The sequence below is a fragment of the Apteryx mantelli genome, chromosome Z (assembly GCF_036417845.1).
Source record: "Apteryx mantelli isolate bAptMan1 chromosome Z, bAptMan1.hap1, whole genome shotgun sequence".
NCBI lineage: Eukaryota > Metazoa > Chordata > Aves > Apterygiformes > Apterygidae > Apteryx > Apteryx mantelli.
Genome location: NC_090020.1, coordinates 63910696 through 64141160, shown reverse-complemented (window position 1 = coordinate 64141160; position 230465 = coordinate 63910696). Strand labels below are relative to the sequence as shown.

Sequence of the window (230465 nt, the reverse complement as noted above, 5' to 3'; positions counted from 1 at the left end):
AATCAATTGGAATCATTGCTATAATACAAATCAGCAAGAATATTAAAAAGATTAGTTTAGCAAAGCCATCAAAAGAAAGAAGTTAATTACTAAATATATGAACATTTGTCTCTCAAGTTACTTTTTAAAGAACAAGAAAATATATTTACCTTGTCAGAGATATTTGATGAATTTTAAAAAAATGTTCAGTACTTATTTCAAGTAAATGTTTATACCAGTGAAACTTTTTAATGCTAATGGAAAGAAAAAGCAAAATAACACTAAATAATTTTGCTGAACTCTTATTAATAAATTGGTGTTTGATATTACCATGTTAAAGGAGATGCAGTTTTTAGATACTGTATTGGCCTTGACATCATTGTTCATCGCATTCAGTCAGAGTCAGAATTGCCACAGTCTTTGCTGAGAACCGCGGTGAACATGTGCAAACCCTCCTCTCCTGCCATTCTAAATTGTCACAAGTGTTCCCTCATTTTCTGGGAAATGTGACAAATCCTTCCTTCTATAGCAGGCACTGCAGTTACTGATGTTCTTTTATCTGTGCTTTCTTCAAAGGCTTGCAGCAAATTCAAAAAATATTAAAATAAAGTAATATAGATATATATTATAAAAGAATAAAAATAATTATATTAACTACTAGTCATTTAAACAACTTAAATGTTGATCTGATTGTAGCATGACTATGGTATATTTAATAAACATTTTAAAACATTGTTTTTCAATTATAATCTAGAATTCTGACAGATGATTCAAACTGCATAGTTTCCTATAGTTGTCTTTTACGTACCCAGAACTCAACACTGCAGTTGGAGTGAGGCACCATTCTTTAATTTGTTGAAACCTTGTCAGAATCCAAGAAATAGCATTTACAGACTGTACAGTGAAATGCAGACAGCAGGTCACCAGCTTACAGTGAATATGAATGTAGAATAACCGGGTGTTCAAGAAGTTTTTGCAGGATGAAGTGTTCTTCATTACCAGATCTTTTCTTTCAATCTCATCCAGATGAGCTGAGGCTAAAAGTTAGCACAGCTGCTGCTTCACGCCACAGAGATTTCTTATGTTGCTGTTACCTACAGTGCTGTCTTAAGGCATGGTCCCCCAAATCCCCAGGCTGAAAGAAGGTTTTAACAGTGGTCATATATCTCCTATCTATTTCTCCTCCAGAAATACTGTTACCGCACCATGTGGCTGATATGTGTGACTGCTGCAGAGTACTACATACACACTGAATCTAAGACACAGGATGCACATGAACATGAAGTGCTCAGGAGCTTTTCAAGGATTAAAATCTCCTGCCAATTCACAAACTAAAACTAGTCTGTATATTGTACAAAGTGAATATCATAATCTATTACTCTTATAGAAGAAAGTCAGTGTAAAAATTAAATAGTATGACAAGAGGAGGAAAGAAGGAGCATCATGAAAAAAAGAATAATTTGTTTTGAATCAGTCATGTGAGGAAAAAGAGGTTAAATATGATGTAATAACAAGGGAGCCAGTATTGGATTCAAAGGGGGAAAATAACCTGGTCTGAACTGTATTCACGTATCAGGGAGCCCATTACAGAGCCCCAGTCGACTGTGCTCATGAACCGCGTAAGGTAATCTGGCGGCTGTATTAGCTTTGAACAGACTGAGAGTAGGATGCCTCCTCCTTGCACCCAACGCGCCTCCTGCAACAGGATCAATAAGGAAAAATAATGAAGGCATCAGTTAGGCCAGTTTTATTACCCCTCAGGAGATGTTTGTGCTAGGTAGTAGGTCCAGAGGGCTGGATTTTTTTTCATTGGCTTTTCAAAGAAAAGGAAAATGAGAATAAAGCAATTCACAGGATTGTAAGGAGATAGAATGCAGCCAGTGGGCCTAAGGGAGGAAAGTGAAAGAAAAGACTTAAAAGGAAAAGGAGGAACTTCTGTTTCTCACTAAACTTTAAGACATCTACTTTCAGCAGAAATTACATAGATTATTACATTATCTCAGGCTCTACATTGTGAAATGCTAATAGTGTTTCTAGGCTTTGTTCTGTGGCTTTGACCTGATTTCCTTCATACCTCCTCAAACAAGACCTATCTACTCCTGATTGATAGAATTTCTGAAGCCTTGTGGGACATAGGGTTATAAATTACTTTGGCAAAATTACAAATAGAAGGTTTTAGCTAATGCTAATGTTTTGAAACACTTTCTTTTTTTGTGTTTTTTAGCACAAATCTTAGGAGCTTATGCTCTGTTGTCTGGCTAATATAATTTAGATCTATAGAAATGGTTTTATCTATTTTCACTTTTCACGTGATTCTTAGGATTTAAAAAAAATATATGCAACAGCTGCTTAGCCCAGAATGTCAAGTAGACTTCCTTTTCTGGAAGAGATAAAACATTTCTGACATTGCATCTCCTACAAAGTGATTTCTCTGTAGCTCAGTCCTGTTGGTTTAAAAAAACATATTCTGAATTTCCTGTCTATGAAGCAATACAGATTCTAAGTGAGCTGTCACTGCAAGTTTGCAAAGTGAGTTATATGATACTAATAAAATACAGTATTTTATTCATATTATTTTGGGTACAGGGAAAATTGAACAAGATGCAAGATAGCAAGTATCAGAATGTGCCATAAATTGTTCATTTAAGGAAAGTGCAAAAATGTAGATGACAAAGGGTAATGCCTCACCTCTTCAGGGTCTTACATGTCCTTGACTAAAGGAAAATTGCTTTCTGGATTATTAAAAGGATTTTACTGACTATCCAAACCTGTCTGTAAGTAAATGCCAGCTTTTAGCTTTTTCTTCCGTATTTCAAACTTGTGGCAGAAGGGTGGATTTACCGCTATGAAAATGAGACTACATTTCAGCCTGTAAGGTTCATGAATAGATGGCAAAAGCGTCTTACAAAGAAGACCTTTAAATTCGCATTAGGATCACTTAAAGAATTCTTCAGATCAGCATTTCTCCCTTCTAACAAGTAAACAGTGTTCTGAAAGAAACAGCTTTGTTCAAATATCACTGGGAGGAACCTGACAAAAACTGAAGGGCCATAGTCATGGCTTTTAAGAATAAAATCTTAGGTGGGATTTTTCAGACCTGTCCAAGTAAATTAGTTTTAAAATCCATATATTCCACTTTAATCTCAAGCACACAATAGCTAAATAGGGCATCTTCAAATAGCAACATAGTCTTAGCTGCCTTTAAAGGTGTCAGTGTCCTTTCTTGACCTACTCATTGAAATCAGTAGGAATTGGATGACCTAACACCCTAGGATTTGTATTTTAGTTCTCAACCTTTACAATGAAAAGAGAGAGAGTATTATGTAGTTGTCATTTTCCTGGCTCATTTTAAATTAATTCCAATCTTCATAACCATGGAAAACCTAATGCAACACAACTTCTGCAACTGGTGCCTAGAGAAGATACAGTGACAGAATCACTCTGTATTTGCTCCAGACGTTAGTTTTGATGCTTACAAGAGGCAAAGAAAGAAAAGAAGGAGATGGATGGTGACAGTGTCAGGAAGTATCAGTAGACCTTTATCCCCCCAAAAACAATTTTATCACAGACTGTTTGTGAGGGTGAAAAGGGAATTTTATCAGAAAGGCTTTTGGCCCTAAAAAGCCTTGCATGCTAAATCCAAAGCCTCTACATATTAAATCCACTTTCTTAACATGTACAAGGGGACTAGAATTTCAAACCATAGTTTGAACTCTAAAACTGTTTTCTACTTCCTCCATTTTCCTGTCCCTTCAGAAATCCACCTCTATGTGCCTGCAGGATTGATCTCCCAAATACAACCAACTCTTAACCCAGCTTGCATCTGAAAGAAGTATGACCATATTTATACAGCTGTGGCTGCATGGACTTGCAGGGTCAGGTATTCAGAAGTTGTCACTGATTTTTCCTTTTCTTTTCTTGATTTCACTTTGGTAGAGTTTCCATAGACTAATTTCTGTATGTTTTTTTTAATTCACATTTTAGCTTTATTTGCATTATTGAAACTTCTAATAATCTGTATGACTGAAAGTTGGCCACAGAAGACACGTCTCCAAGAGAAACAGTCCCATTCTCATAAATGACAGTTCTAACCATAATATTGAGCAACTGTTGCTCTATAAAAATATAGCACTTATCTCTGTTAAATACTGCATAAGACAAGAAAAGAGTCAGGAGAATGTGTCCTATTTGTATTGACCAAATTCCAAAACCCATTGTAATGACTGGAGCTGACTGGAACCTCCTGTTTTAAATTACCTGTTAGTGATGCAGATTTCAACAGGGTAGTTAAGCTCATTCTCAGAGACATTTGTGAAGCCATGAACAACTCTGATAGATTGAAAATGATTAATAACTGCGGAAAGTGTCTGTGTAGTTTCTGTATCAAACATCTGGGACACTTCTGTACTGCTGCATCCCTGAATCCTTTCCCTGAAAAAATCTGAGTAATAATATTTATCTAATGAATATGTTCATATATAAATATACACACTTAATGCCTATTTCAAAATTACTTTGAACTATAAGGTTGCAGAAGAATTAGTAATAATACTACCATTTTTTGTTTTATTACAAATATTTTATTTGCTGGAAAAATAAGTTGAAATTGCTTAGAGCCACCTTCCAGATTGAACATGTATATTTTGCATACAAACAGGACTGAGGGATTGTGGCTACAAATAGCTGTTCTTAATCTGAACATGCAAAAACAGTATTTGCATACATGAGCTTTAGTATAAGACTAAGATGGTTTAAAAAACAAACTTGGTATCTGTTTTCTAATCTTCTGCAAGATGGCAGGAATATTCATTAGACTAAAGACAGATAGGAATGTCAGGAAATGAATGCACTTGAAAACTGATGGGGAAAAAAGGGAAAAGAATTGAATCATAATCCAGTGTACTCTTATAATTTAGCAATTACCATTAGATTGTATTTTATGGAAATAACGCTTCACAAGTATGAAGTATTCTCAGAAACTGTATGTAAATACATCAGAACATATATTAGCCACTTAATCCTTAATGTCAAGTTGGTAGATCTTGTTTTCCTTTAGATATTGTCCTTGAATTTTCACTTAGAATTCTCTGCCCTCGTTCTGCATCTGGATCAAATCCAAATTCTATTCCTGCTACCTGAGGAAATACGGAAGTTAAGAAGACAAATGCTGAATAGCAGAGGAATAAATCAAATTAATGAACCATTTGGAACAATGCAGTAAAAGCTAAATTCAGAGCAAGCCAGACATTGCTGAACACAATCTTAAAATAAGATTTATAAGATCATACTTTCACCAAATACCCTAAAATATAAGGGTATTTGAGGCAGCAGCTGTTAGGCTTCTTGTCAGCAGCCCAGAACTTGGTCCAGAACTAATCATTATGTTAAGACACTAAAAAAAGAAAGGTATCTAGTTAGTACAACATAGTTGTGGTCATTTGCACATGTTGTTTAATGGTTTCATGGAAAATCTGAACTACATGTTAAATCACAACATGTCATTTCAATGCTAACTAAATCATTAATGGATCTATCATTTGGAGAATCAAGCTAACTGCAGAATTTATTACTCAGTAGCCCACAATATGAAATATTGTAAAATAAAAAATAAATATTTCCCAGATAAATATCCCATTTATTTTGTAAACCAAACATGCACTGTATGTGATATGAGTCTACCCATTTTAAACTAGTATAATATAGGAATAATATTAGAAATGTGTCTTGTTAGAGAAGTAATCATCATACGTTGTACAAGTATGACACAAGGCTTGTGACACCATTATTGGCATTAATTGAAACTGTGAAAAATTTTAACTTTCTGGGACAACCAATATTGTCATACACAAATAGAACAGACTGAACGATCATGCTACCGACCTTCCATCAGGAGCTGGCTGGCTGTAAACTCCATTTTCAAGAGCTTCCAGCAGTTCTCCTCCTGTAATTCTGACTGTTAGCAGTGGATCTACAATAGGATAGTCAAAAGATCACACACAGTAAAACCCCCTGCTGCATGTACTCGCTTTGAACAAAAGGTACCTAGAAGGTCATAACAGAAAATAATGGTATTTCCTGTGAGGGTTTTTTTTCCGTAAACATTTGGTTATATAATATACTTCCTTGTGCTAAAGATTTAAGATTCGAGGTTAGGTGCCTAAGTAAGAAAGGATGTATGCAAAAATTGTCTGTACTGCAGTCAATGCTGCAAAGACTTATATACATATTTAACGTTGCATGGTGAATAATCCTTAGAAAATTAAGCAAGCATGCTGATTTAATGACTGCTATAGATTTATAAAATTCCACATACATGGGTGGATGGAAAAGCCAAATCCCAATCTTTAGTCCCTTCCATCATAAAATAATAATATAGCCAATATAAAACTAAAGCCATTTGGGCACCAGGTTAAATATTGTTTAAAAAAGCAGTAATAATTCAGTATAAGAACAGTAATTATTAGCTAGGAAGATAATAATGGGAAAACAGAGAGAGCAATCCCAACAAAACTGACGTTTTCATTTTTTAAATAGTTCTATAGCATTTTGATTTAAAACATATTTGGCAAAACCAACTGCTCCGCAGATTTAGTAAGATGAAGATTTTATATGTGGGAAGAAAAATGTGTTCTCAAATTGCTTCTTATTTGGTTGGGAGTGGAAATAACTGCAAAAATATGTTGCCTTTGAGACTATGACCAGCATTTCACCCAAGCTATTTTATCTCATTAAAGTACCACTGTACTTTAAGTATCATTCTTTACTCTTACCATAGTCACTCCACAAATACAATAGGCTTGATTCCTGCCTTGGATACCATATATTTTAAAAGAGCCAAAAAAAAAAAAAAAACACACAAGAGAACACGAGACAGAGTAAAGAAAAGTAGATCTTTTAAGTAATGTGCTAATAAGAATCACTGTAACAATCTAAACTATAAATATCAATCAAAAAAAAATCTTTTTTAAGACTATGTGTGTCTATATATGCACAAGTATGTACTTCAAATATAACCCAAAGCAATTAGGTTCATAAGACAGCAAATCTTACATGCTTAGTTCACATGTAACATGCTGTTATTTTCAGTATATTTGTTGATATATCAAGCATTAACACTTACTTTTAGAAAATTTTGCTGTTTTTAAGTTTCTAATTCCTTCAGAGGCTCTTTCTTCTCTAACCTAACTATCTTGGAATGCTTCAATTTCTTTTGTGTTACAAATCCCAGACTTCTTGATTTGTTCTTACTCAGATGTCTTGGAAGGACTACTTCAAACTTAAAAATTAAGACTTATTTCTAAGTTTAAATATTAAAATAGTCAAAACATTTTGTATTATTAACAACATGTTTTAAATGATGACCTGAATTAAGTAATGCTACATCAGCACGAGCAGTTTCTAGCTTTGCATTGGCTTTCAGATTTCCCAGCTTGCTTTCTGCTCTTATATTATTATTCAACCATCTAATTCTGTACCAACTGGGTAAAGAACTTCTAAGAAAAGGTTAGAAAATTCACAATATGCTTATTTGAAACAAATATTTCCTTAATGCTGAAAAGCTGTTTCAAAAACAGGTGTTTTATAAATGGTTTTATAACTTTAAGTAGAAAAAGAAGGATATGAAAAAGGTATATTATCACTTCAATCCCATAAATCTGAACAGATTGACAAAACAATGTTTTGGCCTTGCTTAATACGAATAGTTCTAAATCCACCTAGCTTCCATTCTATATCTATACTTAAGAGAAGCTAACAATACCAGCAAAGCTACAAAATACATCTCCTACGTTTGACTATGCAGATGGAATTCCAGTCTAGCATTTCTTCTTACTATACCATATACAAATAAATTACAAATTCCAATGACAGTGGACAGCAGAACCAACTGACACCTGCTCTAAGACATTAAAACAGAGATAGTTTTGCAGAGTAATAGGTACAGTTCTATCCATCCTTGTCCTTAGACAGAAGGCTTGCCTGGATGACAGGAGATTACTCTCTGCAGGTGACTGAAATATGGGAGTATGTTCCCATGCAGGAAACCAATTCTCAAAAGCTAAGGATATCTGGTATTGTATTTGTGGGCTTAGAAAAGTCAGACTTTTCCATGTGTTTATGCTGTGTTGCCTGTGCAAAGGGAAAGGTAAAAGGATTCAAAAGATTGTACTAAATCCCAGAAGGCGACTGAGAAGAATTTAGCCAGAATTTGAGTATATATGGCGAGAGCCCGTAACCATGTACATTGAATTAATAGGTTTCAGCTTGCTGCTTATATCCGCTTTTGGAGCCATCATCAGCCATTTGCACTTTCTGAGCAATTTTCTTAGCTATTCTCTGTTGCATGATATTCAAAACAAATTCATCTGCGCTTATTGCTGCACCAGCAATAGAAACTTTTTCTTAGAGAAAGTTAGGTGATCAGAGATTACAGTCAACTTCAGCATCAACCTAACCTTAACAGTCTCAAAGTTTTACTATAACGTGTGCTAGTTTTTAGTGTCTCTTGTGGATTCAGACAACCTAATTAAAATTATCTAGGAACAGAGAATATAGCAGATGCACTACCACAGTACAGCAAAGACTACTACAAACTGCCAAGAATGCAGAAATCTACCGGTGATTGACAGGCATCAGTGGTATCAGTGTTGCATACCAGAGGAAATAGCTTATTTGAGTTTAAATATTTTGTCAGAAATATTTTATACACAGTGTGAATGTATTATGCAACTCAGGTGTGATAACTACATAAGGAATTTAAATAAAAAGCTCTAGGGACTGTAGTGCTACAACAGTATTACTAACAAATATCTATAATAATAATAATGGACATTCTTCATTACGGGCAGTGATCTTTCAATTAGAAAGTCCCAGCATCCATAAAAAGAATCTTACAGAATGCTGCAATCTTTCACCCAGCCACGTACAAGCATTGCTTGTAACTGCTGAATGAATAGCTATGTCAAGGATGAGTTAATTCATATACCTTCTTTAAAACTGTACAGGCAACATTCATTTTCATAGGTCTGAAAAGAAACTAGTTCTTCTAAGAAGTCAGTAAAGAGGCAGAGGGATGTCAAGGGCTTCTGACCATGAGCTTTCTCATATTGTGCAGATATATTAATATTTTAGGTTCAAACTGGATAAAATACAAAATTTCTAAATGTCATTTTCATAGGTGGGATTAAAACTAAGTTTGATAAGGTGAGGTCTCCTACTGAAGTCAGTGGAGTTATATCAGGAAGAAATCTGGACCTCATTTCAACACGTAAGGTGAAGCTAAGTCACAAATTCCTACAAAAAAATAAATGCAAACTGTTTTTATAAAAGCAGGAAAATCCCCTGGTTACAATGTAAATGCAGCATAGTTGACTGCACTGAGAATAATTCAGACTATAAAATAGGGAGTACTTATGCTTCCCCATGCCCCAAATTCACTGATACAGTGTCAGGGTGCAGCCATAGGAGAACTCTATGTCCAGGAATATGGAGATGCTTCACAGTCCAATATTATAGATGTGGCCATTGAAAAGGGATTTTTTTTTAAATAAATTTGAAAATAATTCTTGTTAGCTGTTTATTTTTTAAATAGATGATTAAGAAAACCATACATACCTGCAGGTTTTGAATACTCACTGACAACTGATTTTATAAAAGAATCTTCTTCCAGATTTCTCAGAATATCAATTCTTTGAAGATTATACTGAAAGAGCGAACCAGTTTCCTATATTTATTTTTGAGAAATTTCTAAAATCAGACTTTTTGACAATCCATGTTCATGCTTTTGATTCAATAATCATGGTCATGGTCACATAGTATCAGATCTACTCCATGGGTATTCTGTGCAAGTCTCAGTCATTAATTCACTTCAGGTATGTCATAGCAACGATAAGCTCCCCTGCTTCTGCTTTAGGCTTTGCAGATATTTCATTAGCTACTTCAATATAATCTATGTTTCAGAACTTACTAGGTTAATGCACTACTGTTTTCAGTAACCAGCTTTGTTGTCTGCTAGTTCTGAAACTATTTGTCATTATCTTACTTTGGAGTTTGAACATTTGCTGCCCACATCAAAAGCAAAGTCTGTTTCAACACAAAAGTCTATTATTCTGTTTATTAAACAGTATTTCTTTTGATAAGCACACTTTGTATTGTTTGCCTGTTAATTTCTAGGCGGATTATAGGCCAAGCAAAAAATCCTATATAAATGGTCTTGGATTTACTTCACCCTTGAAATAAAGTCGTCACACAGTTGCTCCAAGTAGCACCTGAATTAGAGAACTGTTCTCTTTTTTAAAAGACGTTACAGTTGACTGGTGATTTTATGCTATGACCCCATACATCTAGGATTTGATTTTCCTTTTATTTGTGCAATTTTAGAGGCAAACTTTGACTCTTCATTCATTCCTGAAGAAGACAGTCCACATGTAGGAGTGTTTTTCTGAGACAGCTTGTAGAAGTGCATTCCCTACCCTCTATGTATCCTACGAAGCTGCGTTCTGCAGAGCACAGACGTACCATGGTGCAACCCTGAAGAGGGGCTGGGAGCAGGCCAGAGGCGCTCTCACTACAAAAATACCGTGCTTGTTCTACTGTGGCAATGCACGCTGAGGCTGCAGAGCGCCACCTCAGCCACCGGCTCAAAACAATCCCTTTCTGCACATCACATCAGCAGTCTAGGCTATGCTGACAGCCCAGCGACCCCAGACTTTATTAAAGATAAAACCACAAGATCCCATCTACGACAACTTATAGTCAAAAAGCTGTAGATGACCTTACACAACTTGGAATAAAGCAACAAATCATAGGTATTAGGAAAGCCAACTGACTTCATACTTATTTACCAAAGACTGGAAGATGTACTCCCAAGGCATTTAAAATAGGAATCATATGTTTTCCTTTAGTTACTGCACTTAAAGCTGACACATTTAAGCAGTCTCCACTAAAAATTGTAAGTGGATTTAGAGAACTAAACCTTTTTATATCTGTAGCAAATCTACAAGGAAAAAACAATCAGCCCAACTTGACACATTCCTGCTGCTCTTCAGCCATACTTGTAGCGCCTTTCCACTGTAGAATTAACAAAGCTTTAGAGTTTGGCATTTCCTCCAAATAAGCCAAAATATTTACAGACAGAACAGATGAAGGAGTGCTCAGAACACTCCATTCTTTTTTAAATGTCAATAGTAGGTGTTCTCTGAATAGAAATGGAAGGAAAAAATAGAAAATAGCTATAGGCAAAAGGTGGACCTGCTCTTTTTCTGTATCCCACTACCTTTTGCATTTTCTCCTTCTGACCTTCACTCCCACATATCTGTTCTTTTATCCCCTTCCATTTCACTGTCTCATCATTCGTAAGTATTCTCTGTTGCTATTCAGCTCTTCCTGTCCTGTTTCTACATGCTGGTATGTGTCTCTCCTCTTCCCTTTCCTTCCTTTCTTCCACACTTCTTCATTACCCTGATCTTTAAAATACGTACAAATTACTGGAATATTTAATCAGTACCAATGTTATTGTCATTAAATCACTTTACTGGTGCTCTAATGAAAATAGCATTTCCAGTAATTGAATGTTACAAAATGTTGCTTTTGACAGTACTGAATCTAAAAAGCAGAAAAGATGCTGAATTAATGATAAAGGCAGTGGAAGAAAATATCTGTCTCTAGAGCTGACAAATAACCTTCCATGAAATGGCAGACCCTTTCATCAGTCTGGGGAAGGTTGCAAAAGCAGGTTTTACCTTCTACAGGAACATTTGTAAGTGAGTATTTCTTATGAAGCTGACAGGAATTTTTGTAATTCCAAGAAGAACAGGGTTGAAAAGGACCTTAAGAAGTCTTATAATTCAATTTCCCTCCCAAAGGACAATTAACATCTCATATGTAACTTCTGGCAGAAATTTGGCTAACCTTTTCTTTAAGACCTTCAATTACAGTCTCCTGCAAAAAACGAATCCAGACCTTCACAATCCTTATCATCAGAAAAAAATTTCGAACTAACCTGAAGACTCTTGCTGAAATTTATTACATATTTACACACACGGGGCACGCGGGTCTTTGCCAACAGGTTGGCCAACCTGGTAAGGAGGGCTTTAAACTAGGAAAGATGGGGGAAGGGGAGAGTTATAGTGACAGGGTAGCTGGCAAAAGACTGCTCAAGTCGGGATGCCTCCAGCAGGTGAATGCAGCCAGGGAAGTGCGCATGGGATGTGGCTATGGAGGATCCTCTTGTACCCCTCCTGGGAAACCTGCATGCTTGATGACCTCTCTGAAATGCCTGTACACCAATGCACGCAGCTTGGGGAACAAACAGGAAGAACTAGAGACGTGTGTGCGGTCGCAGGGCCATGATCTCATTGCCATTACAGAGACATGGTGGGATAGCTCGCATGACTGGAGTGCTGTCATGGATGGCTACGTGCTTTTTAGGAAAGACAGGCCAGGAAAGCGAGGTGGTGGAGTTGCTCTTTATGTGAGAGAGCAACTGGAATGTATTGAGCTGTGCCTAGGGGTGGATGAAGAGCGAGTCGAGAGCTTATGGGTAAGGATCAAAGGGCAGGCTAGCATGGGTGACACTGTTGTGGGTGTTTACTACAAGCCACCTGATCAGGATGAGGAAGTCGATGAGGCCTTCTACAGACAGCTGGAAGTAGCCTCACAATCCCAGGCCCTGGTTCTCATGGGCGACTTCAACCACCCCGATATCTGCTGGAAAGACAACACAGCTAGGCACAAACAGTCCCGGAGGTTCCTGCAGAGCATTGGTGACAACTTCTTGACACAGGTGGTGGAGGAGCCAACAAGGAGAGGTGTGCTGCTGGACCTCGTACTAACAAACAAAGAAGGACTGGTGGAAGATGTGAAGGTCGGGGGCAGCCTTGGCTGCAGTGACCATGAGATCGTGGAGTTCAGGATCCTGCGAGGAAGCAGCAGGGCACCAAGTAGGATCGCAACCCTGGACTTCAGGAGAGCAAACTTTGGCCTCTTCAGGGACCTACTTGGGGGAATCCCATGGGTTAGGGCCCTAGAAGGAAGGGGCGTTCAAGAGAGCTGGTTAATATTCAAACATCACTTCCTCCAGGCTCAAGAGCGGTGCATCCCTCTGAGTAGGAAGTCAAGCAAAGGAGGCAGGAGACCTGCACGGATGAGCAAGGAGCTCCTGGCAAAACTCAACCAGAAGAAGGAAGTATACAGAAAGTGGAAAGGGGGACAGGCCACTTGGGAGGAATATAGGAACGTTGTCAGAGTATGCAGGGATGCGACGAGGAAGGCTAAGGCCTGTTTGGAATTAAATCTGGCTAGAGATGTCAAGGACAGCAAGAAGGGCTTCTTCAAATACATCAGCAGCAAGAGGAAGACTAGGGAAAATGTGGGCCCTTTGCTGAATGGGGTGGGTGCCCTGGTGACGAAGGATGCAGAGAAGGCAGAGTTACTGAATGCCTTCTTTGCTTCAGTCTTTACTGCTCAGGCCAGCCCTCAGGAACCCCAGATCCTGGAGGCAAGAGAGAAAGTCTGGAGGAAGGAAGACTTTCCCTTGGTTGAGGAGGAGTGGGTTAGAGATCATTTAAGCAAACTTGACACCCACAAATCCATGGGCCCTGATGGGATGCACCCACGAGTGCTGAGGGAGCTGGCAGATGTCATTGCTAAGCCACTCTCCATCATCTTTGAAAGGTCATGGAGGACAGGAGAGGTGCCTGAGGACTGGAAGAAAGCCAATGTCACCCCAGTCTTCAAAAAGGGCAAGAAGGAGAACCCAGGGAACTACAGGCCAGTCAGCCTCACCTCCATCCCTGGAAAGGTGATGGAGCAGCTCATCCTGGAGGCCATCTCCAAGCATGTGGAGGAAAAGAAGGTGATCAGGAGTAGTCAGCATGGCTTCACCAAGGGGAAATCATGCTTAACCAATCTGATAGCCTTCTATGATGGAATGACTGGCTGGGTAGATGAGGGGAGAGCAGTGGATGTTGTCTACCTTGACTTCAGCAAGGCTTTCGACACTGTCTCCCATAGCATCCTCATAGGGAAGCTCAGGAAATGTGGGTTAGATGAGTGGACAGTGAGGTGGATTGAGAACTGGCTGAATGGCAGAGCTCAGAGGGTTGTGATCAGCACCGCAGAGTCTAGTTGGAGGCCTGTAGCTAGCGGTGTCCCCCAGGGGTCAGTACTGGGTCCAGTCTTGTTCAACTTCTTCATCAGTGACCTGGATGAAGGGACAGAGTGCACCCTCAGCAAGTTTGCTGACGATACAAAACTGGGAGGAGTGGCGGATACACCAGAGGGCTGTGCTGCCATTCAGAGAGACCTGGACAGGCTGGAGAGGTGGGCAGAGAGGAACCTCATGAAGTTCAACAAAGGCAAGTGCAGGGTCCTGCACCTAGGGAGGAATAACCCCATGCACCAGTACAGGTTGGGGGTTGACCTGCTGGAAAGCAGCTCTGCCGAGAAGGCCCTGGGAGTGCTGGTGGACACCAAGTTAAGCATGAGGCAGCAATGTGCCCTTGTGGCCAAGAAGGCCAATGGTATCCTGGGCTGCATCAGGAAGAGTGTTGCCAGCAGGTGGAGGGAGGTGATTCTCCCCCTCTACTCAGCCCTGCTGAGGCCCCATCTGGAGTACTGCGTCCAGTTCTGGGCTCCCCAGTACAAGAGGGATGTGGCACTACTGGAGCAAGTCCAGCGAAGGGCTACAAAGATGGTTAGGGGACTGGAGCATCTCTCTTATGAGGAAAGGCTGAGAGAGCTGGGCCTGTTCAGCCTGGAGAAGAGAAGGCTGAGAGGGGATCTTATCAATGTGTACAAGTATCTGAATGGAGGGTGTCGAGAGGATGGAGCCAGACTCTTTTCAGTGGTGCCCAGTGACAGGATGCGAGGCAACGGGCACAAACTGAAACACAGACGCTTCCATCTGAACATGAGGAAAAACTTTTTCACTGTGAGGGTGACAGAGCACTGGAACAGGCTGCCTAGAGAGGTTGTGGAGTCTCCTTCTCTGGAGATATTCAAAATGCGCCTGGATGCAATCCTGTGCAATGTGCTCGAGGTGACCCTGCTTGAGCAGGGGGGTTGGACTAGATGATCTCCAGAGGTCCCTTCCAACCTCAGCGATTCTGTGATTCTGTGATTCTGTGATTTCTATAATTCCGGGGGGGTGGGGGGGGGAAGAGAGAGATTATTCCTTTCCTTTTGCAGGAGCATTTTGTGTACTTGAGAACTGCAGTCCTGGTTTCCCTCAGTCCTCTACTTTCAGTGCTTGCAATCTCTGCAGAGCTCATGTTTTCTAGACCCCTTATGATTTTTTTCTCCCTGCTCCCCTTCCATCCAAGTGGCCAACATCTTGCTTGAATTGCAAGGCACCACACGGGATAGGGTAAAGCTCAGACCGAGCAAATATTAAGTGGAAAGATTATTTCATGTGTCTTGCTAGTTATACCACTAACTATCCCTCCTAGTATGATAGGGTTGGGTTTTTTTCCCCATAACAGCTTCATCTTCAACTCAACAACAAATAACCCAGATCCTGTTCTGCAGAACTTAATCTACCCCAATCTTCCATTTATACGGCGGATACTTCTGCCAAAGTGCAGTATCTCACACATTTCATTATACAACTTCATAACATTTTTAAAGATGATATTCTCAATTTGCCAGGATCACAATGAATTCCTATATAGCTAAATTCCAGCAGCAATCTCTTCCAGATTCACATCATCTGCTCCTTTAATAATCATTTTCCCAATAACATCACCTGAGTGATTACAGAAAACACTGAACAGAGCTGGACTCTGCTGAACCCCATTCAATATTCCATATTAAAAGTAACCCATTGATTATTCCTTGGGATGTTCATTCAAACCTCAGTGAGAAGGGTAAGAAATAGCATAGAGATACTAATCCATACTACATACTAATAGATACTAATCCACAGTACACCTGTGGAATGTATGCCGTATATATCGAATATGATTTCCTCAGTCACCTGTGGTTACTCTTGGACAACAAAGGCAGGACTAGAGATCTGGCTCTGGAGGTCTACCATGTAGAATGCAGTTCATGTCTGCTTATGAAGTTGGATCTAATTTTATTTAATTATAAGTATAATAAACCTTCCTCTCACATTATAGTCTTAACATGAGTTCTTTAGGAAGTTGTTCCATTGTTATACCTAATTAATCCTATGCAAGAAAAGTTTTGAATTTTGCTCGTATTTGGTCATCTAACATATTAACTTCAAAACTACAATTCAACTTGTCATGTAGAAGAACAGAACACAAATCAACAAACTCTTCTTTGATCATACAGAAAAAAAAAGATGGGAATGTGGACAACAGAGAAATGAGTGAGAAATGAGATCAGGAAAAATAAGACATACAGAGTAGATGGGTAACATCAGAACAGAAGAACAAATGGAAGATAAAAATGTACCAATTAAAAAATATAGGACATAAACCGTGGAGGAATTAATGCAAAGAAGCAAAAGAAAAAGCTAAAAAGAATAGAAACAAGAAAAGGCAAGAAAGAAAATGCAAATTCATGAAACAACATTAAAGGCAAAGACATAAGTGATTGGTTTCAAACTATAATTCAGTCCTATATTTTTAGGAGAGTAGTCATACGTTCTCCAATCTTCAGCTGTTTATTGGCAGCAAAACAGCTTCATGAAGGATTTTAAAACATGTTTCAAGACAATGTACCATATCTTTCTGAATTTCTGCCGATCCTCCCACATGCTCTATCCTTTTCTCAGTTTAAGATTCATTAAGACTTAAGTTGCTTTGCGTTTTTAAAAATCTATGAAATATATTGTCAGAAACATTGGTCTTGGTAAATATGTCTCCCCAAACCTTTCCTCTTCAGAATTTGTAATCATGTTTAATTCTTTTTTGAATCTTACAAAGCGATTTATTTCACTTCACTATCATACAAAACCCAAGTTAGCATTAGAAAGGGGTTTTCTTCTTGTTTCTACTGTCTGTGAAGCAGAAAGGAGGAAGAATTAGAAGAGACAGAAGTTGCCAGCCAAAGCCTTCATCCTGAGGTTTCTCTGCTTCCAAGCAATATAGCTACAGTACTACCACAGTAACAAGGCCTTTTCTTATTTATGAACCTCTCCATCTCCACAGTAACCACCCAACAACTTTCAAAAGGTGAAATTACAAGCCTGTGGCAGCAACACAGCACCATTACACCACAACAAGGATTACCAGACTTTCTGCACAGGTGAAAAGAGAGAAAATTAAAGCAATCATCAGCTCACTACAGTTTGCACAATCACACAATTAATAAAATACATAACTGAAAATCCTGGTTGATATCATCTAAAAAGTCACCATTCTCCCATCCTAAAATATCAGGAGAAAATTTTTTTCATTTGCTTTCATATGGATAACCATATGCTTTTAGTGTTAATTTTCATATTCTAACATGTTAATACCCTAATTTAATCAGTTCCAGGTTTCCTCAAAAGTCTCCCTGCTTTCAGTGAACCTCCCTGGAATATCATCAGCAAGCACCATCATCCTCAATCCTTTTCTAGACAGTTTTAATTTAAAAAAAAGAAAAGTAAATGTACTATTCAAAGTTCAGGAAAGCAAAAATGAAGGTTCCCATCATTATCCTTACATTGGTCATGTCACAAACAGCCAAATTCTCAGAAGTGCTCAGCATTCATTTAGAACTACTACAGTTTTTGTTTGCTGGGAGAGTCGGAAAATTAAATTGCCCTTCTCAAAAAAACAATGCAAAACAAAAACCACACAACAAAACCAATCCTTTGGATCTGCAGCAGTTTTGAAAATTATGACTGATAGTTCACGTTTTTTTCTGTGATATTAGCAACTTCAACTGAAATGTATAGAATTCCTTTAAGCTGGTGATTGATATATTTAAAAACAGAATCATAACATAAAACACAGCACATATTTCTTTTTTAGAGTCTTGGCAGATGGCAGGGGAGAGAGACCTACACCAAAGCAGAGCAGGTACTAAGAAGCGTCCTGCATTTTCCCCACAAAGTTCTTCTGTGCTACGTACAGCTGCGTATAAAGCTCTTCTCCAGTGCAGCATAAAATCTGTCAGAAATAGGTACCGTTTGAAAGTGATTTATCTGACCAATGAAGTTTTATATATGAACCAGCATACAAGCGTTTGTGACAACGTACTACTGAATACACAAAGCTCAAGCAGGCAAAAACATTTAAGAACTTAAGTGTGTAAAAATCCCTAAATACCCAACTCCCCAATGCAAGCAATGCAAAAGGATGAACAGAGCCAATCCCCCACGTTCGGTGAAGGCGATGCTTCGCTAGACACACCAGCCAACAAGAGGCCCAACACAGCCGATCGATGGAATTCAGCCACAGCCGGGACACAACCAGTGACACACAAGGGACTCGCAGGCTGCCGCCCGCGCGGCGCCCATGCCGGCAGCCCAGCCCCGTCCCTCGGCAGTGGCCACCCCTCGGCAGCGGCCACCCCTCGGCAGCGGCCCAGCCCCACGCCCAGAGAGGGCAAAAGCCCGGAGGACACAGGAGGGGCGGCCAGCATGGGAGCCACAGCAACGTGCCGCATCGCTCTCGCCTACTGACGAAGACGTAAAACACGCGGAGGATCACGCCCTGCTTCTAACGCTGGACAGGGTGGCAGAGGTGATGCTTTCCGAACAGGCATTTCTTTGACTCTCACCCCTGCGAGGGAGCAAGTTCCGCTTCAGTTGCCCCTTCCCACCCTAAGCAGCAGCAGCGGCCACACCGAGGCCACGCAACGACGGTGTGCGGGTGGCGTTCAGCCCACCTGTGCGCCGGGCCAGAGGAAGCGAGCAAGGGGGCGAGGGTGGCCGCCCGGGCCGCAGCTCCCCGGGGCTCTGTGTCACGGGAAGGGGAAGGGGAAGGGGAAGGGGAAGGGGAAGGGGAAGGGGAAGGACAGTGCCGGGCCCCTCAGCACGGGCACCTGCGCCCTCGCGGCCCGGCCCGGCCCGGCCCGGCCCGGCCTGGCCCGGGCGGCGCCTGGGGACCCCGGCAGGAGGCGCCGCCGCAGCGGGGGGCGCGGGGCCTGCCCGAGCCAGCAGCGCCAGAGGCGGGGCGCCGCCGCCGCCCGCCCTCGGCCAAGGCAAGATGGCGCCGGGGCCCCGGGGGACCTGCCCGCCGGGCGGCGGCCGGGGGCGCCGGGCTGGCTGGGCGGCGGCGGCGGCCGGGGGGGCCGGGCTGGCTGGGTGGTGGTGGCGGCGGCGGCGGCCGGGGGGGTCGGGGGGCCGGGCTGGCTGGGTGGTGGCGGCGGCCGGGGGGGCCGGGCTGCAGCGGGCCCCGCGCCGTGGGCACGTGCCGGAGAACCAAGCGTTGGGGCAACACTAGCGAGTTTAATTCAGTTCTGTTATTAACATCAAAAGCTTTATTAAATGACATACTAATATGAAAGAAGAATGGAAAGAAGCCACGGTGGCGATGCATTTATTTTGCTCCTTATAATCTCGTTATTATACTTGCTCAATATAGGGAACGAGGCTACTAGTGTGCAAGCTCACAGTGGAATAATGACATGAGCCTAACGAATACGTATTACCATGTTTCCAGTATTCTGTTTATTATGAAATTATTCTTCCCCTTTACATGCTTGCAGCAAGTTAGCCCTCGATGCGAATTACACAGTTCAGGGTTTTTTCAGCTATCCATGGAAAAACTGGTGGTGGAATGAGTGTACTTCCCTATCTTGCATAGACGAAAAATGGCTAGACCAAAGTGATGCTAATTTTCTCCACGAAAATTATTCACACCATAGAAAGTAATCATGGAACAAGTGAGTTCAAAATGATTTCTAATTTAAGTAATTATGGTATTCCAGTAGTGCCTGTAGTGTGACTTAATTTTTCAGTAATATATTTTTTATTAGAGATGAGGGATGTGAGAATAGTGAAATGAGAAGTTACCATGTAGTTTAAGTTAATTATTGTCTCTGTATTAAAAGTTCCATTGTTACATTGTAGCTAATCTTTAGAAATCAGCATAAACAATAGAATTAGATGGACTAATACATTGCTATGTGTTAAATTATCTCTGTGGAAAAAATGAATGGAAGAACTTGGTGGGGGAGATTCCCTTTCTCTTCCAAATAGGTTTCTTCTGCTTTGGAGCAGGATTTACAAAAGCAGTCTGCATTGAAGTACTGCCTACCTAACCCTGCACTGACTCAATATTTACTGTAGTACAAGGAGAGTTAACACTAGCAAGAGCAGAGAAAAGCCAGTGCAAAGCGTTGTGAAAATCCACAGCGTAACTCTTCAGTGGGTACTGAGAAGGCCCCTGGCCATTACAGCACTGCAGAATCATTCTCCCTATTTCTGCTGCTTTTGCTCTCTCTTCCTCCTACCACCAGTTCTTTGTTTTGTAGAGGCTGGATGACAAACAAATTTCAAATACAAATAACTTTATGGGAATCAAAGTAAAACAATCTCCTGTGATCCCTTGGAGAATGGTTTTCTTTTGTTTGTATTTCTTTTTCATATGAGCCATTGATGTAATTATTTTGCCCATAACAACAAGCAATAGAAATTAAAACTGAGAAGACATAGTAACAAATATACATTTTCGTAATTTGAATGTATTTATAAGCAAGTAATAGTACGCCAAAAAATATACAACATTTTTGGTGAAAGTTACACAAACTGTTTCAACTTGACCAAAAATTAAGACGTGAAAATTATATTCTTTACATTAAAAAACTACGAATTTAGTAGATGTGAAAACAGATGGCTAACTCCTCCTAAGTATGACTTAGACACTTGCAGTATATGTTTCCATTGAAAATGGCATGATTTCAATGCAATTACTCACAGCAGCAAAGCTAAGAAAGCCTGTAAGGTGGAATAACAGCTCAAGTTTCCTCATAAGAGATCCCTGATCATTTGATTCAACCCATATTACATTTTCATGTAAAAATGAGCCATGCTGCATTTGCCGCATACCAAAAGCAGATTAAGCCAGTGTTTGTGGTGTGCTGTAATGACACTTATATGGAAACCACATCATTTTCTGTGTGATTTAAGCTCTCATTTAAAGAAAATATGAAAATGTGGTTACTAAAATAATCTTCTAAAAGTGAAAATTTATTGAGTCTGCAGAGTAACATTCCCAGATGATAGCTCTTAAAAGGATGCAATCTATTTCTGTTCAATAGAACATTAATTTCTAAGTGCAATAATGATAATTTTAAAAAATCTATGCTATATCTTTTCTGACCATTTAACAGAAATATGCATCAACAGAATAACTGAAATTGTAGCCAGTTTGTTTTGTAGGGCTACTATGTCTCTTTCAAACCTGTAGCTAGTGAATAGTTATCACCGAATACAGGCAGAAGAGTGGAGATGTAAAGAAGCCACTAAAGGCATTTTCACAAATGACAAATTCACATGGCACACAAAAGAGGTTTCAAAGTACTGCTGCCTCCAATGAGTTTATTGATTTTGAGATGTATTCTCATCTTCTTATAACAAATTGATTAAGCCTGTACATCCACTCTGATTTAGTTTCCACATTTTCTTTAGGTCACTAGCTCTGAGAGTTTTCTTTGAATACTCTTGGAGAGTTTCTTTGAGAGTCTGAGAGTTTGAATAGTTCTTTAAGAGTTTCTTTGAAGCTTTCTTTGCTCCTTGTAATAGCATAATTCTTGTGTTGCATTTACATTAGATACAGCAGTGAAATTTTAGTATCTTTGATTTACTTTTGAAATCTGAAAATACTTGTCCAGAACCACTGAAATGTTAGGAAAATAACCTTTCCAACAAAAAATGTATACATGTGCACATGTAATCTACTAGCAAGATTCCTTTACCTGATATAGGTTATGTTGTTTGCTATTCCATATCTGAGCAGCTGTGCATGTCTCCTAGGAGAGAGTACAAACATAGTGGCAAAACATTTCTCATACAGACTAAACCAGAAATTTTGTACAGGACTTTATTCCTTGAAACCACATGGCTCTGCAGAACAACCCTGGATTCTATAATGACTATGTATTTTGTCATCTATTCCACTTCTATAAATTAAACATATGACTTTTTAAATGTTCCTGAAGATACAGTGGAAGGCCTGTCTCTTAGTCCAGGCATTTTTCCTAAGCGGATTTGTGTGTGGGGGGGGGGGGGGCTGTGAAGATCATTTGGTTTGGTATCTATCCATTATTCTATGATTCTGAAATGATAAGGCTTTTTTTTTTTTTTTTTTTTTTTGAATTAAGTATATGTTTCCAGAATCCATAGAGGATTGCAATTTAGACATTTTATACAAAAACACAAAAACACATATTTCTCCTAAGCATCCACCAAGCAGTCAGCCAAAACACTGTATGCCAAACATTGCATTCTGTAAGTAGTAAAGCACTGGTACATCTACAGACAGTAAATTCATTAGCATTCGTTTGGCTAGAGCTATATTCTGTCACTCCTCTGTCTTACAGCTCCTCAGAAATACATGGTGTATTCATTTGCATAGCTGTTCCTATTCTACTTTTATTCATAGCCATGTTTTCCTTTTAGAGTTTAATCTTCACCTTGCTATAAATCATGTATGGATTTATTATGTATATTTCTTCTAATATTTTACTGCACAGTCATTTATGAAATTTGTAATGGGACATATTAGTAATACAGAATGTAAATAATTTCATAAAGCTGACCTTTTAATTGTTAGTTCTTAAAAGTATTCTTTCATTATTTAGATTTTTTGTGCTTTATGAACTTAGTTTTTCTTGGCTCATTTTACTCCTGTTTATAGGAGGATTATTTGTGGTCCTTTTTATCTTTCTTTCATTGTTTGGCTTTGTTTTTATATATATATATTTCATAAATACTTTTTAATTTTTACAGTTTAAAGATTTGTAATCCTAATGATTATTTTCAAAAATAGGATTTTTTTTCTCATAATAAGAAGTGCTGATGGCATTAGCCATTATTTTATAAATGATATTATGTTTGAACAATTTATACTCATAGACCTGAAAGTAAAAAGTATCTAGTTGTATAGGCCTTTTATTTTTCACTTTTCTTGTCATCAAATCCTACATCTTGTTAGCCAAATCTGGAGAAATTTGAACCAGTCAGTTGTCTGGCTACCTGAGTGCTCCCAAAAATATTTCCATGTAAGTTCATGTTATGTATGTCATTTATGTATGTAAATACACATAGTAAAGGAAATAGAAGAGGTGGGAATATATCTCAATTATCTGATTTAGAATCTCTTTCAGTCTCCGATTTTAGGAATACAACAGTTCTTAAGTACCAGAAATTTCACAGAAATCATCCTTTGGCATCCTCAGGGCATCACCTAAGTGTCACAAGCAGCCTTTTGCAACACTTATGGAAAACGAAAGTTGAAACAGATTAAGCCATTTGGACATTTTTGCTAGCTCAAGCATGTTGTTTCACACCATTCATACCCTGGAGCTACATGCCTATACTAGTGTGACAGCTGCAGAAAGACTCAGTAATGACTACATTTTTTAAAACTTCAAGGGACTGCAAGCAAACTAAGCCCCTTCCTCAGCACCTCCTCTGCTGCTACATTGCATGGACATTAAGTTTCCTCAGTAAACTTGTAAACTTGCTGAAACAGACCCAGCAGGACTTAGAAAAATGTTTGTGCTCTCTAAAATCTAATATATTGCTAGTCTTCACTGAACTGTGGCTATAAATTTCAGAGGGGTCTGCTTTGAGGGTTGCCTAGCATAAATTATTTTTAAGCATTTAAAGAAGAGATTTAATTTAGGGTATTTGGAGTCAGAAACAGTGTATTGACTTCTAAAGTGACTGAACATAGTTTTTTTCTGTGTCTTGTTATTAGGCTAATAGATATTAAAAATACACGAATGTGCAATCTTTCCCAAAAGATAATTTGACTTGGTAAGCACTGCACTGAACACACGCTGCGGAGAAGAGGTGCAGGTAGCTGCCGCAGCGGGGTGGGCCTCTGAAGTCAGCAAGGCTAACGCCCAGCTACGGGCCCACGAAAGCCTGCTTCAGGCAACTGGGCCAGCACGCTGCCTCCTGTGGCACTCTTTTTCCCTAACTTCCCAGCCTGGAGGAAATGATTAATAAAAAAGATATGGCCACTGAAGCTGCGATTCTCAATGATTCTCAATTAAATTATGCATGAGGGTTAAACGTTTTTACTCCACAGCATGCCTGCTACAAAAATTGAATACTGTATCTCCAAACACTGATCTGACCCTGCATTTCAAGGGAATAAAGTTTTTGCTCTCTTTTAAATGACCATATGTACTTGGAAAGATAGTCAGTTCACTTTCTTAAAAATGTGTTTTAAATAGATGTGAAAAAAGTTTCTGATGTTATTCTTAAGCTTTCCCTTTCAAACTAACTTTAAAACTTATATTTTTTATTTTCTGCCCCAAGGAGATCATGCAGAATTACTCTCTTGTGTTGTCTTCAGGTACCTGTTTCTTGGTTTTCTCTTCTCTCCCTGTATCTCTTTCTACAGAAACAGCCTGTTTTGCCTTCCCTATTTCTTTGCCTGTATTTTCACCTTTTTTTCCCTCCAAAGGGTTCTCCTCAAATTTCTCAGATAATCAGTGTCTCTTTCATAATTTATCTAGTACATTGCATTTCACTCACCCTTGGGAAATCTTACCAGAAACCAAGAACCAGGGAAATAAATGTATGAGACAAAGATTACAACAAAATTGAACAAAAGAGACTCACAAGTAAAAAGTTCATCTTAGTTCATTTTTGCAGAATTACAGTTCAGGTTATGCATAGCAAAGCCTATATATTCTGTTTCATTACAGAGCTATGGAGTTGCCTAAGAATTTGATTATATAACTGGCCACGTACATTGTCAACATATTTCAAGGTCACTTCTCTGTGCTCTCTTGAGGATGTTGTGGGAGGCAGAAAAAGGCCCCTGCTTGTTGTGATCCATTAAACATCAAGAGACAAAGTTAGAATAAGGCTATTTGTGACAGGAACTCCAGTTCATTCAGGAAAAAAATACTGCAGCATAAATACCTGCTTTTTTCAGGAGAGCATTTTGTTTCCTGGTGGTATATATTTTCAAACTGAGACTGATTCCTCCTGCTGCCCCCTGAGGCAACATTTGATCGTTTAGCTTGCAACTCTTTCCCAGAGACTGAGAACTGAGACACATACAGAACTGATGATTGTTTCTTCTTCATCTCCAGCTGACTTGTTCCCTGTCACTCCTGCTTCTCCAACAGTGCCCTGAGGCTGTCATTAAAGTCATCATGTTCCTTGCTTATTTCAGAGGTCAGCTGGAAAAATTATGAAAACACAGTCTTCTAAATTACCCAAAGAACTACCAGATACACTTCCAAATGTGAACGTACCAAAAATAGAAACAGGACTGAGCATGTTGTAGATCACGGGGATTTCAAAACAGTTCCAGATGCTGGCCGATGGGCAAAACTCAGCTCTGACTCAGCTCAGTTTTACTATTAATTTCAAGGGACTAGAACTTCAGCCAAGATAGGTCATGTACAAGCAAACACACTGCACTCTTTGGTAGATTTATTATTATTATTATTTCATTATTGGTATTACAGTAGTTCTTAGAGACCTGAAATGACTAGAACATATGAATGAAATGATACGGGAGCAAAGATTAAAACACTAATGTGGCATAGCAGTACATTCTAATTTCCCTTTAAAAAACAGATATTTTTGTTCTATATAGATCATGCAAGGAGAAGATGCATTCATTTTGCTTTTTGCCAGTATTTAAATATTTTCTGTCATTAGGTAGTATTTTGTCTGTCTATGGAAGTAAGGTGATGTCCTAGCTCAAACCTTGTGTTTGTGCAGCACCAAATTTAGGCATTTGTTTCCTATCAGTAATAGAATTAAGTTTGCTATGAAAAGAAAATGTGGTGTCCTTAAAATAGCACTTGCACACTGCAAGTTCTTGCTGCTCTGAGTGCTGAAGATCTAGTAGTGTGTTTACAAGAGCAGCATTGCAAGGTCAGTTTAGTTTTGCTTAGAGTGATGACAATGTTTGCAAGTGCTACAAACCCATCAACACTAATGCACATCCAGTAGCTTCCATTCCCAGGGAGAGAACAGGGAATGTCTAAAAACAGTTTCAGAGTAGACAAGATAGGCAGTGTCCAGACCTCAGGTAGATACGGGGCTGTCTGCATTACCGTAACGCTCTGTGCAGCTTGCGAACAGGTCCTCCACCTTCCGGAGAGCCAGCTTCAGTGTATCCAGGCTCCGTGGCAAGATCGGGTTTCTGTGTGTATGCTTGGTGTTCCTTCGGTACCAAGAATACTACCGACATAAAAGATCACACACTGAAATACAAAAAACTTCAATTTAATGTTACAAAGAGATAAAATTGTCCCTGGATAACACAAGTGAAGTAAATTTCTAAATGACCATAGCTACCCCATCATGAAGGGGAACAAGAGCAGCCCCGGGGCTGCCGCAGCTTGGCCCAGGGTGGAGGGTCCCCGAAGGGCTGTGGGAAGCGGGGTGCGAGCTGCACGAACACAGCCCCGCGGCCGTCCCAAGGGGGAGAAGTGCCTGGGGGGCACTGAGGCCTGGGGGGCAGCCAGCAGCATCCAGCTGCACTCTGGTGTTCGTCTTGCTGGAGCACAGAGAGAACAACTTCTCCAGTCGGTTACGGTTTAGAAGGTTCTTCTACAGTGAACAAATACCATCAGCAGTGTAGAGGCGTCACACCTTCCAAGCATCTTGTGTAGGGCCACAACTACGGTATTTTGTCATGAAAGGAAACATATGTAAGCAATGAACCGTGGCTCAGTTAAATACAGAAATACCTTCTAAGTAATAAGCTTCTTGAGGACTGGCGTAGCAACTTCTCCAAAAGTCGGGCAGGCAAAGTGCCAGCGCCTGCGAGGGGGCGGCGGGAGCGGGGCCGGGCCCGGCAGCGTCCCCCGGCCGGGCCCCGGGGGCAGAGGCGCGGCAGAGGCGCGGGCGGCTCCCACTCGCGCTCCCGCCCCGCGAGGGCGCCGCTGCCCCCCGCTGCGCCCCCGCGGCCTCCGCGCGGTGCCCCGCGGCTCTGCGGCTCCCGCCGGCGCCGGCAGCGGCGGGTCCCGCTCGGCAGCCGCTGCATGGAAGCCGGCGGCCGCCGCGCAGGGCCGCGCTCGCCGCCCCCCCGGCTGCGGAAGGAGGCCGGCGGAGCATGCCGCCGGCGGGGCGTTTCTGCGGGGACTGACATGCTGCCGCAGGAGGGAAGTTGCCAGCCCCTTCGCCGCTGCCGCCGGTAGCGGCCGCGATGCGCGGCGCTCCCCTGGCTCTGCCGCAGGCGCCAGGCTACCGCCGACAGCAGCCGGGCTCGCCGCTGTGAGCGGCGCGGGGCCGGGGCCGGGGCCGGGGCCGGGGGCGAGGCGCGGCCGCGGGGCGCTGCCGCCGGCGAAGGCGTTGCCCGCGCCCGCGGGGCCCCGCGCAGCGGGCGGCTCCGCGCGGCGGATGCGTGTGCATGAGCGCTGCACCGAGCGGGCGCAGGAAGCGCCCCCGCTCCGCCGCCTCCATCTTCCAGGGCAGCAAGAGCCCGCCGGGCGGCCGGGACTGTGAACGCCGGGGCAGCGGCTCCGAGAGCGCCCACCAGACCCAGAGAGCCCTGGACGACTGCAAAATGGTGGGTAAAGCAACAGCGCTCGCTTCAATTCCTGTCGCTTTCGTGCATTCTTGTCGCTGGCGGCCGTGCCGCTCCCGCCGCCGGCTTGCCCGTTCCCATCATGAGCAGTCGCTGCCGGAGGAGCTGCCCCGGAGCCTAACGCGCAGCGCTTCAGGGCGGCGGAGGCGCGGGAGGGGCGCGGGTGCGGCGCCGGGCAGCGGCGCGCGGCCAGGCCGCCGGCTGCGGGCACGGGAGCAGCCTCCCCGCGGCGCGGCCACCAGCGGCGGCTGCCCGGCGGCCCATCCAGCCCGATTTGCCCCGGGCTGCCACCCGCTGAAGCCCGGATAGCTCCGTAACTAGCGGCGTCCGCTGCAGCAGCACGCTCGCAGCTTGCCGTCCTGTTGTGCGGCAGCTACAGTCCTGCTCTTGCTCTGCAGCCCTTCTAAAATAGGAGGCAGGATTTGAGGCCCCGAAATTCTGTCCCTGAAGTAGGGAGCACCTGCTTCCAGGCTGCCCGGGATAGCTGCTTGCAACTGGAAGATCCCAGACCGAGGACCTGCGTCCCTGTTATTTTTGGACCTTCGTGTAATGGTATGTCATTCTGCTCAAAACGTTTGGCTCCTGAAACACTCCTCCAAACAAGTGGCATATACCCCATACCTGGCTCCTTAGCCTACAGGCAGCTGGACGCTGGGTCCCAAAATTGCACCTCTCACCAATCTGAGATACAAAACAAGTGAAGTTGCTGCTATTTTACCTGCAAAAAAATGGATCATGCTACACCTCTGTCCAATATCATTGGAAACATACTGGCTACTTCTGTTCTGCTGAATTCTGGCATTTTTTTTCTTATACTGCAAATTGTGCTGGCAGATATGCACTCTAATACTTCAGAATCAGTAGCAATTCGCAGATCACCAAGGAATAAAAGCTGTCACAGTAGGGCTATAAATATTTCCAACAGGTGGGTCCTACTAGGTCCTGCTTTTTTTCTCATTCCAGACAGTGAAATTTGGATAGTTAAACAGTAGTGGCAGCTTTATTTCTTCACTCTTTGTCCAGTAGCATTCACTGATCAGAAATAAAATACGATTTAGAGATGGATTGTTAAGATGCAAGTCGGGAGATAAAGCCAGTGCTTTTTTCTTGTTTTCTGTCTCGATGCTGCTAGATCAGTCTGATTTTGTTTTCCTTGGCAATGCCGTAGTGGTTAAATGTGTCCTCTATTTAAATGGGGGATATCAGGTGAGAGGTGGCAAAATGCGTCTGGCTCAACCAGTAACCAGCTGCAGGATGTAAGGATTTTCTTTTTTCTTCTTAATGCAGAATAATTATGCTATGACACAATATAGTGTGCTTTTTTTTTTCTCCATTGGCTACATGCATTCTCTGAAGCTACAGAGACGCAGGCCACGTTTAGCAGAGTGCAAGTATTGCGTCTAGGGTTTTGTTTGTTTGGTGTGGGTTTGTTTTTTTGTGTGTGTGCAGATGTACCAGAATGCATTGGGAATGGATTGTTTTGCTGCTCCAGAAACAGTGAAACCTATTCACTACTCTTACAATGAAATTTAAGAAAACATGGTGAAAAATGGGTCCAGATACTGGTTCTGAGTTATACAGAATAATTGCAGCGGGATGTGTGAAGACCCAAAATGTAATACTGCAGGGGAAGCAGCTAATTTCTATTTCTACGAATTGGAGGGTTTGACTTAAAATTTTTTAGAACTGATAGAACCCAGATGCCAAATGAAGGTTTTTAGCATGCTTGTATGTTGGGATATGTTGAACTCCTGGGGATAATGATGGTTTTAGAATTATAAGCAGCTACTTTTGTCTATTTTTGTACATTTTGGAAAATGAGGTCAAATTAGCAAAACAAAGATAAATACATATTTTGCTCTAATGCTCCCCTACCTGCCACCCCACCACCACCATGGGTAGCAAAAAGTCTGCTGTGCTTTCTTTCAGAAGACAGCAAATGCTTTGTTTCTTATAGTATCATCCCACACAGGCTATAAATGGAACTAAACAATAATAATCTTACCATCATTGTAAGAGTTACCCATTTATCCAGCAGTACCCACACATATCTGCATATATCTTGTGTTAGAAGATTTCTGTGAAAAGGTTGAAATGCTGATTTACTTCTTTGTCGTTCTTTTCCCCCCTTATTGGAAAAAATGCTTTCTGGAGTACTAGCTGGGAAGTGCCTATCTAGTACATCTTCTCAGCCAGTAACTTCGGATCAGTTTTGTGCCTGAAATCAGGGTTAGAGGCCAGTGACAGAACAGAAATCATTACAAAACAAATTAGCAAAATCTCCAGTGTAAAAGTGAATGCTACATTCCAGTCCCTAAATGTGCTGTTAATCAGGAAGCAGGAGGAGCAAAGGCAATCATTTCTGGAGATATTTTTGTCTTTTATGATAGCAAAAAATTATCTCATGCTACCAATAAAACAGCTGGGATTTTTTTGTGTACTTAATATTTAGGACTAATAACTCAGACACTTTCAGAGATTAAAGCAGAACTACTACTTCCCTGCAAATGAACATTTATAGTACACAGAACAGGCAGCTGGCATGAAGGCCCTAGTCCTCTGCTAGATCTTAGGCACTTGATCCTGTATGCCACAAAATCAGGAGGTGCAGGAACCAAGCCCCAGACTGGGCATGTTTTTATAAAAACTTGTTTGTTTTTATCAGTATAGTTCAATGTCTCATATTAGTAAATCATCTCTGTTTTTTAGCTTGTCCAGGAGTTCAATACACAGGTAGCTCTGTACCGGGAGCTGGTCATTTCCATTGGGGATGTCTCAGTCACCTGTCCGTCTCTGCATGCTGAAATGCACAAGACTCGAACCCGAGGATGTGACATGGCCTATCAGGCTCATCAGAAGCTAGCAGCAATCTCTGGGTAGGAATTTCCATATGTCTAATTAAAACTGTACTCATGTGCACAGCTTTGCTAAATATTGAAGGTAAATTGAGGCAGCTTTGGGCAAAAGCATTAACCTGTCGTGTTTCTATTTTAGAGGGATGTATGACCACAAATTCTACAGAATATTCGTGTCCGTGTGATACTGTAATTTTGAGTCAAATCCTGTTACCTTTACCAAGATGGTATCTTACTGATTTCACTGGATGTAAGATGAACAGGATTTTACTCTGTATCACTAGGCAACATAAAAAGATCAAGGGAGAAGTCTTGCACTTCAAGGGTAAAATAGCAGTAGTTTTCTGCCGAATCCTGCAGTTTTAACGCAATGACCTACCATTGGGTGTATCACCTAAGTGAACAGTTAGAGACAACTAATTCAGCACAACCAGAGACTTAGCAAAATTTGAGGAAAAAGTACTTAATTGGGTGAGAATTACGTAGAGGGGAATACAAAAATAGACTGTGAAAACAAGTTTAAATTCTGCATGTTTTAAAATCTTTAATTGTGTTGAAACGAGGATCAAAGCCTTCCCAGCATTTCATTTTTGAATTTATTCTCCAGTGGACTTACATTACTGTATTACATTACATACTTTTCTTTCCATGGTGACAGAATGTATCATCACATACTTAAGACTGTGTCTCAGTACAAAATAAACCAGGATATCCTACAAAAAGTGAATTCATGCTGCCCGTACAGAGTCTATTTATTAGTGGGTTCTTCACAGTATAGTGATTAGGGCATTTGTATTAACACAAATATGTACCTCCTGAGTGTTTTTTCTCTGACCAGAGTTCATCAGAGCTTTTGGCGCCTGCCTTGTCCAACATAAGTTTTCTTCCAGTGGCACACAAATGGTTTGGTTTTGGCAGCTCTGCCAAATCCCCCTTGCAGTTCTTTCATCAGTTTACTTTATAGGAAATCCATAGAAATATAAGGGAAGACCATACTAACAAACTAAACAGAAAAAAACACTGGTTGGTCATTTTTTGTAGAACTGTCAACTTTTTCAGATACAATTTTGTGCAAAGATTCTTATGTTGATATTACAACCTCTGATTTGTTCCTCAAACAAAATACATGCTTTTAAAATTCTAAAGTCTGTGAGAAGTAAAAAAAATTCCAAAGATTTTTAACCAGTGTATGCTACCTTAACACTGCAGCATTGAGTATGTGCAAATAAAGAGATAAACAATAGTAAAATTGATTGATCCTGTGCATTTTCAGACTCAAAAAGAAAATAATACATCAAATAGCAGAACCAAACTTGGATTATTATTTTTTTTCAGAAAGGAAACCATAGATATGTGCTCCTTTAGAAATACAGAGTTTTTTTAAGTAATCATTTCACAGTTGGGAGTCTGTCATATACACAAAGATGTCCTGAAGGTTGTGCAGTTGCTATGAGATTGACATTTAGCTAATCTAAAACTGTTTTAAATAACTGTGATAATAATGTGATATCCATAACAACTGGTAGGTGTTAGAAACCCTCTGGAAATTGCTTGTTTAGTTTGACAGGCATTTTTCAAGATGTGCTTCACATGCTCACCCTCCTACAGCTGAGGAAAGCAATATGAGCCAACTTAACTTGTTCAGTGTATCTGTGATGAAAGATGGGAGATGGAGGTCCAGCAAGGATTCAGTGTAGAAAACAAACAGAAAGATAGGAGTAATAGACTTGGAAGTTCACTCTTTAATTCAGCTGGAATAGTGATGTAATGCATATGGCATAGGATCAGGAATGGGAAGATAATTTAGTAAGAAGAAAAAGTATCAGGAAGAAAAATATTTAGGGACAGGAATGGATTTAAATCATTTCCAGTTTTAAATGGTCAGGAGGGCAGTGTATCACTGAGAGTCAGCATATATGACAAAGACCCATTTAGTTCTTTGCTTTAGTTCAAAATGAGCAGCATTGCACTGTGTGAGCTTCTGGATAATGCAACCAATTCCATCTCACTTCTTCAAAAGCTTCTTAAAGGATAGCGATCCCTGCCTATTGCTTTCCCAGCCAGAGATAATAATAACAATTAGCTAACTATGTTACTAGACTATAAAATTTCATTACATATCATCATTCTATTAGTTAAGCTCATTAGTAATGTTCAGTTAGTCTCTAAGTGACCTGAGCTGTTGCAGGGACATTTGAGTTTCTTTCATGAAATTGGCATCGCTGAATCAGACAACATTATGTCCATTAATCTTGTTTGCGCTGGTGTCCTCCTTGGAAAATTAGCAGGCAACTTCCTTTTATGCTTCCTGTTTGAATACATGAGGATTTGAGCCTCCTGCACTACTCATCCAGGCGGCTAGAAAAGGCAGCTATTTCCCTTCATAACTCACTGGTTCTACCAGAGTAGGGAAGGTAACAGAGAGGAAAGGCACAAAGACTCAGACAGAAAGAAACAAGAACAGATTCACTGGCATTGGGAAAGGCACTTCTGTAAGAAAATTTGGGAATTGTGAGAAGGGAAACAGAGATGCTGAGACAGAGATAATGCATTAGGAGCCAAACAGGATAGAAGTCATGAGGAGAAAACTCTGATCATAGGAACATCACTTTTGGGATATTAAGTGGACATGAGAGTAGGACAGTGGTGTAATATGAACAAGAACAGAAGGCTCCAGTTGTAGCTACAAAAAAAGTATACACTGATAAGCCATCAAAAGGCAATCCAGATAGGGAAATGGAGGGAGTGAGAACCACCTTAGCTTTTAAAAACTAATGAGAGAAAGAAGAGCAAAGGAGAAAATGACAAAAAAGTAGCAAGGAAACATAAAACCTTAAGAAATCTTCAGTGGATTAAACTATAAGACTCCATCTAGTCCAAATCTGACAGTAGCCAGTAGCAGAGATTTAGTAGAAAAGTATATAAAAAACAGGCTGTGCATAAAATGACGCCTTCCCTAGTATGCCTGCCACTTCCCAGCAATCAGTAGTTGAAGGGTTTCCTGAGCCAAAGGCTGCATATGAACCATTTGTATGCGACAGATCTGAGCTCTCATAGAAGATTTCAGGATTTGTCTGAGTATTAAGGTCTTTACTCAGAAAATACTGAGGATGAATAATGACATCTTTACACTGTCGTGTGTTTAAATCCTTACAATTCAATTTGAAAAACAGATTTAGTTTATTGAAAAGGAAAACTTAAAATTCTATCCCTAACTTAATAGGTCTTCATAGCTATTAGACCCTCTTCGTAACTTGCTCTGTTATGTATTTTTCTTGTAGAAACACATGAAATTTTATCAGATGCAGGCTTGACTTCTTTCCTCAAACCAACACTATCTTGGCTTTTAGGGAATAAAAATTAGAAATAAAAATATTTTAAATTGAAGTGTTCTAGTTCTAGCTGATGATCTATTCTTTCAGAGTTGGCATTTCAGGACCCCAGGTCAATTCCTGCTCACCATAGTTGTACAAAAAATTCTTAGTGATTTTAATGAGACTATCTTCTGAGTAAAGTGAACAAGGTTTGGTCCTTCCATTACATTTTCTACTGTACAAATGCAGCAGAAATTAAGTATCTCAGTGGAATTATGCTGCACCTTTGTAGACGTTAAGGTCAAACCTGGAGAGACTAAAGCAACAAGAAAAGGAGTCGGTGTGATTTTTTTCCAAAGGAAAACTAAAATAAAAGAAGAATACTTGGAACAAGAAGAAGAAGAAGAAGAAGAAGAAGAAAGTGTCAGTCTGTTTTGGAAGAGGGTCTGCTTTATGGGATTGGTAAAGACTCTGACTATGTTATAGATCAGAAGTCATCAAATAGAGAGTCAGCTGTATAGGAGAAGTGCACTATTTTGAGGAGGTAAACAGAAAGAAAACTCAAAACTGTATTTTAAGATACAGGTCTGCACAATTGTGTACACACTTTGTCCCTTTCATATTCTCAAGCACTTGGTATGTATACATAATGCAAGTACTTCTGCAGGTACTTGGCACGCTGAAACTAGAACTGGCCATGTGTCTGTGATAGTCTGATGAATGTGTAGACAGAGGAGGCAAGGGGTGCAGGGCAATGTACATCTCCATGAGCCTAACTTTCAAATAGGTTGTCCTCTGTTGCTCAGACTGGTTTTGCAAAGTCCTGCACCTGGGGAGGAATAACCCCACGCACCAGTAGAGGCTGGGGACCAGCTGGCTGGGAATCAGCTTGACAGAAAAGGACCTGGGGGTCTTGGTGGCCACCACGTTGAACATGAGGCCACGATGCACCCTTGCGGCAAAGAAAGCCGAAAACACCCTAGACTGAATTAGGAAGTGTCACCAGCACATCAAGGGAGATGATCCTTCCCCCCTGCTCAGCCCTGGTGAGGCCACATTTGGAGTGCTGTGTCCCATTCAGGGCTTCCCAATATAGGAAAGACATGGACATGCTGGAGTGGGCCCAGTAAAGGGCCACTAAGATTATTAGGGGCTTGGAGCATCTATCATTTGAGGAGAGGCTGAAAGAGCTGGGACTCTTTAGCCTGGAGAAGAGAAGGCTCAGGGAGGATTTTGTTGATGTTTATAAATATCTGATGGGAGACTGTAAGGAAGATGGAGCCAGAGTCTTCTCAGTGACAGCACAAAAGGCAATGGGAACAAATTGAAATACAGGACATTCCATTTAAACATTAAACAAAGAATGTTTTTTACTGTGATGGTGGTTGAACACTGGAACTTGTTGCCTGGAAAGGCTGTGGAACCTCCATCCTTGGAGATATCCAAAACTTGACTGGACATGGTCCTTAGGTGCCTTCCAAACTGTGACAATAGTCACCATTAATCTTTTTATCAGGAAAATTCCAAGATAAAGTTTCCTGATTTTGCATTGGGGTGCATCCATTACTTTTATAATACAATTGTTACACATGACTTTGATTGTTGTGGGGGACTCCCTGCTACAGGGGACGGAGGCATCTGTCTGTCGACCTGACCTCTTGTCTAGAGAGGTTTGTGGCCTGCCGGGGGCTCGTGTGAGAGATGTCATGCAAAGACTGCCTAGGCTTGTCCATTCTTCAGACTATTACCCACTGCTGCTCTTCCATGTGGGCGCCAATGACACCAAGGGCAAACTGGAGACCATCAAGCAGGATTTCAGAGCTCTGGGGATGGTGGTCAAGGGTCTGGGAGCCCAGGTCATCTTCTCCTCAATCCTGCCAGTGAGGGGGGTGGATGAGAGGAGGAGGAGACGGACTTTCCAGGTTAACGACTGGCTGCGCCGCTGGTGTTGGCAACAGGGTTTTGGTTTCTACGACCATGGGACCCTGTTTGAAGATCGACAACTGATGGTGAGAGATGGGTTCCACCTCACGAGGCAGGGCACGCGTGTCTTTGCCAACAGGTTGGCCAACCTGGTAAGGAGGGCTTTAAACTGGGAAAGATGGGGGAAGGGGAGAGTTATAGTGACAGGGTAGCTGGCAAAAGACTGCTCAAGTCAGGATGCCTCCAACAGGTGAATGCAGCCAGGGAAGTGCGCATGGGATGTGGCTATGGAGGATCCTCTTGTACCCCTCCTGGGAAACCTGCATGCTTGATGACCTCTCTGAAATGCCTGTACACCAATGCACGCAGCTTGGGGAACAAACAGGAAGAACTAGAGACGTGTGTGCGGTCGCAGGGCCATGATCTCATTGCCATTACAGAGACATGGTGGGATAGCTCGCATGACTGGAGTGCTGTCATGGATGGCTACGTGCTTTTTAGGAAAGACAGGCCAGGAAAGCGAGGTGGTGGAGTTGCTCTTTATGTGAGAGAGCAACTGGAATGTATTGAGCTGTGCCTAGGGGTGGATGAAGAGCGAGTCGAGAGCTTATGGGTAAGGATCAAAGGGCAGGCTAGCATGGGTGACACTGTTGTGGGTGTTTACTACAAGCCACCTGATCAGGATGAGGAAGTCGATGAGGCCTTCTACAGACAGCTGGAAGTAGCCTCACAATCCCAGGCCCTGGTTCTCATGGGCGACTTCAACCACCCCGATATCTGCTGGAAAGACAACACAGCTAGGCACAAACAGTCCCGGAGGTTCCTGCAGAGCATTGGTGACAACTTCTTGACACAGGTGGTGGAGGAGCCAACAAGGAGAGGTGTGCTGCTGGACCTCGTACTAACAAACAAAGAAGGACTGGTGGAAGATGTGAAGGTCGGGGGCAGCCTTGGCTGCAGTGACCATGAGATCGTGGAGTTCAGGATCCTGCGAGGAAGCAGCAGGGCACCAAGTAGGATCGCAACCCTGGACTTCAGGAGAGCAAACTTTGGCCTCTTCAGGGACCTACTTGGGGGAATCCCATGAGTTAGGGCCCTAGAAGGAAGGGGCGTTCAAGAGAGCTGGTTAATATTCAAACATCACTTCCTCCAGGCTCAAGAGCGGTGCATCCCTCTGAGTAGGAAGTCAAGCAAAGGAGGCAGGAGACCTGCACGGATGAGCAAGGAGCTCCTGGCAAAACTCAACCAGAAGAAGGAAGTATACAGAAAGTGGAAAGGGGGACAGGCCACTTGGGAGGAATATAGGAACGTTGTCAGAGTATGCAGGGATGCGACGAGGAAGGCTAAGGCCTGTTTGGAATTAAATCTGGCTAGAGATGTCAAGGACAGCAAGAAGGGCTTCTTCAAATACATCAGCAGCAAGAGGAAGACTAGGGAAAATGTGGGCCCTTTGCTGAATGGGGTGGGTGCCCTGGTGACGAAGGATGCAGAGAAGGCAGAGTTACTGAATGCCTTCTTTGCTTCAGTCTTTACTGCTCAGGCCAGCCCTCAGGAACCCCAGATCCTGGAGGCAAGAGAGAAAGTCTGGAGGAAGGAAGACTTTCCCTTGGTTGAGGAGGAGTGGGTTAGAGATCATTTAAGCAAACTTGACACCCACAAATCCATGGGCCCTGATGGGATGCACCCACGAGTGCTGAGGGAGCTGGCAGATGTCATTGCTAAGCCACTCTCCATCATCTTTGAAAGGTCATGGAGGACAGGAGAGGTGCCTGAGGACTGGAAGAAAGCCAATGTCACCCCAGTCTTCAAAAAGGGCAAGAAGGAGAACCCAGGGAACTACAGGCCAGTCAGCCTCACCTCCATCCCTGGAAAGGTGATGGAGCAGCTCATCCTGGAGGCCATCTCCAAGCATGTGGAGGAAAAGAAGGTGATCAGGAGTAGTCAGCATGGCTTCACCAAGGGGAAATCATGCTTAACCAATCTGATAGCCTTCTATGATGGAATGACTGGCTGGGTAGATGAGGGGAGAGCAGTGGATGTTGTCTACCTTGACTTCAGCAAGGCTTTCGACACTGTCTCCCATAGCATCCTCATAGGGAAGCTCAGGAAATGTGGGTTAGATGAGTGGACAGTGAGGTGGATTGAGAACTGGCTGAATGGCAGAGCTCAGAGGGTTGTGATCAGCACCGCAGAGTCTAGTTGGAGGCCTGTAGCTAGCGGTGTCCCCCAGGGGTCAGTACTGGGTCCAGTCTTGTTCAACTTCTTCATCAGTGACCTGGATGAAGGGACAGAGTGCACCCTCAGCAAGTTTGCTGACGATACAAAACTGGGAGGAGTGGCGGATACACCAGAGGGCTGTGCTGCCATTCAGAGAGACCTGGACAGGCTGGAGAGGTGGGCAGAGAGGAACCTCATGAAGTTCAACAAAGGCAAGTGCAGGGTCCTGCACCTAGGGAGGAATAACCCCATGCACCAGTACAGGTTGGGGGTTGACCTGCTGGAAAGCAGCTCTGCCGAGAAGGCCCTGGGAGTGCTGGTGGACACCAAGTTAAGCATGAGGCAGCAATGTGCCCTTGTGGCCAAGAAGGCCAATGGTATCCTGGGCTGCATCAGGAAGAGTGTTGCCAGCAGGTGGAGGGAGGTGATTCTCCCCCTCTACTCAGCCCTGCTGAGGCCCCATCTGGAGTACTGCGTCCAGTTCTGGGCTCCCCAGTACAAGAGGGATGTGGCACTACTGGAGCAAGTCCAGCGAAGGGCCACAAAGATGGTTAGGGGACTGGAGCATCTCTCTTATGAGGAAAGGCTGAGAGAGCTTGGCCTGTTTAGCTTGGAGAAGAGAAGGCTGAGAGGGGATCTTATCAATGTGTACAAGTATCTGAAGGGAGGGTGTCAAGAGGATGGAGCCAGACTCTTTTCAGTGGTGCCGAGCGACAGGACACGAGGCAACGGGCACAAACTGAAACACAGACGCTTCCATCTGAACATGAGGAAAAACTTTTTCACTGTGAGGGTGACAGAGCACTGGAACAGGTTGCCCAGAGAGGTTGTGGAGTCTCCTTCTCTGGAGATATTCAAAACGCGCCTGGATGCAATCCTGTGCAATGTGCTCGAGGTGACCCTGCTTGAGCAGGGGGGTTGGACTAGATGATCTCCAGAGGTCCCTTCCAACCTCAGCGATTCTGTGATTCTGTGATTCTGTGACTTCCCCTTAGTTCAAAAAAAGCTAGGGAGGTAGACCTAAAAATCACATTGTGATTGCATTCCAGTTTTTGTTGTAGTACGTAGAAGCACTGCCATAGCATTGCTTTAACTATGTGCTTCTAGTTCACTTCTACTATTCTTTTTTCTTCTGCAATCTATAGTAGATTTCTGATGTTTTCATTAAGCAAAAGAGGGTAACTTCTCAGACCTATGTAATATTAAATCAGTTGTGTTAAAAGACTGTTCACACCCAGTTATGGCTAAATTTTTATTAAAATTTTTATGAACTTCCTCCAGATTAAAGCATTTTAAAATGATTATCTGCTTTCTAAAGAGCACAAGCAAACAAAAAAAGTCTGCTGCAAAATTAAGGCACACATTAAGAGAATTAAGAGAAATTAAGAGAAAGAAGACTTCAGGCTTATAACTTAATGAGAGCTGCATTAAGACAAGCATAATAGAAACTGTCTTAACTGTTTAACTTAAGATGTTAAATAAAGTGCTCCTGGCAGGTGGTATAGCTTAGCAGAAACAAAACACAGCAACACTCAGTTCAACAGACAGGAATTTTTATAATCATGAATCAAAACAAGGTAATGCCAGCAGATAGAGCAACAAACTAGAGATCTCCCCAGGCTAGATATCAATCATGCAGCATTTATGGAGCTGTCCACCCTGCCCAGCTGTCTCTACAATCACTGCCGTTGTACTCCTTCTCTCACCTATGCCGGAGGTGGGGAGAGTAATGATAAAGTTAATCCTTTAAGTTCTGAATATGAGGCACTACCTCTGTATCCTACCTCAGTTACAGTTAGCATAGTTTTAACAGCCAACTGAAAAGCTGAAAATAAGGTAAGTATTTGCTTCACAGAGGCTGCACCATGATAACCAGAATGTGGCCTGTTGTGAGCATAATAAAATATTAAAAAATAATGTGATGATCAATATTCTAATTACATGATATATCAAGGACATAATGCTTCCTAAATTCATATGGTTTTTGCCAAGATTTTGTAGAAATTTTAAAACAGTAAGAGGACAACTCTGACCTTAAGGACCATATTAAGTAAGTACAAAATGTCTAGGTTGCCTGCTTCTGAAAACTGCGGGAAATAAAAAACTTGCCATTTGCACTCACAGGCATATACTACAAATCATCTCAGTAAGTAGTTCCATATAAGTTGGTGGGCCAGATCCCTCTATTCTTACAATTGTTGAATAGTACCTTACTCAGCATGTTGTCCTGATGACTTGACTGGGACTGTTCAGTATAAGAAAAGTCAGTGAGATCTTTGTCTCCATCCAAAGAAAAGCTTTCAAGATCTGGAGCAAGTTAATTACTGAGCATTTTCATCATATAAAGCCTCTTGCTTTCCCTCAACCATTATACTCACCTTCTGTAAACTTTTGCTGTAGTTCTTAAATGCTCATGTCTTTTTGTGACGGAAGCATATCAAGTTCTGTGGGCAAATTCCTTCCGTGTTTGTTCTGCTTTATTTGGATTATCTTCACTAATTTCTCAGTTTGAAATTACTCCAGACTTAATACTGTATATCAGAGACTGCACTTGTTCCAGTGGCTCAGATCACATGGGGATGTTTTGGAAGGTAAGCTCAGATGTGAATATACTGGGTGCTTACTCTCTGTGGACAAGCTAGTGCACAAGAAGTATAACAGCTTACTCCTCTCTCAAAAGGGTAACAGTCTGCACAGTTAGAGTTCTCACTTTTAAAAAATTTTCTCTAATTATACAACAAGTCCTGTGCATCTAGAATGATGGAAAGGGACACTAAAAAGCTAAATCAGTTTTGTACAGAACTGAGTTAAGATGGATTCTGTTGCTGAGAAGAAAATCTATTTACTAAATTTAAAGTTGCAAGTAGAAAAAGAAATCATTTAAGTCTGATGCCCCAATTTCTAATAAGAGAACTCAGAAAGCAAATAATGAAGGAGAAAACAAGGTTACTTACTAAAACTAGGGTTCTCAAAATAGCTAACCTCCACAGATGCACTTTTCCTTTGTACCCTTGTCTTTGAAAATGTTCTCTAATAGGCAGTTCAAACTTAAAGATACAGGGTATTAATATCTGCCTTTATAGATACATCTTTCATATCTGGGAGCCAAATTTAGTAAAGGGCAAACATACCTAAAACTTAATTTAGCATTTATTTCCTTTCCCCTTTCTCCAAAACAGAAATCCTGAAAATCCTGAAAAGTTCTACGTCTGAAATGACACAACATAACCTAGTTTTGACAAAGTGGAAGAGTCTTAGCACCCTGCTTAGGGTTGAACCAGGAGGCAGAAAAGAGGCATTCTTCCTTGTTCATACTCTGAGGAGCTTGATCCCATAGGCATTCTCAGAGCATCCTCAGAGGCTAACACACACTGACAATTTTGGACTCCTCTCAGAACACACTGGCAACTGACACTTTCTTTTAAACCAAAGCTGAAGGTGAGTTAACTTAATTTCTAGAGCAGTTGCACTCTACCTCCTAGAAGAATGCTCTGACTTCCAGACAAGCGGAAGTGAGAGATGAAAGCAGGATAAACATCATCTTTGTCAGAGTCACTTATCTGTCCCTTTCTTCCACCTCACGCTCCACCAGCACATTCCAACAGCTCCCAGGGCAGCACTGCTGCTTCTGGGACACTCAAGGACTGCAGATGTCAGGTAAGCCAGACAGGTTTGCTAACCAGCTGCCTCTTATGTGAGGGGTCCTCTAACAGAAAAGAAGCCCAGCAGCCAGGGACTGTGCCTCATATTCAAGGACACCCACAGGTAGGCATATTCTCCCTGGTAAGAGCAGAGCACAATAGCTTTTCCTCTGTTACATGACCTGAAACAGTTTGGCAACTACAGGGAAAGAAGGGACACACTGCCATCATCTTACCCAGTGGGCAGAGTATTGGGCACTGGAGAGCAAAACAGTTTAAAGGTCTGCATTCTGCTCCCATTTCAAGCAGTGCTAGTGCTGGTAAACACTGAAGACTGTTAAGGCACTTGTTTGGTGGGAAAGAGAATTTGTATTCTAGTCCTTTCTCTGCCCTGCCTTTTTTTTTTTTTTTTTGGTATTATATGCAGATAAAATCCAGAAAGATTCAGGGGAGCAGAGAGAGCTCACACGAATGTTGAGTACACTTCAGCATTCTGCATCTTTAGCCCAATGAATCATAACTTCTACAGAGTCTCTTGGTCTAGGGTGGGAGGAGGCTGTATGTTTAGGGTGGTTTGGGTTCCATTTTGACATGCCCTCTGCATTCAGACCATCCCGCGCTCCAAACTCCACCCTAGAGACGGATGCCAAGAAGTGAGGTGCTGCCCTATTTGAAGCCCTCCCCTGGACTCTCTTCTACCTTGCACATGTCCAGCATTCCACCCCAGTTTAGATTCCAGAGGGGGTTATTTCTCTAAATCCAACCGACTCAGGAATCATGGAGTTTTCCACCCACAGATAAACCTGTATATCTGTAGCAATGGTTGAAATATCCACTCTGTCTTAAGCTTCTGTTTTGAGCTATACAAACCTTTTAAATCACAAAATTGGAGTGAGAGAAAACATATGTAGCCAGAGAGATTTGGGGGCTAAATTAACCCTTTGGGAATGCTGCAGCATCAGGGCATGCTGACATTGTTTAGGCAGTTCAACATTTTTGCAACCATTCTCTAACTTCATGTACCTCTCTTGCCCCATTTTGTTCTTTCTTCAGAATATCTGCTATAAATGTTGGACATAAGAAATTTCAGACTTATGAAAGCAGTTTTCTTAGGGAGCAATCAGCCCAAGAATCTAGCTGTTAGATACATTTACAGAAACACCAAATGTAGGAATTTTGAAATGCTCACAGAACTTAAGAGTGCACTACTACCTTTGGTTTTAGACACTGTCATAATAAACATGATTAACAAGAATAATGAATATTTTGAATAAATATTTTGAATAAAGTTTTCAGAAAATCTTGAAAATCTTTCATTCAGCTTCCCTCTGATGCTTTAGGTTACTCACTTATTAAATAGTTGTACCAGTACTTACTATGTCTTAAAAATACATTGTGTATTATTTAATGTTTTTAGTTCATATTTTAGTCTTTCAAAGGAAGGCAATGTGTCCTTGTGGTCAAGAAGGCCAGTGGTATCCTGGGTTGCATTAGGAAGACAATTGCCAGCAGGTCAAGGGAGGTGATCCTCTCCCTCTACTCAGCCCTGGTGAGGCCACATCTGGAGTACTGTGTCCAGTTCTGGGCTCCCCAGTACAAGAGAGACATGGAGCTACTGGAGAGAGTCCAGCGGAGGGCTACTAAGATGATTGAGGGACTGGAGCATCTCAGGAAAGGCTGAGAGAGCTGGGCCTGTTCAGCCTGGAGAAGAGAAGACGGAGGGGGGATCTTATCAATGCATATAAGTATCTGAAGGTGGAGGGTGTAGAAAGGATGGGGCCAGACTCTTCCCAGTGGTGCCCAGCGATAGGACAAGAGGCAACGGGCACAAACTGAAACACAGCAAGTTTCGTCTGAACATAAGGAAAAACTTCTTTCCTGTGAGGGTGACAGAGCACTGGAACAGGTTGCCCAGAGAGATTGTGGAGTCTCCTTCCTTGGAGATATTCAAAAGCTGTCTGGACACTATCCTGGACAACATGTACTAGGTGACCCTACCTGAGCAGGGGGGTTGGACTAGATGATCTCCCGAGGTCCCTTCCAACCTCAACCATTCTGATTCTGTGATTCTGTGAAGGCATATTAAAATACTCTATTTTATTATTGTTATATTGTTTCCTAAATAAGACACACGTAGATAAAATTTTTATCTTGTCCTTCTCCTGAAGAGGCAGTTGATGTATACTGATTTTAAATTATTTCATTAAATTTTGATCTTAAATTATTGAGTGGAATTTTAGGATTATCCAGTTATCCAATGGAATTTTAGGCCCTAAAACCTACAGCAGTGAGCACCTCCTGTATGTCTTCACATGTCACAAATTGAATTAAGTCAGTAACATTTTCCTGAGCAAAAACCTCATCGATATTAACTTATATCTGTAAATGGTGCTTTAAAAAGGAATTTAGAACTGAACTTGAGAAGGTTTTTAAGGACCTACAAATGCAGTTAATTACAAGGCTTTCAAAAGTAACTGCATTTGTACACCATTTTGGATAGCATTGACATTAATTTGTTTGCCTTCCATGGAATTCATAGAACAGGTACTTTGATACCTTCAATGAGCTTGTTCTCTGCAAGACTGCACTTCATACACAGCGTCATGATTTTCATTTCTCTGAATTCTCTGTCTTGCCACCACGTTTATGGGGAAATGTCACGTCTTGTCTGCTAAGGACCCTATGCCCCCAAAAATTAGAGGCACCATGGTAATATGGATTCAAAATTAATGACCAACCCAAAACGAACATTTCATTTCAGTATTTCTGAAAGGAAATTTCTTTCTTGGCAAAATTTTGCAAAAAGCACACCTGATGAAAAAATGCAGACTGAAGCTTCATGCCTAGCTTCACAGATGTAATTTAGAGTTGCGGCTGGGCTGGTAAAGAACCGTTCCTATAAACAAGACAGTAAGAACAGCTCCCTTCTGTCCCATTTAGATCCATTGATTTGAGATCTGTCTCACCAGCATATGACAGTGATTTTCTTCCACGGATCTCTACTGTAACACAGCTGTGGCAGAAGCTGAGAATTACTCATGGGTTTTAAGTGCTTCTTTCCTGGTCACTTTCTTAAATGCTATTTGATTTAGAAATCCCATGTTGCTGCAGTTTTTTAGAGTTAGACACTCTGCTTACCTTGTCTCTATATAGGTTTGATTATATTGTCTTAAAAAATGCATTCCTGATTCTCATTTAAGTTCTTATAAATCCAGACTATTTTAGCAGTATGTTCACATAGAGTAGGACAGAAGTAAATTAGTACAGGGATGAATAACTAAAAAGAGAGATAGTTACTAAAATGTTTTGACAAAGGAAGAGCTGGAGCAAAGGGGAGAGGGATGCATTAAACTTCAAATAAAAACCCAATAAAATAAATTATTTTAAAAACTTGAAAATATTTTGAAAGAAACATTATTTTTAAAGCCCTAGAATATAAATAATCTGAAAATTTAAAGTTAAAGCACCTCTAAAATTATTTAAAATATGGAAAACATTATATAATGTCAGACTGTTCTTCAAATATCTGTGTATCTTCAGGGAAGTGAGAACATGAATCTGAGATACTGAAGTTGTGTATTAGAAAAAGATCTTAACCTGGGTTCTTAAAATTCCATGATTACTGTTTTTTGCTTTTGATTTCTTAATTATTTTTTAAGTTTTGGACTGAAATCTTCCTAACACAAATATTATCAGTAGTTCTCTGCAATCTGAAACACTTATCTCTGACAGAAAAAAATAATTTTGATTCTGTGCTTCAGTGAAATCAGCCAGTGCAGATCCTAAGTTAATTGTGCAGGACCATGCAGTTAACTGTATCTCCTTCTCATGATCCATGTTCTGTCCTGCCCTTTCAAGTGGTAGACTTCCTGCAGAGTCATCTAAGAAAAGACTTCTTACATATAGTCACCTCTTTGGTGCTGGAGATTTGCTCTAGTAAGATGTTGGGCCCCAGACTATAAGGGATAACTGCTCTCAGCAGCAGCAGCAGCAACTAGCAAGATCAGTCTCCAGCCAGGGGAGATCTTAGCTCTGTCAGGCTTACACAGGGAAAATTCCAACTGAATGTGTAAAAGCCATTCCAGTTTTTCTAATTGCTTTGTCATTCTGTGTCAAAATAATTAAATATTCTAAACTATTGTCTAGGCATTAAGGTCTCAACTGAACAAGCATTCCTTAATCAGGAATCATTCCAGTGCTGTCAATTAAATAATGTTTAAATTCAGGTTTTAAAGTTAAACTTATATATATAAAATTAAACTTATTATAAACTTACAGGTTAGAAAAGTAAACTCAGGTTTTAAGATTAAACATATTTGGCTGAAGTTCTGCCTATTATTGAATACTGTATCTTCTTTCCTGCATATATTTGCAGATCTATACTTAGATTTTCTATATTATTTTTAACTGTAAGAGGAATAATATACTCAGTTATTTGTACATGAACAATCTTTCTCTGCAGCTTCTTCCCTTCCTCTCCTTTGTTCCATTTTCATCTTGCTCTTCTTATCTTTCCTGTGAATACTTTCTGGACGGACATCTCCTGCTAGCAGATTTGGCATAAGAATTCAAATACTATCATATTATATTAAATGATATATTCAGAGTTGTGGAAGGAAGTGCCTTACCCTAGCATAAGAAAATGAGTTTATATTTATTAGGTGAGCAAAGAAAAGCTGATGCTTCGTATCTCCATCTATCATGGCAAGAGAGAGAGCTGAAAATGTGCTGTTCGTAACCTTATCAGCCTGGGAAACAGTTAAATGGTAAAACAGAAAAGTGACTTGTTTATAGGGCAGCCTCCAATTATTTCCAACAGTTCTGGAGTTGTTATTGTGGTGGAGCAGAGCTAGCCACTCTTAGGCATTTACTGAAAAGAAAAACAACCAAAGAGATTACGGTACTTTGGGGCAGTGTGGCAGTTGCAACCATAGCCCTGTACTTCGGCTGAGCAACGCAGAGGGCGTATGCGGAGGGAGAAGTCCTTCCGTGCAGGCTGAAGAACAGCAGGGGCTGCCCCATGGCCACTGCTGGGGCCCTGGAGTTGCAGGGAGCGCCACAGATGGGCATTTATTTTCCCCCAGATCTCCCCGAAGCAGTGTAGACACAGCCTTGCTCCTCCTTTTACATCACTCGAGAAGGGGAAATGACTAGTGCATCTGTGCGGTTGCTCATGCAGGATACGGGGTGCCCAAGGAAGGCTTTGTGGAGCCGTCTTTTCTCCCCAAGCAGAAATGGGCATTTCGGAGAGGAAAGTAAATAACACCAGCTCACAAAGTGGAGACTAGAGCAGAAGTAAAAAATCCAAAGTGCAAGTAATTTGAAGTTCTTTATGCTAAATACTGCTTCCCGAACACATTTTATCAACAGATGGTTTTTAAAATTTCATTCTCTATACATAAATTTAAAGGTTTTGGAAGCTTATGTATTTTTTTTCCTTTCATTTTTTTTGACACATGTTCAAGTTTTCTCACAGTCTCTCAGCTGTGATTTTTAACTTAACAACTCATACAGATTTGATCTGTGAAATATCTGCTGGGGCTGTGTGATACTTATACTGACATTACACCAAGATTTCTTTTTCAGTTGGAAGACTTTTACATGGAGGTATTTGGATATTTAATTTTAAAAAAGATAAATACTCCAGAATGGAAGAATGTGCCTATTCAAAGCACTGCTAGAAGCATTTGATACATCTAGAATCCCAAATATTTCCTTATTCTGAACAACTTATTAATAATCTCTTTCGTGGACTGTTTACCTTCCCATTTAAGGATTTTAGCAGTCACATTGTTTGCCTGCAAGAAAAAAGAATTAATGAGAATGTATGGATCTTTTCACTATTTTTTAATGCAAATATGGATCTTATCCAAAACCCTCTAGAGCTAACAGAGTATTTTCCCTTTAGTTTCAGCTGGTCATTAGACCAACCAAAGTGTTTTGCCATCTTTTCTGAGGAAATGTAAATACATTGTTCCTTACTGTTTCTCATTTTACCCTCTCATCACATCTGCTCTGTTTTTCTCATTTTGCAATATGTGGAAAACCAGAAACTTGCATCACAAACACAGATAACAGGTCTTCAAACCACATGAGTGCTTGATGGACTGCCTTTTAGGAAAAACTTTTTAGAATTTATATTCAGAGTAGGTGTTGAAGGCAGAAAGATGGGAAAATAGAAGTGTCATAAATCAAAGCAATCATCTGATTTCGTGTCCTACAGACGGTCAGTAGCAGCTGGCATCACTTGCCTGTGGCAGAGTTCCTTCCAAGTCCCGTATGTTAGTAGTTTTGTTATGACCTAAATCATACAGCACCAAATACCTGAAGCATTTAATTCCTTTTCAAGCATTTCTGGGAAATCTGACCCTATTTGTCCACACAGATCAGAACAAATTTCCTAGATCATCCTTCATGAGATACTTGTTCTGATGATATTCAAACATTAATTCTCTCTCCAAAGGGCCTACAAACCAAGTTACTACAAAACCTATTAACCAAAGGAGCAACACGGGAGTGTACGTATGGATTCTTAGCATTTGAGCTTGGCAGATACAGCATAACTAAGAACAAATAAGATTGTTACATAACACTCCTTTTTGCTACGAACAATTGAGTTCATAAATAATTTATAAATGATTACTAAGTGATTAAGGGATGTTTTAAAGAATTTAGAAACATGATTAAAATCAAAGGAGAAATCCACAGACAGTATGAGTTTCTGCTGTCTGCAGTCAGTTGTGAGAGGCAATATGGAGACATACTGGGCTTGAGCCTGTTGCCTGGCACAGACCTGACTCCGCACTCACTACTGCCTTATCAAAGACACTCATTTGAAAGCAGCCTGCAGATGCTGACAAGGCAGGGTGCCGAATAGGCATCTCTTTGGGAAGCTTTAAAAATTGTTGCATCTTCAACTAAGCTGACTACTTCTTTCCCGGTTATCACAGATCTTTTGTGGAAGGTCTGTGCCATGGTTTGGGTTTATTTATTATTTAGTAGTGTCTATCTTATAATTAGAGGCTGTGAGTCAGCTTGTTGGTCTGACTAAAATAGAGCTAAGCAAGGCTGACTTGAGAGCTAACCCAAAGATTTCTTTTGTCTGACTTGACACCACCTCTTCTCAATCGGGAGGCTGATTATGCACAGAGAAAGAGGCACTGCTCAGCTCATTTTCGGCCAATGCAGAGGTCTCATGGATTTCCCTAAAGACAAGGGACAACCAGCCGAAGAACAGAAGGATGAAAAGGTGGCTTAGAGTTAGTTTCTGCAAAGGTGGTGTTCAAGCCCTGTGTTTATTTTGAAAATCTTCTAGTACCTCAAAAGTATAATTAAAGATACATGTGCAATTTCACTTGGAATTCTGAGTGCTTAGAAGTATTGTGTCAGGGATTTTTAATGCTTTTTTTTTTTAATGTTATTTCATGAAGAGCATGATTTCATAATGGAGTACTATATGGCTGGGTATCATTGGATGATGCACTTTAGGAGGGCTGCAAGAAAGACTCTCTTATGCAATTTAGGAGGTCTGTGTAACTTCATCCTTCTAAGGTGCACTGTGATTAGGACCATGGATAGATAAATGGAGTTGCCCTAAGGCAGGAATCTTAAAACATAAGGCCCAAAAGTAACTTGCTTTAGGACAATTGTGAGAAAATGAACAACTGTTCCAGAAATAAGCTGTCTTTCCCCAGGAAGAAACCAGCATTTCCAGAATACCAGTTGGGGTTAGCTAGTCTTACCTAAAGGTACAGTGGACTGGGTTTGAATAAAATTTCCTGTATCAGCGCTATTACACTCAAATTCAAGAAGTTTTATCAAGTAGTCATAATCAGTTTGCTCTCTAAAGGAGTAATTTGGATAGTCCTATGATAATTTACTCCTCTGTCCACAGCTTGAGTTAATTCAGGCAGTAAAATTCACTTCTGAGGGGAACAAAGTCTACAAAATTCCAGTCTGTAATTCTGATAGTTTCAGAAAAAAGTTTTCTGAATAGCATCTGCAAATACCAAATAAACTGCAAGGTACTTGAACAACTCTTAGCCACAGTGATTGATACATACTTGTTCTCTTGATAACATAAGGTCAGAGATGTGGAAGAATCATTACAAACTGTGTGTAAAGAACGTGGCCATTAATAAATCCATTTTAAAGGCAAAGTTACTGCTTCTGTAGTAATCATCTCATATAGGGAGTTTCCAAAAGAATTTTATAAGTTCAACAAAAAAAGCAGATGACTGTAATAAAATAAGTGATAGTATAAATTTTCCTCTGGAGGTATTTCTGAAAGAGGGGAGCCAGAAAAATGAAAGAACAGCGTATTCAAAATGACTCCATAGTCTGCAAACTATACATGGTCCCTGATTTATAAGTTAATTTATATTGAAGTTAATGAGGTTTTCTTGAATGAATAAGAGAAGTCTATTTCCTACTGGTATGGTTTTAGCTATCCCAAACTGTTCTAGCATGGAAATACTTAAACTGCCATCAACTTGGGAGTTAGAAAAGTCTCTACAGTATGTGTCAATGCATTGGGTCCTTTTCCTGCTTGTATTACCATATACCCAGAGTGACTCCATCAGCCTCATCAGAGTAACTGGAGATTTACACTGGTCTAACTAAGCAAAATCTGGTCACATGTTTCTGTTATTGAGAGAGCACAACAGCTTCAAAACAGCAATAAAAACAATGTGGCAACCATTCACAGATCTACCAGAAAGAACTAGTCCTGCTCTTCCTCTGCCTGCACTGCATGTTGTGCACCACAGTTGTGTTACATTGTTACAGTGCATTAGTGTAGAACAAAAAAAAACAGGCAATACTAAAACATGACAGCAAATTGCAAGAATACATGTATTTTAGAAAAAAAACCCTGATAGCCATTTTTCATTATTGAATCTAAAATAACCCTAGCAAATGGGAAGAACACAAACAAGAATGTTTTCTCAGAATCAGCTTAGAAGAAAACTGTAATTTGATGACTTTTCTACTTGCATTCAAAATAATTCAGCAAGTCTTTTGTTACTTTTAAAGATGAATGGTTAAATGATAAAGAAAGAAATAGTGTGTGTAAGATACGAAAGCAGAGGCAGGTTCAGTAGGCTATTGCACCTGAGCCATGATGAGAGGGGCTGCTTGCCACTTGCCCTCAGTATCTAAGGAGATTAAGTGTATCTCCTCTGCAGTATTTGTTCCACCAGAAGAAACATAATCTCTGAGGTAGGTCTTCTATCCCAACCATTTGTCCAGCATTTTATGGGGCTACTGTATATTTCTAAATGGCAACGTTTCTGATACTAAATTAAAAGACAATCTACAGAGTAATGTTTTGGACAGTGATTTTCTATAGTTTATCAGGCCAGTTTATATTCATTTTCATGGGAAGTGCATATATGGGGCATAAGGCAGAATTTTATTAATTAGTGTTTTCATTTCTGATTTTCCAAAGGTTTATTTTCCTTTAGTTGATGTGATACATCTAAAACACACGTGCTTTTTTCTGTATCTAGATAGTTGTTTTACCTTATAATATTTTACAATTATTGATGCTGTTCATAAAGTTGTACTTTTCCTTATAATTAAGCACAGACTTTGTCAAAGCAATGCTTTTACAAAAGAGTATATCATCAGACTCTTTGGATAACTCAGCCCTTCCTATGGCCATAGATAATACATCAACATGTATTTTTAAATGTTGTTGACAGTAATATTAAAGTACTGCCCTGTTGTAAATGTGTGACTAAAATTTTTAAGTTAAAATAAGAATTAGACTGGAGGCTTTATTCAGTTTTACCAGACAAGTTTCATTAATTTCAATGATACTATGAATGCTGGACACCAGTGCGAATTTCAGGAAAACCTCGAAGATGTTTTTCAGTTTTAATCAACATTTTGGTAAAGGCAGTATAATAAAATAGTCTGCCAACTATTTTGAAAAAAAAGTCATTTTTTTAATGGAATTGAAAAATAACAACCATTTTCACATTTTAGCCATGTGTATTATATCTTAGAATGATTATCCAAAGTGTTGCATTCCCCCCTCTTATACCAGGTAGAAAAGATAATGGTTGGTATAAGAGCTCCCTCTATAGGGTTTATTTTAAATATCAGCTTACGAAAATATAAAGGAAAATAAATTCCATCTATTAACAGTGCTTCATAAACATATTCAGTTGAACAAAATCATGTGATTTAAAAAAAACATGATTTTAAGGAAAGAAAAACATCAATTTTACCAATGGTCAGTATGAAAACTACATAATAATGTTATAGATATAAGTTAAGATTATTTATAATACTTATACTTACAATTTTAATAGCAGCCTGATAAAATGTGTAATTTAAGTTACTAGTATATAAAACAATAAATCAGCATTTTCTCTTCTGTAACTGCTTTTCATACATACAGATATCAGAGCTCTCAAACTGCAGAAGTGGGACTCACATAGAAATGCAAGTTTCTCATTGACTGAGTAATATTCACATCTTTGAGTAAGGATCTCTACCCTTTGTGGACCCTGGTGGTAGAGTATTCATGTGGTAACTATGGAAACTCCTAGTGAGGGAGCGACATGATATTAGAAAGTATTTGATATACAGCTATCAGCATAATTTAGCAGAGAGAGAAAAAGAGGAAAATAGAGCCAAGTGATCTGCCAGTTTTCCTCAGACATCAACAAGTGTTTCTAGGTCAAATAAGTAATCCTACAGACCTCATGGTGAGAAATGTGGTTGTTAGTAGTATTTAGCTCACTGTCTGGCTATCTTTCATATGGAGCATTTATTATTAGAAACAAAACCCTATAACCTTTGTATGATGGAACCCATTCCCTTAGTTCCATTTGAAAATCAAAACCTAACATTTTCTAGTGAAAATCAGGCTGGAATGAAGCCTGATATAGATACTGTATGGATTCATAAAGTTTACTCTGCATGCTAATAAACATTATTGTTTTGCTTAAGCACATGTACCCCATCTCACCATTTCTCCTTCCTCATGTATGGGAACAGGTATGTCTTGCAGCATCACTGCAAGATCAACAGGCTCTCCGAGGCCAGTGGAATTGCACACATCTCATCTTTGGCCTCCCCTGCATGGGCACCCCCTGCACTCCTCTTGTAAAAGGCAACAGAGCTCCCCTATCAGATGAAGTTTCCTCCAGAGGCCAAAACCTGTGTATCCAAATCCTGTATTCTCACAGGTTATCAGCACCTCTTTGAGGTGAATTTGAGTGAATAGAGAAGCAAGAAAATTGCTGTTCCGCAATGGATGCATGAAGGAAGCACAATTCCCCTTCACAGCCTTGGGGCAGCTGTGCTCAGAGGCCAGTGATGAGGAACTGGTCTTTGGCTCCCTGGCCAGTGCTCAGTGCTGTGCTCTCTCCTATGTCCAGCTGCATTTCTGCTGTTAAACAGCTCCATTGACAACAACATTTATAACAGCAGTTATATGAGACTGTTATGAGATTTCTCTTGAATATCTAAACAGTATTCATAAATAAATCAGCCAGACTAACTGAAACAGAGGTAGCTAATTTGGGGGGGGGGAGGTAATAAAAAAGTTTATATGAAATTTTCTATTTAAATAAATACCAATTTGCTACATAACTATTTAATAATAAACTTATATGATAATCAGCACTATGACAGTTATGTTTGTACTAGTCCTCTCATTCTTAGCATTTCTCACTGAACATGTAGGCACAGAAGATTGCTGAGAGAAGCCAAACTGATGACCCTTTAAGAGAATTGTTAAGCCCAATACAAAGAATGTACACCAGGGATTATAAAAGAAATTTTTTATGTGTTGGCATCTGAGCATGTGGTTTTCAGAGGTGATAATGAAGCCTACATACATGCATAGGATAAAATCCTTTGGTTGGAAGCGAATGGAATTCTTGTGGGCATTATTGCAATTAAACACTAATTAACCAGTTTGAGACAATCAGTGAGGGTAGTGGCCTGGAAATAACTTTCTGGACTATTAAAAATACTTTTCTTGGATGCCACTGCTGCTACTCTGGATTTACAAATGACGGAAGAATCCACAGTCCAACTACAGATGCTCCATGTTCTTGAAAAGACAAGAATGCGTCAGAAAATGCCCGTATCAGAGATGTCCCTAGTTCACGCTTCTGTGGTATTCAGAAATTTGAGTTTATAAGAAAGATATGTTAGATTTACAACAGCAAAAAAGTCAGTCAAAATACCTGTAACTGTGTTTTCCAGCTACTCTTCCAACTTATCTGTGAACAGAAAGCCACTGAGAAATTCAAACTGGCTTATGAGCAACCCTTCTTGTACTTAGTTTCTGGCTTCTTAGTCTGCACAATTAAAACTTCTGTCAGTAAGACCAAATAAGTTTTTTTTTTTTATTAGGCATAAATGGCAGGGTTTTGGTAGCAGAGTCTGCAAGGGGTGCCCTGTGTGGGAGGAGGCCATAAACGGCCCTGTGCTGGTCACAGACAGTTCCAGACAGCTCTAAATGGATGAAAACAGTCCGCATGTGTCAAAACTTCAACCACTCAGAAGAACAGCTGGCATCATTGCTCACATGTATTTAAGAAAGGGCAGTAGCCACTGCGGACAGGAGACAAAGGAGGAGGTATGTGAGAGGAGACCCAGGAGAGCACACAAAAAGGGACACACAAGGCGAAATATGAAGAAACACATTTGCAGAAACAAGACAGAGGAGGCAAGTAGAAGGGGACACTGCTGAGGACACAGATGGAGATGCACCCCTGGAAGGAGGCACTCCATGCTGGACAGGAGCCCCTCTGAAGGGACTGCAGCCCAGAGGGAACCCATGCCAGAGCAGAGAAGCATTAAGAAGCAAGGAGCAATGGAGGAAAAGAGTAAGGAAGGAGTGGCAGAAAGAAATGGCTTCACAAAAGACGCCAATGTCCTGCGCCACCCATCAGCTCACTGAAAGGATTGGGAGGGCCTGAGTGTAACATGCAGGTGGTGGAAACAAGGGAGTTGAGGCTAGGAAGAAGGTAGAAGAGAGGGAGGAAAGGGGGGAGGAGAAGTAGTGGACTGAAGTTGAGCATGGGGAAGAGGGAGGAAAGGTGTTTCCTTAAATGTTTGTTTAGTTGTTTATGTCTTGCTTCTCAATACTGAATACTGAAATTAAAAGTTTATGTGAATTGGCAATAAATTAAGTGAAATTCCCTGAGTCCAGACTGTTTTGCCCACAACAGCTTTACAGGAAGGCTTTCACTGTTTTTGCTTCTCAGAAATGAAATAGCTGTATGAGATACATACTGTTTTCTTATCCCTGTGTGCAGACCCTCAATCTTTTTGCCAGTGACAGCTAGAAAGGAAGTAAGAAATACATTGAATATTTTAAGTAAAGTTCCTTAACAACCATGACTCCTAAAAAATATAAGGATTTATAACATTTGAAACAATGTAGAGAAAAACAGGACCAAAATAATCCAGTTTTATCTAAATCTGCTATAAGAAAATTATGATCTTCTCACAGTGTAAGTTTCAGTACTGCTGTCAGTGATATCCTTATGGTTAAAGAATCATACCCTTAAGAAGAAAAAGGTAGATTTAGCTTTCCTGGGATAAGAGAGTGGAGTAGATCAGTATCTCTCTCGCTGTCGGAAAGAGCTCTCATCTGAGCAGAAGAGCAGATGACTGAGCAACTGAGCAGAAAAAGGCCATCACTGCCATCTGTGGTGACTTTCTTTTGTGCGGTTCCACTTTGCACTGGGAACATTCAGCAGTAACACCCTGCAGGTGTTACACCCTGCAGGTGAAATAGGCAAATGTCTTGCTTATCCATTACTAGGTGTGTAACTGCTCATCTTCAGGACAGAGGAAGTCCTGCTCAGAAACAAATTTTAGGCCTCCTGGAAACTTTATGAGCAGAAACTGAATATGCTTGAGTGCACACTGGGAGGCTGAAGGATTTAGGTATTAGATGAACAATGATTTTGAAGAGCTAAATTTTGGAGTTGGATGATAAATACGGCAAGCAAGGAGACCTCTACACTCCTAAATCTTTTTGTAATCCTTTTTTTTTGGTAGGGATAGCTCAAAGGAAATTGATTACTCCATGAGTGCTCAGGAGGAAACAAGAGCTGCAACAGTAAGAGACTCAGATGATGAAAAAAGCTATATCCCCATTTACTGAAGTAATTCCATTGTGTTGAACTGGGGAATACTGTTCAAGATACATGGAAGACTATCGATGACACTAAGGGGTATAAGAAAACTCATTTCTAAGCTAAAAGGTAGGACAAATCAGGACAGTAAAAGACTTCAGGAGGTCATGTATTATCTAAATATGTATTGTGTGCATCTTAAATGTAGTTATCAGAGAAATAAAAACAAGTATACGAGACACAAAGTTCAGAAATTTAAAATACTATTGCAGAGTAAGAAAATGTGGTGTGCTGTTTTTCTGCTGTATTTGGCTAGTTATTTGTTTGTAATCTATTTGGTTAGATGGACTCTGCAAGGTTACGTTTACTCATGAGACTGCCTCTTGCAACAAATTAACCAGAATCCTTCTCTACTCTTGAGGTTTATCCAATTTGGTAGCAAGCATTTACAGAAAAGTTTGAAATCATTAGGAGTGGTATATGCAAAATGAAAGAGTAGATGCTGGTCTTGAATATGCTGATATGATTTAGGAAATACCAGTCTACTTCTGAAGAGCTGTTCCTGATTTATACTAAAGCAAATTAAATTTAGATCTGGGCTATATTTGTTTTATCTTCTTTGGTTAATACTGACGGGATTACATTAAAAACCTTTCTTGCCATCTGCGAATTTACAAAAAAATGCTGCTACATTTATGGTTATTGTTTATGCAGAGAACAGTCCATTTTTTAATCAGCTAAGTGATCACAGATCTAACAGCTGCAATTCATATAATGTATAGATTGCTTAAAAATGAAAGAAACAGCAAACATCTAATTGCAGAGAATGTTAAGGTTTAACTCTTGCTAAACTGGAAGAATTCCAGTTAACTATGAAAGAATTCAAGATAAAAAGTATTATAAAATATTGTAATATACACAGTACAACTTCTAAGTGTCTGAGGAGTCTTCAATTAGGTATAGTTTTTAAAAATTCAAATTTAGTTTATCCCACAGTCATTTTTGTATGAGTTGCTGTATTGCTGTGTTTCTTCTTCTAAGCACAATTTTCAGCCCTAACTAGCATTCATTATTCTATTATACTACTGCTAGTGCAGTCACTGAAAACATTTATGGTGGTATCTTTTGAAAAGAATGTGAGATTTGAACAAGGATTCATCTCCAGCAAATGCATGTTTTCATATGCAGTGAAGGACTTGACTCTGAATAAGCAAAGTTCTCTCAGGTAGCTAATTTTTCAGGAAAAATATGCAGGGTTTTAAGGCGATCAAGTGTTTCTGGAGCTGGAATCACTGGGAACAGAAAGAAATATTACAGGAAGCATCTGAAAAGACATCTTTAAGATATTGGGCATAACACCCCTTTTCTGTTCTGCCATCACAGCTTTATGCTGTATTAATGCTAAGATGCATGAAATAACATATCATGTATGGCATGATTTCTGAATGAATGCAGACTTCATGTTAAAAGTAGAAAACTAGGTGTGGCCTAAAACAAATACACATACTTCTGGTCTAGTCAAGGGAAATAAAGCTCCTACAATTGGCAAGTTTATTATCATGCATATGGCATTGGTTCCAAAGTAACACAGACCACAGTAAATGCAATTTGGACTCCAGTTATTTCCTGCCTTTTTCATGAGTTCTACTTCATAAGGATTGGCAGGCAGGACTGATCTTCCTTTGCGCCTTCTTAGTTAGTCCAGTGTGATTTCTTTCCAATCCTCACTCCTACCCAACCTTCACTTTTTTTTCTGCATTTTTTCTGCATTTTTTGCTTATTTAAGCATTTGTGATTGCACAATTTACCACTGCTGTGGTTCTTAAGAGTTTTCATTGGCCTGTATGAGCATCAGTAGTCTTCCTTGATGTGCTGTGGAGGTGCTAAGGTTGTTCTTTCCTTTTAGGAAGGTTCTGGCCAATTCTGTGAAACCTTCATGGTCCCATTTGATTTCTGCTGTCACTTGGAGGGACAGGAACCCTTGAGGACCTTGGAAAAACCACACAGTTTCTCCCTCATTGGAGGCAAATTATGACAAGTCCTTGCATCAAATATTCCTTTGAGATTGCTCACTTCTCCTGCCCACTGAGCCACATGCACAGGAATAAACCAGGGCCTATCTTCTTCTGGCCTTGTCTATTTTCACACCCCCAGAGTATGGCTGGGCTTAATCTTCCCTGGCATCACTGAAATCAGTGCAGAAGGATACATGCTTTCTAGGCAATGTATGGTCTCTACTTGGTTTGAAATAACAGTGAATCTCAAATACAAAAATTAACAGCTTTTAGTACACAGTATTTGTTTGAACTGAACTTCAGCAAAATTGTATCATCACAAACTGGTAGGATTTTTCTTAAAATACAGTTTTTCAGTTTTGTTCATGACAAAAGAGCCAGATCTAACATTTTGACTGGACCCAGGGTTTGACTGAGTATAAGTAATGACCTCTTACCTTGGTGTCAGACAGAATCTATTTTACTGGTTTAAATAAACATCGTCTGCTATAGGTCTTAAAAGTCTGTGGCCTAGATTGGTATTAAGAAATGATTTGAGCATAACAGCCCAGTTTAGTGTTGCTGCAAATAATTTATCAGGTAAGTTGCTTTCATTCCCTTGAGACAATCCACAAGTCTAATTTTATTTCATATACAACAGGGTCTTTAGAAGTATCAGTTTAACCATAGGAAATTCAATCCCTATAAAGAATACTAGCAATCTTTTCACTATGAAAGCTTCATTTATATTATTCGTATGCTAGAAATCTGAAAACTTGCTGAGAAATTTTTTAGTTTCATATTGGTAATATTTAAATATGCCATTAGGTTCAGTTTATTTAGTAAAGCAGGAGTCTCTATTTGTTATAAAATCCAATTTTGTGGGTTGTCTTACCATTTAACATCACTGTGTAGCAAACCAATAGCAAGAATGTCTGAATATGAAGTGGCTGAAATCCTAACTCTTCAACCTTACCACTTACTACCCTATTGAAAGGACCTTTGGAAAGGGGATTGAAAACCTACTTTTCAGGTATGCCTGAGTAAATCACTTCTTTGAGCACTCAAAACAGTTAAGTTTATAAAATAATATATTTATGCCCGCGCACCAATCTGAGCCTAGGAAAGGGAGATTTATTGACCAGTTTTGCAGTCAGGCATGAGAGTAATTGGATCCTGAATCTGGATAAATGATTTATTCTGGTGTTCTACGCAATTAATTGGAGATCTTAGGATTATTCTTGATTTCAATTTTTGTTTTAAAAATTGTTACTCCTGAGACTCTCCTGAAAGCCAGCTTTCTGAAGAATTCTGTAATCCCCTCATTCTCCTCATAGTGCAGTATTAGCTAATCACATGACCAGTATTTTAAACACAGGGGGAAAAAAAGAAATTCAGACAGAAACTGCAAAACCAAAAGACTCAACTGCCTTGTTTCTGATTAAAGTGTCAGCAAACTGGGATTGATGATGCCTCATCCAGCATTTCTAGCCTGAACAGGGACAGTAATCTCCTCATGCAGCTGCACCAGGACCAAGGGCAACAGAAACTGAATGGCAGAAGAATTCTTCAGTCTACCAGAAAATATTTCTCCAAAGCTGGTAAAGAGGATAAGAAAGCTCAGATTTTTCAGGTCATTCATTTACTCCATTCCCAAAGATATGCAAAGGAGAAAATAAGTCTTACCAAAATCTTACCATACAGTCTTACCCAAGAGACTCCAAGTTTAGCTATTTTGAGTTCATGTAGAGCTAAAGCCTTATTTTTAAATCCAGTTTGGTAGAAACAACTTCTTTATCATATATGCATAGCTTAATTGCTTATTGAAGCAATTATAATGTGGTTGCTTGCAACAGTAAGGAACTGGATTTGATGACCTTCAGGTCCTTCTGGTCCCATTCCTAATTAAATTTTTTCTCTTTTTTATTGCAGTCCAGAAGATGGTGAAATTCATCCTGAAATCTGTAGATTATACATCCAGTTGCAGTGTTGCTTAGAAATGTACACAACAGAAATGCTTAAGTCCATATGTCTACTAGGATCCCTTCAGTTTCATCGGAAAGGTATTGAATTACACAAATATACAGATGCTGATTTAAACAAAAAACCAGGATTTTGGGGCATGCTTGGATATTTATTAAATGCACAGCACCAAACTGTAAAATCACCTATACAACTGCAGCTTTTCAGCTTCTGCAAAAAGCTCTATTTCTAATGCATTATCATCATTCTTAGGTAAGTGTTTCGTATCAGGCATGTATCACTAATATACTTCTGTAGTTCAGAAGTCTGAAATTAAAAAAAAAAAAAAATTGGTCCCAAACCAAAGGCTGTCATTACTCAGATTCCAGTGAGCAAGCTATCTTAGTCCTTTTATTAGAATAACTGCTGCAAAATGGAAGGTTTTGAAAAATTCCAGCTCATGCATATAACCATGTTTTGTTTCAGGTCAGGTTTCAACAATAATGTGTTTACTTTGTTATATGAGGTTTATAGGAGCTGTAGTCAGGATGCTCTGTGTCCATGTTTTTCTTCACAGGAGAATTTTTCTAGCCAGATTGTAATTCCAGTCATGCTCAGTAGTCAGAGGATGTCTGTAGGACAATATTTAAACTAGAAGGTAGCAAGGAGCTTGACCAGTAACAGAGGCTGCCTAACAACTTAAAATCCCTTTAAAAGTTCCTCTCATTTGTTATGTCATTGTTAAATAACTATTTCTCAAACTAAAGTTTTCTTTCTTTTTTGTTCCCTGCATAAGAGTCTGTTTTGTTCTGTTATTTTGAATTCGCTACAGAAACAGTTTTGTTCCTAAGGGTTAAGTTTGAGAAAACTACTAATTACCCCATGTGAAACATTTTGTAACAGCCCTTTGAGAATACAGGTGTCTCTGGGCTTTATGAGTAGAATTAAGGCTTGGCCGGTCCAGGAGTGTACAGAGTTGAAACTTGTCAGTTGGACCAGACAGATGAATTTATTTTCTCCAGAAAAATCTAGTCAGAATGGAGCAAGTTATAAACCTCCATAAATCACTCGCATATACTGAATGAAACTTTCTAAGGACTCTGCAATCAAATCATTGCACTTGCCATCTACATTACACAACTTCAGGAGCAGTAAAAGTTCTCCAAAGTCTCCGAGTAAGGACAGAGCTGTATTAGAGACACAGCATTCACCCCTCCTACTCTGACAAAGGAAGTGTGAAAACACACGGATGACTTATAGTAGTAATGATGTTCACCTCACTTTTCATATTACTGAGCAAGTAATCACAAATATTTTGGAAGACTGTCAAGTGTTATTCTGCAGATGGGCTTCCTAAGAATTGTGTAAGGTGATCTCTGATAGAGCGGACTCTGGTACTCTGTTTCCAGCACTGGGATCTCAATGTTTTAGCTGCTTCAACCACACTGCCTTTCAGGCTGAATCCACCAGAGGTCTGTAGAGAAATCCTGGTTCTCAACCGTCCTTCACACACTGTATGTTTGTTTTGCTTTCTTGATTGCTTGGCTGTTGATACACAAAAGCAGAAATTGGTACAAGTTGAAGAGTTCTTTAAAATAAGCAGAGCAATTCTGATCACACTGATAACTGTATTAGTATGACACTTTTCCATCTAGGAAAGAAACAGCTAAGTCAACAGAAATGGATTACTTTAAGCGTGATGCCCCTACTGAGGTATTTGTTGGATAAGATATTTGAAGGCATGTGTTTGGTTGAGCAAAATGGCAGAGGTTTAGTACTAAACTTAATCCTTACTATCCCTGTTGTTATTTATCCAACAATAGCAACAATAGTTTATAGTAAAAGATGAATAAATATTAAGAGCACCTTATGGTTAGAAAGCTGTCCACCTTTATAAAACTAGATACTAGATTCAGCAGTGAAATACACCCCACTAAGTATATTTATACAAACAGGAGATGTCCTTCTTTCAGTGAAAATGCATCTCTAATAATTTCATGTTTCATTACCCATCTACTGAAAGGAAAATGTAGAAATGCAGGTAATTTACTGAGCAAGTTACTCAGTAACTCATCACTCAATGATGTCACACATCTTTGCGTGGGAGCGTATTTGTGCTCGCTGTAACTACTCTTTGCCCAGATAAGCTCTCAGCAGAATATACTAGGTAAAGACAAGAACGGGTCTTGTTTTGTAATGAGAAAACAATAGTTCTTTGGTATGTTCCTGTCACACTGAAAGATCCTCTAATGCATTTTTCACATCTAGCATCTAGGATATAACTAAAGCCTGTGATCCTTTTTATTATGAAAATAAGAATTAGAGATTTGTTACTGCTGCAGTGAGCTTCTCAGAGTGATTTTCTTAAATCAAAAGAAAAACTATAGAATATCAAGAGACAACATAGCCATCGTATTCCAAGATAGAAGAAGCTACCAAAATTAGTCTGTTGGGTTTTTTTTCTTTTTAAGACAGATTGTACTATTTCCTAACATTGGCAATATTTGTCAAGGCACCTTGTGTAATTGCAGAGAGAGAGAAAGAGTAGTCTGAGGTGGCCTGAGTAACGCAGAGATGTGCCTGTGGATGCAATGTGCCCCATTTGCCTGTGGATGGAATCTACATGATAAACTTAACTTAGCTTGACTAAAGTTAGATAAGATGAGCTACAGCATTACAATATGGACCAACTTAGTTCCTATTCTGTAGTACTTTTGATATACAGTGGTTCCTAATCTGAGCATAGAAAAACTCATGGTAGCTCTTGTGCGATTGCTAAATGGAGTAACTTTTTTCCTGTATCCATGTAGAGATAACCACAGTAACCTGGCTGCAGGTTTCAGCCGAGTGACATTCTTTCAGAAAAGTTCATAATAGACAAAAATTATATAATCACAGGGATTTGAATAAACCGAATTTTGGAACTTAGCCAATAAAATGTTGTGCTTATATACTAAATACTTGGGTATTTACGATGCCTTGAGGCATTATAAAGGAATCATGCAACAAGAGAAATACCAATTAGATGTTAACAATTATTTTTTAACAGTGAAGGTATGAAAACATTGGAACAGGCACCCAAGAGGCTGTGAAATCTCCAACCTTGGAGACATTCACCACTCAAACGGACAAGGCCATGGGCAACCTGATCTAAGTTGGCCCTGCTTTCAGTGGAGGGTTAAACCAGATGACCTCTCAAGGCCTCTTCTAAACTAATGTATTCTGTGATTCTGTATCTGCCAAAACAGACTATTTTACAAGGAGCAGAATGAACCTGCATTTTTCTTGAAATTCTTTACTTAAGGAGAAAAGTACTGCAGTGTAGGCAAAAGTGCATAAATTGATCTCTAGGAATGAAAGACCCAGTAATTTGACCATTATGAAGTATATTATGTTGTTGCTAGTATTTAGCTTTTTTAGTTTTTCACCAGCATGAGTGATATTAAAACAAACGTTCAATTGATTTTCCTGTCTACAAACAGTACTACCTTTTAGAAATTGTGAACATTTCAAACATGTATCAACTTTGCTAAATTTATAAATGCGTATGTCTATTGTTATTCCCTGCATGTGATTTCTTGCCGTATCTTGTAGCTCATTTTTGAAGGTAATATTTTCCATTTGGATGTAATATTTTCCATTTTCTAGCCCTCTTACCTGTTGGATAAGTAGTTTGTTGGGCTTTTTAAATCTCTCTGGAGATTTCAGCAAATTGTGTCCTCTGTTTTGGAGCCAGCAGAGATTCATGTAGAATAACATGCAGGCTGTTCTCACCAACATGCAGCTAATAAATAATAATGAGGGTTCTGGTATCTTGACCAGACATTATCACACAAACTACTAAACTGATAAATCTAAGGCAGTGAGCTGATGCTGATGCTCTTTTCCCAAGAGGAACTCAGCCAACGCTCCCTACTGGGAAACAGATGCTGTTTTATGAAACACCACACTACTATTTGAAGGGCTGAGCTCTGGTACTTTCACTGCCTTTCTCAGCCCTGATCTGAGCTCCCCTTATCTTTCTGTGCTACTGAACAAACATTCCTACATACACTGTATCAAGCTTCCTGTACAGAAATTTCTTACGTATTTATGGTACTTCAGATTAATTTACTACTGTCATACAGCCTCTATTATAAGACAGTCTGTTATTTCTGTGAGATGTAACAGCCACAGTGGGGCCAACAGCCATAAATATTTCCAGCTGTGCTATGCAGTAAGTAAACTGAGGTAAGTGCTCTCTAATAAATTTATTTCTAAGATACATACACCACAAAACCCCAGTGTTGAAAATACATTATAACTGCAAAACTGAACATTTGGAACATTTGCAAATGACAGAATGAAATGTGCCTAAGTAGGGTTACCTTTTGTAACCTTTTTGTATGTACTAAGTCTTTGGTTACCTGATCATATACTTCCTCACTCTCCTTTCCACCATCCCAAGAGTCCTGTCAGACTGAGACACATGCTTGGGTAGTCATCTGTGTTTTATTCTAATTAATTGTTCAGTGTTATCTGATGCATTTATTGCACACAGTTCTGTTCTAAAGGTAGAATCCTTCTGTTCCTCAGACTTTTCTCAGTAATTCCTTCACTGATGAGTGTCTTCAGAACTGTCTTGGGTAGTGAGATAGTAACAGTTTTTCCCATTGCAAAGAAGGAACAAGGAGATTAAGCTAAAGAGTGCTAATTTAGGATCTGAGATTGCAGCATACTTAGAGTAATCTCTCAGTAGTTTCAGTTGCAGCTGTGAGTGCAGAGTCTTCAAGCTGAGCAACCAGAAAATGAGAAACATATTGTCAGCAATTATTATGAGAAGCTGTGTTTAGACAACTTGGCTAGAATCACATGAAAACTCTAGGGCAGAGGAAGGTATAGAGTCCAATTTTCAGGGCAGCACTTGAGCCTGTTAACTGTGAGGAACTCTCTTGTGCCTTCCTGCAGTCCCTAACATATAGCTTTAAAGGTCTTGCTGTCCCTTTTGTCATAACAGGGTGACTGTAGCAAATACCTATTGGCGGTATGGCAAATGGTAGCTCTTCTTCCAGCTCTTCCAGGAAATCTTCTGAAACGTCTCACTGTGTTTGTTCACCAGTAGCATACTTCACCTAGTTTTCTTCTGTATCACTGTCACGCTCTAGCAGAACTTCTCTGGATAGCATCCCTCCTCTCAGACTTCGTCAAGGAACAGATCAGTTCACTTGCCTGGAACCTGGAGCTTCTCTCCTGGGCCTAGTTTTGCTTTATTTGTCTCCCTCAATTGTTTGAATTTGAATTAGCTTGAATAGCTTTATGCCTTAGGGATCAGCATCACACACAGGTCTTCCACCTGGTAATACTTTTTTTTTTTAATTTGACTTACAGTTTCATGGAAAGCAAGATATTCTGGACAAGCTTTGGTATCTCTCTGAAGTGTTTACAAAATTCAGCTCTAATTCCTTTAAATGTTCTATGTCTACTTTATTGATCTTGCTTGTACATGTTCCCAACACTGACTAGTCTTTTGATCAAATAAACAAACCCTGGCTTAGCTAGCAAGCTGCTAGAGGAAGCAGTTGGCATAACTTCTCTCTACAGAAGCTGCTGACTGTGATGATCCTTTTTCCAAATTAATACTGAAGCTGTTTAGATCCCACACTGAGAAAATCCAGAATTACCTCAAAGTTCTTAAGTACATTTCAGCATACGTCAGTGTATTCTGTCACAAATATTTCTAACTCAAAGATTTTCACTGATAATATAAAGGACTTCAGCGCATTTGAATGTGTAAAAACAGCAGAAAAAAGAGCTTTGCTGATTCCACAATAATATCTTCCCTTCATTATAAAAAAACTGTAGAATATTATTATAATCACTGGATCATTATTAGCATTATTAGCATGTTACTGCGGAAGTGCATGTTACTGAAGTTTAGTGACTATACATGTTTACAGAGAAACCATTACTTTCTTATGATCATCTACAGATATAATTGGCTTGTTTGGTTACGTAAGAATGTATAATAGAAATATAAAAAAAAATCCCAAACTGCAAATTGTTAGCATGTTATTAGCTAGCTGTGCAGTGTTTGTGCAAGGTAGTCATTTTTCTTTCTAGTTTTGGGAGCGAGCACATAAAACAGACCAAAGGTAAGAGAGGACAGAAATTTTGAAGGTTAAAATGAAGTAGAGGTATTTTCCAGAATTCAAAACATGCTGTGAAAATAATTAAAGCTACCATGTCATGGAAGTACAAGGCTTGAAACTGGTAACTATTTATACTGAGTTTGGACAAAGCAAGTCACTATGCATTTATACTCATAACAATATGTTATTCTTATGGTCCAGAATCAGGTGAACCCACTATGCTAGTTTGTAACTTACTGACAAAGAAGTGTACAACCATGGAAAGGTAATTTTTGCTGACAGTTACTCACACGTAGCTCTGATAATTTTAATAGAATTTGGGTGAATATCCATGGGCAAAATGAGTCCAGGATACATTAAGTTTCAGGAATGTTACACTTCCTTATATGAAATGCTCTCAAATTCTGATTTGTTTCCTGTGTTTTTTCCTAAATGAGGTGTTTATACATGAATAATTTCTCAGAATGAAATGCAAAATACTTTAATGCTTGTAACCTACACTTTGTTAATTCTTCCCAAAAGTCTATTTGGAAGCCCTAATGAAAGGCTGAATTAGCTAAAATAACAGTTCTGTCACTGTTATTGAGATGCATGGGCCCCTCTGACTTTATTAAACATAGCTGAGGACAGAAGGATACCACGCTAGAATACCAGAGTGGCAGGTACCTGAAGAAATGCTATAAATACTTAGATAAGAAATGAAAGAATTGAGTCTAATGGAAAAATTATGTGTATGCATTATAGAAAGAATAAATTATGCTTTTGTGATGTAAATTCAGACTGATCTCGTTCCTGCATTGTTGGTTCATGAGAATAATACTAAATCACAGGCAAGCGTGTATCATGTGCAGTAGAAAGCTTTACATATTGAAGTTCATAGTATAACTGTTGTTTTTCCATTATGCGTTTTGTGATAACAACATACATTTTCTTAAAATATGACCTAAAAGCCTTCAATAGATTATGTTACAGATTAGAAAAAGAAACCTTGAATTCAGTGAAGGGATTTTTGTTTTATTTTGCTTTGTTTAAATTACATCTTATTTAGCGTTTTGAAAAACAAGGAAAGGATTGTTCAACTGATGTGCTGCAATCTCAGCATTCTGTTTTAAAGACTGGCAGATATTTGTAAACAAGACGGATAAGGTATGAGAGAGAAGAGAAGCACATACGTGTAGAGAAACAAGCACTTAAAATCTAGGGAATCACCCATTCTCATGTGGACACTAGGAAGAGACCAACATGAATACACCAAAAACAGGCATGGAAGGAGGAAAACACAGTATCCACTACAGCCTTATAGTTCCCATTACTTTTCCCTTGATAATAGTATTTCCACAGAGACAATCTCCATGTTCTGCCGATCCCAAGTATAACTCAAAAATGAAGTTCCTCAGATTGAGATAACCATATTTGCAGCAACACATTTCTTCCTTCCTACAAGATCCTCTCCTATTTCCCATTGTATGTTCTCTTTTTCATTCATTTTATGTGTGTTCTAGAGCTTTGTATTTATTTTTAATTGCTAGGTTAGAAATCTGATACAAATGTTGCCTTCTTTTGAGACATGGGTTCCCTCAGCTTGATTAAGTTCTGTTATTCCCCTCAAAGATCTTTCCAGTTAATCTGGAGTGAAATCTAACTAGCTGTAAGGGACCTATAATAGATTTTTTTTTCATTATGTAAGTTTCTCTGGGAAGCAGGTGATGACGAAGAGTAGGAGCACAGTGTAGTATGGCAGAAGCAAACACCACAGAGGTCACCACAGAAGCAACAAGGAGCACAACAGGTGAGTATGTCCCATAGCACCATGGTCATAGGTGATGTAGCCTTACTGAACTGATCATTTTTTACCCTCTTATTTATCCTCATTTGAGTTGGATCTTCAGCATCATTTAATTCAAGAGCCTTTCACTCCAAAAGCAAATCTCTACTTCTTAAAATAAAAGGACACGATGAATTAGAGGCTAGAAGACACAGAGTACATCAAGTGTGTGTTATATTAAAATTTCACCAGCAGTAAAAAGAGCCACTGCCTAGCCAACTGGCAAGAACAGCAACTGCATGTGGACACCTCTGCCAGCAGTGTGCGTGACCAAACTCCTGCTGAAATCAGTAAAAGTCTTTCCACTGACTAAATTGAAAGTAAAATTTATGGCTCACATCTCTATATTAAGAAAGTTTGTTGTACAAAAGATATCCTTTCCCCCACTAGGATGAGAAGATTAAAGAACTTTTATTTCCCTATAGTGTGTGCCATATAGTAGGAAATGTTAAGCCTGAGTCATAGACATTATTCGAGTGAAGCCTTTATTATTAGCTGACTCTTAACTGTTTTCAAGTGATTGAGCAGATGCTCTGAAATTCAAGGAAGGCTTCATGAACTGTTCACAATACAACAAAATTACTGGCAAAGAGCTCTTTCTGGTTGAAAGGAAATCTGTGCCACTCGTACTGCTAAACCTGCAAGAGCTTGCCTTTGTGCTAACAAAAAGAACAATGCGGTCTCTGTACTTCTGTTCTCAAGTTGGGAAAAACAATCATTATTGTTTCTGTTGAAACACCCTTCACATCTACAGACACACCGAGGGATGCATACGTAGCCAGGCTTGTTCTTGACGGCATGTCACCAAAGGTCAGGTCAGTTGCAATACAACACTTCAAAATAACAGCAGAATTAACTAACACTCAGTGCTAGCAACAACACCTTGTATTCTGCAACATCAGTGACAAATTAGATAGTTTTCCAAGGGCAACCCTCTTTCACAAAAAAGCTGTAAGTCAGATATTGCTAACAGTATATTGTGTTATGGGCTTCTTGTACTGGAAGAAGTAATGAATAATGAAGCTTACACAAATGAACAATTAAAACTGTATATTAAGATCTACCTTAAAATAACAGCATAAGCTGCAGTTGCCACCAGAAATAATTTGAAAGTTATACCTAAAAGGTGACAGATACACAATAAAAAATACAGTCTGGGAAGTAGGCTTAGGCTGCTGTTCCACAAGCAACTGAGTCAACATATGAGCTTGTTGCCACCAAAAAAGTCTTGATCTCTTTCTCTGTATTTCCACCCCCCTCTTGCCTTCACTTCTTCCTCCCTTCCACTGCTTCTGGCTATATCATCACCCTCGTCCTCTGTCACTTGCTCTGGAGCATGCTTGGTTCTTTACTGACCCGATTTAATGCACTGAAACAACAGAAAACTTTTCACTTTTTATTTTTCTGTTTGTGGAGGTAATCTTCTACCACGTGATGGGTTCACCTGGCTCACAGAGGGATCTGGCAAAGCCAAAGTTAGCAGTAGGTGCCAGAATAAGCAGCAGAGAAAGGATGAAGGACACCATTTTTAGATGATAAACTGTTATGTCAGGTCATCTCTTGGAATCATACAGTTAGATGACTTTTGGGGAGGATGTATAATGCAGGGAAAAGGGTACTGCACTGACTTTAAAGGATAATGAAAACATTAGGCAAAGAGCTCTTATAGTATAAGTAATGTCTAGTTGTACATTCAGACAAGGAGTAGCTGAGAATTTTTCAACAAAGAAATACTTTATCAAAATATAACAGTTCGAAGAACCTGCTGAAACAGTTTCTTCAGATACAGGAATTTCTAGTTTAAAGAAAAACAAGAGGAATAGCCTGATAGCTCGGATACTAATTTGTGATGTGGGAGAGTAGTATAGCATGGTCTTAGTCTCTAATGCGCCAGAAAGATGGGATAACCACTAGACTCTGGTCCTTCCTGTTCTTTTCAAACCTTACAGGAAGTGCTCAGGTTTGTCCTGATGTGAAAATTTCTGAAATAGCAAAAACTGCAAAATGAAAAAATACCTCCTACTCAACTCCTCAGTACCACTGGTTTAAACACTATTTTCTCTATTTTTACAAGGCTTTATGTATTTCTTTGTGAGATTGTTTGAGCTATTTCATTAGACAACAAAGAGTGGAAAAACTAACCTCTCAGTAAGTGATCCACTTTGAAATTTCTCATTTAAATGATGTACACAAAAAGAATCAGTCCGGTCCAATACTTAGTGTCCAAGAATGGCAACAGGCTGTCCATGGGAAGTTTGCAAGGATACTAACTAATCTCACCGATACTTAACTCTCTTGCGTTCTGCACTATCATGGGCCACACCCTACATCCCGTTCTCTCCCTGACAAAAAGCCCTGACAGATCTGGCGTGAAGTCCCCAAACAGTTCCAATATTGCCTTTATTTTCCTATAGTAAGTATGAATTAGGCAAGTGTAAGTATGCAAATTCGGAATATGCAACATACTGGGCTGTGAATGGTGGCAGCTATGTATTGCTATCAATCTCACCAAGAACAAAACTGCACATTATTGTCTTTTATTTTCCCATAGTATTAGAGTGAGTAATATTGAAAGACATGGATTACAATGTTGCCTATTATCAAAGCTTTTGATATCGTTTTCAGAATATATACTCCAGTTCCCTATTTATTTTGTTCTCTTCTGTCCTGTGGTTCTTATTTTCTGTGTCACATGTGAGCCATTGGAGTTTAAGTGAAACTCCTCATAATATTTACTGAACAAAATCCTAAGCTCTGCACATGCCTGTGTGGGCTTCTTCTTAGTCTTGTTTGGCAGAAGTAACATGGACCATACAGCAGCACTCTGATGAGCAGGTTGCTCTGGTCCACTCTCTTTCTGAACAGTTCTTATTTGGAGTTTGCATTCACAACTCTCTCTCTTCATTTATGCTGTGCAAGATTAAGCCCAAAACATCAATGATATAATCTGAGTACACCTTTTAATTAATAAGTAATAGGGATATATGTTTTGTTTCAATATTTTAAAGGAAAAGAGCCTTGTGCGCCACCCAAGATTCTAGACACTAAAGTGGAGGAGAGTTCCGAAATACCTATTTTAGAAGACACATCATCATCTCCAACAGATATTCAACAGCATTTATGGCAGGTTTCCACAGATATTGAGAACACTGACAGGTATCTGTAGCATTTTATTCCTAAATAAAACAAATTTCTGTCTAGAGTTTATTTAGTCTTTTCCAATTAGGCAGCCAGTGTTGTTACTGTAGGTATTTGCAAATTATAGCCTGTTTAACATTTTTGTTGCATTTAACATACCTGAAAGCAATACCTGTAAGAGGGGCAAAGAGAAGTGACATTCTTACTTTGGTTAATTACCAGAGGGAACTACTGTCAAAAACAAAGGGCAGAAAATTATGGTGCTAAAAGAGAGAGAGTTTTTGTCTCATCTTAACAGGCTTCTGGTTTTGTACCTGAAATATGCTGCCTGCAGTTTTGCATTCACAAACCAAAGGCACAGAAGCTAGTTCATATCATTTGTTTCTGCCCATAGTTGCACATGCGGAAGGCTCAAGAGCAGAGGGGAAAATCATCCAAAAGTATATCAAAGTGGACTTTCATTCTCTTGACTGTCCAGGCGAAAGACAAAACTGAGACCCTTTGGTAGGGAATAATCCTGATGGCCAACCTGTGTTTACTTCTATAGGATAAAGTTCTGTTCTACTGAGAGGGTAACTCAGAGAATAGAACTGAGCAATAAGACAGTCATGCTGCTTCATTTCTAAGAACCATATCATATGTAGATCAATGAGGCAGGACTGCATTATCTTTAAATCCTGAAAGCCTTAAGACATCACAAGCCCGCCCACAAAATTGCTGGTCTTCCACCTATCTGTAAAACAGGAACCTTTTTACAGCTTCTGTCCTCTTTCAAAACATATCCATATGTAACCTGCTTTGTGAGATGGTATTTTGTTATTGTATTTTCCATCTTCTGCCTTTTAAAATTTTAGCAAATTCCACGTCAAAGTCCTCCTAAGAGGGGCCAGAATGACATCCCTGTTATCTAAAATTTTCTCTTAATCCATAGGGAGCTTAAGTGACATGAATTAACTACATGTATAATAATTTCTTACTTTTTAAAACACCACATTCATGGTACAAGCTACAAAATGCTGATAATGAGATATTATATTAGCCATAGTACTGGCCAGTGCTAGCTGTAAGGCACATCAAATATTTTGCCACTAAGATCACATTGTGCCCACCAACTCATTTAACATGGAATACTTGAGATCCAGAAAAGATAACAAATTTGGACCAGAAAGCTACCAGTTACAATCAGGCTGGCTTAAAATTCTTCCCTTGTTAAATTTACTGCCCTTTATTTTGGTATGCATCCCCTGAGACGTTTGAACCAAATGCTTGCCCAATAGATTTTTATATTATTTAGTTTTGGGTTTTATTCTATTAGTTCAGGATATAAAATGATACTGTGAACCATTCCCTATTGTGAGTCTTCAACTGCTGTTCTATTGTATTTCTTTTAAATTTGTTTCTGCAGAGATATGAGAGAAATGAAAAACCTTTTAAGCAAACTCAGGGAGACTATGCCTTTACCACTGAAAAATCAAGGTAGGTTTTATATTTTCTTCATGTAAGGTAAATTAAGATCATTAAAGATTTTGACTTCCATTAGATATGGAAAATCTAGTTTTTTCTGTAGAACTTACAGAAAGAAAAATCCAGGTGAAATCCTTTCCCTACTGATTCAGTGGTGCCAGAATTTAGTATGTGAACTGTGTCCTCCTGAGTTTCACTTGAGAACACTATATTTCAAAGTACTGAATTTTGAATGTTTATAGATATGGTATCTACAGATAAAATAATAGACTTCTCCTGGGGAGATAAGGCAGCAGCACAACTAATTCCCTATCTGAGGCGGCATTTTTTTTCAAATGTAATGAAGGTGTAAATTGCACAGACTATGATAGGGGTCATGCTGAATGATGGAGTTTACCCCTGCAAGGGTTGTAGCATCTGTATTATGACTCAAGGATAAAAAGACACTAACCCTACGCAGAGATACCTGCCTTGAGGCTGGTAACAGCTTGCTTTTCCCAGTAGCCAGCTATGAGGCACCCTATACAAATGCACAGGGGGCTATTCATCCTAAAGAATTTATTTAGGAATGGGCCTTCCTTGTGGCCCAGCAGTCTCATATATTCCACATCTACAGGCACTTTCTTTCTTCATGTGAACAACATAAAAAAGATAATCATTTTCCTTTTTTATTTCTTCTTGATGATGCGTATTCCTTAAGTGCTGCATACTCTTTGCACACTGGCAGCTGACGAAGTATGCCTAATGTGTCCTGGATCTTGTCCTGAGGAACTAAGCAGTCTAACATTCATCATAATATGGTAAAAGATGAATACAGAATGGGTGAATTCATTATAGAAGTAAGAGTTTATGGCAGGGACAGACTGAATGGAAATTATTTGGAAGGAGAAAAGGAATCATGCTTAAGATAGATACATGATGCAGATGTGCCATTGTAAAAGAATGGGAAAATGCCAAGAAGTCTATGCCTAGCCTAGAAAAAAGGAGCATGGTGGAAATAAGGACGGAAAAGACAAATGTGGGTGGGTATAAAACATACAGAAACTGGAATTCAGAACAGAGAGCAAGGCATACAGACCGCTTCCCTGCAGGTGTCCGTACAGTCCTTCAACAATGGCCTGAAAATCACCGATCATCTGTGCAGCAGGCTGGGAGACGTGTCAGCCAGACAGTTTAACGCTCTGTGATCCGCTCCAGGCTCAGAGAATCACAAATGGCATTTCTGCTGCTCCCGCAGAGTCCAACTGTGATCACAGTTTACAGCTGACCTCAGAGAACTGATGCTTCAGGAATGGACAGTCATACTTATTATTGACACAGCAGTTAAAACTACAAAATATTCCAAGACCTTTAATTAATTAAAGCTAGAGCAAAGTATAAGAAAACAGAACAAACAAACAAACAACAACATTATAGGTAATTAATATGGTCTGGACTTTAATTGTACATACGTATGAATTACAAGCATAGTTTATAAGAATGATTATGAGATGACTGAATGCTGTTGAATGAGTTGATCTTTACAAGACCTGATCCTTCTTTCAATTAAATTAGCAAGTGTTTTGCCATTGACTTCAGTGAGAACCACAAAGGACTTATGGTTGCAAGCCCAAACAAACTTCACATAATGTTACTGACTACTCACAGATCTGCTTGAATAAATGTTTTTTAGGATTCTCTTTCATAATTTAAGTTACTATGCTAAGAAGTTTAGTTGATGTGGTTTGTGAACTTAAGGGTCACATTATTAAATGTTGTCTTACCTAAGTTTTTATACTTAAGTATTTGTATTACAATAGGGTCTAGAGCCTCCAATCAAAACTAGGTCCCCAGTGTATCAAGAATAGGAACATAATGAGGTATAGTTCTTAGCCTGAAACCCTGCTTGAAGTTGGCTCAAATTCAAAGTAAATTCTAAAGAATTTTTGAGACAGTTTGCTGACAGGGGACAAATTAACATAATTATAGGCACTAATATATATGTTCTGTAAGAATTTAAAAGGAGTTAATATACAAGGTAGAAAGCTAACCAGAAGCAGGGATAGCAGATTGTGCTAACTTTCCAAGGCAAGTACTTTTAGTCCTCATGTGCCAAGATGTTCTGATTTTGAAGTTTTAAATTGAAATTCTCACTGACGTGTACAAATGGCACTCAGTAATTTTTTTTTTTATCTTTAAAGTAAGCCAGAATTTAAGCTTAGGTTGTCAAACTTGTATGTCTGCAATTAAGATCTCAAAACTATTGTGCTTTGGGTTTTAGTTGTTGCCTAACATTATTCATTAAGTAGGAATATTTTGACTTAGGTCTCCCAGCACTGGAGGTACAATTTCATTAAGGTTTTGTCATTGAATGGGTATTCCTCATGCCAAAATTTCTATTGCATTTTCATGGAGTCCTGATAATTGGCATTTTAAGACCCTTATTCTAATATAGAAAATTCAGTTTATTATTTGCTATGTGCCTAAAACAACGGAGTCTACTACTTGATCTTGTAGGTGCTGTGAGGACACACAAAGATACAAACTTGTGTGTGTGTGTGTGTGTGTGTGTGTGTTTATGCAATTGTATTAAAATGTGTGTTTTTTTCATCACAGACGATAGCAGCCTCCTAAACTTGACTCCTTACCCATTAGTAAGAAGACGGAAGCGAAGATTCTTTGGACTGTGTTGTCTTGTCTCCAGTTAGAAGATTAAGTACAGAAATGACAAGAATCATAGCTTTGATTAAACCACTATCATTTGAGCACTGCAAAGATGCACATTACTACTCTTGATTATAAAGTATATTTTCTACACTAGCCTGTTCCTTTTTCTCTTCCGCTCCATCCCCCTTTTCAAAATAAAGAGTTTTAACAATTTAAAGTTACAGTGTTCAAGAACCAGTTGTGGAACAAATCTAGCATAACTAAGAATGTTTCTAAAACTTTTTAAAGTATTTTTTGCATGCTTAAATGACTCAGAGAAAGACACATGAATTATGGTTAATAGATCATTTTTAAGTTTTTATTGTTTGAACTACAGCTAAAAGTTTGTGCATAGTACAGTACTCTTATTAGTATTACATTAAAATACTTGATCATATTCAAACAGTCTTTAAGCATAGAAAGCTATTTAATAGCAAAAGTAATGAAGTTCTAAAACATTTAGACAATATTGTAACAGAATTTGCACAAAATCTACAATTGCTTTTTGTGCTCTCATTCATATTTAGTCTTCCACTCTATCTCAATCTAAAAGCTTCATAGAAAAATATCTTAATTTATGATACACAAACAATATATAAAAATATTTAGATCTTGTAAATACAGAGAAATCATAATAGCTATATACTGTACAATGCATAGAAATAATAAATTTCCTTTTAAGCCAATGGTATCTCTCCAACCTTTTGGAAAAAAAATAAGTACTTTATTAAAAGCAGGTGTAGTAAAATAAACAGTTACCCTACAATGTACAACACACCACTAACCCATTTTGTTTCCAATAGAATTTAAAGCATGTTGTCTGCGTATCACTAACTATTAACTCTTATAGGGCATGCCAGAATTAGCTCAGATTGTAAGATATTAAACATTTTACATTGTTAATAAAGTTTTTTATTTAAATAAAGTGTTGCCTTGTTTCTAGTTACATTGCCAGAATATGTCTTTTTTCTAATCTTATCATCAGAATAGTACACAAAGTTTTGGTAATTTTTTCCATTTCAAGAGGTATTTTTACAAAGACAGACAAAAAATTACAGTGAACTTATAAATGCTAGAATGACAGCTAGTAGCAGTGATAGATACGAATATGTCAGACTCATTGTACTGATGTTTCAGGGTGACAGGCAAGTCATCAGAACTAAACTTGCGCTGGACAGCAACACTATGGAACATGGACATTATGCAACACCATGAAACCCATACCAATCCGTAGCTACCATGCAGAGTAGGTCACCTTACCCCTTGCAGTCAGTAATAGTATGAGCCCTTCTGCCACTCCACCATGACAAAGCATGTTAACAGGAACCAAATTCTTTTTTTTTTTTGCATAAGAATCACAGAGTCATAGAATGGTTGAGGTTGGAAGGGACCTCTGGAGATCATCTAGTCCAACCCCCCTGCTCAGGCAGGGTCCCTAGAGCACATTGCACAGGATCGCATCCAGGCGGGTTTTGAATATCTCCAGAGATGGAGGATAAGGGTTTAGCGGTGGTTAACATGGAATTGTTTCCTAGTCATAGAAAACACCCATACAGCTATAACTTCCCTGTATTTTTTGCAGGATATTAATACACAGTTATCAAGGACATTTATTCACTGAACTGTACCTCGCACCTATTAAATTTGATTTTACTGATTTTTTTTACCGCATATTTTTCCTGGAATACTATTTGCTAAAAAAGGAAGAAAATACCCACATTGTGGAAATATTAGTGCAGTGTCTGCAGCAAGGCCCAAAAATTGAGTTCTAATTTAACCCTAAAAGGGAAAGGCAGGAATTTGTCTTTCTGAACAGTGATCCAGTACTGTGGAAATGGCTCGTAAAACCCACTGAGTGAACAAGACCTTGCAAACTTACTCTGCAGTCCTCTGTCCAACAAACTAGGCACCAAAGCCCTGTCCCAAAGCCAGCCTTAAATAAAGCAAAGCCCTGAGCAAGATCTGTAAGAGGCAGGGCCCATCTCCATTCTTCCTGTCTGTCTAACTGACCTTTGGCATTGATCCCTGACCACCTATGCCACCCTCCTAAACACTGAGGACTCTCTCTGTGCCTTCTCCTACCTGGACCTCTCTAACACAGGACTCCCCACCCCCTTCACCTCTTTATGCAACACTTCACCTCTCTCATCCCATATCCACTGCCTCCCAAGCTACCTGTCTGCCTACCTACCTATTTAACTGGAGGAGCAGATCTCAGTTCTAAGCTGTGTCCCCAGGCAGTGAGAGGTCAGTGACAGGCATCGGTGCAATGTGCAGGCTCTGCATCTCAACACTTACTGCTGATAAACCTAAGCGTATTACACTGTGTTATACTGTGTTGGCAGTCTTCACAGCCCGGCTGATGTGTGGTATGCAGTGAGCAATCTGTGCAACCAGCCCCTTACCCCGAATGCACCCATTCACAATCACCTAACAGGAAGAGAGGATGGCACTTCTATGCCCTCAGAAACATATGCTCTGGTCTGTCATTCAGACTACTTGTGCCAAAGGCAAGCAGCCCTGCATCATCCTCCTCTTCACAGGCCCAAAAGAGAATTCAGCTACCACGAGGAAATACCAAGGTGTGCAGACTTCCAAGATCTGTTTTTCTCTGTCGGGCCCTGTTGGCTACAGGGAATTGGGACATCCTCTAGGGGCAGAACATACACACTCACAAAAAGCTGTAAGAAAAAGCTCTGACCTAATCAGCAACAAAGCATATTGATGAAGTTGACACCTTACACCATCCAGTATGTTGAACAGGTATTTGATACATGAATCCTTGCCCAGTATGAGTTGTTCTGGCTTGCATGTGACGTTCTGAACCACATATATATATGTGTGTGTGAGTGTGTGTGTGCATGTGTGTGTGTGTGTGTGTGTCTTCCAACATCCAGCTTGCTCCAGTGAGCAACAGGACCTTTATTGTACAAGCCTGTCAGCATCAGCATTACTTAGCCCAGTATATGTCCCTACAGTGGCTGACAATTTTCCTACTCATTGTTACAAATATTTTTATTATTTATTAGGCACAGGCTTTTGTGTAAATCCATACAATACAGCATTTATATTCACTATTCATACTGGAAGCACAGTTTAAACGATTGAAATACATTCTGAATTCCCTTTTACAAGAATATCTAGTGCAACGACAAACACACAAACAGCAAAATCTACTATAATGAACTGTATCATAAACGCGTAAGTATATGCCACAGCAAAGTCTTTGTGATCCCGATTTCAGTATGCATGAATGCCTTCTGTTCAGTGCATATAGAATGGTATAAGTAATTTGCCAACGTACTATTGAGACCTTACTCCCAAAACAAGATTCTCTTCTCTGTCCATTAAAAAAATCCAAGCACGTAAATAAGAACCACGCTCAAGCACGCTTTGTTTCCAACAGCTCTGTTACCTATTTGAACACTGATGTGAGTTACCACAGCAACCTCTTTTGTCCTTCACCAATGGTACAGCCTACAGACATCATTTACATCCTAAGCGGTGAAATGAAATTCTGGAGTTCTTACTTCACAAGGAAAATGCCCTAAAAACAACGTTCATACATTGTATAGCACATAAAAAACATTTGTCCTACATATCATGTCTGCAAGATTCTTAGAAAAGAAGCTGAAAAATGTGATACGGCAACCATTTTAATTCTTGTTTTTGTTTTGTCATAGAATAACAAAAAGGTTGACTTATTAATATCTTTTGACATCTGAGTTCAGAAAAGATCCAAACAAATGCTATCTGACCACATAAAACCAGCCACAAAGATGAGAAGGCAACTGTGTCACACAGCAAGTCAGGTTAGCTTAGGTCTGCACCATACGTGAGTATGAGAGTATGAGAGCCCAGGTGCCATGAGGGACTAAGGTGCTGTGTACCTGTGGCAAGTGAAGTCGCCAGCTGAAAGAGCCATGTTTTTGGCTCGCCAGCCCATAAGAATGCGCTTCTCTCCCGAGTGGAAGGTGCACAGGTGCCAAGCAGCTACCCAGACAGGCAGGAGGGACCTCTGGTCTAACTGGCCAGCCTTCCACCTAGGAGACACGTTTCTTTCCTCTCCCAAGGTAGGCCAAGCAGTACTGTGCACGCTTTGGCTATGGTGTTTCAAGGGACAATCAGCGTGAGGAAAGCTGTGTCCCTGCCCTGCATCAGTAACCATTATTTACTAATAAGCAGTGGAGTAAAATGCATATGGCTGAGGGAGAATTGCTAAGGAGAGCAGGGCGGGGGGAAATGACATGAGCAGAAGTTGGGATGGATTTGAAAAGATTTCTCTGGCTGCGCAGCTAGAAGTCTGTTGCAAGTGTCACTGGCTAATGGGGGGAGAATAGATACAAAATACTACACAGCAAGATCAGCCATACAAATTAATCAATACAGAGCATCACCCTGAAAACTACATGCATGCCAGACAAATCACCTACCATAAAACAGGTAGAAATAAACTGAATTCGGATTGTAATACTGTGAATAAGTACTTGATACTGGTATTTACAGCACCCTGCAAAGCAGTCTGAAAGCACTATGTACACTATTGAAACATTTTACTCCCTTCATTTTTAGTTACACCATAAACCAGTGGAATTTTACAAGATGACAAAACAACAAACTGAAATTCAATTTAAAAAAAAAGGTGTTTCCATGCCAGTCCACATTCAGGGAATCACAGATGATCCAAAAGATCCAAGGAGTGAGACATGGATTAGACTAGACTTTGCTCTGTGGAATGACACAAGTTGGAGCAATCCCCATAAAATCCATTGGCCTGAAGCCCAGAGAGGTCAAAGCCTAGGTCAGAGTCACACCATTTCAGTTTTAGGAAATTGTATAACTGAGCTTTCAGCATTTCTCTGGAAGGATCTTTTTCTTTTCACTCAGATCCAGCAGACTGATTTTTTTTTCCAAGTTGTACCAACCTGTTCATGTTTAAGTCTCCCAGAGAGTGAATATATTTTTGAATAATCAGGTCCCCAAATATATACTTCAAATAAAATGAGAACAAAAGCATCTAAAATGCCCTCATGGAAACGGTGGGTTTCCGTACGCAAAATGAGTTCCATCTGAGGAATGCATGACTAAATACTAAAAGAACATTTAGCTGCAAGCACTGTTAATATTCTTTATATAGCATAGAAAAAGGTAACTGCAATGTGTTTTAACGTTTTCAGGTCACAAACTATTTTTCAAAGTACATGCACAGCATCTAGCACAGTAAGACCCTTATACACTCACAAAAGAGTGAGCACTTGTGGGCACAAATGTGTATTTAAGAAGCATGGAATCAAAGACCATAGCAGGATTTTTTTCTAAATGAATTCTTTGATAATAGAATACTTTTTCCTTACATCCCTCATGATCAATGTCCACATTAAAGTGACTTAACCTAGTCCTAGTCTCTGCCTAATGAATTTTTAAAGAATGTCCAAAAGATGGCAGCACTGACACGTTTTCATTAAATTGAACTCAGATCTACAAACTGATAGACTTGCTCTATAGCTCCATCCACAGAGATACAAGAGGTTTTGCAACTGTGAAAACTGGAAAATGAACTCCTGATGTCTAATGGCTATTAAAAATGCCAATAGTGTCTGGGAATATAATCTGTAATTACAATTAACCAATTAATTTTAGTCCACTGTAAGTTAAAAAGCCAGACCTTTTTTTATTAATTGTGTAGGTGTTAATGACAAAAAACAGCCATTAGTGTATGAACCAAGGCTGTATATGCAGCAATATGACAAGAGAGAGGAAAGGAGAGAGAAAGAAAAGAGTCTTCATATAATTTTGACAAAAGCATACCATGTTAATTCATTAAAATCTTGTTATATTGGTGCATACACTGAAATTGCCATAACAGGTCAGTCTGATGTCTGTTTTAACAACTATTTTCAAAGAAAGATTGGGAGATTAAGCATTAAGCATGCCTCAGTGCACTACATGCCCACACACCACCACATGGAAGTTAAATGCCAATTTATATGACAGCTCATATCTCTGCATTATTATTGTGTCTATTGCAATGGAGCATACATTAATCAGAGAAATGTATAAAATGTTAATTAATTATGCAAAGCTCTTGACCTCAATCATACCTCATGGCAGTGAGTTCCACAATTTTAGCACATCCTACGATGGAAACAGATTTATATACTGTCTTTAAAGGTCATAAGCCCTTTCTGTTCTTACCATTTTAGTGTACAGTAATATGCACATCCTTGTACCTTTTATTATTCTGCAAACTTTTGTTGCATCTCTTCTTCCTGAACTAAACAGTACAAAACTTTCAGTCTTTGCTCATTTTGAAGCCTTTTCATAGTAATCAAATTTTCAGCTTCTCTCAAGCCCCTTGTATTTATTATACCATCTACTAATCCTGATGGACACATGCTTTAACTCTCAAGCTTTATGGCCACTTAAGGAATGTTGGTGATGAAGGGCTAGTGGAATGTCCTCCAGTTATCTTTTAAAAGATAGTGGCCATGAACCAAGGCCTGGTAAGTACCTGAATAGAAGAGGTGTTAAGGGATAAATTGGCTTAGTTAGGAATGCAGAAGATTATCATTCATTAAAATTCAAGAGAAAAAAAAAGTTTTGTTTTCTTTTTTATCTCCCAGAACATATAGGTCTAAGAAGGATATATATTAATGATACTACTACATTTTACTTTAATGGAATAGAGCAATGTGGGATAAAATTTTCAGACATTCCGCATCAATGTGATACATAAATCACTGTGAGATGATTTGCAAGCCATTCTATTATTTATTTTCCAAGTATTATAAAAAAGACAACTTTACACTGAGAAATGCTTAAATGCACAAAAACAAGCACTTTAGAGAAAATGATAGGGAAAACAGTACTTGCTCTCTAAATCCTTCTTAAAGGATCTGGAGTTTGAAAATTTTAGTTCAAAATGTAATAGGATGAAAGCACTGTAACTCTTCTGCAGGGTAAGAAACAAGAAGCATAATTTCTCTACCCACCAGATAAGCCAATTTCCACCAACCCTTTTTTATTAAAACTTTGTGCAGCTCCTGCTTTTCAGTGCAAAACCAAATCCTTTAAAACCACTATGCACTTATAGCACCTTTCTTCTTTTCACAGATACTTCACATCATACAAAATGCCTGTCCAAAAAGTCAGTTGCCTATGTCCACTGTAAAGTTTTCAGAGCAGAAGCAAAACACAAGCATATTGAGAAAGGCTGCAAAAAGAGCTATTACAGGTTGCTGTGAAAGGCAGTCTACTGACTCTTATATCTCTTACTAGTAAGTCATATTACCTATCTATTCAATCCAGGGCAGGCTTAATTGGGACAAGATACAGTATAAAGACTTTAATTTTTCCAATATAAGATAAATATTTAACCATAAATTAAAGGAAATAAGAGTTTGAAGAGCTGTCTTGACTATTTGTGCTAATGTTAGGGCCACTGTAAGATATGTTTATTACAAAGTGCAAAATTTCTTTTGATTGATGCAATGCAGATTCTCTTCAGACATAAAGAAAAAAACTCTCTGGAATGAATACAAGGCGATAAATGAAAATTAAGACATGAAAACAATATTAGAGGACACAACAAGCTTAACAGAACTTTTCTGTTAAGCAGCCACATCATACTTGCTTAAACACTGGTAAACTTGTTACTACTCCAGCAAGGAAAGTTCAGCTTATAATGAGACACTGGCTTCTTCACACACCAAGAAGCATCATGAACATAAAAGTATCAAGGCTTTGAATTATTTAAGTGGGTATAGAGTAGGACATAAGAGTAGAAAAAAGAGAAAAAGCTGTGAGGTTTTGACAAGACTTAACAAAGAATTTAATGAAACTTTAAGGAAAGAATGCTTTCACTTACTTACTGTGTCATAAATAAACAGCAGTCAGCAAGAGATAAACACTTCAACAATTTAGAAGTGTTTGGTGGTGGTCTGCAAATATTGACAAGGAAATTCTATGTACAACATGTTTGTCATACAACCTGTAGGTGTTTGTAAAAGCAGCACTATACTAACTTTTTTATCAGTATTCCATAAATGCAGGTACAATTGTGTCTAAACACTTTTACATTATAATTTATAATGTATACTCCAGAAACATCTTGTATAATTATTCATGTTTAAATGCATAAAATGCATAGGTGCTTTTGAAACAGTATGCAAAATCTGTGTCAAAAGTATATTGGCATAACACAGCTCTAAATCAATTTTAAATTATTGATATGATTTACACTATAATTAGATCACAATATATAAGACTTTTATGCTCAGCTAAATGTTCCGGTATGATACAAATTATTGCTATTAGAAATTCACACAGAACCACACAAAATCACACAGAACCGCTGAGGTTGGAAGGGACCTCTGGAGATCATGTAGTCCAACCCCCCTGCTCAAGCAGGGTCACCTACAGCACATTGCACAGGATCGCATCCAGGCGCGTTTTGAGTATCTCCAGAGAAGGAGACTCCACAACCTCTCTGGGCAACCTGTTCCAGTGCTCTGTCACCCTCACAGTGAAAAAGTCTTTCCTCATGTTCAGATGGAACTGCCTGTGTTTCAGTTTGTGCCTGTTGCCTCGCGTCCTGTCGCTCAGCACCACTGAAAAGAGTCTGGCTCCATCCTCTTGACACCCTCCCTTCAGATACTTGTACACATTGATAAGATCTCCTCTCAGCCTTCTCTTCTCTAGCCTAACAGGCCCAGCTCTCTCAGTCTTTCCTCAGAAGAGAGATGCTCCAGTCCCCTAACCATCTTTGTGGCCCTTCGCTGGACTTGCTCCAGTAGCGCCACATCCCTCTTGCACTGGGGAGCCCAGAACTGGACGCAGTACTCCAGATGTGGCCTCACCAGGGCTGAGTAGAGGGGGAGAATCACCTCCCTCCGCCTGCTGGCAACACTCTTCCTGATGCAGCCCAGGATACCATTGGCCTTCTTGGCCACAAGGGCACATTCATGCAGAGTGAGGTGCTAATACACAAGTGCCTGTATGCAGACTCCCGGAACATGTAGAATAGTGGAATCCCATCTACACATTGGGGAACGGTGAGATGGAGAAGAGACAGACGGGGAATGATCATCTCACCCTTTTGTCATCAGTTTGGAGTTACTCACTCAGATGGTTGAGAAAACAGTAGCATTTCTCAATTCTTAATGATAAAATAGTTTTTATCACCAAATTGATTTTCTTAATAGAACAAAAGCAGCTAATCTGGAACCTCTGACAGTTCTGAGTATATCTACTCAAATTCCAGTTGCAGTAAATGGGAAAAAAAACATTGACTTCAAGGGAAGGTGAGTTGGGCCCTTTTTAGAAATCTAAGAACAATTGACAAAGTTTTCAATGGGAGTCAGTGAAATCTTCACTTGTTTGCTTTTAGAAGGTAATCAATCTGACTTTCTTCTATGGGACTATAGACAAAAAGAGATGGGTTTCTCACAATACTGAGTATCGCAATCCACAGGTCAAGACATTTGGCTCCCAAAGTATAATCTAGAATCCCGTAAGTAGGTACTTAGGTGCCATATAAAAGATGTTGAGCTCAAAACCTGAAGGTAGCGTGAAACAGGAGTTGAGTTGCTCAGCCCAGTCACTAAGAAAGACACAGGCAGAAGCAGAACATAAGAAACAAGGGAAGTGGTTTAGGACTGAAAACTCAGGTGTCTGCTCAGTGAAGGTTTTCAGAATTGAAGTTTTAGACTTTGGCACATAAATTTGCCTAAGATCCACTAAATAATACTTTAGATCTGGTCTATATGTGACAGAATGGGGCAAATGTGTTATGCTCTGGTTTGAGGCTCTTGCTCACTTTTCTAAATTAGGTATAATTTGCAAAGCAACTGCTGGAATATGACTTTCTCTGTAAGCAGTATTCAGATCAGTCATTTGATAACTGATTATCCATATCCCAGCTGAGACCGAGCAAGTTATTACAGAAACCAGAAAGTGGCATCTTATCTGTACTGAGCTAAAGAATGGAGAAACAAAACTGCCACAGACTCTGGACAGTTTGGAATTAACTGTAGACAGTTTAGAATTAATGCAACTAGCTACTGTATTCATGGGGTCTTTTGCAGGTAAAAAAAGGCAGTTCATAGGGAAAAAGCAAGACTGATCCTCTAATAATCCTCTTCGAATAATCCCATGTTCAGTGAAATATTAGCTGAAAGCCCATGACTTCCACTTCCAGCTTTTCTTTGACAGTTGTCACTATTTCTCTGATCTTAACTCTAATTCTGAGATGAGGTTTCACACCTCCTATACATCATTCCTGCTCCTCACTGAACTGTTGTATATATTCCCTCATTCAGGAGTGTCCTTAATGCTATGCTTTCTCACAGCAACATTCATACAATAACTCGTCCTGTCCACTATGATATTCCACACCATCCCAGCCGGCTTTAGTTACCATCATGGCCATTACTTTTTGACTATCTACAGGAATGTTATAGACCAGATATGAAGCCATCTGGTCATGGACTGGAATTAGATCAGACTGCGACAGTACTTCAGATTTGATCTTCCTATATGCTGGCTTCCTACAGTACTTTCTCTAAGTTTCTAAGTCTTTATCTTCAAAGCATTTAATGATCTTTTCTGAACACATCTAAAGGAATAACAGAAGCATAAAAGGCCATACAGCACTTGAAAACTCTGCTTCTCATGTTGGGTTATTTAACTATGCATACAGCTTATCAGAGAACAAATTATTTGTCAGAGAACAAATTTTCTTGGGCTGTAGTTCAAAAATCACATAACACCCCAATTTCTTGTCACAGAAGTGGAGGATCATAAAAAAAATCTTACCCTTTCCTCTTCTAACATAAGGCAGACTCCTTTGACCTTGCTTTTTCTTTTATGAAGATTCTAAAATATGAGAGCAAAAATCCCAGTCAGAACACTTCACTGAGGTTGCATAAGAGAAAAAAATCCAAACCACTAGGGAATTCTAGTCACAGTGTTTAATGCTCAGCTGAAAGGCACTCAGATACTACAGTGACAACAGTGATATAAGAACCCGGACAGAACTGAAAGTTCATGTGAGGTCACTTTGGGCACAGTGGATTCAGGAACTGAAGGCTAGATATTAAATATAATAAACCTCTACTGTTGTTCTGTGGTCTCTCAAGAACAAAATCTCATTTTAAGCTTACTATATTATTCCTGAATACTTTCCATCTCATCAGCATTTTCTGAGCAAAAAACAGATAAATATTCCTCTTTCAGTGCAAGTACATGGTAATAGGGGCCATGAACCCTTATTACCTCCCACAGAGAAAATAGTTGTTAACAAATGATACTATAATCCTTATTGCTGCCTTCCCATATTTTATTTCCTTATTACAATTTAAGCATTTCTGTGGCTGAAGGAAAGTATTTCCACTCAACTCTCTCATACAGCTTCCTGCAAGAAGACAACTGATTACTGGAGAATTGAGAGGTATCTCTGAATTAATAAGAACTTTTTCATTTTGGTAATTTCTAAGTAAGACTACTGTCAGATTCTTTATAGATGAAGCCTTATAACACCTTCCATTAATAAAGACTGAAGAAATTGTGTCTACTGACAACTTGTTCAAAGCTTCTGTTCCTGGTGGAAAAGGAATCAGAGAGCACTTGATGTAAATGCTGGTTGGAAAAGGGCTTAGCAACGTGAGCAAGGAACAGTTCTACCATTTGCGTTTTCTGTGTTCAATGTTTATGCATTCTGTATAAAGATTTTCTTTTCTAAAATTCTTTTCTTCTAAACAAGTCAGCCAGCTGGATATGGAATTTGGCTAGCTATTTGGGTAAAAATCAAGTAATATAATGTATCATCTTCGACATCTGAAATCACACCCTTTCTTGTGTAGAAATTAATTCAGGGGTGATACTGATTTCTTTCAGCTCACGTCATGTCAGTGTTTCATGATGCTTCAGTTTTCTTTGGATCATACAAAGAACGAGATCAGATGTATTACTAACAATTTCAATGCCACTGTGGTATGTCCTTTCTAGACTGATACAGATCACTATTTTGTGTGAGGATGAAAAAAGTTTAATTTTTTTTTTTTTTTGTGGAAGAAAAACATCTAAATTACAGGGAGAGTACTGAACACTATACTATAGGGAAGAGTGAGTAGTCCAGACAGCTGGTGAGCTGCTTTTTTTCAACAAGCACTGCAAATTAGTTCTGCAACTTTCTGAAGGTAAAATAACTCAAGAGTCCTATAAAACTAGACAGTGGGCAAAAACTTGTGAACCCGCAGAACCTGAGCCAGCCTTTGGAGAGCTGCAGGCACTGATGGACGCCCTGGTAATCGCAGCACTGCTCAGGCACAGCCAGCAGCAGGCGGGGCACAAGAACGGCAGTCACTCCACCACCTTCCTTGCAAAGGGGGCACCGTCCCCTACTTAACTATAAGAGTAATATAAGTAACTTTGCAGCCTATGATAAAAGTAGATCCTAAAGCAAGCAAGCAAGCAAGCAAGCAAATTACCCTGAGGTCCAATACAAAACAAGCTTTTCCCCAGTCACAGCTTCCTCACGAGTAAAACCCCTCAGGATTGCCTGTTAAGAGCAGCTGCAGCCGCTCTTTTAGCGGGAAAGCCACCGTGACCGCCGGTACCCCGCCCCCGCCCCACCGAAGGAGAGGGCAGAAAGGGGAAACGGCGGCGGGGGGAGCGCGGGCGGCCATGAGCAAGGCTTGTGTGGCCGCTCGGCTCCCTCCCCGGGGCCTGCCCTCCCCGCCGGAGCCTGCCCTCTTGCTCCTTCCCCCACCGCCAGCGGCCACAGCCCGGCCTGTACTGGCTACTCTCCCCTCAGCCACAGTTACGCGGGCCCGTCCGCGGCCCCAGGCTGCGGGTCAACGAGGAGGGAGGCGGGGGCTGCCCCGGCGGCAGGGCACGCCGCTCACCTGGGGAGGCACCGCGGCACGGCGGCGGCCGTTGGGGGGCGGCGGCGGCGGCCGTTGGGGGGCGGCGGCGGCGCGGCCTCGGGGCGCTGCGCAGACCCCGCGCGGGGTCGGGTCGGGTCGGGTCGGGTCGGGTCGGGTCGAGGCGGGAGGGCGGCCCCGGTTCTGCCTTTGAAAGAAAAAACAAGGCCTGCTCGTCTTTGTTTCTTTCTTTGGCAGACAGAAGCCGTTGTTCTGCAGAGTTTTATCTATATGATCCGAGATGATATCTCACAGATCTTGATCCAGTTGCCTGCACACAAACACGCAGACTTGTTTGACTGCCGTAAGGTATCCTGCCTGGACTAGGTGAAGGAGAGCGGTTTCTCCAAGGCGGTTTGACCCATGACAAACCTGTACAGGTGTTTCAGGTACCTGAGAGCATCTCAGATGGCCCTAGGCACTATGTGTGGGCGACTGAATTGGTCCCGTAGCATTAGCAGTGCGTTTCAGTTGGGCGAGGCGCAGGTATCCTTCACAAGATTTATGATGCTGTAACAAACTTCCCTTCCATAGGGAAATTCAAGAGGGATAAGCTTCCATAGCTACTGAATTTAGGGGCCTCAGCAGACTTGCATGTTGAGAGGCAAACAAGGTGATGAGAGCAGGGAAGTGTGGTGGTCCCTAAGCTTCCCTCGTCTTGGAGGAGGAGCGGGATGTGGAAAATTCACATTCTGTTAGTATTTTATCATTATTTTATTTTATTTTATTAGCACTCTGCAGAACATACTGTCTTCTGTTTCAGCTTTTGTCTTCCAGTCTGCAGCACCAGCTCTTTTTAGCCCTTCTGAAAGATTTGTATGTATTTCTTCGGTATAGGTGTTCTGACTGGATCAGGAATTGCTGCATCCGTTTTTACTGTCTGTATCATTAGTGTGCTTGCACTTTGCTCTGTGTTTCTGCATATGGAAACAGAGGTGAGACAGTGGCCTAGGCCACCACCACCTGGGAACTTCATCTGGGCAAGAAGGTAAGCAAAAATTCTTTATGAACCTCAAGAATTAATCCTATTGTCTTATACCTCAGTGTTTTATCAGTGTTTAAAGCAGTCTTAAGTATTCACTTTAAAGTTAATTTAGATCTAACTGTATGTGCTATATTCATTTAACTGGTCACACAGCAACATTAACATCAATAGATTCCACTGGTGGTGGCAGCAAGCAGCTCCCAGCTGTGTGATGGATTGTGTATATATGTAGAAGTTTTATCTCCTGTGCCATTATCTTCATCTCCTACTCTGCATCCTCACTCTCCAAAACTAGGATCCCATCTTTATGGCCCTTCCCCTTCCCTCACCTGAGTACAGTCCATTACCACTTGTGTGGACCAGGACTCTAGCTCTAACCCATCTTCTGCCCCACTGAAGGCACTGCCAGTGGCATGATCTTCATAGCCCTCTATTTTGACTCCTCCCATTCATATTCAGAATTTCAGTTCTTTAATTTCTACAAGTGCTGCTGAGCTAGAACCGCTGCTGCATGCAGCGCAACTTACTGTCAATCAGCTCAGCAATTGCCTCTATGCAGATATTGCTTCCATAACATAAGTGCTTCTTTGTAGGCAGAATCGCAGAGCTGTCACTGGCTTAGCCAGGAAAAGATGTCTTGGTTGAAGTGTTTCACATGGCTGTTTATGACTTCTGTGCCATAGTATTATTGCTATTTGGGCTTTTTGTGTTTTGCTTTAATAATGCTAGTGTTGTTCACCCGGAACTAGGTGTGATACTAGTTATCATGCCTTTGTAAAGAAAGTATAAATTAAAATTTAAAATCCTACTTTAATCTTCATTTTGTGTTTTACATAGAAAATCTGTGTCTTTTCCCCATTTTCTGGACAATAACCACCTTGTATCTCATTTCAAGAATAAATGGCAGTGACACACTGATGTCTCTCTTTAAAATGTCTGCTGATCTCATGTCAGTTTAAAGGTGATATTCCTTATTATCTGCATAAGAGATATCATACCTGTTGTCCAACTTCATGGACAAGAGGCCAAAAGAAGCTAATGAGACTGATTTACTTCTGCAGTCTTTCAGTTGTGAGTTGCTCTGGTGGTGGAAGAGATTTCTAGCATAGTTTTGGAAGTATGTGGTCCTGTTCAAGTTTCTGGACCTTGATGGCACAGACTTACAGGCAGCAACATTTACCTTTGTTAGCAGAAATCATGTAACCCTCGCTTTCTGCTTCAATAAGAACTGAGCCAGACTAAAGCCAGCTGGATTGGACATGTTTTTAGGGGTTGCAGCGTGATAAAGGTTGAAAATACTGACTTTAAGCCTTTCCACAGCTGAATAAGTTATCCTGCTCTCAGTGTAGACGTAATCTGCTGTCCAGTTCTATCCTCATGTTGCTAGTCTCAGACACTTTTCGTTTGGCTTTCTGAACTCTTCCAGTTTTTACGCTGTTTGCTTCCACAACATCTGAGTTGAGGAGTGCAACACTAATGACTTCCCTCCCTGTGATGTGACAGCTTTAAGGATGCAGGCCTAGGCTTTTTGTGCAGCCACTTTGTAAACCTGAGTCCCAGCTAAACTTCCTTCAGATTTACTGCTTCGCAAACTGGCTGATTTTCTTCAGTTTTTAGGTTGATTCTCTGACTGATTTCTGCTGTTGTTTCTGACCTCTTCAAGTGTATTTGTATTTTCCCTTCGTCCTTACTAGTACTTGGGACTTCCCCTTATTTCCTATTGTCTATAAATTTTATTTAATTTTACTTATTTGTATTTATAACCCTTTTGGATTTTTTTTTCAATGAAGTTAAATATCAGTAGTAGCAGAGATCCTGTACTCAAAAAGACCATCTGATTCTATTTGTCGAGTCTCTTGCTTTCTCATGCAACCACATCCTCATATAATCTATTATATTTACCAAGCTCCATATTTAAGAAGTTTTATTTCTTGCTCTTCTGGAACTTCTGTCCTTTCATATATAGAAAGTTTTGTCCAGGAATAAATTTAGGCTGGAAACTGGAAAACTAATACCTATTTGTTTGTATAATTATGTTTTAAGTTTCCCATCTTTGCTGTTTGTCTACTTCCTATCTCCCTAATACTTAGGAAGGGCCGTATCCTTATCAACCTGCATTTTTCTAGGTGAAAAGCCAAGTCTTTTTCTTGTTTTCTTTAAACATTCCTATAGCAATATCTTTGGAAAGAAAATATCTTCCTCCTCAAAGGCTGTTTCCTCATCTTTCTGCTTTTGAGTGCCTTCAGTAACAGTTTACTGAAACAAGACATAGTACAATGCATTTATCAAATTTGGGTGGGTGGGGGGAACTTACTAAATGAAGGCCTTTTGGGGAATACAAGAGATCTGGTTTAAATCATCCTGAACTGAGCAAAACCACCCTTAACTTTAATAATATGAAATGTGAGATTTTTTCACTCAAAATAGGAATAGCTTATTCATCTTTATCAATCAAATGAAGAGTAATCTACATGTATAGTCATTTTGTAACAGAAGAGAAATGTTTCTTCCTCTCTGTTTTTTCTTCCTTTAGTTTACCCAGATCCTGTTTTCTAAGGGTTGACTTAGAGATTTTTTTTAGACATCTAGGAAAAAAAATCTTTTGTACTATCAGCATTGAAAAGAGGCTTTTAAATCTTTTTTGAGCTACAACTTAGAAGAAAAAGTAACAAAGCTTCAGGGGGGGAAAAAAAGGAGAGAGAGAAAAAGTTGCTGATCTCAAGAGCAGCATGCATTTGGCCTTCTTTTTCCAGATTCAAACCATTAATCTCTTTCAGGAGAAGACACAGTAACAGCAGAAACAGCAATTGCACATGAAACACATCTGGCAACTGTTGTAGAAACAGAGCGTTATTTAAGGTTCTGAACCGTAGAGATGTGGAAAGGTTTGGCAAAGCAAATTAGTGGAATTTAAATGTAACAGAACAGATTTCATTGAGGATTTCAAGGTTATGTAACTAAAAAATTATATCTTTCAAAGATTAAGAGTCTGCTCTTTCTCCTTGGAAATAAATATGCAAGTGCTCATTGGTACAAATCCATAAAAAACCTTTTTCTGTTAGATCCCAATGCTTCAGCCTCCTTCAAGTAGTATACATTCCTAGTCCCTGGCACAAGCAACCAAGCCTCTTCTTAGAGGCAAAACTTTATCCTCCTCATCTTCCTGACTTCTTTATTCTGAAGTTTGGCTGACTAACTTGTGTAACTACTAACTTCTTTAATTTCAGTACCTCACCAGAGAGCTGGTCTGAACTGAGGAAGATCCTCAAAAGGAAACTTAGGTACCCCAGTAATAATTGTTGCCAGGCTACTCAGCGTTTCTATAGCAAACCAGAATATACTGGTTAGCTAAATACAGAAATAAAATTCTTTAGTCAAATGCCACTTTAGGAAAGCTTAAGATAACTGCTCAGGTATTTCTGAGATCTGAGGCACTTAACAACATCTGAGTGTCTAATAGTTTTCTTAAAAAGGTTTCTGTTACAAATTATCTGAAGCCTATTTTGGACAGCTTGTTATTAATGTATATTGTTTGACGTTTCCTGTTGTCTTCAAAAATAGATTTTCTTTTTCCTGCAGTAATTACCTCATTTAATTCTTGAAAGTTTGTAAAACCCAGGGTTTTACAAGTGTAAATATCCAGAGACTTATCATCTAAGCCCAAGTCAAGAGTTTAACCCTCTCCTTTCTAAACATAAACACGCAGAACTGAAGCCTGCACAGTAAATTTAATAGTCACATATACCCACACTCCTTACTTATAAGGAAAATGAAACCACTGCCTTATCACAGTAGACTGATAGATTTTACAAGTTTGGGGGTTTTGTTGTGTCTACCTGTAATTGCCATGAGTCCTTTTTTCTTTTTTTTTTAATCTGTAATATTTCAGCCAAATTAATGTTTGATATTTTGGATCAAATAATTTTGCACCTAGTCTGTTTTCTGAACAAGTAGAATTAATGTCCAAATCACAGAAAATTCATACTTTTCAGACTAACTAGAACAACTAGCGGAGGTCATCTGTTTTGGAATAAATGCCTTCTCTGCAAGTGGAAGGGAGATAAGAGTGAAAAGAATGATTAAGTGAAGAGAAAGATAGGAGTAATGCTTTTGTTTTTGCAAACAAGTAAAAGATAAGAGACATCTGTAAATGATAAAACATCTGTAAAGTATAAATCAGTGTTATCCTTTGGAATGTATGGAGTCCAGGATCAGTTAAGGCATAACTGTATCATTGTGAGCTGACACCAAATTTTCCTACAGAGCAGAGCACCAAAACTTTGTTTAAAACATGAGTTGCCACTATCACCAAAATAATTTATGTTAGCTTCCTAAGTCTGGAAAATAGCTCACAGTTGCTTTGGCTAAAGAAACAGGTATTTTTTAATGGATTTTAGTGAACTTTCTGTAAGATGACAAATGACTTAAAATAGAGGAAAATGAGTAATCAGCAGGATTGAAATAAAAAAAAATATAAGCATGGAGCATAGCTTAAACTAGTATTTCTGTTACATTCCAAACTGTCTTGAAACTCCCCTCTCCTCAGATCTGGTCTGGATACTAAATACTTTAAGATCAAGTATTTTAAAATAGATGTACATACAGCAATTTGTTGCTGAAGTTGATCAGCTGTTCTTTGCATTGTCTTAGGACCATCTGTCTTCAATTTTGAATTACTGTGATGGAGTCATCCCCATAATAAGCAGAGATCATTTTCATAAGATGCTATACAACTCAGCAAGGGTAGAGTATTACTCCACAATATAAGACCAGATTCTCTTTCATTTTTAGGAAATTTTTACCTAATTTAAATTTCTCCATATGAGCTGCTACATCACCAATTTGAGCTCTTCTCTCAGTGGGTGTTTTGTTTTGATTTTCCTTGTTTAAACACACAATCTCCCAAACCTTGTTTTCAGAGACTCAAGCCAAAGAGTTTGTCTGATTTGATAAGAGAACAGATGTCTGGTGTTCAATCTATAATTTTATGTCCTAAAATCTGATATCTTGTTTGGATGATTTAAGAAAAAAAATATATATATATATTTGTATTTTTACATATATACACACACACATATATATATAAAATACTATCCTATTGTATGGTCTTGGTTTTTAATACTAGCCTTTTGGCATGATAGCTCTTAGAACATCCTGCTATAATTAGGTACCTGGAATTTGATTTCTTGCCCAGGTATGTGTTAATGAGCTGGTGTCATCCCACTTACTGTTGATATGTCACTGCTTCCTTTACACTATTTATTTTGTAAATGACCATAGTTTTTGCAAAACTTACATTGGTATTTTACATCACTCAGTTACTTTTCATATAGTAAGATGCTATAATTGCAGAAATGAAAACATATGCTTCTGTCTGAAAAACATAATGGCTTTGGTTTTGTATAACTGCAGTTTTTATACAGCTGTTTTGATTATGGCATATAGATTATTTAGATTGTTTCTCCTTTCTTCTGTTATTAATAATGGGAAAAAACTTTTTGCTTTACTTATAAAAATATATTCCTGACTTCCTCATCCACCTAGAGACTTTAAAGATAGAAAGACTAAAATGCTAGAGGTTTTTCTTGATTCCCAAGCCTGACAGTATTCGGTTTAGAGGGAGTAGAAATAAAAAACAGGAGCTTTGACTGGCATTTCAACTTTCCACTTCGAAAACTGTTGTAGCTGACAGCAATCTTACCAAAAGAGGGTGGAATATGGGAGGAAGAGTAATCTATTCTGAGCAAGTTATTAAAGAGGTTTCCAAGTTTCTTCCCTTGTATCTGGTCTTTCTGACACTGATATTGCAAAGAAACAAGAATGTTCTTATTAACTAGGGAGATACTGAGATTGATTCTTAAAATGGTCGGAAGTTATTCACGTATGAAATTCTGCAAGAGAAGAATTCTGAGAGCTTTTGATTTACTCCAAAATTACATTGAAGGCATATACCTTTCAGTGGCTTTGGTTTAGATTCCATTCATTTCATATGAATTGTCTGACTTGTAGGAAGATAGGCTTGTTGTAAAATACAGTTTCTAGGCTATTTTTAAAAAGCGTTCTTCAATAATAAATGTGTAATAACATTTTAGTAATTTACAATAAGAATTCCACTTAAGCTAGCTATGATGCTGGGTTTTTATTATTATTATTTTTAAATCAGCCCTAAGCTGACACATAGCCAAATATATTCTTAGAGCACAGACAGCAGAGAATTTCTGTGTTAGGACAGTTCTTGTGGAAAGCAGACTAAAAGCAGATTTTGCTCCCAGCTTTGTATGGATAGGTTTGTTTACTGGTTAATGACTTTGCTTTAAATTCTTTCATTACTTTTTTTCCCCTACCCTATCTTGATAAAGACTGTACAATATGAGGCATCGATTTCTATGTAGATAAATACTGTGGTTCGTGAACTTTATCTTCAGAATATTACTGGATACTGTTGTCTCAGCAGTTTGGGATTGGGGATCCATAGAGATGACTTATAGCTACTTTTGGCTTCCTCACACAGGAAAGTTTCAAGTGTACTGGGACAGAGGGATGCTAAGGCAAAATTCATGTCCTGTTTCTTATAGCTCAGTTTAATTCTTTGTTGAAATGTTCTGATGGCCAAAAGTCTGCCAGGATATTTTATAAATGATCACACTGTGTTAAAGCCTTAGGGATATTTATATAAAATACAGATAAATAAGAATTAATCATTCCCGTCAATTTTTAAGGAGTACCGTTTACTTTTTCAGTGGGTGTAACACTAGCAAAGTCTAAATAGAAAAAGACTACTGCAGATTATTGTTCAAAAACCTCCCTGCCAGTCTGAAGTGTATCCAAATTAAGATATGTTATGCAAACATGTGGAAATTATATTTCTCTACATACATAAAAAAGTACATACACTTTACATCATAAATTAGTGTTTCTCACAGTGTCTCATGTGCTGCAGAGAATAGTGAAACTATTTTTGTGCTATGAATGTGTATTTTGTCTATTTGTAAGATAATAGCTTAATTCAGTTTTGATTAAAAAAAAAATTCTCAGAGTGAATCCAGCCATTGGCATATTTTATACCACAGAATTTGTCCCCCAGCCAGTAACTGGATTGCAGAAGATATGCACATTTTCCTCTTGTTAACTGGGTAGAAGACTGAAGGAAACACTAGGCATCTGCTTTGTTTCCTGCTGCCTATTGATAGATGTTGGTTTGCATTCAGGAGCTTATTTGTAAGGAGTATGGAGGTTGTTTACCCTTCATTATTCTATCTTTTGGATCTACTCTTGTCTTTATTTCATTTCTTGATCTTGCCCCACATACCAGGACTGCTCATATGTGTTATTTTTGTATTTCTTTCTGAAAATATGTTTCATCCTGTAACTGAGTTCTACTGACAAGAGAAGACAGTCCATATTCTGTAATTGGCAGCACTTTCACCTCGTAAGATCTTTGATGCTTGTTTGGGCGTAAGCATGCAATTAATATCATGGAACTGTGAAAAAGTAGCAGTTATATCAGGCATTGCCCTTGAAAATGTGATATGTGAAAACTGAAGCTAATAACACTTGATAGGAGTGAAGAAATGATTGAGTTTTAAAATCAAAAGTCTTGTTTTGATATCTAAACCTGCTGAATGTCACTTCTTTTTCTGAAACCAGAGTAGGCATTTGGGTTCAGGCTGGGACTCAGGTGAAACTATGTCATTTGTTACGATGCATCAGACTCACTAAAAGTTATGGCTAAATCAAACAAGAAAAACAATAAAATACAGATTTTTATATCACTTTTTAAAGATTTGCAAACATTAATTTGGCAGAGAACTGTTCGTTGCAGCACTTCCTTCATACAGCATTTAACATACCTCCAATCTTGAGCACCTTACTTCTGTGGCAAAGTTTACTGACTTTAATGTACATCTTTATCAATAAAATGGGAATATGGCCTGAATAAGCTGATATGTGATATTATTTCTGCTGTTACATAAATATGTGAATTGACAGAATAGTGGTATTTAAATTGTTCATATTATAAAAGCCTTTTTCTAATATGAAAATATGTATGCTATTGACAAGTGGTAAAACCTGAACTTTGAAATTCATGCCTTAGGCTTTTGTACAAAATATCATTATAACTAGAATTGCTATAATGTTACATGAAAGGTAATTGCACTATCATTTAGGTAGGTAATCTTTTGATTTCAACAATTAGAGCTAAAATCTAAAATGGCTATTTAAAACTACACAGAAACATGAAGAGCACTACTAAAGTTTATACCAATTACTTTCTGAACTTTAAGCCCCCACCCCTTCTCTTTGTCACTAAAAGATAATTTAAGAGCCAAATTATACTGATACATACAGGTATACTAATCCTAATAAGGTTTGGCCAATAAACTCTTCAGTCATACTGGTATATAGTCATTCTGCTATGTAAAGCTTAGTAGAACTCTTCAGTTCCTTGTTTTCAGATGAAGCATCTGAAGCCTTCAAAATCAAGCAAGGTACAAACTCCCATTCTCCAGACAGGCCTACATAAGATCATGGGAGAATTACACAGGAGCTCTGAATTCCCCTAACATCAATAACCCTTCCAATACCATTAAGTAAGGAGCATTTGGGGGGGGGGGGGGGGGGAATGCACTGAGTTGCATGTTAATTTGTGGCTTGATTAAATATTTCCTTTGGCTTAAGTAGTCCACAACTCCTCTGTTGCCTGCTACAGAATGACTGGCTTAGAGAACGAATCCAGTTAAAAATAAACAATGTTTTTTACCTGCTCTGCAGCTCCACTAATAGCCACAGCAACACGAAGAAGACTAGAATGAACAGGGTGACAGAAGCTGTTAAATTAGTACTGCAGAAAGAGACGTTCATTATACTATTCCTTCTCTGTCTTATGTACAGGCATCAGCTAATTAAGGAGTCTAATCTTTATTCAGTGGTATTATTCAAGCCCATCTCAAGAAATCATGGTGATAACATTAAAAATTAGAGGTTAGATCAAAGAAAAAGAACAGATGCAAGGACTCTTGCCATCCTCTACTGAGAGACCTACTTAGAAGGTTGCAGGTTATTTTCCTTTGTTCTGCAGCTTCCATGAGTGTTTCATTGTTTGATGTTCACTATTACAGCCCAACAGCAGAAGTAGCATTGCCTAATAATTAGGATACTGGCCTGGGAAATACAAGTTTGAAAGAAGGAATTAGACCTAGGTATCCCACTTTCAGGCCAAATGCACTAAAGCACCATAGAACTTTTTGTACTGACTCAATGCTTTATCCCACTTCAAAAAATACAAGCAGTGGGTTTCATTCTTAAGAAAGCTTAGATGTTACTCTCCCTCATCTTTTGACCCCTGTGAGGTTTAAACAACAGCTGTATGCCTAGCTGCTCAGGTGGAAGTGGTTCCATGCCTAACCAAAAAACAAAACCCCAGGCAGGAAGGGAATTCTCAAGAAACTGTAAATACAGGCACTTTGAGGTTTAGGCATCCCAAGAATAGGATCATACATTCAAGTTGAGCAGATTTTAGGTGTCTCAGTCTTTTTTGAATCTGTACCCTATCCTGGTGCAAGATAATTGGACACTGTGGCATCTAGTTCTTACAAAATTTTGACATGCTTACCCTAACTCCCCGATAGCAAATGGTAAATTTTGTTACCAACTTCAACAGGATAGACTGTTCAATTTACACAAGTGGAAAAAAAAGTTTTCAATGGGGGGGGGGTGTTAGAATGAATGCACACCTCAAGATTCTTGTCAAGTGTTGGTCTTTGAGTTTGCTCTGTTTAGACTTGTGTAGGCATTAATCACCACATACTGTATTAATACAGCACTTACTTATTGTAAACAATCTTGCTTTATAGGTTTTTAGTGTTAAGAAGTGGCATTTTATATCTATCTTACAAAGATGAAGTAGCTGTAACTGCAAAAGAACAGAACCTAGACAGAACGAAAGGACTGTGAAAGCTCCATAGGTTCTGTTTGCTTTTGTTTATTTTCAGCTTGCTCACACAGTGATCCTGCCAAAAGAACGTGTATTTGTGTATTTCAAAATTATTATTAGATCAATTTTAGAAGATTATTTTGAAGGAGCAGTCTCCATCAGGTCCTTATCTCCTGTTCTTTCCCTCTCCCAACCCCCCAAACTATTCCTCATTTGCACTTATTGCGTAGTGTATATAGGTAGAAAGTGTTATGCAAAACATTTATTTAAAAAATAAAAGAACAGAAAGCCTTATTTAAATTTGCAAATTTGATTTAACAGTTCCAATGCAAAGCATATTTGTCTGAACCTTTCTACACAATTACTTGCCATATCCTAGTATAAATTATAAAAAGTAATCAAAACTGAACTAAGAGTCAAAAACAAGTCCAACTTGCATGGTTGGGTAGTAATAAACTTGAAATGAGTAGATTTTTTCCAAATCGTCCATTTAATAATCTGAAGCACTGATATTTGCAAATATATTTTTTTGAAGAAATCTATATGTATCATTTTAAAACAACAACACTGCAAAGCATAAGTAGGTTATATTTTGAAGGAAAAGCATTCTAGTCTCTATGGAAGTGGAAGCAAAAACAAGTCAGCACCTCAGTCGCTACTAGAACTGTCTGAACTATCAGAAGATGTACTTTTTTCCTTTCTTCTCTTCTTTTTCTCCTTTTTCTGATGTTTTCCTTTCTTAGATTTATTCTTTTTTTCTTTTTTTTTCTTTTTTTTGTGATTTTTGTTTTTTTGATTTTGGCTTATCCTCTTCAGTTGCACTTGATGAGGAAGATCTAGTGGAAGAAATACAGATTGACAACGAATCAGAGGAGGAAAAATGAACCAGTATCTATATAATATCACAAGTTTAATTTGGTATAGAATTCATACAGTAGTACCCACCGGAAAGCTTATAACCATCTCAGTCTATATATTCAACTGAACAATGACTTTTCTAATTAGATGACCTTGGCGGAAAAGCAGTACGTTTATAATACTGAATAATTCACAATGAAATAGGCAAGTTGTGTGTTTTTCAACCTTAACAGAAACACTCAGAGTACAGACCTCAAGAAAACAGGGTGAAAGCATGACAATAAAAACACTACAAGTAATGCCTTCAGACAAATCTTAATGTGTCTCATATAAAAAAGTTAAGAGAAACAGGTATGACCAAGTTAAATGCTCTTGCAGCTCATAACATTTGTCTCTAACAGAGTGATGAGGGAAGAGATTGTATACATACAAGAATTAAGATGACAATAAAAGGAAAGTCCTGCTTATTTTACTCAAGAGTGCAGTTTTATGGTATTGTTTACAAGATTAACTATTATTTGCATGTAAAGACTGCAGCAAGCAGTCCAACTCCTCTGTACTGTCTTTATAAGTACAGGTTAGAGTTACACTATGTAAATAAGGAAGGGGAAAAATGCCTATGTGACCAGGGTTAAATCCTGTTTCTGTACACTTATTTTGTTTCTGAATAATGTGTTATTGTGGCATCCAAAGAGATTACACATTTCCTGGCTCTCAGTGCAGTTCCTAGGAGATTATCTCATCCATAGTCCTAACAGCCAATCAGTGGATAGTCTCATCTAAAAATCAGTCAGCAGGACAAAATTTGGATTCACAATAAATTTGTGTATTATGACTTTTTTTGAAACAGGAGTAACAATTTTTTGAGCTTCTAAAGCAACAGGAGTGTGAGAACTCAGCATGTTTTAAGTAAATGTGCAAAAATGCTTTCCTACTGACAGTTATATGTCACTCAACAAGGGAGGGAGGAGCAATGGAGGATCTTAGGGTCCGTGAACTCCAGAGGAGCCCCTCCATGTGGCTAAGCTGGGGATCTCAGGGCTGCCAACCACAGAGCTCTGCTGACTTGTTCTGGTTCTACTTTTCCCACCACATCCTGGGACCCCTCAGTGGGGGGTCATCAGTCAGAGCACTGCTATTTCAGAACTGCAGGCCTTCAGAACTTCCATGCCTTGCTAGATTTTCAAGACCTTCATGGTCCTAACGCTACAGCAGAAAGCCTGGTGACATTACCACCCTTCAAAAAACCAGGCAAGTTCTCACTGGAAAACAGGAAACTTTTCAAACCAAAGATGTACTTGGCAAAACATACTGGATCAAAAGAAACAATGTTTTTTGGAAGAAAAAAACAACATGGAATATTTCTAAAGTTCTGTTTTGAAATTAAATTAGGTGTGTGAAAGGGTTACCTTTTCCGTGCTCTCTTTAATTTTGTTTTTTCTTTGTTTTTTCTTTTTTGTTTCTTTTTTTCTTCTTCCTCATTTAAATCTGTGGATAAAAAGTTAGTTTACAAAATATTTCAGTTCTGAACTAAGATTAGCATTAGAAGAATGGTTTCAGCAACAGCATAAAATTAGCATAAAATCCTTGTTAAAAGTTTTTCTTTTCCTTCCCTAGTAAATTAATTTCAAAAATATTTTGCAGAGCAGCAGAACTTGTTATATCACTTACATTCCAGGGACTTTTATTTAAAGATTGAGAATGAAGAAATACCTGTAAAACATAGCAAAATTTGTGACTTTTCCTTCACATTTACATCAGCTTCAGGTTTCCATATCTATTATTCTGTATTTTTAAGACTTGCACAAGTCTGAAAACAGGTCATGTAACTAGAATGTACCAAATAATAAAAAAGTATATTCCCTCAGGCTTACCTGAATTACTTGCACACAACCTTATTTCACATGCAAATAGCAAATAGTTAAGTCATAATTAAGATAAATTTGAATTAACTGTCAATATACTGTCTGTGAAAATTGCTAGAAAAGTCACTCCCACTCTGGCCTATCCCCAGTTTCCACATGCAGTTGAATAAAACCTAAATATGGAACAGAAATACTAAAAAAAAAAAAAAAAAAAAAAAAACGGACAGCTAGAAAGCTCCTACTGTTACGGTAAAGATGCAGTTATGGCTAAAGAGAAACATCTGCAAAGACACCACCAATAGAGCTTTATCAAGACGACACTTTGAGGTTGAATGAATTCTATAAAGAAAAAGAAAACCTTCAGAGACTGAACTAACAATGTGACAACAATATTCAAATATTCAAACAGTACAGAGTTCCATAAACACTAAGTATTGCCTGTACTTTCATGGAAAAGACATCTTTAGGTACCTTAATATCTGACACTCTGAATTATGTTATTGAGGGACAGTTAGCATAGCAAGCATATAAACAAAACATAACTAAATCTTCTACCATTACAGACTTTCTTGTCAATTACCTTTATAACTTTAAGTTTGTGAAATAACATTGCTTCACCAACTCATTTTTATGAGTTGCTTTAAAAAATTAACTAGATATTTGTCCAAAACAGCCTCATTAAAATCCAAAAGGCTAGGTTTGAAGACATAGAGGATTTCCTACATCAGAACTGATTCTTCTACTTAGCAATGATTTAGGAGCTGCTGGAGTGGGATGGAAGAGATGACAAATAGTTTCTTCTGTCCAGAAAGGCGAATTTGCCAGTAAATAGGTGACTAGAAGTCAGGCTTCTGCCATGAACTGTCCTCTAAGCAAACCTGCCACCCTCCTTCCTCTTTCCACCATCCAGAAACAGAGCTCAGGAAAACTCTAGCTTTATTAAGGCTAGAGATCACTTTGGCAGTTACAATTGTATGTTTGTTTCAAAGCCAGTAGGAACACAGTTACCAATACAAACTCAATGTAAAAGAAACATTCAAGTTCAGATAGGAGAATGTTGTTACTTATTTTCTTATAAGTGCCCTGAGGTTTACCAAAACAGGGAACAGGAAGGCAAGATTAAAAGCAAAAGGGGAAAAAAAACATTCCTGAAATGTCTAAATGAGTTAAAGATACAGATGGCCTTAAACTACACATAGCAGCCACATGTTGAGAAAGAAAATAAAATAGACAAGAATATCACAAGATCCAGTAAAGAGCTGTTTTTCCTGCAGATATCCATCTTTAATTTGTTTAGGGACCAAGAAAAAAGACCCTACATTCAAAAGTGTATAATAAATGGGAACAAGTTTTTCCAAGGAGACTTGTTCCAGGAAAGGACTGTTGCAGATCCAATTCAGCAGTGTGACATACAGACTATGCATTTCTTCTAAAGCGTTATAGCAAAATATGGGGGTCTCTCTATCCTTTCTTCTTCCTAAATGGTGTTTTGGGTAGGAACTGAATGTAAAGTCTGGAACATGAGAGCAACAGATCAAAATGTGATGTTTCAAGCATGTGGAAAAAAAAATTAAGAAAATTCATTTTAGATTGGTATACTTAAAACATGCTATGGTGGAACAACCTCCTCTTCGTATTTAGGGGAGGGCCTTTTCAGAGTCCAAATTCAAATGAACTCAGGTACCTGGTAACTAATTAACCCACCTATTCTCTCTGACACACAGCTGATGTTCAAACCTTCCACACAGGGAACAGTATATCTCCAAATATGAAAGTTCAAATTCAATCACTAGCTCTTTCAGTCAAAATGCTACTTAGAAACTGGAGAGAAACTCACTTTTCTTATTTGTCATTAACAGTTACCATCAACTTTAGGATGTTTAAACCATATGCAATAATCAACAGATTAACTGAGAACATCCACATCATTTTCTTCTAAGCAGCTGCTTATTACCATTCTTACAGTCTTTTGTATTTAAGAGCTCCTTTTGAGATGTTCCAAATGGGTATATTAATAATTTCCTACAAAAGGAATTAATTATAGTAAAAAAGACTTAGGTGTATCAAACCTCTAAAGACTGATCATATGAAGTAAAATCCTTCTTTTAAAGCACTGATTAAAAGAACTAATAGTAATTCTCAAAAAGGATAAAATGATCATTCCAGTACTTCAGAAGACCATTATGTGATTTACTCTTAAAAGAAGAAAAAAAAAAAACACAACAACAAACATACTCTTTTTTTCACGCAGAGCTTGCAATCTTTGTAGTTCTTCTTCCTCACTGTCTTCACTACTAGTGCTGCTGACATCTAAAACAATATCTCTTTGGGGATCCACTCGGAGGAAGTTTCGGCATTCAAATGTCAGGTGACCAGCTGAACAAAACAAATATTCAGAAAGAAAAGTTATAAATTACCAAATAATATCAGAAGCTAAGGAACATGCATTTTAGTATTATTCAGTTTGGTAAGTGAAAAGGTGAGACTGCGATCTATGAATGGGAAGTGAGAAAGTTTACTTTGAAAAAGTATTGAAGAACCTTGAGAAGCTGTGCAAAGGTATCCCATTTAATGGTGCTTTATGACCTCCCTTCATATTTCTGTAAATTTAAAGATTTTGTCCAACCTTTGCTTTCTATTTTTTAATGGTCTCAGATCCTTTCCTGAAGAAGCATTTAAAAGCAAGGAGTGAAATATTTAATATAACACACTTGCTCTAGTTTTTTACTCTTTCTCTCTCCCTCTAGCAAAATACAAGAATTTTATTCCCTTATTAGATATAATTTATCTTTAATAACTGGTACATAATACTGACCAAACTACTACCTGACTAGTATTTTTAGTTTTCTAAGTTATGTCTCAATAATCATGACCAGAGATAGAAACCTCGCAGCTGTATATACCTATTGGAACATTACAGAAAAATAAAACAAACTGAAGATATGGTTTGGGAGAGACTATGCTAAAAATACAGGAAATTCAAGTAGCAACTGAAACAAACTCAGCTGCTTCATATCAAAAAACCTACATCCTGAAGACAGAGCTTTTAGGAAGATAAATACAGCATGAGTGACTTTACAAGTTTTCTCGCCTTCCAGAAAGCTGCTATTTCACCTACAAATCAATCACTGCAGATATCCATGTTCCCTTGGAAGAACTGGTACATATAAGCAACTCATTGACAAAATTTTTTGGAGGCAAAGTCTACAGTGAAAGAAGCAAGCAAGCTTTTTTTCCTTCACCCCACATAATGCTCATAAATATATAACTTAAATCCCTGTATTACAGGTTCAACACAATTTACTGCAAAACAGCGGGGGGTTTTCCCTCATTGTTCAAAAAATAAGCCTTAGCGATTACAAAATTTAATTCTACACTAGGACAGATCCATGTTCAGCAGGAGTAGCCACAGATATGCTTTTATGATGACAGCATAATGCAAAGCATGAGCTAAGTACTAAGTAGAGAACTTGCAAGTAAAAAAAAAACAAAAAAACTGTTTCTTGAAATATAGACTGCATGAAGAAGATTTTCTTAGCATAGAAGGTCATAAAAATTTTAAACTATTTTTCATTTCAAAACATGCATTGGACATAAGCAGACATTTCTGCTCAAGTTAAGTTCTGCAGAGAGACTGCTACAACAGCTCAGAAGCAGCACGATGTTCTATTCATCTCAGTAAGTACTAAGCTAGATATCAAGAAACTTGAATTTAAAGGTCTTTAATTGCATGCAAATGAAACATATATGAATACAGTAGCATATTGTTTTCACAGAGAAACTCAGGGGTTTTTGAAAGCAGTAATAAGTGTGAGGACCAGAAAATGAGTAGGAAAAAAGAAAAACAAATATGGTAACTTAAACTGAGAAATATCTGGGCAATGAGGGAGGAAACTTGTTTTCGCCTCTCCAAAAGGCAGTTCAAACATCATAAATTGAAGAAAACACTGTATCATATGCATCTTCATATAGCTTGCTACAGACTTACGGTAGCCACATTTCTTGCAGCCCGCTCTGATGTTATCCTTATTTCCACCTGAAAGAGAAAATTCCATCAATTAGGTGTTATGAAACAGAACTCAAAGCTTTTTTTAAATCTGACTTGACAATGTCAATGCACAGATAGGAATGAGCGTTCCTTTCAGAATACTAAGATCACTAAGATCTCAGACTGTTTGTCACCAGGAAGACTGACACAAATGTAAAGAAAAGCAAAACAAACTGCATTTCTAAGGTCACTTTTCTGCATAGTATTCTATCAGAACAAGTTTGGCTAATATAAACTGGTATGGATCGTTCAGCTTCACATAACTTATTGTCAAATCCTCAGTTGATTTTTTCTGCTGTTATAACTTTAATAATTATTCCACTTCTCTGAAAACTTATGCATTTGTTTAGTTATAGTATGGACATGTTAATAGTCCCCAAACATTCCAATGATCCATAACTGTGCACCACGATGGTACTTATAAATTCTTGCAGTGTGTGCCTGTTCACAGGCAGTGCCTGGAAATTCTGAGGTGATGTATATTTTAATTGCAAGAACTGTCTAAGAAAGCAATTAAAAGAGAAATAAATAATAATTCCTGAAAAAAAAGACAAAAAGAAATAATAATAATAATAAAATCCGGCCAAACAAATCCATCTTGAACTCAGGCAACAAACCACCAGCATATGAAGAATGAATGGGTGCAAGAAAGGAGACAGAGAATAAAGTGAAGAGAATAAAGGAAAGGACAGTAGATATTTTGCAGGAAGGAGGACCGGAACAGTGCAAGTTTTGGGAAAAACAAACACTTTCTGTATCTCTGTGAGCTCACAGTTAACTGTTAACAGATGTAGTAAAACAGGACTCAGGAGAAATCCCAGAAACCAAAGAAAAACGGACCAATTTTTAAATCAGCTAAGCCTATTCATAATGGAAGTCACAACTAAATTTCCATTACCTGACGCCCCTAAAGTTTCCCTGTCTCTCTTGCTCTTAGAACTAGGACCGTTTTAGAAAATCAGCTTTCTAAACCAGAGCAATGTTTCTCTACCTGCAGCCCCTATGATGTTAGGAGATGCACCACAAACCGTTTCTCACATAAAAGGCACCCACAAACGCACCTAAGTGAGCAAAAAGATGCGGAAGAAAAGGGCAGTAAATAAAAATCCTCCCCAGCTATACACTCCCACCACCCTCCCCTCCCACGCTTCCCACCGCGACACAGTCGCATGCCGCCGCCGCGGTTCGGCGCGTGCTTTTCTGCAACGCGGAGCGCCGCGCCCCTTCCCAGCGCTCCGCTCCGCGGCCGGCCGCCGCCCCCTCCTCCTCACCCGGCAGAGCCATGGAGCCTCCCGCGGTCGCGGCCCGCTCCAGCCGGCCCGGCCTGCAGCAGCGGCTCTCCCCGCCGGAAGGCTTTGCGCGGCGCACCCAGGACCGTGCCACTCGCAGGGAGGACGGGGCCGTCCCCGTGCCGGGCGGGAGCAAAGGAGCGGGACGCGAGGTTTCGGGAGAAGCTTCCAGGCGTTGCTGAGGCGGAGGCGGTACTCATCGACGCGCGGGGCGGCTTTGGCCGGGGACTCATCCCTTTCGCCTTCCCCCCGGCTTGGGCAGCCGCCTCCCCGCCTCGCTGGGCCGGGTAGGAGCGCCCAAGATGGCGGGAGGCTCGCGGCGGTAGCGCGGCTTTGTAGGCGAGGCGCAGCCGCGCGGCGCGCCCGGGCGGCTGGCGAAGTCCCGGGACGCCTCTCTCCCGACCATGAGCAACATCTACATCCAGGAGCCTCCCACCAACGGCAAGGTGAGGCCTGCCGCGCCGGGCGGGGCGGGGCGGCCGCTGCCCCGGGAGCCGGCGAGGGGCGAGGGCGGCGCAGCCGTTGGCGGGCGGGCGGGGGGAGCGGGTGTGCGCTCGGGAGGGGGCGGGGGGGGTTGTGTGCTCGGGGGTGGTGAAGGGGGTCGTGCACCGTGTGCGTGGTAGTGCGGGTGAGGGGCTGCGCGCTGCGTGGGAAGGGCGGTTGTGCAGGCGAGGGGGTTTTGCGATCCCCGTGTGGGTTTCGCAGGTGAAGGGGTAGCACTGCATGTGCGTAGGGGTTGTGCCGAGAGGGGGTTGTGCGCTGCGGTTGTTCCCAAAGGGGCAGGTAAAGGGGTTGTATGCTGTGTGTGTGTGCGTTTAGCGGGGCGGGTGAGGAGAGCGTGCACGGTGCACGTGTGGTGATAGTTTCAGTGGCATGGCGCTGCTTTGATTGAAACTAGTGCTTAATGTATTGTAACCCTTAAAGGCGTTACTTGACCCAAGGAGCAGTGTGTGCTACGTAACACAAAGTAGTCCTTGAAGCATTACATCTTATTTCTCCTGTTCTGTGACCAAATCTGAGGTTCTTAATAATATTGTGATGTTCCACTGAACGTAATAGCAACACCTGTAATAAAGTTACATGTTTTTGGAGGTTTAAGGCGTAATTATTCCTGTTCAGTGTTGCTTCACTCTGGAAGTGAATAAAGAGTATCTAATTCGTCTGTCACGTGTCTGGTACCAGGTCATTGTCTTGAAGCATTATATTGCTTACCATTAGTTAAGAACTGTATCTTATCTACTGGCAATACTACGTGGACTAACAGTTGCTGCCCAGCATATTGGAATATCTGCTACTGTTATTAACCTCATGAATTTAGAAGTATTTTTTTAACTCAGCAATGATGTTTTTTGACCAGTGATTAAGTTGCAAGAAAAGTAATGACATATTTATCTGTGTTTTTATAGGTTTTGCTGAGAACAACAGCAGGAGATATTGATATAGAATTGTGGTCAAAGGAAGCACCAAAAGCATGTCGGAATTTCATCCAGCTTTGTTTGGAAGGTAATGACTGATGGGATAGGAGTTGCTGAAATTATTTCATGTACAACACTGATATATTTTTGTCTTTTTTGTAAAATAGAGGTCATAATTATGCTTTCACCTTATTATGTTAAGTGATGTTATTTGTATGTAGAAAATACTAAATAGTACCCAGAAAGAGAATATTCTTCAAGGTCTTATAAAAAGAACTTGAATGAAAAAAAAAAACTTTAGATGTTTTTCTCAAATCTAGTAGATGACATAGTATTTACTGAAAAGCTGTACATCAGAGACTTAGGAAGGCTTATTTTTGGCAAGTCACTGTAAAGTATAACTCCTCCTTTAATGAATGCATGAAATGGAAATGATGCAAAACTTGGACATCCACCGAAAAGCTACTCTTTGTATCACCATCCTTACTACTTTTTCTTTTATTCATGAGTGCTTTTAATGTTTCTTTTGCTGTAGTTTTGTGTTGACTGAAGCTCTGCAATGCTTATCACTGAAATAGTGGGTGCCAGAATGAGAAGTTCTCTGTTGGGAAAACTGTACCAAGAATATATGAAGGACTTCTTGCCTTTATGTGTTTTCTAGCCACTGGTATTATCCCACTTATGCATTTATGGAGTGGCTAAGAGTTCTTTTAGCCCTCCTCTTTTCAGGAAAAATAGCAGTCTGGGATCTGTGCCTCCAGCACAAATCATGTCTGTTTCTTGTTTAGTTAGTTTCTTACATCTAATGTTGATGTGGAGATTTTTTTTCAAAAGTAAGACAACTCAGCCATTGGCAAATCCTGAGAGTTACCTGCAGGGTTAAAGGATATCCTTTCTGAATTTATCTGACTGCTGTGTAGGATCACATGCTTTTTTATGATAAATTTGAATATTTCCCTTGTAAGTTCCCTAGGGTAAGACTGTCCATGAAGATACCTAGCTATGCTGTAACATTTGTAAATCTTGCTTTGTCTTGCAGCATGTTGCAGATTAAAAAAAAACAAAAAACAAAAGAATGGAAATACATGTCAAGTAGAGTTAAATTTTGATTCCTTTTGTTTTCCTTGTGATCTTATCTGATGTATATAGAACAGAGAGAAGGTAACTTAGGGAGGGAACTGTACCACATATTTCATTCAGTGAAAATCATCAGCTTGGGTACAATGCAGGTAAAAGTGATGACACCTGTGTTCCATGCTGGTCAGTGAACATGCTAACCGTTTGGTGTATGGGTATGGATAACTATACATGTGAGATGTTAGCTGGCACAAAGCGTAATAGATTTATCTCTCCTTTTAAATTGGTATATATTGGGACTATCATTCTAGTGATAATACTGGAAAGCTGGAAAGAAAGAAACTCATCAATATCATCTTATCAGTGATGTACAGTGCCTTTTGCAGCAGAAATGTGTGACACACCACAATTTTTGTCATAAATGTCATCAGTCATAATTTTTAGATGAGACACAGTCACACCAAGCAAGACAGTGGAAGAGGAGGGAACACAGTGGAAGGAGCACTTAACAGTACTTGTTTTCTGGATTTCCTGTCACTGGATATCTCTGCCTAATCTAAATGGAAGTGTAAATTTGAGACCATTTAAATGTTTTTAATATCCTTTTCTTTTCTTTTCTTTTAGAGTATTACAATAACACAATATTTCACAGAGTTGTGCCTGGTTTTATAGTGCAAGGAGGTGATCCCACTGGTACTGGGTCAGGTGGCGATTCAATCTATGGAGCTCCTTTCAAGGTAGATACCTTTATCTTGTGTGTTAGTTTTTAGTTATTCCCTATCAGATGGTCTTCCTAATAAATTAGGTTACAAAAAAGCAAAACTCGTGTAAGAAATGTAACATTAGTTGTGTACACTAATGGCTTTGACATGTTGCTTCAGTATTTTTGAATATGCATTTTTGTTTTCAGCGTTCTTAAATCTAGTTGTTATGATATTGTAAATGTATAACCTTATTAGCATGAACTGCACAAGGGAAAAGGGGGGGAAGAGTTAAGAGTAGGTGTTTATATGTGGTAAACTCAGAAATGTACATTATTTACATGTATTTATATCTCAGTTAGCAAAGGTCCTGAATGTTGTATATGCATTCATTTGAATTATTGATACTGGCACAGCTCATTTCTTGACCGGGAGCCTTAGATCATGAGTGAAGCCACGCACGCACACACACACTGTATTCTGTTCTGCTTGATTGCTTTGTTTCAGACACGGAGGGGAAGACCTTTAGCTAGTGAATGAAGCCGCACAGCCTGTCTCTGGGCCTTCCATCTCCCCTACTGCTAGAGTAGACTCACGCATGTAATACATCTTGATGTTTATGGAGGGGATTGGTACCTAAGCAGAGCACAAAACAAATATTCCCAATACTGTAGTAGCACTACTGCTTAAAATTAGTGATATCATTCAGTATTGCAGTGTTTAGAATTGTGATACTACTATGCTGTTAATATATTACTCATCAATTCACATTCCCTTGAAAGTAGTCCTACTCTATTTTACCTAGGAAGAACTTTTTTGGGACCATGATACTTGTTCAATATTGAACCATTGCAGTCTGTTACTGAACTTCCAGTTATTTTACCTGAATTAAGATTTGTCCCTAAATGTAATAGTTAACAAGAATGATAGATTTACAAGAAATATATGCGATGCAGTTACTTGCTTTGAGAGGCATCGTTTTTTTTTAATATTGAGGGGGACAGTTAATTCTAACAAAAAAACTGAATAACTAATAATTAGACAATGCTTGGAAAAACAGAATCTTTAAAAAAGACAGAAGTTACAGTTTTTCTTATATGTTTGTTTATATTATTGATACAGTATTTTTTCTTCAGTGTTTGGTTAGGTTTTTTTAATAAAAACTGTTGAGAACAGCAGCTATTAAATATAATTTTGGCATTAAGTTATAAATGACTGGTTTTATTGCTGTCAGAAAAAAATTAACAGAGCTTATTTTTTTTGAGTGTGTGTATATTGATGTAAATCTAATTGGTTAAAGAAGTGGAAAAAATAAAGTTACATATCTAAATCATATTCCTTTGTCTTTCTTCTTTGGCAGGATGAGTTCCACTCACGATTGCGATTTAATCGAAGAGGACTTGTTGCTATGGCAAATGCCGGACCCCATGATAATGGCAGTCAGTTTTTCTTTACGTTGGGTCGTGCAGATGAACTTAACAACAAGCACACAATCTTTGGAAAGGTCTGTTACACAGGCTAGAACCCCAATTTGAGTTTCGCAGAAGCAATTACATGTATCTCTTTATTCAAAGGCTGTTTTAGTGTTGTTTTTCTGTTGTGTACATTTGAAATTTATTTCACTACTTTCTAGGCTGTCTCCATTCTCTTTTTTTCCCGTGTCTGATAGGAATGTTTCTATTGGTAGTTTCTATAATTATCTGCATTGCTGTGGGTTTTCTTCTAAATTATATTTTAGTGTTGCGCTTCCTTTAATGAAAATTTTATGACTGTGTCTTATAAATCAGTTTAGTAATAGTAACATTATTATAAAATTCCATTTGTAAATTATAATCACCCAAGAAGAATCAGGAAAATGAAAGCCACAAGACGGATTTACCACTATCATGGTTTATTTGAAATAAATAAATTAACTATTTCTACATTCCACAGTATTTTTATTTTCTTCTTTCACAACTCCCAGTAAGAATTTGACACTCACCCCTCCTCAGGCGCTCAAAAGAGCAGTTTTAGCTACCTGTGCTAATTTTTTCAACTCCACTGTTAAATTTAAAAAAAGTTGTTCCCTGTACCTATTACCTTTTAAAAATCTTATGTGCTTACAGTATTTTCTATATCAGGTTACAGGGGATACAATCTATAATATGTTGCGACTGGCTGAAGTAGAAGTTGACAAGGAAGAGAGACCACTTAGTCCACACAAAATAAGAAGTAGTGAGGTGGGTATGTTCTGTTTTGAAATCTGCAACTTAAAGATTTTTTGTTTGTTCATAGTTTTCAGACAACTGCATTCTAATGTGAAAACCTGGCACGCATTTATCTATAACTATCTATGATATACATGTCTTTGTATATGCTGATTTAAAATATTCAATCATTTAATTACAACAAAATGCCTGTTAAAGATGTGTCTAAAATATTAATTTTTTAATAGGTTTTGTTTAATCCATTTGATGACATCATTCCAAGAGCAAATAGAAAGCTGAAGAAGGACAAACCAGAAGAAGAAGCTAAAAAGTCCAAATCGAAAGGCACAAAGTAAATGTAACATAAGCAGTGGTTAATTTTCTTTCAACTTTGTTTTACGGCTTGCTTATTTTCTGTTTCTGCTTTTGAAACATAAGGCTTTAACCAGATGTGCACAAGAATGTTCTCTAATATTAGCAAAACAACCTCCTTCTCTGTCTCTTCAGAGATCAGAAAAATCTAGTTACTGTAACCGAAATGGTTACTGTGCATCAGCTGACCCATGATAACTGTAGTATGTATGGTTTACTGCAAAAGGAGGTAAAATGTAGTAGCTTAAGCCATGTTCCTGTGGGCAGGAATATGCAATCATCATTTTGTGACTGAGGTGGTACAGATCTTACTAGATACTAATAACTTGATCATAGATCAGCTGTTTGAGATTTTGAACTTACTTTATCAGCTGCCCTTTCTCTCCCACTAAAGTACTCAGCAGAAGGCAGGCATTTGACATGGGAAATTTCAGTTCCTGTGAATGTAGTTTGGTAGTTATAAACATGTAATGAAAAGTAATAGGAAATTTAAACTGTATCTATGCTGTCTGTTCTGTTGCATAAGTATATCCAACATAGTTAAAAAATAATAATTTCGAAAGAACTTAAAGATCATTATTTCTCTTAATTCCATTATGTGAATATATGTCTGCATTCGATGCCTTTCTGAACTGTCCTATCTTGAAAAATTTGTATTTGTACTTGAATGTTGCTGTATTGAAAAAAGCAAAAGCAAATTTAAAAAAATAAAAAAAAAAGAAGAGTTCTGCAGAGCTGTCAGGCACTTGAGTCCATGGAAGTTCGTCAAGGGCAGATTTCATTAAGTTCCCTCTTAACACTTTCTAAGTGATGCTTAACTATGCTGATTGTTCTATCTTGGGAAGAGGATAGAAACATCTAAATACTGTCTAAATACTGGATACTGATAGTTTATTGCAAATAACTTGTTATAGTTTGAAGTTGGTACATTTAGCAGGAAAAAAAATCACATACAATGTAAAAGTAACATGTTTAAAGTTTATTGGATTGGATTGTTGATCAAATAGTGTTTAGAGTTGCTAGAAAATACGTGTTTTCTCTTTTAAAGAAATTTTAACCTACTTTCCTTTGGAGAAGAAGCTGAAGAAGAAGAAGAAGAAGTCAATAGAGTTAGTCAGGTAATGTACTTAATCCTTCCTTTTTTTCTTTTCAGCTTAAAATTAACTTTTTTACATGTTTGTGAAAAGCTTTAAAGTTATTAGTTTTGTTCATTAGTTTCTGAGCTTTGAGCGATAATATTGGAATTACTTTAGTCTTCACAATTCTATCATTTTAACATATAGGTAAACAGAAGTTTTTAACTTCTCTAACTTTGAATGTGACTTCAGTTACTGCGTAACAATTTTTATATTTCCTTAAACATAATGTTTCACTCTTCGTAATTTGGAGCTATTTCTACTGTTTAGAATTCGTAAAGGTGGTACATACTTTATTTTTCCTTCACCTCCTTAATTACAAGAATGGGATGCAATGGTCACATTAAATACCTGAAATTTGACATATGTCAAATTGTTCATTGCAAGTGCATTCTTAACCTCGTTTTCTTACGTATCTATCCTGTGCGCAGAATGAGGCAGTGATAGTGTGGGAAAACAGTGCATTAGCACATAATTAAATGTTACACTATTATGAATTGTCCAGGTTCACATAACTAAGGTTGCTTAGATAGTCTTTGATCTAACATTTGCTAACCTGACTTTGCCACTCAAATAAGGTTAGTTAAATATTTCTTTGGCAAGTTGTCATCCTCATTTCTGCTGCTGTCCAAATGATTTCTCTAAGGCTGTATGCTTTTTAGCTTATATATATGGTTCAGGTACCTAGCTGCTTTAGTTAACGATCAGACTAGATTGTACTTGGTCCTGTACCAACGTAAACTGAAAGGTGGTCATCAGCCCTAAGGATTTGTGGTAAAATAGAAAAGAAAGCAGTGAATACAGTGATGTATAATGGTACAGTGAGATAGCATCGGTCAGAAGGATAGCAGGGATTTATCACAACAGTAGTTTTAACTGATGTTGTTTCTTGCTTTGGCTTACCCATTCAGATTAACTATACTTGTTTACCTTAACAACGCGCCATTGCCCTTCTTTTCTTGACATACATCTGTCTGTGTTTTAATATTGCATCTCATTCTTTTGCTTTGTTCTTCCCTTTCATGCCAAGTATTTGCTTTTTGGTTGAAAATGACCTAAGTAGAACATATCTTTAAGCGCAGATGCTTGATTCCACCCCCCCACCAACCCAGTTTCAACACTGCCTTCCAACTTGATCTTAAAATCTTATCCTCATATTTGTCCTGATTAAATTCTGGACTACCTGTAGCTGGGAAAATAACCTTATCAATTGCTTATAGGAATTCCTATTTGTTCTTTATAGCAGAATGAAAAATTACTTTCCTAACCTAATTGCTTGTCTCTAATAGGTTGTCAGTATCTCTATAGTTCTGGACACTGTTTTGCTCTGGATATGCAGCTGAGGAGCCCTGGAGGCTGGGTGGGATTTGGGAGGAAGGAGGGGGTTGGGAAAGGAGTCAGGCTGCCACTGAGGAGCCCCAGAGGTTGCCTGGGACAGGGTTTCACTCAGGAGTCTGGGGCTGGGCAGGAGTTCAGCAAAGGGGAGAGATCAGAGCCCAGGGCCAGGCTGATCACTCAGGAGGAGCCATGGGGTCAGGGTCCACAGTTTGGCTCGGAGCTTAAGAAGACCCAAGTTAACTATCAGGGAGCAGCAAGGGCTGGCCGCTACCTTAGGAAAATAAGCCAAGGGTGATCCCAGCACAGGCAGTGCCCTCACCGATGGGGTGCAGTCCCACAGGATCTGGATGTGGCAGACAGAGCCAGGTGCCAGTAACGGGGTTCACAGAGTCCCAAAGGAGGCAAGCAGTGAACCAAGCCTGGGATCCATTCAGGCGACCCAGTCAGGAGCAGCAGGACATGGGGCCAGAGACAGGACACAGAGACAAGGCTACAATGTGGGTCCAGGTGGGTCCATTCAGAAGACAGGGCTTAGAGACAGGTTCACTTCCAACAGCTCAGGTAAGGACTGAGTTTGCAGACCTGAGGTAAAATGGAGCTCGTGGCCAGACGGCTATGGGGTGGAGATCCCAGGTGAAGCTTCTCAGGGTCATTAATGTCTATTACTACACTCAGAGCCTTGTGGCCCCTGCTAGTTGTGGCTTAGTCTTTAAACTGAAGCCTTCAATGTCCAAACTGCTCTTTTAATTGTCCATACTTGTCTGGAGTGGTTCGCAAAGTTACTGAACAATTGCCGTATGTTCTGTCTGCCTCTTTAACACACAAAGAAATTACTTGTTGAAGCAAATAATTTTTCACATTGCTGAATGCGTTAGTCTTTTTTTCTGCATAATAAATTGAAAGTGTTTGTAAGTCAGAGTGTGGTTTTATTATCTGCAGAATTATTATTAGGGGAATATAAGCTGTAGCTGAAATGGAGACGTTCAGGTCACAATACAGAGTATTTCCATAACAGAGGTAATAACATTTCAGTGTACTTTTTGGATTAGCACAGTAAATATTTTCTTACTGGTGTCTTTGCACCTGATGATCTGATGCGTTACTAGATTTATTTGATTTCTTGCCTCTGTGGATGATTCCTGCATGATGTATTGCAGGTTATTAATTTCTTTTTTTTGAGGGATCTACATTATGTCCGATCTAGTGATAAGTACTACTTTTGTATGTGTTAGTTCTGAGTTGCTGTATACCATCACTGGAAAGTCAGGTCTTACCTCTTCATTTGCTCAGGTAGATACATACTGGACCTGGTATCTTTATGATGTGTAATGACTGTGATAATAGGACAATCTCCTCCTCCCCCCACCCCCCAGTCTTGGAATTAACTGCATTGTTATTGCTGAAAGAGATGTAAATCCATGGAATCAATTTGATGCTTCTCTTTCTGGAGCCAGTGACATGAAAAAAAATGCTTTCTCTGTTCTTCTGCTATTAGAACTGTCTATGCTCACTGCTTAGGCTAAAAATAACAAGAAAGAAATGATCTTTTTCTTACCATTACCTCTTTTCACCATCCACTCTCTAAAACACTGATGTTTATAACACTTTTTTTTTCTTCTTCTCTTTTTTTTAAACAGAGCATGAGGGGAAAAAGTAAAAGTAGTCATGACCTACTGAAGGATGATCCCCACCTAAGCTCAGTTCCTGCTGTCAAAAGGTTAATACACAATTTCCAATTTCTAAAACAGATTTACTTTCAGAATGTTAGACCTGATTAGCATCGTGTGTACTCACTGTTTGTCAGTCACTCTCTAAGAAAGTAAGAATGACCATGCTAGGTCAGACTGAATGTCCCTCTAAGCCTGTCACAGATAGTGGCCGTTAGTGGATGCCCAAGAAGGAACAAGAGCAGAGAAAACATGATGTTTCCCTGACTAGCCTCCCAGCCTCCAACTACTATCAGCTAAGGGGACTGTCAGTTTGATATATGTGGTTCATCTGTTTAATAATCTGTAATAGATCTCTCTTCAAAGTACTTAGTCTCCTCTTGAACCCGTGTAATGTTTTTTGCATTTACAGCATCCTGTTGTAAGAAGTTCCATGGGTTTCCTGCCTGTTGCAGGAAGAAGTACCTCCCTTTTTTGTTCTGAACCTGGCTGTTGCTAGCCTCTGATAACTTCCAATTCTGTTGGAAGAGACAGTGAGCAGTTAGTCCCTATCCATCTCTCTCTGCCGTTATCCCTCCTTAAGCCATTCTTTTCCAGCCTGAACTGCTAAAGCCTACTCAACTTTTCCTCATGCAGAAGTTGTTCTGTACCTTTGGTTATTATTGTTGCTCTTCTGTGAACCCTTTTCTGTTCTAAACTATCTTTTTTTGAGATTTACACAACGTATTAAGGGTGCAGGTGAATGAGAGATTTATGCACTTGCGTAAACATGGTCTGTTTTGTTCTGTTTCCTTCTTAATAAATCTTAACTTCTAATTTGTTTTTTAATCACTGTTGAGTATTAAGCTGAGAGAGTTGTGTAGAAAGTATCATATCAACTCCAAGAATTTATTAATGATTGGTGATGGTCAGTTCAGAGCTCTTTGTTCTGTATGTGGGATCCTTTTTCCACATGGGCATAATTTTACTTTTTTGTACTTTAAATTTCACCTGCCATTTTGCTGACTCGTCACTCAAGTCCTTCTGCAGTCTTCTCTTGTTCTACTATCCTGAGTAGCTTTGTATTATCAAGAAACTCAGCGAGCTGCCTGCTTGCCCACTTTGTTAATGAGTATGAGCAGCCCAAGGCACAGCACAGGCTCCTGTGGAACACCGCTAGTGATCTCCCTTCATTGCAAGAACTCATTGTTTGCCCCTAACTTTTGTTTCTTTATCATTCCCATCACCCAAGGGATGCTTAGTTTCCTTGAAAATTTTTGGTTAGACATTCTGTGCATGTCCAAATATAATATATCAAGCTGATCACCCACATTTAGCCCCTTCAAAAAACTCCTAGAAGTTGGAAAGGCAGTTCCATTTACAGAAGCCATGTTACAAATCCCAATTAGATCATTATTTCTAGGCGTTTATTTATTTTACGTTTTATTATAGCGTCTATTCATTTGCTCAGTACAGGCATCAGAATTATAAGCCTGATGCTGCCAAAGCCTTTTTTTAATACTTTTTAAAGAATTATTTTATTATAATCTTCTACTAAGAAACAATTACGTCCATAGACAGTTTTCTGGATTCATTTTTTAAAAGAAATTAATGCCATTATTGGATCTGGCAAATTTATAGTTTCTTTGGTGACCTTGGCTATTTATTGATGGGTTGGAGTGTATCTCAAAGCCTTGACTTCTGGGACTCCTTCAATGTTCCTTTCTTTGCCTCTCTACCATAACTTTTTTTTTTTCTTGTGACAGAAAAATCCTCAAGGGTCTTTATTATTAGTTTGTGACAATTAACAGTAGATAGGTTAGCATTAGTATATTATCTTCAGAGAGATTCCTTTCTAGTATGCTAAACTGTAGGTGTGTAACACATGAAAATGTTGATGTTAAGCCTAGTTACCAGTACAGTGCATGTATATAAAGAAGGCTTCCCTAAATGCAGTATATTTGCAATGAAATGCTAGGGATTGCTTGCATATGAGATCAAAAACATCTGTTTTAACAGAGTGAGTTAAGTTTGCTTGGGGGGGTTGTTTTGTTTTACTTTAGCCCAATGCAACCAGTAGTCAAAAACCATGGCGGTATGCTGATTTGTTGTGTATTTTGTCTGACGCGATTATTTTACTGTTGTTTACTTTTTTGGTACTTATTCTTGTAAGATACAGATACTGCACATGTACAGTGTCATAGCACTTGATTGTCTGCATTTTCATCCTGATTGATTTCCACGACTAGCCCATAATCTCATATCTATATGTCCAGTCATACTTTCTTGAACCAAGATATTTGGCTTAAAGTTAAAAATAAAAATAATAATAATAATTCTTTATCTTATCAGAGACACTGTTTTGTCTGGATAGCTCAAGATATGATTAATAATAGAATTTATCTACTATATGACAGCATAGAGTTTTCCTACTGTTTTATTCTGTGATTTTTAAACACTTCTAGTTAGAAACGATAGAAAATATTACTAACTGATGCTGTTAGGTTGAAGGTGAGCATGATATAAATGACTACGTTGACTGAAATTTCAAATACAGAACAGAATTTTTAATTCAAGTACTGCTTTTTGGTGTGTTTATGTTTGTTTTAAATACTATTCTAATCTTTCTCTAGTACTTCAAAGTAGTAATGGTTATTTTTCTTCTTCCAGTGAAGCAGCAGGTGAAGAAAGGGGTTCAAGTGAGGTCAGTAACATTTTTTAAATAAATAAATCTTTATTTTTTGTTGTGTGTGAATTAAATCTTCTTGGGGGGAAACAAATACTACTTTCCTAAACACTGCTTCCATGACAAAAAATGTTTAGGAAAACATGTTCCATGTTTAAGGAAAAAAAAAATCTGTACTAAAAAAACCCTCTTAATGAAATTTGTCATAAATAATAATGAAACTCCAGTTTTTGAGGGGAAACTTTTGTATGAGTGAAAATCCTGTTGGAAAGATTTCTCCAAGGAAACAAAATTTCAGTACTTCTTACTAAAAATAGTATTGAGGGAGACTGTCACCTCTGACCAACGGGAAATGTGAATAAACAAGCAGTAATACAATGGACAAACAACCAAACATGGAGACTATTATAGTTACAAAGAGATTGTCCTATATTGCGCAGAATAAAATTGCTAGCTGAAGTATGTGTTTGCCTCAGGCCATAGATCTTGGGGGATAGCCCTTTGAGTTGCTGTTGAGAGGACAGGGATGTATTTTTTGACTGGGAATACAATCCCCATTCCCCAAATTGAATGCTGAAAAGGATTCTGTCTTCCTTACCCATCTGCCATGCATAGCTACTGTACTGTTAATTCATGCCCTGTGAAAACAGAGGAGAGACCCTACCTGTCCTTTTGTCTTGCATAAATGTAAAGAAAACTGTCAGTTTCCAGCCCGTTTTCTGTGATGTGTTTCCAGCCACAGAATGTAGTGTGAGTTTAGGTTCTTGTACCCTTCTCCTTTGTAATTCTTGCTGTACAGGGGTGTTTATGTGTTGGAAGGGTTCTGAGAATCTTTCTGAGAATGACCTTTAACTAGTAGTTTATCAGATATTCAAATAGCCTTCTGTTGTATAAATTGATATCTAAGCCTGGTGCTCTGAAGATTGCTGAACAGTGACTCAAAGCCAATATCTAAAATCCAGCTCTTGATTTTTTTTTTTTTCTCCTTCCCAAATTGTGCTGCTTTTTTTTTTTCGTGTTTTTTTTTCTTTTCATACATATGGACATGGACATCATGATCCTCCTTCCACCTGTAAGTCACACCCAAAATATGTATATTCTCTTTAGAGTGATGCTTTCCAAGTGTTGACATCCTGGCTATCTCCTGGAGTTTTGTACAGTCCTCTTGAATACCATTTCTGAGACTGTCACATCTCTGCATGTGGTTAAAATTGCCATCACTTAGCATCTTATGCTGTCTCTTTGGCTAATTAGCACCACTCCAAAATAAATATAAAGAGCTGGCAATTTGATTTTTGTCTGAGCTGGCATCTTTCCATGAAGATTCATGCAGACTTCCTTCTTCAGGGAAGCTTTGATGTGCAGGAGTCAAGCTTAGATCCCTTGGTCCAGTCAGGTTGCTGCTTCATTGTTGAGAGGAATAATTTATTTCTCCCTCCCAATCATCTTTGAACTGAGGTGGTTTATCCCCTTTTGCCTTCCTCTGTCAGGCCAAGAAACGTAGTACCTCTGTAGCAAGCAGGGATGATTAATTTTTACAGGTTTTCACAACCTCTTTTGATCGATGTGACATTTTTAAATTCCCTCCCAGACACTGATGAGAAACCTCTTCCATCCCATCATGATTGTATAATAGCCCCGTAGTAGGATATCTGTAGTGAGAATTTTTTTTAATGGAAAATTAGGAAGTGTTTTATGTATTGCCTTGATCAAATATAGGATCCGGAAACAATGATCAGACAGGTACAACATTGTTATGCGGTCTTCTTTAGACCTAGGAGGATTTCTTGTGAAGTTGTCTAAGTGATACAAAAAAGATGTAATTTATGTATGAAAAAATTATTACTATGTTTCTAATTTGTGTGTTCCCTCTGAAGCAAATAAGGAGATATTTGTTTGAAAAATTTGTTTTGAGGCAATTAAAAAAGAACTTAACTTTTTTTTTTTGTAAGATAATCTTTGTAAGAAAAAGTTTCCACATTCAAAATTCTGTAGTCCGAAAAAAAAGCTAAACCAGCAATTTTCTGATTTTAAATCAATAAAGGAGGAAGAGGAACATAATGAAGATACTGATAGTGTAGAAGATGAAGTCACTAGCAATGAGAGATTTCAAATGAAAGAACGCATTGCAAAAAAGTTGAAAATTGATACAAATGAAACTGTTAAATTGCCACTTCAAGAGGAGGAAACTAAGGCAGAAAAGAAAACAACTAGTCGTAGGTAAGTATTTTTTTTCCCCCTTTTTTTTTTTTTAATTCACCTTGTTTACAGTTAGATTTTCACTTCTAATCTTGTAGTTTACTACAGTGATAGTATTACATTAAAATTAGTCTCTCTTCCCCCCCCCATCAAGATGAAACTGTCTATTACTTTCCCATTTCTTAGTTTCTTTTGGCAGTTTAAATTTAGAGTTAAGTTACGTTTTTGTTACCCTCTCTGAAAGATTATTGATAAACTTTTATTGGACTTTTTCTCTTTAATTTCCCTATGAAAAATATGTAGAGTTTGGACTGTATATATCATGTTTTATTTCATTTTTCTACACAGTGTAATACTGAGTTTTGCAAATTCTTCATCTGAAGTAATACATGTGTTCATCTATCATTCAGACTTTCAGAAAGTAAAGGCTTCCTAGCCACCTGTGAAAGTCTGGTGTAACACAGAATTGTTCTTACAGTGTACCAGTTATTCAACACTGCGGCTGATACATAGCATTTAAAAGCTGGTGTAGGGCTGTTCTTGGAGGGTTGAAATATGTCCGTGTTTAACAGTGTAACACTATATTGAACTAATTAAACTAGCTCTAGACAAATTATTTTGTTTCTGTAGCACTATACAGCTCTTTACAGAGATAACGGCTTAGGTTCCCATCATGTAGTATAGCTATGCCAGCCTTAGTGAAGTTTTGTATTGATTAGCTCTCAATTTTCAGTGAGTTAATTAGCCTCCTTGGAATCTTGTGTTGGACAGTCTTGTTTCCAGAGCTAGTTTGGGAATTTCTTCCTGACAATATTCATATTAGCATAAGAACACCCTTCAAGTATGTGGTTGATGGGTAGTGGGGCTGATGACAAATTTACTATGAATTATTTTTCAATATTTTAATAAATGTGGACTCCAGAAGTTACTGAACAGTTAATAGTCTTTGCAGTTATGAAGCTTAACATGTAAATTTACTTATTCAGTGAAATTTGCTTGGCTGTTGGGGAGGAAGCATTGAACAAGTAATTTAGAATTTATACTCTAGTTCTATACAGTTGTCATAAGCAATTGCTTGATAAAATTATTCAGGCTTTGCATATAGTAAATTCTGGGTATGCAGTGGCTATCTTAGACTCTCTCCCATAGCAGTTTGCTCTGAACTGAACCAACCTTATTTTATTTTATTTTTTCCTACTTGTTTCCCCCAACCCTAGCTATGGTCTTCTATGTAATGGCCAAGTATATCGTCAACATGCCATGATCCAAGGCTGTCTGTTTACGACAAATACCTGGTATTCAATATAAATGCTTTAAAGAGGGATTTCAGAATTTCCATAAGAAATATTATCCCTATATCAATAACTGGGAAGCAAAGGCTTTGGACCAAGATATCTGAAGATACGTTTGTTGTGATGGTGTTATATGCTTTGAGATAAAATAAAAATTCAAACTGTTGTTTAGAAAAGAGAAGGGATAACTCAGACAAAATCAACTGTTATTTTACAGTCACCAGAAATACACATATCTGACTTGCACCCTTTCAGATTATTCATTTTTTATGGCTATATACCTAGTAAAAGTAAAAATAACTATATCATATTGAAGAAGGGACTGTTGTCAGTTGTGGTGGACAGTCAACCATTATCTCAATTGTAAGACAGATTGGATTATTAAGAGAAAAGGGACAGAGTACCCTGATATTTGCAACTTGAGGAATATTGATTTGATGCTTTTTATTGAAAGAATTTGATACTATTTTAAAAGCAACATCATTATAAGTTTTGAGCATTCAATGTCAGATAATATTTGTTAATCCTGTGTTGCCTGTGTTTAAAAGCAGGCAGTGCTTTTAGAGAAGTAGGAACATTTGCATTATTTTGGATAATCTTTTAATATTCGTATACAGCCCTAAGTGTTGCTGCTTGTCTAACCTTTCTTTGGAGCAGTGAAAACCCCAATAAGAACATTGCCAAGAATAGGATTTTTATTAACCACTTTAAGTGTGAACAGCTCCATCAAGTAAAATACTTACAGGATTTAAGCAGGAAATTCGGTGTCCTTTTCTACAACTTCTCCAGTATTGACTTGAACCTGAGAAGCGTACCAGGGAGAGTACAGGAGTTTTGTATTTAGAGCAAATCTGAGTAGGTTCCAGGCAGTTCTTTTCCTGGTCCAGATGACAGTGCTGCTTTTAAAGCTCCTTGTAATTTTGTGTTCGCTCTGAAGAGAAGACACAGTATATTTAAATAGCTGGAAATAAATGAGCAAGAACATTTGACATCAAACATTCAGCATAATAGCATAAAAAGATACGATAAACAAAATCTGTAATTTAAATGAGCGTTCATTTTATCTGTCATATGATTTCACTTTTAGTTAAAAGCAACTAACTTTTCTGCTTTGGCAAGCTGCATGGAGTCAACAAGGTATGTGTAGTCAGATCTGTGAATTAATGGTAATCCATTAGTGTTGGGCCCATACGTAAATCTCATCTCTTTGTAGAATTGTGTAGTGTTATGTACATGAGTATAAAACTCGATTTCCTGAGCACTGGCTTTCTGTTACTCGTTCTTTTTTTCCCTGTAAGTGCACCTGAGTCACACTATATGAAATGTGAAAGGCCTTGCTTTTTTGTGGATTTGAAGGGCCTGGGGACACTGGTGAGTATAACATATTCATCAGAGGGAAGATATTTGATCTCCTCAAAATTTGGTTCACCTTTGTCTTGATGGCTGTGCTAGATATAACCAGGTGTTGTTTCAGAGGACATATGCAAGACATCCTTTAAAATCTGTCCACTGTTTTTCCTTTCTGCCATCTTTGATATTGTGCTGTGTGGCTGCTTTGGAAGTTGGTGGCTGTGCCATCTCTGCTGTGGACCAGCTGTCCGCAGCAAAGTATATTGAAATCAAGGAGGATGATGGGTAACTTAGATCTCAAAAGCTGATTATTAGTCCTAGGGTTGAGATCCATGAAAAATCCCAGTGATAAATTGCATGAATATTTATGTTGTGTCAATAAAAATGATCATGTGTCAGTGTGGGGGGCAAGGATACATCAGGTAGTTTTCTGTCTCAAATCTTGCAGAAACATTGTGCTGAAGCAGTTTTCTGACTGCAGGAAGTAGTAGTTCCTGTTTTTCAATACTATGCCTTCAGTGATAGATTAATCCTGCACCCATATAATGTTTTTGATGTTATCCATAATACTGTTCTATATGGAAAAAAATATAACCTTCTTAGGGTCAGTGTGCTGTCCTTGATCATGGACACAAGTCTGAATAAAAGTGTGTTGGTCTTTCAAATTTGTGAACGATTAGGAATGATCTAGGTTAGGTTCTTGTATGGCGGGCTTTGGACAAAGATCAGTGTTAGATAGCTATATCAGATTGTGAAGGGGAAAAACACAGAAATAAAAAAATTCTGCAAGGAAAGTTTTTCTTTTTCTGAAACAGTATCCTCAAGTATAAGGAGGCCAAACAAAATCTTTAGAATAGGACATTTGACACTGTATGTACTTGCTACCCATCTTTCCAACAGTCTGCCCAAAAATCTGTTTAACTGTCCATTGGGTTTTTCAGGGATGTATACCAGAACCAAACTTGCTTAAGGTGTAACAGTAAGTTTGCTGCATGAAGGAGACACAAATCTAAGCATATGCTTTGGAATACGTGAAGTATTCTATGTCCAAGCTTGCATGATATTTTTCACATTTTCAGAGACATTTGTGTAGGTGTTCCATAAGCTGTCGGCTGTTCATCCAGAAGGTGGGTGTTGTGTGTTTGTGATTATTCCAGTCTTAAGGGCAGTAGCAGTAGAATTATGGGCTATCTTATCTCAGAAGAGAGCTTTATTTATTAGATCCAGTTTTAGCAGTTGGGAGCCATAGCCCTGGGAGCCACCACTTAGTATCACAGGTAACATCAACTTCTAGAATCTGTTACTTTCCAAATGGTAGTCTGGCATCCTCTGACATGAAAATCAAAGACATAGCATTGTTGATCTGAATAGGTATTAACTTTGAGGTCTGATGAGATAAAGTAAGATAAGCAGCCCATTATTTGCAGACCATTTCATTATTTGAAATAGTGACCTGTTTTGTAAGTGCACTGGAGATGATTGATAATATTTTTATGGGACTTTACCACCTGCTGTAGTCCAAGTGGTGTTGATCAGAGCAGACACAGATGTAGGAGGTGCGAATATCAAGCAAAAAGTTGGATCCACTAGGCATAGCTTGAAGGGGAATGTTGAGTAACATGTCAGAGGGCCAAGGAACATCTGATATCTATCAAAATTGTTAATCTCATCAGAAATTTAAATCTGCAAACAGAATAATTGGCCTTTCATAATATTTTTTCAGAGTAGTATCTTTTTAACAAGGATAACTTTTTCAACAAATCTATTCATTTGTATAAGTTTGCACATCTGTTTCAGAGAAACAGTATGGAAACAGTAGACACCTTCTCAAATTCATGGTACTGAGATCCCAGGCACCACCACTTCTAAATGCAATCATACTAGGAGTGCTCAGAATGGTGAAGTTAATTTTAGTGTGTATTTGAACCTTTGGTGTATGTTTTTAAAAAATAAGTTGAGAGGCTTTCCAATTTCATATTAGGTAGGAAACCTCAGGAAAAAGAATTTCCCACTTTTTCTGGCAAGTTGTTAGAGAAATTGCACAGGTCTGTTGCTTTTAGAAAGGTTAAACCTAAACTTCAAAGTATAGAACAGATGGTTAAATGAAAAAATACACGCAGATAAAGGAAGTGTTTGCCATCATTGTAATAGGAATCAAATTCATCAGCATTACATCCACTTTGTAAAATGTCAGTGGCTGGAGATGATCAGCTGAATGCTTCAAAGTGAACAATCTTCTAGCCTAATAATTAAAAAATATTTCTTTTACATTTGTTTTCATCCTGTAGGTGGCGCTGGGGTACTGCACATTTGGAGCTACCAGCATTTTTTTAGTTTTCACTGCTGCTTGTAACCAAGACATGCAATGTGCAAATAGAGTACAAATAAGGAAATTGCTGCATAAATGCATTGATTAATGATAAAAACAGATAGAAATAGGTAGGAATATTTCTAGATGTTCCAAACTTCAAAAAATTTGTTAGCTGAACTGTAAGAAATTAAACTGTCTTGGCTAGAAGGGTCTGAAGATTTCTGTATGTATCTGGGCAGCTTTTTGAAGAGAATATTAAATAGGATTAGAATTATTTTCCCCACCTGTTCTTATCATTAAAGATCTCATAATGATTTTAGAACAAGTAGGATTGTTTGCTTTGGTGCCTGACCCAAGTTCTTTACTTTAGAGTTATAAAGATTTAATTTTTCTCCAGTGCTAACTAGTTATTGCATATTTTGTTACCTTGAGATGACTACGTTTATGTAGCTACTGAAGTAATTTATGGATTATTTCTGAATGTCACAGCTATAGCAAGATAGTATTTTGGAATGTTTAACAATTTTCACTGTACATCAACAATTTCAGTTGCATCCCTATGATGGATATGCTATTGAATGGCAATATGAAGTACATGGCTAGAATAGCCTAACTGCTGAGGAAGAAATGCTGACTTTTCTTTTTGAGTAGCTAACATTACTTGAATTTAACTGAGTTTGTATTTCCCGTTGTTTTTTTCCCTAAATTTCTGGGGTCTAATGTAGTGCTTTGATTAAAATACATTTATTAAATACTATCCTTCAGAAAACATTTATTGATAGATGTACCTTCAAAAATCAGCTTCTGTAATTTGGGCTTCCAACAGGCTATTCTACCGAATTTCAGGTGCCTGTATTTTAACAGTGGTTTGCTTTAAAAATATATATATATATATTTTAGTAATGGATTAAGAAGGACAGTAATAATCCTTTATCTCTGTGTTGCTATCATCTGTGGTTTCTGTGTGAAGTCAGGAAGGCAAGTAGCGGAGTACAGACCTTGGATATCAAAAGAATAGACTTTGTCTTATTTGAGGAACTGGAAGGTGGTATCCTGGCAGGTCTTTAAGGACAGTCTCCTCCAAAAGAATGGTCCATTCCAGTACTCAGCCGGGGGTGAGGAGGGGGAGTAGAAGTGTCAAGAGACTGGCTTAGCTAAAATAGGAACTCATGACTGATGTCCGTAAAGGACATGGAAGTGAGGACAAACTATAAAGGAGGTGTATGGAAATGTCAGGACGTGCAGAGAGGGTGTTAGGAAAGCCAAAGCTCAGCTAGAGTTGATATTGGCAAGTTAAGTCAACGGCAACTGGAAGAACTTCTGTCACTAAATGAACAGTAAAAGAATAAGCACAGAAAAATACGGGTCCACTGCTGAATGAAGTCTTCTAGGCTTTTGTGCCTAGAGGCAGGGTTCAAGGAAGAGAGGAATTACTGGTAGTGGAAGAGGATTGAGTCAGGAATTATGTGAGAAATCTTGACCCATTCAAATCTATGGGGTCAGATGGGATGTGTCTGAGGGTGCTGAGAGAGCTGGCTGATGTCATTGCTGCTGTCTATCATCTTTGAAATGTTGCTGAATTCCTCTGTGATGGAAGGATGTTGCAGATGCTGCACCCATCTTCAGAAAAGGCAAGAAGGATAATCCAGTCAGCCTCACTTTGGTCCTTGGGAAAATCATGGAGGAGGTCTTGGAGTGGCATTTGGAAGCCAGTCCTGGCACATGAAGGGAGAAGAAGTTGATTGGAAAGAGTCAGCATGGATTTAGCAAAGGTAAATCATGCTTGACCAACCTGATTGCTTTATATAATGGCTGTATCTGTAGATGAGGGGAGAACAGTTGATATCATGTGCTTTGAGCATGAGGCTGGAATAGATCATATTCTGAGGTTCCTTGCAACCTGAATACTTCTGTCATCTGATTTATTTATTTGTTTTCCCCTGGACTGCTCGGGGTTGGAGTAACAACTCTAGCAGCTCTTTAGTTGTGTGGGGTCTTTTTGTTTGTTTGTTTTCATTTTTAAGACACCTGTACAGGTATTTCGGTATTTTATTTATGCTTCTGTTTATTAAATTCAATCCAGAGTCTCATCCTGCTGCGTTCAGGAAGATATTTTTATACTTTCTTGTGAATGCTGAACATGAGGAAGAACTTCACTGTGAGGGTGACAGAGCACTGGAACAGGTTGCCCAGAGAGGTAGTGGAGTCTCCTTGTCTGGAGATATTCAAAACCCGCCTGGACGTGATCCTGTGCAACGTGCTGTAGGTGACCCTGCTTGAGCAGGGGGGTTGGACTAGATGATCTCCAGAGGCCCCTTCCAACCTCACCATTCTGTGATTCTGTGATATTGGAAATTTTGCTGGGTACTTAGCCAGTGTGCATCAATAACGTCTCCAGAGCTCCATCTGTTAGGGTACTATATGTTATGTATTAAAATATAGTCTGATACATAAAGTACTGGATATATAACACTAGAATGTAAGCTAGATACTTAGGGGCCACCTATACATCTTTGACCTTATAGCTCTTGTGGTTTGGAAGAGACTGAAGAGTGTTAAGGGAGGATCCTTTATACTGAAATTGTTGCCATTAGAGATCAATGAAGTTCAGTCTCATCTTCTCTAATCTTACTTCCTTTCATGCGATCCTGTCCAATAATATGTTGACAGAAAGGTCTGAAAATACTGTCTTGACAGGAAAACCTATAAACTCGACAAGGATGGGATAAGAAAATTACTTTACTCTTCAAAACATTAAGGGAAATTTCCCCTCACTATCCCCCAACCCCTTTCTCGAGTAGAATACAACATCTATTTCAAAATCCATAAAAATTTTAACCAATTTTTCTGGAAAATGGAAAGGCTCACATCATGCTGAAATTCAGTTATACACATAAGCAGCACATCTTTTCTGCCAGTCCTGTGCTAATGCAGAATATCAGATATTTCTTTTAAATCCTAACCTTTAGTGGCTTTTAAAGAAACTAAACAGAAGTGTTCTGAGTGTTTTACTATTTGTTCATAAGTAGTTTAATATATTAGGATTCCTATATCCTGCTCTTTCAGTCTTGGCTTGGAATGCCATTTGAAAATTTCTTTGGAGGTGCAGTACCTCTCTAATGGAAAGGGTCAGGTATATCAAACATGGATAAAGCTTCTGCTAAAAAAATCAGTTGTGGTGCAAAGGTTTTTTGATTTTAAATTGATGAAGATTCCACTTTGGGGAAATATTGAGGAGATAAAGCAGTATAGCAGTATTTTCAGTCTTCCTGTTTTCTATATCTTGATCAACCTATGTCCAAACTGAATTTCATTAGGTTTGTTATTTGCTTTAGATACAGTAGATGATGAGCACTATAGCTAAATTAGGTGACATTTTTTCTTTCGAGGATAACTGCTTGTCCATCACATGAATTCTCGTGATGGTACTAATTCAAGTATGTCAACTTGGCTGTGAAGACATGGCAAGGACACAGGAGATGTAATTTCCATATTATGCAGATGACACCTATCTACATGTTTTCATTATACATGAGGATAATGTTCCTCCCCTAGAGGAAGACTTTGTGGGAATCTGGACACAACTCGGCCCAGATAAAGAGATAAAGGTTTTGGTGCAACTGCTTGGGAAGGAGGGATTTGATTATTCCATTAATTATGAATTAGCTTTATAGCATGAGAGTACACAAAGCAGTTACTACATGTTAAGTTAATGTCATGATCACAAAACATTTTCCTGTTTGTGCTTCATAAGTGTAGAGGCTTTTTTTCCAGCAGTCCTCACCACGCATATCCAAAACTCAGCTGAACTCAGAGTTGTGACATACTTTAAGTGGGTTGCTATCTTTGGAGAATTTATAGAGTATATCAGAAATATACAAAATTCTATGTATATGATAAATAAAGGCCTATGAAATATTATTAGCATAATACCTAATTTACACTGAAAGTGCTTTGTACTGATTCTAATTTATGTATGACTCCTATGGCCTTGCAGGTGGAACTCTTCTGAATCCTAAATACTTTAAGTCTGGGTTACCTGAGAGAACATGTCTGCTGTGCTTTATGGTAAGCAGATGTGTGTGAGCTGGAGCTACCTGATATAAAAGGGAAAAGTCCCCACTGCAGCACTGAGAAAAGGACAGGCAAAAATTGGCAGCAGTTCATTGGCTAGATATCATAGAATTTTGGAATGAGTTAATGTGACTTATGTGAAGAAACCTGATATGGAAATTTATTTTGATGTATTCTTCTAAGTTAGTGCAGTTCTCTTCCAGTTCAATGGTTGAGTGTGTGTCTAATACAGATGTAATAGCAATCTTAAACTTCTGCCTTTTGAAAAATAACTTAAAACATATAAACTTTACACACAGCTAATCTGTGTAATCTATATACCAACCCTTTTTTTTTTTTTTTAAGTGTTTACATGTTAACGTGTCTTTATAAACTAGATTCCCAGAAAAGGAATGTTTGACATTTTTATGGTTCCTTGCTTGATCTTGACTATGGCTAATGTTAAACTAGCAAATCACACGCACAAAGATTCACTTTAGATAGAAAGAAGGAGGTTTTGTTCTATATATTTCAAGATTGTCTGAAAGAAGGGAAACCGTTTCCGAATCTTTTATTCTGCTAGCAGTATCCTAATTGTGTAATGATACCATATACAGACTCACCCACAGGCCATGTAATCCCTTGCAGTCATACCTGCTTACATGTCAGGCATTTGTTTTGATGTACTTCCACATTAACTTGTGTGTGTTAACTTGAGTGATTTATCATGGCATATAAATTCAATATGGGTTTGAAATCAAAGTGCTAATTTATAAATTGACGTTTATCCACAGTCATATGGAAGTTGCTCAATCCTGCAAATGCTTACATGACTCAATGATTCCAGTGCAATTATTCATTTCAGTAAAGTTCATAGAAACAAGCCTGAGAACCACTGAAATTACTTTGGATTGGAATCTGACAATCATTGTGTGGTATGAAGGACAAAGGAGGGGGAGGCATATTTTGGCTAAAATGACAGAAAGTCCTTACTCTTGGGATTCAGTAACTCTTTTTTTCTTTTTTTTCCTTTTTTTTTTTTTTTCTTTTAAGACTGTCTCAGAAGGTTATTGCCTTCCTTTCCTTTCCCTGTGGTCATTTTTTCTTGTCGTTTTTGCTTCAATCAGACTTTTATAGTTGCTTATGGATTTCCCTGTAAAATGGATATCTGATACAGTCACTGTAAAAAGAAAGTCAGCTACAAAGCCAGGGCCAGAAGCAAGCTGTCAGAAACGAGGAACTTTTAAGCTAGTTTTAACGTTACAGAAAATGTGCATGACCTTCTGCCCAAACCAAACTGCATAAAATACATAGAGATCAATCTTAGAGACTCTGAGTCAGGGACTAAATGAGTCTCAGTGTGATTAGAACCTTAAATGATATGCCTTGTATTAATCCATGTTATATGTTTTAGCAAGTCATTTGGTTATTAGGATTTTTCTCCTCTTCATGGTAAGTAACATCATAATACCAACACTTTTAAAGTACACTTTATTATTCTCATTTGTTTTAAATGCATCTTTTTTCCCAATGAATAAGCGATCACACACTTCAGTCTGACTAGTATTCATTATGGAAAGCAAAATATTTGATTTAGGTAAGTCTAAGATTTTAAATTTTATCCATTCCTCTTTAAAAAAAAGTTGATCAGTTACGTTTTAACTGATAAGGTCTTCTTTTAATTGCTTCAGAAAATGGAAGGAATGATCTTCTTTTCCTCTGGTAAGAAAAAATGGTCCTTAAGTTGTCTGTAAGTTTCAGTAGCTGGTGTGTTCCTTTTCCTTTTCCTTTTTATATTTTGTTCAAGAAATCCAGTATTTCAGAAATTTGTAACTGACATGCAGGAAAGAAAGATTACTTCTGAATTGGTTTTAGAAATACTTTATTTTTCTGAATAAGACCATTTACTTACTGCTAAGGATTGCATGATTCATTTATTCTTTTCAAAATAATGTAGATTTTTCTGTATTCTTTATCTTAATGGCATTCATTTAAAGAAAAAAATAACCCCAGACATTGTCTTTGTAGAGTTAATGATTGGCAGTAACTTAAAAGCAGCCTATAGCATATTAAGCACAAACCCAGATTGTTTGGGCACAAAACCCAGAATCCCAGCACTGAGATTTTTCTTGGCTAAGCATCAAAGCATGTTAATAGGTAGAGTGTTAGCCTGGGACAAAGGCTGGATTGTTACTGTGGTGTATTTCATCCTGCTGCTACTTGGCAAGAGTCAGTGTATTTTTGAGTGAAGTTTGTGTGTGCATTTGTCTAGTCACCTGGAAAAAAGGATGCGTAGATGACCTGTGAAAATGCAGTTAGCATGATGGAAGGTGAGAATGTGTAATCCTTATTATACAGTGAATTGTTAGCACTCTATTGTGGGCAAGGTACCATTTCAAAGCACTAGAGTACTCTCAATTGTTTAGCTGCACATGTGATTTTTTGTAACATAGCGGGACTGATTTAACAGTGGTATAGCCATGTACTTTTTAATTGCTAAATGTTCGTGCTCTATTTCCTTCATTTGTTTCAACAGACTAGAGTAGCATGGGAAGAGACATTTTGAGGTTTTGTGTTTCTGTTGTAGAATACATTTCTTCAGAATATGAACAGTGCATCTTAAAGTGGTACTTTAGTGAAGAATGACTCCAGTATGTTCAAAGACATTTTCTTTATTCATCCCATCTGCTGTTTGTGTCTAGACAGTCAAGTCATAGTATAATTTACTATATTTTTAATATTTCACATGCCTTAAAACATTACAGAGCAAAAATAGGAAATAGGTGTTTTTTAAATAGTGTAGAACAAATAAGATATGCTGTTTATCAAATTCTGCTTGTGTAATCTTTTATAATTAGGAACGTTATGTGAAAAAAGAAATAAAATTCATTTTTTGCCTGAAAGATTGCTGTGTTAAGTTCTGGTAGTAACAGTTAGTAGGTAACAGTAGTTAGCAGCTTGCTTGTTAACAACAAAACAAAATAAAATGACCAACTTTATGAACTGAGAAAATTTGATTGGAAGTCTTTCAGATGGTAAAGATAACTGCTACTAAGTTAATTATTCCTATTTTTTCCTCTGAGGTGTAGCTACTACACTGTCTTAATAAAAAGGCATATTTCCTATTATTCTCCATTCTGTTTTATAACACTTAATATCCTGGTCATTTTTGAGTACAGGTCTTCACTGAGTTGTCTGCGAGCCCACCTATGATCTTTTGTTGTCGAGTCGGATTATAGATTTCCTCTCATTCTTTGGAAGAATCTTAACAAATAGTTGCCTTTTTAAGACTGTTTTCCCTTAGGGCTGAAATATCAAATTTCTAATCAAAGCATAAACAGCATTTAGACATAGATTATGGTATTATCTTGGTGATGAGCTTGAGGTAGATGTCAGTATAAATCAACATGGGTATTCAGCTATTTTATCAAGGTTTCTTTTTTCTTTTGCTTGGGTCAACAGGGGAGCTCAGCTCCCTTTTGCTGAGAGCAGTGTAGTGGTTAATTAACTTTTTCTTTTGCTTCTCCTCTCTCTGTTATCTTTTGTTGAAAGCACTCTTTTCCCCTTCCCCGCATTGTTCTTGCGCAGGTGTACAGGCAGCCTTTCCAAACCCAGCCACTGTGCAGGACCTTTCTCAGGACACTACCTTTACAGCTGTACATGCACAGCAGCATCCTCTCTTTATTCTTTCCCACCAGCTGAATTTTAAATAACAAAATTACTTGGTCCTTTTCCTACTGTTAGGCTTCTACTCTGTCTTCAGTGCAGTATCACTTTACCGTAACAGTTGGGCCTACTGAATATCATTGACATTCCCATTTCCTTTCTAAATTTTTCATTTTTAATTCATCTTTGCTGATTGTTCCTCACAAAAACAATTTACACTAAGGTTTTGGGTAAATGTCTTTTATTAGAGTTTAAATCTACTGCAGCATATTTACTCTGATTAATAAGATTTTTTTTTTCTGCATAGTAAAATGGTTGATTATTGCATTTATGGTATATTTTTTAAATCACTTTGAAATTTTTAAGTGAAATAATGCCAGTCCTTAAGTACAATAATAATTTGAATTACTGTATAAAAGCATGTTTAACTTTTGTGAATGTATTTTTATCTGGATAATTTACCTTCAATTTGTATCTTTGTTTTATAAGTAATTTTTTATCTCACATTTCTGAGGAATGTGGGCATAGAATGTTTTGAATTGAAATTATATACCAGAATCTATGGAAATTAAAGCAATATGTGTATACTGTGGTTTCTACCATAAATTGTCTTATTTTTTGTTCTAAATAGTAGTGGTTGCAATTCCAGTCTGTATTTTGTTAATATCTTGTTACTGGATCATGGTTTTCCAAAAATATTAAATATTCATGTGCCACTTCCCCAAAAGCTCTTCTGAACACATTCAAGTTGCTCAATTTAGATACTTATTTTGGATTTTTTTTTGCCCTTTGGGGGGGGGGGGGGGCGCACGGGGGATGAATGGTATTATATGACATGAAATGCTTTCCACATGAATAATTTAAACCTTTATCTAGGTATCTAATAACAGTAATACTATTGATAATATCCTTCAGGTTCAATCATTTTTCCATTGCTTGTTAAAATTCACAATTTCAAATTTATTTGGAGTATAAATGACAAATCTGTTTGCATGCAGTCCTGGTTAAGATTCCATGTAGTGAGGAGTACTTACAAAACATGTAACTGTTTATTCCTATTAGTTGATCCACTCTGTTTTCAGCAAAGACTTGGAACCATTGACAATATTTATTGATTTCTGTCTCTTAGTGTTGATATATTGGATCTTATATTGAATGACTCTAGTAAATAGTATTAGATCTCAAGGTACAGCGCTTGTACGTAGAGTTTATGGTCACAGAGATAATAAAAGCTATAATCTCTGTTTGACAGCATACTTTCATTGTATTGAGAAGCAACTTTACTGAGAATATTGACAGGATGTTAAGTATGACTAATATTCTGCTATAACCTTGTAAACTGAATGTTTATATTTTATGACTGTTTATGAATTACATGCTCATAAACACACTTCAACACCCTGCATGTTTATAAATCTAATCTGTAGTCACAAAGATACAAAATTTATTTAGACCATTTTCATAATGTAGTAGTGCTTGAACAATTTTAAGCCTTGTTATCTTCTCTTCATGAATATATCTTTGCTATTGCTCTTGTGAATACACTTTGGTAACGAATTTTGGGGTTTGTTTTCTTTTTCCCTCAGTTTGCTTTCTGTGAAATTACTTGCTTTGAGTGATTGAGTGATAAATTGCGTAATTTCTTGCAGCTCAAATTTATGTGTATTTGAGGATACAGGAGAATACTTGAGAACAAGGGAGTATAGGGTGGCACTTTGGCGGCTAGATCCTGCAAACTTTTATTGTAAGTGTTGTGGTTTCTGTAACTGATAGTCTTACTAATTCAGTGAGTCTGAATTCAGTAAACTGACTAAACATGGTGATAAGCATTACAATAAGTTTTGCAATAGTTATTACAATAAAATATATTTTGAAGAAGAAACTTTTGAGGTTCATTACTGGGCAGGCTTTTTATTGGTGAAGAGTCAAGAATATGCACAAACTCAGATACTCCCTTTTTGATCAGAATCCTTTGCACATAATTAAGGCAAAGATATGTAAACAAAACAGGATTTTTTTGTGTTTTATTTAGCAGCTATAACTTTTACAAATTTCAGTGTGTGTGTGTGTTCCATAAAGATTTCTGTTTCTCATGATAACTTGTCTTTAAGCATGGGGAAGAGAGTTGTGTTTCATAATAATTATAAGCATGAAAAACTACTTTAGATGTTTTATTTCAGAAATGTATTCATGAAAATTCTTATCAAAACTACTTGTATTGATTATTTCTGAAATAAAATTCAAGATACATTAAACAAGATAGTGAACAGAATTTGTGTTGGCAGGAGTAAAGAAAAAACAATTTGAATCCTTATAAGGGTATATCTGCTTCTAATGAGAAGAAGCTGTTTATCTAGTGAAAATGGAAAACATCCAAAAAGCCTGGACTTTCAGGGGATAAAGCTGAAAAGTCTGCTGTGATTATTTAATGCAGTGTTTTACCTAATAGAGCACACAAGACTTAAATTCTTTTATCTCGTGCTTATCTTTTGGAGGAAAAAATCCCATTTTAATATAGAGATTTCTGCTGAAAGATACTCCCTTTACTAAAATTTTCTTTGGTTAATTGCCTTGTTAGATAAATAAAAATGCCTCTTCTTTTCAGTCTGCCATTGGCGTGCTTCATCTTAGAATCATTAGACCCTTTTACACATTTATTTGCTAGGGTTCTGTTAGCACATCCATCTTCCCCTTACATTCACTTGCAAACTGTGACCAAATCACCCTTGAACTTTGTCTGATGACTTAAGTAGATTGAACATTAACCTTTCCTTCTGTGGCGTTTCACTGCTTCCCCACTCTTTGTGTCATGTGTAAACTTGGTCGGAAATAATCCTATGTTTTGTTGCTTCGCACAAGTTAGTTTGACAGGTGTTCTTCTCTTTATGTCCATTTTGAGTTAAATTAAATTAAATTTTTCTTGGTCCTGTGTTAATGGTTCTATTATTTTTGCTCAAGATCGGTTTATGAAGGTCAGGCTTGTAAGTATCTAATTTCTATTTTCTCTTTATAAACACTGATATAACATTAAGGTTTTTTTTTTTCCTCCTCCCTCCCCCCACTTCTCTGGAATTCCCTAGGGTTCTATGCTATTAAAACCCAGCATTCCAAATGGTTCAAAAATCTCTTTAAACTTCTTTTAAAAAGTCATTGGATGCAAATTGTCTGGATCTGTTGCTTTTTTATATTACTTAACTTTAGTAGCTGTTCTTTCCATTTTGGGAGTAACTCAAAAAGATACAAAAATATATCATCTCCATAGAACGTATGTCTCCTACTCAGAAGAGAAAGAGCTATTGAATCCTTTTTTTCTTTTCTACGTGTGTTAACTCTTTTCTATTTTTGGCACTACTTTAATACCTAACATACAAAGCAAATTTAGGAATATGGTTTTCTCGAAGATACTCGAAGATACATACCTTTAACTTTAGCTATGTCTGTTATCATAAATAAATGGCCAACATTTATTTAGTTACCATTTTTCTGTTTGAAAATACATTTACCTTGTTACAGTAACATCTGAGGCCAAATTAAGAAAAATACTTTTTTTCTGTTCTGTATAGGTTTTTATTCCATGATTTGGCAGCAAATTACAAATAACTAGCTTTGCACTTTTCCCTGTACAGCTAATTATTCTTTATTTTCCATGGGCCTTGACTATAAAATTAAAGATGGTGGTAAAATCATAACATCAAGGCCAAATGCCCCCATATTCTTAACTCATCTTTTAAATGACACTGTTACTAAAAAATAATGTGTTTCTATTGTATTCTAATATGTTAAAGTTGGGTCTCTCTATGAATGGACACTTGACAGCTGATTTAATAAATTCATACAGTTTTTTCTTGTTTTTCTGGAGAAGCATCATGGTAAAATGGTCTCTATCCCAAGCTGCCTTTACTAATAACTAGATCAGGTATTGTCATCTTCTATATAGAATGGCATACTATAGAGACTGCCTTTATTACCAAGAAGGTGTTAAAGGGCTGGAGTAGTACCACAGGATGGCTATCCAATCAGCTTTTCACTCTCAGGACATAGAGAGGACATTAGAGCGTCTCAGATGAGGGAAGAACCCTGGTAATTCAGATAGCACCACTGAATCCAGTGGGGAAAGCAGTATTGAATATGCAATTTTGTGGAACTAGCTCTAGCCTGTCAGATTTTACTGACAGCAACAGCTTCTTAGATGTCTCCATGGTATGTTTTCAAGCTCTTTAGGGTCCCAGAGCTCAGACAGTAAGTGACAACGCTTCTTCCAAAAAATTAGGGGAATTGCTTTGAGGCATCAGAGAAAGAGGGGTCACAGAAGCAGGCAGATGAGAATAATGCAGTATGAGAAATCTAGGGGGCATTAGAAAAAAGAAGAAAAAGATATTGCTGTAGAAGTGGGTAAGAAAGCAGGCTGAATTTTAGTAGATTTTGTGTAGTGCTACAGAAATACAGCTTAACTCTTTGCAAAGCGGACTCTGTTTTAAAAGTTGTTCAAACCACATTACTGCAATGTTGAATCAGAGCTAGTAAGTCCTGCCCAGCTTACCAAGTGACATGTGGAGGCAGCTTGTGTCGTCTTGCACTATATTCTTAGAGCAATGGAGTTGACCATTTTTGATCATATGATGTGTCAGGTCAGCATGGTTTATCAAGTCTCTTTCTGCAACAGCTAGGCTGCACCCAACCCAGCTTCTAGAGAATTGCTGGGTGTATTTGCATAGTGCTCATGACCTCCCAGAATGGAGGGTTTTTTGGAGGGCACTGAACCAAAGTGGTATTTATTTATTTACCTGGCAAAGAACCTAAGAAGCCCTCTCAGAACACTGGAGGAACACCAAGGTACACAAATGTCTCTTCAGGAGCCAGCCTCAGCCCAGCATGTGTTGCTTAGTTGAACTGATAAGTCATGTTGCACCTGAGTTGATGCCATGAAGTCAGGTGTCTTTGCACCAAGTTTCTGTATGCTTGGAACACACTGGAGGAATGACGGGCCTGGCTTAGCACCAAACCAGATCTTGTTAGAGTTTGTGTCCTGTTCCATATCTCACTAGAGTAGTTCTTGACCTTTCCAGACGTCATCTGTCTCTGGAGATGACTGTTAAGTTGCAGGTGAAGCTTGCTAGCCTGGTGTCTCCACACATGTACTGTCTGGCTAGATGTTTATAGTCATGAGCTGCTGCTGGATCCATATGTTTCTTCAGGTCAACTATGGCTGATGCTGGGTTGGACTAAATTATGCCATGCCCCAGGTCACTCAGTGTTTGGTGTCTGTATTGTCCCTACTGCTGGGATAGGTAGGGGTGGGTTTTGTGGTATGTCTGTTCCTGAGCATGGACACAAACAAATGTACACATCTGCAGCTTGCTGCTACTGTGACTTTGGGAGATCCTAATACACCATCCATCCCTCTTTACTGAAAAGATTGTACCACTCTGCATTATAACTGAGTGGTACTCTGAACTAGTAGTTCCAAATTGTCATCCACTGACTGCTATGTGGTCAGTAAGCAATTTACTGAATTGCATACAGTATATTCAGTTAGATGTGTGAAAAGGATGCATTTGTAGCCTACAGTACACTTTGAGGGGTTGTTCATGGTCCAGAAAATCTGATGACTGCTATCTAGGCACTTTATATGGCAATATTGTCTTCTGTGAAAAATAATCGATAAATATGGATCAATCTCAAAAATGTTAGTTTAATGTATTAATCCATTAAGAAGACATAAGACATGGTGATTAGTGCAAAACAATAAGAAGATCTGAACTGGAAAGGTAATTGCAAAAGAGAATCTTTGAAAAGATGAAGCAGCAGTGATCTGGATGGGCCACTTTGATATTGGGATACACATCCTCAGATAAGCAGACCTCCAAAAATGCAGGGGATTTTTTAATTGCTGTAGGCTATGTGATCACTAATATTAGGAAAGGACTACTGATAGCATTAAAGTTTGATTTAATTTTGAACAGTATCTAAAAGTACTTTGAACCATCACACAGAAGAGCTGAAGTCAACTGGACACTTTATTCTGAATTGTGATACTGAAATATTTTGTTCATACTCTTAGGACTAAATAAGTACTTAGCTATATTGCAACTACTTTGTTTCTTGCATCCTTTTTTGGATGGATTTTTGATGATTGACATATAATTCTCACAACCCTTTTCATCAGTTTTCATTTTGACTCTGTGCGCTTGAAAATTTATGATCCTCTCAGTAAAAGGGTTAATCCGCATTGTTTGACAACTTCCCAAGTTGGAGAACAGCAAAGCATACCATAGTCACAGTTGGATAATTTCACAGCAAAATCACTTTTTAATGAGAACTGTATCAGCAGTACAGAGCTTTTGAAGTTCTTAAGTTTGGCTGATAAGCAGCCATACTGAGCTCGTAGATGGAAAAGCGCTATTTTCTGAACAAGCCTCATGCTTAAGACTGGAAGTCGCAGTTACGTCATTGCTTGGTTAATTGGCTGCACCTGTCACTTGTTAACGGCTCTAATCCAATAGCGTCTGAACGCTGTGCTGAAAGGTCAGCAGGAGCAGGAAAGCGCTCAGCATACGGGGGAACATTGTTAGCGGTAATCTTAGTTTGGCAACCTGTTGTGCTTGTTAAATTCAAATTGTCACTTTTCAGTTCATGACGTGAGCTTCTCAAAATAAGAATACTGCAGATAACTTGAAAGTATAACTACATGGTTCCTTTTTTTTCTTTTTTCAAGGCACTGCTTAGTTAACATATACTGCTTACAAAATGTATTCATTTGTAGGTTTATCTTTTCTAACAAAAAATTCTTTACAATTTAGTTCTAATTGAAGTTAGAGTGAAATTAAAAAAACATTTATTTTACATGTAACCAAGAAAAATATACTTAGCTACAGTTGACATGACGTATATATATAGATATACACACACACGCGCGCACGTGCGCACACACACATGTATATATATATTTTTTAGTATTTAGATGTCTCTTCCATATCATAGTGTTTGAGTCCTCAGCTGTGTCAGGGGTATGTGAGTCTGTCATTGTGCTGCTTTCTATCACATGATTCTATTTGCGGGAATTAATTTTTACTGTAGTTATTATTGTATATGGGTAATTTTATTAATATTTCCTGCTATTTATACACTTAAACTGCCTTTGAATTTTAATAGGTTTTTCAGATAGATAGTTACATCTTGAAAACCCTTGATTTCTGCATACATTCATACTGTGTATGAATTTTGAAAGTACATCTGAGTATCTTGGGCTGACTAGAATTTGAGAGGACTCATGTTTTGCAGCTTTCATACGTTTTGTAATGAACAAGTTCTCTAACTTGTTTAGACAATTTGAATAAGCTAATTGGATCACATTAGGTTCAGAATACTGGTGCAATATAAATTTTTATCACACGGAAATAATTCTTATGCCGTTAAATGGGACTTCCGCAAGTTTAGAAATTTCATAACATTTTGTATTACGTGTATTTTGCTATTTGTTGTAAATTTTGGACAACTACAACTAAACAGAAGTGATAAAACAGGATTTTGCTGTTGATGGTTGTTACCAAGAAAATAAGCAAGCTTAATGAGTGGTGTTTTGCAGCATTTGCCCGAGTCTCTTGTAGCATTCTGTATGACATAGGAATGTTGTTGCTAAAAATCTTGATATGATTGTGTAATATACATTAACAGACATTGGATTTTGTCTGGCTCATGCCAAACACTGAGTCTGGTAACTCTTGTTTAGATTCTCATTCCTTTTTTCCCCTCTGTTTTTGAATACATTGCATTAATAGTGTTAGATGATGTTGTTCAGAATTCACAAAAATTTTTGATACTACAGTATATGGGAACAGTTATACTTTATTCAGGTGGCCAATAATAGATCATTATCATACTCAGTGTATACAAATTGGATCAGAATAGTCTTCAAATATTGTGCCTTGACCACCTTCCTTGAAAGTTTAATACAGTGCTGTTTAATCCACTAATTTGAAAGAGTTCTACCTGAATGAATAGGTAAAACCTTTTATTTCATTTTAGAGGATAGGACAAGCTTGGTCCTTTCTAAAGGCTCTTTGTAGATTTTGTAGTTTTTCCATAAGCTTTTCTGTAGGAATTTATTTTTTGTTCAAATTTGTGACACTTTATGGAACAAGATTAGCTGCCACTTTCTGTGGCTGTAAATAATATTAAAGCCATAGCCTGATCTAACCAAAATGGTCGCCATTTTCCTTTAATATATGTAGATGCTCCAAGTCAAGATGCCCCAATCAAAAATGTCACCTCTTTGTTTTTCTGGTGGAGTTGAAATTAGATTGCCTTCTAAGAAAACAGGACAGAAGAATATATGGGAACAAAACCTACGGGATGATTCATGTCAACAGAAATAGGCAAGAAACTGAAGAGTCTGAAGGATATGGCAGGCAAAAATAGAGGAAGGCTGAAGATATGAAAAGAATATAAGGACCAGACAGTAGGAGGTATGAGAATGAGAACAGCAGAATTAGGCCGTGATGGGAGAAAGATTGTGAAAGAAGGCATAAGGAAATTCAAGTGACTGAAAGGATAGGGTGAGAAGGAATAGAGAAAGCAGAGAATCTGACTGAAGGTGGGATGAGCTTATTGTCATTCTTTTTCTAGCATGTGTGGTTTTGAGATGTATCTCCTGGTCCCAAGGGACACAGGAACATAAATCATGTTCCTTCAGAGAAGGGAATAAGTTGACAGTGTTTTCATGATGAAATTCAAGTCTAAATATTAATTGTGAGATGATAATGGCTAATTTGGAAGTGGTTGGTTCTACATAGAATAGAGACTATTCCAGCATATTAGATTCTGTCATAATATCAATGCTCCTTATTCATTATTTCTGAAAAAATCAGACAGCTGTAACTTTAAACATAGCATGTCATTGTTACAGAAATGGCATTATGATATTCTTTTTAAAAATATCTGAATACTTCATTTGGTTCATGGAATAATTTGTTGCTGCTTCTGTTGTGGTAGAAGATCATGTGGGTTCATGTTAATTTTTATGGTTGTGTTCATCCATGCCTCACTCTTGTATTTAATATAGCATTCTCAAGCAAGTAATTTGATTGACTGTTTTACTGAATAGAACACAAAATGGAAAAAAAATACTGTGAATTGAGGTCAGCAGTTGCGTAATGACCTTCAGAAAATGAAGATGGACTTAATATGTTCAGCTTCCTCTGAACTGCAATTTTTTGTCATTTTAAATGGATATTGGTTACAAAAGAATCAAACTGAAAGCTTCTTCAGGACTTAGGGATGTTAGTTACAATTTACTTTGGAGTATTCTGTTGATTTCTTTTATAAGGAAGATGTCATACGGCTTTCAGAGTGTTTCATAGATGGTTTGTGTGTTCCTTATTTTTCCTTATAATTAAACACTGAACAATTTATTTATTCGTGGTAGCCTAGGACACATAGCTACAGAACTCTCTCTTAGATATATTCAGGTTATTGATGGTTTTGATTTTAAGATATTAGTATCTAAAACTAGCCATTTTGTTACATCGCCCAAACAAAAACAGATTGTAAGGAAAAAAACAAATAACACTTTGGCCCTCTGAAATGCAGATTTGCTACAGTAACTGTTCATCAACAAAATAGGTTTTTCTCATTTGCAGAAGTAACTACTTAACTGAAAAATAAATCTTGGATTACTTAAAATGGCTGTATCTTTAGGTCATGACCTCTCGTATTTAGTGCTGAGGATGCTGTCTTCATGATAAATATTTTTAATGGAAAATATCATTGGATGAAATGTGGCAATAGTCTTCAATTGCTGTAAAACTACAGAAGTTGAATTAAAGCCAAGTGGTTATTTTTAAAACAAGAAGTGCTTGATTCAATAAGAACATTCTTTTTAATTGAAGCTGTTGTTTTTTAATAACAAAAAAAAGAACTGTAGCTGATGCAGTTTTGTTGGAGTTCTGAAACTGCATTGAGACACCTTTTTATAGCCTTCATGAATAACTACAGTCCAAAACTCTTGGAAAATAAGACTTGTACCTACCTACCAAGGAAGTAATACTCATACTGTTTCATGTATGAATCAAAAGCCAGTGATACTCTCAGCCATTTAATATGAAAGTTGTCAGAATTTTCCTAGTTTTGTTTAGCAGTTCTTCATCAAAGATGGTAAAAATGATATGATTGTTCTTGATCAGAGCTGGCTGTTTAGTAGTCACATAATATGGATTCTTCTTCAGGTCAGGTTTGTGGGATGTCTGTAAAATCCCATTGCCCAATTTGCCTGATTTAGGAGCTTTTCCTGTGGTCTGACAAAATAGGATCTAATCCTGACCATTAGGTAAATAGTCACTGGATTCTCCCACTTCTAAAGGTTCAAGGAAAAAGATGAGCATATTTAACTTGTACAAAGTCATACAAAATATTTCTGTGTATTTTGGTCCAGTATGGATATTAGTGTAAGATGAAATCAAAGCTTTTTTAGAGTTGTAATTGTTGCCATTCTCTGATGGGAAGTTTAAAGGATTAAGTAGCTGTTTTCATAGTTCTGTAATCAATAAGGTTGTAGAATATTGAAAAAATGCATTCACGGTTGCCTGTGTTTTCATTCAAGCACTTCCTCTACAAATTCACTGCCCAGTACCCTTTAGGCTCACTCTGTTGTTTTTTTTCTTTGACTGCTGAAATGGTAGTTCCTGCCTGTTGGCAGAAAAGGAGGATTTTGAATGGTGGCTATTGTTCTGTTAACATTAGAGCCCTCTGGCTAGGGGATCAGCAAGAATGCCTGCTAAGATAAAGTGACAATGTCGTCTCCTGTTCATGGGAATAATTTACTGATAAATTATGACAGTATGAAAAGCCCTAAGGCCTGAGGGTGGCAAAGCTACATTAGCCTTCATATATTGCTCAGCAGAATTCTTATTTAAAAGCTATTTCATCCATTAGTAGATATTAGGAAATATCATGAATTCTGAATGCATCTTGCACAATGAACCTTGTTTATTATAAAATAATTCTTGAAACAGTTACAAATCATAGGGTTTTGTTTCTGCCTCTGTACTTTCATATATGACTTTTTAGATGCCAGAATGTTTAAGGCACTATCTAATCTTTACAGTGCAAGGAGTTACATAAAGTTTATTAAATAACTGTCTTTGCAGCACTCAGACTGATATGCTGAAAGGCTAAATAATGGCTCTTTTCTCTCTCATACCTCCAAATCTTTGAGTAATATAATTCTTATGTGCAAGTTAACTGTGTATAAGGATTGGTGGCTTCATTGTTTCATTCAAGCTCTGCTGAAATACTCCAAAAGACACTTAGCTTGATTTAAATGCATTTAAAACATTTTAACTATTATTTTTGATTAATAAAAGATTATTTATCTGTTTTTATACCTCCTGAAATAAAATATTCAGTATATTTCTAGAAACATTTTAGTATGTACCGAGGGTTGGAGTTCTTAAAAACTGGTATTTCTGCCTTACAGTGACATATACTTTTAGAAATTATATAACAAATGTTGTAATTGTTAAGTTGTCCATAGATACACAAGCATGAGATAAAATTCAAAAATCTTAGAAACTCAGATTTTGACATAATTCTTAAAGATGTATTTTAGGATTCATATGTATTTGAAGAAGAAAATATGATAAATGTCCATATATTCCTCTCTTTTCTATCTTGAGGGCTTTTCTTTATTATGTAAAATCATCACACAGTAATTATTGTTCATTCATTTTTATCAAAAAAATTCAATAAGTATATATTGTACTCAAACTGGTGAACTACAGATGTTCCCTTCTGTGACTGGGCAATTTTTCAAGAGTAAAACTCTTGTAGCACAGAATGAACAGCCACTCTGAACAACAGAATTGATCTCTTTGTGTTAAGTTCCTGTTATGGTTGTACAGGCAGTTTTGCAGGCATTTATTTGGTTACATTTGTGAAACTCCATCAAGGTTGTGAGATTAGCCCTTTTTAGAGATCCAAATAACGTGCACTGTAATCTGAATTAGTGGAATGAAAGTTACCTTTTAACAGAAATTGCAGTGAACAATGTTCTAGGGAGCTACTCTTACACTACTAAAACTGTTTGTTTTCTGGTTTTATCTTAAGTTACTTGGAACTGATTTGAGCTTTTCCTTGAGAAAACTTACTTTTTTTTTTCTCTCTCTCTCTCCAAAAATGAGTACATTCACGTGGCGAATATACATTGGTGTAATTGTAGCGGTCATTTGTAGACTAAGACACTGTTTTGTGCATAATCTGTTAATTCTCTTTTTCTGGTTATGCAGACAGAAGTTGATAAATGCTCCAGTTCAATATTTCAACTTGTAAAACTGTTCTAATGCAATAGTGTGTAAAATATTTTCTACTATTCTTTCCTTTAAGTGACCAGACTTTCATTACCCATTCCATCTCTTTACCCAAGGAGTGAAGGAAGTCTGTTCCACCTGCCAAGAGAATCTTTCCAAAGCTGCAGTTACGGGAACTCTGACCTGATTTCCTCAAATCTGCAGCTTCCCACACTGCCAGCAGACAGGACTTCAGATTCATAAAGAGTTATAAATAGCATACCAGCTGAGATTATTTCTGTGAAGCCTCTTCTGCAAGGGCAGGGTCAGTCATCTGAAACTTTGCGAGCTTGGCAATACGTACTGTCCACAGCAATCAAAGTTCTTGTCATATGCAGGCTCCATCTGCCCCTAGGACAAAAGATCCGGTATCTTGCCAAAGGATCTTTGGTTGGTAATTCTGTCAATTAACAAGACCTTTGGTAGTATTCTTTCCAAGCTTTTTTCTTCTTTTTGTCAGAATGCTCCTTTGCACTTTCTTTTCTTGCTTAATTTTGGTCTTAGTTATTTTACTCTACAGTTTAGAACCTTATAATTGTTGAGGAAAGAAAAAGCTTGTTTTCAAAATGGGAACTTAAATGGAGTAACGGAGGACTACTGTTGTTGAAAAAGTGTCTTAAGGAGTTCTCAACGGAAGTAAAACTTTCAGCTTCTGTGGTTCATATGAAATATATTTTGTTATATTGTGAAATATCTTAAGGTCTTTTCCTACAGTCTGTCCTTCCTTTTCTCCTCATAATTCTTTCAAGAAATATGTTTTATACCAGCATTAATATGAAGAGTAGAAAAACTTATTCTTGCATTCATAGGGAACTAAAATTAAAGAAATCAGGTTTACCAATGATATGGGTGGTCATTCACATTTATTGAAAAAAGAAAAGATTTTTTGAAAATAAGCTTATTTTTCATTATTAAAATCAAGATGGAAATCACACGTAATTGTATGAACTGACCAATACTAGAAATTCATTATATAAATATTAAGCATATGTATTTCTTATCTCTGAGTCTTGTGGTTGTATACTAAAGGTTATATTCTCCCTATATAGTCACACAGAAGCAGAACAGATAACAAATCTGGCATATGCTATAAATTAGCTTGCTGGACATGAAGAATGACTTAAAATGTGAATAATAGACTGCTGACCAGATTACTCACTGAATATGAAAATTTATTTGGCAATTCCTTGTAAAATAATGAGCAAGTCTGCAGTTTCATGAGACAGTATTAACTTACCTAACTCTTTATATTGGCTCTTTTTTCCTGTACCCTTGACTCCTGGTTGCACATTTCTATCATTTAACGTGATCTTCTGATCCAGAACCCCACTGACTTATTTCACTATCCCGTAAGAAATTTAACTGAGCAAAAGAATAGCTAGTTGTCTGCCACAAAACGTATGCTTATGGAAGGGATCAACAAACACCAGAGTGACAAGAAAGGGACTAGTGCCAAATAGCTAGATGTTGTAGTAGAGCAAGAAGGAACAGATTAGGAGGGAGTAGTAATACAAGACCTCCTCTTTTCAGTGACAGTAAACTATTACATCAGATGAGCTGTTCATGCGACCTTCATCTATGTATACTGGCAGATCCCAAACAGTGTATGTAGTATTTCATGATGTTGATTTCCAGCTGTCAGATTGTATTAAAGTATATTCAGTATCTTCTGATTTTCTTAACTTTACCTTTCCATTAAATCTTTGTTATAAATAGAGATGTTACTTAATTGTGAAAGAGAAATGAGCACCGTTGTGATGTCCTTTGCGACCTTTGGGTAATAAATTGCTGTATATGTTGTGGAAAAAATATGAAATAGTATCATTTCTGTAGAGTTGGTGCTACTGGAGTACCCACGCTGGAAAAGAAAAGGAATAACAGACAAGCTATTTTTGTATTAGCAAACCTAACATAGGAGCAGATGTTTAGTTTTCTCTCTCTACTGAGTCTGCCAGTTCTGCAATGGTAGGATATAATAGTATTTTCTGGGGAAGACAGAAGAGATTAGTTTGTCAATAGAAAGGGGTAGAGGGAGTATTATATTTCAGTCCTCTCAAATATTATTTCTTTATTACCATTAGAAATTGAGGGGGATTCTTTAAGAACCTGAGAGACCTTACATTCTTTCATAGCATGTTACTCATTACAAAGTCTGCTACTTCAATATGAATAAAAGAGTTTGTCAGTGAAGCTTCTACGGTCAAAGATTTGCCACTTCGCTAGAGACACTTGAGCCCATTCTTCCAATAGTGAGGAGGACATCCTGATCCAGAACAGCAAGCTTCTTCCTGCTATTCCTGGGGACGTTCTTCTACGCCATGAACCTGTCAGGCTAATTCAAATACACCTTCATGTTTTCTCTTCTTCAGATATGGTTTCTGTGACTTACATGGTATTGATTCTGCTCACTCTGAGTTCAGGTGCACTTGAAATGAATAAAAGAGGACTTTTTTTTTTTTTAAACCAAATTAATTTCTCTCTCCCTTAAAGTTTTTTGAGCAAAATTAAACAAGTTACTGATTACTTGAAAATTATGCTGTCTTTTGTGTGGCATACATACTGCTGTAGGGCTTTGAGTTTTGAGCAGTCTGCCACTCTAAACTCTTGTTAACTCATTTTTCATATCTGCATAGTTAATTTCCCTCTCCTGGTTTTTATTTTGTTTTATTTTGTTGTTGTTTAACACTTTCTTTTTTTCAATCTGATTTGCTTTCTAGAATTGACCTTGCTTCAGGAACTGTCACAAATTAGATTTTTCTTTCTTCTTCCTCTTTTTCTCCCCTCCCTGTTGGTTGGTTGGGAGGTTGTATTAGCCACTGCTAGACTGACTTAGTAAGATTTTAAATGTAAAACATAAATTTTAAATATTACCATATATTATATTTTATATTATATTACCAAATATTATATTTTAATTTTATAGCTTTAATATTTTTATAGCAGGAGGTTTTAAAACCCAAATTGTTTTATATTGATTGCTTGAAAAATTATGTCAAAAATGGAATTCATGTGCACCCAATGCTTGGTTCTTTTCAAGCTTTAAGCAATTCTAGCTAATAAAACAGGAAAAAATTCCAGGATGCAAAATGAACCACGTTATGCCCTCCAACTCACCCTCCACAGAATAGTCTAGGGTTACATGAACTTTTTGCCGACCCATCATTAAAACTGCATTTTTGTCATGGCTGTCATTGGAGTTATGGATTCCATGATTTTCATGTTTTTTAAAAAATATCCCTGACTTTTGACATTGTGGGTTTTTGCATGTGTGTGGGAGGATGTGATGGTAAACAGTTTGAACCATTTTCAGTGAGAACTTTCCGAGCTGCCAAGTTAAGCTTTGAGCTCCATGGGAAGCAAGGGGAGAACAGGGGCTCAGCAGCAGTTGTGCAGTGACACACAGGATTAGGCATGGGAACTCGCAGTGAGAACTTCAATTCTTCCAGAGGTAGTTATGCTTCCACTTCCTCAGAAGGGTGAGGGGTGGGTTATATTGTTGTTTGGAAAGGTCAATAACTTACTGTATAGCAGTTCCTATTCCAGATTAGACTGTGTCTTTCAGAGCAAACTCCATTTTTGCTTTTGTTTTTCTTTTTTTATGTGGAGTCAAATAGTTCAACTTCTGGTGTGAGAAACAATGGCTTATGACACTTTGCACTGCATTTCTAGAATTTTTAACCTTTTCCAACAGATGGTCTTAGCTTTTAAAAAGTACCTAAATAAGAGCTCTTGTACATGATTGTTGATTATAAACATTTGAATCAATTTGAACAAATAATATTTTCTATTCTGTTTTGAAAATATAAATTAAAATATCAAAAACATTAAGTTTGTGGGTTTTGTGGTTCCTGAATTTGGCTGGGACCAAGGTTTGCAAATGACTTTAGGATCATAAATTAAGACTGCATTGGATTAAATAATGGTTTAGAAATTGAATCTTTTTTTTACCTTAAATGCCTCCATCTTTCCCACTTGTCTATATACATATGCCAGTGCCTTATAATTTGAAACCTAATAGATTTTTGGATGAAAGAATGGCTTTCAAAAGCACACAAAAATAATATGCAAGTAAGCTTTGTATTACAGGTTTGCCTTGAAGAGAGTTATTACATACATGCATGAAATGCTTATGTTAAACTCTATTTGCTCTTGATAATCTGTGGCACTATGTAATCTTTGTTTCAAATGATCTAGCCTATGATTGAAAAGAGAGGCAAAACCAGTTAAGTTTAATCAGGAACTATTTTAACCCATGCATGCTTTCTTGTAGTGAAGGATTGTTTTGTTTTGGTTTGTTTTTTTGTTCTCCTGTCTGTAAAATAAGAAGGTGAACTCCCCTAAGTTCATTTCAGTCTGACCTGGGGAGTCAGACAGTCACTTTGAGTCTTTATCTCAAGACTTGACAAAAAGGATTTTTTTAAGCTAGCTGACAGGAGTGACTTAGCCCCTTTGATACTCTGTCCCCATTTTTCTTCAGTCACTGATTCTATGAAAGAACTCCAACAAACTCTATATAAGTAGGGGGGAAAGTCCTTCCTGTGCCTGTTTGTGTAGCATCATATTTGGTTATCACTATTGTCTTAATTCAGAGCTGCTGATGTCTTACATTTGTTAAAAGGATTGCAAACATTATGCTCTTCATGACAGACTGTAAAGGAAACGTATTGAAGCTGATGAACTGTGCAGGGAAAGGGGGTCCATTTGTTTGTTAATGAGTAATAAAACAAGACCTATTTTGTTCTGAAGATAGCGAAGTTTGTGCTTATTCTTTGTCATGTGAGAAGTGACTTTCATAAATATATGCTTACTGCCAGGAGATTTTTGGATAAACGAAGGCCTATTTCATTCAGCTTACAGAGAAGTGTTTAGGAATCTAGGAACCTAGTTACACCGCACCCCCCCCAAGTCAGCTCAGAACATGCTCCTGCTGTTGAGGATACCAAATCATACAATCCCTTTCATAAATTTATTAAGATTTATTTTAAGAAAGACTGTTTTTTTTCTTAATTTATATGTTTCCTGCTATGTACAGACATTTTCACTGTATTATCTGGATATTTTTCTTTTTGTCACATCAGAGGACATGATTTTCTGGAAAAATGTTAGACTACTCTCAGAATGTAGTTATTTGTAATGAGGCTTTTTTAGAGATTTTAACCTAAAAACATCACAGCTGGCTGCATTCCCTTTCCCTAACTAACATTTCCCTAACAAAGCTATCTTTTACTCTGTAGGTTCTCTCTTCACTTGTTTACACTGCATATTTTTCTTTAAAAAAAAAAAAAAAAAAAAAAAAGACCTGCCATCATGCTGCCTAGAAGCCCACAATTTTCTTCAGAGTATCTGAAAAAGTAGGTTGCCAGGGTTTCCTTCCATCCTTGTCATTCTGTCCCTCATTTATGCTACTCTGACATCTGTGAATTAGACTATAGGTATCATAAGAACAAGAACTTTTGAGGGGGGCAAAAAAAGAAGCAGGTATATTTTCTTCCTAATTTGCTGCTATGTTTGCGATTATCTTTGTTCTTTTGTTTTTTGAATACAATCACTGTTCTGTTTTCATAAAGTGTAGTGGTAGTCTTTGACTCAAGAAGAGTAACCATTGGACACAGAAATATTTCTCCCATCAATTAACTCAGCTTTGTGCAGAAGAGGATAGGAGGAGTTTTATCTGTTTATTAAAAAGTTTGTGTCTGTCTTAAAAAAAAAAAAAAAAAAAAAATCCTACCAGGCGTTCGTAAAGCTTCTGTGTAGCTTTGAGTGAGATCTTCCCATTTCACTGAAGCAAAGGAAATTAACTCTCAGTCACCACTGTAAGGCCAAATATTTTGCACGTATCCTTCACAGATTACAGAGAGTCTCTGGCTAGGCTGGCAGAGAGAGTGTGTTTCTTCACTGGTCTGCCATGACTCTGACATTAACTCAAGTAGCCGGGGGGCTGTTAAATATGACCAGATATTTGAGCTCAAATGTTCTAAAACTTCTTTGGAACTTAGAGCAGTTCCAAAGGATTTTCTCCATACTTTCTTTCTAGTTCTTTGTAGGGAACTATCCAAAACTACAGTGTTTGAGTAGATTCTGCTGTTTCCATGAATAAGTGAGTAAATGGTGATTTTGTCACCTTTGTACTAATGATAGTTCAAAGAGAAACGTATGTGATGTAAACTTTGTTCAAAAGTCTACTGTTTACTCATTTAATTTTTATACAAAGGTCTGTGTTCTGGCCTATGAATCTTAGTTAAATTTGGGCACTATAGATTTTTGAACACTTGGCAAGTAAGTATGTTTATTTTGGCCAGGAGTGTGGAAACATATGAAACTTTCCTTTTTCCCATCATGTAAACTAGAAATAGAAAAAAGTAGCATGGGTTTTGGAGCTATTAGATCATCTAGTCTGACCTCCTGTATATCACGGTTTGTCCCAGCTACTCTTATTGTGAGCCCAGCAATTTCTGTTAGATAAAGATATTAATTGTATTTGGTTGTAGAATATCTTTTGGAGAAGTATCTAGTCTTGATAAGTATCAAGTATCAAGTATCTTGATAAGTATCTAGTCTTGATAAGTACAGAATGTACTGCTTAACTTCATCGTTTCTTCTAGTGATTAGTTACACCTCTTGTGAAACATTTGTGCCCAGTTTGGTTCCAGCAAATACTACTTTTTGCTTTTCTCTAGTAAAGTTAAGACCTTTTCAATTATCAGTATTGTTTCCTGAGCTTTCATTTGTAGACTTCTGTTGTTCATCTTCTCAAAAAAAATTTGTTGAAAGTCTGAACAGGCAGTCTTTCACTCTATAGAGTGCATTCTCTCCAATAGCTGAGCAAGTTTTTTGGCCCGTTCCTGTACTACCTAAAAAATTACACTTTTATACATGACCCATTTTCCATAAACCACAGTAGTTGGCACCAGTTATTTTCCTATACTGTACTTCTTTAACAATTAAAACTTTACCGCTTATTATTTACAAAATAACTTTTTTTTTTCTTATGTCTTAGTATGTTGATACCAACCTACAAACAACTAGGTAATTCTGAATTCACTTTTCAAAGACTGGCATGGTATTATCCCTCTTCTAATATCCATAGGACAAATTTGTTGGAAGATGAGGAGACAGAGACTTTCTCAGCTAAGTCTTTTAGAAATTTAAATAGAAATTTACAGACTAAAATAGACTTATTGTTCCAGTAGATGGTGTTTAACAACTTTCTTTATTACTAGTGGTGTGAAGCATACTGCAACAGTCTTGTGTGGTGTGATTAGATGATTTTGTTTTTTTCCAAAGAGAAAGAAATATATGTTAGTATCTGTTTCATCTTTCTAATTGCTGTATGTCATTTTTTCATTTCTAATTTGTTGCCTTCACTTTGACAGTGAACCTGGTTGTGCTTTTTACCAGAATTGTCCTTTTTCAGTCTTGCAGAATTGTGACTTTGGACCATCTAAATTGCTGTCTTTAAGGACTTCCAATTTGAAGTCACAATTTTTGTGCTTTTTATTACTCACAATTTTGTAATAATTTTATAACCTTTCATAATTTTTATCAATATTGGAAAACTAGTTCAAATGTCACTCTGCTTACATATAGTCATGATTGAGTTTGCTTTTTTTTTAGTTTGTTATCAGTGGTTTCTAAGCAACCACTCACATTTCAGTGACTGACTGATCTTCATCTTTCACAGCAAAGTCCAAAATACTTTGTGTTGGATGCAGTATTAAAGGTATTACAAGTTCATGGTACTCCTTAAGTTTTGCTTGCAGTGGAGCTTATATCTTTCCCAATATGATTTCCATTTTTTTATTTCCATGTTTTAATAATAGGTGATTAAAAAGTACTGTTTCCAGTGTTCCAATCTTGCATATTGACCCACTGGCTTTCCCTAATGTCAGTTATATCAGTTAGCCAATTATACCAATTAGTGTTGTTTCACTAGGTACTTGGAATGCGGGATCAGTCCTATTAGAAATAAAGGCATGAAATTAAATTCATATACTCTAAAGGCAGAAGGGATGTATTAAGTCATCTAATCTGTCATCTCATCAGTGGAGGATTATGCTCTTTCATACTTTTCTAAAATTGTGTTCAGGACAAAATGTTCAGAGTAACGGCACTTCCGTCACTTCTCTTAATTACTCCCCAGGCAAATATGTTCTGTTGCTATTAAAAAGTTCATTTCTTTTTTTTGTTTTCTACTAGATTATTAACTAGTTGTCAACTTTAAGTTACTAGTGAGATTCTCAGTCAAACAGAACTGTTTCAGCAGAATAGTTGCATATTTGTATTTCTGTGTCTTACTCTTCTTGTAGCTTGGTATGCTCATACATAAAATCCAGCTTATATGGATTCTTCCAAACAGGAATCTTTTTTGAAATTCTGGTAGTTATTTCCACTGCTTCACCAAGAACTCTGCTGTAATTGAGTATACATGTCTTAGCCACCGTCTTTTCCACTAGAATATCAAACTGTATTAATTTCATTGCATCTCTCACTGCTGATCCTGAATAGTTAGGTGAACTGATTCTTTATGTCAATCTGTCATCTTCATACTCCTGAAGAGTAAAACATGGGTCAGGTACCTATCTAATAATATTTCATTAAAAAGTTGGGTTTTAAGGGTTTGGGTTTTTTTGAAATACCTATGTGGGCATGGATAAAAGCTGTTTCATGTACTCATCTTTGGAATGTTTTTTTTTCTTCTCCTTTTTCCTGCAGTAAGATCACAATGTTCTTCATTTTAATTGTTGATCCAAATTTTTACTTACAGTATCTAGACAATTACAGTTTTTGTTGTTTATTATTATAGATCAGTCATGAATGCTTTGGTGCAAAACCTTGATGCAATGAGAGGTTACATAGTTGGTCATAAATTTGTTTCTCTGCTTTGGTGCTAGGCACTGAATTTGCTTAAAGTCTGCAGTTTCTGTGAATGTTTTATCACTAGCAGTCGGTAAAGAACTGCAATAGTACAACTGCAGTAATTTAAGTTTTAAAAAATAGGTGAAAGTTCCCATAAATGTATTTTGAATACTCAGCTTAAATGAGTAAATAATGACTTCATTAGCATTTTTTTATTTTAATAGTTGTTTTGAAGTGTAGTGTATACAGTTTGCCTTTTGGTGGAGACCTAGAATGCTCTGTGCAAACATTTTGCTAGAAGGCGAAAGCTGCTGACTCACCAAATTAAGGCGGCTAGGCTTTTGGGTGATGGGGTAAGAGGAGAGGCTTGTTACGGCTGAAACAGGAGACAGACAAAACAGTTTCCGAGTTTTAGAACTTCTTAGGAAATATGTAAACATGTAGCAGAGCATGGAGGTGGGAGAAGGAGTTTGAAGGTATCTGAAGGAAATGAAGTTATAGGGAAAGGATGCATTTTAATGAAGACTCGCTATGTGTGCTGGAAATGTGTCTTTCATATGCCCCTCAAGTAGATGAAAGGGTGCTTTTTTCTTTTCATGAATTGAGACCAAAACATAACATCACTACTCCACTGGAGACTCCTATGGGACAGGTGTGGTCAGAAAATGGCTGCTAACGCTAAAGGGAGTGAGCCTGAGTGAGCAATGCTGTGAGACAGTTAACATTCACTGCTCTGTAACAAGATTTTGCACACATTTCCAGACTGTTTTCAGAAAGCTTACTTAAACAGTGAACATAATGTTTTGTGTATTTCTCATCTTTATTTTAGAAAAGTTGGAATCAGATTTTAGGTTTGCTATGTTTTAGGTTAGTGACTTGAGAAGTTCTTTGTGTATTATTCTTGCCTATCTATATTGAAAGATATCCTGGAAAAAAGTATATGATACAGAGTTGATCTAAAACTGGTATGTGAAGGAACATGGACACCCTTGAAATTACCCATGACAGGCAATTTGATCACCAAGAGCAGCAAAGACATACATGTAAGAACATTTACTCTTCGAGCAAGAAAATAAGTATTTCAGAATTGCAGATGGGTTGTTGAGCAGTGAGGTATGTGTGTCTCTAATATGAGAGTATTTCACATTTATTATTCTCTAGGACAGTACATAAGAAATTTGAATGTTAGTTATTTGAATGTTAGGTCTTTAATCCTCTGGTCATATAGTACACATGACCTATTTTTAAAATTAGTGTAAATATTTAGTGTATGGAAGTAAGCTACACTTGCATTAAAAACAAGGACAGGCCTATCTTTAAAAGTAATTGCATTGATTTTAATTGGCTAAATTATAATGTTCTCATAAGCTTATTAGTGTTATATAAAGAAAAAATGCAAAAATTATTCAGAAGTACAAATGTAATGAACTTGTCATTAAATCAAGCTGTTTCAACTGAATAGGATTCTTTCATCTCCCATAGAACAGAGTAATTGTTGAATAGGATATAAAGAAGTCACTGAGATTGACTTGTAACCTTTTATTTACCTTTCTTTAAGAAAAATAATTGCTGTCAGGAAATATATATTTTGGATATAGAGCAAGGGATAGGCATATCTGTTGACAAAGTTCTTCCGATTTTTCTTTGCTGATCTTTGAAAATGATATACATTCATGCATGAAGCAGGTGTAAAAAATAAACACCCTCCCTCCAAAAAACAACCTTCCTAAGAGCAAAACTTCGTAGGAAATTGCATTGAGAAGTAAAAAAGTTACTAATTTAAAGATAATTCCTGCAAGTCCCAATAAATTGACACTAAACCACAGATTTTTATTTTCCTGTCAATATATACTATCAAGGGTTCAAAGTACTTCTTAAGTTATGGCATTGTTTCTCAGGGTGTAAAATCAGAGGGTTTACTTCTAAACCATTTAACTTCCCTAGCCCATTCATGCAGTGTCAAAAATGTCAGAACAGCACTAATTTCCATTTCACTATGATACCAGAGATGTTTCTGAGTTTGAGAATTTTTTGAGTGATGATGAAAAAAATCACCTTTACAATATAGTGGGTGATTTTCTTTTTGATCCCAGCACTTCATGCACTACTAGTCAGTACAGTGGTGGTATAGCTTCACAGCTAATAACTAACTACTACTTATACTGTCTTTTCAGTTCCCTAGGTATCCTTCTGGGCTTTTGAAATATAGTGAACAATAAAGTAGCAAGTGGTTTCTTTCTTTATTTCTATATTTTAAAGTAGTACATATGGAATTGCAGTTTAATTTAGTTCAAGCTGCAGGTTCTGAGTTTAGTAACAGAGAGGAGGACACCAAGAAGTAAAAATCACCTGCAAATGATATCAATATTCCTGAACAAATATGTAGTAAGTAGTAACTAATACTTTAAAAAGAAAAACACCCAAACAAAAAACCCTGAAACATGAGTTCAAAATGCATGCATAGCAAACTATTCTCAAAATATCTTATTGAATCTGTTCTCTGTGCATATTTGAAAGTCAGACTACTCAGGAAGTACTGCTTAATGAATTACTACCTTTTGTTCTTAATTTCCCTCTTCCCATCATTTAATATGCAAGCATTTGCAAATGTTTATATATATATATTAGAGGGCAGGTACCGTCTCCTCTTTTTCTTCTGTCCGCTAGCCTGTCTGGTTGGGTGTAGAGCAGTTAGTAACCACTTTGGCAATTATTAGTTTCACAAGCAATAGGGTTAAACTGATTACTGAATTTCTCAACATAGCAAATGTGTTTCCACCCCTAACTCTCTTAGGGACTCAGAAAAGTATTCTGAAATCAGTAAGTATTTTGAGGTTGGAGAGAGTCTCTTTTAGCAAGGGTGCTTACAATGGTGAACTCTCTCTGCCCTTATTGCCCTTGCAGGATGCTTCCCCTACTCCAGATCTGTCTGTGTGGGATCTGATCAGATCAAGATTATTTATTGAAACCAATAATCAGTGTTTACAGGCTTTGCTGTTTATTACTGGTTGTGGTTATGTGCCGTAATTACCATAGTTAAAACCTGGTTCCTGTGGTTCAAGGCCAAAATGAGGAATGACTTGGGAGGCCCTTGGTACTGCAATTTTGACGTTGCATATATATTTACTGTTCTCAAAAATAACTTGACTTTGTTCTTATAAACAACCAATACAATAATCTGCTAGGCAGATCTTTTTCAAAATTATGTGTTTTTTTGGTTTTGTTTTGTTTTTTTCTCAACTAGAGTAATTTTATAGGAGTCCCAAAACCATTCCTTGCCTGTATAAACCAGTTTGGTTTGTACCAAAGCATGGGAAGCAAGATTGCCAGTTATCCCAGAAGTAGTTTCCTGCAGAGTGACACCATGAACTGTATTCACTTATGCTCTGTACTGATATTCAGATCAACTCTAGCTTCTGTGATGCACATTTGAACTATAGGTTTTTTTCCTTTATATAGTCAACTCTGTAGAAATACAGCATTTTTGTTTTATTTATGAATGAAGGCATTTGGCAGTACAACTGTGTAGAGACAAAGCATCTATCTTTTATTCGTGTGTGTGTGTGTGTGTGTGTTTTTATATTTACATTTAAGAAACCATAATCTGGTAGAACATGCTTATTTTTAACAGCAAATCTGTAAATTGTTATTCTTCATTTATTGCAGCTGAATGGTATTGCTCATTTGTAAGGTGTCCACATGATATTTGATTTCTGAAATAAGGTTTCTGCTGATCTTGAAGCATTCAGCAAAGTTACTCTAAAAATGCTATTTATTCTCCATTAGCTTTGATAGTCTTAATGACTATTGACAGTGAGGGCATCTGGATGCCAGCAAAACATAGCTGGATTTAGGTCTTTTCAGGCTAGGTTCTGTGTAAGCACAGAAGGGAGGCAATATTTGACCCACTGTACTTGGAAGATATGGGCACACAGAAAAGCAGGGATTATGGGTATAGAGCCAATGTACAACCAATAAACACCACAGAATAGGATTGTCTTTAGAGAGCAGTGTAGTTTTCCTCTCTTCTTGTGTACTGTTTTGGTAGCAGAGAAAGACAGTAGGGAAAGGAAAGAGGACAGAAAATAGCCATGGACTGACATCTGTTTACCCATGGTAGCAGTCTGGGTTTTGTAGATATTTTGGCAGAGGCTTTTGAGGAAGAAGCAGTAAAACAGAAAGCTTTGAGGAAGAAATGTTAGTGTCTGCCTGGATTTTATCAGGACATTCAGCTGACACATAAGAGAAGGCAAAATAATATTTAGGGGAGGAGCTGACAGGTATTTATGTTCAGAGCTAGATGCAGCTATTAGGTGAAGTTTGTGGGGAAGGGGTTAGCTGTATTCTTTTAACATAGATTATATGAAAGGCAGTTGCCTGAAGCCGTTTTACTTGTCTATAGTAAACTCAAGTTTTCATCTTCCTGGTGCTCATATGATCTGATTGGTGTCAAAGTATTGCACTTCTGTAGGATTGATCTCCTGCAGTGCCAAAGTGAGCAGCAGCAAGCATGTGCTGTTGCCACCTTTAATTTATGAGAACAGAAGAACTGCTAGGGCAGCATTTTGAACCAGTAGTTTGTATTACCTACACCCAAGGCAGTCTCTGTGTGTTGCTGTAATGCAAGTTAGCACATTCTTGGGAGAAAGAATAATAAGAACTGACATGTTTTCTGATTCCTTGTGTTGTGCTTTGCCACACAATGGAAGATGAGACTTTAATCAATGCCTAGTTTCAATTTTATTCTGAAATTATTTTACTTCTCTCAAATCTAATATATTTTTCTGTATTTCTTTAATCAAGGCATCAGTCCTCTCCAGAAGCAGTAAATTCCTTTTTTTTTTCTTTTTTTTTCTGAAAAGAAAAACATAGTCAATTTTCTGTTTTAAGGAAGCATCTCTGAAACTCAGGTTAAAAAAAAAATCAATTCAAAGTCAAGTATACCCACTTATCTTTGCCTTCCTAAAGCCATAGAAATGCTCTAGAAATGTTTCTGAATAGCTGTGAATCCAGGCCCAATTCTGCAGCAGGTTATACATAAATAGGCTACTGAACGTGAAGGTAGCGCCATTACTGTACACTATCAGGGCTGTGATCTGTAGTTAATATTTATGCTTTCTACTATTTATGCTTTTCCAAATGCATTCTCTGGTTCGTTTGTTTTCTTAATAGATTCGATACTTTATTTTAGTGACATTTGACATCTGTTCCTGTTTTTGTCCTTACTGTCTTTATATGCTACAGAAGTTTACCACCTTAAATTTTTAAGGCAGTTTTCTCTGTTAGTCTTGAATCCATCCTTTATCTAGAGAATATTGAATATCTTGAACTGCAGGAAGATTAACTGAAAAATTACCAGAAGATTGCTTCCTTTTCTAATTATATACTTTATAAGATGTGACTAGGAAATAATCTTTACATACCCACCTATAAAATGTACTTACTAATTTTGCCTTAGTTTCTCAAGCAGTTTTACTGCTTTCCCCAGAATGTTAGAGAAATTGCTTTCATTTGTCATAGGGCTCTGGCATATCTGCTTAGTGTCAGGGGTGGGTGGGAAGGGCAGATGTGAAGCCTGGCAAAAAAAAACCATGGCTCTACTTCACCAGAACTCATTACTGATCTTGCTGTTTTTACTCTTCTGCATACCTTAAACTAGTTTTAGAAACAACAACAACAAAAAGATCTTAATGAATAAACCCTTCTCTTTAACTGTTAAAATAGTTTCAATAAAGGTATTCATAAAAACATAAACAGTGTGGCTCTTCCATATCACATATACCAATCATAAAATTTAAATGAATGTGTTACCGTTTTTTTCTTATTCAATGTATATTATACCATACCGTAAATTATGCAATGTTTTGTAAAGATAAGATTGCATCACATTCTTTGTAATAAGTGCTTAATCTTCATGCAAGTAAGATACAGCAAATATACAAAAGATGATGTTGGGCAATAGTTTGCACAAGGGTGAATTGTTATAAAGAAGAAGTAGCTAAAATAACAGATTGAAAAGAGAAATAACTGATAGAAAGTCAAGAAAAACTACTGCAAGAGTAACTGATGATGTTGGGCAATAGTTTGCACAAGGGTGAATTGTTATAAAGAAGAAGTAGCTAAAATAACAGATTGAAAAGAGAAATAACTGATAGAAAGTCAAGAAAAACTACTGCAAGAGTAACTGCTGGAAAACTAATGAGCCACAAGACAAAATCTTTTATTTGGCATCAAACGCATTAGCACTTCACCATGGTGAGTTACCATGTAAGTATCAAGCACTTCTGCACCTAGCATAAATGCTGGAATTAGATTGCCTCAATTTTTCATCTTTTTCTGGGCTCTAAATATTGATGTAAAAGATGATCTGGTTGATGTTATTTTTCTTATCTACTAACAGTTCAGTACAACAGAAAGGTTGGGCAGATTTTTACAGTTGTGCTGACAAAGACAGTTTAAGACAAAACAGTCAATGCGACTCTTGTGAGGAAAATAGGATAGTTCTTTTTCTCCAACCAAGCCACATGAAAATGATATTAAGCACCTACAGAAAGAGTACATGAAAGTAGCTGGCGATCAGCCAGCCTAGTGCAGGCTTCATTATCAGAAGAAAACACATTTTTTAGGAAAGAAAGCCTGCAAAACAACTTGTGAATAAACCTTAAAAAAAAAAAAAAAAAAAAAAAGCATATGGAGACAACCAGTATAAAAGATAGATTTATGCAGCTGTGGGACATAAACACTTCAGCACAGCAGCTTCCATATAAGTGTGCAGTTCAATTTTTCTTTATGCTCTATGTACACTTTTTAAATGTAGTGTACTTTAAAAATGTAGGAACATGTAATTAAAAGTTTTATGTTTTTATGGTTTTGGGAATACTTTGATTGTTCATACCAAAATCCAATAAACTATTGCTGTTTTTTAAGGCCTTGCATTATACACAGTTTTAGAAAAAATACTTACCAGATTTTAACTATTGAGATTTATTTGGAAACAGTATTGCCTGTTATGCAAATCTCTTGTTTTGCAGCAAAATTATTTGGGAAGTAATGAGTTACAGGATAGTTTCTGTGTGTGATGCTTTCTCATGAAATTTTGTTTAACAGAGTTTGTTTTTACTAATTGAGAAATTTCCTGCAATATAAATGTCAGTAATATAAATCATTATTTATCTTTCCTTTCTATGTTTTGTTCTTGTAAGACTTATTTTAAACAAAAATGTGCTATGGTTTATGACTCTTGATCATTTCTGAGAAGAGATATGCAAGTGAGGTTATTCTTTTGTACAGGGCATTTAGAAAAAAAATGTAGTATTTTACTAGTGAAACAATTATGGGGTTGTAGTCTCTGCTTATTAATACTTTACTTCAGAATACTGTAAACACTGACCCTTTCCTCACCTAAGCTATATGAAAGATGAAGACCATCCTTGTCCTGAAAAACAGAATTTTAGGGATAGATAGTGTAAATATTAAAAAGAGCCATTTGGGAGTATGTTTTGGAAGACGTTTATGTAGAATATTCATCTGCTGCTTCCAGAGTACCAGACTTGTGGGTATGTAATACTTTTTTGTTACGCTTTTTGTCTTAAAAAGGCTATAACCACCTGCCACTGTAGATCATGAAACTTCTTATAATTTTTATTCACTAGAAACATTAATAGCTTTATAACCCCACGAAAACAGACATCCAGCTTTTCCTTACAAATATGCATTTCTTATTTACTTTTTCATCTTTGAACAGTACAGTACCTCCTAGGGATGAGGAAACCTCAAAGGGAGGCAGTTATCCGTTAGAATTTTTGATTGCATTTTGAGTGCTGATCTGTCTACAAATCTGGTTGGAAAGTGCCTGTGCATCTTTTGTTATCTCTGGTTCAACTCAGTTTAGAAATGCAATTGAATATCATCTTACCAAACACATGGGCTGGCTTTCAAAAATGTTAAGAATTGAATTAATATGGTGAAACTACAAGATTAGTTACAGCTGAGCTGCTTTAATTGACACTCAGAATTTTAAGCTTAATATGCTTAACTTTGTATTTGTGATTGCAAGAGCACATATACGGATACAGTTGGTCAGCTGATACATGGTCACTCCTAAAGCTTTAGTACCCCCTCATGTCTGGTGGTGTAAAATAGCATGTTACTTACAGAAGTTTTTAAAGAAACAGAAAATATTTGGGATACTAAAAGGAGGGGGGGAACAGAATGTTTTAACTGGATATCAGAAATATTTTCCAAATTATGAAACATAAGGAAATGATTGTTTCAGATGTTTAAACTAAGAGCACAAAAACTGGTATGTATCTTGTAGAAATGAGGAAAGAGATGGACTAAATAAACTAGGAGATCTTTTCCATTTTCTTCTTCCTCCAGTTTTAAAAATTTTGCTGCAAATTTTTAAGTATCATTTTTTAGCCATTCCAAAAATCAGTTTAGCATTTATCATATCATTCTTCACATAGAAATTTCAGCCAGGAGTGTTATAACCAGAATGTTAATTTCACAAAAAAATTTAAAGGGAATTGTGAATGCTATAGTACTGGATTTAATTAGGTTTGTTTGCATTGTCTGTGGGTTTCACATTACTACTTGGTTCTTCCCATTGACTATCTGTACTTTTAACTATTTTTCCCAGATGTTTTTTTTTCTTGCATTTTCCAAGACAGAGCTCATTTCTGCCCATATTTTTAATTTTTATAAGTCTGTTAATGCATTTTTATTTTCTTAATGGAGATAATTATTTAGTGTCTGCAGATTTTATTAATGTGTTTTTTACTGTCTGGTTCGTAATTTAGCCAAGTCAGTTCATCCATCTCTAATAGCTAGTGAAGAAACGTAAAGAGTGATGAGCAATATTAACAAATTTAAAACATGGATGATCGCCTAAAGCTAAGATTTGTGTTACTAAAAGCATGGCAGACTGTGTAAGAGCTAAAAGAGGAAAATCAAATATTTCTGAAGTCATCTGGCCACATGAACAAACTCATCTCATGTGTGTTGCATCAGTATAACTCCAGCTCAGTCATAATGTGAAATGAAACACTTTTTACATGAATAGTATTTAGTCTGAGCATGAATGTAATTCAGTTTGCAAAAGTGCAATGCATCTGTATTAGCAGACACAAAATGATTTAAAAAAAAAAATTCTGCTAGCAGATGGTGTCCAACAAAGACCACTATTGTTTCAGCGTGAGATGCTTCAAATGTTCTGGGCACTTAGCCCAGACACAGCCATTTTCCTATAGTGTGTGACCAGGCAATAACAAAAAGAATGAAAATAGAGGTGTCAGTCCATATAAAAATATTTTTATAACTTAATATATCTAACAAGTCAGTGGCAATGATTAAACCAAGTTAAATTAACAAAACTGATAAGATCATGTTTTTTACATTTTCATGTCTCTCCAAACAGTTATTTGTCATTCTACCTTCTAGGAAAAATGAGTTTGGAAAGTTAAGCTACCTGCTGGTACTGTTTAAATGCCCACAGATAACATAACTCAAGCTGCCTGGTGCCTGAAAGTGAGTGTTAGGGCAATCAACAGGAACAATAAAAATCTGTTCAAACAGAAAATCCACAAATCCCAAGGATTTGGAGTCTCCCCATGGATTTTCCACAAATTTTGCTGTTTTCAGCAGAATCTAAGCTTTTATTTTAAAGGTGAACTGCAAAGCTAAAAAGAAAATTGAGTTAATAAAAATATGTGCTGAATCCCCTGCTCTCTTTTTGCAGCCTGTTAACTGGGGCCCTCTGCCACATATGTTTTAACTTTTTCTTTAAAAAAAAAAAAAAAAAAAATTCTCCCATTTTGAATATCATCTAATACTGGTTAACTTCAAGAGTAAACTTCTCCCTTCTTCCGTTAAGAGTCTGTTAACTCTAAAGTGTTTCTTAAATCCATGGATTTGATTTATATTTTCTTCACATCAAGTGACTGTCATCACTCAATTTGCTTTACTCATGTTCACTGTTCCCTTATTTTATCTGTGTTTAACTCTTTAGAATATGAACTCTTGCGTGAACACCTGTATCCTTCCACTTATCTGACATCTTAAGAAGAATGAAGTAAATTAAATGTTTTGGGGAAAACACACGGATATTACAGATATGAAATGTGTTTAGGATAAAATTTTGGTATGGATAACTCAAATGAGGAATGGCTGTTGATTTTAGTTTACAGCCATCAAACTATTTTAAATTTTAAAAAGAAAAAAATAGATGAACTCTGAGAATTCTTATGTGTGAATTTGACTTTTGCTAACTTAAAAGCTATGGGAAGGTTTTGCATAAAATTTCAAATGACTTTCCTTATTTGAGAATATTTAATAATAATCATTGGCAGTTCAGTGGAACTAGGAATAGGATTTTACTGACTAATAAACAAGTGAAAACTAGATGCCAAAATGCTAACAGTGAACAAAGAAATATCTAATACTCCTGTTAGTACATATCAGTATTTAAGTAAAAAGGTTGAGTTACTATATTTGTATGGTTGTTATTTATTTTATTATGCATACACTTTATGGTAGAAATAAGAAATGCTCTTTAAGATGAATTTTTTTCATGAAAAGGAGAAGTACTGTTAAAAACTATGGAACTCATTCTCTGTTGTGTTCTAGTGACATTTGTTATTTTAGTGGTGAATAACAGCTGTGATATAAATGGAACTTCTTACAGGAAGAAGGATGTGGGAAAACATCTGAGATAAAGCATGAGGAGACGTATGATGCTGTTTAACAACAGTGCCATATTCTCACAACTGTGTAAAGGAATCCTGTACCATAGGTACTTTGTCAGGTGGGATTAGTCAGTGAAGCTGAAAATAAAAAATTTTTCACTGGAAATTTAGAATGTGATAACTAGTTTTAGTCCCCAGATATAATATCTGAAATATATAGAATTAATAAAAAGTCACAAGAATAAATCCACTAGTCCAATTACCATCTTCAGCAGTCCACAGGAATATTTTATTAGCATTCTAGGTGAACTAGTTTTCCTGTCTAATGGAACTGATCTGTGCTAAGAATAATTCTCATTAATTAATAAAGTGTAAAGAAACATGTAAAAAAACAATCAACATTTGGACAGTATATTATTTAAGCAATAGTAAAGTAGTGGCATTATTCAGATTTTTTTTAAATTCATATAGGATATTTACACCTGGTAAAAATATTACCTACATAATAAAATCTTTATATTTGTCAAGTAAGTGCCCTCTAGTTCTGTATTTTATTTTTGCACATGATTACAGCACTTACCAAATTAATGTCATTGGTGGCAATGTTACAAGAACTATTCTTGTAATATTAAATGCAAAATTATTATCTATGCCAGCTTAAATGTAACATTTAGGCAACTATGTTATAATAATTCAGACTATTAAAGAAAAAATAAAATTAATAGACTGACTGGAACTTAAAAAAGGAGGAAAATTCTGAGTTCAAGATACTTGTTGGTTGAAGCACAGTCGCATGTGAGATAAAATGCATAGGCTGAGAGGTCAACTTGCACCTCTCCTGCAAATACTCAAACACAAGATTAACTTTACTTGTATGCTCACAGCTAATTGTTTGCAAGTGTTTGCAGATTTTAAACTTTTGGCCTCAAATTTTTAAGTCTATATAATCCACCATTAATAGTCTTGCCAAAGTTTTTTAACATTTTATTTCATTTTGGGATACAGGTATAATAAATTAAACTGTAATTTGAGTAACACAGTGCAATTATTTACATGTAAAGCTAGATACAAAAGTGTCTTGCAGGACTGGAGACCGTATGTATAGTAGAAATAAAAGTCATTAATGTGGTTAGTTATGCCAATCTTATTTCTATGTTGTAGCTGTTAGAATAAAAGTTAATGTTCAGCATAATAAAATATAGTTGATACAAATATTGTTCAATATTAGTGAATTACCTGTTTTGTTTTTTAAATCAGCACAAATGTTCTTAATTACATGTTGGAATGAGAAGATCATGGCAAGTGGACTTTAATTACGTCATATGATTTGGGTCCAGTTTAAGATCTACTGCAAAAATAAAATATCTTTTCCATTTGAGACTTGCTTTAGCTGAATTAAAAATACTTTTTATTCAGTCTAAAGAAATCCCCAAATGTTTTTTCTGGCTCACATACTGTCCATGTTTAATTGATGTACAGATGTGGCATAATAAAGTAAGAGGCATTCTGAAGCCGTTCCTTTGTCAAGTGAGAAGGGAATGGGTAAAGGAGGAGATTAGAGATGGAGCTACTTCACACAAATGTGAAATCCATCTGGTGTAAGGAGCAGATCAACTCAAATATTCTACTGTAAAATAATCTAGAGCTCAGATTGTGCTTCTTACTAGTTAAAGGGTTTTTTTTTCCTGTAATATATTTTGTTTTTACTCAGTTATACCTCAGAGCTACTGGACCTTACTTCTTCTTGTAACTTTTAGAAGACTTAACAGATTTTAATAGTTGCTATAGGAACTATCATTTTAATTTGCTAAATTATTTTCTAGTAGTAGTATTATGAAGTGAATATGCTAGTTGTTTTTGTGACTAGTTTATAGTTGAAAGCAAAACATAAGATGCACAAAATATCCTAGGCACACTGAAATACATGCTTGATCACACTGTGGGAAGCTGGAGGAGTTTTTTCATTGTGTGTACATCAGTGTAATTAATTATGTAGTCTTCAGGCGTTTGCTCTGGATAACTCTACATCAACAATAGCATAACTGTCACATGTTAATTGTTCCCTGTGGAAGAACTTCACCCAGGTACTAAATACTGTATTAGGCTTTGATTATATGTGAAAATCCACTTAGTGCCTATTAAACTCCTACCTTATTTAACTATTCATGCCTTATATAAAAATTAGAAATGTATTTTTTCTGTTTTGCTTTTATATATACCACAGCTGTTGCTTTCAAAGTTATATGAAGCTTTCCCAGTTACCTGAAAGAGAGACTGATGCTTTTTAGAACTGTAAAAAAAGTTTACTCTCTCTTCCTTCAAAAACAGAAAATGACAGGTCACTCTCTCTCAGCAATATTTTTATGGAAGTGATATTTAATCCAAAAATCAAGCAAAAAAACCAACTCTGTTTGTGCACCTTTAAACATGGACCCCTCCAATATGGAAAATATCACTCCACGCTTATGTACTGCTAATTCAAAGTAATAAATGTCATTTTTTCAGAAGTCATAATTGATTAAAGAATAAGCTGTGCTGGATTAGATCAAAGCTCTCTTTAGCCAAATATCCTGTCTCTGACAGTGGCCAGAAGCAGGGTAGGTCTAGGATACTACTGGAGAACTTTCCGTGCTTCCAACAGCCTAAAGTTTAAGGGCTTATTTACTCAGAAAATTAATTTGGCCTGTTGTGTTTAATAGTTTTTGATGTATTTTTCTTTTGTGAATGTATAGAGTTGCTCTGAATCCATTCATTCTTTTGGCCTTTATGATATCTTGTGGCAATACATTCCTCAACTTAATTGTAGGTAATGTGGACAATATTTCCTTCTGTTTGTTCTAAATCTGCTGTCTTACAGTTTCATTTTACAGCCTCTAGTCCTTGGCTTATGAAAAACAGTAACTAATTCCTGTAGCTTAAGTTCTGCTGAAGACATTACTGCCCTGTATTTTGATTATATATCATTTCTGTGCTCATCCAGATCTCCATCTACTTGCTGGTAAAGAATTTATAAGCTAATTTGCCTTCCATATGAGAATTTCACATCCGACCTCTCTAAGCACGTCCAATCTCTGATCACTGGATTCCAAATCATGAACAACCTTTAGAAATGGTGAAACTTGAGGGATCTCTTCTTCTTTCATTGGACAGCCAGAGGGCCTTGATTGCCCAGTCATACTGAAATCCTAACCGTATGTGGTCTGCTCCACTCCTTCCATCAGTGTGTCTGGGTGGAGGGCATCATAAAGATAAGGCAAGAGGTGCTTACAAGGTCACCTTGACCACCCCAGTGTTCTGAGGCAGAAGCAGTTCTACGCTGAGCTATTCCTTGTCTGGTGCATGGGCTACATCATTTCTCCAGCAAGAGAAAACAATCATAAACAGTAATCCTTTCCTATAATGTTACGTGGCTTATTGTGAACGCATTGTACAGTCCATCTCTGAACATTATTTCCCTGAAGTGCTGCATTTACTGTGCATGCGTGTATTTTCTGCCTTAAACCAGAGCAGGTTGCTGCTACCAGACCGCTTCATCCAGCCCCTGCCTTGCTCTCTGCCTTCAAGAGCCCCTCCAACCTGGGCAAGAAGTATGATGTAGGCCAGATAAATTGTTCTGACAGTGCAACTCCTGGCTTCTGACTTCCCCTGAGAGTCCTGCATCCCTCCCCCATCACCTGGTGTACATGTGGTCCCTCCATGTGACAAAAGAGGGCTTGGGGAAGGCAGGGCTCCAGCTAGGTTTTTTTTCTTGCTGCCAGAAAAATTCTTTCCAGTCTGCTCTCCCTTGTCTGGATCAGAGGAGCCCCTAGGAGAGGGAGCAGCCAGGAAGGATCCTCAGGCTGGATGAATCACCCTGTTGGATCCTTTGAGGCTAAAATAGTACTACTGGAAAGAGGAGATTTTTGTTAGCTTTGGATGAGGCACTGTGATTGTTTCTAGCTTTGAAACATTCTGCAAATCAGGTTTTAAACTGACATTAAGTTGATGACATTTTTATGTACAGAAAAGCAATTTTACATAATGTTGAGGTTTTAGAAGAATTAAGTTATTTTGTTTCTCTTCAGAGATCTGTTCAGTTTGGTTATTAGCTAAAAAAAAAAAAAGAGAGAATCTGTACTTATTGTGGGGGAATACAATAAGTAGATTCAGTAGAATGTTTCACTGATCTTTCAGTCGATTTGGCACTGATCCTGCAAACACCTGGGCATATGCTTAACTTTGAGTGGGTTTTAAAGGTAGTAGCACTGCTGTGTGCTATAGCATACATCTCAGTAGTAGTCTGCAGTAGCATAGCATTTTAATATGATTTGTGTGTTTAAAATATGCATTATGTAGAGATTGCAGAGCAGACTCACTTGGGAATAGTGTTTCCATTTCGTAATAGAGAAGGATGCTGAAATTTAGAAATGCATAGGCCAACTAACTATGAAACATTTTTTGCAAGATTTTCTTTTTTTTGAATCTGGCTTTTTGAAATAATTACAAATTAAGTCAAGTAGACTATTTGTTTTATTGAAGGCTGCTTCTAAGACAGAATTTACTGTTTTGTATAGACAGGTGATATGGCAAGTCAGAAAATGATTCTGTACATCTGTGGTGACGATTTTACAGTGTCTGATAGGTTTTTATGGAAGCCATTTGGTGATATCAACAACAAGTCTATTGTTTCATTACTATCAGATTCAGTGTGTTTGTGATTAAATCAGCAGAATGGAGAACATGAAGGGAGTGCTGTTCACTTTGCAATCATTTCCATCTGTTATAAATTTTTATCAGATGTTGGGAAACAGCAGGCAAAACTCAGAGCAAGTGTTTTAATCAATTTCCAAGAAACAGTGATACGTAATTGGCATATATTGTGCTTTTAGTTTAATCTGTCCATTTAGATATTAAAATGTATTATGCTGTTCAGGTATTAATAAGGTATATAGAAAGTTATTTCTTCTTTGCTCCCATTATTTTCTTTGATGCTGACTTGTATGTTTTAGTACTTGTAGTACATTGTAATTGTGAGCATTGATGACAGTTTTCAGAAAATGGAGGGTCAGAGAGAGGCTGGGAGAGGAAAGCCTCAGTTAGGCTCATGCTGCTGTGCTAGATGGTTTTGCCTCCATTGATGAGGTAGAATTTACAAGTTATTTGGTTGCCGGTGGCCAGCACCATCTGCCTCGGAGCGGGTGAGGAGTCATCAGAGATGGGCATGAGCTGATTTGGAATTAGATTATGGTTTTTGGTCCCAAGAAATGAAGTCTTACATTTCTTCTGAAATTCATTTTTAGCATTAATTATTGTAAATAGATATTCCTGTTTTCCATGTAACTGTCAGAGATTCCTTTAATCATATGAAGGTTTCCACTGCAAAAAGATCAATGGGCAAATGATATGTGTTGTCTCAGCTGAAGAGTGAAAAAATATATATATTTTTTAATTTACTGAAATTCTACTGAAAGTCTGCTGTATTCAGATATTAGAAGTTTGTAGGTCTTATTATTTTTTGCCTTTTTTCATGTTTCCATTAACTAATTTTCTTTCTGAAATGGATAATCCATATTCTCCATATGTCTTGTCAGAGGAGATGGTTCATGATGGGAATAATCTTTATTGTCCTTTTTAGAGCTTGTTTTACTATGTTGGCCATTTTGATGTGGGTTGACCAGTTTTGTATATAGTATTCTAAATTAAGCAGTATTGCTGTCTTTGTAGTGCCATTATAATACTTTTCCTATTATTCTCCTTACTATTTCTGAGCAGTTTAATACTTACTACATTTTATGTTATTTCTTTCCATAGCTGCATATTAGTAGAGGTTGTCATTGAGTTGACAGTAGCTCGGAGACTTTTCTTGAGCTTGTTTCATTATGCGAGAACTGTGTAAGGCATGGAAGTCGCTCAGATTTCTCTTTTAAGAGTCTCTTAGTCTCCATTTTTTTAACAGAATTTCATCAGAATTTCTGAGAACCAGACTGTGGTCATTTATTACACTCACCATTCCTGAGTTAAATCCATAAGAAATCACCACGTTCTCTCTGGATTTGACTGACCTGATTTTGCATCTTCCACCATCCACAATGGTGTATGGTGCCATCATACTTCTCATTCAGTTTTCCAGAGTATTAAACTTGGAAGCTAAGTATTACATTTTTTCCATAATGAAAATTGATTATTCTCGTCTTAGTTTAGCTATTTTCCCCAGCACGTACTTTGTTTTCAATCCATTTCTCACTGTTTGCTTTCTCTCATAGTTTTTTAAAAGCCCATTGTAAAAGGCTTTTTGAATATCTAAAGCTGTTCAGCTTTTGTCCTTCACTCTGTTCACACACACCTTCACAACACATTGAAATAAAATGTTTGATTAGTGAGACAGCATAGAGACTCACGATTTCAGGTGGTGTTTATTTTATTAATTACTTAAAACTGTTAACAGGAAGATGCCATGAAGTTCACTTATATCACTTAGTCATCCCATAGCCTTTTGTTCCAAAGGTACAATATTTGGTGCTATCTGATCATCTGATGCCATGCTGTTTTTTAGATGAGTTAGTGGAACTATCCATTCTTGAGCTTCTGCCAATGGATGTTTCCTGGAGCTTTATCACTTTTTAATTGTTTGGTATCTCTTCTTCTGACACCTCTGTCTCTGGTATTGTCTCATCTTTCTCTCCAAATTGGAGCAGGTTCTTAGAGAGTTATCTCCCCAGCATCATCTCTTGTGAAAGATGACACAAATAAATCATTTCCCTTATCAGCAATGGTTTTGTTTTGCTTTATTATTCCCTTTAATCCCATGTGACCTGGTGACTTTTTCATTCTTTTATGTTTTCTTGTTTTAGTTAGTTCAATCATTTTGGTTTTAGTACCTTCAGCTGTTTCCCTATTTCCTTTTTAAAACTTGTCTTAGCCCTTTTTATACATCTTCTAACGTACAACCTTCTACAATTCATTCTCTCTTTTACTGGCAGCCCTAGATTTATGTTTAGAGGTATAAAATTGTTTGGTTTGAATAACCTTTTATACCTTGTTGTTTAGTCATGCTCTTTCATCCCATGCCTCTCTGGTCCCCTTTCTGTGAGCTTTGCATAACGTCTAAGACTAAGGAAGCATTCATGTTGCTTCTAAAGCTTTCAGGACTTTTATCTCTGATATTAGGGCTTCTCTGACTTATCTGGTGTAACCACCCTTTTAAATTTTCAGAATGACTGGTTGTTATGGTTCTCTTTCTCTAAGCTGGTAGACGAATATAAATACAAGTGTCTAAATTTGAAAGTAAGAATAATCAAAGACAAAGAGTAGTGGAAAATAGAAAAATATTTTAAACTGGCTTACTAAAGCATATTCTGCCAAACTAACCTGTCTTTAGGTCTTTTCTAAACAAAATTAATTTTTTTTCTAGACTAAATGTATGTGATAGAATTTAATCTGGATTCCAAAAAAAAAACCAAACTGTTTGATAAGGTATTACATAGAAAATGGTTAAACTGAAGGAGATGGAAATTTAGAACAAGAACTGTTAAACAGGTAAGGGGTTGGTTAAAGGAGAGCATAAATTAGAGTGAAAGAGCAGCTATTAGTTTGGGTCAAGTTTTTTAGGATAGTTCTTATTTCCTATTTTCAGTAATACTTTAATATAAAAGAAAACTCAGAAGTTTGTTAAATGAATCTTGTAGATAATACAAAGCTGGAAAGTAATGTTAACAAGAGAGGAGTATCTTAAAGATAGGAATATCTGAAGGAAAACTAGACAATCTCAAAAGCTCAAGTGATAGAAATCATATGAAATTTAACAGTAAAAATCATAAGATCATGCTGTAAGGGACTAAAATAAGAATTCTTGCTGCAAGCCATCATTTGGAAATGACAGAGGAGGAAGAAAACCTGTTAATCACAGAACAATACCATCAGTGTGCTGTGCTGTTAAAAAAAGAAAAAAGGCAAATGCACTTCTCTCATGCATTAAGCTAGGCATTTACAGTAGAGATAGATACCATATTGTTCTGGATGAGAGAGGCTGGCAGTCTCCTGGTGTTTTTCTGCTTATTCTGTTTAGTTTAACAACATTGCCTGTATTAGCCAAAGTTAGGTTCTTCTATTTCATTGGGAAAAGTTAGGTTCCTTTTTAGTTTCAGAATTTGTTGGGAAAATAGAAGTACAGATAGTGTATAAACATGCATAAAATCACAGCCTTAAGCTAAAACTATGATATATGCTTCTGTACGTATCTTAATGCATACATCTGCCATTTCTGGCAATGTAACTGGTGGCTGAACAATTTAAAGCAAGTTTTGTAGGGAAAGTTAATACTTTTTATTAGGCTAACTTTGGAAGAAAAATAAACTAGCTGAGGAAGAGCTCATGTGCCCTGAAACCAGTGGGTTTTTTCCCCCCAGCTGTCTTAGTTGCCCTAACGAAAGACATTGCCTCGCCCTTAAAACTTTGCTGCTTCTTGCGAATATTTATACTTTGCACTAACCCTGCAGACCCTTGCTGTTTTGCTAAGCTTCTCCCAGCAGAGTAAAACAATAACATTCTTAAGCTATTTCAGCCTAGTGAGAATTCATTGCTCAGTACTGAGATTGCTGACATACAGTTTATAGACCAGTATACATAATTACATTAAAATAGAGTACCAATTATCTGATGCTTTAATTATGTAATCCATTTACTTATGCTCAAGTTTTTTGAAAGGGAAAGACTGTAATGGTTGCCAATGTACTCTGAAATAAACATGCCAACACATAGATTTTGAAATCTTTACACATTTTAACCGGAACTATTGAAATATTGGCAATTCATCCACAAACTCTTCCAGTGCAAAAGGTTTTAACAAAGTATTATAGTACTAGTTGCAGACTGCTATGCACCAAGAACTGTTAAAGTGAAGAAACAGTTGGCCTATTACATGAGTACATACAGGGCCCAGCAGCTACATTAAAATTTTAATTTATAAATTTCCAATATCAAGACCTCCACCATTTTTATACTATCTTCTTATTTGAGAGATGTCTGTGATGTTCCATTTGCAGAAGACAGACTGCTACAGCAAAACCAGGCTGGCAGGAAGGCGCCATGCATATTCCAAACCCATAATTTTCATTCTCATTTTTATAGTTCTTAAATTCTTGCAGTGCCAGAGATGAACAGTAATGTAATCCAGATAAAATAAGATTCTTGAACCTTAGAAAAGTCTTAGATCTACATGCCAAATGTGAGAATTTGCTATACATGCCAAGAATTGTATGTTCCACAGGTACCCCAATAGGCAGGAGGGGCAATATCATAAAAGAAGTCAAAACTGTCCCATTACACAACAAACATTTCCCTTGATTCTTCCACATTTTGCCACATTGGCTAGTTGTACAAACATGCTGTTTTTATGTTATTTTGTTTTATCATTAAATTCTCTATTTTTAAATATTATATGTATTTTAGCTTAGAATTGTATTTCTCAAATTGAGAGATTCTAATATGTGTTTTTCAAGAGTATCTTACAGAAATTAAAAACTACGATCTTAATAGGGATTCTTCCTCCTCGTCCCTTAATATTGCTAAGGAATGTGATTGTCAGCTCTAGAATGGCCTGATAAATCATGGGTACAAATGATACAATAGGCTTTGAAAATTATCATTGATAAACTTAAGAAAAAGAATACAAAATATTGTTTTATGGAATTAATAAATTTAGGAAAAGGAATGGGATTGCCTGTATTAGGAGGAGACTGAATCCCAGCGGTCTTCCACTCGGTTTACATTATGAAGGGATAATGTTGTACTACAGTTTTGTTTTGTTTTGTTTTAATTTGGTTCATCTAGCTAAATTAGCATCCATTCTACTATGAATTCACATGAACAGTGTTAAAGTACTTCACAATTATTTTGTTTTATCATATATACATATGTATATAATTTCTAGAATAGTATACATTGGAGAACAGTGTAAAGGAAAATTTAAACTATTTGAGAAAAGGTGTCAAAGGATGCTGTTCATGTAAAAACTAAACTTTATGTGACAATCTTGACATGCTTTTATTATTTATAACATTATAAAATGACTTCATAAAATTAACAAGAGTATTTCTTCTTTTCTCATTCTTGTTTCTTTACTTTAACAACACTTACTAAATAATTTTACCGTTTCTTAAGGATATTCAGTTAGTCATTTTCCTCTGCTGCTGCTGAATGAAAAAACAATAAAAGCAAAATGAAAGGAAATGGCCTTAAAAAAAAACCCAATAATGTAATAATAATAATGTGAAAAAAGGAAGGAAAATAAGACACTATAAGATCAAAAATAATTATTTAATTTAATCCTCATTATTATAGACAACAGCACTTCCCTGAATTATTCACATTTCAGCTAGAGCATACCTTTTAGAAAAAGTCCAGTGACGAAGAATACACCAGAGTCTTCTGTCAGTTGTTCAGTTACTAAATAGTTTCTCCATTATAAATGTACGTTCTATCTGAGTGAATTGTCTGGGCATGAGGCTATCTGTATACCATCTGAGTAACTGAGTTGTGAAAGAATGTGGCCACAGGTAGTATTGTTTGTACCAGGTTCAGTGAATAAGTGTGTATTAGACTAACTTCATGGAGTTTGGGCCCCTCTGGGGGTTTAAGCGGTGTTTACAGGGGGAGCGGTGCCTACTCTGAATAGTGATGGAGTTCACACTTGAGTTGGGATATATTTAAGTGTGCATGGAAAGCTATGTTCAGAATTCTAAGGCATTTTGTGGTCAAAATAGAAGGCATCAAATGAATTTTGATATCTACTGGGCTTCGTGATCATGGGATGTGGGGATGTCTAAATTTTAGTTTTGAGTATATGCAACTACCTTTTTCCTAAACCATGTTTTGAAAAGATGCTGTGCCTTGCTAGGTCTTATTTGTGTCTGTGTATCATATATATTTTATTAGCTATAGTTTTTATATGCTTAGATAAATACAGCTAGTTACTGTGTTTATATACATGGGCACATGGGTACACAAACACACAGACAAGTATTTAGAGAGAGAGAGTTCTGTGTTTGTGCACAGCAACTATAATCATATGATCACTTGCACCTAAGTGACAATTAATGTTTAGTTCTGTAATCAGTTCTCTTTATTCTGCCAAAATGAAGTCTGATACAGAGCTCCTCCTTTTTGAATTAGGAAGTTACGCTCTGTAAATTCAGAAGACATTTTACTACTTGCAGCAAGACACCTTCAGTGTTTGTTTACTTAGAAGCAAGTTTATTCATTTAAACTTACAGTATTTGGCTAAATTTCAAATTGACTCTATTCCTTATTAATTAAATATTAATTCCTGATTTAAAATACAGAAAAGATTTATTAGAAAGCTAAAACATGGAATACATGGCTTTATAATGATAAGTATATAAAACCCTATTGTTAATATAAAAGTATATTGAAATATAAGCTTGCTCATCAGCCGAGGGCACAGATAATACGCAAACTTGTGCTTGCCCACTTGTGAGTAGGTCCTTAGTGACAGAACCAAGATTAGAGATAAGAAGTTATTAGCCTCCAGTCTTGTGTTCAAGCTACTGCTTCCCATTGCATTTCACAGGGATGGGATCTTGATCCACCAACATCCACTTTCATTCAAATTCATTAGGAGGGTTACAGTTGATCAAGCAATCTCCAGCAGCTTCAGTGTGGAGTCTGTCCAGCTGTATGGATGTCTCTAGGCTTCTAGAGCATTTTTACTTTATATGACTGCTGTGGTATGTATCTCTGAAACAGTCTAAGACTTGGAATCAAAAAACTCTTGCAACTTATGTATTGAAACAGTCAATGAAAAGCGTTCTTTAACCTTGGGATCATAGAAAACAGTGCAACCTTGAAAGATTTTTCCAGGCCAGTACTTCTGAGTTTTCAAGGCTTGCTTCACCATGAAGTACATAAAACTGCAAATGAATCACAGAGGTACTTCTGTTGTGTTGTACTCTGTTGAAGTGAGAAAAGGTACTTCTTGATCATTGGGTGCGAGCTAAATTGTTTGAGATACACTGATCTACTCTGTTGCTAGCCTAGAAATTAGCAGTCATACGGTGTTCATGATTGGATTTCATTTAATTTGTATAGCTGAGTTGAAAAGTTAAAAGACAAAAATTATTATCGAAATATAAGAATTGTGCAGGAATACCCGTGTTGGATGTGAAATAAAGCCACACTGGGAAGGAAACATCCCCCTTTAAAAGAAATAAGAAATCAGTGAAAAAGAAAAAGGATATGGCAAAGAATGTGTGAAATTGAAATAGAGAAACCAACAAGGAAGGCCAAAAGAATCAATGAAATTTTGATGAAATGACCATGGGGCTTAAAGCGAGCAAGGAGGCATTTCTTAAACAGCTGAGACTTAAAAGGACAGGGTGGAATGCTACGTTATATATTGAGTCACCTAAGGTAATAAGATGGTAAAATCATATGGAAAATGAAAAATTATTCAATAGATATTTATGTTCTGTATTTGAAATATGGAACATATATAATGTGAGTCAAATAAAAAGTTCACATCCATTAAAAAGGAGGAAGTTGGGCAGCATCTTTTAAATATTTCCAGTTAACAAGCCTACTTAACTTAAATCCAAAAATTTGGTAAAATGAAATGCTTTCTATTCATATTAATTTTTAATAAGCCTTGGAAAACTGAAAAAAATATTAAGAATTGTAGAACTGCCAATGTAATTTCAATATTTAAATATGGCAAAAGGCATGATTTAGAGAGATGTAAAAGAGTTAGCCTTGCTTCAGTCCTAACCAGGAATAACAGAATACTTAATTTGGGATGCTCATCAGCAAAAAAAAAAAAAAGAGAGAGAGAGATTAATGTCATAACTAATGCCAGACAGTGTGGTTTCATAGGTAGTAGATAACTGTTGCCTTTTGGGAACACTGAAGGGAGGGGATGACATAGGCTTAGAAGGCTTTGGAGTTGAAGGTTTTTTGATTTATAAAAACAACTGAGTTGGTACAGTGTTTATAGTGCAGGTAGATTTGTATCAAATGTTAGTTTAGAAGCGATTGGCATTCTTCTTTTTATTAAAAAAACAGTTGAGCCTACAAAGCTTTATGTTATAAGAAAATAATAGAGTATCTGAGGACAGTCTGTTGTTGAAAGTAATTTGAATTGAATAGTTAAGTGGCCTCAATGCAACAAACAAACTTAAAAAACAACTAAATGCTAGGTCATACAACTGGAAATCGGAAAGGTGGGTTGTAGCTGCAGCATAGTATAACAACCATAGTATGACAACTTGGAAAGAAGTGACTGAGAGATGGATCTAGAGTCGTTGTGAAATATAATGTAAGCACTCAATACAGTGATGACCTTGTATTCCTTGGTGAATTAAAACTAAGATACTGAGTGTACCCTCAGTAAAGCACTGCTGGAATTTTGGAAGCCATCAGAATGCCTGATTCTGAGGTCCACATTCAAAAGGGCTGTGGAAATACTGCCATGAATTCAGAAGCAGATAAAGTGATGTGAGACAGAAGAACATCTCTTCCTTTCAGAAGAACTTAAGAAATATAATCTAACTGGTTTGCCAAAGAGAAGTGTGAGTAGTGCCTGAGATAACAGTGTAGAGGTGATTATCGATCCTGCACTCCAATAGTTTACCAGAAAAGCAGATAGATTCACCATGCTTCATGCCTTTAAGGTACAATTAGATATCAATCTAAAGTTAAGCACATTCTCCACAGCTTCTAGATTCCTGGCATCCTGTCAGTCCTAACAAATTGAGGCATACTGAGCCACAGTCGAACCAGAAATTCAAATGGATTCTTAGGCTTAATTTCTTTAGAAAATTTCTAGATAAAACAGTTTGATCAGTTCTAATGAAGTCATCTAAAAATATTTACATACACGCCCAACTGAAAATATTTACTTACATGTCCAACGGTAAAAAAAAATGAAAATAAAGTACAAAAGAAGTCCTCACCCCACATTTCCTAGCCTTTGCTAAAGGCCGGTATTGTGAGTAGTGGTATTACAGATGAGAATTAAAGTACATAAATAGAGCTCTTAGGGAGATGCTTAAATGGCACATTCCTGCATTATGTCTATTTCTGTGATTTAGTGACTTTGAATACTAAATCAGTCAAAACTGAAAAAAGTAGAAAATCTAAATTAAAAAATATATTTTTTAATTTTAAATAAAAAAATAAAGTAAATACAGATTCTAACACCAGAAAAACTTGAAGTAGTGATCAGTTGCCTTCTACTGGTAACCATTAGAATGGCACAAATGGGCATAAATTGAAATACCAAAAATTCCATTTAAACATTAAAAAACACTTTTTTATAGTAAGGGTGGTCAAGCACTTGTTCAAGTTGCTCGGAGAGATTATGGAGTCACCATCCTTGGAGATACTCAAAACCTGACTGCACCCGGCCCTGAGCAGCCTGCTGTAGCTGAGCTTGCTTGAGCAGCGGGGTTGGACTACACAGTCCCCAGGGATCCCTGCCAACCTCAGAGATTCTGTGAAGAACTTTTTCCTTCAATTTAATGACAGCCTTGTACAAGAATTGACCTACTGCTTAAATATTTTTGGATAACAACTTTCGACATTCAGCTATTTAACATCTACAGAATCTCATTATCACTGGAAGAGCAAAGAAATAGCTCCTCCCCTAATAAAATAGGAATTTATTTGATATAACAGTACAACAAAATAAGACAGACGTTTCATTTGATATTGGCACATTGACTTGCAGCCTTTTGGTTTCTTCTTTCTAATGTTATTAGCTGATCTTTTTTGTAAATATTAAATCGATTTTCATATGTAATAATTTGTCACTCAACAAACTGCATTTTCTGTCCATCTAAGAAATCTAAAATCCTAAGATTTATTACTTTAGTAAACTAAATTTTATAATGCATGTAATATTTATTTGGCAGTGTCTCTGTTTCAAATGTTTTTTGTGTGATTTTCATAGTTAAATATTATGATAATACAATGTTAAATTAAAAATACAAGTGGGGGTTCTTTGTTTTATTATTCATGCACTTGACATATTTCTAATGGGCTCTTAAAATAAGTCATCTGTTATGTTCTTTTGCTGTCTTTGCTAATGAAAAGATGAACTTTCTCTAGGTTCTAATTGATTTTTAAGCCAAGTTCCTAGCATCAGTGAGTCAGTACATTCCCTCTGTTTATAGCAGAGATTTACTGCCCATTAACTTTGATTCTGTTTCTCCTGAGTGGCTTTACATTCCCAGAAGATTAAATTCTTGTAAATATTGTTCTCTTTGCAGTGAGGAGCTAAGGAAAGAAGTGCGACAGCTGAAACGTGAACTGCTGGAAGCAAAGCAGAGAAAAGAAGAAAGAGCTGTAAAATCTAAAGAAAAGGAAGGTAAGAGTATATTATAGCAGGTGATGTGTAGATTTCCAGTTAACATTCCAGTTTTAAAGTTGTTTAATATTTTTAACGGAAAAATATGTGGATGAACGTGATCACTATATTGTTGAAATGTAGATTTTTTTTTTTCCCCCAAAGAAAAGAGGGGTTTTCCTTAAAATTGTAGACTGGTAATAACGAAAGGATCCTAGTATATAAATAAGTTATACAGGTAGCATTTGTTCTTTCAAACATTCTTTAGTTATGTATGTGCAGTTGAACAAGTTGCTAGATTTGAAATACTCTTATTATGGTGTATTTTTTGGTTAGGACATACGTGCTCTGACTTGGAAAGCCTTCTTGACATTCTGACTTGGAAAGGTACTTAAATGGACACACGAAGTTACTGACTTAAGACTTTTACAGTTCTTCAGAATGATTCCAATGGAGTCAATGACTCAAATTCAGAAAGTCAGTTTCACATTTATTTTCCATAAACCTTAGCAAAATGAGATCTTTAGATACCCCCTTTTTAGTCAGACAAATTTTGCATTTCATTTCTTACTAAATATGCTCGAGTTGCTAAGTCTGTAATGGTATGTAAGGTACCTGTTTTGGTGTAGGAAGATGTAACACCCTATATGAGCTGAACTGGAAAAAAATAGGCAAGTTTTCAGGCACTCCAGATTTGTTGAACACTTTTCTGGAGTGGATCCTTGGTCCTGTTTTCAACAATATAAGAAACCTGGAAGAAAATATCAATTCATTGCCAGAAAAATTTATAGTTGACACACGGTTTAAGGAGTGGTAGAAAGTATAACATCATTTTTAGAAAATAACATGGATTTCCTTGAATAATGGGTGAGCTTCAACAGTGACCAGTTTGACAAATTAAGATAGCAGTATCTGGGACTTGTATGAAAACTGGAACCATGTTTTACAAAGTAGGGGCTCTAAAAAGGTTCTAGGAGTCATGCTCAGTCACTAAATGAATGTAAGCTCTCATTGGTAAGACAATGAGTGCAGTTGTTGGACATCTTAAAAAAAGAGCTACGAGTAGAAGTGTAGAAATGAAAGAGAGAAGACCTTCTGTACATATATGGATACATAAATGATACAGAGCAATACTGTGCATGGCAACTGTAGTACCATTACCTAAACATTATCTCTGTTATGGTGCCAGTTACTTCAGAGGAGATATTGCAGCGTAATTAGGAGAAATCTACCTGTCCGGTGACTGGCTAAAATAATACTTGGATGATACTCATAGTTAATACTATGGTATTGTTGTGAAAGATACCTTTTAATCAAGGCCAGGCGGTAGGGAAAAAAGGAGGAAACTGAGTGCTGTATGTTAGGTTTTTCACCTGAGATTTCACCTTCTGTGAAATGAATAACAGATAGAAGATAAACATGTTGAAAATCTATAGCTAACGTCTAACGGTCAAAATAACCCTACTGTTGCTTTTTTGAGTATTGTCAGAGCTCAGGTGTGGTCTGCTCTAGTACCTGGTGAGAAAAGCATATGATAGGAAAGAGCCTATTCAACAAGTTCTTGGAGTACTTAATTAAAAATTCTAAGAATAAGCACATGCTAAAACTTAAGACAAAATTAAAAAGATGCAAAATGAGATGCAGATGGTGAAGGGCAAAATGATTACTGGAAATCATTGTTAAGTACAATAACAACAGAAGAGTGAGCAAGAAAAGAGTTGTTCAAATGCTAAACAAAGAAGAAACAAGCTTGAATGCCTGTTTTACCTCAGTCTTTAGTGGTCAACTTTGATCATATGGTTACATACAGTCAGTGACATAGAAGCAAGCATTCAGGTACAGAACAAACAAACTAGACGCTGTTTAGATAAGGTGCATTAAAATCATCTGAACTTGATGAAATTCGCTGAAGCGTGTTAGCAAGGAGTCCCAGAGATATTGACGCTAACAAAATGGTAACAAAATGCTCCAAGAGTAGTTATCAGTTGTTCATAGTCAAACTGGAAAGTGGGGTTCAGAGGAATCTGTTATTAATGATTTGGGAAACAGGATGGAGTACCTTTATTAAATTTGCAGACTGCAGAAAATACGTGGGGCAGGGAAAGGGAAGATAAAAGAAGAAAGAAAGAAAAATGCAAACTTGCATGCTAAGGGTGGAGTTCCACAAGCAGTTGACCAAGTGAAGAGCTGGGTGGCTCACTCCCTTCCCTTGCACTAGTCCTAGTCCACACTGGAGCATTTGCTGATCTGATTCAGTTTATTAAGATGGAAAAAAAACTGTTCCTTTTTTCTTTGCTGGAATAGTTTTGTACCAGGTTAGTGTATTGAATCAGTTAACAGAGGTGAAAAGCCAGGTCAAAGTAAACAGAATATGTGACTTGGAAAAGGGAGTGATTCGAGGGTGAAAAGAGCTCTTTCTGTTGTAGCAAACTGACTTATCCTGTCTTGTGTAACTTCTGCTTAGAAATTATCAGTTGCACAAACACAAGATGTTAGGTACCACTTAGGCAGCTTAGAATCTGGGAAATACAATAAATAGTTAGCTGACTGCAAGTTGACAGTGCCATGCTTTTGAAAAGGACTAAAATGAAATGTATGAAGAAGGCACGTTGTAAGCAAGGCAGAGTCATTGTCTGTTCAACCTGAGCAGGGCTTCAGCCTGAATGCTTTACCCAGTTTGGGCCATTGCACTTGAAAGAAGGATATAAGGCACCTTAAGAGAGCATACTGGAGAGCAACAAAGATGACTAATGATCTAGAAAGCAGAACGTTTGAAGTTTGTAAGAACTGGGACTGTTTAGTTTAGAGAGGAGATGACTTCGTAAAGGGGTATATTAATGATCTTCAAGAATGTTAAAGGCTACCATGAAGAGGAATTATTCTGTGTAATCCCTGTAGAGAGGTCAGGAGATAATAGTCTTCAATTGCAGCTAAAGAGATTTAGTTTAGATGTTAGGGAAAACTTCCTGAAGGTAAGTATAATTAAGTATTGGAATAGATGATCTAGAGCATGGGTGGAATTTTTAATAGCAGATTAGACCAATACTACTTAGGACTGGTTTAGAAACAGCTGATCCTGCCTTATGGCAGGGATGGGCTTAGGTGTTCTATTTTTCAAGTTTCTGTGAAGCACAACCTATTTAGTAAATCAAAAGAAAGGTAAGCTGTGACTTCTAAGGAGGTCTTGATGGGGACAGAGAAACTGAGCATAATTTTAACAATGATAGTAACCAGATGGAAAAATTACTGAAAAAGTACTTTATTTACTATCACTACGAGTCTTTAAATCAAGCAATTAAAATAATGGCTTTGTAGGTCTGCTAAAATTAGCCAGTAAGGTATTACTTTAGTAAGTAATTTTTCTGTCTTTGCTACATCAGGAATAATAATAGTATATTCTGTGCCTTGGGATGCTGTGTCCACGTTTGTGACATACAGGAAAAACTAAGATTCTAGAAATACATTTTAGATTTTTCAAGGAAAAGGAAAGCCTTTTTTTTTTATTTAAAAATAAATTAAATTTAATCAAAATATCAGCTAAACCAGAATCCACCTAGAAGTATCAAACATTAACATCTAATGAGTAAATAACATGCTTAAATTATTTTGAATACTAAAATAATTAGGTGATGAAACTATCTACAGTCTTCCTGTTGGCTGCTTTTGTGCAGACTTCAGCTGATATCAATAGCATGGCAATTGATGGCAGCAACAATTGACGCTAGTTAGATTTCTTTTCCCGTAGTGCCATCTTTCTGATTAAGTACTGTGATTTGTATAAAGTTCGTTAGTACAAAGTTTTAAATTATCAGTTTTGACTTTTGTATTCTACCCACTGCATTTCAAATATCATTTTCCTGATGTCAGTCACAAGCCTGTCAACTTGTTATCTTCTGAATTGTACAAAACTTCTAATTTGTATGGAAAGAAAAAGTACAGTTGCACGATGAGGCAGTTTCTTGTAAAGGACCAAAGATATTGCAGAGCTTAAGATTAGCAGGAGAGAGTTAAAATTGCAATAGGAATATTAACTAGAAGGTACATCTGCATTAGTATTTTACCACAGATCAGATGTGCTCTTTTGGATGAAGCTACACTGGAAGGTACATGCCAGGAGCACACTAATGACCTCCTGCTGGTAGTCCAAACAGAACACCCCCAAAATATGTAGTGAGGATGTCAGGGCCTTGCCACAGCTGTTTTCTTCCTATTCCACAGTATCACTGGCTAATGTTGAAGTAGCTAAGGCTCTTCTGTCTTTTGTGAATTTCATCCTTAAAACTAGAGGTGGCCCAAAGGCACAAAACAAAATTAAAAAAAAAAGGTCCAGATCTAATTGCCTGAATTTTAAGAATGTTGGAGCCTGTCTGCACTTGCAACGTAGTTTTTATTTTCATCATGGTTCAAATGGAGCTAAAAGTAGTTTTTGGAATTTTCCCTTTTCATTCTAGCCAAATATTCATATTTTTCTCTAAAATCTTATAGAACATTTCAGTGCTGAATAATCAGCTGTGAAGAAGATGCAGATTAAAATTTAGAATATGTGTTTGAACAATTAAGAAGTAGCTTGTGATTGCTAACCTAAAATACTCCTGTCTTATAGCAATGTTGGAATGGTAATTTAAGAAGTGTGGTTTGACTTAGCAATGACGTCTAAACTTACTTAATGTTATTAATTGTGAAAACACTTAGAGATGTAAATGTTTGTAACTTTTTGTCGTATTAGCATGGTGTAGTATCTTAAACTTGGCTTTGGTCTCTGTAAAGTCATCTCACTATATTGTATTTTATGGTTGGTATATTACAGAAATGAAAACAGGCCTGAGTATTCATACTGGATCTTATGACTACTGGCAAAAAAAGTATTAGAAAACTATGAATTCATTAATCATCAAGAAACAAGTTGATGTCACACTAAATGCTAGATTCTAATACAGGAAATACTAGATTGGGGGGAAAGTAAACTACAAAAGAGAGTGCTACATGGAGGGAGCAAAAGATGTGAGAATGTCACTGAGAATAAATTGATATATAAATTTTGACAAAGTATCATGTTGCAAAAAAAGAAAAGATACTGAACAATTGAATGGATTGTGGAAATAGATAAAAAACAAACCAAACAAAAGACTAGACAAACTTCTTTATTAGGAGTTATTTAAAAGTTAAATGTGTGTAATTTAGATAGGGAGTGGGATGGGAGGTAGAATATTAAGTATTTAACGATGGTAAACATAAGCAATGAAAAAGTATACCTTTATTGTGACACATGTTTATAACTGGATAACAGAAAAGAATTTAGAGACACTTTGAGTATAATATAATAAACATTTATATTTGAATATAATAAAATCTAACTGTAATAAAACCAAGTGTTGTACCTGAGTAGTTCAACAAAGGCAAGTGCCAGGGTCCTGCTCCTACGGAGGAATAAACCCCATGCACCAGTACAGGCTGGGTGTTGACCTGCTGGAAAGCAGCTCTGCGGAGCAGGACCTGGGAGTGCTGGTGGACACCAAGTTGACCATGAGGCAGCAATGTGCCCTTGTGGCCAAGAAGGCCAATGGTATCCTGGGGTGCATCAGGAAGAGTGTTGCCAGCAGGTCGAGGGAGGTGATTCTCCCCCTCTACTCAGCCCTGGTGAGGCCACATCTGGAGTACTGTGTCCAGTTCTGGGCTCCCCAGTGCAACAGAGACATGGAGCTACTGGAGTGAGTCCAGCCAAGATGATGGAGGAACTGGAGCATCTCTCTTATGAGGAAAGGCTGAGAGAGCTGGGCCTGTTCAGCCTGGAGAAGAGAAGGCTGAGAGGGGATCTTATCAATGTGTACAAATATCTAAAGGGAGGGTGTCGAGAGGATGGAGCCAGACTCTTTTCAGTGGTGCCCAGTGACAGGACGTGAGGCAACAGGCACAAACTGAAACACAGACGCTTCCATCTGAACATGAGGAAAAACTTCTTCACTGTGAGGGTGACAGAGCACTGGAACAGGTTGCCCAGAGAGGTTGTGGAGTCTCCTTCTCTGGAGATATTCAAAACCCGCCTGGACGCAATCCTGTGCAATGTGCTCTAGGTGACCCTACTTGAGCAGGGGGGTTGGACTAGATGATCTCCAGAGGTCCCTTCCAGCCTCAGCCGTTCTGTGATTCTGAGCAAGTAATTTTGATTGCCCAAAAGTTAAAAGCATTTATTACATCTCACTTAGTTCACATCATTTTTAGTTTATTGGCCTGGATTTTCACTGATGCAATAGAATTGTCAGCATGCAGGATAGCTTGCAGAATATGTAACAGTTTACCTATTGCACATTAGCTTACCTATGAGAAATTGCATATAGATAAAACAGACTGCTATCAGCAAATAACTGTGTGTAGCAGATTTTCCCACTGTTCTCTCCCTAGTCTCTTGGAGGAGTGTGGGATAGAGAGTGAGTTGTGACCTGCCTGAGCGGGTCTGTCTGTGCAGATGGTGCAGATGCTTGCGCAGTGTCTGCTTATGCTCCGAGTTGGCTGGGTTAGAAAAAACGCTAGTTCAGAGGCTGTGTAACTGCATTAATATGACTCTGTGCTTGATTAATAAACACTGCACTTCAGCCAAAACTTGCAACCATAAGGGTAGGAATTCACTAAAGACAATAGAGCAGCAGTGTGAGAATAAGGCTTAGGTCATGCTGAACTTTTTGCAGAATCAGGGCTAAGTCTGCAATGAGGCTATGGCTAGTTGATGGGTGGTGGCAAGACATCTATTTTACATCCACTGGCAGATCTTTGTTAATATTGGTATCACATTTAATATCACTACTTGAAATTGTTCATGTTAAATATTTGCTTACTTAAGTTTTTTTCCAAATTCAGAGCATTAAAGAGGATTGGGGGTGAAAATTTAAGTGTTTACATTGTTTAAAGAGGAGGGAGAGAAAAACCTAATTCCCTCCTTACAAGTTTGATTATAACCAGCCTTCCAATTTGTGAATAAGGTTGTTGACTATGCCAGACTGCTGTCATGACCTTACTTTAAATAAGATGTTTTTCTTTTATGTGACATTTGCTGTTGTGATGCCAGAAATTACATCAAACATTATAATTTAAGTGCTGAATTACTTCAGCATTTTGAAGTACTTAATCAAGTATTTGAAAAAGATACATTTTTCAAAGTTTCATAGTGTAAACCCCTGAATATATTTCAGTGAAATTTACAGTAGACAAATACCATCTGCCTAGTTTTTAACTATATGTTAGTTTTAAATATTTTTAAAGGTTTATTTTAATTTTTCTTGTTAGAACAATTTTTAAACAGTCTGTTAATCTTTGGATGATGAAATTTAATTACCACACATGAGAAAACAAAAAACTACTATCTGAGCTGTGGAACCTAACAACTGGCATAGAAACTAACAACAAAATGTAAGAATCCTACTGAGGCCTGAAGTATTTTCTACTTTATTTTTAATTGTGGTAAGGGAAGCAAATGATTGAAGTGTTTAGAAAAACTTCGGAATGTATCAAGGATCCCAATTTAAGATTGTTATTTAATTAATTGATATATTGACTAATAACTTAAGATTTATTTTATTATTAAATTTACATAATGTTGGTGGCACTTAAAGATGTGTTAGGTCCTGTCTTACCTAGAAAGATCCTTTCTTGAAGTCAGAGATTTTAAGAGAACTGTGCACCCTTGAGAAATCATGCAAATTCCAAAAAGCCAAATTTTGATGGTTTGGGTAATACACAGCAGAAATATATATAAGGATGAAGATTTTGCAGTACATATAGTTGTACTTTGATAAAAGTATGCATCTCAAATCTGTCATCCTTGCAAAGTCTTCTGTTCTATTCCACTATTTCTGTTTTTATTTTTTCCTCAATTAATCTCATAAAATAATACCCAGCATGCCTAGTCAGTCTCTTTCTCTCTGTGGCTGGTAAAAAGAATGCTTTTCTCTTGTCTCCATCTTTCTCTTTGCAAAAGAGGACAAAAGCCTAGTAGTAAGCTAGCTTTCGTTTTAGTGGTAATCCTAAGCATGTGCTCAAAATCAACTGACATTAGAAAATGAATCACATATTAGACTGGGACTTCTGTAAAGGGTGCCTAAAAGCTGTCAAAGTTCAGAAAAGATTCACAGGAGATTTCCATTGTCCCATATTAAAGCCTACATTGCTGCGCAAATCAGTGAGCTCTGCTCATTCAAACAGTGTTTTGAGGCTACAGGAATTACTTCTAAGATTATATTGTTTGAGTTGACTAAATGAACTAGTAAGTTTGTTCTAGGAAAACTCTTGCTTTTTTCACTATAGCAAACTTTAAAATCCAGTAATCAATCCAACCTGGAAGCTCGTACTATAAACAAATGTATTAGGTTATTCATGGATAGTAAATATGTCCAGATTCTTGCTTAACCTGTAAACTCTTCAGGGCAAACACTGGCTCTTCAGGGTCTAATGCAGGCCAGGGCTACAATAATAGTAACTGAATAATAGTTAAAGGTGTGAAGAAAACCAAAGTAATATTAGATTATGCTCAACATAAATATACTGGAAAGTATGTTATAAATTCTTTCAAACAAATGTATTAATTCATATCCTATCTGGTATATTTATCATTTTTATGGCACTTAACAGTAAATGAATCTTTTTATTTTTCATAGGTAGTATTTAAAAATGCTGAAAAAAAAGTCTTTATTCTGGAAGAAGTGTGTTATCTATCTCAGGTCTTAAATATAGAAATACAATTTATGTTCTACATCTGCCACTTCTGACAGGAATTCTATTTGAATTCTCAAAATATTAAGGCATATCAGAATTTTTTTGTAATTCATATGGATTTTGGTTTCCGAAATCCTATTTTCAAAAAAAATTATTCTTTCTTTCTTTCTAAGATTTGAATCTTATTAACATTTTTAAAATCAATACTGCATATATGTACAATTCCAGAATAATGCAATATAAACTGAGTATCACTGAATATCAGAACATGTAACATACTGCACAGGTACAGTTAAGTGTCATAGGCCTCTTACTTTGATATGCAAAAATTGTTCAGCTGTAACTTTTTCATTTCAAACAAGGAATTGTCCAGGGTTTTTCAGTTTTCCTTTTTTTCCTTCAATATTTATTCTATCTTTACCATATATTTCTTGATATTTCTGTCCAATAGATCTTTTATCACATCAAGTGTGTCATCTGTGTTACTAAAGATTGCAGTTGAGATACTGACAAAAGTTACTTGGTCTGCCGTGCTTAAGAAGTATACAAAGCCCACTGTAACAAATAAACAGGGATGGTCTTGGATTCATTTCGTTGTGCACTCTCCTTGTTATCGCACCTCGCTTATGCATGAACTTGTGATTATATACGCAGAGTACACCACAAGAGTTATAGAATTACTTTTGTGAAGTTCAGCATATCAGGAATGTTTTGTAATGAAAGATGGCTTGGTCTATTTGTCTAAAAATCTGCATGCTAGCTGTAAATCATTGGAGAAATAAAACAAAACTCTGGTTTTCTCTGTCCCAATACATATTTTTTCCTACCGTCTGAAGGTTAGTGTGTTTCTGATAATACTTGGAGCAAATTAAACTGGTTGTTATTCCAGCAAATGTTTTATGCATAACTCCATTATTTCTTCCTAAAAAAAAACCAACAAAATCTCTGGATTTTATACAAGTTCTACCTCTTTTATTACAAGGACAGGCATTATTCCAAGGTTTGTCAAAATTGATACAAATAACAAAATGATAAAATAACAAAATTAATAGTGTGGGAACTTATATACATATTGTAATACATTTGGCTCAAAAATACTGTTACCTTATCATTGCCACTATTTGTGTACGTGCTAAGCCCCACCTGTAATGCCTAGCAATTAGGTCCTATCATTCAGGCAATATGAATGTCAGCCCAAACAGCAATCGTATTGTTCTCGTCTATCACAGTCAGTGGGCCTAGAACTAATGTTTTCTGGTTTTCATAAAACGAAGGTAAAATTCAGTTGCAGTATTCAAAATACAGGGGGACTGATGCAACTTTTGCTGTTTGTTAATTACACTATTAAATTTATCAGGTGTTTTAGGAATTAAGCTTAAAATTCCTTTATCATAAATTAAGTTTTATCACCTGCTCCACTTCCTATTTAGGGTCTGATTCCAAACCGTCAAAAGACTGCCGTTCAGTTCAATAACCTTAGATCAAGTTCTTACGTCTTTGCTACACTTCTGTAATTTTGTAGTTAAACGCTGACTTCAGTTGAAATGTTCCCAGTTTAAGTGTGAGGAAAATAAACCATTCTGTATTTTTTTTTTAATCAGTCTCTTCCTTTCTGGTTTAAAGACTTCTGAATCTCCTCCTTAGTTCCAGACTATCATTGGAAACCATGTCTCAAACACAGTGTTTTAGGTTAGATTACACCATCAGGCTTGGCATCAGTTACCCCTTAAAGGAATACTTCAGGAAAACAGAATAGCAGAATCTATCTGAAAGAAAATAAATTACTAAAATGCTAAAGTTTTTGTCACAGTGAGATGAAGGATCTCTTGGCAGCAACTCAAACTAGCTGAGGTAAGCAGCAACATACTTAGAAATTCTGTTAAAAGTAGGATTAAGTGTATTTTCAATAGGAAAGGTTGTTTTTTCACCTTCCCTGAGGAGATGATGTAAAAAGAAACTTGTTCAAACGAAGGAAAAAAATCTTTCCTTGCCTGAGGCTACTTACAATTCATGAGGAGATGCCTCTAGGGCAAAAGTGTGCAAGGTCCCTGTAACTGATTTAAACTAGCATCTTCAGCATCCTGCAGTACTTAAAAAAGATATATCTTTGTTATTTCCATGCTGTGCATCTGTGCAATGCCGCTTTCTCATTTTGTTTATCTGAATAAATCCTTAGAGATTCAGGTGTTTTGGAGCCTGAATATTTTAATACAGATGTAATGATCTTATACTTTTGCTGGATCAACAAGCTGAATGTGGGTTAACTGAGCTTGATGTGAAGATTGAGTCCATCATACAGTGCTGTAGGGTTTTGTTTTGTTTTGTTTTGTTTTTTCAACTTATTTGCAAAAGATCTGGAGAGAACGGGAGGTGCTGCCTGGCAGATAGGAAGTAGTAGCCACCTAAACTGTGTTTGCATTTTTAAAGTGTTCTTCCTTTACATGGTTATCTATTCCACATGTTTTGTTTTGTGTGTTAGTTGTCTGGGTTTGTTCATGTAGACGCAAAGTAGTTTTATCAAATTATTTGCTACTTAATAAAGCTGAATGAGTTATTTATATTAAAAAGTAGACAGTACTTGTGGTTTTGAAATTACCTTATTGTATGGAGTTTTCAAAAGTTTTGAAATGTGTTAGAAACTGATTGACTTAGAGGCTCTTGAAAATCCCTCCTGTTGTATTCCTTGCTTTTAATGTGGAGTAATAGGTTGTAAGACCTCATGGAGAAATACAAGCATGTCTTTAAGTGATTTTAATGAAAGGTGCAGAAATATGATGCATACAAGTGCATAACTGTTTTGGTTGACTCACTCTGAAGTTAGTTCAGGAGGGTCTGATTATCTTTCATTTGATTTATAAAAAGGCAGAGAGAGTAAAGTGCAGGACTGGAAAAACCCTGGCAGGAGAGACCCAAGGAACAATAATCTTAAGAGAAAGCTTAAACTGAAATTCAAATTATTTGTGTTAGCAGTAAGTGACAACTAAGTGTGATAAAAATACACAGGCACCGTACTTATGGGAATTTAATCTATTTGTATGAGAATTACATTTGAGCTACTGGAGTAAAATCTTAGTCAAAGATGATGTATGACTAAGGATCACATCTTCTGTAATGTCAGCATATGTGTATTGTTTGGATCACAGTCTTTAAATGTTTATGGGCAGGTTGAGACTTGCATTTGCATAAGTTTTCAAGAACACTCAGGTCGTTTTTGTCTTTAAAATGTCACAGTTATACTCCTTATCGTAAAGTAGTTGAGATTCTTTTCAAAGCCTCCCCTTAGGCAAATATCTCCTGAAAAGTTGTTTTCCATAGGAAAGTTGGTAGTTTTGTAGCTCAAATTGTTTATCTAAAGGCTAAACATTAGTGAAACAAGGCAGATGTTGTTTCCACTAGTCAACAAGTTTGATTGGATACACTCGTTTACGCAAAAACCATGGTGTTTGTCTTCACAAGGGTTTGGTCTTGAATTAAGAAATTTTTTTTATTTTATTGGTAGAAAAGGCTGAGAAAATAGGGGGAAAGATGGAGCTGAGCCATTATGATTTGTAGTTTTATACTGTACTTCATTATTCTTTTCAGTTCATCCTGTATTATGACGCATGAGATTTTATGGCAGATTTTATTTTATTCATGCAGCTGTTTAATCATTCATAAATTTCTGTGTATATGCTTTTATCTTTTTTTGGCCATTCTAGAAGATTTTTTTCTTTCCTTATCTTGCTATTGCTGTTAATCCTCTATTTAGTTTCTGTTATATCCAGTATGTCAACTGGAAAACAGGGCAGGGGGGACAGCTCTGTGTGGTATTGTGAATATTCTATTAAAATGTTTTCCCAGTTATTCTTTAAATACATACATGTAATGTATTTATTTATCCTAATTGATAAGAGAGTTTATTTATAAAATTATATAAACAATATATATTTGATATATAAATACTACAAATTTATTTCCTCTTATTCTGACATGCTGTGTTTATGAACTTTATAGAAAGCGTTAAAAAAACTGAGAGAAAATTTCTGATACTAAGGTAAATTTTTCTCTGTATAGTTGTAAGCAGTCATCCAAAAAAACTGATAAAGGATTTGATTTAAATTTATACTTCAGCAGGCTGTATATACTGAAATCTGTTGCACCTTCTTCCCCCATAAATATTTACTTTTTCATCTTTTGGAATGGACTTCTGAACAGTTGTTTCTCAGGCAGAAAGGAGGATTTATTCTTCTGTTCATTATTAGGAATAACAATCTTGTAGATATCTGTAAATATGTTTCAAGTATACTAAACCAATATGTGAAATGTCTTTAATACCATTCAAGAAGAAGAAAATGTGAAAGGAAGGTGTTGATCAATTTTCAAATTTATTTAAAATATTAATTTATCACAGTAGTGGATATTCTGTGAAAAAGAAACTGTTGAAGATAAATGAGAGTAGCCGTTGGCTAGTACACATGTACTTTGTTACTACAGAGTCCTTTCCTGATTGACAAGATGGAATAGTAAATAGTTAATAGTAAAAAAAAATGTTGGTACTAAATGAAGAAGTGATTGAGATTGCAACAAAGAGTGGAGTATTGGTGACAGGTAGAAAACCAGATCTTCGAATACAAAGTATGTTTGTCATTTAATTCCATAGCATCTTAATAGTACTTTACATAACACTTTTAATCCTGGATCTGCCAGAGCAGGTTGACTGTTCCATCTTATTTGTTCCTCTGGCTTTCTACCACTCTTTACTGCTCATTAGGGTCGGTCTTGTTTAATCCTATGTAGGGAACAGCCTCTCTCAACAAAGAGCCAGAGGATGGAAACAGTTGTTATCTTTTTCTTCCATTTCCTTCTCTTCTGACAGAGGCCTCCCTTGGAGGAGTAAGGCATATTCATAAGTATTCTTAATTCTGTAGCACAAAGGTCTTGAGTGCTAAAATCTGTTGATCACACCAAAGGACTCGTCACCTATTATTCCTCCAGCGTTATCTGGACTAGTTACACAGCATACATGAAAGGAACAGCCCCCATTCTTCAGTCCTTGTATCTTGGCAGATGTGCCCATCTCCATACTGCTTCTGAGATATAGGAGTCTTCCAGATGTTGTTTTGCCACTGAGGTGCCGTTTCCAAGCATTCAGAAGGATCAAGCTCTTATTGCCTGTAAGGACAATCATGTTTGCTGGAAAGAAAAGAAAGTTCCCCAGAAAACTGAGACTAAACTTTCCAAAAACTTGGTATGCATTCTTGGAAATTCATCAGCTGATCATGGATGAAATCATGGGCTCTGCTAAGATGCTCAGGAGGAAATACTGTCTTCCCTCAAAAAAACAGAAAGATACAGAAACTGCCAAGATGTGCAAGAGTTTTAAATTCTTATATTTTCCCTTTTATTTCCCCACCCATTATTTCTGGCAGATACTGCAGCTTGAGTGGGGGGAAAAAGTCATGATTTGGGACCATGATCAAAAAGTAGTAGATCACTTGGACAAGAGTTGGCTTTTAAAAGCCCCCTTGTTTTGCCTTTGAGACTGCCAGCTGTGTTCACTCTTTGATAGATCTTACTTCTTCACCACTTTGCCCTGTGTAGATTTGAGGAAGTAATTACAGCTCTGTCCCATATCCTCCTAACTTCTTGGCCCTAACTGACAGTTCATGCCAGCCTGTCCATCCAAAGCTTATGGGCTGGTTTGGATTATTTATTCCTTAGATCACTTCCTTTCATTTGGCAGGAAGTAACTGCTTTGATAGTCATGTGACCCATAATTTGATGGAAGGAACTACTCGGTAACCATGGGAGAGTATTGTTTCTATTGCCCTCCTTCCATATAGGACAGCTGTGATGGACAGTTTGCTCCTGGAATAGAAGTTTACATGGATGACCTAGGAGCTTAGGATTACCTGTCACCATAGGAGAAGAAACTATAAATCAGTGTCCCAGAACCCAGAAGTGTTGTGAAATGCCTGAAGAGTACTCTGCTCTGCCCTTTCAGGGTCATCATGTACACACAGTGATGGACATTGCCAGCATGATGCTCCTCCTCAACAGGTCAGATGGTCTGAAGTCCTCACTACTCTGCAAAGCAGCAACAAACTGTGACAGAAACTTGAATCACCTGGTAGTAGTTTGCTTGTTATGCACTCTGCATACCTCTGTAGGTGATTGGCCTCTCAGCTAAATCATAAATGGGAGATCTGCTCTAATATTCTCAAGACTGTTTTCCAGGATCATGAATGCCCTAGGTTAGATTTGTTCACCTCAGGTGCCATCAAAAACAAAGTTTTGGCTCTCATGCCAGTTCCTTGCTTAGAGGTCAGGATGACATGCATTTACCTTTTTACACATCCCCCTACCAGATCCCTTTGATTCCAAGAGTGTTGGTCAGTGTAAAGTAAAGGAGGTGCTGATGGTGCCATTTATCCCTGTCTAACAAGACAGTTCTGGTCTCACCCTCTATTTCATGTGTAACCTAGGAAACTCTTCCTTCCTCATCCTGTCTCACTTGTAATCTAAATTAATATCACTGTTTTTCTAATCTTTCCATGTTATTCAGAATTAACATTAGGAATTAATTTCTGTATTAGTTTTAGGAGATATCCAAGCCCATGATATATCTCACCTAGGAAGATATATATCTCAATTTTAATTTCCTTATAGTATTATTTCATAGCTAAATAATTACTTTGTTCTTTCTGCTGCCTTTTCTAAGTTAAAGATGGAGAAAAATAATAAAATCTGGACATTATATATTGGGGAGAAACTTTAAAACACTAAATCCCAACTTTTAAAATCCTAACTTGTCCCTTTAAAGTAAAGATAGATTTCATTAACATACTTTGAAAATCATTTTGCTCTTATTTTAATGAGTTACTTTTTTGTGGTCAGCCACAATGACTCTAAATTAAGAAACTGATTGTTTTAAATACACCCTTTAATTCGCAGAGCATTCATAAAGTATCTAGTATGATTTTAAATCACACCATGCAGCTGAATGTTGACATAATTTAAATGTCATAGCAGTAGTTAATTCCAGATAAGGTCTCAAAATAAATTTCACAAAATTCTGCGATGAAAGTATTAATGTTTTCCTTCTCACTGTGGCAGTTCCAACAAATTCCCTAATCCCAAATCCCTAAAAATCCATTTTCCTATAAAATAGATTCTTCAACTGTCTTTTAAAAAAGTACTTTGTACAAAAGCATGCACTGTCCATTCTCTTACCCAAATCATTATGTTTTCAGTTATTAATGGTGCCTTATTAATTGACTAGTGACAATTTATGTCACTTCTATAGCATGTTTGATTTTATATCACTTGAATATAAAGTGCTATAAAATGAATCATGCAAGTCTTGAAAACATAGACCAGATGACATTAATACACAGATTTTCAAAAGGAAACAAAAGATTCCAATTTCCTCTAGGAACAGTGCTCAATACCGGAGGCTGTACCAGCTCTGAAGTAAGAAGAAGAAGAAGAAGAAGAAGAAGAAGAAGAAGCCAGTATCTCAGTATGGCACTGGCTTTATGACTTGGTTGATAACATTTCATTATTCCTCCTTAGATCCTCTCCCATAGAGGTTCTGTTTAGACTGACATTACCCAGCTTGTTTTCTACTTTATTGCTCCAAAGTATAGTACTCTGTGCTCATCCTTACTCAACCATCTGCACCAATTTAATTTCAAACCACTGCTCCAGTTCATGAAGATCTTTTTAATTTTAGTTTTGTTCTCCAGTCTGTTTGTATCCCTTGGTTTCTCTTGCTTTGATATTGCCTTCAAAGTTAATAGAGGTACATTATATTGTATTTTTCAAGTGATTCTTGAAAATACCAATAATATTGGACCTGAGACAGACTCCTGGGGATCCCCACTTGTTTTTTTTTCTTTTTGCTTAGACTGTGAACCTTTATTAACTGCTCTCAAAGTATGTTTTCCCAACCATTTATGCACTCACTCTACAGTAGTTTTAATCAAGGACATGTTTCTGGAGGTTGCTTATGAGAAGGTCATGTGCGAGTGTGTCAAACACCTGAAGTCAAGATAGATGACATCTGTCACTTCATCTGTGTGGGAATTATCCTGTTATAGGAGATATAGCTATAAGACAACAAATTTTGCTATCGCAAATGGGTGTGTATTCACCATATGAAGTTGAATATGAAAGAAAAAAGAATCAATTATCGTGAGCACCAGCAAGGAGCCCTTTCTCAGTAGAATCCAGAAGATATCTTCACATAACTCTATATTCACACAGCAGGTATTTTTCTGCTTCATGAAATCTCCTTTTCAAGATTTTGCACTTAGTAATCTTTGTGTATGCACACAAAGATATTTCTTCTGCGAAAGTAAAGTTTTATAAATAGCACCCTTCCCATGCTGTAGTAATGTAATAGTTTTCAGAGGCAACATAGGGTAAAAGAAATGTTTCTTTAAAATCAACTGTAATTAATGTCATTTTAAAGGGGCAAACTAATTTGGCTGTTCAAGAAAGGTGATCAGAAATTAAGGTAAATTTGTTAAAAGAATTTCAGTAGTTCTCAATTCGGATCTTAACATCAGAGTTTTTATTTCTGTTACCCTGCTTTCACTGGCTCTATAGCAAAATAAAATTGACACACGAATTTTTGGACTTGCTGACTACCCAATACCTTTTTTTTGAAAGTAGCAAATCTTTCTACTTGCTGAGAACGCAATACATCTGAAAGATTTTAAGGAAGTGTTTTGCCTGGTATTTCAGAAATCACACAGACTCTTCAAAATGATATTAAATCATAAAACCCAATTTAATTTGTTTAACAAAATGTGTTTCCTTATTCAGAGGAGGAACCTGCTCCAAATAGTATTGTTGAAGAATACCTTCAGGAGAAGAGAAGATACGAAGACAAGCGGAAGCAGCAGCCAAAGAAAGGGGTCTCTCGTGAAGATCAGGTAAGAGTTTGACAAACTAAGGAGGAAAAAAAGACTCAGAGTTCTGAAAAGTTTTATTATTCATTTGTATAAAAATTTAAAAATCTTACATGTTTCCTATGTTTCATTTTATATAAAATGAAGAATCTTGTTATAATTTCATATATAAATAGGGGGGAGGGGTGATACATGCTCTTTGATCCCATTTGTATTACTCAGGTACACAAGTAAGTGACCTTTTATGCTCTAAGTTTCCTGACCAAAACCTATCAGTTTTTATATGTGAAAGTGCCATCAGTTTAGTCACTAAAACTGAAAAGGAAAAGCTGCCCATGCAGAGCTATTCTTGATTACATTTACCAGGAGTCTGCTTTTCTGTACAGTGCTTTCCTTGGCTCTGCAGCTTTCTGTAAGATAACATTGGGACAGAAGTTTGCATGCTTGCTGAAAAAGCTGTATATTTTACATTTCAACTTATATTTTAAAGAGATTAAATTCATCCCTACCTTTGGGTGTTATGAAATCAACAAAAAATAGCTTCTAACTGCACTGTAGAAAAACTTTTAAAATATAATTAAATTTATATTGCAAAGTCAGTTTGAATGTAGGTAGACTTTAGTGCGCAAATATAAGCAAAGGTAAGTTTGATATAAATATTTGTTTTTTCTAAAATTGCAAAGTTTGGACCTATTAAATATATGAAACTGCTTGGGAAGTGGAAAATAGCATTAATCTAAAATCTGATGCATATGTTTATAAGAACATGTCAGTTCAGCAATGAAGATGTTCATATTCAACTGCTTAGACTGAAAGAGTTTGGAAACTTGAGGCTTAATAACTTCAAAGGAGGGGTTGACAAACCTTTATACGTGTAGCAAGCTGATTTAGCTCTAAACTAAGAAGTTTTTGGAAACTTTGTAAATTCGAAAACCCATTAACTTTGAATCAAAGGGTACTAAGCCTCTGTTGGCAAATTAGATCAGGGACTTAAAACACCTTACTGTGAATTTACATCAACCCTGTCCTGGGTATCACAGGAACACAGGACGAGATGACAGGAATATATTTTTTAGTAGATGATAATTTTATTTATATGGCCCGGCTAGGAACTATTCAGCAGTAATTAATCTAGTTCTTCGTAATCCATTTCACTTGTGAAGGGCCTCTTTTAGCCTCACATCTCTCCTACCGGGTCCTACAACACAATACTATTTTCCTCCCTCTGTACAAGAGTTAAAGAGGGGAGGAGAGGTACATGTCTCCTTAGAATTCCAGACACTGGAAGTCCTAACCTTACAATATTACCAGCATGAATTTATAAAGAAATGTGATCTTCATGATGGCATCTGAGCACACCCTGTACAAACACCTACTAAGATATTCCAAAGTTATTTCTATAGTCTAGTCAATATACAGGAGTGTGGCACCAGACAAAAATAGACGAGACGTGGAATGTGGCTTTGGTTGGTCAGAATTTTATGTAAAAGAGGTTAGTTTGTTCTCATCTGATGGCTTAGGCAAAGATTGCCATCTCAGATGTTAGAAGTATGGGGTTTGTCTGCAATAGTATGAAAAACTATAGAACTTGTAGGATATGCAGGCTCAAAATATTCCTGAAATTTTTCTCTCCCCCATCTTAAACAGAAGATTAAACAGGAAATAAAAAGAATAAATGCAAAAAATCTCCAAAACCCACTACTGGCAGTGCTAAAATATGTTTTTAAAGAATTCAAAAGCCAGAAAACCCCTAAAGTTAAGATTGCTCCCAGAAGGAAATTTGACTCCAGTGAACACTTCTGGTATTTCCTATTTCTGTTTTCTATTCTTGTTTGATTTTTATTCTTTTAAATTTGAAAAACTTGACCAAACAAAACTAAACAGCTATACAAAGGTGTTTTACAACATAGGTGGCCAACCTATCACCTACAGATCAAATGTAGTCTGCCACATAAATTCAGACAAGCACCTATTCCCTGACACTTTCCTTTCCAGGAACATCTCAAATATCAGCAAAAAAACAAGCTGTGGGCTGTGCAAATTATTCTTGCAGTCTACCCTTTTTTGGAAGAGCCCTGTGACCCCTTTCCCATCACAAGACTTAAGCATATAATTCCCATGTAATCTAAATCTCTTCTCAGGTGATCAGGAGAAACAAGCCATACTTCATGATCCTCAGGTGGCACCTGAGATGCAGTGAGCTTTGCTCTAGCTGGAAGACTAGGCAATGTTATTCACAGAATAAAATACCAGATCCACATCGCTATGAGCTTGGTGTGCGCAGCATAAGAACCTGTATGTGTAGAATTAGTTTAAGTGGTTCCTTCTGTTCAAGACAAAGGCTTTGGATTTTTTTTAATGTCAATATAGAATTTAAAAGATCAGCAATATAAAGTATATAAATATCAACCAACCTAGCTCTTCCAAGCTTGAATCATCTGTAATTTATGCAATGGATTGCTTTACTAGAAGAAAATGACAGGCTCAAACAGTAAAATTTGTTGTCAGTGATCAGTGTTGTTTTATCAGCTATTTTGTTCTGTAAATATAGCAATAAGTAATTGCTCCTTAAATATGTATTTTGATCTCAGCAGATGGCCATACAGGCACTCATGGACACAAAAATTGTTTCCACTGTGCTGAAGATTTCTTGTATTCCATTAAAATGCATATACATAAGATTTGTTAATATACTAACAATACAAGCTCTCTAAAGAGTGGGGTTTTTGCTGGAGAATTAGTAATTTTCTTCTGCAGCTGAATGTTCCAGGAAGAACCAGGAACCAGGAGTATGTAGGAGAATGTGTAGACAAATATGCTTTTGCATATCTAGCCAGTACAGTTTAAAAAATCAATCCCATTTTTTAGTCGCTGTATCTGAGCTGAAGGTTCCTATACCCGCAGTTGACATGCTGTACCTGATCATGTATGTGATTAATTTAAATCTTTTTCAACCAGTATGTATATCTCTCTCTGTCTGTCTGTCTCTGTCAAAACCATTTCTCTGAAGTAGAACTGATCAGAGAAGATTTCTCTTCCATCTCCTTTTACTATTTCTCAAAGTAATACTGGTTTAAAGGTGTTGTGCACACCTGTTGTTGTTAGGAAAAAAAAAAAAAAAACTTCGCTAAAACCATGTATTTAATTTCAGACGCTAGCACTCTTAGACCGATTTAAATCAAAGTTAACCCAAGCAATTGAAGAAACTCCTGAAAATGAGGCTTCTGAACCTGAAGGAGAAAATGATGAAGGATGGTGAGTTTTGGGGGGATTTTGATTTTTGTTTGTTACGGTTCGTCAGTTTGAGGAAAAGTAACACTCGTAAGTTTTCATTTGTTTTGCAAACCAGGGTTGTCTTTCAGTTTAGTCAATCCTTTTTTTTCTTTTTTAATCTATTTACTACCATTTCACTTGTTAGTTGCACATTTAGTTACTTGTTTCTTTGCCTTACTCTTCCTTCAGGGCATCATTATGAGTAAACAAGGTTGCATGTTTTCTGTGCCAATCACCTCCAGCAGAAAATAAGCTGTAAGAGGAGTTAACAGCATCCCCTGCCTTAAAAATTATTCTTTTACTTCTGTTTCCATATCACTATGTGCTTCTGAAATCCTACTGCACTAACATAGTCTTGAACTTAAGGAATAGCAAAATCACCAAATGTGAAGAAATGGATGCAGCAGGAGTCAGCTAAAACATACTATTAGTATTCTGGAAAATAAGGAGAGAGAGTAGAAGATGTGTTGCTGTGTGTAGTCCCAAGTCATACTAAAACTCCATATTGGGGATGGGAATTGTTTTATGATTGTTGATTGAGATAACGATAGACTCACATTAAGTAGGAAGTGACTCCTTAAGAAATGATGATGCACTGGAATTAAGAAAGGCACTATAAAAATTACAGCCTCGACAGCTCCCAGTCAAGGAAGCAGCCTATACCGTGTTTTTGGATGTTAATCCTCCATCAGAAGAACCCACCTTTTGTAGGGGAGGGGAAAAATCAACATGATTTGGAGTGCGATCTTGAAGCCCTTCACTGGAAGCTATTAGATAATAATATGTGCAAAAAAATATTAGAAAAAGCAAAAAAAACCCACAGCAAAGATGTTTTGTAAGGACTTGTCATTTTTAGTAAGACAAGCAATATAGTTGGTCTAATAAAATGTACTATCTCTGACTACAACTTTTTCTTTAGCTATATCTTTAAACTAATAGATCTATAACAAACCTACTGCTAAAACAGAAACTTTAACAAAGCTCTTGGCAAGTGTTTTAAGACAACAGATATTTCTATATCTCAGATAACTTAAGTAAGCAAAAATTACTCTCATCATCTTCCTAAAGACTCCCTTCTTGTGAGAGGGAAGCCTGCTCCCAGGTTTCCAGTATATTCTACCTGCCCTCAAATCCCCAAACTAGCAAACTAGTAACTAGACCTTAAAAAAAAAAAAAAAAAAGAATTACAGTGATGAAAAACACAAAAAGATTCTAAAATACATTAGAGTCTTTTTAAATAGAATATAAGTGGTATAACTCAATGTTGATTAAGTGAAAACTGTAAGATAACCATGTAAGATGTATTTTTTTCTCAGATGAGAAGCCATTTAACGTTTGTAGGAGGTACAGATTGTCTGAATAAGTTTCTTGTACTGTCATTCCACAAATGAAAAAGATGTGCATGTTGAAGTGAGAAAAGACATAAAAAAAGAGTAGGAGGAAATATATATGATAATATAAGATATAAGAATATATAAGATAATATATGCAAGAAAAAAATGTTATTGACTGATGGGCGAGTGAGGAGTTAACAGGACTGAAGTTTGTCAACTGATATGCAAAAGAACTGATAGCACCAGAGCTGAAGTGCGCAAAGCTGCTGAACAGAGGAGTTAACAGGACTGAAGAAGTCTGCCAACCGATATGCGCAAGGACTGATACGCGCAAGGCTGCGGAACGGCAGCATGAACAAGACTGAAGAGGTCTGCCGCCTGGGATCTGCACGGACCCCCGCGGAGGGGAGAAGCAATACGGAGGTGTTGGGGTCTTGCCTCGCCAGCAGGGTCCTCCCGAGCAGACAAACAGACAGTCCTGTGACTGCGAAACTCGCAAAAGTCAGCAAAAGCAGTGTTTGCCCAGAGCCCCAGCCGTACAAAAAGAGACTTGGCAGCTAGGAGAGTTTGAGCAGGGACGGGAACGTGACCTGATCATCCTCTCCAGCTGGACCGTGAGTATTTCCCCCCCCCCCCCCCCTTTTCCTGGGACGCTGGGTTAAGGTAACTCCTCGAGGTTGAGAGCCCTCTCACTAGGAGAGTGAACAAGAAAGCTTTCAAGCAGGGATAAGCAGTGCTTCCAATTAATAGCGCAGTAATTGACGGTTTCGGGTTATCCTTTCTAAATTAGTAACTGATGGGTTTGTGTTATCCTTTCTAAATTAGTAATCGCATTATTTTAATGGATGTTACTAATCCAAGAACTTGTGTGAGGAAATAAACATTTATTATTATTATTATTATATTACTGTCTTAGTCTTGCTATCAAACCTTCATAGCATGATAGTGCGACATTGACATCTTAACTCATAATTTTTCCCCACAATAAATGAAAAAGGAAATACTTCAACTATTTAGAAGTCATATATTACTATACAATAGCCTATAGTATAAAAATGTTATTTTTATGTATTAAATCAGAAGATCTTAGATGTTTTAAAGATACATTCTGTAAGAGTTTTAGGGAAAAAAAAAGGTAAGCTGAGTTGTAACTGATCAGTTGTGCTGATGATGCTAAGATTTTAGGTTAGTAAATATAGATCGCTTTTGCTTGTTTCTCTAGTATACATGATGCATCACTCCTTTTATTTTAATTTAGATAGATAAAGCTGCACAGATTCTGCAGCTTTACCTTCAAACATTCTTGCTTTTCACTGAATAGAGCTAAGACCTCACAGGGGGAATTCTAGAATTTGCAGAAAACTTCAGACATACATACTAGCAGAAAGACTAGCACTGGTAATATAACACTAACTATAGTATCTGTGCAGTTCATAAAAGGAAATTTTTCCATAAATACTGTCTAATGAGTGTGTTTGTTTTTTCTGTGTTTCTTTGTGGGCATTAATGTGGTCTGCTTTCATCTTAACAGATATTTTCTCATTTTCAATGAAAAAAATGTGTTATCAAGTAGACTGTTAAAAATCCTGATTCTTTCAAAACAACAGCAATTCAAACATGTCATCATCATTTATCATTTTACTTATTTTATTGATTTTTATTGTCTATTAATTTTTTCTTTGTTTTTTCACATGGAAGAACTGGGCATTTCTCATAGCTTTAGAATCTCACCAAAACCATTTTTGTTTTTGACCTAAGAAGAGTTGAGTATGATAGTTGAATATGTCAATAATGTAGTTCAGGTTTCTGAAACCTAAATTTTCTTTCTAGTTTTAGTGTTAACTCCATTATCTGAAATGAAAAGAGGAAATAACAGCCTTGCATTCTTCTTTGCTTATATTCATTGCCTATTTTAACAGATAAATCAGAACATAAATATTCATTGCTGTGGATCTTGTTTTTGAAAACAGAGAAAATAGTTTCCTAAATCTTGCCCCTTTCAGGATAACTCTTATTAATAATTCATTGCTGTTTTAACTTTTCTTTTGTCACCATCTGTTCAGCTGCTTCTTTAAGCCACATAGTCTTCTTTCATTGTGTCTTTTCCTATCTCAGGCATGATGCAGCTTTTTGAGAACGTGGGATAACATATAGCATAAATTATGAAGTCTTCTGGTTTCACTGGTACATTGAGGTCATTCTAAGGTACAGATGTGCTTTTAAAGTCCTCCAAGAAGTAGACAGCCTTTCCATATCTCTGAACACCTGAAGGACTGCTCTTTGTGTCAGATATTTTCTTGTCACAGTAATATAACCAGTGTTTGAAGGACTTTTATAGGGTTTAGTCATCATCTCTGCTGTTCCTTTAATACCTATTGACATCTAATTGATGGCAGTAGTTCTTTTCCCTGCATGTAGCTTGTACTGAGGGAAGAGTGTTTCCATTTCAAATTATAGAGTTGCTTGTATTTTTGTTCAGAAAATAACATTAGAATCAAAATTGCACTAAATTGAAAACTTACAATAATATGAGAGCCTAACAATTAACATTATCATATTATTAGTTTTACAGAGTAGTAGATGTACATGTTAAATTTACAGACAAATGAGTCTTGGTGCCTCTTTAAAGAGTTTACGTTGAAACTAAATAACTTGTAAAATGTACGTATTACGCAAATTGGATATAAACACAACATTAACAAAACAAGTAAGTCTTCTAAAAGCTGTTAGTGACTGTTAGAATGGTTTGGAGAGTTAAATCAAATTTCCTATTTTGGGATAAGAGCTTACATTTTCTTTAAGCTCTTCTTTTCATGTCTTGGATTGGATGGTTTGAGATAACTATTGCAAGTTCACATTAAAAATTCTTTGAATCTTAATTCCAATCCACTCCTCAAAAGACAATAATTCTAATTTATATGGTTTATAGTAAATACTGTTAGTGCAAGGCTTATGCATGTATGATACACACAAATTATGTGATTCTTCCAGACCATTTTGTAGGTCATGGTTGCTGTTTTTATGGGAAGTGAAAGCCAGCCAGTATGCTTTGCTCTGCTGTGAGGGTGTGTTATCTGAGGTAAAATGATTGCTTCTAAGACATTTTTATGTGTCCACATGAGTGACCACACATTGAGGTATAATTTTCATTTTCTGTCAAGATAGAAACCATTACCAATTTGTTATGTTTTCTTTTATTTGGCAAACTTTTCTCTGCATATTTGGCTGAGCTGCTGTACTGGCATGGAGCATAGCAGACATTTGGGCACTTTTCAGCAACATTTTACTTTTTATGCAAAAAAAGAAGAAAGAAATATGATTCTATTGTAAACAGCGTGTATGGTGCTTGATAATTATTACCATATTTTACTGTCTAACAAAGCAACTGAGGAAGTGTTGTGAAGAGATCTGAAGGGAAATACGTAATATAAAGTTTTAACATGAAATACCAGAATCTTTGCTGAGACATTCTATTGCATACTCTGCTGCTCTGTGACAATGTTTATATGTATCTGTCTGCAGCAATCAAAATCCAGTTTCCCCTACAAAAAACAGAAGTATCCCAAATTTTGTAAATGGGTACTTAACTGAAGGCATGAAATTCGAAATACTTCTAACACACACAGAAATATGGTATGTACTGTCAGAAAGGGTATTCATAAATAAAAATGTCTACAAACAAGTAGGCGTGAACTTTCACGATACCTAAGTACCTCAGAATGGACCCTGGTTGTTCCAGGTGCACACCAGAGCTCTTGATTGAGACTGCTATTATTGTTCTGATGGTTCGGTGCTGAGAACCATTGCTTAGGTGTCTTGTAGAGTTTGGCAGATGTCTTCAGTACTGTTTGGTTGTTAGGTGCTATTTACTTGTTTACAGTCCATATAGGAAAGTCAGATGAGTGACTTTTTTCTTCTGTTTCACTGAGGCTGTGCAGTGCACAGCAGAGGAAACTGATGATGCAGATCCTGTGAACAGGACATAAAACAGCTTCAACAGAGAGAATCCAGCTACGAGGAAAATTTTCAGATGGCTGCAAGTATGTTCAAAGACTGAGTTCTTTAGGCAATCACTGCAAAACCTTCCTCTTTAAATGGGATAAGAATGATACTTAGTACTCTGAAACACCCTCTGATCAAGTAATTCTCCAATTAAAAAATAGATATAATAAACCATATTCCCTTCCCAGTATGACTGTTTACCCAAATGAAATACTAGAATATTCATAATGTCATCTATGTATTCTTATCATTGTCACTAATTTACAGGAATGTAACAAAGGTACTGCGTTGGCAGGCAGTGATGTCTAATCCCAAACAGGAAGGTAGTTGGTTTGGGCTATTAGACTCTCAGCTCTGGGCTTCCTTTAGGACTCCAGCTTGTCATTCCTCTTGTGAAAAATGAGTATGAGTTAAACAATGTAACAAGGATGAGTCACTGTACTTTCTATGATCTGGTTCCAAGGAGGAGAGGATTAGATCTTCTGTTGCTGAGAAGTGAATCATTTTCCCAGGTAATACATTCTCGAAGAAATGCCTCTTTATTCTTGCTATCAAATATTGCTGCTGATCAGTTGATTTGTGCTTTCATTCCTGAAGCCACCAGAATATTGATTAATCACAGAATCACAGCTGAAAGGGACCTGAAGGGTCCTCCAAGGGTAATATAATTCTTCTCCATAACCCAAAGGATCATTTGGGTCTGCAGTTATCCTAATGTTTGTCTAATTTGCTCCTGAAGTCCAGTGATGGAAATTCCCCAGGCAATTTATTCTAGTGTTTAGCTATTCCTGCTGGTATGGAATATTTATGTGTAAATCTAGTCTCACTTATGATATGAGACCAAATATTTTCCATCCAATCCACACTGGGTTTTGGAAAACAGTTCACTGTCTCTTTTTGAGGCTGCCTTTTAACACATTTGAAAATAATCATAAGAGCATTTCTTTCAGTTGGACAAAAAAAAAAAAAAAGCTTTTCAGTCTTTTCTCAGAGGTTCAGAAAATCTTTCATCATCTTTCTTGATTTGTGATTGTTCTTCCTGAGGTTTCTCTGAGTGGATTATCTCTCTTTTGGTTCATCTCTCTTTCAAAGCGTGAAATCCAAGACTAGATATAGCACTCAGCTAAGACTCTGTCAGTGTTGAGTGGGAGGATTACTTCATTTGTCATTGTTTCTTCCATTCTCAGTTTCCAGTCCCTTCTAAAGCCCCAAATCTTTTTTTCTGCTGAAAGTTTGCCTAACCTGTCTCTGTCCTGTCTTGCTGTTGATTTTTTCTTATTGAAATTCAGTCCTTGCACTTTATGAACTGTATCCTATTTTTCATATTACTCCTCCAATTTGCCAAAATCATGTGAATTTTTTTCAAAAACCTTCTTTACAAAACTTCATTTTTCCATGTATGTTTTGTAAGAGTATTCTTCTCCAGTAAGTCTCAACTAAAACAACCCTACCAAATTTATTTTTTTAGTTTGACATTAAACTACAGGTATATACTCCTTAAATAAGGCACTCCAGGTAATTTTCACAAGCCTTACATCCTTACAAAACATAAGAAATCTGATACCTACTGTTTTCCAGAAGGAATATTGGTCTCTCTGGAAGTTACGTATTCTCTGCTATGAAAATCCACCTGTCATAACCTTAGCCAAAATTCTGGGATGTCTTCAATTCCTCTCTATCTGATCTTTGAAACCAAACAGAGGCTGCCTCAAACTTCTTTGATCTATTGACATACTTCAGTATTTCTGTCTCTGTGAGAAGTTTTATAGTCTTGGCACTTTTAGAGCTGACAGAATTTTTTGTGGAGACTCCCCCCCATCATTTTCCTTCCTTAAAGTTCACTGTTTGCCAAACTATCTTAACATATTTCTATGAAGGCTCCTCATTATGCATTCTCACACATAAAATTCATAAGATGTTTTCAGACCAAGCCTGGTACCATTCTGGAATTTAAAGCTTAATTGTCATGATTAACTTACCCACAACTCATGAGGAGCAGTGCACCATACCACTAAAAAAAAAACATATCACAAACTAAACCAACCAAGCTTAAGATACCTTATATTACTTGAAAGCCACATAGGCTAGACAATCGCAACAATTTATTTTGTAGATTGATTGAAAAGATCCATCCATTCAACTTTTTCTAAACAAATTAAGTTATCTGCTGAAGTACGTAATAGCTAGGCAAACACTGAAAGATCACCAAAAGGTATTGGTATATGCTAAACATTGCAATATTCCATTCTTGCTTGAAACCTGTTTCAGTTATGGTAATCTGAGCCCTGATAAATGTGGTTTTCCATTATTGTTGCTCCTTCAGTTTGGTTTTGATGGAAGATCAGTTTCCCTCAATAGAGGGTTTTTATCTATTAATCCCGTCAGTTCACAATTCAGGGCAGTAGGCAGATCTCAGGTTGATTTTAGATACTGTATTACAGTGGAGACCTGTAATGTTTTTCTTCATTCTGCACCTCTATACCAGTTTATGGTTTCTTCTTCTGAATTCAGAGCTCATTTCTGGTGCCTGTGGCTGCTCTCAGCAATGCACTCTACGTCCATTTAGAATTTGACTGTGAGTCACGCCAGCACGCTACGTACTTCATTTCATTAATAACTCACGATACCAGTGCTTTATAGCTGAAGCGTTGCAGTGTTTCCTGGGTGAAATCAAAGCTGTTGATGTGAACTACAAAGCTTCTTAATCTTTCAGGGAGATCAGCTTTTTTCTTCCCCCTAGAACACTGTCATAGCTGTAACTGATCAGGACATTCAGTCACAACCACTCACAAGTGTAAATGAGATGGTCAGTTAAGTCTTCTCAGGAAGGATGTCCAGACTCTGAAACTTGCTCTTTCCTTTGATATAAAATAACATAAATCCATTCAGCTTTCAGATGTGCTATGGGACAAGAAAGTGAAATGGAAACTTGGAATGAGGTGGCTTGGGTTTTGCAGCTGAAAATTCTGTTATGGTTGGTTACCTTTGAGTCTGAGTTTTGATTAATCTACATGTAGATTAATATTTGAGGGATAGGAAAAATAGGATTTTATTGGATTTTTGTTTGTTTTTTAATCAAAGTGAATAAGCCAATGCCTGAAAGTACCTTTAAATTGACAGTCAAAAGGATATTGTGAAAATTTTATAGAAGTAAAGGTCTTCCTTCCCAAGCAAAAAGGCATTTTGTATCTTGCTTAATTGACTGTTTCATATGCATGTTGTGAAATTACTAATGTTGGCGTGACTATTGCCATCTTTGTAATTTGTGACTAACCTCTCATTTAAGATAGCAAAGAGTAAAAACAGAAATGGGAATTTAGTGGAACTGTTCAAAATGTTGTGGCTCTTAAAAAAAAAAAAAAAAAAGGAAAGAAAAGAAAAGAAAAAAAAGAAAAATCTTTTAAAGATATCTCCTTCTGTGTCACAAAATGATATTTTGATTTGCTCAGTGATGTTATGCATAGATCTGATGATCCGATGGTAGCCAAAAATAAAGGGACTGGATCTGTTTCATTAACTTGTTCCTTCTGTGAGCGAAAACCTCACTGAAGTTCAGTGCTAACAGTTTAAAGTGCAGCCTGGTTTATATATTTCAAAACCCATAATCTGCTCCCGGTTCTGAATTTTGCAAAACCCCCACTGAGGTCAGTTAAATATTCTGACAATGATGTTGGGTGCTAATGCTAAGTCCTTTTTACCAGGAGATTCATTGCTATTTCACTGCAACAGTAGAAACTGTTATATTTTATTCCAGAACAAATAAAAAGTAAATCTGTGCATTCAGTAAAAGTGTTCTCTATCCAGTGTCAGTAGTTATGTCCTTTGCCACCTTTAAAAATATTTTTATTGATAGTACAAGGACAATTTCTCTTAAAATATTTAGCATTGATTTCAGTGAGAAATTTGGTGGGAATGCAATAGTTTATTTTGTGCTCTCCTAGTGAAGGTTTTGTGGCTGAGATGGAGAGATGTGGGTTTAAAAGTTTTGAGGTGCTATCTTTCAAATGCCTGCTCTAGAGAGTAGGTTAGAATTATTATTATTATTATTATTATTATTATTATTACTATTACTATTATTATTACTTTAATTAAAATAGCAATTCCAAAATCAGGAAAATGTTGAAGTCTGCCACACATTTTTTGTATTACATTTATATTAAGAACTAAATCAGTGATGCGCACTGTAAATATTTACTCTGTGCAAATTTGTTTATGTCCTCCACTTTTTATTTTCAGGATTTCTTATTTAGCATAGCATCTGCTATTAAACTTTGCAGTGTGAGACTCTTCTGGATAAACACCTAAAATACTGGGTTTATTTCTTTTATAAAGCTAGCAATCTTTATACATGTTTTCTAAAATGCAGTCTCTTTCAGTGCCATAATACCTTAGACTGATGATTATGAAATACGGCTTCTTCAAGGTTAACACTAGGATCTCTGCGTACTCAGTCGCAGAAGCCCAACTGTGACAAACACAGTAAGCTCTTGCAGACTAAGCAGCAGTCTTTTTCACAGGCTGATGCTAGCTTGGGGAATGAAAGAAAAAGTGCTGCTGTAATTTATGCCAGTGAGGCACAAAGATGGATTAAAGCCATGTTTGCTCCCCTCCTCCCACCGAGATTTGAGCCAACGTTCCTCCACTGATCTGGAAAAACTGGCTCTATATTAGTTCTCTCCTGCTAAGGCCATTGATTTACCCAACTACATTAAAAAAAGTTGACAAAACACTTACTTGATTGTTACAGAACCCTTTAAAAGAATAAATGAATACCAGAGGTCTGTATTAGAAACACATTGGAAAGGGGGGTTTCTTTTCTGTTTGGCAAAAAAGTGTTTGTGTGGGTCTTAGTACTGCCACTAGCATTTAAAGGAAGAAGGAAAAAAATCCTTTGTAAGTCTTTTTTTTCCCCCTTTTTTCTCTCCACCTTCACCCTCCCTGCACCCCCCCCTGCTAGAATATGGTCAAACCTTAATACGTAGCTGCTAGCCCACTGCTGAACAGGCAAAATTACCAAAATTGTTCTTCTGTGAGAGAGGGCAGAGGGAGATTTAGGAACGGAGGGAGATTTGTATATATATTTACTGCCTCTAGCAATGTTTTACATGATGGAGAAACTCAGGGCACGTGGGGTGTGTTTTTTGTTTATTTTTTGTTAATTCCTCCATGTCTAAGTTTATTTGGACTAGACGTCTGGACCTTCGACTACTGTTTGACTTAAATTCAGAGATGATCTGTGCTTTACTCAAGGGATGTCTAGTGTTTCATTTATTGTCTGGAAACCTTGTTTTTTTTTATTGCCAGCCAACCTAGTGAAGGATAAAGAACTAATCTTCTAAATCTTTAATTGCTAGCTTAAGCTTCCTCTGTATCTGCACACATTTTTTTAGCACCCTGACATCATCTCATTCAATGATGCATTCAGAATGGGGAGAGGGAAGGAGAAAAGAGAAGGGAGGGTGTCCAAAAAATATTGAATGTTTAGTTGTCAAAATCCCAGTAGCCTTTGGTTGGCATCCCTCTCGTCTCCCTGCCCACAGTTCCCGCTCTGTGCCCTGGTGATAAAGCGGCCTGTTTGTGTTAGCTTGGGGAGGCAATTTGCTGCCTTCTGGAGTATCAGATATTGTACGAGCTACTGCCAGCAACAGCATGCTAGACGAGATGGCTCACTGGTCTGTTCCGGTATGGCAGGTCCCATGTTCTTATAGTAACTGCCGTGTAAAATTTTTCTCTGCTGGTAAGCTGTCTGGAACAACATCTGGAGTTTGCATTACACTATTCCATACTAACCTACTCTACCAGGAAGAGTTGTCTATTTAAAGCACCCAGCTTCTTTCATGAAACTAACATATTTTTGTGAAGAGGATAAGATTATACTGTAAATATACTGTTTATGTGAACTGTTACTGAACAGGAAGAACGTAGAAGTAGGATAACTGAATTTTGTGTAGAAAAATATTTAATTGCTGTGAAAAGCATAGACATCATGGTATAACATATTTCTGATTCTGATACTATAACAAAACCAGTAACACCTTCCCCCAATAATTATATTTTGAGTTGGATGATCTTTTTTGTAGTTAAATTGATTTTCCCTTAGAAGGTTACTTTCAATTAAATCTTTTTAAGAGAAAAAAATGCTTAGCAACATGTTAAGCAATGGAAGAAAAGGATGCTCTGTTGCACTACTCTTTATTAAGGAAAGCTTACTTTGTTGTTAGCTTTGCAAACACTGACGTGCTTGTTGTTTTTGTAACCTGGGTATCCCATACTTCCTGAAACTATTCCTCTTTTATTATTTTTATAGCAAATATTTTGGAGTAAAACTGAGAATATGGCATTTGAATAAAATATTTCAAGAAAGTATCATGTTAGAAATATCTGCAAATGTTCTGTTCTGATCATTTTATGCTGTAGGCCTAGAAAAAGGCCAAGAAAAAATGCATACAATTCATTTTTGGACTTTGGACTCACAGATTCTTGGATATTCTGAAGAGTGAAGCCAATTTCTTCATTCTCCAATATTTGTAATACAGCTTCAAAGGGCTAGTCAAGGTTAATGGAAGTCTACAGTCTGACTTTATAGAACATTTTTAAATTATATTTTTATCTGTTTTTCTTACTTAGAATTGAGGTGGTCTCTGTGCAGTAGCAGCAATTACATGTTAATTGTTCTTACCATCTGAATACTGAAATGTTGTAGACTACTAGTAATCCATTGATCCAAAATTTTGAAAATACAGCTTTCAGGTCTTGCAGAAATGAAATGAACTTGCAGGAGTGTTTATATTTTTGCAGGGGGTGAAGTGGGTTATAAGTGGTATTTATAGCAACAGTGAAAAAGGAGTATTATATTGATTCTTAAATTTCAGTCTAAAATCTGTGCTGCATACCATATTCATAAACTAATGCTAATTGATTGAAACAGATATTATCTTGATGTAGAATTAAATACTTGTGAAGTTGACTTCAATATGACTAAAATTTGTATACATAGCAATAGTTTTCTCAATACTCTTCTCACCAATTATTTTTTATATTAATAACTTTCATAGAATGACTAATAATTGGAATTTGGCTACACCTGAGTAGCAAATCTTGTTTCCTTTTCTCAAATAGCAAGCTGATAAATTTGAAAAATAAATGTTTTGTGAAAGCGCAAAGAGCTGGAGGGAAAAGCAGTCCAATTATTAGGAAAAAGAGCTGGGGAAAGAGGAACAAAGGACCGTGGACTGGTGGAAACAAGCAGCAAAACAAGGAGGAGAGAGAGAAGTCTGTTAGCACCAGCAATCGTAGCAGAATCATGATAACTGTAGATTATTATTAGGAGACATTATAAAACTTTGCTTAAACGAAATCACATCAGGTTTGGCAAACTAGGCCTGGACTTCTTGAACAGTTTGTGATACAGTGGAAGATTTTAAGTATCAAGTGCTACAGGAGAGTGGGGGTTTTATAGGTAATTTGGTATAGCTCAGATATTAACGGATTACTGAGAGACAAAACATACTAGTGAAAGCCTGTCTCCTGTACATATCTTCTTGTGATAGCAGTGGCTTGAAACGTTGAGAATAGAACAGATGAATCCAGGTTTGAAACTTTCTCTGTAACAGCACCCATGCAATCCAGGCAACCCTCATTAATATCAGAATCAGAAGCTCTTTTGAGTACATGGGAAAACAACTTTTTGCCTTTTCATGACCTGTACAAGAGAGACAAGTTTGCTTTTCAGGATTGCTTTGTGTGGAAACAGGGATGATGGGTTATGTTAAACTAAAATAAAAACGAAGCTGAATGGTGAAATAGGACAGAGAGAAAACGATGTAGGAACTTTCCTGCAAGAGTTGTATTGCACAAACCACTTAATGGTGGTTGTTCTTTGTGGCTGTTGTTCACAGACACATAAACATATTTCCATATTGTTTGTGCTTAAACAATTATTTGTAAAACTGTTGGATGCTGTTATGGAAGGAGTGGTGAAGGCAGCCTGAGCCAAGAGGCTCGTCTTGGTTGTAGCATCTCAATTCTGAAGAACAGCGGAAACCAGATTGGATTTTATTAACTTATTTCTTCCTTTAAGATTCTCATTGTTTTATGGGTTTGGCATTCTTTTTTGTTGTATTCTTACTCTTGTTCTCTTGCCTCAATTTAAAATTTTTGCTTGCTTTTGTTGTTTCAGATTTTCTTCATTTTATTTGCATTTTGGTCAGTCTCTTTTTCTCTGTTTTTTTTCTCATTCCTATCTTTTTTATTCTTTACCTTCCTCCATTTATTTTTCTTTTTGGTCTCTGTTTCTCATCTGTCTCTCCTCTTCCTGTGCCACCCACTACACTGCTGGAAGTGAAAGGAGTGCCAGTGAGTTCATTCTTCCAGAACAGCTAACATTTTTTTCCTTGGGAGAGAGACCTCATTTGCTTTGATCTGTAGATTCACTCATCTGTTTTTTCATCTGCTCACAAGCTACATTTCTATCTACCACCTATGTATCATGAGGGAGAAGGGAGGAAAATATTGTAACATTTCCTATGTTGATGTTTATAGTTTAACATACCCATTCACAGCATTTGCAGGAAAATACAAGTTGCAGATAGAATATAATTTAACGAAAGCAGTAGTAATTGAGTGCTTCTCAGTATTTTTCTTTTAAGTATATTGAGATTAGTATACTTAAGTATATTGAGCATTGTTCATAACTGAAAAAGAAGGTAGCACATTACCTGCAAGTGGTGTTGACCTCAAAAACAGTTGCACTGGTAGTGATGATCCATATTGGTTTCTACCACTTTTTTTTTTTCTTTTTTAGACAGCCTGTACAACACAGGAGAAAGCACTGAATTTCTTTCCACGCATACTTGTTTCCACTTTGTCCATTTTAAACATTCTGATGGAGAGAACCAATAATCTTCATAAAATGTAGCAAAATTTTTCAAAATTCTGGTAGTGGGAATTTTAAAGCAGTCTAATTATTTGCTTAGTTCATTTAATCTGACTTTAGAAGCAGTATGTAATTTTTGCCAAAGTTCTGGGTACGAATTTAGATGTATTGTTTTCTAAGCAGTGTGTGTTTAGTAACATAAAGAAAGACCTTCAGCTGGAGCACTAATACTTGGAATATGAAAAGCTGTGCATTACTTGTTCTCGGTGCCTGTTGTTCACAGAGACCAAGGATGCATCATCAGCTGCCCCGGTCAGGCAGGCACCTCCAAGTGAATCCTGGCTAAAAATGCTTAAGAAGTTACTGCCTCTCTGCCAAAAGCTACTGCCCTCACAGCGGAGTTGGCAGAATATAACTTTTGTCCCCACCTGTTGATGATTTACTGCAAAGTTCAGCTGCTCAAAATGCTGACACAGGTGAGCGTAAGGTAATGTTGTGGGCTCTCCACTGAAGTGGCTGAGGCACCAGAGGGCATGCCGTGTACAGTAACTTTTGCAAGGACGGCTGAATGGGTAGCAGGTGGGCTGGTAACAGCCAGCAGTTGTGTTGGTTTGATAAGCAAGTGTGAAATTAAGCGATGCAGCTTTGCACTTTTTTTCAGTTTATATAAAAATCACTGATTCATGCAGTGCATTTTGCGTGGAGATCAGACCTTCATCACTAGTGCAAAAATATTTATAGTGCTTCCTTGCTCTTGTTGAGATTCAAAGTGATTCTGTTTACTGACTGCTGCTTTGCTTTCTCCCAAAGAGCAGTTCTGGAAAGGCCACAGCAGCTGTGATACTAGACTTCTGTTTATGCTACACTTAACGTGACTGCAACCTGTCAGCAGCTGGCATATGGTTCAGATCCAGTGCATGGCTCACACATCGCAAAACCACCGGGATTACTGTATATCATATCTTTTCTTACAAGTACCATCTCGCTAGAGTAGTTCAAAAGAACACAGTCTGTCTCCTGAACCAACTGGTTGAGTCTGCCTGGAGAGTAGTGTAGGTGGGGTTCATTCTTTGCTACACAGTTGGCAAGTATAGTAACTTAATTTTCTTAGGTTTTGCCTATGCTAGACTACTGGACACAGAGCTTAATCATACTGTAATAATTCTTAAATGATTTCTAGTATACTAAAGGGTTTTTTTTAGGGTCAGTTGCAGCCAACATTCTCCCACTTGCTACCTCCTAGAAAGCAGTCAAACTGAACACTAAGGTAATAAGGTAATGTATTAGTTGCCACTGTTTAAGGACGTATAAGAGCTACTCTGCTAGTAACTGTGGAGAAGTAGTCTCACTTGCAGTGTTGCAAAAATCATCTTCTGAGCATATCAGTAGGCCAGGTGAGTGTCTGACTACCTTTGAAACCCTATGTTGTCTCTGAAACCATCTTAAATGAGTTCAGGTATTTCACAGTCAAATGTATGAAAACATTTAATTTCTGGAATACAGAAGACAGCCAAGTGCTGAATGATCCTTAATAACACTGAAGGAAAGAAGGGCAGTGCAGTGGTACCGGTGCTCTCCCATTACATGGTATAGAGCAACAGTTACACTATATGATACTATTGTCTGGGCAGAGTACAAATGAGCCCTCTCCAGCAATAAATTCATGCTAAGATAGCTAGTTCTGATTTGCAGCACTATGGACTTGGCCATATTGCCGTCTCTGTTATTTAAAAAGGTTAAGCAAATAGTTTTGTGGTTATTTTTTCTTCTAAAGAAAGTCAATAATTTGCACACCTAGATACTTGAGCCCAGAATTGTCAATTTGGCAAGCTATTTTATCAAAACTAATTTTGAGCAAAAATACTAAGCTGCAAAACTTTTTTTTCTAGAATCTCATATAGGAGAACTGATACCTTTCATCCTTTAAATTTTGAAAAAAAAAAGTATATTTTAAAGTTGTGTGTCAGATTAGTGTAAAATGATCTGTCACGAGCTGGTGATAAGCACAAGTTACACAGTGGGTTCTGGAAGACCAGGTTGCAGGAGATGAAGTCAGAGCTTTCAGCACCGGGACTGCAGGCAGGCAGCTGGGCAGCTTCACTCTTCCACTGAACCCCTCAGTGTGAGGGAGGGAAGAGAGCTATGAACTGAACCAGGAAAATTCTTAGGCAACCCATATTTTTTGCAGAAGTGAAAGGTTTAGTGGGGCAAGAGAAGGGTTTTGTTGGAGGAGCTTGAGTAGAATTATTGTAAATTCAAATAATTCACATTGAAATAATTATTAGATACTTCCCACGTTCCTTAAAGAAGAAAATAATTTGAAGCATTTTTTTGAAAATAGTCTGAAGTCTGATTTACCATTTAGATAAATACAAAATGGGTATCCCCATGAGGATGTGTGACTTGCAAAAATAAGCTTAAGTTTATATCAGGAAAATATTTTTGAAATCTTCACTACAGTCTGTGTTTATATTGCTTTACCTGTGAGATTCTGCTTCTGAATTTCATTCTGGGATTACCAAAAATTTTCTTAATGTTGGCTTATTTTTAATCACAGCTGGGAGCTCCTCAATGGAAAGTTATGAATAGGAGTCAGAGACTGTGACTTCTTTCAGCTCTGGGAAAGGAGTAAACTTTGCTTAGTCTGTATAGCTACTGCATCCGATTCCCAAACTGGCTGGGACGCTGTATGGTCTGATTGAAGAATTAGAGATGTATTTATTTTTAATTCCTGTTAGTTGTAGCCTGCAAGTGTGTTATATCATTCTTTGAAGATGCAAGTTGATGAAATGGATAAGTATGAGTATGCTTCTAGATACACTCACATTCACGCTGTAAAACCATTCACCAAAGAACAACAACACCTCTTTGGGTCTCTAGTTTAGTGTGATTTGGTATGCATTCTTTAAAAAAAAAAAAAAAAAAAAATAGTGCTCATCCCTACTAAGTTCAGAAGAATATGACAAATGCAGAAAGCATGTTAACTAAAATTACTTCAGTCCCTCCACTGTGAAATAATGTTTTCATAATTAAGCTACAAGTACACAGTCATGAGTCACTCTGATGGTACATTATGTTGTTCTGAATTGTAGATATGACTAAGAAAGTAAGTTTTGGTGTTACTAGCATGTACAGGATTATAAACTACTGAAATTTTATATACTGGAAACAACCTTAAGAAATATTCTTATAGGACATGGTAATATATGCAGGCATGCTCTCAATTCTGTTTAGTAAGAGATTTATGAAAACCCACATGTCAGGAATTGATTGTGCTAAAAAAAAAAATCACAATTATTGTTTTTAAGATTTTTCCAAAGCATTCAAATGGATCCCGTGCAGTCTATAGCTTTCAATTTTATCAGATTTCTTTAATAGTACTATATTGTAATCTACAGTAACTGAGCTGGTTCTTTTTTTGCCTTCTTTATATATAGAGATTTACACTTGAGCTCTTTGAAAAAAACTGTTTAATTTGGGACCTTTTAGATATTGCTAGAGACTGATAAAGCAATATTTTCCTTGCGACAAAATTTTTTCCCCAGATTTTCTATTTCACAAAAACTGTAGGATTATTTAATGTTATAAAGACTGATATGCTTAGATTCAGTTCTGTATAGGTCTTACTACTCTCATTAAAGTCAGTCAAAGAAATTTTTGCAATTAATTGATACAGAATTCAAACTTAAGTGGGCTTTTCTGCTAGACATGTTTGTATTTGGTGAAAAATCTTGAATCCAGATTTTTTTTTTTTTTTAATTGAACATATGAATTTTATACTTGTTCTCCTGCCGCTGGTTTATAAGTAGCGGCTTTACTACTGCTGTATATTCAACAGTCTTGTTAAATAGTTGAGTGGGTTTTTCATTTAAAATATAACAGCTGTGGTGAAAAGTGTTAATCCTATAACCAAGCTCAAGTACTTAAAATAAAACCACATCCAGTGATACAGAAAAGTATCTAAATTGTCAGTAAAGATCAATAGGTTTACAGTTGGTAAACTTGTAAGCATCTGGGGTTTTTTTTTTCTTTCTTTTTTTCCTCCCATACCTCTTTTTCTTTAAGTAGAGCAAATAATTGAACTTTTTCTATAAGATTTTGTTTGTCTAGGCTAAAACTTGGGAGTTTTCTGACAGCTTCCATATTAATTCCCACCTCAGGGACACCTACTAATAAGGCCAGAGTTGATCAGCTTCTGGCTTTCCTGCCACTGAGTGCAGCAAACAAGCTACTTTTGACTCCAGATTATGGTGATGTTTTCAGACTATTGAGAATTTGTTGAAATGGGGAAATATCAGTATGGTAAAGATTTCTAAACAACAGAAAAACATTGGCTTGGACAAAACATCAGTTCAGTCTGTTATCTAAGAATTAAAAAGCAGAACCTGAACTAATTTAAGGGACAGAAGGACTTGAAGCCTTCCCTTTTTGATCTTCTCCGTACCTACTTTAGGAGTTTTCCATGCAAGCTCTTCTCCCCTTTTGCAACTAACCATAGGCATGAAAGGAAGTCCAAAGTGACTAATAGGAAAACTTGAGAAGCACTCCCTGTTCCTGGGAAAATTATTCAGTACATTAGGGAAGATATACAAAATAGAAAAAGGCAAGACAAGAGAATTCAATTCCATGAAATAAAACCCAGTAGAACAAACTCTAGCTGTATTTTTCAAAATGTTTTTTCAGAAGAGTGATTACCCTGTAATATTAGGCTCTACTAAGGAAAAAAAAAGTCAACTTTTTCTGCTCTACACAAAAAGAAATCCTGATGTTAAAATCTTTCTATGGATATCATAATTACAAATCATAACATTCAGTTCTTTCTTTCACTGTATTTGAGCTGTTTTATTTGTTTTGTAGGATGTCCCATGTACTTCAATTTGAAGATAGAAGCAGAAAAGTGAAAGATGCAAGCATGCAGGATGAAGACACATTTGAGATCTATGATCCAAGGAATCCTGTAAATAAGAGGAGAAGAGAAGAAAGCAAAAAGATAATGAGAGAAAAAAAGGAAAGGAGATAAAATGAATGTAAAGCTAGCCAGGGCTGACTTGAAAAGTGACTGCAGTAGAGCACTGGCTCTCTTGTAGCTGTAGTCCCTAAAAATATCACTGAATAAGTGTGAAAAGGAATCGCTCAAGAACCTGTCGTCTAGTTTTGCAGCAGAGCTATCATTTGTTTCTTAAGTTGTACAGTAAAGAAAGTGCTCTCAGTGCGTTATCCGAGCTCTCTCTTTAAAGGTTTTTAGAATTATGTATTTAATAAAACAGCCAAGTTGACTTTGGTCTGTATTTTCATTACAATAGACACTACCATTGTTTAATAAGCATATGGTAATCAAAAAGTTTTCAGGATAGTGAACCAAAATTCATTTAAGTAAGCATAAAATTAGAAGATAAAACCCCATCAGCAGTCCTTTGACATTTTTTGAAATTATGATTTTTAAATATTTTATATTTATTTTGATAAGGCATATAAACACTTCAGCAGTAACCTGGCTTCCTGAACCACTCTATCACAGAATTATGATGATGATACACTTGCAAAATTCCAAACTTTCAGCACAGTCCTTAGAATAATCCCTGCCTTCTTGAAACAAACTCAGTTTAATTTGAGGATTTAGTTAATTTCTCCTTGTCTTGAAATACATATTCCAGTGCTATTTGGAAGCCAGGATAATAGACAATTTTGGGAGTGTTATTTCACTAACTTCATCACATCAGCAAAAAGAGAATTTGAATGTACCACAATGGTTGCTTGAACTGCTGCAATACAATAACCTTGCCTATGGCAGAATTTTCACTATAAAATAACTGGTGATGAAGGTTGGTTTGTTAACTGATTCCAGTACAAAATTAAAATTCTGATCAGTCCCATTAAAAACTTAAACCCTATTTTTAACAATTATTTTAGTATCTAAAAATTAACATCATCTCAAGTTTCCAAAAGAAGATTAAAGCCTTTCTACAGATTTTATTCCCTTCAGGGACTAATATTTTTTTTGCAGAAAATAGGATGCTTCAAAGCTCTCCCTTTACAGCATTTCTGATGCTACAGGAACATGGACTACCCATATGTGCAATAGCTAAAGAAGAGGGACAGAAGTGAGCAAGGTCATTAAAAAGCATGACCGGAAGAGTGGTTTGCTGATGTTTTTAGAATGAGTTCAGTAAGGTATGGTGTCCTTATCAAACTGCCCCTGCCAAGTTTCCTGATAGGGTCTGAGGCGTGAGCTACATAACCCTGCATCAGTGGGGTAATGCGGCCCAAATGTCAGAGGTGAGATTAATGTAGAATATTGCTTTAATGTACTGTGTAATCTTTGAGATAAGAAGAAAACCTGGAGGTGTGAAGTGAGTTCCTGTATAAAGCTGTCATTATCCTCTCAGGCTGAGTGAATTATACTGTACCATGGTGTAGAGAAGTTAAGAGGGGTTGCATTCTTAAACACTGCCATTCACAAGCTACTGAGTCAAAGTTATTTAATCATTAAGTCCCTTTCTATTGGGCTGCTATTGCCAAAGCCAAGAACATCTTCTGACACATACTAAATCATCATTTCTATTTATTGTTCTGTGTGTAGAGAAAAGTTGCGTTGAAATAGTCATTGTTGCAAGTGAACATATCAAATCCTCTAAATTGTCAAACTTTTATGCATTTCACTAAGACAAAAGTAGGGCTGCATTTTACTTAAGACACCTCTGGTAACAAAATTATATAAAGCTGATATCAGAAGCATGCATTCAAATAATGCTCCTTAAACTCAAAACCAAAGAATAAGAACCTCTAAGAAAAAAGGTTGAAATTGCTACAGTTCTCTGAAACAATTGCTGCACCTCACCTATGTGCATAAACATAGGTGGCGTGATTTCTAACTAGTTGTAATAGATATCTAAGACCCTTTTCTATGCACTGCTAATACAAAAAAAAAAGTATTTGGCACTTGCTTTTGAAATTTACTTGCTTAAATGATACTAATATTGAAGATGCATACAACAGTGTTGATATGTAAATAGTTTCTACGAAAAAGGCCACTGTTTAAAGTCGTAGGGTATGAGCCGTTTCCCTCCTCCTGCTTTTTTTTTTTTTGATTACACTTGTTTTAATAAGCTAAAAATGGTGCAAGTCCAAATTATGACTGAATTTTTGAGTTAGAGCACAAAGGTCAAGGTTACCATTTCAGTGGGAGCTAAACTGAAATGTCAATAAATTAGTATTCTTACAGGAACACAGTGGGCCAGTGCTGACAAACAGTAACTCATTTCCAGCTCCCAGACCATTAGTCCTTCCCGTCATGCCTACTGTCAATGTAACATGACCTCTCGCTTCTTTAGAGAGAAGTTTAACTACCCTGAATAAAAGGAAAGGGGGAGGGGAGTGTCTTAGATCTGTGCACAGAGCATTCTGCTGGTAAAATTCAAATTCCTGTTTCCTGACCAGCTGGATTTCAAGTAGATAAAGTTCTTCTAGGTCACACCTGGTACTAGCAAGATCCTCAAGGAAGGGCTGAACAGCTTGCCTCAGATCCTGGTGAGGAGGCCAACAGCTAGTACAATGTGCCCTTTCTGTTTTGGAGATTAAAAAAAAAAAAAAACACACCCATCCACACTGACATATTACTGTACTACTGACGCTGGTTTATTTCTGCCAAGTAGTCAATATACCTGTGCTGTAAGGGGTGTAGTCTACAATGTCATGTTATGTAGCTTTCCCTGAGCGATGCTGCACTGCAGTGTGCCTGGGTTGGGGAAGAGGTTCCCATACTCCGTCCCTTCCCTGCTAAAAGGGTGACTGAACTCTAATGGTTAAAAGAGCAACACAACAATTTTGTCTGCTTTTGTCTAGAGAACCTCAAGTTTGCAGGAGACAAAGTTATGTTTTGGCAACATAAGTACTTGCCTCAGACAAAACAGATATTTCAAGACTCTGCCTCATTCTGGCAGATAAGTGTACATCTGTCATTACTTACATGATGACAGAAGACTCAGGCCTTTAGAAGATGAGGGGACCTCTTCATGTATCTCCTCAGTGAAAGATGTAGATATTTGCTTGCATCCTTCACTGTAACAAAACATGAGCTGACCCATACAGTGGCTACACTTCTGTTTATAAATAAAAGTTTCCTACCAAAGTATATATAGTACAGAGAATGTAAACTCAAAACTCAGACCACGTTTCTGGATGTTTCTTCTCACAGTGTAGAATGTTAGACTAACCAGGAGTATCTACCACAGGTCTCCACTGAAACACACTGGCAGATCACCTTACACAGCTAGCACGTACACGGGAATGAGATGACACTCAAGTTCCTTCGGTATGTGCTGGTGCACTGATGAGGACCATCACTACCTCAAAGTGAAGCCTCCAGGTCCCCACTTCTCCCTGCTGATCAATCAGGGTAGATCTGAAGTCATTCAGGGTGGGTCAGAGGAACTGCCTTACCTCAGCGCTGTGGCTGCTCATGCTTCCTCCTCCAGCAGCCACATTACCCAAGCTCAAGTCAACAGCTAATCTACCCTTCTCCTCATGCAGTACCTCAGACCTAGAAGTCTCCGGGTGAGTGTGTACTCATGTGCATCTACACTCATCTCACTTTTGAATCTAAATGATAATACTTGATGCCATATTGCTGCTCTGTCAGTACTGTAAGCTCTCAGTATCCCAGACTACTGCCATAAAGTAATTCCCACTAAATCCCCTTAAATTAAAGTTGTCCTACTTGGCTATACCACCTTCCTGCTTTCCAGTGGCAAGCTCCTCATGCTGACCAATGGAAAATCCACATCCACAGTGAGTCTCTCAGACTGACAGCCTCCCATTGCAAAGTCTACAAGGCACCCACAGAAGATGGCCAGCCCAACCTGCTGGCATCCAGCAGCCTGTGTCCCTCAGATACCATCACAATAGAGTATTTCCTCTGAATTTGCTTTCTTTTTCACATTACTTTGAAATTACTTGTCTCACCATTATTTCTCTCCTGTGACTTCAGTATCTATCGGAGATGGCATTTCCTGTTTGGTTTTTTACACGTTTATAGAACCCTCCCATACAGCATCAGCTTAATTTATAAAGACACAGATGATTGATTGGAAATTTATTTTTAAAAAGCTATTGTAAAGCTAATGCACTTGTGTGAGTCTTTCTTGTGAATCCTATGCAGGTGATAGTGAAGATCTGAACTGATTTTTTTTTTTCACCCAGACTTCTCCACCACATTCAACCAGCATGCTTCCTACCCTGTCAGCCACTGTGACTAGAGGGGCAGAGGAAGGAGTCACTCCCCTCCTGCCTCCCCTTGAAAACTGATAACTATTCCCTTTGTTGCCATGCTCTGCTCCAGTTTTCCCCTCAAACTATCTTTATGTCTTTGTGTGCCTAACTTCCTAATAGAGATCTGCAGACTCTGTATACCCTTACAAATGCTACACTTCTAAGCTACATTTTACACATTACCCTGTTAAGTATGAAACCAAATAACTTCTGGAATTAAAAAAAGATATACAGAGAAAATGTTTTAAACATAATAAAGTTAAACTTTCAATTATAAGCCTGTTCACTGAAGCTTTAACTTCAGTTTTTTTTTCATTCGTAGTATGTACAGAAACACTTAGCTCTTACCCAGTATCTTGACAGATTTAATTCTATCATCTCAAGCAAGATCTTCTTCCACAAAGTAGATATACCAACATGTAAAGTTCACATTAAACATAGCATATATATAATGAGGATAAATTAAGAATAATGGATTTAATGATGACTTGTACTTTGAGGAAAGCTTTGCAGATATGAAGCTCCTGTTGCTTTCAAAGAAAAGGGCAGTATTAAAAGTATTTTAGCTTAAAAAGCATTACCTGCCTGGATGCCCTTTAAGAACAGCAGAAATACATCTATCACCCCATACAGTCACTTTGTATTCCACTATACTCTAACAGACTGCAGTTCAGCTTACAAATGGCAACAGTACTTCCATTCAAGATCACTCTCTTGAAGAGTCATTTTGTCAAGAATTACTTTTAATGCAAACAAGTGTCAAAACCACCATGTTCCATAAGTCACCCTATAGCAGAACACAGTTGTAGATGCTTCATCCAAAAGTAGGTTTATTCCATTTAAAGAAACAAATGCTTACTTGCCTCCATCTGTGCTCCAAACACACAGAATCCACTCCATCAGCTCAAATATAACTAAAAACATGTAGCCAAGTAAGCATGGCATCATACCCTCCTTTTCATGAAGTCTTACAGCTTGGATTCAGTGCTCCACTAACAGTTTTTTCAGGTGGCCAAGCATAAGCTTCTACATCTATCCACTTCATACCACACAGAGTTAAGGTACTGAATGAGCCTAGATGAAGAGACTAGAATAATGAAAAGACACAGTTTGGGACTTCTGCAGAAGAAGTCAGTATCATAAATTAATCCTTCAGTTTGACTCTAGCAGCCAGCAAGTTTTGTAGACAGATGTAGCCCAAACTACAGGACTCTGGACTACTGACTCCCACTGTCACCAAGGAAGAGAATTTGCTACCTTTGAACATGATTATGTCCATCAGAAGATCATATTAATACATGCTTACCACTTCGAGGCTAGTGATAGACACGTAGATTGTTATTTTTCATTAGTTTTCTGAAAGAATTTTAATCAAACCACACACTGGAAAGCAAATCTTGTTCTTGCTTCCACACTGCCTTCCTTTTACTGCTCTCATTTCAGCCCTTCCACTCCCTGCAGCTGGGGCCATCCTTAGTTGTGTCGTGACTGCTCTCTGGGTTAGTCCTTTTTCTTTTGAGCGGGGCTTGGGAAAACAGCAGACCTACACCTTATACAAATCAGAGCATGTGTTCTGTCATCACTTCACAATCTCATATCAAATACAAAAGTACCGGGTGTCTGTCTGGAGAAGCTGAATAACAAAGTCTCCAAAGACATTTCTCCCTACTTCCAAAGCAATGAATTAAAAAGAAAAATCTCTCTACAACATCTGAAAAACATAATGAAATAGCACCATACTGAAAGCGTTTTCTCTGTTCACTCTCGATCACGTTATTTAATTTGTACATAAAAAGATGAAAGCTGGAAGTTGCTAGAGGTGATTAATATGGCAGACTGGTACACTAACATGACATTTACTATGAACCATCTGCTACTCAGGAAATTTGAACATAGAATGAGAATCTTCGGACTGCAACCTATAATTGGCAACTAATAGGACTCCTAAATGGTATAAACATCTAAAAGCTAGTTTGGGGGGGGGGGGGGAGAGAATTCAAACCTATGCTTCTCCCTTTTTTAAATAGAAAATATTGGAGAGTAACCTTCTCCAATAGGACAAAAAAAGGGGGGGAAGGGGAGGAAGAATGAGGACTCTAGCTTAACAGCTTGGATGGAGACTTCACAAAAGACAGAATCTCTTCAAAGAGAAAAAAATTTCTCAATGCTTCAGTTAGTTAAAAAAAAAAAGATAAATTTCTATGAATAAACTTGCAGAATCAAAAGGAAGGAATTTTGGGGAAGCTACAGGAAAAATTTAGTATTCTTGACTCAGAAGATTATGTGGAAGAGAAAACAATCTTTGCTATAGAGAGTTGCTACGATGATCCCTATTTTTATTTATTTATGAAAGGCACTGGCTACTGAACACAGCAAGATATGACATTCATACACCCCAGTCAATGAGAATTATGAACTTGAAAGTCCAGTCTAATAGCCATGAGGTTAAGTTCTACACCTGCTTCCCTTTACTATTAAAAGGGTGCTGTGACAGAATAGCTTTAGACTAGCCTTTAATTTTTGCAGCTTCTTTTTTGCAGCAATGAAGCATTAAAAGCTGAAACTCTTTAAATTGAACACAGTCTGGAAGATTATGTTTTTGCAGCAGCTATTGAAATTTTGGCTCCAAAACAGCGTATGCTCTCTTCAGAGGTACCTTCCGAGTCAAACGTATTTCAGTACACCGTTGCACCCAAAGCCTGTTTCTTTCACCTGCTCACACTGAGGGCCCCACCATGGTCTCTGCAAGCAGCGAGAGATACTGATTCACAAGCAACCTGGTATTTTTCTGCTTCTTCTTTTTTGCAGCTTCACTGTATTGTTCCAATTATACCAAAATACCTTTATGAACTGACCTATCTTATCAGGGATTGGGTTCTTCCATCTCTAAAGTTATTTCACTGGAATGCAGAAAATAACAGTAATTTCTAAACCTAGAATTCCATAATTATTAATTACCATTTGCAAGCTATATTTCATGAACATGGTTGAAGAAAACAGAAGTACAATTCATTACACATATAGTCATTTTAGAAAAGATTACAACTATACTATACTCTCCCTTATTTTTCCAGCATAAACAAACCCCAAAAGTTTACACAATAAGCATAAGAATTATTTCTAATGATGGAATATGAAAATAGATAGGTATTTCTACATTTAAGTTTGTAAACGGGTTGGCCTCATTTGTTCTTATGAATTGGAATAGATTTGGCAAGATGATACAGTAAGCATTAAAGACTGAATAATGATTCAGGGGGATGAGTAAGTAAATGGGATATTTAGCTATAATATTTATCACTCCTCTACAGATTAGGAAGCAATTTTTAAGATCAACCCTTGAAGGGAAACAGAAACATGCATGTTTCAACAGAGAGCAAGCTGTTGTCATGTAAAGCACCCAAACGATCAAGCTCTCCCTGCTAATGAATGTCACAGAAAAACATTTGAGAGAGCTGTAAGAGGGGAGAGGAAAAAGTTATTCTGACCCAGCTATGCCAGACTTACATTCACAGTGCAGGCAGAAGAGTCTCCTTCCAGTGTTTCCCATCATTTTATTTCAAGACAAAAATCATCAGACAGAAAAAACACAGTAAGCAATGTTTGGCTTTTCCAAACAAAGAATTTACATGAAGGTCTGCAACTAAATAAACTGTTTTCTTCAGCCTTTGAATCTGATGTATTCTACTGTTTTTTGTTTAATTTCAGGTGGCTCAGGAGGGACCAGAATATACTACCTCACTGTCATATAATTTAGGCTCAGTCATACCTCAGACAATATTTTTACAAGGTCACTTTGCAAAAGTATGTCTAGCCTATCCAAATGACAATATTATTTATGCCAAAGGTTCTCTTTAGGGATGGAAATATTCCAACTACTGTTTAATAGGCTATATGGAGAGGCTAAAAAAACATCATTTGTAGCAGACACAGCTTATGTATATAGTACAGAATTAAAGAGAATGGACTGATCATTGGAAATATGGCCTAAAACTGGCCTCAGTGAAAAAAGCCACAAAAGCAATGAGCTTTTGAGTTTTCCTCTCTGATATTATTTTTGGAATTCTTAAACTTGACCAGAAATATGAGTGCACAACTGAGAAATACATCTGAATTCAGTAGCTACCTGAATATTTGAAATGAAAAAGATATTTTTCAAAAGCGGATTTGTAGCATATGCATATGACTTCATAAGCAAAGAGGACAGCATGTTCTCACACACAAAGTCTTCAAGCAGGCGATTGACTGAAAAGAAATGGCAGCAACACTAACAGAAAAATGCTTATGAATACTTAAGTGAAGATAATACACTCTTCATATCCAAAGTAATTAGTACCAGACCTGACAGCTTCAGAAAGAGATTAGAAGGTAAAATAAAACAAGCGCACTTCTCTCTTCTCAAGCTCCATTCTTAGAAGACAAGTTTGACCCATAGACTCTATTACTAACCAATTTGCAACAGTTTTTCTGGTAAACTACATTTTTTTCAGAGGGGCAAACAATGTAGGTAAAGTCTAAAACTAGTCTGTACTGCAAATTCATCATTGTTACTGATTAAAGTTATGATGAGAATGCAACATATTTTTCTGGTATAAAGTCTGTTCAGATATCAGTATTGATTCCTGTAACATGCTGTTTAAAAGGATAATTTATTGAAGAGATATGACATTTTATTAAAATAACAGTTTTTG

General features: G+C 37.3%; 3 protein-coding genes across 4 annotated transcripts; 2 read left to right on the top strand and 1 right to left on the bottom strand.

The window, feature by feature from the left end:
- The first annotated feature begins 27360 nt into the window (after window positions 1-27360).
- RGS7BP (regulator of G protein signaling 7 binding protein) lies at window positions 27361-75820 on the top strand. Of its 2 annotated transcripts, XM_067315558.1 has the most exons (7): window positions 27534-27596; window positions 28013-28166; window positions 30324-30490; window positions 59605-59735; window positions 70596-70743; window positions 72131-72201; window positions 74785-75820. In XM_067315558.1, the coding sequence occupies exons 2-7, from the start codon at window positions 28164-28166 to the stop codon at window positions 74874-74876; spliced, it is 612 nt and encodes a 203-aa protein (XP_067171659.1). In that variant the 5' UTR covers window positions 27534-27596; window positions 28013-28163; the 3' UTR covers window positions 74877-75820. The 2 variants fall into 2 exon arrangements, with proteins under 2 accessions (XP_067171658.1, XP_067171659.1); XM_067315557.1 differs by lacking the exon at window positions 28013-28166 and having other exon boundaries at window positions 27361-27596.
- A 23143-nt stretch (window positions 75821-98963) lies between these two features.
- SREK1IP1 (SREK1 interacting protein 1) lies at window positions 98964-106835 on the bottom strand. Its single transcript, XM_067316188.1, is given in 6 exon segments — window positions 98964-99482; window positions 99484-99552; window positions 100984-101062; window positions 103675-103815; window positions 105428-105475; window positions 106759-106835. Coding segments are annotated over 6 exon segments (468 nt in total). The 5' UTR covers window positions 106772-106835; the 3' UTR covers window positions 98964-99364.
- A 310-nt stretch (window positions 106836-107145) lies between these two features.
- Window positions 107146-221783, top strand: CWC27 (CWC27 spliceosome associated cyclophilin). The gene is made up of 14 exons (XM_067316187.1): window positions 107146-107222; window positions 108183-108279; window positions 109893-110005; window positions 111330-111473; window positions 112090-112188; window positions 112404-112507; window positions 113576-113645; window positions 116639-116718; window positions 119318-119351; window positions 121378-121553; window positions 181347-181444; window positions 198938-199047; window positions 202175-202278; window positions 221365-221783. The coding sequence occupies exons 1-14, from the start codon at window positions 107181-107183 to the stop codon at window positions 221525-221527; spliced, it is 1434 nt and encodes a 477-aa protein (XP_067172288.1). The 5' UTR covers window positions 107146-107180; the 3' UTR covers window positions 221528-221783.
- The last annotated feature ends 8682 nt before the right edge of the window (window positions 221784-230465 follow it).

What these genes read in the sequence shown, in the direction of transcription:
- RGS7BP (XM_067315557.1), top strand. Translation starts at nt 27,438, where the DNA reads ATGAGCGCTGCACCGAGCGGGCGCAGGAAGCGCCCCCGCTCCGCCGCC. An exon ending in CCTTCAGTTTCATCGGAAAG is followed by an intron (nt 59,736 to 70,595) that starts GTATTGAATTAC and finishes AATATTTTAAAG; the next exon opens with GAAAAGAGCCTTGTGCGCCA. An exon ending in TTTACCACTGAAAAATCAAG is followed by an intron (nt 72,202 to 74,784) that starts GTAGGTTTTATA and finishes TTTTCATCACAG; the next exon opens with ACGATAGCAGCCTCCTAAAC.
- CWC27 (XM_067316187.1), top strand. Translation starts at nt 107,181, where the DNA reads ATGAGCAACATCTACATCCAGGAGCCTCCCACCAACGGCAAG. An exon ending in TCTATGGAGCTCCTTTCAAG is followed by an intron (nt 110,006 to 111,329) that starts GTAGATACCTTT and finishes CTTCTTTGGCAG; the next exon opens with GATGAGTTCCACTCACGATT. An exon ending in AAAATCTAAAGAAAAGGAAG is followed by an intron (nt 181,445 to 198,937) that starts GTAAGAGTATAT and finishes TTCCTTATTCAG; the next exon opens with AGGAGGAACCTGCTCCAAAT.